The 288,358-nt window shown below is 47.5% G+C and overlaps 3 protein-coding genes across 4 annotated transcripts in view; all 3 read left to right on the top strand.

Moving 5' to 3' along the window:
• The first annotated feature begins 52,753 nt into the window (after positions 1 to 52,753).
• On the top strand, positions 52,754 to 159,887 carry LOC134943270 (carboxypeptidase O-like). Its single transcript, XM_063932210.1, has 10 exons — positions 52,754 to 52,838; positions 94,504 to 94,628; positions 95,833 to 95,947; positions 105,396 to 105,497; positions 106,460 to 106,564; positions 122,481 to 122,591; positions 123,731 to 123,821; positions 137,951 to 138,153; positions 141,611 to 141,695; positions 159,438 to 159,887. The coding sequence occupies exons 3-10, from the start codon at positions 95,837 to 95,839 to the stop codon at positions 159,707 to 159,709; spliced, it is 1,080 nt and encodes a 359-aa protein (XP_063788280.1). The 5' UTR covers positions 52,754 to 52,838; positions 94,504 to 94,628; positions 95,833 to 95,836; the 3' UTR covers positions 159,710 to 159,887.
• Positions 159,888 to 160,397: 510 nt separating this feature from the next.
• LOC134943269 (carboxypeptidase O-like) lies at positions 160,398 to 248,725 on the top strand. Of its 2 annotated transcripts, XM_063932208.1 has the most exons (11): positions 160,398 to 160,474; positions 193,986 to 194,061; positions 210,275 to 210,399; positions 213,396 to 213,510; positions 223,320 to 223,421; positions 224,264 to 224,368; positions 227,979 to 228,089; positions 229,293 to 229,383; positions 233,561 to 233,763; positions 235,356 to 235,440; positions 248,338 to 248,725. In XM_063932208.1, the coding sequence occupies exons 1-11, from the start codon at positions 160,434 to 160,436 to the stop codon at positions 248,598 to 248,600; spliced, it is 1,317 nt and encodes a 438-aa protein (XP_063788278.1). In that variant the 5' UTR covers positions 160,398 to 160,433; the 3' UTR covers positions 248,601 to 248,725. The 2 variants fall into 2 exon arrangements, with proteins under 2 accessions (XP_063788278.1, XP_063788279.1); XM_063932209.1 differs by lacking the exon at positions 227,979 to 228,089.
• Positions 248,726 to 273,623: 24,898 nt separating this feature from the next.
• Positions 273,624 to 288,358, top strand: part of LOC134943984 (carboxypeptidase O-like) — a 32,809-nt gene continuing 18,074 nt past the window's right edge. The window contains exons 1-3 of the mRNA XM_063932533.1: positions 273,624 to 273,732; positions 283,375 to 283,450; positions 288,075 to 288,199. The gene's annotated coding sequence lies outside the window, so the exon portion shown is untranslated. The remainder of the gene's footprint in view (positions 273,733 to 283,374; positions 283,451 to 288,074; positions 288,200 to 288,358) is intronic.

Here is a 288,358-nt window from a genome sequence, read left to right as displayed (position 1 = left end):
CTTTATCAACCAGTGTACAGTGCGGTAGTTCACGGCTGTGGCTACCTCTGTGTCGGCACACGGCAGGCAGTCCGTCCGACCAGAATTGTATTATTTATTATTATATACCTACCACCTAACCGTGGTTTTTTTTTCATTCTTTATACCGTCATAGTGTCATCCTAATTGTTACGAGTATACTACTATCTCTTTATCAACCAGTGTACAGTGCGGTAGTTCACGGCTGTGGCTACCTCTGTGTCGGCACACGGCAGGCAGTCCGTCCGACCAGAATTGTATTATTTATTATTATATACCTACCACCTAACCGTGGTTTTTTTTTTCATTCTTTATACCGTCATAGTGTCATCCTAATTGTTACGAGTATACTACTATCTCTTTATCAACCAGTGTACAGTGCGGTAGTTCACGGCTGTGGCTACCTCTGTGTCGGCACACGGCAGGCAGTCCGTCCGACCAGAATTGTATTATTTATTATTATATACCTACCACCTAACCGTGGTTTTTTTTTCATTCTTTATACCGTCATAGTGTCATCCTAATTGTTACGAGTATACTACTATCTCTTTATCAACCAGTGTACAGTGCGGTAGTTCACGGCTGTGGCTACCTCTGTGTCGGCACACGGCAGGCAGTCCGTCCGACCAGAATTGTATTATTTATTATTATATACCTACCACCTAACCGTGGTTTTTTTTTCATTCTTTATACCGTCATAGTGTCATCCTAATTGTTACGAGTATACTACTATCTCTTTATCAACCAGTGTACAGTGCGGTAGTTCACGGCTGTGGCTACCTCTGTGTCGGCACACGGCAGGCAGTCCGTCCGACCAGAATTGTATTATTTATTATTATATACCTACCACCTAACCGTGGTTTTTTTTTCATTCTTTATACCGTCATAGTGTCATCCTAATTGTTACGAGTATACTACTATCTCTTTATCAACCAGTGTACAGTGCGGTAGTTCACGGCTGTGGCTACCTCTGTGTCGGCAGTCGGCAGGCAGTCCGTCCATCCATAATTGTATTATTATTATAATATATACCACCTAACCGTGGTTTTTTTATACCACCTAACCGTGGCAGTCCGTCCATAATTGTATACTAGTATCCAATCCATCCATCTCCATTGTTTACCTGAGGTGCCTTTTAGTTCTGCCTATAAAATATGGAGAACAAAAAAGTTGAGGTTCCAAAATTAGGGAAAGATCAAGATCCACTTCCACCTCGTGCTGAAGCTGCTGCCACTAGTCATGGCCGAGACGATGAAATGCCAGCAACGTCGTCTGCCAAGGCCGATGCCCAATGTCATAGTACAGAGCATGTCAAATCCAAAACACCAAATATCAGAAAAAAAAGGACTCCAAAACCTAAAATAAAATTGTCGGAGGAGAAGCGTAAACTTGCCAATATGCCATTTACCACACGGAGTGGCAAGGAACGGCTGAGGCCCTGGCCTATGTTCATGGCTAGTGGTTCAGCTTCACATGAGGATGGAAGCACTCAGCCTCTCGCTAGAAAACTGAAAAGACTCAAGCTGGCAAAAGCACCGCAAAGAACTGTGCGTTCTTTGAAATCCCAAATCCACAAGGAGAGTCCAATTGTGTCGTTTGCGATGCCTGACCTTCCCAACACTGGACGTGAAGAGCATGCGCCTTCCACTATTTGCATGCCCCCTGCAAGTGCTGGAAGGAGCACCCGCAGTCCAGTTCCTGATAGTCAGATTGAAGATGTCAGTGTTGAAGTACACCAGGATGAGGAGGATATGGGTGTTGCTGGCGCTGGGGAGGAAATTGACCAGGAGGATTCTGATGGTGAGGTGGTTTGTTTAAGTCAGGCACCCGGGGAGACACCTGTTGTCCGTGGGAGGAATATGGCCGTTGACATGCCAGGTGAAAATACCAAAAAAATCAGCTCTTCGGTGTGGAGGTATTTCACCACAAATGCGGACAACAGGTGTCAAGCCGTGTGTTCCCTTTGTCAAGCTGTAATAAGTAGGGGTAAGGACGTTAACCACCTCGGAACATCCTCCCTTATACGTCACCTGCAGCGCATTCATAATAAGTCAGTGACAAGTTCAAAAACTTTGGGTGACAGCGGAAGCAGTCCACTGACCAGTAAATCCCTTCCTCTTGTAACCAAGCTCACGCAAACCACCCCACCAACTCCCTCAGTGTCAATTTCCTCCTTACCCAGGAATGCCAATAGTCCTGCAGGCCATGTCACTGGCAAGTCTGACGAGTCCTCTCCTGCCTGGGATTCCTCCGATGCATCCTTGCGTGTAACGCCTACTGCTGCTGGCGCTGCTGTTGTTGCCGCTGGGAGTCGATGGTCATCCCAGAGGGGAAGTCGTAAGCCCACTTGTACTACTTCCAGTAAGCAATTGACTGTTCAACAGTCCTTTGCGAGGAAGATGAAATATCACAGCAGTCATCCTACTGCAAAGCGGATAACTGAGGCCTTGGCATCCTGGGTGGTGAGAAACGTGGTTCCGGTATCCATCATTACTGCAGAGCCAACTAGAGACTTGTTGGAGGTACTGTGTCCCCGGTACCAAATACCATCTAGGTTCCATTTCTCTAGGCAGGCGATACCGAGAATGTACACAGACCTCAGAAAAAGAGTCACCAGTGTCCTAAAAAATGCAGCTGTACCCAATGTCCACTTAACCACGGACATGTGGACAAGTGGAGCAGGGCAGGGTCAGGACTATATGACTGTGACAGCCCACTGGGTAGATGTATGGACTCCCGCCGCAAGAACAGCAGCGGCGGCACCAGTAGCAGCATCTCGCAAACGCCAACTCTTTCCTAGGCAGGCTACGCTTTGTATCACCGCTTTCCAGAATACGCACACAGCTGAAAACCTCTTACGGCAACTGAGGAAGATCATCGCGGAATGGCTTACCCCAATTGGACTCTCCTGTGGATTTGTGGCATCGGACAACGCCAGCAATATTGTGTGTGCATTAAATCTGGGCCAATTCCAGCACGTCCCATGTTTTGCACATACCTTGAATTTGGTGGTGCAGAATTTTTTAAAAAACGACAGGGCCGTGCAAGAGATGCTGTCGGTGGCCAGAAGAATTGCGGGACACTTTCGGCGTACAGGCACCACGTACAGAAAACTGGAGCACCACCAAAAACTACTGAACCTGCCCTGCCATCATCTGAAGCAAGAAGTGGTAACGAGGTGGAATTCAACCCTCTATATGCTTCAGAGGTTGGAGGAGCAGCAAAAGGCCATTCAAGCCTATACAATTGAGCACGATATAGTAGGTGGAATGCACCTGTCTCAAGTGCAGTGGAGAATGATTTCAACGTTGTGCAAGGTTCTGATGCCCTTTGAACTTGCCACACGTGAAGTCAGTTCAGACACTGCCAGCCTGAGTCAGGTCATTCCCCTCATCAGGCTTTTGCAGAAGAAGCTGGAGGCATTGAAGGAGGAACTAACACGGAGCGATTCCGCTAGGCATGTGGGACTTGTGGATGCAGCCCTTAATTCGCTTAACAAGGATTCACGGGTGGTCAATCTGTTGAAATCAGAGCACTACATTTTGGCCACCGTGCTCGATCCTAGATTTAAAGCCTACCTTGGATCTCTCTTTCCGGCAGACACAGGTCTGCTGGGGTTGAAAGACCTGCTGGTGACAAAATTGTCAAGTCAAGCGGAACGCGACCTGTCAACATCTCCTCCTTCACATTCTCCCGCAACTGGGGGTGCGAGGAAAAGGCTCAGAATTCCGAGCCCACCCGCTGGCGGTGATGCAGGGCAGTCTGGAGCGACTGCTGATGCTGACATCTGGTCCGGACTGAAGGACCTGACAACGATTACGGACATGTCGTCTACTGTCACTGCATATGATTCTCTCAACATTGATAGAATGGTGGAGGATTATATGAGTGACCGCATCCAAGTAGGCACGTCACACAGTCCGTACTTATACTGGCAGGAAAAAGAGGCAATTTGGAGGCCCTTGCACAAACTGGCTTTATTCTACCTAAGTTGCCCTCCCACAAGTGTGTACTCCGAAAGAGTGTTTAGTGCCGCCGCTCACCTTGTCAGCAATCGGCGTACAAGGTTACATCCAGAAAATGTGGAGAAGATGATGTTCATTAAAATGAATTATAATCAATTCCTCCGCGGAGACATTGACCAGCAGCAATTGCCTCCACAAAGTACACAGGGAGCTGAGATGGTGGATTCCAGTGGGGACGAATTGATAATCTGTGAGGAGGGGGATGTACACGGTGATATATCGGAGGGTGAAGATGAGGTGGACATCTTGCCTCTGTAGAGCCAGTTTGTGCAAGGAGAGATTAATTGCTTCTTTTTTGGGGGGGGTCCAAACCAACCCGTCATATCAGTCACAGTCGTGTGGCAGACCCTGTCACTGAAATGATGGGTTGGTTAAAGTGTGCATGTCCTGTTTTGTTTATACAACATAAGGGTGGGTGGGAGGGCCCAAGGATAATTCCATCTTGCACCTCTTTTTTCTTTTCTTTTTCTTTGCATCATGTGCTGATTGGGGTGGGTTTTTTGGAAGGGACACCCTGCGTGACACTGCAGTGCCACTCCTAGATGGGCCCGGTGTTTGTGTCGGCCACTAGGGTCGCTAATCTTACTCACACAGCTACCTCATTGCGCCTCTTTTTTTCTTTGCGTCATGTGCTGTTTGGGGAGGGTTTTTTGGAAGGGACATCCTGCGTGACACTGCAGTGCCACTCCTAGATGTGCCCGGTATTTGTGTCGGCCACTAGGGTCGCTAATCTTACTCACACAGTCAGCTACCTCATTGCGCCTCTTTTTTTCTTTGCGTCATGTGCTGTTTGGGGAGGGTTTTTTGGAAGGGCCATCCTGCGTGACACTGCAGTGCCACTCCTAGATGGGCCCGGTGTTTGTGTCGGCCACTAGGGTCGCTAATCTTACTCACACAGCTACCTCATTGCGCCTCTTTTTTTCTTTGCGTCATGTGCTGTTTGGGGAGGGTTTTTTGGAAGGGACATCCTGCGTGACACTGCAGTGCCACTCCTAGATGGGCCCGGTGTTTGTGTCGGCCACTAGGGTCGCTTATCTTACTCACACAGCGACCTCGGTGCAAATTTTAGGACTAAAAATAATATTGTGAGGTGTGAGGTATTCAGAATAGACTGAAAATGAGTGTAAATTATGGTTTTTGAGGTTAATAATACTTTGGGATCAAAATGACCCCCAAATTCTATGATTTAAGCTGTTTTTTAGTGTTTTTTGAAAAAAACACCCGAATCCAAAACACACCCGAATCCGACAAAAAAAATTCGGTGAGGTTTTGCCAAAACGCGTTCGAACCCAAAACACGGCCGCGGAACCGAACCCAAAACCAAAACACAAAACCCGAAAAATTTCAGGCGCTCATCTCTACACACAATATTGCTGGCTTTGTCCGATGCCACAAATCCACAGGAGAGTCCAATTGGGGTAAGCCATTCCGCGATGATCTTCCTCAGTTGCCGTAAGAGGTTTTCAGCTGTGTGCGTATTCTGGAAAGCGGTGATACAAAGCGTAGCCTGCCTAGGAAAGAGTTGGCGTTTGCGAGATGCTGCTACTGGTGCCGCCGCTGCTGTTCTTGCGGCGGGAGTCCATACATCTACCCAGTGGGCTGTCACAGTCATATAGTCCTGACCCTGCCCTGCTCCACTTGTCCACATGTCCGTGGTTAAGTGGACATTGGGTACAACTGCATTTTTTAGGACACTGGTGAGTCTTTTTCTGACGTCCGTGTACATTCTCGGTATCGCCTGCCTAGAGAAGTGGAACCTAGATGGTATTTGGTAACGGGGGCACACTGCCTCAATAAATTGTCTAGTTCCCTGTGAACTAACGGCGGATACCGGACGCACGTCTAACACCAACATAGTTGTCAAGGCCTCAGTTATCCGCTTTGCAGCAGGATGACTGCTGTGATATTTCATCTTCCTCGCAAAGGACTGTTGAACAGTCAATTGCTTACTGGAAGTAGTACAAGTGGGCTTACGACTTCCCCTCTGGGATGACCATCGACTCCCAGCAGCAACAACAGCAGCGCCAGCAGCAGTAGGCGTTACACGCAAGGATGCATCGGAGGAATCCCAGGCAGGAGAGGAATCGTCAGAATTGCCAGTGACATGGCCTGCAGGACTATTGGCATTCCTGGGGAAGGAGGAAATTGACACTGAGGGAGTTGGTGGGGTGGTTTGCGTGAGCTTGGTTACAAGAGGAAGGGATTTACTGGTCAGTGGACTGCATCCGCTGTCACCCAAAGTTTTTGAACTTGTCACTGACTTATTATGAATGCGCTGCAGGTGACGTATAAGGGAGGATGTTCCGAGGTGGTTAACGTCCTTACCCCTACTTATTACAGCTTGACAAAGGGAACACACGGCTTGACACCTGTTGTCCGCATTTCTGGTGAAATACCTCCACACCGAAGAGCTGATTTTTTTGGTATTTTCACCTGGCATGTCAACGGCCATATTCCTCCCACGGACAACAGGTGTCTCCCCGGGTGCCTGACTTAAACAAACCACCTCACCATCAGAATCCTCCTGGTCAATTTCCTCCCCAGCGCCAGCAACACCCATATCCTCCTCATCCTGGTGTACTTCAACACTGACATCTTCAATCTGACTATCAGGAACTGGACTGCGGGTGCTCCTTCCAGCACTTGCAGGGGGCGTGCAAATGGTGGAAGGCGCATGCTCTTCACGTCCAGTGTTGGGAAGGTCAGGCATCGCAACCGACACAATTGGACTCTCCTTTTGGATTTGGGATTTCGAAGAATGCACAGTTCTTTGCTGTGCTGCTTTTGCCAGCTTGAGTCTTTTCATTTTTCTAGCGAGAGGCTGAGTGCTTCCATCCTCATGTGAAGCTGAACCACTAGCCATGAACATAGGCCAGGGCCTCAGCCGTTCCTTGCCACTCCGTGTCGTAAATGGCATATTGGCAAGTTTACGCTTCTCCTCCGACAATTTTATTTTAGGTTTTGGAGTCGTTTTTTTTCTGATATTTGGTGTTTTGGATTTGACATGCTCTGTACTATGACATTGGGCATCGGCCTTGGCAGACGACGTTGCTGGCATTTCATCGTCTCGGCCATGACTAGTGGCAGCAGCTTCAGCACGAGGTGGAAGTGGATCTTGATCTTTCCCTAATTTTGGAACCTCAACATTTTTGTTCTCCATATTTTAATAGGCACAACTAAAAGGCACCTCAGGTAAACAATGGAGATGGATACTAGTATACAATTATGGACTGCCTGCCGAGTGCAGACACAGAGGTAGCCACAGCCGTGAACTACCGTACTGTACTGTGTCTGCTGCTAATATAGACTGGTTGATAAAGAGATGTCTATGTAACTATGTATGTATAAAGAAGAAAGAAAAAAAAACCACGGTTAGGTGGTATACAATTATGGACGGACTGCCTGCCGAGTGCAGACACAGAGGTAGCCACAGCCGTGAACTGCCGTACTGTACTGTGTCTGCTGCTAATATAGACTGGTTGATAAAGAGATGTCTATGTAACTATGTATGTATAAAGAAGAAAGAAAAAAAAACCACTGTTAGGTGGTATACAATTATGGACGGACTGCCTGCCGAGTGCAGACACAGAGGTAGCCACAGCCGTGAACTACCGTACTGTACTGTGTCTGCTGCTAATATAGACTGGTTGATAAAGAGATGTCTATGTAACTATGTATGTATAAAGAAGAAAGAAAAAAAAACCACGGTTAGGTGGTATACAATTATGGACGGACTGCCTGCCGAGTGCAGACACAGAGGTAGCCACAGCCGTGAACTACCGTACTGTACTGTGTCTGCTGCTAATATAGACTGGTTGATAAAGAGATGTCGTAGTAGTATGTATGTATAAAGAAGAAAAAAAAACCACGGTTAGGTGGTATACAATTATGGACGGACTGCCTGCCGAGTGCAGACACAGAGGTAGCCACAGCCGTGAACTACCGTACTGTACTGTGTCTGCTGCTAATATAGACTGGTTGATAAAGAGATGTCTATGTAACTATGTATGTATAAAGAAGAAAGAAAAAAAAACCACGGTTAGGTGGTATACAATTATGGATGGACTGCCTGCCGAGTGCAGACACAGAGGTAGCCACAGCCGTGAACTACCGTACTGTACTGTGTCTGCTGCTAATATAGACTGGTTGATAAAGAGATGTCTATGTAACTATGTATGTATAAAGAAGAAAGAAAAAAACACCACGGTTAGGTGGTATACAATTATGGATGGACTGCCTGCCGAGTGCAGACACAGAGGTAGCCACAGCCGTGAACTACCGTACTGTACTGTGTCTGCTGCTAATATAGACTGGTTGATAAAGAGATGTCTATGTAACTATGTATGTATAAAGAAGAAAGAAAAAAAAACCACGGTTAGGTGGTATACAATTATGGACGGACTGCCTGCCGAGTGCAGACACAGAGGTAGCCACAGCCGTGAACTACCGTACTGTACTGTGTCTGCTGCTAATATAGACTGGTTGATAAAGAGATGTCTATGTAACTATGTATGTATAAAGAAGAAAGAAAAAAAAACCACGGTTAGGTGGTATACAATTATGGACGGACTGCCTGCCGAGTGCAGACACAGAGGTAGCCACAGCCGTGAACTACCGTACTGTACTGTGTCTGCTGCTAATATAGACTGGTTGATAAAGAGATGTCTATGTAACTATGTATGTATAAAGAAGAAAGAAAAAAAAACCACGGTTAGGTGGTATACAATTATGGACGGACTGCCTGCCGAGTGCAGACACAGAGGTAGCCACAGCCGTGAACTACCTTACTGTACTGTGTCTGCTGCTAATATAGACTGGTTGATAAAGAGATGTCTATGTAACTATGTATGTATAAAGAAGAAAGAAAAAAAAACCACGGTTAGGTGGTATACAATAATGGACGGACTGCCTGCCGAGTGCAGACACAGAGGTAGCCACAGCCGTGAACTACCGTACTGTACTGTGTCTGCTGCTAATATAGACTGGTTGATAAAGAGATGTCTATGTAACTATGTATGTATAAAGAAGAAAGAAAAAAAAACCACGGTTAGGTGGTATACAATTATGGACGGACTGCCTGCCGAGTGCAGACACAGAGGTAGCCACAGCCGTGAACTACCGTACTGTACTGTGTCTGCTGCTAATATAGACTGGTTGATAAAGAGATGTCGTAGTAGTATGTATGTATAAAGAAGAAAAAAAAACCACGGTTAGGTGGTATACAATTATGGACGGACTGCCTGCCGAGTGCAGACACAGAGGTAGCCACAGCCGTGAACTACCGTACTGTGTCTGCTGCGACTGGATGATAAATGATATAAAAAATATATATATATCACTACTGCAGCCGGACAGGTATATATTATATATTATATAATGACGGACCTGCTGGACACTGTCTGTCAGCAGAATGAGTTTTATTTTTATAGAATAAAAAAAAAAAAAACACACAAGTGAAGTCACACGACGAGTGTTTAACTTTTTCAGGCAATCACAATATAAGTATACTACTAACTATACTGGTGGTCAGTGTGGTCAGGTCACTGGTCAGTCACACTGGCAGTGGCACTCCTGCAGCAAAAGTGTGCACTGTTTAATTTTAATATAATATTATGTACTCCTGGCTCCTGCTATAACCTATAACTGGCACTGCAGTGCTCCCCAGTCTCCCCCACAATTATAAGCTGTGTGAGCTGAGCAGTCAGACAGATATATAATATATATAGATGATGCAGCACACTGGGCTGAGCCTGAGCAGTGCACACAGATATGGTATGTGACTGAGTCACTGTGTGTATCGCTTTTTTCAGGCAGAGAACGGATATATTAAATAAACTGCACTGTCTGGTGGTCACTCACTATATAATATTATGTACTCCTGGCTCCTGCTATAACCTATAACTGGCACTGCAGTGCTCCCCAGTCTCCCCCACAATTATAAGCTGTGTGAGCTGAGCAGTCAGACAGATATATAATATATATAGATGATGCAGCACACTGGGCTGAGCCTGAGCAGTGCACACAGATATGGTATGTGACTGAGTCACTGTGTGTATCGCTTTTTTCAGGCAGAGAACGGATATATTAAATAAACTGCACTGTCTGGTGGTCACTCACTAGTAAACTCTCTGCACTCTCTACACTTCTACAGTACTCCTCCTAGTACTAAGCTCCAGTAAATCTCTCTCTCTTATAATCTAAATGGAGAGGACGCCAGCCACGTCCTCTCCCTATCAATCTCAATGCACGTGTGAAAATGGCGGCGACGCGCGGCTCCTTATATAGAATCCGAGTCTCGCGATAGAATCCGAGCCTCGCGAGAATCCGACAGCGTCATGATGACGTTCGGGCGCGCTCGGGTTAACCGAGCAAGGCGGGAAGATCCGAGTCGCTCGGATCCGTGTAAAAAAAAGCTGAAGTTCGGGCGGGTTCGGATTCCGAGGAACCGAACCCGCTCATCTCTAATTAACACCAAAAGGCTTAACTGTCCCCAAAAACGAATAGTAGCCTTGAATTATTTTCATAAGCTTAAGGCACATGTGGTAGCAGTACAGGAGACCCATTTTCAGAGTCAAACCCCCCCCCCTCTTCACTAATTCACATTACCCCCTTTGCTATACTGCAAATGGACCCGCCAAGAAAGCAGGCGTGGCTCTCCTTATAGCACAACACTGCCCGTTTGTTCTGTCCTCTAAATATGAAGATCCTGACGGGAGATTTTTAATCTTAGTAGGTCGGCTAGATAATGTAGAGACCACTCTGGTCTCTTGTTACGCGCCTAATACCAAACAAATAGCATTTCTTAGAACCTTTTGTAGAATTCTTCAGGAGCATACTAGAGGAGCCCTGTTGATCCTTGGAGACTTCAACATGGTGCTGGACCCCAATAGGGATCGCTCTCTCGTCCAACCAGAACTCTTCACAGCAGTCCGACCCAGGATCCCTCAGGCAAATTTGGTCAATTGTTAGCTGAGTATGCATTGTATGATGTATGGAGAGCCAAACACCCTGCAGAACGGGATTACACTTTCTTTTCCCACGTGCATAGCTCGTACTCTAGAATAGACTTAGCATTAGTGGATAAGTGGACGTTAGCAGCTATCAGTAAGGTGGACATATTACCTATGTCTTGGTCAGATCACTCGCCACTTGTTGTAGTTTGGGATGCCGATAAGAGGGTGGTCCCCCATGGCCCCTGGAGACTAGGCCCATATCTTTTAGCCCGCCCTGAGGCTCGCCAGGCCATCCAGCAATCTTTAGACTCATATCTAGCTACTAATTGTCCCACGGATACAACCGTTTTCACCCATTGGTGTTCTCTGAAAGCCGTGGTTAGAGGCTCTGCAATCCAAATAGCGGCTAGACTCAAACGTGAGTATAGAAGCAGACACGCCTCGGCCGAAAGAGAGGCTGCCCAACTGGAATCTGCACATAAAAGTAGCCCTGATAATAAAGCCCTCTTTAAGCGACTCCTTGCTGCCCGAGACAAGGTGAATACATTTGCTTTATCTGAAGTTCATCGTAACTGGCAACGACTCAATCAACAATACTATAGACTTGGTAACAGAGCGGGGCGTTTGCTGGCGCGTAAACTAAGAGGACGTAGAGCTAAGGTATCCATACATCTTCGGGAGTTAAAGTGACCGGGCCGGTGGAGATAGCTAATGCGTTTGCTGAATATTACTCGCAGCTGTACAACCTCAGAGATGATCCTGAAACCCCTCAGCCCTCTTTGGTAGATATCACTGGGTTTTTAGAGGGGTTGTCGCTCCCCACTATTGACTCTCAGACCCGTGAATCCCTTAGTTCGCCCTGGGAACTCAAGGAAGTCGAGGCGGTTATTGATTCCTGCCCAGTAAATAAGGCCCCTGGCCCAGATGGGTATCCCTCTAACTTTTACAAAACCTTTAAACCAACTCTTGCCCCACTTTTAATGTCAGTTTTCAATGAAGCCTCGGACTCCACATGTTTCCCGAAAGAGATGTTAGAGACCCGGATAGTTACCATCCCTAAGCCGGGTAAATCCCCTGCAGTGGTCCAGAACTATCGCCCAATAGCATTGCTGAACACTGACCTTAAGTTGTTCGCTAAGATGGCTGCAAATAGGATATCCCCACTCTTGTCTAGTTTGATAAACCCTGACTAGGTGGGTTTTGTTTTGGGAAGGCAAGCGTCAGATAACACACGTAGGGTTATCAATTTGATTGAACGCTGCCAGACCCGAGGCGAACCTCTCTTGCTCCTTTCTCTCGATGCAGAAAAAGCATTTGATAGGCTCCACTGGGACTATTTACGGGCCACCCTGGGCTGCTTTGGATTTGCGGGTAGGATACTCGACTCCATTTTGGCTCTGTACTCCTCGCCCTCGGCTTCGGTTTTCACAAATGGTTGCAATTCCTCTACATTCAATATCACTAATGGGACTCGTCAGGGTTGCCCCTTATCACCCCTCCTCTTTGTGCTGGCTATTGAACCCCTGGACTCCATTGTTGGTCCAGTGGTGGGAGGGATGCACCATAAAATTTGTCTTTTTGCTGACGATATTTTAGTATGCCTTAGTGAGCCTGAATCGTCTCTACCACATTTACACTCTCTCTTAGACTCATATGCAGCGGTATCTTACTACAAGCTGAATACTACTAAGACTGAGGCCCTCCCTTTGAATGTTTCTGATAGCGCTCTTAGGCGTCTAAAGAAAGATTACAAGTACGCATGGCAACTCAGGTCGCTTAAATATTTAGGTGTGCATATATCCAGAGGGCGGGACTTAATGGAATGTAATTACGACCCCCTCTTTCGAACATTTGAGCTATTTATTAAAGACTGGATGATGCAGGAGGTCTCCTGGGTTGGACGAGTGGCAGCTGCGAAGATGGTTCTCTTACCTAAACTGATGTATCTTTTCCGTACCATCCCCAGGACCTTCCCTAAAGATATCTGTAATAGATTTAACAGATTGCTATCCAATTATGTGTGGGGGGGCTCAAAACCGAGAATAGCGAAATCCACCTTAATTGCTCCGAGGTGTGATGGGGGAGTGGCATATCCGGATTTAGAGAGATATCATAATGCTTGTTTACTCGCCCAGGCCAAAGATTGGTTCACCCAAGACACCCCTAAACCATGGGTATCCTTGGAACGGAGTGCTATATCCCCTTTTATACTGTCGGACTTGTTTTGGTTGCCTACCATTTCTATCCCTCCCAGAGTTGCTGAATATTCAGCGGTCCAAGCAACGTTGTTAGCATGGAGAACTGTTCTTAAATCCCTCCCTGCCGGGGCTCTACCCTCCCCCCAACTGTCTCTCCACGCCATAGCCACCTTGATCCCAGACTTACACTTACACCATTGGCGGGACATGGGCCTCTCCTCCCTGCAGGATGTCCTTCGAGACGGTGTTTTAGTCTCTTTTTCCCTACTCCAAGAACAATTTCAGGTACCTAAACAAGACTTTCATAAATATCTGCAGATGAGGCATTGGCTCCAAAGTTGTTCTCCCAACCGAGTCCCCCATGTTGGCTTCCCTAAATTGCTGATGTCTCTTCTGTTGCCTAGCGGTAATAGGGGAGGCATCTCCAGATGGTACCAATATCTTGTGACTGAGTCCCGGCATGGGGTATTCCCCTCACAGACTAAATGGGAGAAAGACCTCCTTGCGGTCTTCACCGAAGATGTATGGAAAGCTGTCTTTCAATCTTGCTTTAAAATTTCTAAATGTGTAAATCACTGTGAAATGTATTACAAATTGGTCCATAGGGTATATTTTACACCGGAACGTTTGCATAAGATTTGGCCTGATGTCTCCGCTAGTTGCTGGAGGAACTGTGGGATGGTGGGAGATATCCTTCATATTTTTTGGTTATGCCCGGCAATCCAGTCGCTATGGAGGGAGGTGTTCCTTTTCATTTCCCAGGTTCTGGGAGTAGTCCTCATACCTGACCCCCTATTGGCACTATTTCACTATTACCGTGGCGAATTGTCCAATTGTGACAGATATATTTTAGGCCACATTCTTATAGCCTCTAAGGCCGCCATTGCCTCCAAATGGAAATCGGCAGTCGTCCCCAATTTATCGATGATAGAACAAAAAGTTCATCAACACTATGTGTTTGAAACCGCAGGGGGCGATTATTCCCCAGGGACACCCACTATGAGAAAGAAATGGTGTAAGTGGTCCCTATACAGGGAGAGATCGGGCCAAATGGGTATATCCGGGGCCTTAACTGACCTACCTGACCTTTCTGTGCTTAATTCCCCGATCCAAGATGGCCCCTAACTTGCTACGGGCTTCAGACCTCTTCCCCTTCATCATATTCTGATTTCATTGTTGTATTAAGATGTCCCTGATATCCACCCTTCCTCCATTAGTTCTGTTGTGTACATGTCTTCTCCCCCCCTTTGTGTTTTATTTCTCATTGACCAATTTAAATGTAATTGTAATTATAATTTGTATGAAAACTCAATAAAAATTAAATATAAAAAAAAAAGAAACCAGGTAATCCCAGGACACCTGTTTACAAAAGACTAAGATTAACATATCAACAGTATATGACCAAGTTACACTCACAGACCCCTAGAGAAACGTGCAAGAATCCACAATACAAGACAATCGATACATCACTAGATTCCACTACCAGTACAGACTGTGACACTTCCTTCTCTATATATGACATTGAAGAGGAAATACCACATGAACTAGCGAGACAATCTTTGGAACAAGGGTGGCTGGACACCGAGCTAGCAGCACTTAACTCCTTACCTTTACACACAGACCAAACCAAAAAGAACACACTCACCGCTACCGCTTATACTGAGTCAACAGAAGTTGGCACACTATCCCAATGTGCAGATCAGAATTTTTTAGGAACAATGACAGATCGCACCCACCAGGAAGGGTCTATCAGAACACACAACAAATCATCGAAAAGGAAACTGTCAGAACCAGTCGAGGATGCAGGGTAGGACAAAAAAGGCAGACACGGGCTGTGACCAATACTGTGTGTCAGAACACTGATAGGAAAGGACAAGGGATATTCAACCTCAGTAATGTAACCTTAGACACCCACCAAGTCAATGCCCTTGATAAGGGAATTAAATTTGCGCCAACTAGATCACTCAACAAGTTTGAAACCTACATGGACATCCAAAAATGTTCCCGCAAATTGACACTCAAGAAATATTTTCATAAGAGACAAATACCGCAACACAAACCCACCAGCAATGACCCATTTGTACACACCAGTTTAAAACCTAAATCGCAGTTTTATCCCAGCTACATGACGGGCAATCACATAGCCACATTTACCAGCATGGTGGAAAAGGATATCAAGAAATTAGATAGACAGAATCCCCGGCCTAGACAAATGAACATGACCAATAAGGAAAGGAGAGCCATATCTGATCTAAGTAAAAATACTGATATAATCATAAAACCAGCAGATAAGGGAGGGGGGGATAGTACTTCTCAACAAAGTGGACTACATGGAGGAGGCCAATAGGATCCTTAATGATACAAACACCTACTAACAACTAAAAGGAGACCCCACCACCGAGTTCAAACAACAATTACAAACTCTACTCAAAGAAGGACTAGACATAGGCATTCTATCCATACAGGAACACACTTACCTGGACACACAACATCGCATAATACTGGTATTTTATTATTTACCAAAAATCCATAAACATCCGACCAAACCACCAGGTAGACCAATTATCTCTGGTATAGGTTCCATCAGTTCCAATCTATCACAGTATATCGACACTTTCCTGCAGCCGTATGTTAAACAGCAAAAATCATACCTCAAAGATACCACGGACATCCTAAAGAAACTGCAATCAATTTCATGGGAAGACAATTATTGGATAGCTACAAGCAATGTCACATCACTTTACTCAGTTATAGATCACACACAGGTACGACGCAGCATACAACATTTCCTAGACAACGACCCAGACATGAAGGTAGAACAACGGGAGTTCATTCTAGGAGGAATAGATTACATACTGACTCACAATTATGTCTGGTTCGATAACGACTTTTTTCTGCAAACCACATTGACCGCCATGGGGACGAGATTTGCACCAAGTTACGCAAATCTCTTCATGAGCAAATGGGAAGACGACATGATATGGGCAGACCCAGACCTTGGCGCAAATCTCGTCCTCTGGACCAGGTATATAGATGATGTATTTTTCATCTGGAAAGGGGACGAACAATCACTTAAGAGTTTTCTAGTACATCTTAACAACAATGACCGTAATCTGCAATTCACCTCACATTACAGCCAAGAAAAGGTGGAATTTCTAGATCTTAATATCTTTGTACATGAAGGGACGTTGCATACCAACACATTTAATAAAGCAGTTGATATAAACAGCTTTATACTAGCCTCAAGCGGACATCACCCTACCTGGCTTAACGACATCCCGATGGGCCAGTTCAAAATACTTAGACGTAACTGCTCTAGGCTAAATGATTACGATATACAGGGACACACTCTTAGTGAAAGATTCAAAGAGAAAAACTATCACCCTGACCTGGTAAAAAGGGCCTTTGATACAGTTCGAGCAAATGATCGCTCAACACTTTTGGACTCCAAGGACAAATCTGCACAAAAAAATATGACTGAAGGACCCATGTTTATCACACAATATTCTGATCAGGCACATAAAGTCAAAAAGATCCTAAAAAAACACTGGCCAATATTACTACAAGATGACACTCTGGCAGAGATACTACCACAGAACCCGAAGGTAGTATACAAAAAAGCTCCCGACATAAAACTTATACATAGCTGCATACCTCCGAAAAACACGATACAGACAACTATTGATGGTTCACATAGCAAAGGAGGTTTTTTTCATGGCGGGACATGTGTAGGATGTAAGGTAACCAATTCCAAGAGTACTACACCAACATTCAGCATAAAATCTAAGGGTATTACACATGAGTTTAAGATCAGGGATTGGTTGACATGCCATAGCAAGGGCATTATATACATCCTCCAGTGCCCATGTGCTAAACAATACGTAGGAAGAACAATACGACTACTAAAGGTCAGAATTGGGGAACACGTACGTAACATTAGGAAAGGCACAGAAGACCACCCATTATCCCAACATTTTAAAGAGTTTCATAACTCAAACCCTGCTTTACTCAAGCTTACTGGTTTAAAATAGGTTAAAAAGAACTGGAGAGGAGGTGATTTCACTTCCAGAATTAACAAGGAAGAACTGTGTATGATGATCAATTTAGGGACATTGGCCCCCAAAGGGCTCAACATTGACAAGGAAATTAGGTCAGTTATATGCAAATGAAGTCATATCACATTTTACTTTATTCCAAATTTATTTCAAATGGCAGTTATTTTCACTATCTTATCGTTTAAAATAATGACAGGCATTGTTTGGTGTTGTAGAGGGTTAATCATTGATCCCATGAATTTCTAACATAGCGCTGAAATAGTCGAAGGTTCATTATTTCAGTAGTAACACCATCCTGCAAGAATTATTTAGAAAACTGCTACATTACATCTTTTATATATATCCTTTTCACTACGGATACATTTTTTTCATTACTTCCTTTTATAATACTGTGCACACTCTAAAGCACTGTGAATATGTTACATCCTCCCATCAACTTCGATTGACAAGCTGTGAGCCAATCACAAATCCAGATCAGAGGACCAATGGGAAAGGATCCCACCCCATCAGGACACCTTAATTTCCTGTAACTCAAACACACAAATGACTCCCAGAGGAAGACCCTAATAGGTGGAAACGCGTTGGAGCTACCTAGTTAAACTACATTGGACTGAGGACGAATGCTCACTGCAAGGAGGGACAGTGGAGCTAATCTTTTCCTCAAGCCGTCCGGTCACGTGATCCGGAGTTCTGGAAGCAACCGGTTGCTAAGCGACGGAAGGAGCCAGAGACAGCGTGTGGTGGAAGGCGGAGGGGAAGGGAGAAGGTAAGTCCCTGTAGGAGGAGGAGAGGCGTGGCCAGCAACTCTGAGAGCTCCGGCCGGGTCCACTTCGCCTCCGTGACAGGCGTGCACCCCAGGCCAGCGGCCCCACAGAGCGTGTCTGAATCAGGCGCTCTACTGTGGGACACGCTACAGGAGGAAGTGCGCCAGTCCAGGGTCTTTATTCTCCACTCTAACCAAAGCATACACTACCACTGTCCACTGTTCATCACTGTACAAGAGAATCCTTTACATCAAAACACAGACCAGCAGGACGCTGCAGTCTGTACAGACTTTATAAACTGTTGGGACTTCAGTACACCTTTTGGTGGCATTTTTTCTTTCTTTTTCTTTTTCCTTTTTTTCGTTTGCAACTTTACAAAGATTACAGCATTTGCTCTTTCAATTGAACCTTGCATTTCATAAATTTAGCTCAAACCAGGAGCGTGCTCTAATCACCCATTGAATATTTAAACTGATTTTTCTCTTTTGGGAAAGACATTTTCTTAGCACCATTTGAATAAATAACTTAAGTACATTACTTGCCTTTTCATTAGTGCTTTTTAGTTTTAACACCACCTTACAACCATATCATTTATTACTACAACTAGGGGTTGAGCGCTGGTTCCCTGTGGATTCATCCACATCTGTATACTTACCATTTAAGGGGGGGTGGGACACCCCTCATTACCAGCAGCACACCTCGACTCATATTAACACCTCAGTGCGCAGAGAACCCATTTCTGTATATTTGTATTATACATGGTAGATATGTTGCATTACACTGCACTAAACTATTGTGTATTTCAAGCCTCTGTAGAGGCTGGCCACACCCTGCCATTCAGGCTACTACTGTCCGTATTTAGTGTATGTCTATAACCTTCGTAACAGGGACAAATTCTTTACCCTCTGCCTAAAAGAAAGAAAAAGGGACAACAGTTCCAGAAAAATAAAACTAAGTTTATTATTTTTTTTCCTGTGCCCAGTTATTACTTTCCCCGGAGCTTGTAAATTGTTTGGTAAACTGTGATTCCTGTATACTGTGTAAGCTGAATGATCAGGAAGACCCAAAACCTGCCATATACAGGTAAAGGAAATCCACCAACATACTTACCCCCGTGCAGCAGTACTGTACTTACCTGGGTATTACATATCCACCCCAAATCCTGTCACAGTGCCTTCCTGTCCCAAATCCCTTCACCATGCCTCCTGTCCCTAATCTGGTCACAGTGCCTTCCTGTTCCAAATCCGGTCACAGTGCCTTCCTGTCCCAAATCCCATCACCATGCCTCCTGTCCCTAATCTGGTCACAGTGCCTTGCTGTTCCAAATCCTGTCACAGAGCCTTCCTGTTCCAAATCCGGTCACAGTCTTTCCTGTCCCAAATCCCATCACTGCCTTCCTGTCCCAAATCCCATCACTGCCTTCCTGTCCCAAATCCCATCACCGTGCCTCCTGTCCCTAATCCGGTCACAGAGCCTTCCTGACCAAAATACTGTCACAGTGCCTTCTGTACCAAATCCTGTCACAGGGCCTTCCTGTCCCAAATCCCGTCACCATGCCTTCCTGTCCCAAATCCTGTCACCGTGCCTTCCTGTCCCAAATCCTGTCACAGAGCCTTCCTGTCCCAAATCCTGTCACAGTGCTTTCCTGTCCCACATCCTGTCACAGAGCCTTCCTGACCAAAATACTGTCACAGTGCCTTCCTGCCCCTAAACCTGTCACCGTGCCTTCCTGTCCCAAATCAAGTCACAGTGCCTTCCTGTCTAAAATCATGGTACAGTGCCTTCCTGTTCCAAATCCGGTCACAGTGCCTTCCTGTCCCAAATCCTGTCACCGTGCCTTCCTGTTCCAAATCCTGTCACAGTGCCTTCCTGTCCCTAATCCCGTCACCGTGCCATCCTGCCCCTAATCCCGTCACACAGCTTTCCTGTTCTATATCCTGTCACAGTCCTTCCTGTCCCTAATCTTGTCACATAACCTTCCTATCCAAAATCCTGTCACAGGGCCTTCCTGTCCCAAATCCTGTCACACTGCCTTCCTGTCTCTAATCCTGTCACAGTTCTTTCCTGTCCCAAATTCGTTTACAGTGCCTTCCTGACCTAAATCCGGGCACAGTGCCATCCTGTCCCAAATTGTGTCACAGAGCCCGCCTGTCCCAAATTGTGTCACAGAGCCTTCCTGTCCCAAATTGTGTCACAGAGCCTTCCTGTCCCAAATTGTGTCACAGAGCCTTCCTGTCCCAAATTGTGTCACAGTGCCTTCCTGTCCCAAATCCTGTCACAGTGCCTTCCTGTCCCAAATTCTGTCACAGTGCCTTCCTGTCCCAAATCCTGTCACAGTGCCTTCCTGTCTCAAATTCTGTCACAGAGCCTTCCTGTCCCAAATTGTGTCACAGAGCCTTCCTGTCCCAAATTGTGTCACAGTGCCTTCCTGTCCCAAATTGTGTCACAGTGCCTTCCTGTCCCAAATTCTGTCACAGTGCCTTCCTGTCCCAAATTGTGTCACAGAGCCTTCCTGTCCCAAATTGTGTCACAGAGCCTTCCTGTCCCAAATTGTGTCACAGAGCCTTCCTTCCACTGGCGTTTCTATGATGGGTGCAGTGTGTGTGGTGCACACGGGCCCCCGAGTCCAGAGGGGGCCCCCACCGCACACACTGCACCCATTTTCAAAATACTCACCGCTCCGGCATCCACAGCGCTATTAGAACTCCGCGGCCATTTTCACGGAGTTCTGTGCATGCGCAGTAGAGAAATCTCAGGGAAAATGGCCGCTCAGCAGCGATCAGGTCTGAATTGCGCATGCACCAGTGCCGCAGTGTGGTGACAGGCAGAGGTGGGCAGTGAGAGGCAGAGGTGGTCGCTGGGCGGGCCGGCAGCATTTGGTTGTTGTTTAGGGGGGCGGTCTGGGCAACGCGGGCGTGCCCGGACCGTTGGGGGGGTGGGCCACAGTGGCTGCGTGACGTAACACGCAGTCGCTGAACCCGGGCAGCGACAAGTAGCAGGAACTGCACTGGCTGGGAGTTACTCTTCAAGTACAAAAGCATTGCCGCCGTGCGATGCTTTTGTACTTGTGTGGGGGAGGGGGGGGGGGGCCTGACATGCGGGGCGATGGCTGACACCAGGGCTTTTGCGGAGCATTCTAACACCAGGACTTTTGCAGAGCATTCTGGCATCAGGGCTTTTGCAGAGCAATCTGACATCAGGGCTTTTGCAGAGCATTATCACAAGTTCTCTTTTTGGCAGATTTATCTCAGTGAATGGTCATTGCTTGTTTCTCACTGGCAGGGTCAGTCTCTTTCAGCAGCCACAAGCATCTCTATGAAAGCCGTAGTCACGGAGCAGCGATGCAGAGCATAGTTAATGAGGCTGCAGCAAACATAGTTGCCTACCCTCCCTCATTCTGCAGGAGATTCCCTGAAATAGCAGCAATCTCCCTCACTCCCTGAATGGTCCCTCAATCTCCCTGAAAAAAAAGAAATCATAGATACATACATTTAAATGGTATCATCAGTGCCATTTCCATATATTGGTTATAAGACACAATAATCCACATGGCTACATGCATTTTTAAGGTTTCTCGTGGCCACTTACAGTATATGGAACCTCTTGTAAAACACAATACACAAACAAATTCTGTTAAATATAAGAGTCTTCTCTTCTTACTAACTTTGGGGCTCATTTACATTTGGATGTAAGTCATTTTCATGACACGCCTCTCTGATGTAGCAGCAGGGGCGGATTGGGAATCAAAAGTGGCCCTGGAAAAATTTCTAAAAGTGGCCTCTTGTGGGTGGCACCGAATCAACTGTAGGTGGAGCCAATACCAAAGTAGATGGGATTAATACTTTATAATGTAATGTACATGGAGTTACACCAACAAACGGCAGAACATGTTATATTAGCTGGATGTAACACATTAAAAAGTTTAGAAAATTTTGTGTTGTAGCAGACAGAAGTAATTAAGAATTTAAAACTGGGGTGACATTTAATCCTCTGCACACTCACTAAATGAATTGTAGGGCAATCATAGCTACGTCATGCTACAGTATATTCTGTTACAGTGGTTCTCCAGCTGGGTCCTCACGGGGCACAAGCAGAGGTGCCACGGGATGTGGTCCAGGACCAAAACAGTGATAGGCAAAACCAGTGATAGTGGCTGGCAATCATAAAACATACAGACAATGAGAAGCACAACTCTGTACACCACCACATAACTGAACTAAGGATATCATGTAAACCCAATTTACCTAACTTAATATTTGTCAATTTATCAATAGGAAAATTTTGGACAAGGGGTGCCAAGAAAAAAAGCCTGATACTCTAATGCACTGTGATTCAAGAGTTTGTGAACTTTTGCATCACACAGTCCACGTTGTTTAAGCAGCTTAGCATTAAATAACCTTCCTCCCCCTATTACAGAATAGCCCCCCTCAGTACAGAATACCCCAAAGACAAATCTCCATACATAGCATACGCATAATCAACTACACATAGCCTATAAATAACCAACAATACATAGCATATACATGGCATACCCCAAAAAAACCTGACACAGGGCAGGATTTACCAAAGGATCACGGTACATCTCGTCACCTACCGCACTGATACTAATCGCATACAATGGAATACAATTTTTTTTTTTTAAACTTATTGTTGCCTGGGGCTTTTTTTTTTTTTACTATTTAAGCCAGGTATGTAAATGTTCATGTTATACCACATAGTAGTACCCCATTAACACGTTACGCCACACAGCAGTAGTACCCATTATACACATCATGCCACACGGTAGTAGTATCCCATACACACATTATGCCACACATTAGGGCACAAATACACATTACTGTATGCCACACATTTGGACCCTTCATCAGACAAACGTTATCACTGTGCATCTTGACATTATGATGACCCTGCGTTGCGGGATCCAACCAACAAGCTGCTCCTGCTCCCACACTGGCAGCATCCAGCTCCAGTGTTTGAAGGGACACAGAGACAGGGTGTGACAGCAGGGACCCAGAGTGAGAGAGAGGGTGGCACCAGAGATCACGACACAGAGAGTGGCAGCAGGGACTCAGATTCAGGAGAGAGTGGCAGCAGGTACCAAGACACAAAAAGTGCTAGCAGGGAGACAGAGTGTCAGCAGGGACACAGAGACGGAGAGAGTGATAGCAGCGGCATAGAGACAGAAAGAGTGACAGCAGGGAAACAGACAAAGAGAGTGACAGCAGTGACATAGCAGCAGGGATACAGAGTAGCATCAGGGACAGAGAGAGGTAGCAGTAACATACAGTAGGAACAAAGGCAGCAGGGATGTAAGGACAGAGAGAGGCAGCAGGGACAGAGGCACCACTGACGTAAAGACAGATAAAGAGAGGAAACAGGGACGTAGGGACAGAGAGAGAGAGAGGCAGCAGGGACGTAGAGACAGAGAGACAGAGACAGCAGGGACGTAGGAACAGAGAGAGAGGCAGCAAGGACGTAGAGACAGAGAGAGGCAGCAGTGACGTAGAGACAGAGGTAGAGAGGAAGCAGGAATGTAGAGACAGAGATAGAGCAGCAGCAGGGACAGAGAGAAAGAGGGAGCAGGGATGTAGGGACAGAGGGAGCAGGGACGTAGTGACAGAAAGAGAGGGACGTAGGGACAGAAAGAGAGGCAGCAGGGATATATGGACAGAGAGAGGCAGCAGGGATGTATGGACAGAGAGGCAGCAGGTACATATGGACATAAAGAGAGGCAGCAGGGACGTAGGGAGAGAGAGAGGCCGCAGGGAAGTATGGACAGAAGCAGCAGGGATGTAGGGACACAGAGGCAGCAGTAACATACAGTAAGGACAAATGCAGGAGGAACATGCAGTAGGGACAGAGAGAGAGAGAGAGGCAGCTATTAGTGGTGACAGTGGGTATGGGGTGAGAGGCTGTGAGTAATAAGGGGGTAGCGGGTGTGGGGTGACAGGCTGTGAGTGGGGGTAGCGGGAATGGGGTGACAGGCTCTGATTGGGGTCAATGGGAGTGGGGCGACAGGCTATGAGCAAGAAGGGGGAGTAGTGGATATGGAGTGACAGGCTGTGCGTGGGGTTAGAGGGAGTGTCATGACAGGCTATGGGATGACCTGGAACAGAGCAGAGGACATGGGTGGAAGAGGAAGAGCAGAGAAACAATACATTAAAAAAGCCGGATAAAAAAATATACTCACCTGAAATCTAAGGCTTCTGTGACTGGATCGCTCTCCTCCGCCAGGGACAGGCAGCTGTCAGCAGTCGCCAGTGTGGTGACCTCCATTCTGTGGCTATGCAGCTCCACCAAAGTTCTTCTTCCCCTGACACAGCTTAGCACGCGGGTGATGTCATCACAAGGGGCAGATTTAATTCATTAGAAGACATTGGGAGGAAGAGCTGCTCGCCCCACCCCCACTTACGTCTTTGGTGGGGACAGAGAGAGAGACAGGGACAGTCTGAGAGAGGCAGTGGGGACAGAGAGAGACAGCAGGGACAGAGAGAGATAGCAGGGATATAGAGTGGCAGACAGGGACAGAGAGAGAGAGAGAGAGACAGTAGGGACATAGAGAGAGAGATCAGGCATAGAGAGAGACAGCAGGGTCAGACAGAGACAGCAGAGAGAGACATCAGGCATAGAGAGAGAGACATCAGGGTCAGGTAGAGACAGCAGGGACAGAGCGAGAGAGACAGCAGGGACAGAGCGAGAGAGACAGCAGGGACAGAGAGCGAGAGAGACAGCAGGGACACAGAGCGAGAGAGACAGCAGGGACATAGAGCGAAAGAGACAGCAGGGACACAGAGTGAGAGAGACAGCAGGGACAGAGAGAGAAAGCAGGGTCAGAGAGAGACAGCAGGGTCAGAGAGAGCGAGAAAGAGAGCAGGGTCAGAGAAAGACAGCAGGGACAGAGAGAAAGAGAGCAGAGTCAGAGACAGTAGGGACAGAGGGAGCAGGGTCAGAGAGAGAGAGAGAGAGAGCAGGGTCAGAGACAGTAGGGACAGAGAGAGAGAGGGCAGGGTCAGAGAAAGAGAGAGAGAGAGAGAGCAGGGTCAGAGACAGTAGGGACAGAGTGAGAGGGCAGGGTCAGAGAGAGAGAGAGAGAGAGCAGGGTCAGAGACAGTAGGGACAGAGAGAGGGCAGGGTCAGAGAGAGAGAGAGAGAGAGAGCAGGGTCAGAGACAGTAGGGACAGAGAGAGAGAGGGGAGGGTCAGAGAGAGAGAGAGCAGGGTCAGAGACAGTAGGGACAGAGAGAGAGAGGGCAGAGTGAGAGAGAGAGAGAGAGAGAGAGAGAGAGAGCAGGGTCAGAGACAGTAGGGACAGAGAGAGAGAGGGCAGGGTCAGAGAGAGACAGTAGGTACAATGTAACATTACCAACTTGCAGTAATGGGCCCTACACACATACCGATCCACCGCCGAGCTGCCCGACGGGCGACCCGGGGGCAGGGGGAGTTGACGGGGGGAGTGAAGTTTCTTCACTCCCCCCGTCACTCGGCTCCATAGCACTGCATGCTAAAATGGACAATCTCGTCCATATTGTCTTGCATACATAAGCGACGGGACTAGGGTGGCCAATCCCGGGATCGGGATCGGCGGGATCCCGGGATTTAGGCCCAAAAATGGCCGGGATTCAATCCCGGGATTGGAAGCTCCAATCCCGGGGATTGAGGGATCAGCGTTGAGCGTCCACAGGATGCTCAGACGCTGCCCGGCTTCCTCCTTCCGGGTCCCCAGCGCAGCGTGAGAGGTCACGCTGCGCTGTCAGAAGCAGTCAGCATCGAAGAAAGGATGATCCCCTCCTGCCCGCCCTCGGTATATGCAGTGGTACATGGAAATCTGTCTGCTTGGAGCAATCAGGACAGACTCAATGACCCATTTCTCAAGTCTTCCCTCCCTGTAGACAGGCCAGCGGCACATCAAAGTTGTGGTCCAGGAGCACAGAGCAGAATGAGGTCAGAGTAGACTTATACTACTCACCTCTCCTGCTGAATACCGTGGCCGCACTGTATCTTTCCTTTCCCCTAAGGTCTGCTCCAATGACGTTCGGCGCCTGTTCTCCCATCGGCTAACGGCCACGGCCCCCATACACTGTGTAAGCCGGGTCACCTGGGTGTGATGGGGGCGGAGCCTGCTCTCACAGCAGCCGGTGGCCACGTCATACTGATTACTGAGCACAGTATCAGTGGGTGAAGCGCGGGGGGGGGGGGGGGGGGCATGTAAGACAGTCGGCCCCGCACACCCATCGGCCCATTGGTATTCTCCCCGGTAAAGTCAGTGGCCAATCCGGCCCTGTGTAGCAGTACACGTCTGCGCTGATAGTAGAGATGTGCACTTGAAATTTTTCGGGTTTTGTGTTTTGGTTTTGGGTTCGGTTCCGCGGCCGTGTTTTGGGTTCGACCGCGTTTTGGCAAAACCTCACCGAATTTTTTTTGTCGGATTCGGGTGTGTTTTGGATTCGGGTGTTTTTTTCAAAAAACCCTAAAAAACAGCTTAAATCATAGAATTTGGGGGTCATTTTGATCCCAAAGTATTATTAACCTCAAAAACCATAATTTACACTCATTTTCAGTCTATTCTGAATACCTCACACCTCACAATATTATTTTTAGTCCTAAAATTTGCACCGAGGTAGCTGTGTGAGTAAGATAAGCGACCCTAGTGGCCGACACAAACACCGGGCCCATCTAGGAGTGGCACTGCAGTGTCACGCAGGATGTCCCTTCCAAAAAACACTCCCCAAACAGCACATGACGCAAAGAAAAAAAGAGGCGCAATGAGGTAGCTGTGTGAGTAAGATAAGCGACCCTAGTGGCCGACACAAACACCTGGCCCATCTAGGAGTGGCACTGCAGTGTCACGCAGGATGGCCCTTCCAAAAAACACTCCCCAAACAGCACATGACGCAAAGAAAAAAAGAGGCGCAATGAGGTAGCTGTGTGAGTAAGATAAGCGACCCTAGTGGCCGACACAAACACCTGGCCCATCTAGGAGTGGCACTGCAGTGTCACGCAGGATGGCCCTTCCAAAAAACACTCCCCAAACAGCACATGACGCAAAGAAAAATTAAAGAAAAAAGAGGTGCAAGATGGAATTGTCCTTGGGCCCTCCCACCCACCCTTATGTTGTATAAACAGGACATGCACACTTTAACCAACCCATCATTTCAGTGACAGGGTCTGCCACACGACTGTGACTGAAATGACGGGTTGGTTTGGACCCCCACCGAAAAAGAAGCAATTAATCTCTCCTTGCACAAACTGGCTCTACAGAGGCAAGATGTCCACCTCATCATCATCCTCCGATATATCACCGTGTACATCCCCCTCCTCACAGATTATCAATTCGTCCCCACTGGAATCCACCATCTCAGCTCCGTGTGTACTTTGTGGAGGCAATTGCTGCTGGTCAATGTCTCCACGGAGGAATTGATTATAATTCATTTTAATGAACATCATCTTCTCCACATTTTCTGGAAGTAACCTCGTACGCCGATTGCTGACAAGGTGAGCGGCGGCACTAAACACTCTTTCGGAGTACACACTTGTGGGAGGGCAACTTAGGTAGAATAAAGCCAGTTTGTGCAAGGGCCTCCAAATTGCCTCTTTTTCCTGCCAGTATAAGTACGGACTGTGTGACGTGCCTACTTGGATGCGGTCACTCATATAATCCTCCACCATTCTTTCAATGGGGAGAGAATCATATGCAGTGACAGTAGACGACATGTCCGTAATCGTTGACAGGTCCTTCAGTCCGGACCAGATGTCAGCATCAGCAGTCGCTCCAGACTGCCCTGCATCACCGCCAGCGGGTGGGCTCGGAATTCTGAGCCTTTTACTCGCACCCCCAGTTGCGGGAGAATGTGAAGGAGGAGATGTTGACAGGTCGCGTTCCGCTTGACTTGACAATTTTCTCACCAGCAGGTCTTTCAACCCCAGCAGACTTGTGTCTGCCGGAAAGAGAGATCCAAGGTAGGTTTTAAATCTAGGATCGAGCACGGTGGCCAAAATGTAGTGCTCTGATTTCAACAGATTGACCACCCGTGAATCCATGTTAAGCGAATTAAGGGCTCCATCCACAAGTCCCACATGCCTAGCGGAATCGCTCCGTGTTAGCTCCTCCTTCAATGTCTCCAGCTTCTTCTGCAAAAGCCTGATGAGGGGAATGACCTGACTTAGGCTGGCAGTGTCTGAACTGACTTCACGTGTGGCAAGTTCAAAGGGCAGCAGAACCTTGCACAACGTTGAAATCATTCTCCACTGCGCTTGAGACAGGTGCATTCCACCTCCTATATCGTGCTGAATTGTATAGGCTTGAATGGCCTTTTGCTGCTCCTCCAACCTCTGAAGCATATATAGGGTTGAATTCCACCTCGTTACCACTTCTTGCTTCAGATGATGGCAGGGCAGGTTCAGGCGTTTTTGGTGTTGCTCCAGTCTTCTGTACGTGGTGCCTGTACGCCGAAAGTGTCCCGCAATTCTTCTGGCCACCGACAGCATCTCTTGCACGCCCCTGTCGTTTTTTAAAAAATTCTGCACCACCAAATTCAAGGTATGTGCAAAACATGGGACGTGCTGGAATTTGCCCAGATTTAATGCACACACAATATTGCTGGCGTTGTCCGATGCCACAAATCCACAGGAGAGTCTGAAAGGATTGGCCCCTCTATTCTTTAACCCTCGATGTGATGGCCTCTCAGACGTCTGTGAGTGTAAACCTTCATGCTATGAGTTACATGCACAACACAAGCAGTAAAGATTCACACTGTTTATTTAATAAATTACAGCGTACTATATAGAAAAGAAACATGGGTGTATACAATATGTGCAAGCATATGATTGGATAAATAGAAGTAGCATACGACATTACATGCAGGATATTTTAGTAACACACAGAAGTAACAGTTTTGATCTGGTATGTAATTGTCCTTGAAGATAAGACACACACAAGCCTTATATTATATGAACAGACAAAGGCATCTTGTAGAGAGTGCGTACGTGTCTATTCAAACACATAACAATTCATATAGCATGTTTAACCCTTCAATCCCCTCTTAGAATCATGATTATTATATAACATGATTCTTGAGTGAGGCTCCTTTCTTGTTCCTCCAGTTCTTGAGATATTGGACATAATCGTCGGGTCCCTTACTATCAGAGGAGGTGACAGGACTGGTGGTTATATCATAGTACATCAGGGCCTTATCAATGCCTTTGGAGGTAAGTTTCTTTCCACAGGGAATTACACAATAAACTATAATGCCTACAAGAATTAAAGTTACAAGTATGAATATGCTTATTTGCACAAGAGCCTGTTTCCAATTTTCAAACCACCCAAAATATTGGCTCCATGGGTTATCAATACCTGAATTTTTCTTAAGTTCTATGGATAAGGTTTCTAACTTGTTTATGGCTAAAGTAACCTTACCATTGGGACCAGTGTTGTCAGGAATATATGTACAACAGCCTCCCACCTTACTAATGTAAACACATGTACCGCCTTTTTCTGCTAGAATCATGTCAAGGGCCATTCTATTTTGGAATGTCATTTGGGAAGTGGCTTCTAGCTGTTCAGCTATACCTTTAAGAGCATCTTTGGTATCATTAACAAATCTTTGTTGATTATAATATATATAATTAATCCAGGCTACGTTTTTATTTACAGTTACTATAGGAAACAATGACTCAAAACCCGCAGCCACCTCATCTCTAGCTTTGAACTCATTTGGAACACCTCTTGGGACCCCTATAGCATCAATGTATACGTGGGGGTCAAAGCTACCTCCTGGGAGTGCTCTTTTCTTTCGATTAGCAGGAGTATTAGAGGGAGGAGTGGGGTCATCGGTGATCATTAGGAGTGGCATTATGACTTTGGCCAGGGCACACTCACCATACCATGGTGTGTCTAATTTAATTCTAAGCTTCATATCCCCACATATGTAATAAATGTCGCCTAATGATCTAGTTTGGTTGACTAAAACAGTTGTTCTTTTATTTGCACAATACCCTGGTGGGAAGGTTTTTAAATTTCTTCCTGTGGTGGTGTTAGATGTATAACAGGTATAGTTTCCAGGATATATGGTTATGGTGCTTCCTGGGTTGGGATTTTTTGACAATATGGGATATTCCCTTTTCCACATTTCGCACTGACTGTTATTTGTTTTGGTGTCATTAAAAAGGCTGAAAAAACAATTTTCCTGTTCTAGGGGTATATTAAGGGGCACTGTACCTAGGTGGGGCCTAGATTTGCCACAGACATAACAGTTGCTTTTATTGTGTTTGTTGTCAGCAAGTTTAGGGAACATGAAATAATCAAGGATGTATGTGGCTACGTGTGTATTGGAGGAATTGTACCACAAGGTGGGGACCCCATCTGTTTGTGTGATGTCGACTTCACATATTGTGAGGTGAATGAGGGCCAGTAGGGCTATCGAGATAGTCCCCAGGATAGAGATAGGGGGCAGGTTCTTCATCGTTTTCTGTTCTTCTGTCTTCGCTAGGTGGGAGGTCAGGGCTGTCTGCCCCGGTTCGTACCTCACTGGAATCACTTGCTTCCCTCTCTAGGTCTGGTCTAGGAACCTTTTTTACTCGGGATGCATGGATCCAGGTAGGACTTTCCTCTGTCAGGACTGCTGTTCGGGTAACTGCTACGACTTCCGCCTCTGGGCCATAGGTGAAGTCTCCTGGGCTCTTGTTCCTGGGGAGCACCTTCACCACGACTCTGTCTCTGACTTTAAAGGGGTGTGTAGGTTCCTGTGGATTCAAAGGGTTTTTACAAACAACCTCATGTTCAATTTCATTCAGTTTTGTTATCAGGGACCTGACATACTCTTCTCTGATGAGTTCTAGATCTCCTTCCTGTATTACTAGTGGTTTCTTAGCCCAGGGTGTAGGAAAAGGGTCTACCCATTAGTATTTCAAAGGGTGAGTATCCTAGAGTTTTCTGTGGGGTATTCAAGATGCTGGTGTTTAGCTTTATTAGGGTTGTTCCTGAGGCAAGTGATGCATCTGCTAACATACTGGTCCACAAGTGATTTGGCATTAGTAACATAAAAATCATTGGTTAGTAGGAGGAGTGTTGTGGCTTCACCACGGTGACCAACACCACGGCACTGGGCAACGAGCAAAGGGGCACTGGACTGGGGTATACAGGGTTTCCCCTCTTTGCAGATTAATCCTGATTTAGGATTTTTTCTGCAGAATTGGGTAAGTCCAGTCGGAGAGATCAGTATTAGTCGCAGCAGCTTGAAGTTGAGTGAGCAGATGGACGTTGTCAAGGGAGGGACATGCTCTAGTGAGTGCAATGAGTTCTGCAGCTTGCGCGGACTGATAAGGTATTGGCAGGGTTTCCAACACAGTGTCAGGGAGGGTGACAATAGCATAGCCAGCCTGGTATGTATTGTCATTGGGCCTACTACAGGAGCCGTCAACAAAAACTATGTCTGCGCCTGGTATGGGAACGGGAGACATGTCAAGTCTGGGAGAAGTTTCAGCTTCAATGGAAGCAGCACAGTCATGTAGGTCGGGTGGTTCATCCTCGGGACCTTTCAAGCCTAAAAGGGCATTGAGAATGGGTGCAGGGCCAGAAGAACTAGCAGTGTACTTAATGGTAAGGGTAAGGTTACTCAAAAGGAGTACTTCATATCCACTAAGGCGTTGTGCTGACATGTGCTGTGTGTGTAAGCCTTTAAGTATTGCCAGGACATCATGTGTGGTGTGGAGTACTGTGATGTGGCCTAAAGTGAGGGTAGTGGCCATTTCTGCAACCATTGCACAGGCTGCCAAAGCCCTGAGGCAGGCAGGCATACCTTGCACAGACACTGGCATGACTTTGGGAAAAAAATGCCACGGGGCGCAACTTCCCTCCATGAAACTGTGTGAGCACCCCCGCCATGGTTTTACAATTGTCCCTTGCATATAGATGGAAAGGTAGTACATAATTGGGGAGGCCAAGTGCCGGACTTTTTATCAACATACAATTTTAACTTTCATATGCAGTTAACATTTCTTGTGACCATTGTACAGTTTTAGGTTTGTCCTTCAGTGTGGCTTGTCTCAAAATGTTATCATAATAAGAGCAATCAGAAATCCACTGTCTGCAGTAATTTACCATACCCAGGAAGGACAGTAGTTCCTTCTGGGTAGTTGGGGTGACCAGGCCCAATACAGACTGTATGCGTTGTGGACTGATTTTCCTCTCTCCCTGAGTGAGCACAAAACCCAAGTAATCAACATGCTTTTTACACCATTGCATTTTTGTTTTGGACACCTTGTGTCCACATTCACAAAGCCAGTTTAGTAATGAAACACCATCCTCTCGGCAGGCCTCCTCAGTTTTACTACAGAGCAGCAGATCATCTGCATACTGTAGCAGGACTGAACCATGGTGAGGTTGCCAGGGCCCCAATGTGGCCTGGAGACAACAGGTGCGTCAATAATCTGCACCAGGTAAGTTGTTTACCCTCAAAAGAAAAGGCAAAAAGTAATTGTGTCTGTGAATCTACAGGTATGCTGAAAAAGGCATTCTTCAAATCAAATACAGAGAAGAACGCAGCATCTGCAGGGATTGCAGAAATGAGTGAGTTTACATCTGGGACAATTGGTGCAATTGGGACAATTAACTGATTGATCGCTCTGAGATTCTGTACAAATCTTATACTGCCATCAGCTTTGGCAACAGGGTTCACAGGAGTACAGTATGGTGATACAATATGTCTGAGAATACCCTGTTGTAAGAATTGCTGTATGAGACCTTCTATAAACAGGTTGTGAGTCGGGTTTGAGATTGGCCTTATGTGGTGTGCATGAGATTAGGCCAGTGTCATATGGACCTTCTGACCAAAGAGCGGGGTTTACTTGAGCTAAGTCAGGCATTGGTGGGTAGGTTGTTAATGAAGGTGGAAATGAGTAAGCTTTCTGAGTTAAGCAAAGGTAAGCCAGCGTCATCTGTCCAGCAGTCCTTAAACCTTTTCCAAAACTCAGTAACAGACTCCGAGGGTTTCAGTTTACAAGCTACAGCGACAGGCAAAAAAAGGGTTACTGCTGCCAAGAGATCTGTGTCTCCGAGCGCAGGATACATTGGAATGCAAGGGGGAGGGAGAGGGTTTTCAAAGATTTACAGTTTATCACTGCTTCGCTTCTGTGCTGTTGGGAACTGACATTTTTTTTTTTAATCCTCCATATAGAAAAGGTAATTACTGCCTTCCCGTAGGAATGGGTCCTGTCCTGCTTTCTCTGTCCATCCCGCTAAATTATCCACCCATGGGTTAACTAAGTAATACTCTGAGGTAGAGTTGCGGGCGACATACATCTTGCATGTCTCACCAGGGAGGGGCGGGGGATATGTAGTTTTTTTTACTCTGACTAGAGCCCATTGTCAGACAGTAATATAAATCAACAGTACAACTTTAAAAGAAAATATCTAAAATATACAACACTCTACTTACTATACATGCATCAGCTAACCAGTTAATTAGTCATTGACAATATCACAATATTATCTGTATAGTGAGAACATGAAATCTTTTGACGTGTACGATACTTACCATTCGTACAAGATGTCAGAAAAATACAGCGTTTTAAACAGGAAGCAGGAAAAGTGTTTGAGTAAAGATATCTGGCAGACGAAAACTTACCAGCCGTCTGGACCAAATATAAGAACTTATCTCACTACAAACATACAAGAATATATAGACGATCAAATCGAGGTATTCTCTACGTTACGTATAGACCCCAGGTCTATTTTTAAGTATCCCAGATACTAACGTCACGTTATGTATAGACTCCCAGGTCTATTTTAAGTATCCCAGATACTAACGTCTTTGGAGAGTTGCGCTTGGACCCCTGGTCCCTTCTCAGACGTATCTTTAAGTCCCAGACATTAAAGATGTTTGGTCACGTGTTCCCAGAACACTGACACGGATTCAGCTTCAGTGTATGACCGCAATCCCGCATGGCAAAGACAGACAATAAATTCTCTATCCTTACCACTCGGGGACGATCACTGAATCGCGGACAGAGCCCCCACTTGAAAGGATTGGCCCCTCTATTCTTTAACCCTCGATGTGATGGCCTCTCAGACGTCTGTGAGTGTAAACCTTCATGCTATGAGTTACATGCACAACACAAGCAGTAAAGATTCACTCTGTTTATTTAATAAATTACAGCGTACTATATAGAAAAGAAACATGGGTGTATACAATATGTGCAAGCATATGATTGGATAAATAGAAGTAGCATACGACATTACATGCAGGATATTTTAGTAACACACAGAAGTAACAGTTTTGATCTGGTATGTAATTGTCCTTGAAGATAAGACACACACAAGCCTTATATTATATGAACAGACAAAGGCATCTTGTAGAGAGTGCGTACGTGTCTATTCAAACACATAACAATTCATATAGCATGTTTAACCCTTCAGAGTCCAATTGGGGTAAGCCATTCCGCGATGATCTTCCTCAGTTGCCGTAAGAGGTTTTCAGCTGTGTGCGTATTCTGGAAAGCGGTGATACAAAGCGTAGCCTGCCTAGGAAAGAGTTGGCGTTTGCGAGATGCTGCTACTGGTGCCGCCGCTGCTGTTCTTGCGGCGGGAGTCCATACATCTACCCAGTGGGCTGTCACAGTCATATAGTCCTGACCCTGCCCTGCTCCACTTGTCCACATGTCCGTGGTTAAGTGGACATTGGGTACAGCTGCATTTTTTAGGACACTGGTGACTCTTTTTCTGAGGTCTGTGTACATTTTCGGTATCGCCTGCCTAGAGAAATGGAACCTAGATGGTATTTGGTACCAGGGACACAGTACCTCCAACAAGTCTCTAGTTGGCTCTGCAGTAATGATGGATACCGGAACCACGTTTCTCACCACCCAGGATGCCAAGGCCTCAGTTATCCGCTTTGCAGCAGGATGACTGCTGTGATATTTCATCTTCCTCGCAAAGGACTGTTGGACAGCCAATTGCTTGGTGGAAGTAGTAAAAGTGGTCTTACAATTTCCCCTCTGGGATGACCATCGACTCCCAGCAGCAACAACAGCAGCGCCAGCAGCAGTAGGCGTTACAAGCAAGGATGCATCGGAGGAATCCCAGGCAGGAGAGGAATCGTCAGAATTGCCAGTGACATGGCCTGCAGGACTATTGGCATTCCTGGGGAAGGAGGAAATTGACACTGAGGGAGTTGGTGGGGTGGTTTGCGTGAGCTTGGTTACAAGAGGAAGGGATTTACTGGTCAGTGGACTGCTTCCGCTGTCGCCCAAAGTTTTTGAACTTGTCACTGACTTATTATGAATGCGCTGTAGGTGACGTATAAGGGAGGATGTTCCGAGGTGGTTAACGTCCTTACCCCTACTTATTACAGCTTTACAAAGGCAACACACGGCTTGACAAATGTTGTCCGCATTTCTGTTGAAATACTTCCACACCGAAGAGCTGATTTTTTTGGTATTTTCACCAGGCATGTCAACGGCCATATTCCTCCCACGGACAACAGGTGTCTCCCCGGGTGCCTGACTTAAACAAACCACCTCACCATCAGAATCCTCCTTGTCAATTTCCTCCCCAGCACCAGCAACACCCATATCCTCCTCATCCTGGTGTACTTCAACACTGACATCTTCAATCTGACTATCAGGAACTGGACTGCGGGTGCTCCTTCCAGCACTTGCAGGGGGCGTGCAAATGGTGGAAGGCGCATGCTCTTCACGTCCAGTGTTGGGAAGGTCAGGCATCGCAACCGACACAATTGGACTCTCCTTGTGGATTTGGGATTTCGAAGAACGCACAGTTCTTAGCGGTGCTTTTGCCAGCTTGAGTCTTTTCATTTTTCTAGCGAGAGGCTGAGTGCTTCCATCCTCATGTGAAGCTGAACCACTAGCCATGAACATAGGCCAGGGCCTCAGCCGTTCCTTGCCACTCCGTGTGGTAAATGGCATATTGGCAAGTTTACGCTTCTCCTCCGACAATTTTATTTTAGATTTTGGAGTCCTTTTTTTACTGATATTTGGTGTTTTGGATTTTACATGCTCTGTACTATGACATTGGGCATCGGCCTTGGCAGACGACGTTGCTGGCATTTCATCGTCTCGGCCATGACTAGTGGCAGCAGCTTCAGCACGAGGTGGAAGTGGATCTTGATCTTTCCCTAATTTTGGAACCTCAACATTTTTGTTCTCCATATTTTAATAGGCACAACTAAAAGGCACCTCAGGTAAACAATGGAGATGGATGGATACTAGTATACTTATGGATGGACGAGCGACTGCCGACACAGAGGTAGCTACAGCCGTGGACTACCGTACTGTGTCTGCTGCTAATATAGACTGGATGATAATGAGATGAAATCAATATATATTATATCACACTAGTACTGCAGCCGGACAGGTAGATATATTTATTATGTAATGACTGATGACGGACCTGCTGGACACTGTCAGCTCAGCAGCACCGCAGACTGCTACAGTAAGCTACTATAGTAGTATGTATAAAGAAGAAAGAAAAAAAAACCACGGGTAGGTGGTATACAATTATGGATGGACGAGCGACTGCCGACACAGAGGTAGCTACAGCCGTGGACTACCGTACTGTGTCTGCTGCTAATATAGACTGGATGATAATGAGATGAAATCAATATATATTATATCACACTAGTACTGCAGCCGGACAGGTAGATATATTTATTATGTAATGACTGATGACGGACCTGCTGGACACTGTCAGCTCAGCAGCACCGCAGACTGCTACAGTAAGCTACTATAGTAGTATGTATAAAGAAGAAAGAAAAAAAAAAAACATGGGTAGGTGGTATACAATTATGGATGGACGAGCGACTGCCGACACAGAGGTAGCTACAGCCGTGGACTACCATACTGTGTCTGCTGCTAATATAGACTGGATGATAATGAGATGAAATCAATATATATATATATATATATATAATATCACTAGTACTGCAGCCGGACAGGTATATATATATTTATTATGTAATGACTGATGACGGACCTGCTGGACACTGTCAGCTCAGCAGCACCGCAGACTGCTACAGTAAGCTACTATAGTAGTATGTATAAAGAAGAAAGAAAAAGAAAAAAACCACGGGTAGGTGGTATACAATTATGGATGGACGAGCGACTGCCGACACAGAGGTAGCTACAGCCGTGGACTACCGTACTGTGTCTGCTGCTAATATAGACTGGATGATAATGAGATGAAATCAATATATATATATATATAATATCACTAGTACTGCAGCCGGACAGGTATATATATTTATTATGTAATGACTGATGACGGACCTGCTGGACACTGTCAGCTCAGCAGCACCGCAGACTGCTACAGTAGGCTACTATAGTAGTATGTATAAAGAAGAAAGAAAGAAAAAAACCACGGGTAGGTGGTATACAATTATGGATGGACGAGCGACTGCCGACACAGAGGTAACTACAGCCGTGGACTACCGTACTGTGTCTGCTGCTAATATAGACTGGATGATAATGAGATGAAATCAATATATATTATATCACACTAGTACTGCAGCCGGACAGGTATATATATATATATTTATTATGTAATGACTGATGACGGACCTGCTGGACACTGTCAGCTCAGCAGCACCGCAGACTGCTACAGTAAGCTACTATAGTAGTATGTATAAAGAAGAAAAAAAAAAAAAACACGGGTAGGTGGTATACAATTATGGATGGACGAGCGACTGCCGACACAGAGGTAGCTACAGCCGTGGACTACCGTACTGTGTCTGCTGCTAATATAGACTGGATGATAATGAGATGAAATCAATATATATATATATATATAATATCACTAGTACTGCAGCCGGACAGGTATATATATTTATTATGTAATGACTGATGACGGACCTGCTGGACACTGTCAGCTCAGCAGCACCGCAGACTGCTACAGTAAGCTACTATAGTAGTATGTATAAAGAAGAAAGAAAAAGAAAAAAAACCACGGGTAGGTGGTATACAATTATGGATGGACGAGCGACTGCCGACACAGAGGTAGCTACAGCCGTGGACTACCGTACTGTGTCTGCTGCTAATATAGACTGGATGATAATGAGATGAAATCAATATATATATATATATATATAATATCACTAGTACTGCAGCCGGACAGGTATATATATTTATTATGTAATGACTGATGACGGACCTGCTGGACACTGTCAGCTCAGCAGCACCGCAGACTGCTACAGTAAGCTACTATAGTAGTATGTATAAAGAAGAAAGAAAAAAAAAAACCACGGGTAGGTGGTATACAATTATGGATGGACGAGCGACTGCCGACACAGAGGTAGCTACAGCCGTGGACTACCGTACTGTGTCTGCTGCTAATATAGACTGGATGATAATGAGATGAAATCAATATATATATATATATATATAATATCACTAGTACTGCAGCCGGACAGGTATATATATTTATTATGTAATGACTGATGACGGACCTGCTGGACACAGTCAGCTCAGCAGCACCGCAGACTGCTACAGTAAGCTACTATAGTAGTATGTATAAAGAAGAAAGAAAAAAAAAACCACGGGTAGGTGGTATACAATATTATATATATATTATATACAATTATATATATATATATATATATATATATATATATTAAACTGGTGGTGACTGGTGGTCAGGTCACTGGTCACACTATCAGCAACTTGCAAGTAGTACTCCTAAGCAGACAATCACAATATATATTATACTGGTGGTCAGTGTGGTCACAATGGCAGTGTGGCACTCTGGCAGCAAAAGTGTGCACTGTACGTTATATGTACTCCTGAGTCCTGCTCTCAGACTCTAACTGCTCCCCACTGTCAGTGTCTCCCCCACAAGTCAGATAATATACAGTCACACTATCTATCACTTCAGCAAGTAACTAGTACTCCTCCTAATGCTCCCCAAAATTACTACTGTGTCTCTCTCTACTGTCTCACTCTCTTCTCTATAAACGGAGAGGACGCCAGCCACGTCCTCTCCCTATGAATCTCAATGCACGTGTGAAAATGGCGGCGACGCGCGGCTCCTTATATAGAATCCGAGTCTCGCGATAGAATCCGAGCCTCGCGAGAATCCGACAGCGGGATGATGACGTTCGGGCGCGCTCGGGTTAACCGAGCAAGGCGGGAAGATCCGAGTCGCTCGGACCCGTGTAAAAAAACATGAAGTTCGGGCGGGTTCGGATTCCGAGGAACCGAACCCGCTCATCCCTAGCTGATAGGTGTTACTTTCACAATCTCCCTGAAATGCTTTTTCAAAACTAGGCAAGTATGCGCAGCAAATGAAGTCTGCAAAATAATCCACATTATTTTATTTATCCCCGGAATGTTCACTGACATGAAACACAGAGGAATGTGACTTTTGTGTTTTGTTATTTGTAGCTTAATTGCAGTTATTATCTCATAGATATAACTATTGGTGGGATGTACACAAGAACTACTGTACCTGTTTGCAATGTCAACATTAGAGATGAGCGGGTTCGGTTTCTCGGAAACCGAACCCCCCCAAACTTCAGCCTATTTACACGGGTCCGAGCCATACTCGGATTCTACCGTGTGGCTCGGGTAAACCGAGCGCGCCCGAACGTCATCATCCCGCTGTCGGATTCTCGCGAGATTCGGATTCTATATAAGCAGCCGCGCGTCGCCGCCATTTTCACACGTGCATTGAGATTGATAGGGAGAGGACGTGGCTGGTGTCCTCTACGTTTATATAGTTATAGTTAGTTGATCTGATTGCTACTGCTTAGCTTATTGTGGGGAGGATTGGGGAGCAGCTGTTAGGAGGAGTACAGTGCAGAGTTTTGCTAGTTTTTTTTTATCCGTTCTCTGCCTGAAAAAAACGCTCCATACCATATCTGTGCTCAGCCTCAGTGTGCTGCATGATATATCTGACTGTGCTGAGTGCTCACACTGCTTAATTGTGGGGGAGACTGGGGAGCAGCTATAGCAGGAGTACAGTGCACAGTTTTGCTGACAGTGACCACCAGTATACGTTTGTCTGCCTGAAAAACACTCCTGTGGTGGCTTTTTTTCTTTATACTATAAGTATAAACGCAGTCTGCTGACAGTGTCCACCAGGTCCATTATACTGTATATAGCAGTACGGTAGGCCACTGCTGTACCTACCTCTGTGTCTTCAGTCACTCGTCGTCATACATAAAGTATACTATCCATCCATCTACATTGTATACCTGTGGTGTCTTTTTTTCTTTATACTATAAACGCAGTCTGCTGACAGTGTCCACCAGGTTCATTATACTGTATATAGCAGTACGGTAGGCCACTGCTGTACCTACCTCTGTGTCTTCAGTCACTCGTCGTCATACATAAAGTATACTATCCATCCATCTACATTGTATACCTGTGGTGTCTTTTTTTCTTTATACTATAAAACGCAGTCTGCTGACAGTGTCCACCAGGTCCATTATACTGTATATAGCAGTACGGTAGGCCACTGCTGTACCTACCTCTGTGTCTTCAGTCACTCGTCGTCATACATAAAGTATACTATCCATCCATCTACATTGTATACCTGTGGTGTCTTTTTTTCTTTATACTATAAACGCAGTCTGCTGACAGTGTCCACCAGGTCCATTATACTGTATATAGCAGTACGGTAGGCCACTGCTGTACCTACCTCTGTGTCTTCAGTCACTCGTCGTCATACATAAAGTATACTATCCATCCATCTACATTGTATACCTGTGGTGTCTTTTTTTCTTTATACTATAAACGCAGTCTGCTGACAGTGTCCACCAGGTCCATTATACTGTATATAGCAGTACGGTAGGCCACTGCTGTACCTACCTCTGTGTCTTCAGTCACTTGTCGTCATACATAAAGTATACTATCCATCCATCTACATTGTATACCTGTGGTGTCTTTTTTTCTTTATACTATAAACGCAGTCTGCTGACAGTGTCCACCAGGTCCATTATACTGTATATAGCAGTACGGTAGGCCACTGCTGTACCTACCTCTGTGTCTTCAGTCACTCGTCGTCATACATAAAGTATACTATCCATCCATCTACATTGTATACCTGTGGTGTCTTTTTTTCTTTATACTATAAACGCAGTCTGCTGACAGTGTCCACCAGGTTCATTATACTGTATATAGCAGTACGGTAGGCCACTGCTGTACCTACCTCTGTGTCTTCAGTCACTCGTCGTCATACATAAAGTATACTATCCATCCATCTACATTGTATACCTGTGGTGTCTTTTTTTCTTTATACTATAAAACGCAGTCTGCTGACAGTGTCCACCAGGTCCATTATACTGTATATAGCAGTACGGTAGGCCACTGCTGTACCTACCTCTGTGTCTTCAGTCACTCGTCGTCACACATAAAGTATACTATCCATCCATGTACATTGTATACCTGTGGTGTCTTTTTTTCTTTATACTATAAACGCAGTCTGCTGACAGTGTCCACCAGGTCCATTATACTGTATATAGCAGTACGGTAGGCCACTGCTGTACCTACCTCTGTGTCTTCAGTCACTTGTCGTCATACATAAAGTATACTATCCATCCATCTACATTGTATACCTGTGGTGTCTTTTTTTCTTTATACTATAAACGCAGTCTGCTGACAGTGTCCACCAGGTCCATTATACTGTATATAGCAGTATGGTAGGCCACTGCTGTACCTACCTCTGTGTCGTCGTCACTCGTCGTCCATAAGTATACTATCCATCCATCTACATTGTATACCTGTGGTGTCTTTTTTTCTTTATACTATAAACGCAGTCTGCTGACAGTGTCCACCAGGTCCATTATACTGTATATAGCAGTACGGTAGGCCACTGCTGTACCTATCTCTGTGTCATCACTCATCATCCATTAAGTATACTATCCATCCATCTACATTGTATACCTTTGGTGTCTTTTTTTCTTTATACTATAAACGCAGTCTGCTGACAGTGTCCACCAGGTCCATTATACTGTATACAGCAGTACGGTAGGCCACTGCTGTACCTACCTCTGTGTCGTCACTCGTTGTCCATAAGTATACTATCCATCCATCTACATTGTATACCTGTGGTGTCTTTTTTTCTTTATACTATAAACGCAGTCTGCTGACAGTGTCCACCAGGTCCATTATACTGTATATAGCAGTACGGTAGGCCACTGCTGTACCTACCTCTGTGTCGTCACTCGTCGTCCATAAGTATACTATCCATCCATCCATCTACATTGTATACCTGTGGTGTCTTTTTTTCTTTATACTATAAACGCAGTCTGCTGACAGTGTCCACCAGGTCCATTATACTGTATATAGCAGTACGGTAGGCTACTGCTGTACCTACCTCTGTGTCGTCACTCGTCATACATAAAGTATACTATCCATCCATCTACATTGTATACCTGTGGTGTTTTTTTTCCTTTATACTATAAATGCAGTCTGCTGACAGTGTACACCAGGTCCATTATACTGTATATAGCAGTACGGTAGGCAACTGCTGTACCTACCTCTGTATCATCACTCGTCGTCCATAAGTATACTATCCATCCATCTACATTGTATACCTGTGGTGTCTTTTTTTCTTTATACTATAAACGCAGTCTGCTGACAGTGTCCACCAGGTCCATTATACTGTATATAGCAGTACGGTAGGCCACTGCTGTACCTACCTCTGTGTCGTCACTCGTCGTCCATAAGTATACTATCCATCCATCTACATTGTATACCTGTGGTGTCTTTTTTTCTTTATACTATAAACGCAGTCTGCTGACAGTGTCCACCAGGTCCATTATACTGTATATAGCAGTACGGTAGGCCACTGCTGTGCCTACCTCTGTGTCGTCACTCGTCATACATAAAGTATACTATCCATCCATCTACATTGTATACCTGTGGTGTCTTTTTATCTTTATACTATAAACGCAGTCTGCTGACAGTGTCCACCAGGTCCATTATACTGTATATAGCAGTACGGTAGGCCACTGCTGTACCTACCTCTGTGTCGTCACTCGTGGTCCATAAGTATACTATCCATCCATCTACACTGTATACCTGTGGTGTCTTTTTTTCTTTATACTATAAACGCAGTCTGCTGACAGTGTCCACCAGGTCCATTATACTGTATATAGCAGTACGGTAGGCCACTGCTGTACCTACCTCTGTGTCATCACTCGTCGTCCATAAGTATACTATCCATCCATCTACATTGTATACCTGTGGTGTCTTTTTTTCTTTATACTATAAACGCAGTCTGCTGACAGTGTACACCAGGTCCATTATACTGTATATAGCAGTACGGTAGGCAACTGCTGTACCTACCTCTGTATCATCACTCGTCGTCCATAAGTATACTATCCATCCATCTACATTGTATACCTGTGGTGTCTTTTTTTCTTTATACTATAAACGCAGTCTGCTGACAGTGTCCACCAGGTCCATTATACTGTATATAGCAGTACGGTAGGCCACTGCTGTACCTACCTCTGTGTCGTCACTCGTCGTCCATAAGTATACTATCCATCCATCTACATTGTATACCTGTGGTGTCTTTTTTTCTTTATACTATAAACGCAGTCTGCTGACAGTGTCCACCAGGTCCATTATACTGTATATAGCAGTACGGTAGGCCACTGCTGTGCCTACCTCTGTGTCGTCACTCATCATACATAAAGTATACTATCCATCCATCTACATTGTATACCTGTGGTGTCTTTTTATCTTTATACTATAAACGCAGTCTGCTGACAGTGTCCACCAGGTACATTATACTGTATATAGCAGTACGGTAGGCCACTGCTGTACCTACCTCTGTGTCGTCACTCGTGGTCCATAAGTATACTATCCATCCATCTACACTGTATACCTGTGGTGTCTTTTTTTCTTTATACTATAAACGCAGTCTGCTGACAGTGTCCACCAGGTCCATCATACTGTATATAGCAGTACGGTAGGCCACTGCTGTACCTACCTCTGTGTCATCACTCGTCGTCCATAAGTATACTATCCATCCATCTACATTGTATACCTGTGGTGTTTTTTTTTCTTTATACTATAAACGCAGTCTGCTGATAGTGTCCACCAGGTCCATTATACTGTATATAGCAGTACGGTAGGCCACTGCTGTACCTACCTCTGTGTTGTCGTCACTCGTCATCCATAAGTATACTATCCATCCATCTACATTGTATACCTGTGGTGTCTTTTTTTCTTTATACTATAAACGCAGTCTGCTGACAGTGTCCACCAGCTCCATTATACTGTATATAGCAGTACGGTAGGCCACTGCTGTACCTACCTCTGTGTCGTCACTCGTTGTCATACATAAAGTATACTATCCATCCATCTACATTGTATACCTGTGGTGCCTTTTAGTTGTGCGCATTAAAATATGGAGAACAAAAATGTGGAGGTTAAAAAAATAGGGAAAGATCAAGATCCACTTCCACCTTGTGCTGAAGCTGCTGCCACTAGTCATGGCCGAGATGATGAAATGCCATCAATGTCGTCTGCCAAGGCCGATGCCCAATGTCATAGTACAGAGCATGTAAAATCCAAAACACAAAAGATCAGTAAAAAAATTACCCAAAACTCAAAATTAAAAGCGTCTGAGGAGAAGCGTAAACTTGCCAATATGCCATTTACGACACGGAGTGACAAGGAACGGCTGAGGCCCTGGCCTATGTTCATGGCTAGTGGTTCAGCTTCAAATGAGGATGGAAGCAATCATCCTCTCGCTAGAAAAAAGAAAAGACTTCAGCTGGCAAAAGCACAGCAAAGAACTGTGCGTTCTTTGAAATCACAAATCCCCAAGGAGAGTCCAATTGTGTCGGTTGCGATGCCTGACCTTCCCAACACTGGACGGGAAGAGCTTGCGCCTTCCACCATTTGCACGCCCCCTGCAAGTGCTGGAAGGAGCACCCGCAGTCCAGTTCCTGATAGTCAAATTGAAGATGTTAGTGTTGAAGAACACCAGGATGAGGATATGGGTGTTGCTGGCGCTGGGGAGGAAATTGACAAGGAGGATTCTGATGGTGAGGTGGTTTGTTTAAGTCAGGCACCCGGGGAGACACCTGTTGTCCGTGGGAGGAATATGGCCATTGACATGCCTGGTCAAAATACAAAAAAAATCAGCTCTTCGTGTGGAATTATTTAATCACAAATGCGGACAACAGGTGTCAAGCCGTGTCTTGCCTTTGTCAAGCTGTAATAAGTAGGGGTAAGGACGTTAACCACCTCGGAACATCCTCCCTAATACGTCACCTGCAGCGCATTCATCATAAGTCAGTGACAAGTTCAAAAACTTTGGGCGACAGCGGAAGCAGTCCACTGACCAGTAAATCCCTTCCTCTTGTAACCAAGCTCCCGCAAACCACACCACCAACTCCCTCAGTGTCAATTTCCTCCTTACCCAGGAATGCTAATAGTCCTGCAGGCCATGTCACTGGCAAGTCTGACGAGTCCTCTCCTGCCTGGGATTCCTCCGATGCATCCTTGAGTGTAACGCCTACTGCTGCTGGCGCTGCTGTTGTTGCTGCTGGGAGTCGATCGTCATCCCAGAGGGGAAGTCGGAAGACCACTTGTACTACTTCCAGTAAGCAATTGACTGTCCAACAGTCCTTTGCGAGGAAGATGAAATATCACAGCAGTCATCCTGCTGCAAAGCGGATAACTGAGGCCTTGGCAGCCTGGGCGGTGAGAAACGTGGTTCCGGTATCCATCGTTACTTCAGAGCCGACTATAGACTTGATTGAGGTACTGTGTCCCTGGTACCAAATACCATCTAGGTTCCATTTCTCTAGGCAGGCGATACCGAAAATGTACACAGACCTCAGATAAAGAGTCACCAGTGTCCTAAAAAATGCAGTTGTACCCAATGTCCTCCACTTAACCACGGACATGTGGACAAGTGGAGCAGGGCAAACTCAGGACTACATGACTGTGACAGCCCACTGGGTAGATGTATTGCCTCCCGCTGCAAGAACAGCAGCGGCGGCACCAGTAGCAGCATCTCGCAAACGCCAACTCGTTCCTAGGCAGGCTACGCTTTGTATCACCGCTTTCCAGAATACGCACACAGCTGAAAGCATCTTACGGCAACTGAGGAAGATCATCGCAGAATGGCTTACCCCAATTGGACTCTCCTGGGGATTTGTGGCATCGGACAACGCCAGCAATATTGTGCGTGCATTACATCTGGGCAAATTCCAGCACGTCCCATGTTTTGCACATACCTTGAATTTGGTGGTGTAGAATTATTTAAAAAACGACAGGGGCGTGCAAGAGATGCTGTTGGTGGCCAGAAGAATTGCGGGCCACTTTCAGCGTACAGGCACCGCGTACAGAAGACTGGAGCACCACCAAAAACACCTGAACCTGCCCTGCCATCATCTGAAGCAAGAGGTGATAACGAGGTGGAATTCAACCCTCTATATGCTTCAGAGGATGGAGGAGCAGCAAAAGGCCATTCAAGCCTATACATCTGGCCACGATATAGGCAAAGGAGGTGGAATGCACCTGTCTCAAGCGCAGTGGAGAATGATTTCAACGTTGTGCAAGGTTCTGCAACCTTTTGAACTTGCCACACGTGAAGTCAGTTCAGACACTGCCAGCCTGAGTCAGGTCATTCCCCTCATCAGGCTTTTGCAGAAGAAGCTGGAGACATTGAAGGAGGAGCTAAAACAGAGCGATTCCGCTAGGCATGTGGGACTTGTGGATGGAGCCCTTCATTCGCTTAACCAGGATTCATGGGTGGTCAATCTGTTGAAATCAGAGCACTACATTTTGGCCACCGTGCTCGATCCTAGATTTAAAACCTACTTTGTATCTCTCTTTCCGGCAGACACAAGTCTGCAGAGGTTCAAAGACCTGCTCGTGAGAAAATTGTCAAGTCAAGCGGAACGTGACCCGTCAACATCTCCTCCTTCACATTCTCCCGCAACTGGGGGTGCGAGGAAAAGGCTACGAATTCCGAGCCCACCCGCTGGCGGTGATGCAGGGCAGTCTGGAGCGAGTGCTGACATCTGAAGGACCTGCCAACGATTACTGACATGTCGTCTACTGTCACTGCATATGATTCTCTCACCATTGAAAGAATGGTGGAGGATTATATGAGTGACCGCATCCAAGTAGGCACGTCAGACAGTCCGTACGTATACTGGCAGGAAAAAGAGGCAATTTGGAGGCCCTTGCAGAAACTGGCTTTATTCTACCTAAGTTGCCCTCCCTCCAGTGTGTACTCCGAAAGACTGTTTAGTGCCGCCGCTCACCTTGTCAGTAATCGGCGTACGAGGTTACTTCCAGAAAATGTGGAGAAGATGATGTTCATTAAAATGAATTATAATCAATTCCTCCGTGGAGACATTCACCAGCAGCAATTGCCTCCAGAAAGTACACGGAGACCTGAGATGGTGGCTTCCAGTGGGGACGAATTAATAATCTGTGAGGAGGGGGATGTACATAGTGAAAGGGGTGAGGAATTGGAGGATGATGATGAGGTGGACATCTTGCCTCTGTAGAGCCAGTTTGTGCAAGGAGAGATTGATTGCTTCTTTTTTGGTGGGGGCCCAAACCAACCAGTCATTTCAGTCACAGTCGTGTGGCAGACCCTGTCGCTGAAATGATGGGTTCGTTAAAGTGTGCATGTCCTGTTTATACAACATAAGGATGGGTGGAAGGGCCCAAGGACAATTCATCTTGCACCTCTTTTTTCTTTCATTTTTCTTTGCGTCATGTGCTGTTTGGGGACTATTTTTTTGAAGGGCCATCCTGCGTGACACTGCAGTGCCACTCCTAGATAGGTCAGGTGTTTGTGTCGGCCACTTTGGTCGCTTATCTTAGTCACATAGCTACCTCATTGCGCCTCTTTTTTTCTTTGCGTCATGTGCTGTTTGGGGAGGGTTTTTTTGAAGGGCCATCCTGCCTGACACTGCAGTGCCACTCCTAGATGGGCCAGGTGTTTGTGTCGGCCATTTGGGTCGCTTAGCTTACTCACACAGCTACCTCATTGCGCCTCTTTTTTTCTTTGCGTCATGTGCTGTTTGGGGAGTATTTTTTTGAAGGGCCATCCTGCGTGACACTGCAGTGCCACTCCTAGATGGGCCAGGTGTTTGTGTCGGCCACTTGGGTCGCTTAGCTTAGTCATCCAGCGACCTTGGTGCAAATTTTAGGACTAAAAATAATATTGTGAGGTGTGAGGTGTTCAGAATAGACTGGAAATGAGTGTAAATTATGGTTATTGAGGTTAATAATACTATGGGAACAAAATGACCCCCACATTCTATGATTTAAGCTGTTTTTTAGGGTTTTTTGAAAAAAAACACCCGAATCCAAAACACACCCGAATCCGACAAAAAAAAATCGGTGAGGTTTTGCCAAAACGCGTTCGAACCCAAAACACGGCCGCGGAACCGAACCCAAAACCAAAACACAAAACCCGAAAAATTTCTGGTGCACATCACTAGTTAACATAAGTTGAGCTATACAGTGTGTTAGAAGGTAATAAGGTGCTAGACTCTATTACTGGGATATTTTCAGAATGCATTATACACATGTAATTCCAATGGGATGGGCATAGATAGTGTTATCTGAACAGTGATGTGAACTTTAGGCAAGATCCTAAGTTAAATGCGGAGATCAGTGTGAGAGTCACAGGAGCCACTACCAGCGCTACCAGGATGAAGGTTCTGCCTTACTTTATGTGTTTTATGAGCACCATAGCATCGGGGGTCTTGTCTGTAAAAGTCCATTATCATGGGTAAGTCAGTGTTGCTTGTTGTGTGTTCTTAGTACATGGGGCCTAATTCAGACCTGATTGCACCTGTACGAATTTGCAGAGGTCTGCGATCGGATAGTTGCTGCCCAGACAGAGTGAAAAAACCACACTGTACAAGTCTGCGTATGCCGTGCGAAAAGCTTTGCAGACGCCGGTCAGCTGCAAATCGGTTTGCAGCTCACTCACCATCGAATGATGTTTCCGGTGTGTGCAGTGTGTGCATAGACCAGGACTTACTCCTAGAGTGTTATACAAACAGGCTGATCAGGGCCGGAGCTGACGTCACACAACCTACGTGAAAACGCTTGGGCACACCTGCGTTTTTTCTGACACTCCCAGAAAATGGGCAGTTACCACCCAAAAAACGCCCGCTTCCTTTCAATCAGCCTGCGCTCGCCTAGCGATAAAAAAAAACACAGGATTTTTTCGCAGTTTGGCCTCGTGCCTGCGTGTTATGATCCGTACGTATGCGCAGTCGATCGATAATCATCCACCTTGTGATTCCGCACAACACCGATCAGGTCTGAATTAGGCCCTAAGTTACTTGTTATTTAAACTTAAGCATAATGCACAGATCAATACATTAAAATAAAAGCAGCTGTTTCCAGACTGGGTGCAGGCTGCCACGGGGCAGTTGCAGGGGTGCCACGTGTTGGTGGTCAATCACCAAATCAAATTACTTATGATCACTAGTGTATGTGGTATATACCAGGGAACAGGATGGGCGATATACAGTATTATCTCGCCTGGACTCAAAGTAATAAAAAAAATTTTTAATTGTGCGCCGGGCTACGTGGCCTTGTGGTGAGTGGCAGGGAAAGATGAAACATGTAACGTGGCCAACTAAGAACCATTATGATAAAAAATATCCTTAAACACTCTGTTACATTATTTCACAAGTAGTTTAATTAATTTGTAGAAATGTACCGTACACAGATAATTTGTTTCTGGTAAATGAACTGTAATGAATATTTGGTTAGAGATTCCTCAGTAACACTAAAACACCTCAAATAAAAACAAGTCAGCACTGTAGAAGCGACTTCAGGGAGGGCAAAATCAAAGTAGAAGCTAGTAATAATGATATCTTTAATACAGTGAACACACAGAGAAAAAACCACAGCACTCACCACACCAGAAGCGGGGCACAGCTATGCACTTACCACTCACAGGGTGGGGTGCATGTAACAGCACTCTCCACCACAAAAGCGGGGTACACAGCTGTACTTACCACTCACAGGGCGGGGTGCATGTAGCCCATGACCACATTGCTCTAATAAATACAAACAAAGAACCCAGCACTCACCAAAGTAAACTCACTTATCCTCAACAATTCAATAAATAAATGATGGGGGTTTAGTTGGTGGATTGGCCAATGCACGGAAGCCTGCATAACGATTTTCAAGGTACCCCACCTTCATGCAGGTCCTACACTATCACAGAGTCTTAAAACCTGACTACTTCACTGCTGTTACACAACTCATCTGCCTGCTAGATGAGGCTTCCGTGCATTGGCCAATCCACCAACTAAACCCCCATCATTTATTTATTGAATTGTTGAGGATAAGTGAGTTTACTTTGGTGAGTGCTGGGTTCTTTGTTTGTATTTAATACAGTGAAGGATTTACCACAAGGCAACCAAAGCAGCTAATTAGGGCCCTGTGGGTCCCAGGGTGCCCGCCGACAAGACAGTATGAAATTGTGTGAGAGCTGGCTGAGTACTCCCCGCAGGAAGTCAGTGATTATACAGCTGCTGGGTGCCAGGCCCAACGCATGCCTGTGTCTCCTGTCCTGCAGTACTGCCGGGGTGACCTGTCAATACACACGTGTGTATGATGTATAACACGCACAGGGAGGAGCCAGGGAGAAAGTCCACCTGCCACTGCTGTTGTATCAACCAGGAATGCGGGTGTTTCAGTTGGGTGTTGGTGCATTCACATTAAGTTTGCCTTGAGGCTGGTGTTGGTGCCCGTGTGGAACCTATGGAGGGCGTGGCAGACCTGTGGGGGTTAGGGGCCTGTGAGTGGTATCCTGTAAATTCCACGTGGGAATGGTGGGACGTCGCTCCTTGCAGACGCGCGTCAGTGATCCCAGGCATTGGTTCTTTTCGGGCCTTGTTTTCCGGATGTGTTCCAGCATGTTGTGCTGCTTGGTACATTTTTGGGTGGGTGAGGTGATTTTAGATTTGCTCTGTTGACAAAAGTGCACTAGCGGTTTCCATGGTGATTTGTGTGTTGATGGCTTTCGTGGCATTGCAGTGTGTATACTGAATTTTTGTTCTGTGAATTGTGACTTGCTGTACTGTCCATTTTATGACGCTTTGGGGCTTATTCAGGTTGGATCGTAATTGCAGAGCTGCTCTTAGCAATTTTGTACATTGATCCTTAGCAATGCAAATGCATTTGTGATTGCTAAAACTGCGATGCTATTGCAGTTCAGGATCAACATCACCCCCATCACTGACCTTACTCAGACTTGCAGTCGCAGGGAGACTAGCGACGCCAAGGAACCTGCAACAGCATCGCAGTCCTTGGACTCCTGGAAAATTGGGGCGATGCCCCAGTTTCCCCCACCATTGTCCGCCTCTATCTTTGTCCCTCCCTATGAATGCCTCTGCCTGTCAATCTTCTCTTTCAACACTATGGGTCTGATTCATTCCTGATCACTGCTGTGCGTTGTCGCACAGTGGATGATCAGGTCATAACTGCGCATGTGTATGCACCGCAATGCGCACGCGCATCGGACAACAACAAAGGGCATTGGCGGTCAGCGTCAGGATGGTGCGAAAAATCCGATCACGGGCGTTTGCAAGGTGATTGACAGGAGGAGGCCATTTGTGGGTGTTAACTGGTCATTGGTGTTTGGAAAAAGGCAGGCGTGCCCGAGCGTTTTCAGGGAGGGTGTGTGACGTCAGCTCCAGGCCTGATCAGCCTGTTCTCATAGCACTGTAGGAGTAAGTCCTGGGCTGCACAGAGACTGCACAAATAGAATTTTTGCAGCTCAGCGTACACATGGGATCGCACACTTGCACGGCAAATTTACACTCCCCCCGGAGGCGGCGACTATCTGAAAGCAGGATAGCAAAATTAGCCGCCCAGCGATCAGATCTGAATTACCCCCTATGTTCCTTTTGATCACTGAGCTGACACTATTTATAAAGCAGCAGTCACACAGCTGGGATGGCTACTTAATGTAGGCTGCATTGCAGGTGTAAATGTTTTGGGTTTTTTCATCCTTCCTTTTAGAGACCAAGTTTTAAGCATCGTCCCAGAGACATTACAGCAAGCTGACTACATCAAAGAAATCTGCAATGAGTTACAGGTAAGTTACAAATGCGGAGTGAAAAACAAGTTGTAAGTTGCAGTTTCACTAAAGTTTGCCCATATTAATTGGGGATCGGTATGATTTACCCACAATCAAAATCCCGACAGTCAAAATACCAACATGGTCAAAATACTGACATTAAAAATGTCGACACAGTCAAAATACCGACATTTAAAATGTCGACAGGTCACAAAGTCGACAAAAGTTTTTTTTTAAATTGGTGGGTATGTCGACATATATATATATATATATATATATATAAAAGAGATGAGTGGGTTCGGATTTACTTGGTTCATAACGCCAGAATTAATGTCAGTTTGGATTACCATTGATTACCATTGATGGTGATCGGTGATGGTATCATCAATGGCAACCAACGATGGACACCCCACCGATGGCCATCCCTATTCTATATATATATATATATGACACCCCATTCAGTTGATGGAGCCCTGCAGGGATGATGTGCAATGTATGGACTATCATTGTATATGTATGTTACAAATACAGTACATTTATTTAAAAAACTGTTGTGATACTAAGGTTCATAGATATACTTTACACTTTTATCCTTCACAGAGCAGAGATTGAGGGGCGGAGTAATACAGAGCAGTGTGTGTAATCTGTCTCTGAGGAGAGGGGCGGAGTGATATAGGGTGATTCGTCCTGTCAGGAGAAGGGGAGATGCATTGATACAGCACTGTATCAGGAACAGTGTTGAACTGGGGCATGTAGGGCCCACTGGAGGAATACAGTGGTAGGGGCCCATGTTTAGGGGTGTGGCCAGTCTCTGGAGGGGGTGTGCCCAGCCGCCACATTGGTTTGCCTAACCATTTTGCAAGTGTTGGTCCCCTAGATAAATATATATATATATACAGTAAATACTTTAGTGCATGCATGATAATGTACTAGATTAGTAACAGCACAGTTTGAAACCTAATCCCTAGAGGAGAGGGTGGGGTCCCAGGCAGTAGGGCCCACTGGTGGTTTCCCCTGTACCCCTGTGTGCCAGTCCAACCCTGCATACCCTCCAACATTTTACACAGAAAAATCGGTACAAATCCGAAAAAGGGGCGTGGCCGCGTGTAAAGGGGGCGTGGCCACGCCCCCTTTCCTATATTTTCAATGGAAGTTTGGAGAGGCAAAAATCGGTACAGACCATGAAAAAAAGGTACTGTACCTATTAAAAAGGTACAGTTGGAGGGTATGACCCTGGTCAGGAACATTGCGTCCATTTGCCCGTGCTAGTTGGAGAGCCGACACAGGACTCATCTGAGGAAAGTGACCAGGACTTCCTGTGAGTGGTTGGCAGGGAGCCAGCCCTTCATATAAAGAGACAGCAGCAACTGTGAGATGAGGAGAAATCAATGTGACTGGTTCTGTCAGTGCTGAACTGCAGTACCCCTTCACATTGTCCAGTAGCAGCGCTCTCAGTAAGCATACACTGCAGCACACCTGTTACTAGCTAAACAGGCGCATGTACAGGAAGAAGAGTGTAGATAGCGTCATAAGTAAATGCGGGGGGGGGGGAGTTCCACTTGCCTGGAAACCACCCTGCTTTTGGCAAGTGGCTCAGATTCTGACAACAATAGCAATGGTATATGATTTGATTACCAGAGCTGCCGCCACATCGTGCAGTGTAAGGGACAGAGCAGATCTGCTGCACATGCCCAGTGGTAGCAGCTTCTTCTACCCACTTTGCTGTGTGTGTGGATTTCAGCACTCAGTCAGTGGTCTGGACCAGAGGGTAGCTGTCAGGTAAAAGAGATAGGAGCCTTACCATGTGGTGGGAGAATGTGATCTTAGAAAGTGCAGTTCTGTCTCTACTGGTTCTATTATGTTTGTGGATTTATTAATTTATTATGGGATGTTTAATATTTCTCATACGTCCTAGAGGATGCTGGGGTCCACTTCAGTACCATGGGCTATACACGCTTCCACAGGAGCCATGGACACTTTAAGACTTTTCTAGAGTGTGAACTGGCTCCTCCCTCTATGGCCCTCCTCCAGACCTCAGTTTAGAAAATGTGCCCAGGCAGACTGGTCGCAACTCCAGTGGAGCTCTACTGAGTTTCTCTGAAAGACTTTGTTAGGTTTTTTATTTTCAGGGAGACTGCTGGCAAAGAGGGATCTCCGATCATCGTGACGGCTCAAGGTACCGCGCAGCGAGCGGGAATGCTGCGCGAACATGCTATCCATAACACAGTGCACAGCAGGGTGCAGGGCGCGGGGGGGAGAGGGGGGGGCGCCCTGGGCAGCATGAAACCTACTCTCACTGGCAAAAACTAGCATACTTTGTATTTACACTGTCCTACACCCCCGCCAGTATAAATATCTATTCTAAAGCTGAGGAAAAACGCGCCATAACAGGGGGCGAGGCTTCTTCCTCAGGAAGCCAACACACTGCTCAGCGCCATTTTCTCCCAGCAGTTTCTTACCCAGAAACGCTTATCCTTCTCTCCACCTCTGATTCAAGTAACAGGGTGCTAAAAAAGGGGGAGGAGTGTAATATTCGGTGCTGAAACCTATTATTGGTAATATAAAGCGCTTGAAGATCTCTGTGTACAAAGTACGCGACACAGGGATTTTGTCTCTGTGTACAAAGTACGTGACACAGGGATTTTTTCTTTTGGCGCAGAGTTGTGAGCTGGCATTTCCTTCTGTGTCCTTTTCTGTGGGTCTGTCCACATTAAGCCCCGGAGTGTCTATGGTGTGATTGTGCACGTGTGTGACATGTCTGAGGCAGGGAGCTCTTCCCCTGAGGGTGCCATTTTAGGGACACAGAATTGTAATGTGGTGGCGCTGCCGGCACACCACGAGCCTGAATGGGTGAAAGAATTACGTGATAGTGTGAATCATATCAGTAAGAGATTGGATAAGTCTGAGTGTCATGCAGAAACCTGGAGAAAATCTTTTGAAGATGTGATTTTTAATAGTCCTGCCTTTTCATCCACAGGGGACCCCTCTGGGTCACATAAAAGGTCATTTACACAGATTGTACAGACTGATACCGACACGGACTCTGATTTCTGTGTCGACACTAGTGACTCCAGGGGAATAGATCCAAAGTTAGCTAAAAACATTCAGTACATGATTGTTGCTATAAAAGAGGTGTTAGAAGTTACGGAGGCCCCTCCTTTACCTCAGGAGAAGGTTTACTTTTAAAAGAAAATTAACGTAACTTTTCCTCCATCTCATGAGCTGAACACTCTCTGTGTGGGAGTCTGGGTAAATCCTGAAAAGAAATTTCAGATTCCCAAAAGGATTCAGGTAGCTTATCCTTTCCCGGCAGACGACAGGAAAAGGTGGGAGTCACCCCCCGTTTTAGACAGTGCCCTGTCACGATTAACAAAAAAGGTGATTCTCCCTGCCCCTTGGACGGCTTCCCTAAAGGAGCCGGCAGACCGCAAGTTGGAGAATACGTTAAAATCTATTTATGTGGCCAATTGGACACTACTCAGGCTTACCATTGACAGTGCGAGGGTGAGTAATGCTATTGAAAAGTGGTCAGAAAACTTGTCATCAAACATTGACGCAATAGATAGAGACAAGATACTCCTAAAGTTAGGTCATATTAAAGATGCTGCTGCATACATGCTAGAAGCCATGAAAGATATTGGTCTCTTGGGATCAAGAGCCGCTACCATGGCAGTCTCAGCACGGAGGGCGTTGTGGATCCGCCAATGGAATGCTGATGCAGATTCCAAAAGGAATATGGAGGCTCTCCCGAATAAAGGTGAGGCCTTGTTTGGAGATGGGCTGGATGCTTTAGTTTCTGCAGCTACCGCTGGTAAGTCGACATTCTTGCCTGATGCTCCTGCACCGGCGAAAAAGTCACATCACTCTCAGATGCAGTGCTTTTGGCCCAATAAATGCAAAAAGGGTAAAGGTTCACCTTTCTTTGCGGGTAAAGGAAGGTGAAAAGTAATAAGGCGCCCATAATTTTATTGTGGTCACTTACACTTTAACTTTTAGCTAGCTTAGCACTACAAATAAAGACATGGAAACCAATAGCTAGTTTTGAAAGGTCAGACGGTATTTATTGATGACTGACCGGAACTTTAAACTAGATTTTATGTTGAAGGATGGCAAACATAAAGGCGCTACCAAACGCCAGCTCCAGTCATCTGATTATATCACCAAAACTGAGGAGGGGACTACCACAACAACCACCTCCTACATGCCTAACCCGCATTGTGCAGGACCCACCACTCTTTCCTCTGGCAAATATGGATGCTCCACTTAGGCCTATATGACCGCTGGCTGGTAGCGACTTTCCCGCCTATCTGGCTTTTAATAGCTGACCAAAGAGAAAACCAAAATATAAAATTGACATCAGAGAAAAAACATGAAAGAGGGCGGGAGGGGCTGTCCAAACTGGCAAGAGGAAGTATGAAGCACATGACCTAAGCTTTTATATGCACTGAAGCCTACACCCACAAATACTGACGGACAAGGAAAACAACCTATAGAAAATTCCCTTGGAAAAACTACCTAGCAACTGCTTTGTCATAAACAACCAATCACAAAAAATGGGGCTCTTATATGGTTTCGTGCTTATTCAGCCCTCATCTAATCAAATGTCCGCAGCGTCTACAGGATCACAGGAGCAGAAATCAACTTCTGCTTCGGACAAATCTTCAGCATGACGCTGGGGCACCCTTGCGGGAGTCCGCTCAGGTGGGGGCACGTCTGAAACTCTTCAGTCAGTTCTGGGTTCAGTCTGGCCTGGACCCATGGGTTGTACAAATAGTGTCCAACGGGTACAAACTGGAGTTTCAAGACATTCCCCCATGCCGTTTTTTCAAATCGGCCTTACCAGCTTCTATCCCAGACAGGAAAGTGATAGCGGCAGCAACACAAAAATTGTGTCAGGATCAAGTGATTGTCCTGGTTCCCTTGTCACAAGAAGAAGAAGGGTTATATTCAAGCCTATTTGTAGTTCCGAAGCCGGACGGTTCGGTCAGACTGATTCTAAACCTGAAAACTCTGAATCTCTACCTGCAAAAGGTTCAAATTCAAGATGGCATCTCTGAGGGCAGTGATTTCCAGTCAGTGGATATAAAAGATGCCTACTTACACGTTCCCATTTATCCTCCACATCATTCTTATCTGAGATTCGCGATACAGGATTGTCATTACCAATTTCAGACGTTGCCGTTTGGACTCTCCACGTCACCGAGGGTGTTCACCAAGGTGATGGCGGAGATGATGGTTCTCCTTCGACAGAAAGGAGTCAATATAATTCCTTACCTGGACGATCTCCTGATAAAAGCGAGATCCAGGGAATGGTTGGTGCAGATAATGGCACTCTCCCTGACAGTACTTCAACAAAACGGTTGGATCATAAATTTCCCAAAATCGCAGTTGGAACCGATGACAAGATTGTCTTTTCTGGGGATGATACTGGACACAGAAGTACAGAGGGTATTTCTTCCAGTAGAAAAGGCTCTGGAAATCCAGAGAATGGTCAAACAAATTCTGAAACCAACAAGAGTGTCGATTCATCAATGCATTCGGTTGTTGGGAAAGATGGTAGCGGCCTACAAGGCCATACAGTTTGGCCGATTCCATGCCAGAGTATTCCAGTGGGACCTGTTGGACAAGTGGTCCGGTTCTCACCTTCACATGCACCAGAGGATAATCCTGTCATCCAAAGCCAGAATTTCGCTCCTGTGGTGGCTACACAGTTCTTACCTACTAGAGCAGTGTTTTTCAACTGCTGTGCTGCGGCACACTAGTGTGGCGCGAGCGGTTGCCAGGTGTGCCGCCATCTGCCAGAGATGCCGCTGCCACCCGCCAGAGAGAGAGAGACCTGCACCGCCCGCCAGAGAGAGAGACCTGCGCCGCCCGCCAGAGAGAGACCTGCGCCACCCTCCAGAGAGAGACCTGCGCCGCCCCCCAGAGATGCCAGCACAGCTGCCACTGCAGTCAGTAGCCGGTTCGGCAGTGCTGTGCACTTCCGCTACCCACCCATGACCTATGGCGAGTCATAGGTCACACACGGCCCACCCACTGCTGCTCCGTGCTGCTGCTCCGTGCTGGTGCTGTTGCTGCCGCTGCCTGGTCCATCCACTCAATGCTCCTTACTTCTCCCAGATTTATCAGGTATAGGTTATTTATAATATTATATATATAATTTTTTAAATTATTTATGTGTGGAATTACTGTGGGGTGGGGGCAGACATTGCATGGAATTACTATGGGGGGTTTGGGGGGTCAGTGTGTGAAATTACTGGGGGGTGCAGTGATGGAATTTCTATTGGGGGGCAGTGTAAAATTACTGTGGGGACAATGTTTATGCAATATGGAGTTTTGCATATATGAAGTGGCAATTTTATACTGCTGGTGGGGAATTTTAGATGTGGTCCTGATGATTCCTTCTGCATTATACAGTTGTAAATAAGGAGTAAATAGTGAAGGTGTAGTATGGTATGCCGGCGGTCGGGCTCCCGGTGACCAGCATACCAGCACCGGGAGCCCGACCGCCGGCATACCGACAGTGTGGCGAGCGCAAATGAGCCCCTTGCGGGCTCGGTGGCGCGCTATGCGCGCCACGCTATTTTATTCTCCCTCCAGGGGGGTCGTGGACCCCCACGAGGGAGAATAAGTGTTGGTATGCCGGCTGTCGGTATGCCGGCTGTCGGGATTCCAGCGCCGGTATACTGTGCGCCGAGATCCCGACAGCCGGCATACTGAAGACCACCCAATAGTGACCAGGTTAAGTTGCAGGTGAAATTAGTTGGGGAGGCAGTGTGTGGTTGAATTACTCTGGGGGACAGTGTGTGGCATTATTATAAATTAGTTTTAGTACTGTGGGGGCCAATGTGTTTGCACTTCTGTGGGGGCCTGTGTTTTTGTTTAATTGCCGTGGGGGCCAATGTGTGTGTATGGGGTTTTTATCCCGTGGGGCACTGATGGTGTGCCTTGGCAATTTTAAAGTCTTGTGGGTGTGCCGCGAGTTGAAAAAGGTTGAAAATCACTGTACTAGAGGGATGCAGGTTCGGGATTCAGGACTGGGTCCTAGTTACCACGGATGCAAGTCTCCGAGGCTGGGGAGCAGTCATACAGGGGGAAAGCTTCCAAGGAAGATGGTCAAGTCAAGAAACTTGTCTTCACATAAACATTCTGGAATTGAGAGCCATTCACAATGGCCTTCTACAAGCGGTACATCTTCTTCAACATCAACCCGTACAGATCCAGTCGGACAATGTAACAGCAGTCGCATGCATAAACCGTCAGGGCGGAACGAAAAGCAGAGGTGATAAAGATCCTCCTCTGGCAGAAAGACATGCAAAAGCACTGTCGGCAATTTTCATTCCGGGAGTGGACAACTGGGAAGCAGACTTCCTCAGCAGACATGATCTCCATCCAGGAGAATGGGGCCTCCACCAAGAAGTCTTCGCAGAGGTGACAGGTCTTTGAGGAGTTCCTCAAGTAGACATGATGGCATCTCATCTCAACAAGAAGCTTCAGAGATATTGTTCCAGGCCGAGAGACCCTCAAGCAATAGCAGTGGATGCACTAGTGACCCAGTGGGTGTTTCGGTTGGTGTATGTCTTCCCTCCACTTCCACTAATACCAAAAGTTCTCAAGATCATAAGAAGAACTAGGGTTCGAGCGATCCTCGTTGTCCCGGACTGGCCAAGGAGGTCTTGGTATCCAGATCTTCAGGAGTTACTCTTAAATGATCCTCAGCCTCTTCCTCTTTGCAAAGACGTGCTGCAGCAGGGGCCGTGCGTGTATCAAGACTTACCACGGCTACGTTTGATGGCATGTCTGTTGAGTGCAGGATCCTAGCCCATAAGGGTATTCCCAAAGAATCGAACCCACTCTGATTCAGGCCAGGAAAGGGGTAACGTCTAAAAATTACCACCGTATTTGAAGAAAATATGTGTCTTAGTGTGAATCCAGGAAGGCTCCAATGGAAGAGTTTCAGCTAGGACGTTTTCTCATTTTCTTCAGGCGGGTGTGGATGCGGGCCTACGATTGGGTTCAATCAAGGTCCAGATTTCGGCCTTGTCAGTTTTCTTTCAAAAACAATTGGCCTCCTTTCCAGAAGTTAAGACCTTCGTGAAAGGGTTTCTGCACATCCAACCTCCATTTGTGCCTCCAGTGGCACCATGGGATCTTAACATGATATCATTAACCAGATATCATTATTACAAAAAGGATTACATTTTGCTCCCACAAGAGAACCTTATATTTTGTAATTGTTTTTGGATCTAAATAAATTTACAAGGGACCTTTGCAGGAAAAGATTTTTCGCTGCAAAAGAATTAAATAAAGATGCAGGGTTACGAGATTATGTAGAGTCACCAATTATTCTAAATGAGTCCGATAATGAGGGACTCATGTGTCTAGAACAATTGCTTGAAGAAAATCTAGATACAGTAAATATTTTTGATATTGATACACACATAACATCAACTGCTATTCTTAAATTTAGAAAAAAAAATCTCATTTTTTTTCCATTAGAACACAAAAGTCCAGCAATCACTATCTTTTATAACAAAACTTTTAGTCATTTCAAAAACATCTGCCAAAAGACTGCTAAAATTTCTCGGGCCATCAAAATTTATCTAAGGCAGAGAGATTAGCTCTTAAGGAATTGAGGGATACTCTCTCTCTCTCTGGTCATTAAACCAGCGGATAACGGGGGTGGATCATTATTCAAAATCTAGAAGATTATATATTAGAGGCCAAAAGACAATTACAAGACATCAATTATTATATGCCTTTGAAGGGTGATCCCACCTCCCCTTTTCTGCTGGAATATAAAACATTGTTAGATACAGCTAAAAATGAGAATGCCATATCCGAGGATGAATTACATTTTTTGTTATGCACTCATCCCATCACTCCTGTTTTTTATAATTTACCTAAAATTCACAAAACACTTTTATCACCTCCTGGGCGTCCAATTATTTCAGGTACAGGGTCCTTCACATCAAATTTATCTTATTTTGTTGATATGCACTTGCAGAATCACATTGTTAAATTAAAATCACATATTCAGGATACCACACACATATTACAGAAAACGATGGGGATGCAGTGGAAAAGGGGGTGGGGTTTTCTCACCCTCGATGTACAGTCACTATATACAAATATACCACATCAAAGTGGAATTGAGGCTGTTAAATATTATTTTATGAAAGATGATAATCTGTTGGATAATCAACGTGAATTTATTCTGCAGTCTATTTGTTTAATCTTAACTCACAATTATTTTTTATTTCACGATGTTTATTATTTGCAAGCACTGGGAATGGCCATGGGGACCAGGTTTGCTCCAAGTTTCGCAAATCTCTATATGGGCCGCTTCGAGGAAGAATACATATGGGGCGGCCCATTTAGAGATAACCTGGTCCTCTATGGCCATTTTATTGATGATTTGTTTATTATTTGGGAAGGGGAGTCTACACATGCACAAGAGTTTGTTGATTATCTTAACTTGAATACATTCAACCTCACATTTACCCACACTTTTAATTCTGACACTATTAATTTCCTGGATGTGGCATTTTCAATACAAAATGATATGATTATATCTTCAAATTATGTTAAACCGGTGGGAACTGGTAATTATTTGCACTATAACAGTGCTCATTATAAACCCTGGATTACAAATATACCAAAAAATCAATTAATAAGATTAAGACGAAATTGTACTAGAGATGAAGATTTTGATGATCAGGTAGAGACTATGATAGAAATTTTCAACGTAGAGGTTACCCGGAAAAATTATTAGATGAATCCAAAAGATATGCAAAAACTATTGCTAGATTTGATCTTCTAAAAAATAAAAATAAAAGTAAAAATAAAAACAAAAACAAAGAGATAAGGAATAATTATAAACAATCAACAGATAATATTAGTTTAAAGACTAAAAAACAGGGTGCCTACCACCAGAAATCATTTGAAGGAGTGACCTTTTTATCTAAATATAATTCCAAATCGAAAGAAATAAGAAAGATTGTTACGACCAATTTTGGAATCTTGAAACAGGATCCTATCTTGGGAGATTGTGTAGGAGATAAACCAAGAATTACTTTTAAAAAGAATATTAATATAAAAAAACATCTTGGCACCCAGTGAACTTAGAACACAGAAAGAAAAAGTTAAAATCGATACCTGGTTACCTGCTAAACCATTTGGTAATTAAAGGTGTAACAAGTCTATTTGTCTCACCTGTAGTTACATTACCAATGAAGCGCTCTCTGTAACATCAAGTGTAAATGGGAAGAGTTTTCCCATAAAACAATATTTAAGCTGTGAGTTAACCTATAGTGTCTACGTACTGCAGTGTCCCTGTTCACTGCAGTATGTGGGCAGAACCACAAGATCCATCAAAACCAGATTTAGAGAACATCAAAGGAATATAATCAATGGACCTCTAAAGCACAGTGTGTCTAGACACTTCGTAAAAGCACACAATAGTGATCCGAAAGGACAATCCATATTAGTAGTAGAACAATTTCTTAGTACCAAAAGAGGGGGAAACAGATTCCGTCATTTATGTCTAGGGGAGTCATCTTGGATCTTTAAATTAGACACCCTGAGTCCAAATGGATTGAATGAGGCTCTCGATTATACTACATTAGATTAATTATAAAATGTTTTCGTGGCAATCTGTATAGTGATAATTAGGGGCACAACATAATTTAATATTACAAATTATGCAGGTATTCAGGAATAGATATTTACCAATCCAGGAAGTTTAGATAGGTATTTAGTATACCATTTAATTTGGGAGTAATATTAATTGGGGATTGGAAGGAAATTATTTGGGGCCACAGTGTCTCAGTTGGTAGTGGTAGATTCATCTAGCATTGGTTAAGTCTAGTGCGGACCTTATGAACAGGAAGTTTGCGTTTAAAGGGGATTTTGCCCTTTTACACACATTTGTTGTATGTATGGGAACTTATTGGGGGATAGCTTAGTGTATTGTATGCACCTAGAATCAAATTTGGCGTTTTGAAGAGTGGCTAACCTTATCGCATCCTGACCACCCCTTTTAGAGAATGGGTGAGGTGTATCAAGATGCGATCACTATATATCTAAATAAAACAAAATTGCCAAGTTTGATCTGCATTATAATTATATTAATTTTTGAAATTCTGAGATATGTAGGAATTATGAGGTAAATTTAACATTATACAATTTAATAATATATCCTTATGTTTGATAAAACTGAGTTTCTATTTGCTGAATGAGTCAGTCGAATTTCTGTGCAATATAGATGTACTGAGTACTGATAATTACAAAGATGGTTAATCGTATTTGCATAGTTTTGCAGAGATAATGATACAACCTACACATTTATGTGGGATATAGTTGCCCTCTATTTCTTGAATAATAAATGGTTAAATATATAAATTAGCGGTCTGTTATTACTGCAGTTTCATGTTGGTTGAGCTTGCATTTAAAGTATAAATAGACTAAATGAGATAGATGAAACATTATATGGGTATTGGGGAAATTAGATATAGTTATACATATGTGGATATAAGAACTATAGATGAACTAGATCATATATGTATATTTAAATAATTGGGGGTATCCCTGAATAGTTTTATTGTATTTTTCCTATTGAATGAAATCCAGGAGACTTGTTATGGTATGGTTATTATATAATTCTAATTTCTTTTTATTATTATTATTTAATAAATAATAACAGTAATAAGTATAAAAAGCATCAGCATATGTAAAGATATTTCTCTAACGTCCTAAGTGGATGCTGGGGACTCCGTCAGGACCATGGGGTTTAGCGGCTCCGCAGGAGACAGGGCACAATAATAAAAGCTTTAGGATCAGGTGGTGTGCACTGGCTCCTCCCCCTATGACCCTCCTCCAAGCCTCAGTTAGATCTTTGTGCCCGGCCGAGAAGGGTGCAATCTAGGTGGCTCTCCTGAGCTGCTTAGAATAAAAGTTTAAGTTAGGTTTTTTATTTTCAGTGAGTCCTGCTGGCAACAGGCTCACTGCTACGAGGGACTTAGGGGAGAGAAGTAAACTCACCTGCGTGCAGGATGGATTTGCTTCTTAGGCTACTGGACACCATTAGCTCCAGAGGGAGTCGGAACACAGGTCTCACCCTGGGGTTCGTCCCGGAGCCGTGCCGCCGACCCCCCTTGCAGATGCCGAAGTTGAAGAGGTCCAGAGGTCCAGAAACAGGCGGCAGAAGACTTTCAGTCTTCATAAGGTAGCGCACAGCACTGCAGCTGTGCGCCATTGTTGTCAGCACAGTTCATACCAGCGGTCACTGAGGGTGCAGGGCGCTGGGGGGGGGCGCCCTGGGCAGCAATGTATTATACCTTTTTTATGGCTAAAATACATCACATATAGCCCTTGAGGCTATATGGATGTATTTAACCCCTGCCAGATCTCACAAACTCCGGGTGAAGAGCCCGCCGTTTTAGGGGGCGGGGCCTATTCTCCTCAGCACAGGGCGCCATTTTCCTGCTCAGCTCTGCTGTGAGGAAGGCTCCCAGGCTCTCCCCTGCACTGCACTACAGAAACAGGGTTAAAACAGAGAGGGGGGGCACTTATTTGGCGATATGATTACATATGTGAAAATGCTATAAGGGAAAACACTTGTATAAGGGGTTGTCCCTGTATAATTATAGCGTTTTTGGTGTGTGCTGGCAAACTCTCCCTCTGTCTCCCCAAAGGGCTAGTGGGGTCCTGTCCTCTATCAGAGCATTCCCTGTGTGTGTGCTGTGTGTCGGTACGTGTGTGTCGACATGTAGGAGGACGATGTTGGTGAGGAGGCGGAGCAAATTGCCTGTATTGGTGATGTCACTCTCTAGGGAGTCGACACCGGAATGGATGGCTTATTTAGGAATTACGTGATAATGTCAACACGATGCAAGGTCGGTTGACGACATGAGACGGCCGGCAAACAAATTAGTACCTGTCCAGGCGTCTCAGACACCGTCAGGGGCTTGTAAAAACGCCCATTTACCTCAGTTGGTCGACACAGACACAGACACGGACACTGACTTCAGTGTCGACGGTGAAGAAACAAACGTATTTTCCTTTAGGGCCACACGTTACATGTTAAGGGCAATGAAGGAGGTGTTACATATTTCTGATACTACAAGTACCACAAATAAGGGTATTATGTAGGTTGGGAATAATCTACTTGTAGTTTTTCCTGAATCAGATAAATTAAAGTGTGTGATGATACGTGGGTTTCCTCCGATAGAAAATTATTGGAGGTATACCCTTTCCCGCCAGAAGTGAGGGCGAGTTGGGAAACACACCTTAGGGTGGATAAGGCGCTCACACGCTTAAAAAAACAAGTGGCGTTACCGTCTCCAGATACGGCCGCCCTCAAAGAGCCAGCTGATAGGAAGCTGAAAAATATCCTAAAAAATATATACACACATACTGGTGTTATACTACGACCAGCAATCGCCTCAGCCTGGATGTGCAGCGCTGGGGGGGCTTGGTCGGATTTCCTGACTGAAAATATTGATACCCTTGACAGGAACAATATTTTATTGACTATAGAGCATTTTAAGGATGCATTTCTATATATGCGAGATGCGCAGAGGGATATTTGCATTCTGGCATCAAGAGTAGATGTGATGTCCATATCTGCCAGACGATGTTTATAGACACGACAGTGGTCAGGTGATGCAGATTCCAGACGGCACATGGAAGTATTGCCGTATAAAGGGGCGGTCAATCGGACCTGGTGGCCATGGCAACAGCTGGAAAATCCACTTTTGTTACCCCAAGTCACATCTCAGCAGAAAAGGACACAGTCTTTTCAGTCTCAGTCCTTTCGTACCCATAAAGGCAGGCGGGCAAAAGGCCAGTCATATCTGCCCAGGGTTAGAGGAAAGGGAAGAAGACTGCAGCAGGCAGCCCATTCCCAGGAACAGAAGTCCTCCACAGCTTCTGCCAAGTCCGCAGCATGACGCTGGGGCCATACAAGCGGACTCAGGTGCGGTGGGGGGTCATCTCAAGAGTTTCAGCACGCAGTGGGCTCACTCGCAAGTGGACTCCTGGATCCTACACGTAGTATCCCAGGTGTACATTGGAAATTCGAGACGTCTTCCCCTCACAAGTTCCTGAAGTCTGCTTTACCAACGTCTCCCTCCGACAGGGAGGCAGTATTGGAAAAAAATTCACAGGCTGTATTCCCAGCAGGTGATAATCAAAGTACCCCTCCTACAACAAGGGAAGGGGTATTATTCCACACTATATTGTGGTACTGAAGCCAAACGGCTCGGTGAGATCTAAAAGATTTGAACAATTACATACAAGGGTTCAAATCAAGATGGAGTCACTCAGAGCAGTGATAGCGAACCAGGACGATATGGTGTCACTGGATATCAGGGACGCTTACCTACATGTCCAAATTTTGCCCTTCTCACCAAGGGTATCTCAGGTTCGTGGTACAGAACTGTCACTATCAGTTCAGACGCTGCCGTTTGGATTGTCCACGGCACCCCGGGTCTTTACCATGGTAATGGCCGAAATGATGATTCTTCCTAAAAGAAATATGGACGCTTTCCTGATAAGGGCAAGGTCCAGAGAACAGTTGGCGGTCGGAGTAGCACTATCTCAAGTAGTTCTACGACAGCACGAGTGGATTCTAAATATTCCAAAATCGCAGCTTTTTCCGACGACACGTCTAATGTTCCTAGGAATGATTCTGGACACAGTCCAGAAAAGGATGTTTTCTCCCGGAGAAGAAGACCAGGGAGTTATCCGAGCTAGTCAGGAACCTCCTAAAACCAGGAAAAGTATCAGTGCATCATTGCACAAGGGTCCTGTGAAAAATGGTGGTTTCTTACAAAGCGATCCCATTCGGTAGATTTCACGCAAGAACCTTTCAGTGGAATCTGCTGGGAAAATGGTCCGGATCGCATCTTCAGATGCATCAGCGGATAACCCTGTCTCCAAGGACAAGGGTGTTTTCTTCTGCGGTGGCTGCAGAGTGCTCATCTATGAAAGGGCCGCAGATTCGACATTCAGGACTGGGTCCTGGTGACTACGGATGCCAGCCTGAGTGGCTGGGGAGCAGTCACACAAGGAAAAAATTTCCAGGGAGTGTGATCAAGTCTGGAGACTTCTCTCCACATAAATATACTGGAGCTAAGGGCAATTTACAAGGCTCTAAGCTTAGCAAGACCTCTGCTTCAAGGTCAGCCGGTATTGATCCAGTGGGACAACATCACGGCAGTCGCCCACGTAAACAGACAGGGCGGCACATGAAGCAGGAGGGAAATGGCAGAAACTGCAAGGATTCTTCGCTGGGCGAAAAATCATGTGATAACACTCTCAGCAGTGTTAATTCCGGGAGTGGAAAACTGGGAAGCAAACTTCCTCAGCAGGCATAACCTCCACCCGGGAGAGTGGGGACTTCAGCGGGAAGTCTTCCACATGATTGTAAACCGTTGGGAAAAACCAAAGGTGGACATGATGGCGTCCCGCCTGAACAAAAAACTAGACAAATATTGCGCCAGGTCAAGGGACCCTCAGGCAATAGCGGTGGACGCTCTGGTAACACTGTGGGTGTACCAGTCAGGGTATGTGTTCCCTCCTATGCATCTCATACCAAAAGTACAGAATCATAAGAAGGAGATGAGTAAGAACGATACTCGTGGTTCCGGATGGGTCAAGAAGGACTTGGTACCCGGAACTTCAAGAGATGCTCACGGAAGAACCGTTGGCCTCTACCTTTAAGAAAGGACCTGCTCCAGCAGGGGCCTTGTCTGTTCCAAGACTTACCGCGGCTGCGTTTGACGGCATGGCAGTTGAATGCCGGATCCTGAAAGGGCATTCCAGATGAAGTCATCCCTACCCTGGTCGAAGCCAGGAAGGATGTAACCGCAAAACATTTTCACCGCATTTGGCGAAAATATGTTGCGTGGTGTGAGGCCAAGAAGGTCCCTACAGAGGAATTCCAACTGGGTCGTTTCCTACATTTCCTGAAAACAGGACTGTCTATGGGCCTAAAATTAGGGTCCATTAAGGTTCAAATTTCGACCCTGTCAAAATTCTTCCAGAAAGAACTGGCTTCAGTGCCTGAAGTTCAGACGTTTGTAAAAGGGGTACTGCATATACAGCCTCCTTTTGTGCCCCCAGTGGCACCTTGGGATCTCAATGTTGTTTTGAGTTTCCTAAAGTCACATTGGTTTGATCCACTCACCACTGTGGAATTAAAATATTTCACATGGAAGGTGAAGATTCTATTAGCCCTGGCTTCAGCCAGGCGTGTGTCAGAATGGGCGGCTTTATCATATAAAAGCCCTTACTTAATTTTTCATTCTGACAGGGCAGAATTGAGGACTCGTCCTCAATTTCTCCTTAAGGTGTTTTCTGTTTTTCACATGAACCAACCTATTGTGGTACCTGCGGTTACTAGGGACTTGAAGGACTCCAAGTTACTTGACGTTGTCAGGGCCCTGAAAATATATGTTTCCAGGACGACTGGAGTCAGAAAATCTGACTCGCTGTTTAGCCTGTATGCACCCAACAAGATGGGTGTTCCTGCTTCTAAGCAGACGATTGCTCGCTGGATTTGTAGTACAATTCAGCTTGCACATTCTGTGGCAGGCTTGCCACAGCCAAAATCAGTAAAAGCCCATTCCACAAGGAAGTGGGCTCATCTTGGGCGGCTGCCCGAGGGGTCTCGGCTTTACAACTTTGCTGAGCTGCTACTTGGTCAGGGGCACACCCTGACTGAGGAGGACCTGGAGTTCTCTCATTCGGTGCTGCAGAGTCATCCGCACTCTCCCGCCCGTTTGGGAGCTTTGGTATAATCCCCATGGTCCTGACGGAGTCCCCAGCATCCACTTAGGACGTTAGAGAAAATAAGAATTTACTTACCGATAATTCTATTTCTCGTAGTCCGTAGTGGATGCTGGGCGCCCATCCCAAGTGCGGATTGTCTGCAATACTTGTACATAGTTATTGTTACAAAAATCGGGTTATTCTTGTTGTGAGCCATCTTTTCAGAGGCTCCTTCGTTGTTATCATACTGTTAACTGGGTTCAGATCACAGGTTGTACGGTGTGATTGGTGTGGCTGGTATGAGTCTTACCCGGGATTCAATATCCTTCCTTATTATGCACGCTCGTCCGGGCACAGTATCCTAACTGAGGCTTGGAGGAGGGTCATAGGGGGAGGAGCCAGTGCACACCACCTGATCCTAAAGCTTTTATTATTGTGCCCTGTCTCCTGCGGAGCCGCTAAACCCCATGGTCCTGACGGAGTCCCCAGCATCCACTACGGACTACGAGAAATAGAATTATCGGTAAGTAAATTCTTATTTAAACCAATTTTAAAACGTGCATTAAGCTTAATGATCGATTGTGTTACACCGGTGATTTCAGTTGCTCGTCAGGGGGTAGATAAAAGGGCTTCTCCCTACTGATGAGGTAGTCTTGAGGAAGTCCCGAGAATTAACGGGACGAAACACGTTGACGTCATCACCTGCCGGTGTCTCGTTAGTTTGAACAAATCAGCCGTTGTTGGTATCCAGACCTGTGCTGCCTGTGCCGTGTCCGCCTTTGCTGAGCCGCTGCAACCTGTGACGTGTGCCGCTCACTGAGGACACCCGATACATCTGAGGCTGTCCGTGTGCGGCGGTCTTTGGACTGCACTCGGTGTAGCGCCGACCGCCAGGTACACTCTCTCTGCTGTCTCCCACTGTGTGCTTATACGCTGCCCACCAGCTGGACTCTCTGGATCCTCGGGGATCACATGCTTGCACTTGTGCTATAGTGCATTACCGGAGGACATTTCCACAAAGGGGGTAAATATAATCCCGCTTGATCGGGTAACACCACAAGGGATAACACAGTCTGCACTGGGACGCCAGTGTTAGAGTATATTGGAGACATTGTTATATATCTTTGCTTCAACAATTAGAATTCAATCTATGGCACCAGCGGCAATTAGAAGAGCTATTTGAATACTCTCTATATAATAAGAGGATATCACAATTTGTATCTAACGGCTGAATTCAATTTTATTACAACCAGTATATACTGCAACATATTGAATGATAGGTGACAGCTTAGAACTGTTACAATTTTTATGGTTACATTTTTTGATTACTGTTACATTATTAAATGTGATATTTTGTATTAGTAAAATACTTTTTATATTATAAACAAGTCTCCTGGTTTTTCTGAGTGAAAACAGACATCCATTTATTAATCATTGTGTTCTTAGGCACTGAAGCGCATTGACACTTTCTTTCTTTATTTAGTTTTCTATTCAGGCTCTTGCAAAGCCTGGTCTATGCTGCTAGTGATTCTAGAACACAAGTGAAATTAATTTATAATCTATTTCGCCGGGAGGTTTGGGTGTTTAAATACACCTATATATTTTTTGCTTCTCTGAACATGGTGTTGCAGTTCCTTCAATCGGATTGGTTTGAACCTCTCCAGGAGATAGAATTGAAGTTTCTCACTTGGAAAGTGGTCATGCTGTTGGCCTTGGCATCCGCAAGAAGAGTGTCTGAGCTAGGGGCCTTTTCACACAAGAGCCCGTACTTTATTTTCCATGAAGATATGGCTGAGTTAAGAACTCGTCAGCAATTTCTTCCTAAGGTGGTTTCATCTTTCCATATAAACCAACCTATTGTGGTGTCAGTGGCTACTGACACCTTAGCTGGTTCAAAGTCTCTGGATGTGGTCAGAGCTTTGAGAATTTATGTTGCAAGAACAGCTCGATTACGGAAAGCAGAGGCTCTGTTTGTCCTGTATGTTCACAGCAAGATTGGGTGTACTGCTTCTAAGCAGACTATTACGCGCTGGATCAGAGGTACGATTCAGCACGCTCCTTCCACGGCAGGATTGCCGATACCGACTTCAGTACATGCCCATTCTACTAGGAAGGTGGGCTCGTCCTGGGCGGCTGCATGTGGGGTCTCGGCATTACAACTTTGCTGAGCAGCTACTTGGTCAAGGACAAAAACGTTTGCTAAATTTTACAAGTTTGACACCTTGGCCGATGAGGACCTCAAGTTTGGTCAATCGGTGCTGCAGGGTCATCCGCACTCTCCCACCTGTACTGGAGCTTTGGTATAACCCCATGGTACTGAAGTGGACCCCAGCATCCTCTAGGACGTATGAGAAAACAGGATTTTTATACCTACCGGTAAATCCTTTTCTCCTAGTCCGTAACCTGCAGTTGCTATTTTGTTAAAAATGTTTTCAGCAGGGTTGCTGAGTTGTTCAATGCTATGTGTGCGGCATGGTTGAAGTGTGAGCTGATATGAATCTCATCGTTAACTTAAAAGTAAATCCTTTCCTTGAAATGTCCTTCTCCCTGGGCACAGTTCCTATACTGAGGTCTGGAGGAGGGGCATAGAGGGAGGAGCCAGTTCACACTCTAGAAAAGTCTTAAAGTGCCCATGGCTCCTGCGGAACCGTCTATACCCCATGGTACTGAAGTGGACCCCAGCATCCTCTACGGACTAGGAGAAAAGGATTTACCGGTAGGTATAAAAATCCTGTTTTTTCTGACCACTTATTTAATACAGCTTTTACTAGAGACCATCTATAGTGTTAAATTGTAATGCTGTATTCCAAACAGTATCTGTTTATATTAATGTCAGGTCATTACCGGGTTCGTCTACCACTCCCCCAAACTCCCACACTTGCTCCAAGGTTACACAGAGCAGGAGACTGGGGACTGCATTTGGAAACCCCCCTCTAGAGACAAATAAATAAATATATGTACACACACATACTGTATATATTTATATTTATACTAGAGATGAGCGGGTTCGAACCCTACAGGACCTCACGCTCCGAGCCCAGATCCGAGTCTGGCTCGGGTTTTCCTGCCTGCCTCAGAAACCAGAACGAGGCAAAACGTCATCATCCCGCTGTCGGATTCTCACGGGGTTTGGATTCCATATAAGGAGCTGCGCTGTTAGGGTCTCCTGCTCTGTGCTGCCACGTCGTCATGGCAACCGGGAGACAAGTGCTAGCGGAGTAACCTGAGCGCAGCTGATACTCCGGTTCGGGTCTTTTGCTGTGCAGTGGTTACAGGCTCTGTGCACGGCAGGGGATCCGGTGCTGGTTTTTGTGCTCACAGTCTGTGAGGTCTGAGTGGGGCGTGGACAGCACCTGCTATATAAGGCCTCTTCTCAGGTTAAGCAGATGCTGCTGAATCTTTGTTGGTTAGTCAGTTCCTGAAAGTTAGCCAGTACTGTGTAGCTTTGTATTTGTTGTTGCTTACTGCAAATAGGCCTGGGGATTTGGTACTACACTCTGCCAATCCAGACCTAGCAGTAAGACTGGAGTCAGTCGTTTAACTTGCTGGGGTTCTTTTGCTACTCTGTGAACTTAGCAAGTTTGCGGCTGTATTCTCAGACTTGCCTGCCTAAATCCTGTCTCACTGTGCAAGGTGTTCAGGTGTCAGTTTAGTGGCAGTAAGCTGAACCTGTGCACTGTAAGTGAGGATTAGGATTGTGGAGACTCTCCTTGTGTCTATTATTCCATCTCTGACCAAGGAGTTTACTGCCACACCCGTTGGTAACCCTTTAGGGTTTTGCTGTTGCCCTTAGCAACAGCATTTCGGGTTCTCTACGTATTAAAACACAACATCTTGCTTTTTCCATCTGAGCATTACTAATACTAGGGAGACACCCAGTTTCTTAGCCTCTGGGCTTCTCTGTTCACTTTGTGTTTATTTTGTTACCCTATCACCTTCTGTGTACGTAATGTCATATTCCCCAGTCTGTCTGTGAGTTCATTTGTTTTGCATCCCTATCCGTTCAGACACCAGTACATTCCTGCAGGCACTGGTGTGCATAACAGTTCAAACACCAGTACATTCCTGCAGGCACTGGTGTGCATAACAGTTCAGACACCAGTACATTCCTGCAGGCACTGGTGTGCATAACATATTCAGCAGCCTAATACTCCTGTTGAAATTTTGTGGGAATATGGAGCATACCCCTCAAAATACGTTGCAACAGGTGGTCGATCAGGTGCAGGTCCTGACTCGACAATTTAATGATTTGTCCATTAAAATGCACACCTCCCAGGCCGCTGGCGGAGCTCCCGCAGCAGCAGCACCTTCAGGGGTTAAGGAGCCGAAAGTAAATCTCCCGGATCGTTTTTCTGGAGATCGCTCGCAGTTCTTTTGTTTCAAGGAGAGCTGCAAGCTATACTTCCGGCTTAGGCCTCAGTCTTCTGGGTCGGAGATTCAGCGGGTGGGCATAGTGATTTCCTTGCTACAAGGAGACCCACAGGTCTGGGCATATGGGTTGCAGCCTGACTGTCCGTCGCTTAAAAGTGTTGATGCTTTTTTTACGGCACTGGGCATGTTGTATGATGACCCTGACAAGACGGCCTCAGCCGAGGCTCAGATTTCGATCCTTAAGCAAGGGCGAAGGCCAGTTGAGGTTTACTGTACGGAGTTTCGGAGGTTGGCCCATGATACCCAGTGGAATGACCCAGCCCTGAGACACCAGTACCGAAGAGGTCTTTCTAACCAGATAAAAGACCAACTGGTACAATATCCCTTGCCTGATAGCTTGGATCAGCTCATGCAGTTATCCATCCGGGTGGAAAGACGGCTGAGAGAGCGTAGGCTTGAAAGGGAGAGCGAGGTTTCCTTCTTTCCCAAGGGAACCTCAGACTCTGAGGAATATTCCGAGGAGCCTATGCAGATTGGGGCTACCCGCCTCTCCTCGCGTGAGAAGACGCGGAGGAGACAGCAGAGGTTGTGTTTGTACTGTGGGAATAAAGGTCATGTGGTAGAATCATGCCCAGAAAAGCCGGAAAACTTCAGGGCCTGAGGGTGATGGGAAATATCCTGTCAGGCCAGAAGTCAGAATTTCCCAAGAAGACTTTTATCATTCCGGTGACCTTGAAGATCCTCGGTCAAACTGTCAAGACTGAGGCCTTTGTGGACAGTGGGGCCGACGGGGTTTTTATGGACCGCCAATTCGCCCTGAAACACTCTGTTCCCTTAGTACCCTTGGCATCGGAAATTGAGATTTGTGGGTTAAACGGGGAACCATTATCCCAAGGTAAAATTACCTCTTGCACTAGCCAGATTTCTTTGTTTATTGGAGCCACACACTCTGAAAAATTGTCCTTTTATGTTACTGTCTGTACTTTTGCCCCATTGGTGTTGGGGTTACCCTGGTTAAGGGCCCACAATCCTCAATTTGACTGGGTCTCTGGGGAGATTCTTAGTTGGGGTACTGATTGTTTCAGGAGTTGCTTGAGCCTTCCAGTCAGGCTCTCGCAGCTAAGTTTGCCAGGATTGCCAGGGTGTTATGCAGATTTTGCGGACGTGTTCTCCAAAATAGTTGCAGAGGTACTACCTCCCCATCGCCCCTATGACTGTGCCATTGATTTGTTGCCAAATGCTAAGCTTCCCAAGAGCAGGTTGTACTCCCTGTGACGTCCTGAGACTCAGGCTATGGCAGAGTACATTCAGGAGAACTTGGCTAAGGGATTTATCAGACCTTCACAGTCTCCAGTTGGGTCGGGGTTCTTCTTCGTGGGTAAAAAGGACGGTTCGTTGCGACCCTGCATCGACTTCAGGGAATTGAACCGTATCACGATTAAAAACTCATACCCACTGCCTCTCATTTCGGTCTTGTTTGACCAGCTTCGTACTGCCACCATTTTTTCTAAGATTGACCTACGCGGTGCGTACAATCTAATCCGAATAAGAGAGGGGCATGAATGGAAGACTGCCTTTAATACCCACTCAGGGCATTATGAATATTTGGTGATGCCTTTTGGGCTCTGTAATGCCCCGGCAGTCTTCCAGGATTTCATGAATGATGTACTCAGGGAATATTTGGATAGATTCTTAGTTGTATACTTAGATGACATCCTAATCTTCTTCCATTCCCTGGAGGAACATCGGAAGCATGTACGCTTAGTCCTCCAGAAACTCAGAGACCACCGGCTTGGGGCGAAGCTGGAGAAGTGCGAATTTGAAGTTCAGCAAATCGCATTTCTAGGATATATTATCTCCCCAGAAGGTTTCCAAATGGAGGGTTCCAGGGTACAGGCAGTCCTGGATTGGGTGCAGCCCACTAGTTTGAAGGCGCTTCAGCGTTTCCTGGGCTTTGCAAATTTTTATAGACGATTTATCGCTGGATTTTCGTCTATAGTGGCGCCCTTGGTGGCACTCACTAAGAAAGGGGCGGATGTTGCTCACTGGTCTTGTGAGGCTAAAGCGGCTTTTGCCCGTCTCAAAAGGGCATTTGTATCGGCCAAGGTGCTGCGACACCCAGATCCAGAGCGTCCTTTTGTGGTGGAGGTGGATGCCTCTGAGATGGGTATTAGGGCAGTGCTCTCTCAGATGGGAGAGTCTGATAATCGCCTTCATCCCTGTGCTTACTTTTCCCATAAATTTTCGCCTGCCGAGATGAATTATGACGTGGGTAACCGGGAATTGTTGGCTATTAAGGATGCACTCGAGGAGTGGAGACACTGGCTTGAGGGGGCTAAGTTTGTGGTCTCAATTCTCACCGACCATAAGAATCTGGCATATTTAGAGTCAGCGAAGCGTCTCAATGCCAGGCAGGCACGATGGGCTTTGTTTTTTGCTCCCTTTAATTTTTTGATAACATATCGCCCTGGGTCAAAAAACATCAAGGCTGATGCGCTCTCGCTGAGTTTTGCTCCAATCCAGGAGACCACAGAGGAGCCGTTGCCCATTGTGTCCCCATCATGTATTAAAGTGGGCATTACCCAGGACCTCTTATCATTAGTCCTTAGAGCACAGGAGCAGGCTCCTCCAGACCTTCCGGTAGGTCTTTTGTTTGTGCCTCCTAGGTTAAGACAGCGAGTGTTCCTGGAATTCCATGCCAAGAAGTTGGCAGGTCACCCGGGTATTGCCAGAATTCGGGAGTTGCTATCTAGGGCGGTGTGGTGGCCCTCGGTGGCTAAGGATGTGGATCAGTGGGTTCGGGCATGTGACATCTGTGCCCGAAATAAGAGGGGTTCCTGTTGGCCCATTACATCCACTCTCTATCCCATCTAAGCCATGGACCCACATTTCAATGGATTTTGTGGTGGACTTGCCCAAATCCTCGGGGATGACAGCCATCTGGGTTGTCGTTGACAGGTTTTCGAAGATGGCGCACTTCGTTCCACTGGTTGGGCTGCCATCGGCCAGACGCCTGTCTGAATTATTTATGCTGCATGTTGTGCGTCTCCACGGGTTGCCACTTGATGTGGTCTCTGACCGCGGATCCCAGTTTGTGGCCAAATTCTGGAGGGCATTTTGTTCCGATCTCCAGATTTCTGTCAGCTTGTCGTCAGGCTACCATCCGCAGTCTAATGGGCAGACTGAAAGGGTGAACCAGTCCTTGGAGCAGTTCCTCAGGTGTTATGTCTCCAAGTGTCAGACTGACTGGGTTGCTCATCTGTCCATGGCGGAGTTTGCCTATAACAACGCGGCTCACTCTGCTACAGGGATCTCTCCCTTCCTTTGTGTGTATGGGCATCATCCTAAGGCCAATTCTTTTGACCCCCTGGACTCCACGCCTGGTGGTTCCTCTGTGGTTTCGGTCCTTAGAGGTATTTGGAGGAAAGTGAAGAAAGCCCTTGTGTCTGTGTCATTAGTGACCAAAAGGGTTTTTGATAAGCGGAAAAGACCCTGCAGCTTCAAATTAGGAGACTTCGTCTGGTTGTCTACCAAGAATTTGAAGTTGAGACAGCCATCTCATAAGTTAGGCCCCCGGTTCATCGGCCCTTATAAGATCACCAGGGTTATCAATCCGGTGGCATTTCAGTTAGATCTGCCCCGTTCTTTGGGTATCAATAAAACATTTCATTGTTCCCTTTTAAAACGGGTGATTAGTAATCCTTCTTCCAGTGGAAGACCTTCCCCTCTTCTGATACGTGGCCAGAGGGAGTTTGTTGTTGAAAGGATTCTTGACTCCAAGATGGTTCGGGGTCGGCTGTCATTTTTGGTGCACTGGAAGGGGTATGGCCCGGAGGAGCGGTCGTGGGTGCGCAGTTGTGATCTTCATGCCCCCAGACTGATACGCTCTTTCTTCTCGCAGTTCCCCGATAAACCCGGTGGTAGGGGTTCTTTGACCCCTCTTCAGAGGGGGGGTACTGTTAGGGTCTCCTGCCCTGTGCTGCCACGTCGTCATGGCAACCGGGAGACAAGTGCTAGCGGAGTAACCTGAGCGCAGCTGATACTCCGGTTCGGGTCTTTTGCTGTGCAGTGGTTACAGGCTCTGTGCACGGCAGGGGATCCGGTGCTGGTTTTTGTGCTCACAGTCTGTGAGGTCTGAGTGGGGCGTGGACAGCACCTGCTATATAAGGCCTCTTCTCAGGTTAAGCAGATGCTGCTGAATCTTTGTTGGTTAGTCAGTTCCTGAAAGTTAGCCGGTACTGTGTAGCTTTGTATTTGTTGTTGCCTACTGCTAATAGGCCTGGGGATTTGGTACTACACTCTGCCAATCCAGACCTAGCAGTAAGACTGGAGTCAGTCGTTTAACTTGCTGGGGTTCTTTTGCTACTCTGTGAACTTAGCAAGTTTGCGGCTGTATTCTCAGACTTGCCTGCCTAAATCCTGTCTCACTGTGCAAGGTGTTCAGGTGTCAGCTTAGTGGCAGTAAGCTGAACCTGTGCACTGCAAGTGAGGACTATGATTGTGGAGACTCTCCTTGTGTCTATCATTCCATCTCTGACCAAGGAGTTTTACTGCCACACCCGTTGGTAACCCTTTAGGGTTTTGCTGTTGCCCTTAGCAACAGCATTTCGGGTTCTCTACGTATTAAAACACAACATCTTGCTTTTTCCATCTGAGCATTACTAATACTAGGGAGACACCCAGTTTCTTAGCCTCTGGGCTTCTCTGTTCACTTTGTGTTTATTTTGTTACCCTATCACCTTCTGTGTACGTAATGTCATATTCCCCAGTCTGTCTGTGAGTTCATTTGTTTTGCATCCCTATCCGTTCAGACACCAGTACATTCCTGCAGGCACTGGTGTGCATAACAGTTCAAACACCAGTACATTCCTGCAGGCACTGGTGTGCATAACAGTTCAGACACCAGTACATTCCTGCAGGCACTGGTGTGCATAACAGTTCAGACACCAGTACATTCCTGCAGGCACTGGTGTGCATAACATGCGCTTTTCCGGTAATTTCACTCCGGCATTGGAGAGTGTACAGAGAGTACGTGTCTCCGTTCTCTCAGTGTCCGTGTCTTGTGCTGCATCTGTCCAGTCACAGTAGTTGTGTCCTCTGCTGCCATATGTCCAGTGCTGCTGTATATACAGTCCATTGAAGTGGTGCTGTGTAGTCCTGCATCAATCCAGTGGTGGTGTCCCTGTGCTGTTGTATATGTCCAGTGGTACTGCCGTATATGTCCAGTGGTACTGCCGTATATGTCCAGTGATCCTGCTGTATAATTCCAGTAATCCTGCCGTATAATTCCAGTAATCCTGCCGTATAATTACAGTGATCCTGCTGTATAGTTCCAGTAATCCTGCTGTATAATTCCAGTAATCCTGCCGTATATTTACAGTGGCACTGGTGTATAATTCCAGTAATCCTGCCGTATAATTCCTGTAATCCTGCCATATAATTCCAGTAATCCTGCTGTATAATTCCAGTAATCCTGCAGTATATGTCCAGTAATACTGCTGTATATGTACAGTGATCCTGCCGTATATGTCCAGTGTTCCTGCCTTATAATTCCAGTAATCCTGCTGTATACTTCCAGTAATCCTGCCGTATAATTACAGTGATCCTGCCGTATAATTACAGTAATCCTGCCGTATGATTATAGTAATCCTGCCATATAATTCCAGTAATCCTGCCATATAATTCCAGTGGTACTGGTGTATAATTCCAGTAAGAATGCCGTTTAATTCCAGTAATCCTGCAGTATAATTCCAGTGATCCTGACGTATTATTCCAGTAATCCTGCCATATAATTCCAGTAATCCTGCCATACAATTCCAGTAATCCTGCTATATAATTCCAGTGATCCTGCTGTATAATTCCAGTGATCCTGCCGTATAATTCCAGTGTTCCTGACGTATAATTACAGTGATCCTCCCATATAATTACAGTGATCCTGCCGTATAATAACAGTAATCCTGATGGATATTTACAGTGATTATGCCATATAATTCCAGTAATCCTGCCGTATAAATTCAGTAATTCTGCCGTATAATTCCATTGATTTTGCCGTATAATTCCAGTAATCCTGCCATATAATTACAGTAATCCTGTTGTATAATTACAGTGGTACTGGCGTATAATTTCAGTAATCCTGCCGTATAATTACAATGATCCTGCCATATAATTCCAGTAATCCTGCTGTATAATTCCAGTAATCCTGCCATATAATTACAGTAATCCTGCCGTATGATTACTGTGGTACTGGTGTATAATTCCAGTAATCCTGTCGTATAATTCCAGTGATCCTGTCGTATAATTCCAGTAATCCTGCTGTATAATTCCAGTAATCCTGCTGCATAATTACAGTAATCCTGCCGTATAATTCTAGTAATCCTGCCGTATAATTACAGTGGTACTGCAGTATAATTCCAGTAATCCTACCGTATAATTACAGTGATCCTGCCATATAATTCCAGTAATCCTGCTGTATAATTCCAGTAATCCTGCCATATAATTACAGTAATCCTGCCGTATGATTACTGTGGTACTGGTGTATAATTACAGTAATCCTGTCGTATAATTCCAGTGATCCTGTCGTATAATTCCAGTAATCCTGCTGTATAATTCCAGTAATCCTGCTGCATAATTACAGTAATCCTGCCGTATAATTCTAGTAATCCTGCCGTATAATTACAGTTGTACTGGCGTATAATTCCAGTAATCCTGCCGTATGATTCCAGTGATCCTGCCGTATAATTCCAGTAATCCTGCCGTATAATTACAGTGGTACTGCAGTATAATTCCAGTAATCCTGCTGTATAATTACAGTGATCCTGCCGTATAATTCCAGTAATCCTGCCGTATAATTACAGTAATCCTGCCGTATGATTACTGTGGTACTGGTGTATGATTCCAGTAATGCTGCCGTATAATTCCAGTAATTCTGTCGTATAATTCCAGTGATCCTGTCGTATAATTCCAGTAATCCTGACGTATAATTCCAGTAATCCTGCTGCATAATTACAGTAATCCTGCCGTATAATTCTAGTAATCCTGCCGTATAATTACAGTTGTACTGGCGTATAATTACAGTAATCCTGCCGTATAATTCCAGTGATCCTGCCGTATAATTCCAGTAATCCTGCCGTATAATTACAGTGGTACTGCAGTATAATTCCAGTAATCCTGCCATATAATTCCAGTAATCCTGCCGTATAATTCCAGTGATCCTGCCGTATAATTCCAGTGATCCTGCAGTATAATTCCAGTAATTCTGCCATATAATTCCAGTAATCCTGCCGTATAATGCCATATAAATCCATATAATTCTGTATAAATCCAGTACAGTAAATTATAAATATAATAATAATAATATAAACTCATATATATATATATATATATATTTATAATGCCATATAAATTCAGTGGTGCTGTCCTATGCTGTATATTATTTACTCCAAATAAATGGGTTATTAATATTTAATCCAAATAATTTTTACAGGGTTTGCCCTGTGAGGTGTAGGGGTATGCTCTCTTGTGCCACATAATGGCCCTCATTCCGAGTTGTGCGCTCGCTAGCTACGTTTAGCAGCATAGCACACGCTAGGCCTCCGCCCTCTGGGAGTGTATCTTTGCATAGCAGAATTGCTAACGAAAGATTAGCAATTCTGCTATTAAGTGTTTCCTTGCAGTTTCTGAGTAGCTCCAGACCTACTCCTAGATTGTGATCACTTCAGTCCGTTTAGTTCCTGGTTTTACGTCACAAACACGCCCTGCGTTCGGCCAGCCACTCCTGCGTTTTTACCTGGCATGCCTGCGTTTTTTAGCACACTCCCTGAAAACGGGTAGTTTCCGCCCAGAAACACCCACTTCCTGTCAATCCCACTGCGATCAGCAGAGCGATTGAAAAGCTTTGTTCGCCCGTGAGTAAAATAGCATAGTTTTGTGTAAAAATACTTAGCACGTGCGCCCTGCTGTGCATACGCATGCGCAGAACTGCCTGATTTTAGCCTATTAGCAATTCTGCTAAAAATAGCAGCGAGCGAACAACTCGGAATGAGGGCCCTTGTGTTATACAACTCCAGAAAAATAATGGAGAACAAAAATTTGGAGGATAAAATAGGGAAAGATCAAGAACCACTTCCTCCTAGTGCTGAAGCTGCTGCCACTAGTCATGACATAGACGATGAAATGCCATCAACGTCGTCTGCAATGGCCGATGCCCAATGTGATAGTAGATGGCATGTAAAATCCAAAAAGCCAAAGTTCAGTAAAAAGACCCCAAAAAAGAAATTTAAATCGTCTGAGCAGAAACGTAAACTTGTCAATATGCCATTTACGACAAAGAGTGGCAAGGAACGGCTAAGTCCCTGGCCTATGTTAATGGCTAGTGGTTCAGCTTCACATGACGATGGAAGCCCTCATCCTCCTGCTAGAAAAATGAAAAGAGTTAAGAAGGAAAAAACACAGAAAAGAACTTTGTGTTCTAAGATGTTCTAGCTGTTACCCTCTTGCGCTATACTAGATACATGATATGGCTGAAAAATTCAATAACATCAAATCCTATATTTTATAAGTATAATAAAAATGTATTCATATAAATCACAAACAATAAAACTAGACCGGTCTTATTAATGCCATAAAAGATCTTTGAATAAGAATGATAAGTATATATTATACTTTACGGAGGTAGACTTGAGCAAAATCTGTGCACAGAGGTGTATAAACTGTTTCTGTAAGAAAATAGCTCGGTCCATAAATAAAAGTTAATATATAACTGATAACAGCTGCTAATAGAACCCGTACACTAATTGAATCTCCATAGATAGTTGCTTTATATCACAGTTCCTTTATAGGTAACCATCCAGCATACCGCAATTAGCTGTGTGAACTGCTCCAAACCGGAGTCTTACGTGAGGCTTGAGCCGATGATGTCTGCAGGGGGAAATTCCGGTAAATGTCCGTGGTCTCTGGCTGCGAGAAAAACGGCACCTAGGCTGGTGCCCTCAGTGTCCTACAAAATGCAGTTGTACCCACTGTCCACTTAACCACGGACATGTGGACTAGTGGAACAGGGCAGACTAAGGACTATATGACTATGACAACCCACTGAGTAGATGTATGGCCTCCCGCAGAAACAACAGCAGCGGCACCAGTAGCAGCATCTCGCTCCTAGGCAGGCTATGCTATGTATCATCGCTTTCCATAAGAGGCACACAGCTGACAAGCTCTTACGGAAACTGAGGGACATCATCACAAAATGGCTTACCCCAATTAGACTCTCCTGGGGATTTGTGATACATTTTTAAAAAATGACAGGGGTGTGCAGGAGATGCTGTTGGTGGCCCGAAAAATTGCGGGCCACTTTCTGCGTTCAGCCACTGCATGCAGAAGACTGGAGCGCCATCAAACACGCCTGAACCTGCCCTGCCATCATCTGAAGCAAGAGGTGGTAACGAGGTGGAATTCAACACTCTATATGCTTCAGAGGATGGAGGAGCAGCAAAAGGCCATTCAAGCCTATACATCTGCCTACGATATAGGCAAAGGAGGTGGAATGCACCTGACTCAAGCAAAGTGGAGAATGATTTCCATCTTGTGCAAGGTTCTCCAACCCTTCGAACTTGCCACACGTGAAGTCAGTTCAGACACCGCCAGTTTGTGTCAGGTCATTCCCCTAATCAGGCTTTTGCAGAAGCAGCTGGAGAAATTGAAGAAGGAGCTAAGACGGAGCGATTCCGCAAACTATGTGGGACCTGTGGATGGAGCTCTTCATTGACTTTGCCAGGAATCAATGGTGGTCAATCTGTTGAAATCAGAGCACTACATTTTGGCCACCGTGCTCTATCCTATGTTTAAAGCCTACATTGTATCTCTATTTCATGCAGACACAAATCTGCAGAGGTTCAAAGACCTGCTGGTGAGAAAATTGTCAAGTCAAGTGGAACGTGACCCGTCAACAGCTCCTCATTCACTTTCTCCCGCAACTGAAGCTGCGAGGAACAGGATAAGCTTTCTGAGCCCACCCGCTGGCGGTGATGCAGGGCAGTCAGGAGCGAGTGCTTACATCTGGTCCAGACTGAAGGGCCTGCCAACAATTACTGACATGTCTATTGTCACTGCATATGATTCTGTCACCATTGAAAGAATGGTGGAGGATTATATGAGTGACCGCATCCAAGTAGGCATGTCAGACAGTCCGTACGTATACTGGCAGGAAAAAGAGGCAATTTGGAGGCCCTTGCACAAACTGGCTTTATTCTACCTAAGTTGCCCTCCCTCCAGTGTGTACTCCGAAAGAGTGTTTAGTGCAGCCGGTAACCTTGTCAGCGATCGGCGTACGAGGTTACTTCCAGAAAATGTGGAAAAGATGATGTTCATCAAAATGAATTATAAATTCCTCCAGGAAGACATTTACCAGCAATTGCCTCCAGAAAGTACACAGGGATCTGAGATGGTGGATTCCAGTAGAGACGAATTAATACTCTGTGAGGAGGGGGATGTACACAGTGAAAGGGGTGAGGAATCGGAGGATGATGAGGAGGTGGACATATTGCCTCTGTAGAGCCAGTTTGTGCATGGAGAGATTGCTTCTTTTTTGGTTGGGGCCCAAACCAACCAGTCATTTCAGTCACAGTCGTGTGGCAGACCCTGTCGCTGAAATGATTGGTTTGTTAAAGTGTACATGTCCTGTTTATACAACATAAGGGTGGGTGGGAGGGACCAAGGACAATTCCATCTTGTACCTCTTTTTCTTCTTTGCATCATGTGCTGTTTGGGGACTAGTTTTTTTAAAGTGCCATCCTGTCTGACACTGCCGTGTAAGTCCAGTCCAGTGGTGCTGTCTTGTGCTGCATCAGTCAAGTGGTGATATCTTGTGCTGCCATAAGTCCAGTGGTGGTGTCCTGTGCTGTATATTATTTTCTCCAAATAAAAATGATATAGGGGGTCATTCCGAGTTGATCGCTCGCTAGCAGTTTTTAGCAGCCGTGCAAACGCATAGTCGCCGCCCACGGGGGAGTGTATTTTTGCTTTAAGGAGTGTGAACGCCTGTGCAGCAGAGCGCCTGCAAACACATTTTGTACAAAACAAGACCAGCCCTGTAGTTACTTATCCTGTGCGATGATTGCTGCGACGAGTGACACGGTAATGGCGTCAAATACACGCCCAGCAAACGCCTGGCCACGCCTGCGTTTTTCCAAACACTCCCAGAAAACGGTCAGTTGACACCCATAGACACCCTCTTCCTGTCAATCTCCTTGCGTTCTGCTGTGTGATTGGAATTGTCGCTAGAACCAGTGCAAAACCACAAAGGACTTCGTACCCATACAACGTGCATGTGCATTGCGGTGCATACGCATGCATAGATTAGCGTTTTTTTTCACTGATCGCTACTCAGTGAACAACGGCAGCTAGCGATCAACTCGGAATGACCCCCTATATACATTACTTATATTATTATCCAAATAATTTTTACAGGTTTGCCCTGTGTGGTGTAGGGGTACGCTCTCCTGTGCTGGATATTATTATAATAGCTTCAAATAAAAGGGTTATTATTATTCAAATTAATTTTACAGGCTTTGCTGTGTGTGTGTTTGGTTTAGGGGTACGCTCTCCTGTGCCACCAATATTGTGCGTGTATTACAACTGGCCAAATTCCAGCACGTCCCATGTTGTTTGTGCCGCAAGCTTGTGTCGCTTAGTTTAGTCATACAGCTACCTCAGTGCACCTCTTTTTCTTCTTTGCATGATGTGCTGTTTGGGGCCTTTTTCTTTTATCTGCCATCCTGTCTGACACTATAGTGCTGCGCCTAGATGGGACAAGTGTTTTTGTAGCTTAGCTTAGCCATACAACTACCTAATTGCACATCTTTTACTTCTTTGCATGATGTGCTGTTTAGGGTCTAGTTTTTTTCAAGTGCCATCCTGTCTGAAACTGCAGGGCCACTCCTAGATGGGCCAGGTGTTTGTGTCGTACACTTGTGTCGATTAGCTTAGTCGTACAGGGACCTTGGTGCAACTTTTAGGTCTGAAAAAACAATATTGTGAGGTGTAAGGTGTTCAGAATAGACTGGAGATTAATGTTATTGAGGTTAATAATACCATAGGATCAAAATTACCCCAAAATTCTGTGATTTTAGCGGTTTTTATGTTTTTTCAAAAATCATCCAGATCCAAAACCTAAACACGAAAGGGGCGGTTTTGGCAAAACCAAGCCAAAACCAAAACACGAGCGGGGAATTAGAACCAAAACACGAAAGTGCCCGCCGCACATCTCTAATTTATACACACACATAAGTACACAGGTTCGATATGATTTACCGCAGCACGGGATGTCCAATGTCAGTATACTGACACTGACGTCCCGAGTGGAGGAATGTCGGCGGTAGGGAAGCAACTAAGGCCCTTACGGGCTAGCTGCACTTGCCACACTGCGGGCTGGCTGGCGAGCTTTGCCACAGGTTCTATTCTTCCTCTATAGAGGGGTAATCACCTACCTCACCTCATACCGTACACACTAGCTGCTTTGAAGCACATAAACAGATTTTTTTGTGTCAATGTAACCACATCATAGTGACCTGTGCAGCACTTGACACCATCTCTCCTTCCAGAGGCACATCCATGGTTACCTTCTATTGTAGTCTATTGTTGTATATGGCTTTAGTAAATCAGAGGATTGCACTCCTCCTATGAATCCACCAATGCCCAGCAAATATACTCCTTAGCAGGAGATGTTGCTACCACTGGGCACGTGCAGTAGCTCCTCTCCGTCCCTTATACTGCATGATGTGACCGCAGCTATAGTAAAGTCATATTATACATACCTACCAACTTTGGTGGCTGATAAAGAGGTACATTGGTGCGGCGTAGCCGCGGCCCGACTGAAAGAGGGGCTGTGGCCTCCAGTAATAGGGCGTGGCTTCACGGGAGTGCCGTGATCGCGAGCCACGCCCCCGGTTTTCCTCACTTTGGGGGCATGCCAAGCTCTCTGTGAGCTGCTGGCATGACCCCTCCCCCTTTAGCGAATAGACGCTGTGCACATGCGCACAGCGTCTATTCACCACTGATCTGCCAAGCAGAGCAGCGAGTGCAGTAGACTCCCAACTGCCACCCATCCCCCCACCACCACCACCGTGTGACTGTATTGTGAATGTGGTGATGATTTGAGCTGCCGGCCTGGTCGGGGAAGGGAGGGGGATCCCCATCTGCATTTGCCTGTTCTGGAATATATTTTTAGGAGTGAAAACATAGGGATCACTTAGGGAAACTGGTGCATAGTGAGAGCGAATGAAACCCGTGGCAATCGCGCTCATGTCACTTTCCTGCACCGCTCAGGAAATGAAAGCAAGCATTTGATTCGCTGTCATGTAAAACAGCAACATTTTACAGTGTACCACTATCTTATATAATAAAAGGCTAACGCTGCTCCTCATCTCTATGGGGGGGAATTCAAGGGTTTTTTTTGCACACCAGGGGCCACTAGATGGTGCCCAACAGAGCAATTCAAGTGTTTCTCCATTCGGGTGCCCACAGCTGCTGCTGCTTACCTTACTGTTATGTTGTTCCATCATTATGATGGGCTGGTAACTAATACTATAATACGTTTCCATATAGCACGATGTATAGCACGATGTATAGCATGATGTATAGCACGATGTATAGCATGATGTATAGCACGATGTATAGCACGATGTATAGCATGATGTATAGCACGATGTATAGCATGATGTATAGCACGCTGTATAGCACGATGTATAGCATGATGTATAGCACGATGTATAGCACGATGTATAACACGATGTATAGCATGATGTATAGCATGATGTATAGCATGATGTATAGCACGATGTATAGCACGATGTATAGCATGATGTATAGCATGATGTATAGCACGATGTATAGCACGATGTATAGCACGATGTATAGCATGATGTATAGCACGATGTATAGCATGATGTATAGCACGATGTATAGCATGATGTATAGCATGATGTATAGCACGATGTATAGCACGATGTATAACACGATGTATAGCACGATGTATAGCACGATGTATAACATGATGTATAACACGATGTATAGCATGATGTATAGCACGATGTATAGCATGATGTATAGCACGATGTATAGCATGATGTATAGCACGATGTATAGCACGATGTATAGCACGATGTATAACACGATGTATAGCATGATGTATAGCATGATGTATAGCATGATGTATAGCACGATGTATAGCACGATGTATAACATGATGTATAACACGATGTATAGCATGATGTATAGCACGATGTATAGCATGATGTATAGCATGATGTATAGCATGATGTATAGCACGATGTATAGCACGATGTATAGCACGATGTATAGCACGATGTATAACATGATGTATAACACGATGTATAGCATGATGTATAGCATGATGTATAGCACGATGTATAGCACGATGTATAGCACGATGTATAGCACGAGGTATAGCACGATGTATAGCATGATGTATAGCATGATGTATAGCACGATGTATAGCACGATGTATAACATGATGTATAGCACGATGTATAGCACGATGTATAGCACGATGTATAGCATGATGTATAGCATGATGTATAGCACGATGTATAGCACGAGGTATAGCATGATGTATAGCACGATGTATAGCACGATGTATAGCACGAGGTATAGCATGATGTATAGCATGATGTACAGCATGATGTATAGCATGATGTATAGCACGATGTATAGCACGATGTATAGCACGATGTATAGCACGATGTATAGCACGATGTATAGCATGATGTATAGCATGATGTATAGCACGATGTATAGCTGTTAGGGTCTTCTGCCCTGTGCTGCCACGTCGTCATGGCAACTGGGAGACAAGTGCTAGCAGAGTAACCTGAGCGCAGCTGATACTCCGGTTCGGGTCTTTTGCTGTGCTGTGCAGTGGTTACAGGCTCTGTGCACGGCAGGGGATCCGGTGCTGGTTTTTGTGCTCACAGTTTGTGAGGTCTGAGTGGGGCGTGGACAGCACCAGCTATATAAGGCCTCTTCTCAGGTTAAGCAGATGCTGCTGAATCTTTGTTGGTTAGTCAGTTCCTAAAAGTTAGCCAGTACTGTGTAGCTTTGTATTTGTTGTTGCTTACTGCAAATAGGCCTGGGGATTTGGTACTACACTCTGCCAATCCAGACCTAGCAGTAAGACTGGAGTCAGTCGTTTAACCTGCTGGGGTTCTTTTGCTACTCTGTGAACTTAGCAAGTTTGCGGCTGTATTCTCAGAATTGCCTGCCTAAATCCTGTCTCACTGTGCAAGGTGTTCAGGGGTCAGTTTAGTGGCAGTAAGCTGAACCTGTGCACTGCAAGGGAGGATTAGGATTGTGGAGACTCTCCTTGTGTCTATCATTCCATCTGTGACCAAGGAGTTTACTGCCACACCCGTTGGTAACCCTTTAGGGTTTTGCTGTTGCCCTTAGCAACATCATTTCGGGTTCTCTACGTATTAAAACACAACATCTTGCTTTTTCCATCTGAGCATTACTAATACTAGGGAGACACCCAGTTTCTTAGCCTCTGGGCTTCTCTGTTCACTTTGTGTTTATTTTGTTACCCTATCACCTTCTGTGTACGTAATGTCATATTCCCCAGTCTGTCTGTGAGTTCATTTGTTTTGCATCCCTATCCGTTCAGACACCAGTACATTCCTGCAGGCACTGGTGTGCATAACAGTTCAAACACCAGTACATTCCTGCAGGCACTGGTGTGCATAACAGTTCAGACACCAGTACATTCCTGCAGGCACTGGTGTGCATAACATATTCAGCAGCCTAATACTCCTGTTGAAATTTTGTGGGAATATGGAGCATACCCCTCAAAATACGTTGCAACAGGTGGTCGATCAGGTGCAGGTCCTGACTCGACAATTTAATGATTTGTCCATTAAAATGCACACCTCCCAGGCCGCTGGCGGAGCTCCCGCAGCAGCAGCACCTTCAGGGGTTAAGGAGCCGAAAGTAAATCTCCCGGATCGTTTTTCTGGAGATCGCTCGCAGTTCTTTTGTTTCAAGGAGAGCTGCAAGCTATACTTCCGGCTTAGGCCTCAGTCTTCTGGGTCGGATATTCAGCGGGTGGGCATAGTGATTTCCTTGCTACAAGGAGACCCACAGGTCTGGGCATATGGGTTGCAGCCTGACTGTCCGTCGCTTAAAAGTGTTGATGCTTTTTTTACGGCACTGGGCATGCTGTATGATGACCCTGACAAGACGGCCTCAGCCGAGGCTCAGATTTCGATCCTTAAGCAAGGGCGAAGGCCAGTTGAGGTTTACTGTACGGAGTTTCGGAGGTTGGCCCATGATACCCAGTGGAATGACCCAGCCCTGAGACACCAGTACCGAAGAGGTCTTTCTAACCAGATAAAAGACCAACTGGTTCAATATCCCTTGCCTGATAGCTTGGATCAGCTCATGCAGTTATCCATCCGGGTGGATAGACGGCTGAGAGAGCGTAGGCTTGAAAGGGAGACCGAGGTTTCCTTCTTTCCCAAGGGAACCTCAGACTCTGAGGAATTTTCCGAGGAGCCTATGCAGATTGGGGCTACCCGCCTCTCCTCGCGTGAGAAGACGCGGAGGAGACAGCAGGGGTTGTGTTTGTACTGTGGGAATAAAGGTCATGTGGTAGTATCATGCCCAGAAAAGCCGGAAAACTTCAGGGCCTGAGGGTGATGGGAAATATCCTGTCAGGCCAGAAGTCAGAATTTCCCAAGAAGACTTTTATCATTCCGGTGACCTTGAAGATCCTCGGTCAAACTGTCAAGACTGAGGCCTTTGTGGACAGTGGGGCAGACGGGGTTTTTATGGACCGCCAATTCGCCCTGAAACACTCTGTTCCCTTAGTACCCTTGGCATCGGAAATTGAGATTTGTGGGTTAAACGGGGAACCATTATCCCAAGGTAAAATTACCTCTTGCACTAGCCAGATTTCTTTGTTTATTGGAGCCACACACTCTGAAAAATTGTCCTTTTATGTGACTGTCTGTACTTTTGCCCCATTGGTGTTGGGGTTACCCTGGTTAAGGGCCCACAATCCTCAATTTGACTGGGTCTCTGGGGAGATTCTTAGTTGGGGTACTGATTGTTTCAGGAGTTGCTTGAGCCTTCCAGTCAGGCTCTCGCAGCTAAGTTTGCCAGGATTGCCAGGGTGTTATGCAGATTTTGCGGACGTGTTCTACAAAAAAGTTGCAGAGGTACTACCTCCCCATCGCCCCTATGACTGTGCCATTGATTTGTTGCCAAATGCTAAGCTTCCCAAGAGCAGGTTGTACTCCCTGTCACGTCCTGAGACTCAGGCTATGGCAGAGTACATTCAGGAGAACTTGGCTAAGGGATTTATCAGACCTTCACAGTCTCCAGTTGGGTCGGGGTTCTTCTTCATGGGTAAAAAGGACGGTTCGTTGCGACCCTGCATCGACTTCAGGGAATTGAACCGTATCACGATTAAAAACTCATACCCACTGCCTCTCATTTCGGTCTTGTTTGACCAGCTTCGTACTGCCACCATTTTTTCTAAGATTGACCTACGCGGTGCGTACAATCTAATCCGAATAAGAGAGGGGGATGAATGGAAGACTGCCTTTAATACCCACTCAGGGCATTATGAATATTTGTTGATGCCTTTGGGGCTCTGTAATGCCCCGGCAGTCTTCCAGGATTTCATGAATGATGTACTCAGGGAATATTTGGATAGATTCTTAGTTGTATACTTAGATGACATCCTAATCTTCTCCCATTCCCTGGAGGAACATCGGAAGCATGTACGCTTAGTCCTCCAGAAACTCAGAGACCACCGGCTTGGGGCGAAGCTGGAGAAGTGCGAATTTGAAGTTCAGCAAATCGCATTTCTAGGATATATTATCTCCCCAGAAGGTTTCCAAATGGAGGGTTCCAAGGTACAGGCAGTCCTGGATTGGGTGCAGCCCACTAGTTTGAAGGCGCTTCAGCGTTTCCTGGGCTTTGCAAATTTTTATAGACGATTTATCGCTGGATTTTCGTCTATAGTGGCGCCCTTGGTGGCACTCACTAAGAAAGGGGCGGATGTTGCTCACTGGTCTTGTGAGGCTAAAGCGGCTTTTGCCCGTCTCAAAAGGGCATTTGTATCGGCCAAGGTGCTGCGACACCCAGATCCAGAGCGTCCTTTTGTGGTGGAGGTGGATGCCTCTGAGATGGGTATTGGGGCAGTGCTCTCTCAGATGGGAGTGTCTGATAATCGCCTTCATCCCTGTGCTTACTTTTCCCGTAAATTTTCGCCTGCCGAGATGAATTATGACGTGGGTAACCGGGAATTGTTGGCTCTTAAGGATGCACTCGAGGAGTGGAGACACTGGCTTGAGGGGGCTAAGTTTGTGGTCTCAATTCTCACCGACCATAAGAATCTGGCATATTTAGAGTCAGTGAAGCGTCTCAATGCCAGGCAGGCACGATGGGCTTTGTTTTTTGCTCGCTTTAATTTTTTGATAACATATCGCCCTGGGTCAAAAAACATCAAGGCTGATGCGCTCTCGCGGAGTTTTGCTCCAATCCAGGAGACCACCGAGGAGCCGTTGCCCATTGTGTCCCCATCATGTATTAAAGTGGGCATTACCCAGGACCTCTTATCATTAGTCCTTAGAGCACAGGAGCAGGCTCCTCCAGACCTTCCGGTAGGTCTTTTGTTTGTGCCTCCTAGGTTAAGACAGCGAGTGTTCCTGGAATTCCATGCCAAGAAGTCGGCAGGTCACCCGGGTATTGCCAGAACTCGGGAGTTGCTATCTAGGGCGGTGTGGTGGCCCTCGGTGGCTAAGGATGTGGATCAGTGGGTTCGGGCATGTGACATCTGTGCCCGAAATAAGACTCCTAGAGGGGTTCCTGTTGGCCCATTACATCCACTCTCTATCCCATCTAAGCCATGGACCCACATTTCAATGGATTTTGTGGTGGACTTGCCCAAATCCTCGGGGATGACAGCCATCTGGGTTGTCGTTGACAGGTTTTCGAAGATGGCGCACTTCGTTCCACTGGTTGGGCTGCCATCGGCCAGACGCCTGTCTGAATTATTTATGCTGCATGTTGTGCGTCTCCACGGGTTGCCACTTGATGTGGTCTCTGACCGCAGATCCCAGTTTGTGGCCAAATTCTGGAGGGCATTTTGTTCCGATCTCCAGATTTCTGTCAGCTTGTCGTCAGGCTACCATCCGCAGTCTAATGGGCAGACTGAAAGGGTGAACCAGTCCTTGGAGCAGTTCCTCAGGTGTTATGTCTCCAAGTGTCAGACTGACTGGGTTGCTCATCTGTCCATGGCGGAGTTGCCTATAACAACGCGGCTCACTCTGCTACAGGGATCTCTCCCTTCCTTTGTGTGTATGGGCATCATCCTAAGGCCAATTCTTTTGACCCACTGGACTACACGCCTGGTGGTTCCTCTGTGGTTTCGGTCCTTAGAGGTATTTGGAGGAAAGTGAAGAAAGCCCTTGTGTCTGTGTCATTAGTGACCAAAAGGGTTTTTGATAAGCGGAAAAGACCCTGCAGCTTCAAATTAGGAGACTTCGTCTGGTTGTCTACAAAGAATTTGAAGTTGAGACAGCCATCTCATAAGTTAGGCCCCCGGTTCATCGGCCCTTATAAGATCACCAGGGTTATCAATCCGGTGGCATTTCAGTTAGATCTGCCCCGTTCTTTGGGTATCAATAAAACATTTCATTGTTCCCTTTTAAAACGGGCGATTAGTAATCCTTCTTCCAGTGGAAGACCTTCTCCTCTTCTGATACGTGGCCAGAGGGAGTTTGTTATTGAAAGGATTCTTGACTCCAAGATGGTTCGGGGTCGGCTGTCATTTTTGGTGCACTGGAAGGGGTATGGCCCGGAGGAGCGGTCGTGGGTGCGCAGTTGTGATCTTCATGCCCCCAGACTGATACGCTCTTTCTTCTCTCAGTTCCCCGATAAACCCGGTGGTAGGGGTTCTTTGACCCCTCGTCAGAGGGGGGGTACTGTTAGGGTCTCCTGCCCTGTGCTGCCACGTCGTCATGGCAACCGGGAGACAAGTGCTAGCAGAGTAACCTGAGCGCAGCTGATACTCCGGTTCGGGTCTTTTGCTGTGCAGTGGTTACAGGCTCTGTGCACGGCAGGGGATCCGGTGCTGGTTTTTGTGCTCACAGTCTGTGAGGTCTGAGTGGGGCGTGGACAGCACCAGCTATATAAGGCCTCTTCTCAGGTTAAGCAGATGCTGCTGAATCTTTGTTGGTTAGTCAGTTCCTAAAAGTTAGCCAGTACTGTGTAGCTTTGTATTTGTTGTTGCTTACTGCAAATAGGCCTGGGGATTTGGTATTACACTCTGCCAATCCAGACCTAGCAGTAAGACTGGAGTCAGTCGTTTAACTTGCTGGGGTTCTTTTGCTACTCTGTGAACTTAGCAAGTTTGCGGCTATATTCTCAGACTTGCCTGCCTAAATCCTTTCTCACTGTGCAAGGTGTTCAGGTGTCAGTTTAGTGGCAGTAAGCTGAACCTGTGCACTGCAAGTGAGGATTAGAATTGTGGAGACTCTCCTTGTGTCTATCATTCCATCTCTGACCAAGGAGTTTACTGCCACACCCGTTGGTAACCCTTTAGGGTTTTGCTGTTGCCCTTAGCAACAGCATTTCGGGTTCTCTACGTATTAAAACACAACATCTTGCTTTTTCCATCTGAGCATTACTAATACTAGGGAGACACCCAGTTTCTAAGCCTCTGGGCTTCTCTGTTCACTTTGTGTTTATTTTGTTACCCTATCACCTTCTGTGTACGTAATGTCATATTCCCCAGTCTGTCTGTGAGTTCATTTGTTTTGCATCCCTATCCGTTCAGACACCAGTACATTCCTGCAGGCACTGGTGTGCATAACAGTTCAAACACCAGTACATTCCTGCAGGCACTGGTGTGCATAACAGTTCAGACACCAGTACATTCCTGCAGGCACTGGTGTGCATAACAATAGCACAATGTATAGCATGATGTATAGCATGATGTATAGCACGATGTATAGCACGATGTATAGCATGATGTATAGCACGATGTATAGCACGATGTATAGCACGATGTATAGCACGATGTATAGCATGATGTATAGCACGATGTATAGCATGATGTATAGCATGATGTATAGCATGATGTATAGCACGATGTATAGCACGATGTATAGCACGATGTATAGCACGATGTATAGCATGATGTATAGCACGATGTATAGCACAATGTATTTACAATAATGTTTCCCTATTGGTAATACTGTGCATGACGTTATTTTACATTGCAGCTGGATCTATGGGAGCCAAGCGATGTAGAGGACGTCACCCCGGGCAGGGAGGTGCATGTACAGGTGCCTTCTTACCTTTTGCCGAAATTGAAACAAAACTTTCTTCAAAAAGATATTCTAGTAAAGTAAGTCTATGGAGCAGCATGTGCTGCTGCCCAATACGGTAGATGATGCAACAGTTTACCATACAGAAACCATCTAACACTGTACTGAGCACTGAGCTTACAGGGTCTGACTAATCTCTTGTCACTGTGTGACCTTGTGGATGCTTTAGTGCAGGTTTTCTGTTACATACTGTATTGCTGTATTGTCCTCTCTTTGGATCTGATCTGTTATACAGAGTGTATGCGGAAAGGGGCTTTTGCAGTTGGGCTACAGAGCTGCAGCATCAGCAAGTTCCTAAGTGGGCTTGGCTGTACCTGTAATTTATGTGGTGCATTCATAGTGTTCGCCCCCCTAAATCTGCCACTGCTTGTGAGTCCGGAGTCTCATTACACCCACTACAGCAGAGTATAGTGCAGCTTTCAGCAGCATGCCCCTATACACAGTCATAGAACAGCCACTTGTGAGTCTGTAGTCTCATTACAGCCACTACAGCAGAGTACAGAACAACTTCCAGCAGTGTGCACCATATACACAGTCACAGCACAGCCACTTGTGAGTACAGAGTTTCATTACAGCTACAGCAGAGTATAGTGCAACTTGCAGCAGCGTGCCCCCTATACTGTACACAGTCACAGCACGGCACTTTTAAGTACAGAGTCTCATTACAGCCACTATAGCAGAGTACAGCACAGCTTACAGCAGCGTGCCCCCTATACATAGTCACAGCACAGCCACTTGTGTGTCCGGAGTCTCATTACACCCACTGCAGCAGAGTATATTGCAGCTTTCAGCAGCATGCCCCTATACACAGTCACAGCACAGCCACTTGTGAGTCTAGAGTCTCATTATAGCCACTACAGCAGAGTACAGAACAGCTTTCAGCAGCGTGCCCCCTATACACAGTCCCAGCACAGCCACTTGTGAGCCCAGAGTCTCATTACAGCCACTACCACAGAGTACAGCACAGCATACAGCAGCGTGCCCCCTATACAAAGTCACAGCACAGCCACTTGTGAGTTTGGAGTCTCATTACATTCACTACAGTGCAGCTTTCAGCAGCGTGCATTAGTGTGAAATGGTGCCGCTGTTCGGAGTGGTCCAGATTCAAAGGAATCCGGACTGCTCGTCTCTAATAATAACACTAATTACATGTAGGATACAGTAGATATTATATGATACCGGATTTATTTTCATCATGTTTTATTTTTTTATGCTCATTTCTAGGGTGATGATAAATGATGTACAGAAACTGATAGATGAAAACCCTGTCGATGATGGAAGAAGCCGACAGAAATCGTTGTCTTCCTTTGATTACACAAAGTACCACTCAATGGATGAGGTGAGGAATGAATGAACCAGAATCATAAACTTCTTGTTAAATGAGGGTCACCAGATACATGGATTGTAAGAGCTTCTGCACAGTTGTGTCTCATGCATTGATAAGGCAAACAACATCAAAGGGGTTAGGTATGGAATCCCGGCGGCTGGGATCCAAACGCCAGGTTCCTGGCCACCAGAATGCCAGCAGCAGGGCGAGCGTTATAAAGCCCCTTGCGGGCTCGCTGTACTCACCACGCTGCCGGCTCGGTGGCTCGCTGTGAGAGCCACATATTCTATTCCCACTTTATGGGTGTCGTGGACACCCATGAGTGGGAATAGCCCTGGTGCAGCAGTCAGCATGCTCAGCGGTCGGGATCACGGCGTCGGGGGAGATCCGGTGGTGTCGGTATTCTTGTTTGTGTGCGACTGCAAAGCAAAAAAGATGCAGCGGGGCAGATGTACAAAGCCCTAGAGAGCAATATAGTGGAGAGCGATAAACTACCAACCAATCAGCTCCTAGCTGTCATTTTTTGAACACAGTCTGTAACATGGTAGTAATGAGCTGGATGGCTGGTACTTTGGGGTCTCTTTACTAAGCCTTGGATGGAGATGAAGTGGACGGAGATAAAGTACCAGCCAATCAGCTCCTAACTGTCATGTCACAGGCTGTGTTTGAAAAATGACAGGAGCTGTTTGGCTGATACTTTATCACCATCCACTTATTTTTCTCTGCCTTATCTCTCTGCAAGGCTTAGTACATCTCCCCCACAATGTGGTGCTAAAAAGATGCTAAATTGCTAAAGTCTGAGACTAGCTCTCTGTGACGCGGGAACTAAGGGCCTAATTCAGAGTTGATCGCAGGAGCAAATTTGTTAGCAGTTGGGCAAAACCATGGGGGTCATTCCAAGTTGATCGCTCGCTGACGATTTTCGCAGCGCATCGATCAGGTAAATAAAACGGCAAAACTGCTTATGCACCGCAATGCACAGACATGTCGTACGGGTACAAAGAGGATCGGTGATGGGTGATGGATTTAGTGAAGATTCCATTCACACAGCCGAACGCAAGGTGATTGACAGAAAGAGGGCGTTTATGGGTGTCAACTGACCGTTTTCTGGGAGTGTTTGGAAAAAACGCAGGCGTGTCCAGGCGTTTACAGGGCAGGTGTCTGACGTCAATTCCGGCACCAAAAAGACTGAAGTGATCACAAGGGCTGAGTAAGTCCAGAGCTACTCTGAAACTGCACAAAATGTTTTTGATGCACACACGTTTGCACCCTTTCAAGTAAAACTACACTCCCCAGAGGGCGGCTACTATGCATTTGCATGGCTGCTAAAAGTACTTAGCGAGCGATCAACTCGGAATGACCCCCCATGGGGGTCATTCCGAGTTGTTAGCTTGTTATTTTTTTCTCGCAATGGAGCGATTAGTCGCTAATGCGCATGCGAAATGTCCGCAGTGCGACTGCGCCAAGTAAATTTGCTATGCAGTTAGGTATTTTACTCACGGCATTAGAAGGTTTTTTTCTTCGTTCTGGTGATCGTAATATGATTGACAGGAAGTGGGTGTTACTGGGCGGAAACTGGACGTTTTATGGGTGTGTGCGAAAAAACGCTACCGTTTCGGGGGAAAACACGGGAGTGGCCGGAGAAACGGGGGAGTGTCTGGGCGAACGCTGGGTGTGTTTGTGATGTCAAACCAGGAACGACAAGCACTGAACTGATCGCAGATGCCGAGTAAGTGTGGAGCTACTCAGAAACTGCTAAGAAGTGTCTATTCGCAATTTTGCTAATCTTTCGTTCGCAATTTTAATAAGCTAAGATTCACTCCCAGTAGGCGGCGGCTTAGCGTGTGCAAAGCTGCTAAAAGCAGCTTGCGAGCGAACAACTCAGAATGAGGGCCCATGTGCAGTGCAGGGGAGGCAGATATAACATGTGCAGAGAGAGATAGATTTGGGTGGGTTATTTTGTTTCTGTGCAGGGTAAATACTGGCTGCTTTATTTCTACACTGCAATTTAGATTTCAGTTTGAACACACCCCACCCAAATCTAACTCTCTCTGCACATGTTATATCTGCCTCCCCTGCAGTGCACATGGTTTTGCCCAACTGCTAACAAATTTGCTGCTGCGATCAGGTCTGATTTAGGCCCTAAGTCACTTCATGCAGCATGCAACCATATTGCGCAAAATCACTATATCAATAAGGACACGTTTGTAGACATAGGGGGTGATTCCGAGTTGTTCGCTCGTTGCCGATTTTCGCAACGGAGTGATTAATGTGAAAATGCGCATGCGCATGGTACGCAGTGCGCATGTGCAAAGTATTTTAGCACAAAACTTAGTAGATTTACTCACGGCAGAACAAAGCTTTTCCATCGTTCTGCTGATCGTAGTGTGATTGACAGGAAGTGGGTGTTTCTGGGCGGAAACTGGCCATTTTATGGGAGTGTGCGGAATAAATGCAGGCGTGCTAGTTGAAAACGCAGGAGTGGCTGTAGAAACGGGGAAGTGGCTGAGCGAACGCTGAGTGTGTTTGCGACGTCAAACCAGGAACGAAAAGGACTGAGCTGGTCGCAATGGTGGAGTTAGTCTGGAGCTACTCAGAAACTGCGGGGTAATCGTTACGAGAAAATTAGCAAATCTTTCGTTCGCAATTCTGCTAAGCTAAGATACACTCCCAGTAGGCGGCGGCTTAGCGTGTGCAATGCTGCTAAAAGCAGCTAGCGAGTGAACAACGCGGAATCACCCCCATTGAGCGAGAACTCCAGCACAGGTCACGTCCATAGAAAGTGTAACACGCCATACAATTGTACATACAAGGCAGCACCGCCTGTGTAATATTACTGTATTACCTTATGACAATTATTACTAGAGGCATAACTAGGGTTGATGGTTCCCAGAGCAAATAAAAAAATGCCCCACACACATATAGTACCCAGAACACCCCTCTGGGAAGCACACACCAGACACAGAGCAAGTGTCAGTCCGGTCAAAGGCCCTGACATATAGAGCAAGGAGCCTCCAGTTGGAGCAAAGAGATGCATGGGACAGAGAGAGAGTGAGAGAGAAACACACATGGGGCAGAGAGAGAGAGAGAGAGTTCTGGGGCAGAAAGAGAGATCAGGGCAGAGAGAGAGAGAAACCTGGGGCAGAGAGAAAGAAGCAGGGCAGATAAAGGGAGAGACCTGGAGCAGAGAGAGAGAGAGAGAGAGAAGTGGTGCAGAGTGAGACATGGGATAGAGAGAGAAGTTGGGCAGATAGAGAGAGACCTGGAGCAGAGAGAGAGAGAAGTGGAGCAAAGAGAGAAACCTGGAGTAGAGAGAGACAGACCTGGGGTAGAATACCTGGGGTAGAGAGAGAACTGGGGCAGAGAGCAAGAGAGACCTGAGTCAGAGAGACCTGGGACAGAGAGAGAGAGGCCTGGGGCAGAGAGAGAGAGAGAGCGAGAGAGTGAACTGTGGCAAAAAACAGAGAGAGAGACCTGGGGCAGAAAGAGAGGGAGAGAGACCATGGGTAGAGAGAGAGTGAGACCTGGGACAGAGAGAGATACCTGGGGTAGAGAGAGTGAGACCTGAGGCAGAAAGAGAGACCTGGAACAAAGAGAGAGATAGATAGAGATCTGGGGCAGGGAGAGAGAGAGCTTGGGAAGAGCGAGAGAGAGAGACCTGAGGTAAAGAGACCTTTAGCAGAGAGAGAAACCTTTGGCAGAGAGACCTGGGGCAGAGAGAGAAGTTGAGCAAAGAGAGAGACCTGGGGTAGAGAGAGACAGACCTGGGGTAGAGAGAGAACTGTGGCAGAGAGCCAGAGAGACCTGAGTCAGAGAGACCTGGGACAGAGAGAGAGGCCTGGGGCAGAGAGAGAGAGAGAACTGTGGCAAAAACAGAGAGAGATAGGCCTGGGGCAGAAAGCGAGAGAGACCTTTGGTAGAGAGAGAGATGGAGGCCTGGGACAGAGATACCTGGGGCAGAGAGAACAAGACCTGAGGCAGAAAGAAAGACCTGGAACAAAGAGAGAAATAGATAGAGACCTGGGGCAGAGAGAGAGAGAGAGAGACCTTGGGCAGAGCGAGAGAGAGAGACCTGGGGTAAAGAGACCTTTAGCAGCGAGAGAGACCTTTGGCAGAGAGACCTGGGGCAGAGAGAGAGACCTGGGGTACAGAGAGAGACCTGGGGCAGAGAGAGTGAGAGAGATCTGGGGCAGATACAGAAAGAGAGAGAAAGAGACCTGTGGAAGAAACAGAGAGACCTAGGGCAGAGAGAGAGAGACCCGAGGCAGAGAGAGAGAGACCTGGGGCAGAGAGAAACCTGAAGCAGAGAGAGAGACCTGGGGCAGGGAGAAAGACCTCTGGCAGAGAGATAGAGATAGAAACCTAGTTAAGAGATAGAGAATCCTATGGCAGAGATAGATAAAGAAACCTGGGGCAGAGAGAGAGAGAGAGAGAGAGAGAGAGAGAGAGAGAGAGAGACCTGGTGCAGAGAGAGAGAAAGAGACCTTGGGCAGAGATAGAAAGACCTGGGGCAGAGAGAGAGACCTGGGGAAGAGAGAGATACCTGGGGCAGAGAGAGAGAGAGATAGAGACATGGGGCAGAGAGAGAGAGAGAGAGAGAGAGAGAGACCTGGGGCAGAGAGAGAGAACTGTGGTAGAAACAAAGAGAGAGAGAGACCTGGGGCAGAGAGGGACCTGGGGCAGAGAGAGACCTGGGGAAGAAACAAAGAGACATGGGGCAGAGAGAGAGAGACCTTTACCAGAGACACAGGGAGACCTTTTGAAGAGAGAGGGAGACCTGGGGCCAAGAGCGAGAGAGACCTGAGGCAAAAAAAAAAGAGACCTGGGACAGAGAGAGAGAGAGGCCTGGGGCAGAGAGAGAGAAAGAGCAGGGACAGAAACAGAGAGAGAGACCTGAGTAAGAGAGAGAAAGACCTTGGGTAGAGAGAGAGGGAGAGAGAGACCTGGGGCAGAGAGAGATTCCTGGGGCAGAGAAAGCAAGACCTGGGGCAGAAAGAGAGACCTGGAACAAAGAGAGAGATCTGGGGCAGAGCGAGAGAGAGAGAGAGAGAGAGAGAGACCTGGGGTAGAGAGACCTTTAGCAGAGAGAGAGGCCATTGGCAGAGAGACCTGGGGCAGAAAGAGTGAGAGAGAGATTTGCGGAAGAAACAGAAAGAGAGAGAAAGAGACCTGGGGAAGAAACAGAGACATAGGGCAGAGAGAGAGAGAGAGAGACCTGGGGCAGAGAGAGACCTGAAGCAGAGAGAGAGAGACCTTGGGCAGGGAGATAGACCTCTGGCAGAGAGAAAGCAATAGAAACCTGTGGCAGAGATAGAGAAACATGGGGCAGAGAGATAAAAAAAAAACCTGGGGCAGAGAGATAAAAAAAACCTGGGGCAGAGAGAGAGAGAGACCTGGGTCACAGAGAGAGAGAGAGACCTGGGGCAGAGAGACAGAGACATGGGGTAGAGAGACCTGGGGCAGAGAGAGGGAGATACCTGGAGCAGAAACAGAGAGAGAGAAAGAGACCTGGGGAAGAAACAAAGAGACATGGGGCAGAGAGATAGATCTTTAGCAGAGACAGTGGGAGACCTTTGGAAGAGAGAGACCTGGGGCAGAGAGAGAGACCTGGAAGAGAGAGAGAGAGAGACCTGGGTCCGAGAGAGAGACATGGGGTAGAGATAGAGACCTGGGGCAGGGAGAGAGACCTCTGGCAGAGAGATAGAGAAACCTGGGGCAGAGAGAGAGATAAAGCAACCTGGGGCAGAGAGAGAGACCTGAGGCACAGAGAGAGAGAGACCTGGGGCAGAGAGACAGACCTGGGGAAGAGAGAAAAACCTGGGGAAGAGAGAGAGAGACCTGGGGCAGAGAGAGTGAGAGAGAGAACTGTGGCAGAAACAGAGAGACCTGGGGCAGAGAGAGAGAGAGAACTGGGGCAGAGAGAGAGAGTGAGACCTGGGGCAGAGAGACAGAGACCTGGGGCAGAGAGAGATACCTGGGGCAGAGAGACAGAGACCTGGGGCAGAAAGAGAGACCTGGAGCAAGAGAGAGAGAGAGAGAGAGAGAGAGAGAGAGACCTGGGGCAGTGAGAGAGAGACCTGGGACAGAGAGACATTTAGCAGAGAGAGAGAGACCTTTGGCAGAGAGAACTGGGGCAGGGAGAGAGACCTGGGGCAGAGAGAGTGAGAGAGATCTGGGGCATAAAATGAAAGAGAGAGAAAGAGACCTAGGGAAGAAACAGAGGGACCTAGGGCAGAGAGAGAGAGAGAGAGAGAGAGAGAGAGAGAGACCTGGGGCAGAGAGAGACCTGGGGCAGAAACAGAGAGAGAGAAAAAGACCTGGGAAAAAAACAGAAACCTGGGGCAGAGAGATAGAGAGACCTCGGGCAGAGAGAGAGACCCGGGGCAGAGAGATAGACCTGGGTCAGGGAGAGAGATAGACCTCTGGCAGAGAGAAAAAGATAGAAATCTGGGACAGAGAGAGAGAGAGACAGTGAGACCTGGGGCAGAGAGACAGAGATGTGGGGCAGAGAGAGAGATACCTGGGGCAGAGAGACCTGGAGCAGAGAGAGAGAGAGAGAGAGAGAAACTTGGGGCAGAGAGAGAGAGACCTAGGGTGGAGAGAGAAAGATCTGGGGTGGAGCAAGAGAGAGAGAGACCTTTAGCAAGAGAGAGGTAGACCTTTGACAGAGAGAGAGAGAGACCTGGAAGAGAGAAAGACAGTCCTGGTGCACAGAGAGTGAGAGAGAAACCTGGGGCAGAGAGAGACCTGGGGCTGGGAGAAAGAGATAGCAAACCTGGGGCAGAGAGAGAGAGAGAGACTCACCTTGATATGTTTTTACAACACCCTCTCATCTGGAATAGCCATGGGACTGATGATCTAAATAAGGCCCCGACACAGGACAGAAAGCAGAAGTGGGTTCTGTTTCTTCTTTTTATTCTCCTAAGTGATTGCCCACGGCCACACTATCTTGAATACGCCTGGGGCTTTTTTATTAGGTAAACAAGGTATGGGGCATTTTTTATAAATTAAGATACCTAACAAATTAATGAGTGACTGCTGAGTGGCCGGAGAGGTAAGTCGAGGTGGGGGGAGGTTAGGTTTAGGCTGCGGGGGGATGGTAAGGCACACCCCGGGGAAGGGTAGACTGCAGGAAGGGAGGGTTAGGGGGCATTGGGAGAGGGTAAGTATACTCACCTTGCTCCTGTCAGCATTCCGCTCACCGGCATATCGCCAACCTCTTACACCTAGTCCAGGCTGGCCCTTAGAAAGTAGGCACTGCAGGTAAGAGTGTTACAAGAAAGCAGTCAGGCCTACCATGCGCTTTAAAGTCTACATTATAACACATTGCTGGCTGAGTTAGAGATTGAAGACAGTAAATCAAATCACTTTTATCTCATCTCTCTGCTCCGCATATCTTACCTACAGCTGCTCTCCAATGCCAGGCTCCTCAGTAGACACTTAATATTTTTCTGTAAATAGTGTGTAGAGCACTACACAATACAATTTCAGCCAGGGAGTGGCAGAGACGATGATGAACTCCATTCCAGTATGTCCTCACTGCGGGCCGAGAACAACTTCAGACGCCAAGTTTGGTGTGCTTGTCACTCCACCGGCCATCAAGCCCCACTCTGACACCAGCCCAGTCAGGGACACAGATTCCCAAACCTGTGACGCCAGCCTCCTGGCACCCCACCCAGCAAATAACGCTAGCTCTAGCTACTTCCCAAATTCCTGCCTCATCCTGCTCCTATTGGTCCCTCCCACCTCAAGAAAGTACACTTGTACACACTGAACAATATATTGTCTGATCAATTGATTGGACAATATATAATTTAGTGATCGGTGGGTGGGTATAAACGATATGCCTGTGAACTATGTTGATCACAGACATATTGTGTCAGCCCTGCAGTACAGCCAATTGCAGATATATTGGTGCATTGTGCTGTGTGTACCTGCATTCTGCAGACCGCCTGTATACTTGCTGGTGCTGGCCGCTAGTGACTGACAGCACAACTGGTGAGCAAAGTAAATGCCCGCCGATCGGTAAAAGTGTATGCACTTTCTGATCATCAGATAGGTCGGCGGACCGGCTGTTCGACTGAGCCCTAATGACCCGTACACACTGGCCAATATATCGGCCGTTTTATTGAATGGGCAATTTATTGCGGGTCCGCCGGCCAGTGTGCACGGGCGATATGTCTGTGAACTCCGTCGTTCAGAGACATATTGCGACGGCCCTGCAGCACATCCGACGGCTAATATATGTAACGATATACTGGCACCTCGATGTGTGTGTACGGGCGATCAGCCGACCGTCTGTACACACGCTCATGATGTCAGTCCCCGACGAATCGGGCAGTGTGTATGCACAACATTCTGCCTAATCCATCCATAGATATATCTGTAGATCAAGTGATCTGCAGATATATCTATCACTGTGTACCCACCTAGACTAGTGTGTACCCAGCTTGTCAGTGTATTGTAGTAGTGTATAGATAGGTATACAGTATAGGTCAGACTGTAGTACATGGAGTATCACTAACAACAGCAGTATATTATTATATACTTAACTGTACAGCAGTATTATAATACGCCATGTAAGTGTCTGGGCTGTATTGCAAGGACACGCTGCCTGTCTCCCTCCCAGCCGTCCCCGCTCTATGCCCGCCGTCGCTCCTCCTGCTCCGCACCATGCTAATCATCATGGCAGTAAAGCGCCCACATCCAGCGCTCAGCGGCTCGTACCCCTCCATCCTGCTCCAGCGGCTTTGGGACTGGATCACATTGGAGGAGCTCCTATAGTCTGTGCCTAACAGGCCGCTGTGCCTGATCCGCCTGGCCCGCAAGGTGGGTGCTCTCCTACGCAACACCACTGGGGGATTGCCGGGTGGGATGGAACAAAAACATAGGGGTCTATTCATGAAGCAGTGAGAAGAGTGGAGAAGTGAGCCAGTGGAGAAGTTGCCCATGGCAACCAATCAGCTGCTCTGTATAATTTCATAGTATGCAAATTATAAATGTTACTTCAATGCTGATTGGTCTCCATGGGCAACTTTCCACCGGCTCACTTCTCTCCACACTTATCACTGCTTTATGAATAGACCCCAGAGTCACTGCACCGTGGCAGTAAAGGACCGGGAGACAGCCAGTTATATGTGAGAAAGGGATGGGGACCCGCCTCCTTCTGAAAAGCTCCTATGGCTCGGCGGCATCCACACATCCTGAACGGTTCGGAACTTCGAAACAGAGTAGTGCAGCAGTGAGATGTTGTATACATAACAGTATTATGTTAAAAATGACCCTGCAGGATGTCAGGAAGCACCGCGGACACTCCGCAAGGTAGTACACTACCCTTGCTGGCAGTGCCTCCTCTGACAGGCCTGTCACGGCGCCCAGGGCACATATCCTGCTCGCCCTACGCTTGTAACGCCACTCATTTTTACATACATAAATCAGTGTTTTTTTTTGCATTTTACAGATATACAAATGGATGGATCAAATAAAAGACACACACGGTCATCTTGTAACATTACAATATCTTGGAGCGACCTATGAGACAAGACCAATTTACTATTTAAAGGTAAGTGTCATGTATGCCTTATGGTCTTCATGTTACTGCATTAGGGGGGTATTCAGAGGGGGACGCAGATGCCCCAAAATCACAAATGGGCGAAGCAATAGTTCACTTTACAGCACCAGGGGGTCACAGCAGGAAGGGGAACCGAAGACCGTCAGCCCTCTGTTCACTGGTCCCTGGTGTGATGAGTATGAGCAGTAGGGAGGGGGGGTTGCAGTGTGGGAGGGGGTAGTCATGATGGCGGAGACCCGGCAGTGTCGGTAGCGTAGATGTTATGTACTGTAGTATCAGAGCCGGATATGTTGGTTCAGTTACACTAAACGGAATAGAGTAATATCGGCTAACGCAGAATAGATATGATAAGATTTAAAATAAATATTGGTACTGATATAAGTGATACAGTTATAATAAAAGTAATGTATAGATACAGTAATACTGTTGTGTAACCAGGAGCAGGAACCCCAGCTAGCAATGCACACATAAACTCTCCTCCATCAGCACAGTCACCCAAGCTACAACATACTATAAGGCTGACACTTTAATAGCGGTTTTTAAGGTGTGTACACACGGTGAGATAAATCTGTAAGTTTTTGACTGTATAGTAAAAATCTTAAGGAAAGTTAGTGCACATCTCAAGGTGTTAGGCATCTTCCGATACAGATTTGATCCCGATGCGCGCTCCCGTGGGGTCAGTATCGTAAGGCTAGATAGACTGGGCAGGCAAGTCAATCTTGCTTATCTAGTGTACGATCTAGTACACAGTATAGTCACAAGTGGCACTTAGTCAAAATCGTACATAGACAAAATCTGTGTTATCTGTGCTCTGGGGGAGTTCAAGAGAAATGGCATAGTCAGAATCGGGCACAGCAAGGATCTCACCGTGTGTACACACCTTTACAGTGATGACCGGACTGTTCTTTCTTCCCATATAATGTAGAGCTCTAATTATGTCGCCCTGTTTGTAGATTGGTCTGCCATCCGATAGAAAGAAGAAAATCATTTGGATGGACTGCGGAATTCATGCTCGCGAATGGATTTCGGTGGCATTTTGTCAATGGTTCATTAAAGAAGTATGTAATTGTAACTAGAGTTTCCAGTTGTGTTCCCCTGTTATTGTCTGTCACTGACACGTCAAGAACCTTACGCAGTGCGGTGACATAACAAGCAAGGCCGTAACTAGGTGTGTGCGGAGGGGGCACCGCACATAGCGCTGCAGGGTTGGAGACTCTTGTCAATTATCTGTTTTTATTACTTTTACTTGCATCTTCCCAAATTTTTGAAGCCCAGCATCTCCTGACCGCCCCTGTCTGCTACCCTGACCCCTTCTGTCCCTAATACATATACAACATTCATGAACTCAACTTGAGATTTATTTGTTATTCAGTCACACTGTCCTTTATTACATTCCAAGATACTGACATACCCAGGATTCTAACCCATTGCCTGTGGCATTGCAGTCAGACAAATATTCATTGAGCTATCTGCCCTTGCATAGAAAGGTAGATAATTCTAAGCTAGAGAATTCTAACTATTTGAAGCTTACCTTGTACTTTGTGAGAAAATGATCAGTATTGCGGCTGAGCAGATCTATGTAGTGTGTGGCTGCAAGAGAGTGGATGTGTGGCTGCACACTACATAGATCTGCTCAGTTGCAATGCTGATTATTTTTACATAGTTAGATATCTCATAGTTTCTGAGTAGGGTGTTTGATTAGAATTAAACAGGTTATAGGTTTGAATCCTGGGTATGGCAATATATTGAAATGTGTTATGTAATAGAGGGTATTGTAACTGAATAACAGCGAGTTCTCCAAGTAAGTGCAGGAATGTGGTATAAAGAGGATTTGTGCCCAATTCCATTTTCTTGCGGTGTTCTATAATTGTGTGTGTATTTTACATATACAGTTGCACGAAAAAGTATGTGAACCCTTTGGAAGTTCCTGAATTTGTGCATAAATTGGTCATAAAATGTGTCCTGATCTTCATCTAAGTCACAACAATAGACAAACACAGTCTGCTGAAACTAATACCCCACAAACAATTATATGTTCTCATGTTTTTATTGAACACACCATGTAAACATTCACAGTGCAGGGTGGACAACGTATGTGAATGCCTAGGCTAATGACTTCTCCAAGAGCTAATTTGAGTCAGGAGTCAGCCGACCTGGAGTCCAATAAATGAGATGAGATTGAAGGTGTTGGTTAAAGCTGCCCTGCCCTATAAAACACACACCAGTTTTGAGTTTGCAATTCTCAAGAAGCATTGCCTAATGTGAACCATGCCTCGCAGAAAAGAGCTCTCAGAAGACCTACGATTAAGAATTGTTGACTTGCATAAAGCTGGAAAGGGTTACTAAAGTATCTCTAAAAGCCTTGATGTTTATCAGTCCACGGTAAGACAAATTGTCTATAAATGGAGAAAGTTCAGCACTGTTGCTACTCTCCCTAGGAGTGGGCATCCTGTAAAGATGACTGCAAGAACATAGGGGGTCATTCCGAGTTGTTCGCTCGGTAAAAATCTTCGCATCGCATCGATTTTCCGCTTAATGCGCATGCGCAATGTCCGCACTGCGACTGCGCCAAGTAAATTTGCTATGCACTTAGGAATTTTACTCACGGCATTTTCATCGTTCTGGCGATCGTAATGTGATTGACAGGAAATGGGTGTTACTGGGCGGAAACAGGCCGTTTTATGGGCGTGTGGGAAAAAACGCTACCGTTTCCGGAAAAAACGCAGGAGTGGCTGGAGAAACGGGGGAGTGTCTGGGCGAATGCTGGGTGTGTTTGTGACGTCAAACCAGGAACGACAAGCACTGAAATGATCGCAGATGCCGAGTAAGTCTGAAGCTACTCAGAAACTGCTACGAGGTGTGTAATCGCAATATTGCGAATACATCGTTCGCAATTTTAAGATGCTAAGATTCACTCCCAGTAGGCGGCGGCTTAGCATGAGCAAATCTGCTAAAATTCACTTGCGAGCGAACAACTCGGAATGACCCCCGTAGTGTGGTGAAGAAGAATGCTAGAATGTCAGTTAAAGACTTACAGAAATCTCTGGCACATGCTAACATCTCTGTTGACGAATCTACCATTCGTAAAACACTTAACAAGAATGGAGTTCATGGGAAGATACCACATTGCTGCACATTTGAAGTTTGCAAATGAGCACCTGAAAGTTCTACAGCACTACTGGCAAAATATTCTGTGGACAGATGAAACCAAGGTTGAGTTGTTTGGAAGGAACGCACAACTCTATGTGTTGAGAAAAAAAGGCACAGCACACCAACATCAAAACCTCATCCCAACTTTGAAGTATGGTGGAGGGGGCACCATGGTTTGGTTCTGCTTTGCTGCCTCAGGGCCTGAACAGATTGCTATTATCGACGGAAAAATTAATTTCCAAGTTTATCAATACATTTTGTAGGAGAACTTAATGCCATCTGTCCACCAATTGAAGCTCAACAGAAGATGGGTGATGCAACAGGACAACGACCCAAAGCACAGAAGTAGATCAACAACAGAATGGCTTCAACAGAAGAAAATATGCCTTCTAGAGTGGCCCAGTCAGAGTCCTGACCTCAACCCGATTGAGATGCTGTGGCATGACCTCAAGTGAGAGATTCACAGCAGACATACCAAGAATATTGCTGAACTGAAACAGTTTTGTAAAGAGGAATGGTCCAAAATTCCCCCTGACCGTTGTGCAGGTCTGATATGCAACTATAGGAAATGTTATTGCTGCCAAAGGAGGGTCAACCAGTTATTAAATCAAAGGGTTCACATACTTTGTCCACCCTGCACTGTGAATGTTTACATGGTGTGTTCAATAAAAACATGAGAACATATAATTGTTTGTGTGGTATTAGTTTCAGCAGACTGTGTTTGTCTATTGTTGTGACTCAGATGAAGATCAGAACACATTTTATGACCTATTTATTAGAGATGAGCGCCTGAAATTTTTCGGGTTTTGTGTTTTGGTTTTGGGTTCGGTTCCGCGGCCGTGTTTTGGGTTCGAACGCGTTTTGGCAAAACCTCACCGAATTTTTTTTGTCGGATTCGGGTGTGTTTTGGATTCGGGTGTTTTTTTCAAAAAACACTAAAAAACAGCTTAAATCATAGAATTTGGGGGTCATTTTGATCCCAAAGTATTATTAACCTCAAAAACCATAATTTACACTCATTTTCAGTCTATTCTGAATACCTCACACCTCACAATATTATTTTTAGTCCTAAAATTTGCACCGAGGTCGCTGTGTGAGTAAGATAAGCGACCCTAGTGGCCGACACAAACACCGGGCCCATCTAGGAGTGGCACTGCAGTGTCACGCAGGATGTCCCTTCCAAAAAACCCTCCCCAAACAGCACATGACGCAAAGAAAAAAAGAGGCGCAATGAGGTAGCTGTGTGAGTAAGATTAGCGACCCTAGTGGCCGACACAAACACCGGGCCCATCTAGGAGTGGCACTGCAGTGTCACGCAGGATGGCCCTTCCAAAAAACCCTCCCCAAACAGCACATGATGCAAAGAACAAAAGAGGCGCAATGAGGTAGCTGTGTGAGTAAGATTAGCGACCCTAGTGGCCGACACAAACACCGGGCCCATCTAGGAGTGGCACTGCAGTGTCACGCAGGATGTCCCTTCCAAAAAACCCTCCCCAAACAGCACATGACGCAAAGAAAAAAAGAGGCGCAATGAGGTAGCTGTGTGAGTAAGATTAGCGACCCTAGTGGCCGACACAAACACCGGGCCCATCTAGGAGTGGCACTGCAGTGTCACGCAGGATGTCCCTTCCAAAAAACCCTCCCCAAACAGCACATGACGCAAAGAAAAAAAGAGGCGCAATGAGGTAGCTGTGTGAGTAAGATTAGCGACCCTAGTGGCCGACACAAACACCGGGCCCATCTAGGAGTGGCACTGCAGTGTCACGCAGGATGGCCCTTCCAAAAAACCCTCCCCAAACAGCACATGACGCAAAGAAAAAAAGAGGCGCAATGAGGTAGCTGTGTGAGTAAGATTAGCGACCCTAGTGGCCGACACAAACACCGGGCCCATCTAGGAGTGGCACTGCAGTGTCACGCAGGATGTCCCTTCCAAAAAACCCTCCCCAAACAGCACATGACGCAAAGAAAAAAAGAGGCGCAATGAGGTAGCTGTGTGAGTAAGATTAGCGACCCTAGTGGCCGACACAAACACCGGGCCCATCTAGGAGTGGCACTGCAGTGTCACGCAGGATGTCCCTTCCAAAAAACCCTCCCCAAACAGCACATGACGCAAAGAAAAAAAGAGGCGCAATGAGGTAGCTGACTGTGTGAGTAAGATTAGCGACCCTAGTGGCCGACACAAACACCGGGCCCATCTAGGAGTGGCACTGCAGTGTCACGCAGGATGTCCCTTCCAAAAAACCCTCCCCAATCAGCACATGATGCAAAGAAAAAGAAAAGAAAAAAGAGGTGCAAGATGGAATTGTCCTTGGGCCCTCCCACCCACCCTTATGTTGTATAAACAAAACAGGACATGCACACTTTAACCAACCCATCATTTCAGTGACAGGGTCTGCCACACGACTGTGACTGATATGACGGGTTGGTTTGGACCCCCCCCAAAAAAGAAGCAATTAATCTCTCCTTGCACAAACTGGCTCTACAGAGGCAAGATGTCCACCTCATCTTCACCCTCCGATATATCACCGTGTACATCCCCCTCCTCACAGATTATCAATTCGTCCCCACTGGAATCCACCATCTCAGCTCCCTGTGTACTTTGTGGAGGCAATTGCTGCTGGTCAATGTCTCCGCGGAGGAATTGATTATAATTCATTTTAATGAACATCATCTTCTCCACATTTTCTGGATGTAACCTCGTACGCCGATTGCTGACAAGGTGAGCGGCGGCACTAAACACTCTTTCGGAGTACACACTTGTGGGAGGGCAACTTAGGTAGAATAAAGCCAGTTTGTGCAAGGGCCTCCAAATTGCCTCTTTTTCCTGCCAGTATAATTACGGACTGTGTGACGTGCCTACTTGGATGCGGTCACTCATATAATCCTCCACCATTCTATCAATGTTGAGAGAATCATATGCAGTGACAGTAGACGACATGTCCGTAATCGTTGTCAGGTCCTTCAGTCCGGACCAGATGTCAGCATCAGCAGTCGCTCCAGACTGCCCTGCATCACCGCCAGCGGGTGGGCTCGGAATTCTGAGCCTTTTCCTCGCACCCCCAGTTGCGGGAGAATGTGAAGGAGGAGATGTTGACAGGTCGCGTTCCGCTTGACTTGACAATTTTGTCACCAGCAGGTCTTTCAACCCCAGCAGACCTGTGTCTGCCGGAAAGAGAGATCCAAGGTAGGCTTTAAATCTAGGATCGAGCACGGTGGCCAAAATGTAGTGCTCTGATTTCAACAGATTGACCACCCGTGAATCCTTGTTAAGCGAATTAAGGGCTGCATCCACAAGTCCCACATGCCTAGCGGAATCGCTCCCTTTTAGCTCCTTCTTCAATGCCTCCAGCTTCTTCTGCAAAAGCCTGATGAGGGGAATGACCTGACTCAGGCTGGCAGTGTCTGAACTGACTTCACGTGTGGCAAGTTCAAAGGGCATCAGAACCTTGCACAACGTTGAAATCATTCTCCACTGCACTTGAGACAGGTGCATTCCACCTACTATATCGTGCTCAATTGTATAGGCTTGAATGGCCTTTTGCTGCTCCTCCAACCTCTGAAGCATATAGAGGGTTGAATTCCACCTCGTTACCACTTCTTGCTTCAGATGATGGCAGGGCAGGTTCAGTAGTTTTTGGTGGTGCTCCAGTCTTCTGTACGTGGTGCCTGTACGCCGAAAGTGTCCCGCAATTTTTCTGGCCACCGACAGCATCTCTTGCACGCCCCTGTCGTTTTTTAAAAAATTCTGCACCACCAAATTCAAGGTATGTGCAAAACATGGGACGTGCTGGAATTTGCCCATATTTAATGCACACACAATATTGCTGGCGTTGTCCGATGCCACAAATCCACAGGAGAGTCCAATTGGGGTAAGCCATTCCGCGATGATCTTCCTCAGTTGCCGTAAGAGGTTTTCAGCTGTGTGCGTATTCTGGAAAGCGGTGATACAAAGCGTAGCCTGCCTAGGAAAGAGTTGGCGTTTGCGAGATGCTGCTACTGGTGCCGCCGCTGCTGTTCTTGCGGCGGGAGTCCATACATCTACCCAGTGGGCTGTCACAGTCATATAGTCCTGACCCTGCCCTGCTCCACTTGTCCACATGTCTGTGGTTAAGTGGACATTGGGTACAACTGCATTTTTTAGGACACTGGTGAGTCTTTTTCTGACGTCCGTGTACATTCTCGGTATCGCCTGCCTAGAGAAGTGGAACCTAGATGGTATTTGGTAACGGGGGCACACTGCCTCAATAAATTGTCTAGTTCCCTGTGAACTAACGGCGGATACCGGACGCACGTCTAACACCAACATAGTTGTCAAGGACTCAGTTATCCGCTTTGCAGTAGGATGACTGCTGTGATATTTCATCTTCCTCGCAAAGGACTGTTGAACAGTCAATTGCTTACTGGAAGTAGTACAAGTGGACTTACGACTTCCCCTCTGGGATGACCATCGACTCCCAGCGGCAACAACAGCAGCAGTAGGCGTTACACGCAAGGATGCATCGGAGGAATCCCAGGCAGGAGAGGACTCGTCAGAATTGCCAGTGACATGGCCTGCAGGACTATTGGCATTCCTGGGGAAGGAGGAAATTGACACTGAGGGAGTTGGTGGGGTGGTTTGCGTGAGCTTGGTTACAAGAGGAAGGGATTTACTGGTCAGTGGACTGCTTCCGCTGTCACCCAAAGTTTTTGAACTTGTCACTGACTTATTATGAATGCGCTGCAGGTGACGTATAAGGGAGGATGTTCCGAGGTGGTTAACGTCCTTACCCCTACTTATTACAGCTTGACAAAGGGAACACACGGCTTGACACCTGTTGTCCGCATTTCTGGTGAAATACCTCCACACCGAAGAGCTGATTTTTTTGGTATTTTCACCTGGCATGTCAACGGCCATATTCCTCCCACGGACAACAGGTGTCTCCCCGGGTGCCTGACTTAAACAAACCACCTCACCATCAGAATCCTCCTGGTCAATTTCCTCCCCAGCGCCAGCAACACCCATATCCTCCTCATCCTGGTGTACTTCAACACTGACATCTTCAATCTGACTATCAGGAACTGGACTGCGGGTGCTCCTTCCAGCACTTGCAGGGGGCGTGCAAATGGTGGAAGGCGCATGCTCTTCACGTCCAGTGTTGGGAAGGTCAGGCATCGCAACCGACACAATTGGACTCTCCTTGTGGATTTGGGATTTCAAAGAACGCACAGTTCTTTGCGGTGCTTTTGCCAGCTTGAGTCTTTTCAGTTTTCTAGCGAGAGGCTGAGTGCTTCCATCCTCATGTGAAGCTGAACCACTAGCCATGAACATAGGCCAGGGCCTCAGCCGTTCCTTGCCACTCCGTGTGGTAAATGGCATATTGGCAAGTTTACGCTTCTCCTCCGACAATTTTATTTTAGGTTTTGGAGTCCTTTTTTTACTGATATTTGGTGTTTTGGTTTTGACATGCTCTGTACTATGCCATTGGGCATCGGCCTTGGCAGACGACGTTGCTGGCATTTCATCGTCTCGGCCATGACTAGTGGCAGCAGCTTCAGCACTAGGTGGAAGTGGATCTTGATCTTTCCCTAATTTTGGAACCTCAACATTTTTGTTCTCCATATTTTAATAGGCACAACTAAAAGGCACCTCAGGTAAACAATGGAGATGGATGGATTGGATACTAGTATACAATTATGGACGGGCTGCCGAGTGCCGACACAGAGGTAGCCACAGCCGTGAACTACCGCACTGTACTGTGTCTGCTGCTAATATATAGACTGGTTGATAAAGAGATAGTATACTCGTAACTAGTATGTATGTATAAAGAAAGAAAAAAAAACCACGGTTAGGTGGTATATACAATTATGGACGGGCTGCCGAGTGCCGACACAGAGGTAGCCACAGCCGTGAACTACCGCACTGTACTGTGTCTGCTGCTAATATATAGACTGGTTGATAAAGAGATAGTATACTCGTAACTAGTATGTATGTATAAAGAAAGAAAAAAAAACCACGGTTAGGTGGTATATACAATTATGGACGGGCTGCCGAGTGCCGACACAGAGGTAGCCACAGCCGTGAACTACCGCACTGTACTGTGTCTGCTGCTAATATATAGACTGGTTGATAAAGAGATAGTATACTCGTAACTAGTATGTATGTATAAAGAAAGAAAAAAAAACCACGGTTAGGTGGTATATACAATTATGGACGGGCTGCCGAGTGCCGACACAGAGGTAGCCACAGCCGTGAACTACCGCACTGTACTGTGTCTGCTGCTAATATATAGACTGGTTGATAAAGAGATAGTATACTCGTAACTAGTATGTATGTATAAAGAAAGAAAAAAAAACCACGGTTAGGTGGTATATACAATTATGGACGGGCTGCCGAGTGCCGACACAGAGGTAGCCACAGCCGTGAACTACCGCACTGTACTGTGTCTGCTGCTAATATATAGACTGGTTGATAAAGAGATAGTATACTCGTAACTAGTATGTATGTATAAAGAAAGAAAAAAAAACCACGGTTAGGTGGTATATACAATTATGGACGGGCTGCCGAGTGCCGACACAGAGGTAGCGACAGCCGTGAACTACCGCACTGTACTGTGTCTGCTGCTAATATATAGACTGGTTGATAAAGAGATAGTATACTCGTAACTAGTATGTATGTATAAAGAAAGAAAAAAAAACCACGGTTAGGTGGTATATACAATTATGGACGGGCTGCCGAGTGCCGACACAGAGGTAGCCACAGCCGTGAACTACCGCACTGTACTGTGTCTGCTGCTAATATATAGACTGGTTGATAAAGAGATAGTATACTCGTAACTAGTATGTATGTATAAAGAAAGAAAAAAAAACCACGGTTAGGTGGTATATACAATTATGGACGGGCTGCCGAGTGCCGACACAGAGGTAGCCACAGCCGTGAACTACCGCACTGTACTGTGTCTGCTGCTAATATATAGACTGGTTGATAAAGAGATAGTATACTCGTAACTAGTATGTATGTATAAAGAAAGAAAAAAAAACCACGGTTAGGTGGTATATACAATTATGGACGGGCTGCCGAGTGCCGACACAGAGGTAGCCACAGCCGTGAACTACCGCACTGTACTGTGTCTGCTGCTAATATATAGACTGGTTGATAAAGAGATAGTATACTCGTAACTAGTATGTATGTATAAAGAAAGAAAAAAAAACCACGGTTAGGTGGTATATACAATTATGGACGGGCTGCCGAGTGCCGACACAGAGGTAGCCACAGCCGTGAACTACCGCACTGTACTGTGTCTGCTGCTAATATATAGACTGGTTGATAAAGAGATAGTATACTCGTAACTAGTATGTATGTATAAAGAAAGAAAAAAAAACCACGGTTAGGTGGTATATACAATTGTGGACGGGCTGCCGAGTGCCGACACAGAGGTAGCCACAGCCGTGAACTACCGCACTGTACTGTGTCTGCTGCTAATATATAGACTGGTTGATAAAGAGATAGTATACTCGTAACTAGTATGTATGTATAAAGAAAGAAAAAAAAACCACGGTTAGGTGGTATATACAATTATGGACGGGCTGCCGAGTGCCGACACAGAGGTAGCCACAGCCGTGAACTACCGCACTGTACTGTGTCTGCTGCTAATATATAGACTGGTTGATAAAGAGATAGTATACTCGTAACTAGTATGTATGTATAAAGAAAGAAAAAAAAACCACGGTTAGGTGGTATATACAATTATGGACGGGCTGCCGAGTGCCGACACAGAGGTAGCCACAGCCGTGAACTACCGCACTGTACTGTGTCTGCTGCTAATATATAGACTGGTTGATAAAGAGATAGTATACTCGTAACTAGTATGTATGTATAAAGAAAGAAAAAAAAACCACGGTTAGGTGGTATATACAATTATGGACGGGCTGCCGAGTGCCGACACAGAGGTAGCCACAGCCGTGAACTACCGCACTGTACTGTGTCTGCTGCTAATATATAGACTGGTTGATAAAGAGATAGTATACTCGTAACTAGTATGTATGTATAAAGAAAGAAAAAAAAACCACGGTTAGGTGGTATATACAATTATGGACGGGCTGCCGAGTGCCGACACAGAGGTAGCCACAGCCGTGAACTACCGCACTGTACTGTGTCTGCTGCTAATATATAGACTGGTTGATAAAGAGATAGTATACTCGTAACTAGTATGTATGTATAAAGAAAGAAAAAAAAAACACGGTTAGGTGGTATATACAATTATGGACGGGCTGCCGAGTGCTGACACAGAGGTAGCCACAGCCGTGAACTACCGCACTGTACTGTGTCTGCTGCTAATATATAGACTGGTTGATAAAGAGATAGTATACTCGTAACTAGTATGTATGTATAAAGAAAGAAAAAAAAAACACGGTTAGGTGGTATATACAATTATGGACGGGCTGCCGAGTGCCGACACAGAGGTAGCCACAGCCGTGAACTACCGCACTGTACTGTGTCTGCTGCTAATATAGACTGGTTGATAAAGAGATAGTATACTCGTAACTAGTATGTATGTATAAAGAAAGAAAAAAAAACCACGGTTAGGTGGTATATACAATTATGGACGGGCTGCCGAGTGCCGACACAGAGGTAGCCACAGCCGTGAACTACCGCACTGTACTGTGTCTGCTGCTAATATAGACTGGTTGATAAAGAGATAGTATACTACTAATATTATATATACTGGTGGTCAGGTCACTGGTCACTAGTCACACTGGCAGTGGCACTCCTGCAGCAAAAGTGTGCACTGTTTTAATATAATATTATGTACTCCTGGCTCCTGCTATAACCTATAACTGGCACTGCAGTAGTGCTCCCCAGTCTCCCCCACAATTATAAGCTGTGTGAGCTGAGCAGTCAGACAGATATATAATATATATAGATGATGCAGCACACTGGCCTGAGCCTGAGCAGTGCACACAGATATGGTATGTGACTGACTGAGTCACTGTGTGTATCGCTTTTTTCAGGCAGAGAACGGATATATTAAATAAACTGCACTGTGTGTCTGGTGGTCACTCACTATATAATATATTATGTACTCCTGGCTCCTGCTATAACCTATAACTGGCACTGCAGTAGTGCTCCCCAGTCTCCCCCACAATTATAAGCTGTGTGAGCTGAGCAGTCAGACAGATAATCAGATATATATAATATTATATATAGATAATAGATGATGCAGCACACTGGCCTGAGCCTGAGCAGTGCACACAGATATGGTATGTGACTGAGTCACTGTGTGCTGTGTATCGCTTTTTTCAGGCAGAGAACGGATTATAAATAAAACTGGTGGTCACTATCAGCAAAACTCTGCACTGTACTGAGTACTCCTAATGCTCCCCAAAATTAGTAAATCAAGTGTCTCTCTAATCTATTCTAAACGGAGAGGACGCCAGCCACGTCCTCTCCCTATCAATCTCAATGCACGTGTGAAAATGGCGGCGACGCGCGGCTCCTTATATAGAATCCGAGTCTCGCGATAGAATCCGAGCCTCGCGAGAATCCGACAGCGTCATGATGACGTTCGGGCGCGCTCGGGTTAACCGAGCAAGGCGGGAAGATCCGAGTCGCTCGGACCCGTGAAAAAAAACATGAAGTTCGTGCGGGTTCGGATTCAGAGAAACCGAACCCGCTCATCTCTACTATTTATGCACAAATCCAGGAAATTCCAAAGGGTTCACATACTTTTTCTTGCAACTGTATATAATGTGGAAAGGGACATCATAGCATGGGCTATGAGGGATGCGCCTTATTGAAAAAAAGGTGGTGGGGGGGGGCAATTCTCTGGCACAAGGCACCAAAAAGTCTAGTAACGGCTCTACAAACAAGTAATAGTAATACACAGGAGTGTAGCCAGGGTTGCTCCAATGGAGCACGAGCTCTGGGCGCTGAAAAAGGTAGAGGACGCACTGCCATCCGTCTCCCCCTGTTTCCACGGCCCACTGTACTGGCAGCCGCAAAGCAGGTGGAGGAGAAGCAGGGGGCGCACACTGAGTCGGACTCAGAGACTAGGTATGGAACAGGGCAGACCAGAGGCAACAGCAGGAGACACTGACATCCGGCACATGCCGGAGCTCTGCCATGCTCTTTATATGTCTCACTGTCTGTAGCTGTGCAGCAGGGTTACTTCTGGCCTGCAGCACCTCTCTCTGCCCCCGCTGCTGCAGCACCTCTCTCTGCCCCCGCTGCTGCAGCACCTCTCTCTGCCCCCGCTGCTGCAGCACCTCTCTCTGCCCCCGCTGCTGCAGCACCTCTCTCTGCCCCCGCTACTGCAGCACCTCTCTCTGCCCCCGCTAATGCAGCACCTCTCTCTGCCCCCGCTACTGCAGCACCTCTCTCTGCCCCCGCTGCTGCAGCACCTCTCTCTGGCCACCTATCACCGCCCATCGCACCGATGCTGATCGCATATGTGCTTACATATGCGATCAGCATTGCGGAGGACAGCTCTCCCGATAAGAGCTGTCTTCTGCGATGCACAGCGGCAGCCTGACTTCCGGGATTCGGCCCCGGGAGTCAGTCTGCGCAGGTGCTGGGCGACGGGAGCGGGCGCGAGGCATGCTGGGAGGGATCAGTTTGGATCCTTCACACAGCGCTGCAGAGAGAAGCCCATAGGCTTCTATAGGGTATCACCAGCAAATGCTGGCGAACCCCTCCGTAGCACTATCCTGCCGGCTGGGGATAGAAGATTAGGAACATCCGGTAAACAGGGGGTTTACCTTATTTTCCGCGTAGTAAATCCTGCCCTCTTTTCTGGAAGCTGCATCACTTGTCTCTACTTCAGATGCTGCAACAGCTCTCTCTGCCCTATCTGCTGCAGCACCTCTTTCTGTCCCGGCTTCTGCAGGACCTCTCTCTGCCCTTGCTGCTGTAGCACCTCTCTCTCTGCCCTGACTGCTGCAGCACTTCTCTCTACATTGATGCTGCAGCACTTCTCGCTGCCCCAGCTGCTGCTGCAGAACCTCTATCTGCATTAGAAGCTGCTGCACCTTAGGCTGCTGAAGCACCTCTGTCTGCCTCTCAGGCTGCTGCAGCACTTCTCTCTGCCCCTTGGGCTGCTGAAGCACCTCTCTCTGCCCTTCAGGCTGCTGTGATGCAGCTCTCTGCCCCTCAGGCTGCTGCGATGCAACTCTATCTGCCCCTCAGGCTGCTGCGCTGCAGCTCTCTCTGCCCCTCAGGCTGCTGCGCTGCAGCTCTCTCTGCCCCTCAGGCTGCTGCGCTGCAGCTCTCTCTGCCCCTCAGGCTGCTGCAATGCAGCTGTCTCTGCACCTCAGGCAATTCTAGGACATTATTTCATTGAAACATGAAAATAATATTTCAGAATTGACTGAGGGGCAGAGAGAGCTGCATCGCAGCAGCCTGAGAGACAAAGAGAGCTGCATCGCAGCAGCCTGAGAGACAAGATGTACTAAGCCTGAAAAGTGATAAATATCACTGTGATAAAGCACCAGCCAATCGGCTCCTAACTGCCATGTTACAGCCTGTGTTTGAAAAATGACAGTTAGGAGCCGATTGGCTGGTGCTTTATCACAGTGATATTTATCACTTTTCAGGCTTAGTACATCTGGCCCAAAGAGAGCAGTGGCGGATCTTGCCACGGGCAAGCAGGACTTTTGCCCGGGGCGCCGCCTTCCGGAGGGCGCTGGCGCCATCCGGAGGGCGCCGCACCGTGGCAAGATCCGCCACTGCTGCCCGCTCTGTCCCCGTCCGCCTCCGCTGCCCGCTGCCGTCCCCGTCCCCATCCCCGTCCGCCTCCTGAAGGGAAACTAGACGCTATGCGTCTAGTTTCCCTTCCTGGAGAGTAACTTTGCTGAGCGGTGCGCGATGACGTCATCGCGCACCGCACAGCAAAGGTCCTCTCTACGAAGGGAACTAGACGCATAGCGTCTAGTTTCCCTTCGTGGAGAGGACCTTTTGCTGTGCGGTGCGCGATGACGTCATCGCGCACCGCTCAGCATTCAAGCGGCGCTTTTAAAGTACAGGGGGCGTAATTGACCACGCCCCCTGTATTAGGCCACGCCCCATTTCCTGCCCGGGGCGCAGAGCGCCCTTGAACCGGCCCTGAGAGAGAGCTGCATTGCAGCAGCCTGAGGGGCAGAGAGAGCTGCATCACAACAGCCTGAGGGGCAGAGAGAGCTGTGCCGCAGCAGCCTGAGGGGCAGAGAGAGCTGTGCCGCAGCAGCCTGAGGGGCAGAGAGAGCGGCATCGCAGCAGCCTGTGGGATTGTAATATAGTGGGATTGTCAGGTCTGGTATGGCAGTTCTTGGGCATTGTGTTAATTGAGGTATTAGGGGATTATCAAGTCAGGAGGGGGGGCAATATTGGTGTATTCTTTTCATTGAGAGGGGACATCATCTCTGTAGAGGGTAAGTACAGGGGAGGGCGGTGCCAAAACATACTCTTACACCATGGCGCCTAGCTACACCTCTGGTAATACAGAACTAATTGCCAATAGACAGACATTGGTCCTGATTCAGATGTGGTTGAAGGTGCTATTGCTGGCGCTTATAGCGCTAATATGGTCACACGTTGCATCCTGGGACACAGCATCGGATTATCTGCGACACCATTGGCCGGCTTGTGACTCATGGGTTTGTGCAAGCCAGTTATCACAGCTCCGACCAAGAGGCCAGGAAACCTCCATGTGGCCTCACCGCTCCACCACAACATCGGAGACACACCTTCATTCTGGGAAATGCAGGCCATCGCCCCCCCAGCGCCCAAAACAGCAGCAGACTGTCAATCACTGACAGTCTGCTGCCAATCTGCGGCCGGCGTTGCAGACCTGTACTGCACGTGGGCAGTAAGGGTCTTGCGCATGCGCAGAGTACCGAACATCCGTACTTTGCACCATGCCCTGCACCTCAAACCGCATCTGAATAAGGCCCATTGTTTTTATTGCGTATCTGTAAGTAAATCTCCACATACTAATGAAAACACCCAACTAGTGATACTGGTCAGTTGCGCCTAGTGCTGATCCCCACCACACAGTTTGTGCAAGTATTTATCACGCTTTGTAAGCAAGCCAGCGGGGCTGGCTCTACCATTAGGCTTTAGGCAGTTGCCTAGGGCACCGGGATCTGAGGGACCTGTTGAACCTTTAAGACGCCCCCTCCACACTTTCTCCTGAGGAGTTCGAAAGTGGGTATTGCTGTGTGGGTTTGGGGGGTAGTAGGCTGACGTTTTGCCTAGGGTGCCAAGAAATGTTGCACGGGTCCTGCTTGCCAGAAACCAGATCCTATTAGGAATAGCTAGATGCACATAAACATAAACCATTCAATAGACAAGTTAAAGTAATATACTATATAAAGTATTTACAGTATATATGCAATTTGGCAGCGGCTATCTATCCCCTTAAAACTTAAACTTAAGGCCCATACACATTAGACAATGTCGCTCTGTGAGCGACATCGTCTAATGTTTCCCCCTCCTGGACCGGCCGGCCGGCGGCCGACTATGCACACTGAGCGATATGACAGCTCATATCGCTCAGTGACGTCACGCCCCCACCAGCCCTGCATGAAGGTCGTGGACGACAGTCCACATCCTTCATGCATGTCCTACCGACAGCGACGATCGTTGCCGACCCGCGGGGCAGCGCATCGTCCGTCGCTGGTGGCATACACACTTAACGATAAAATGAGTGACGTCGCTCAAGGAGGGGGAAAATGAGCGACGTCACTCATTTAATCGTTAAGTGTGTACAGACCTTTAGAGACAGGTAGAAAATCAAAGAAAATTTATTTCATTCATGCAGCGTAATGTCCTTCTGGATTTTGTTTACATTTGTTGTATTTTTTTTATTTCAGATTCTTGAAAATTACAACAGCAACCCTGTGATCCACAAAGCACTTACACACATAGATTTCTATATTTTGCCTGTCCTAAATATTGATGGATTTATTTATTCCTGGACCACGGTAAGAATGTAATAAGAAACTATCAATAACGAAGGTAGATTCATTAAAATTTAAAAGTTGTGGAGCCTAATTCAAGGTTGATTGCAAAAGCAAAATCTTCCTCTAATGGACAAAACCATGCTGCACTGCAGGGGGGGGCAGATGTAATACGTGCAGAGAGAGTTAGATTTGGGTAGGGTATATTGGGGGTCATTCCGAGTTGTTCGCTCGCTAGCTGCTTTTAGCAGCATTGCACACGCTAGGCCGCCGCCCTCTGGGAGTGTATCTTCGTTTAGCAGAATTGCGAATAGAAAATTCTTGCGTTCGGACAGCCACTCCCCCGTTTCTCCAGACACTCCCGCATTTTATCCTGGCACGCCTGCGTTTTTCCGCACACTCCCAGAAAACGGTCAGTTTCCTCCCAGAAACACCCACTTCCTGTCAATCACACTCCGATCACTTCAACGATGAAAATTCTTCGTTCGAACGTGAGGAAATCTACTAAGTTTTGTGCTAAATTACTTAGTGTGTGCGCACTGCGTACCATGCACATGCACATTTTCACCTTAATCGCTCCGTTGCGAAAATCGGCAACGAGCTAACAACTCGGAATGACCCCCATTGTTTCTGTGCAGGGTAAATACTGGCTGCTTTATTTTTACACTGCAATTTAGATTTCAGTTTGAACACACCCCACCCAAATCTATCTCTCTCTGCACATTTTACATCTGCCCTGCAGTGCAGCATGGTTTTGCCCATTAGAGGAAGATTTTGCTTATGCGATCAACCTTGAATTAGGCCCATAGAACAAAAAGAATCCTAACATAAGTTGCTAACAATTTGTTCCCGGAGTTTTCAAATCGCCCTGAAGAGTACAGAGCCATCCCTTATCTTGATGATGCATTGATGCTGTTAGTCTAAACTTTCTTGCAAGATTTACCGCCGCTTTGTAAATCTAGCACATAAAGTATTTAAATTCATAAAAACACAGAAACCATGTATATTGTACGTCATCTGCTGTGGGGTGAGATATTGCTGTGTTAAACATAGACATGTACTCAAGATGTTAGAACTTTTATGTGATTCATTTTAATTTTGATTGATTTTTGGCTACCAACATTTTATTCATATAAATGATTTTACTTTGTATTTATACATAGGAACGTCTCTGGAGAAAATCGCGTTCACCACATAACAATGGAACTTGCTACGGGGTTGATCTCAATAGAAACTTTGATGGAAAGTGGTGCAGTAAGTTCATGACATAAGACAATGTTTCTCTTACATCCTAGAGGAAGCTGGGGTCCATATTAGTACCATGGGGTATAGACGGGTCTACCAGGAGCCATGCCTCTCCTACCAGACCCAGTTTAGAAAATGTGCCCAGAGGAGCCGGTCACAGCTAGGGTAGCTCCTAGAGTTTCTTTGGTTTTATTAATTTTTTTGAGACTATTTAGGCACAGGGAGGCTGCTGGCAACATCCACCCTGCTTCGTGGGACTCAGGGAGGAGTAGTGTCCAACCCTTTGAGGTTAGTGGCTCCTATCTCCGATGACAGGACACTGAGCTCCTGAGGGTGATGATTGTTAGCCCCCGAGGCGACCGCTCACTCTCGCAGCATGCCGACACCCCCCAACAGAGCCAGAAGATCGCGGTGGTGAGTGTATCTCCAGTGACCCGACAAGCGGGGGGCTGGTGTGTATAGCGGTTACAGGGTTAAGAGTGCACTAGTGACACTGTGCTCTGGAAGGCTCAGCAGTACAGATGCAGCGCTGTGAGGGGCGCCCTGGGCTAGAGCGATACCCTTTCAACTGGTCACTCTGGCTATCAGGGGCTTCGGTTACACTGCTAGCAATATTACCTCAGGACAGTATAAATATTTCAAATGTGCGGGAAGATGCGCCATGTTCAGGGGGCAGAGCTTCTCTTCAGAGCAGACCCAGCAGCTCACCGGCGCCATTTTCACGGCAACCGCTGCCAAGTCAACCTTTCTTCCCTCAGCCTCTCAGACGACTAAGAAACCATTGTCTACGTCCTTTATGAAGTCCTTTCGGTCTGCAAAAGCTAAAAAGTCCAAGACTCCTACCACTTTCTTCAGAGGTGGGCGAGCAAAATCCAAAAAACCGACACCTGCAGGTTCCCAAGACCAGAAACCTGCCTCTGTGTCCTCAAAATCCTCAGCATGACCGTGGACCTCCCTGCCTGGAGAACATCACGTCTGGATGTCATCCGGTCTGGATTCCTGGTTACAGGATATTGTGTCCATGGGGTACAAAGTAGGGATGTGCACTTGCAATTTTTCGGGTTTTGTGTTTTGGTTTTGGGTTCGGTTCCGCGGCCGTGTTTTGGGTTCGACCGCGTTTTGGCAAAACCTCACCGAATTTTTTTTGTCGGATTCGGGTGTGTTTTGGATTCGGGTGTTTTTTTTTTCAAAAAACCCTAAAAAACAGCTTAAATCATAGAATTTGGGGGTCATTTTGATCCCAAAGTATTATTAACCTCAAAAACCATAATTTCCACTCATTTTCAGTCTATTCTGAATACCTCACACCTCACAATATTATTTTTAGTTCTAAAATTTGCACCGAGGTCGCTGGATGACTAAGCTAAGCGACCCTAGTGGCCGACACAAACACCTGGCCCATCTAGGAGTGTCACTGCAGTGTCACGCAGGATGGCCCTTCCAAAAAACACTCCCCAAACAGCACATGACGCAAAGAAGAAAAAAAGAGGCGCAATGAGGTAGCTGTGTGAGTAAGCTAAGCGACCCTAGTGGCCGACACAAACACCTGGCCCATCTAGGAGTGGCACTGCAGTGTCACGCAGGATGGCCCTTCCAAAAAACACTCCCCAAACAGCACATGACGCAAAGAAGAAAAAAAGAGGCGCAATGAGGTAGCTGTGTGAGTAAACTAAGCGACCCTAGTGGCTGACACAAACACCTGGCCCATCTAGGAGTGTCACTGCAGTGTCACGCAGGATGGCCCTTCCAAAAAACACTCCCCAAACAGCACATGACGCAAAGAAGAAAAAAAGAGGCGCAATGAGGTAGCTGTGTGAGTAAGATAAGCGACCCTAGTGGCCGACACAAACACCTGGCCCATCTAGGAGTGGCACTGCAGTGTCACGCAGGATGGCCCTTCCAAAAAACACTCCCCAAACAGCACATGACGCAAATAAAAATGAAAGAAAAAAGAGGTGCAAGATGGAATTGTCCTTGGGCCCTCCCACCCACCCTTATGTTGTATAAACAGGACATGCACACTTTAACCAACCCATCATTTCAGTGACAGGGTCTGCCACACGACTGTGACTGAAATGACGGGTTGGTTTGGACCCCCACCGAAAAAGAAGCAATTAATCTCTCCTTGCACAAACTGGCTCTACAGAGGCAAGATGTCCACCTCATCATCATCCTCCGATATATCACCGTGTACATCCCGCTCCTCACAGATTATCAATTCGTCCCCACTGGAATCCACCATCTCAGCTCCCTGTGTACTTTGTGGAGGCAATTGCTGCTGGTCAATGTCTCCACGGAGGAATTGATTATAATTCATTTTAATGAACATCATCTTCTCCACATTTTCTGGAAGTAACCTCGTACGCAGATTGCTGACAAGGTGAGCGGCGGCACTAAACACTCTTTCGGAGTACACACTTGTGGGAGGCCAACTTAGGTAGAATAAAGCCAGTTTGTGCAAGGGCCTCCAAATTGCCTCTTTTTCCTGCCAGTATAAGTACGGACTGTGTGACGTGCCTACTTGGATGCGGTCACTCATATAATCCTCCACCATTCTTTCAATGGTGAGAGAATCATATGCAGTGACAGTAGACGACATGTCCGTAATCATTGTCAGGTCCTTCAGTCCGGACCAGATGTCAGCATCAGCACTCGCTCCAGACTGCCCTGCATCACCGCCAGCGGGTGGGCTCGGAATTCTGAGCCTTTTCCTCGCACCCCCAGTTGCGGGAGAATGTGAAGGAGGAGATGTTGACAGGTCGCGTTCCGCTTGACTTGACAATTTTGTCACCAGCAGGTCTTTGAACCCCAGCAGACTTGTGTCTGCCGGAAAGAGAGATCCAAGGAAGTTTTTAAATCTAGGATCGAGCACGGTGGCCAAAATGTAGTGCTCTGATTTCAACAGATTGACCACCCATGAATCCTTGTTAAGCGAATTAAGGGCTCCATCCACAAGTCCCACATGCCTAGCGGAATCGCTCCCTTTTAGCTCCTCCTTCAATGCCTCCAGCTTCTTCTGCAAAAGCCTGATGAGGGGAATGACCTGACTCAGGCTGGCAGTGTCTGAACTGACTTCACGTGTGGCAAGTTCAAAAGGTTGCAGAACCTTGCACAACGTTGAAATCATTCTCCACTGCGCTTGAGACAGGTACATTCCACCTCCTATATCGTGCTCAATTGTATAGGCTTGAATGGCCTTTTGCTGCTCCTCCAACCTCTGAAGCATATAGAGGGTTGAATTCCACCTCGTTACCACTTCTTGCTTCAGATGATGGCAGGGCAGGTTCAGGAGTTTTTGGTGGTGCTCCAGTCTTCTGTACGTGGTGCCTGTACGCCGAAAGTGTCCCGCAATTCTTCTGGCCACCGACAGCATCTCTTGCACGCCCCTGTCGTTTTTTAAAAAATTCTGCACCACCAAATTCAAGGTATGTGCAAAACATGGGACGTGCTGGAATTTGCCCATATTTAATGCACACACAATATTGCTGGCGTTGTCCGATGCCACAAATCCACAGGAGAGTCCAATTGGGGTAAGCCATTCCGCGATGATCTTCCTCAGTTGCCGTAAGAGGTTTTCAGCTGTGTGCGTATTCTGGAAAGCGGTGATACAAAGCGTAGCCTGCCTAGGAAAGAGCTGGCGTTTGCGAGATGCTGCTACTGGTGCCGCCGCTGCTGTTCTTGCGGCGGGAGTCCATACATCTACCCAGTGGGCTGTCACAGTCATATAGTCCTGACCCTGCCCTGCTCCACTTGTCCACATGTCCGTGGTTAAGTGGACATTGGGTACAACTGCATTTTTTAGGACACTGGTGAGTCTTTTTCTGACGTCCGTGTACATTCTCGGTATCGCCTGCCTAGAGAAGTGGAACCTAGATGGTATTTGGTAACGGGGGCACACTGCCTCAATAAATTGTCTAGTTCCCTGTGAACTAACGGCGGATACCGGACGCACGTCTAACACCAACATAGTTGTCAAGGCCTCAGTTATCCGCTTTGCAACAGGATGACTGCTGTGATATTTCATCTTCCTCGCAAAGGACTGTTGGACAGTCAATTGCTTGGTGGAAGTAGTAAAAGTGGGCTTACGACTTCCCCTCTGGGATGACCATCGACTCCCAGCAGCAACAACAGCAGCGCCAGCAGTAGTAGGCGTTACACGCAAGGATGCATCGGAGGAATCCCAGGCAGGAGAGGACTCGTCAGAATTGCCAGTGACATGGCATGCAGGACTATTGGCATTCCTGGGGAAGGAGGAAATTGACACTGAGGGAGTTGGTGGGGTGGTTTGCGTGAGCTTGGTTACAAGAGGAAGGGATTTACTGGTCAGTGGACTGCTTCCGCTGTCGCCCAAAGTTTTTGAACTTGTCACTGACTTATTATGAATGCGCTGCAGGTGACGTATAAGGGAGGATGTTCCGAGGTGGTTAACGTCCTTACCCCTACTTATTACAGCTTGACAAAGGCAACACACGGCTTGACAAATGTTGTCCGCATTTCTGGTGAAATACTTCCACACCGAAGAGCTGATTTTTTTGGTATTTTCACCAGGCATGTCAACGGCCCTATTCCTCCCACGGACAACAGGTGTCTCCCCGGGTGCCTGACTTAAACAAACCACCTCACCATCAGAATCCTCCTTGTCAATTTCCTCCCCAGCGCCAGCAACACCCATATCCTCCTCATCCTGGTGTACTTCAACACTGACATCTTCAATCTGACTATCAGGAACTGGACTGCGGGTGCTCCTTCCAGCACTTGCAGGGGGCGTGCAAATGGTGGAAGGCGCATGCTCTTCACGTCCAGTGTTGGGAAGGTCAGGCATCGCAACCGACACAATTGGACTCTCCTTGTGGATTTGGGATTTCGAAGAACGCACAGTTCTTTGCGGTGCTTTTGCCAGCTTGAGTCTTTTCAGTTTTCTAGCGAGAGGCTGAGTGCTTCCATCCTCATGTGAAGCTGAACCACTAGCCATGAACATAGGCCAGGGCCTCAGCCGTTCCTTGCCACTCCGTGTGGTAAATGGCATATTGGCAAGTTTACGCTTCTCCTCCGACAATTTTATTTTAGATTTTGGAGTCCTTTTTTTACTGATATTTGGTGTTTTGGATTTTACATGCTCTGTACTATGACATTGGGCATCGGCCTTGGCAGACGATGTTGCTGGCATTTCATCGTCTCGGCCATGACTAGTGGCAGCAGCTTCAGCACGAGGTGGAAGTGGATCTTGATCTTTCCCTAATTTTGGAACCTCAACATTTTTGTTCTCCATATTTTAATAGGCACAACTAAAAGGCACCTCAGGTAAACAATGGAGATGGATGGATACTAGTATACTTATGGATGGACGAGCGACTGCCGACACAGAGGTAGCTACAGCCGTGGACTACCGTACTGTGTCTGCTGCTAATATAGACTGGATGATAATGAGATGAAATCAATATATTGTTAGGGTCTCCTGCCCTGTGCTGCCACGTCGTCATGGCAACCGGGAGACAAGTGCTAGCGGAGTAACCTGAGCGCAACTGATACTCCGGTTCGGGTCTTTTGCTGTGCAGTGGTTACAGGCAGGGGATCCGGTGCTGGTTTTTGTGCTCACAGTCTGTGAGGTCTGAGGGGGGCGTGGACAGCACCTGCTTTATAAGGCCTCTTCTCAGGTTAAGCAGATGCTGCTGAATCTTTGTTGGTTAGTCAGTTCCTGAAAGTTAGCCAGTACTGTGTAGCTTTGTATTTGTTGTTGCTTACTGCAAATAGGCCTGGGGATTTGGTACTACACTCTGCCAATCCAGACCTAGCAGTAAGACTGGAGTCAGTCGTTTAGCCTGCTGAGGTTCTTTTGATATTCTGTGAACCCAGCAGGTTTGTGGCTGTACTTTCAGACCTGCCTGCTTAATCCTCTCTCACTGTGCAGGGTGTCCATGTGTCAGTTTAGTGGCAGTAAGCTGTACCTGGGTTCTGCAAGTGAGAATTAGGATTGTGGAGACTCTCCTTGTGTCTATTATTCCATCTCTGACCAAGGAGTTTACTGCCACACCCGTTGGTAACCCTTTAGGGTTTTGCTGTTGCCCTTAGCAACAGCATTTCGGGTTCTCTACGTATTAAAACACAACATCTTGCTTTTTCCATCTGAGCATTTCTAATACTAGGGAGACACCCAGTTTCTTAGCCTCTGGGCTTCTCTGTTCACTCTGTGTTGGTTTTGTTACCCTATCACCTTCTGTGTACGTTATGTCATATTTCCCAGTCTGTCTGTGAGTTCATTTGTTTTGCATCCCTCTCTGTTCAGACATCAGTACATTCCTGCAGGCACTGGTGTGCATAACAGTTCAAACACCAGTACATTCCTGCAGGCACTGGTGTGCATAACATATATATATATATATATATATATATAATATCACTAGTACTGCAGCCGGACAGGTATATATATTTATTATGTAATGACTGATGACGGACCTGCTGGACACTGTCAGCTCAGCAGCACCGCAGACTGCTACAGTAAGCTACTATAGTGGTATGTATAAAGAAGAAGAAAGAAAAAAAAAACCACGGGTAGGTGGTATACAATTATGGATGGACCAGCGACTGCCGACACAGAGGTAGCTACAGCCGTGGACTACCGTACTGTGTCTGCTGCTAATATAGACTGGATGATAATGAGATGAAATCAATATATATATATATAATATCACTAGTACTGCAGCCGGACAGGTATATATATTTATTATGTAATGACTGATGACGGACCTGCTGGACACTGTCAGCTCAGCAGCACCGCAGACTGCTACAGTAAGCTATTATAGTAGTATGTATAAAGAAGAAGAAAGAAAAAAAAAACCACGGGTAGGTGGTATACAATTATGGATGGACCAGCGACTGCCGACACAGAGGTAGCTACAGCCGTGGACTACCGTACTGTGTCTGCTGCTAATATAGACTGGATGATAATGAGATGAAATCAATATATATATATATATAATATCACTAGTACTGCAGCCGGACAGGTATATATATTTATTATATAATGACTGATGACGGACCTGCTGGACACTGTCAGCTCAGCAGCACCGCAGACTGCTACAGTAAGCTACTATAGTAGTATGTATAAAGAAGAAGAAAGAAAAAAAAAAAACCACGGGTAGGTGGTATACAATTATGGATGGACCAGCGACTGCCGACACAGAGGTAGCTACAGCCGTGGACTACCGTACTGTGTCTGCTGCTAATATAGACTGGATGATAATGAGATGAAATCAATATATATATATATATAATATCACTAGTACTGCAGCCGGACAGGTATATATATTTATTATGTAATGACTGATGACGGACCTGCTGGACACTGTCAGCTCAGCAGCACTGCAGACTGCTACAGTAAGCTACTATAGTAGTATGTATAAAGAAGAAGAAAGAAAAAAAAAACCACGGGTAGGTGGTATACAATTATGGATGGACCAGCGACTGCCGACACAGAGGTAGCTACAGCCGTGGACTACCGTACTGTGTCTGCTGCTAATATAGACTGGATGATAATGAGATGAAATCAATATATATATATATATATATAATATCACTAGTACTGCAGCCGGACAGGTATATATATTTATTATGTAATGACTGATGACGGACCTGCTGGACACAGTCAGCTCAGCAGCACCGCAGACTGCTACAGTAAGCTACTATAGTAGTATGTATAAAGAAGAAAGAAAAAAAAAAAACCACGGGTAGGTGGTATACAATATTATATATATATTATATACAATTTTATATATATATATATATATATATATATATATATTAAACTGGTGGTGACTGGTGGTCAGGTCACTGGTCACACTATCAGCAACTTGCAAGTAGTACTCCTAAGCAGACAATCACAATATATATTATACTGGTGGTCAGTGTGGTCACAATGGCAGTGTGGCACTCTGGCAGCAAAAGTGTGCACTGTACGTTATATGTACTCCTGAGTCCTGCTCTCAGACTCTAACTGCTCCCCACTGTCAGTGTCTCCCCCACAAGTCAGATAATATACAGTCACACTATCTATCACTTCAGCAAGTAACTAGTACTCCTCCTAATGCTCCCCAAAATAACTACTGTGTCTCTCTCTACTGTCTCACTCTCTTCTCTATAAACGGAGAGGACGCCAGCCACGTCCTCTCCCTATGAATCTCAATGCACGTGTGAAAATGGCGGCGACGCGCGGCTCCTTATATAGAATCCGAGTCTCGCGATAGAATCCGAGCCTCGCGAGAATCCGACAGCGGGATGATGACGTTCGGGCGCGCTCGGATTAACCGAGCAAGGCGGGAAGATCCGAGTCGCTCGGCCCCGTGTAAAAAAACATGAAGTTCGGGCGGGTTCGGATTCCGAGGAACCGAACCCGCTCATCCCTAGTACAAAGTGGAGTTGTAAGAGCTTCCACCCCACAGACACAGCAGCTATATAAAAAGAGGTTGGTCAGACCTCAAAACTTACAGCACGAAAACAAATAAAAATACAGCGCTAAGGTCACTAATGAAATGAAGAGGTCACTGCAATCCACATATCAAATGAACACGTACATTTAATATAAATACCATAACAACATACACAATTAAAATTCAATTAAAATTACTGCATGTAATGCTGCTCCCAAGAAGATGGAAATAATAGGAACTCAAGAAGAGTCTACTTGACCTGTTCCTTTGTAATAGTCCCTTCTAATCTCATAGGCCTATAAAATGATCAACCATGAGCGGGGGGCGGTAAACAGCAGCATACACCCATGCTGCTGTTTACCGCTCCCCTGGATCTACAATAAAAGAAGTACCAAAGAGCTAAAGACCTGGACCAAGTCCCCACATTCAACATCAATTGGACCTTGCTGGAGGGATCTTGTCAAACCGTGACAACCACTTCACATCTTTCTTCAAGGGACCGCTACTCTGCGGGATGTCAAACCGCTTTAACGCCTTGAACACTTCAGTGGTAATTATCATTCATGGTTGATCATTTTATAGGCCTATGAGATTAGAAGGGACTTTTACAAAGGAACAGGTCAAGTAGACTCTTCTTGAGTTCCTATTATTTCCATCTTCTTGGGAGCAGCATTACATTCAGCAATTTTAATTGAATTTTAATTGTGTATGTTGTTATGGTATTTATATTAAATGTACGTGTTCATTTGATATGTGGATTGCAGTGACCTCTTCATTTCATTAGTGAACTTAGCGCTGTATTTTTCTTTGTTTAGGTTCTTCAAATCAGGCTTGCCAGCTTTGCTGACAGAAAGGGCTATCTTTCAGGAAGCCAGATGTAATTGTTCCAGTTCCACCTCATCTAGTAAACCAGGGTTACTATTCAAACTTATTTGTGGTACCGAAACCGGATGGTTCGGTCAGACCAATTTTGAACCTGAAGTCGCTAAACCCTTATCTGAGGGACTTCAAGTTCAAAATGGAGTCTCAGAGAGCGGTGATCTCAGGGCTGGAGGAGGGAGAGTTTCTGGTGTCCTTAGACATTAAGGATGCGTATCTCCACATTCCGATTTGGCTGCCACACCAGGCTTATATCAGATTTGCGCTGTTGCACTGTCACTATCAGTTCCAGGCATTGCCGTTCAGCCTCTTCACAGCACCGAGGGTATTCACTAAGGTAATGGCAGAGATGATGATTCTCCTCCGCAGGCAGGGGGTGAATATAATTCCTTATCTGGACGATCTGCTGATAAATGCATCGTCCAGGGAGAGGTTGTTGCAGTCCATTGCTCTCACGACTCGACTGCTCAGGGAACATGGATGGATCCTGAATCTTCCCAAGTCACATTTGGAGCCAACAAGGAGATTGTCTTTCCTAGGGATGATCCTCGACATAGACGTGCAGAGGGTATTTCTACCGGTGGAGAAAGCGTTGGTGATCCAAACTATGGTCCGTGATGTCTTGAAGCCTTCCCAGGTATCGGTTCATCAGTGCATTTGCCTTCCGGGGAAGATGGTTGCCTCCTGCAAGGCTCTTCAGTACAGAAGATTTCATGCACGGTCCTTCCAACTGGATCTCCTGGACAAGTGGTCGGGGTCTCATCTGCACATGCACCAGAGGATACGTCTGTCGCCAAGAGCCAGGATTTCACTCCTGTGGTGGCTACAATTGCCTCACCTTCTAGAGGGCCAAATGTTCGGGATTCAGAACTGGATCCTTCTAACCACGAATGCAAGTCTCAGAGGTTGGGGTGCAGTCATCCAAGGGTAAACCTTCCAAGGAAGTCTGGAATCCCTTCTTCCAATCGACATTCTGGAACTAAGGGTCGTGTACAACGGTCTTCTACAAGCGGCACATCTTCTACAAGATCGGGCCATTCAGGTGCAGTCGGACAATGTAGCAATAGTGGTCTACATAAACCGATAGGGCGGAACGAAGAGCAGAGCGGCAATGTCAGAGGTAAAAAGAATCCTCCTCTGGGCAGACAGGCACGCGTTGGCGATGTCAGCAATCTTCATTACGGGTGTGGACAACTGGGAAGCAGACTTCCTCAGCAGACACGATCTCCATCCAGGAGAGTGGGGCCTCCATCAGGAGGTGTTCACAGAGGTGACAAATCTTTGGGGTGTACCTCAAATAGATATGATAGCCTGCCGTCTCAACAAGAAGCTTTGGAGGTACTGTTCCAGGTCAAGAGACCCACAAGCAGTGGGTGTAACTCCGTGGGTGTTCCAGTCAGTGTACGTGTTTCCTCTAATTCCACTCATTCCAAGGATTCTAAAACTCGTAAAGCGAACAAGAGTTCAGGCAATCCTCATTGCTCCGGACGGGCCAAGAAGGGCTTGGTACGCGGATCTTCTGGATCTACTGCTGGAAGACCTGAGGCCTCTTCCTCTTCGGAAGGACCTTCTGCAACAGGGCCCATTCACTTATCAAGACTTACCATGGCTACATTTGATGGCATGGAGGGTGAACACCAGATATTATCTCGGAAGGGCATTCCGAACAAGGTTATTCCTACCCTGATACAGGCTAGGAAAGGAGTAACGTCTAAACATTACCATCGCATTTTGAAAAAGTATGTATCTTGGTGTGAATCCAAGAAGTTTCCTACGGTGGAGTTTCAACTGGGACGGTTTCTCCTCTTCCTGCAAACCGGTGTGGATATGGGCCTGAGGTTGGGATCCATAATGTCCAGATATCATCCTTATCCATTTTCTTCCAGAAACAACTGGCTTCCCTCCCTGAGGTTCAGACTTTCTTAAAAGGGGTTCTGCACATCCAGCCTCCCTTTGTGCTGCCTACGGCACCCTGGGATCTTAATGTGGTGTTACAGTTCCTCCAATCGGATTGGTTCAAGCCTCTACAGGAGGTTGAGGTCAAATTTCTCACATGGAAGGCTGTCACTTTGTTGGCCTTAGCTTCTGCTAGACGTGTGTCAGAGTTGGGGGCTTTGTCTTGTAAAAGCCCCGACTTAATCTTCCATGAAGATAGAGCTGAGCTCCGGACACGTCAGCAGTTCCTTCCAAAGGTTTTGTCGGCTTTTCATATCAACCAACCTATTGTGGTGCCAATTGCTACTGACTCGTCAATTTTGTCAAAGTCCTTGGATGTTGTAAGGGCTCTGAAACTCTTTGTGAAGAGGACTGCTCGTCCCAGAAAATCGGAATCTCTGTTTGTCCTGTTTTATCCCAAGAAAATTGGGTGTCCTGTGTCTAAGCAGACGATCTCTCGCTGGATCAGGGTCACTATGCAGCGTGAATATTCTACGGCAGGATTGCAGTGTCCAAAATCTGTTAAGGCCCACTCTACTCGTAAGGTGGGTTCTTCCTGGGCGGCTGCCCAGGGTGTCTCAGCTTTACAGCTTTGCCAAGTGGCTACATGGACTGGGCCAAACATGTTTGCTAAGTTATACAAGTTCGATACTTTAGCCACTGAGGACCTATGGTTTGGTAAGTCGGTTCTGCAGGAGCCTCCGCGCTCTCTACCTCTGGTTTTGCGAGCTTTCCTCTAGGAGGTAAGAGAAAATAGGATTTTAATTACCTACTGGTAAATCCTTTTCTCGTAGTCCGTAGAGGATGCTGGGCGCCCGCCTGGTGCTTCGTGATCCTGAAGTGGTTACTTGGTTCAGTACTGCTTAGTTCCTGGTTAAGTACTGTTTTGTTACTTGGTTAAGTAATCTTGTTCAGCAGTTGCTGAGTTTTCAAGCTGGTTAGCTTGGATTGCCTGGTATGTGTGAGCTAGTGTGAATCTCGCCACTATCTGTGTAATGTCCTTCTCTCAAAGTTGTCCGTCTCCATGGGCACAGTTTCTAGACTGAGTCTGGTAGGAGGGGCATAGAGGGAGGAGCCAGCCCACACTCTCAAACTCTTAAAGTGCCAATGGCTCCTGGTGGACTCGTCTATACCCCAATGGTAATAATATGGACCCCAGCATCCTCTACAGACTATGAGAAAAGGATTTACCGGTAGGTAATTAAAATCCTATTTTTGCCTACAGTATATGGGAGTCCAAAAAAATCACTCTCCCTGCAACTCCTACATCCAGCCCCCTTGACCCAGGGAGCAAGTTGCGTGGGGAAAAAGATGCACAGCTCAAAATATGTGCATGTGCCTTAAAAATAAAAAAGGAGCAAGTTGTGGCCAAAATAAGCTACAACTTGGGTACTCCTCCAACTCAGTATGGGGTCCTACGTGTTTCTGGGATACGTTTGGCATCCCATCAGGGGACCAATGCTGGAATCCTGACACTCCTTAGAAGACTGGTGCCGGGACACTGACAGCTGACATTCCGCCGGTAAGAATCGGGGTGGGTATTAGGCTAAGGGTCAGGGGGAGGATAGGGTTAGGCATTATAGGGGGGTTATGGTTAGGCACTAGAGGTATGGTTAGGTGTAGCTGCACCCCCCGAAATTTAGCTGTAGCCACCACCCACCTAGATTTAGCCCTAGCGCCACCAAGGGGGGTTAGGGTGGTGGTGGTGGGGGTATTGCATTTAGGGTAGTTAATCCCAAAACCTGTCGCCATTCTCCTCTCCACTATGCCGGAGACAGTCATGTGACGGCCAGCATCCTGAACGCCGGCTAAATGTTTCACACCCGTGCATTTCAAATGATTTCATGGAAACGGTTTTCAACACTTTAAGTTGGCAATAATGTAAATTGATTTACAGACAATAGATTTTAAATTTAAAATATTTTTTTCTTCAAACCTTGAATAAATAGTCAAAATGCAGCAGAATCTTTCTGTCTCATCATTCTGGTACAATGGTTGATCTAAGGATGGGTCCATTGAGTTCAGACCCAGTAGCGGATCTTGGCATGGGCAAGCAGGACTTTTGCCCAGGGCGCCGCCTTCCGGAGGGCGCCGGCGCCTTCCGGAGGGTGCCGCACCACGGCAAGATCCGCTGCTGCTGTGCCTCCCGCTGCCCGCTGTACACTGTCCCTCTGTGAAGGGAAACTAGATGCTACGCATCTAGTTTCCCTTCGTGGGCTGCCCCCTGTGAAGGGAAACTAGATGCTACGTGTCTAGTTTCCCTTCGTGGAGAGGACCTTTTCTGTAATGATGTGCGGTGTGCGTTGACATGATCGCGCACCGTACAGCAAAGGTCCTCTCCACGAAGGGAACTAGACGCGTAGCGTCTAGTTTTCCTTCGTGGAGAGGACCTTTGCTGTGCGGTGCGCGATGACATCATCGCGCACCGCACATCATTTCAGCGGCGCTACTACTGTACAGGGGGCGTAACTGATAACGCCCCCTGTATGAAGCAACGCCCCTTACGGCCACCCGGGCCGCAAAAAAAGACCCTGAGCAAGCCCTCTTCACACCAAAAGACAGTCTCTAGCCAAGCACTTAGCTGGATTTATAAACACTCCTTTATGTTATGTAATATAAACCTGCAAAGTAACAAACTCAAAGAAAATAATCTAGACTTTATCTTTGAATGTGGTCACACCTGTATCTTGAACTATGGACCCTAGACAAATGCCCACCTTCCATAGCCTGGACCTGATCTGCTATTTAAAAAAATCACAAATGTTACTTTATGCATTCTAGAGCTACAATGGTGATTTTACTCCATCTGTAGCCTTATAAAGTATCCCAGTTGTATTTATTCCTTGTATGAAATTAATTGTAATGTATCCGGCTAACCATTTTGTACATCTTTCCTTTTAGCAATTGGTGCATCCAATGTTTGTAGCAGCAATACATACTGTGGACCTGGCCCAGCCTCAGAACCGGAGGTCCAAGCTGTGTCTCAGCTGCTGAGTGGTCTAAAATCTGATATCTTATGTTTCCTGACAATGCACTCATACAGCCAACTCATTCTGCTTCCCTACGGGTACACCACTAATGCTTCTGCCAACCATGATGAAATGGTAAGTGGCCAAATAGGTTTTTATCAAAGGCTGTCTTTTGGATGTTGGATAACCGGTGGCAATCACTGTAGGGTACTGTACATGTATCAAACCTTGGAGGAGATAGAGTGGAGAGAGACAAAGTACAGGGACAGATTAAGGCTTGTGGGTGCCCAGGGGCAACTAAATTGTGGGGCCCCCACTAAGTAAATTGATGGAAAATCTCCCCAACCCCCCCACACCGCAGCATTATTTGGAAGAGTGCAGAGCCAATATAGCACCCCCCATCTCCTCCCTCCCAGCAATGGAGCATTTCTTGGAACTGTATCATTGTGCTCTACTGGCTCCTGACTGTATTGAGGAGCTCCTCGCCAGCCACTGTTAAGGAAAAGCTGAGCCAGCGAGGAGAAGGGCAAAAGAGTGGCAGGGGACTGTGTGTGGGGGCCCCTAGTGTGTGGGGGGGCCCCGGGACAACCGCTCCTGTTGCCCCTCCTATAATCTGGCCCAGATAAATTATCACCCAATTAGCTCCTGCCATTTTGCTGGCTGTGTTTGAAAATGACAGGAGCTGATTGGTTGATTCTATATCTTTCTCCATTTTAGCTCACTCCAAGGTTTAATACACCTTCCCCTTTGTTAGCTGAACCAATATTCATGTGAATTCCACTTTCAACTTGTTAGCAACCAGGAACAGGTTATACTGTAGTTCCAGGTGTCGTTAAGAGGGTTGGACCAATAGGGCCACTACCAGCCTGAGCATGCTGCATTCTGGGGCGTGAAGCTGATTCATGTGTGGGTGACCAGGCTCTATCCTCTGAACTGTTAGACTGAGCCATGGGCGTAACTTCATACCAGGCGCCTGGAGGCAAAATAAAAGGTGGTGCCCTGGGGGGCAGTGGTTCCGACTTGCACGTGTGCTGACATCCCAGTGACTTGCAAAGGAGAGTGGTTTAGATAACCTGCACCGGAATGGGTAATTAATATAAGAAATATGTTGGCAGTTTATCTGATGATTTGTATCAGTCCAGAAGGTAAATATGACAGGAGGTGCCCTTAGGATAGGGATACCAAGTACTCAAAAACTAATGGCAGGAGGCCATATGTGTATGTAAACCCCTTTGTGAGGAACTCTTTTTAGCTGTAATCCTGCCATTAGTTTTTGATCCCAGCGACTTGCCAATGGTACATCTGGGAGAATAAAGATTCCTTATTGCAGCTAGTGTAATCGTGGGGATAAGAAATCTTTATTTTTGAGTGCTGGCTGCAAATGATAATAAATAGAGCACTGAGGGAGGGTTTATCAAAGCTCGGAGAGAGATAACATTGTGATACAGTACAAGCCAATCAACTTCTACCTTACAATTTACAGGCAGTGTTTGAAAAATGACAAGAGCGGATTGGTTGGTACTTTATCTCTCCCAATGTTATCTCTTTCCAAGCTTTGATAGAACCCCCACTAAAAGTTTTATTATAATAATTAGTGCATTTCCTTAAAACAACTTCTGCTCTCCTTTCTGTAATCATATAAGACACAACAGCAGAACTGTAGCTCACCTTATACAGTACACACTTTGATCTGTTGTCACACATTCCAGGACTCTTTAGTTGAAGGGGGCTGCAAAGGGGGTTTGTGAACATGGACAGCAGTCAGCTTTGACTGTAGCAAATTTCTTTCCTTCTAGGAAACCCCCCTCCCCGACAGCTGGTGCATGGCTGCCAGCACCTCCAATGTCTCTGGGAGTTAGTCCACTGGACTGATCCCCGAGGAGAGAGTGCTGTAGCTATATTAGTCTCATCAGTAATTTGGACTCTGCAGTAATATTATTTATTGTGGAGACATTTCTAATAAAGGTTTTACGGTGTCCTGGGCCACAGCATGTTGCTCCCAGCACTGCCTACATTGCGAATGCTGTATTCTGAAACCAATTTAGACAGGGGGTATCCAAATATTTGATTTTTAGAGGAAAATAAACTCATACTTGCCCACAGAGAGGAAAATGTGATAGACTAAAGCATTATACAATGTACTACAGACAGCAGGGGCGGATCCAGAAGAAAATTAAAGTGGGGGGGGGGACCATGATAGGGGAACATTAATAGTTATATTTACATGCACCTAAGACACGCGTGCTCCCAGATAAGGGGTGTGGTATCACAGAATCATCAGGTAATGATTGGCTGTAGGAGCGCATCCTGGTTTATTGCCAATGTTTCACCCTGATGAAAAGGCTGATTGGGCCTTGAATTGTTGGTCACCTGTTCCATTAGTTATGGGAGCCTGGAAGGCATCCCAGCACTATATAATTATTATAATTTTTAGTTGGTGGTGGCAGGTGCAGCATACCTTGTTTTGGGACTGCAGTGAGACTCATACCCCTTTTCCACTGTAGCATATTGCCGGGTTGGTGACGCTGCTAGTGACGCAGCAGGAGCGGCGCTGGGAAATCACATGATCTCCCAGCGCCGCCCTCCCATACACTGTGAATGGGAGCCGTGTCAAGGCTCACACTACACAGCTTACCGGGTTGAACACGTGTTCAGCCCGGCAAGCTACCTGGGTAGGATTCCCGGATCACTTGATCCGGGAATCTGCAGGGGGACCCTTTTCCACTAGGGAAAAACACGGGTAAATGCGCGCCCCCCGTGTTTTAAAAGCTAGTGGAAAAGGGGTATTAGACTGCAGGACACAAACTGCCCATCTTTGATTAGCAGAAGCAGCCAGCTGGATCTCCAACAAGCAGCATAAGACGTCTGCAGGCCAGCCCTGTCACAGTCACACGGGCCGCCTTCTCACAGCTGAGGCTGAGTGTGACTGCACCTAGCATGATGGTAAAGGAAGTGGAGGAAGCGCTGGGTTTATTGTGCGGTGCAGTGAGGGCTAATGAAGCCTTCCGCGCCGTCATAAGAAACAGTTTTACTCGATGCTGGCATTTGAACCCCGCGCCTGGGCTGGACTCTGGCCGACTGGCAGTGGGGAAAGTAGGTTGCGGTGTGAGCAGGGGGAGGCTGGAACTGCAGCTCCAGCCTCCCCATTGGTTACCACACGGTCTTTCTGTTAGAGCCGCGGTCCTTGTGCCTTCCGGCTCTTTTATCAAATCTGACTGACGGAAATAGCAGTAATGCAGCTGCTGTTCTCCTTTTGAAAAAAACAAGAAGTCAGAAATGACAGGAGGGGGGAGTAAGTAAGAGAGAGAGAGGGGAGTAAGTAAGAGAGAGTAAGACATCAGCCCATTAAAAGCAAAATATCACTTGGTAAACAATACAAACGTTCTACCTGTGTCTGTGACACTGACTCCTGATTGCCTCCCACGTTCCTGCTCCATACCTGAGACTCAATGTGTACTACCTGACCCCCTTGGTCCTAAACCAAATGAACAAAATGCATGGACCAAGGGATCACTAACAACAGGATATTTAGTTTGAGATATTAGATAAATTCAGATATAAACCATGTTTTCTTTTCAAATATTTATTACAGATGGCCGTGGGGCTGAATGCCGCTGCCGAAATAACGAAGCTTTATGGTACACAATATGACGTTGGATCAACAGCTACTATACTGTGTAAGCTTATAGAGCAAGATAATGATGATAAATCTGGACACTTATTATTTTAGTCTGAAATAATAACTGTTTTGTGTAGTATTTGTACTTGTATTATTATTATTATTATTATTATCATCAATAATTATAATAATAATAATAATAAACATTATTAATAGGGTGCTACAAGTGGTCCGCAGCGCCATACATGTGGCAAACAATAATAAAGTACAGGGATAAAAGTACAGTACAGAGAATTGTACAATACAGTAGACAAGTAACAAACTCTCAATACAGCCACTGATGCAAGGGGTCCAATGTAAATATTCAGCATAAGCTGAGACCTGTACCTGTTAGCTTAGACTCAGATAACAGGCCTAATGCGGCAGAAGAAAAGAAAACAACTTTGGAGTGGAGTCCGGAGGCAGAGAGCCCAAAGGAGGAGGTGTAGAGTGTAGCTGGTGTGTAAGAGAAGTGGGTAATGAGAACAGGAGGGAGCTTACAGTACCTTCCTGCTCATTAGCTTACACTATGAAGGGAAAGGGTGATACAAATGGAAGACATAAGGAGAGAGCAAGTATAAAGGAAACTAAGGGCAAGAAGCGATAGTAAGAAAGTTAGAGGGTGCAAGAAGGTGAGGTAGACTACATGGTGATATTGTTTAATGGTGGACTTGTATGCTTTTATGAACAGATGGGGTTTCAGCGCCTGTTTAAAGCAATGGGGATAGTCTAATAGATGTAGGCGACTGTCCCCAATGCTGGGGGGGCAGAACAAGAGCAGTCTTGGATTCTGGAATGAGATGTGGTAACCAGAGGGGAGGAAAGGTGACAGTCATTAGCCAACCAAAGATGGTGTGAGGGAGTGTTTATGGAGATGAGGATGGAGATCTAGGTACTAGTGGAGTTGGAGAGGGATTTTTATGTGGTGGTGAGGAGTTTAAAGAGGATTCTGTAGGTGAAAGGCAGCCAGTGAAAGGCTTGGTGGATGTGAAGTGGAAGGAGAAGAAGATAAGTGTAGATGAATCACTGAGTACAGATTGAAGAGAGCAAGATGACAGAAGGGGAGGCCCATTAGGAGAAGGTTGAGTGAGTGGACAATGGTTTTGGTAGCTTCCAGGGAGAGGAAGGGTCTGAAGTGAGCAATGTTGTGGAGCTGGAGCAGATAGGATAGGGCAAGAGGTGGAATGTGGGGGTTGAAGGAAAAGGAATAGTTAAGAATGACTCTTAATCAGTAGAGCTGGGGAACAGAAGTGATAGCAATGTTATCGACAGTGATAGAGGCTGGGAGGGTAGGAGACTCTAGTTGGAGAGAAGACAATGAATTGGCCATGTTGAGTTTGAGAAAGCACTTCCAGGAGGAAATTGTGGAGAGGCAACTGGACACCTGAGAGAGATAGAGGCGATACTGAAGGCAGATGAGTTCACCCATGGAGAAACTGTACATAGAAAAGAGCTTGGGCCAAGGATAGAACCCTGGAGGATTGGGGAAGATAGAACCAGAGGTAGAATTAGGAGTGGTTGGTGAGGTAGGAGGAGAATCAAAAAAGAATGGTGTCAGAGAGACCAATGGTCTGAAGGATGTGCAGTAGTAGAGGATGATCCATGGTGTCATAAGCCACAGAGTGGTCAAGGAGGATGAGGAAGGAGAAGTGGTCCCTAACTTTGGCAGAGAGAAGATCGTTGGTGTTTTGGTCAGTTTCAGTGGAGTGGAGGGGGTGGGAGTCAGATTAGAGAGGATAAAGTATAGAGTTGATGGACAGGTAGCAGGTGTTATGGTTGTAGACAAGCTTCTCAAGTATTTTGAAAGCAAATTGGAGAAGATAAATGGGTCGGTAATTAGGGAGTGAGGAGGAATCAAGGTTCTTAGGTTTTGTTTAGAAGGGGTGAGACAAGAGCAAGTTTGAAGGATGAGGGGAAGATATCAGAGGAGAGGATTTGTTTGAAGAGGTGCACAAGTTGGGAGCAGGTAGTGGAGGAGAGGTAATGAAGGATAACACCCAAATACTGTTTTCAGCATTGTATACATTGAGATATAATGGAAGATAAAGTGGTAAGAGTACACTAAATGCACAACTTCTTAGCAGTAAAGATTTTTAAAAGTATGCAATCACAACCTGATAATTCCAGTTTATGTTGCTTCCAGTACTGTAGCTATTTCTTGTGAATAGATTACCGTATGTGTTACTGCATGAAAAAATAAAGATACTGTTGAAAGCTGGTTAAACCATGTTGTGTTGCTGGGGAACAAATGCTCCATTGTGACCTTATTTCATGTGCTGCGCAACCCCCACATGCTGCTGGGTGTATTGTCATTGAATTGCATGAGGGGGCAAATCCTCTGCACTCCTGGGCCCCTCCCTGCCATGCTCACTGTATTACATGAGGGTCATTGATACTGTCATCATTATCTGATGATCTCTGCATTGCATGATGGTTACCATAATACTCTGTGCACTATATGGTGGTTACTGGTGCTCCCTGCAGTATATGGTGGTCACTGAGATGCTCTGTGGTGGTTAGAGTGGTATGGTATGGTATAGTATAGTATAGTATAGTATAGTATAGTATAGGAAGCAGTGCGTACATTTTAGCATTTCAGTATGCCACCTGAACTAATCTACCACTGGAGATTCCCTTCACCTGAGAACCTTGTTTCAGGCCTTTGGTGGTGCATGGGGTGGGGCCACAGGCAGGGGCGTCGGAGTGGTGGAGGCTGAGAGCAGTAAGTTGTGTGCACTGCACTACTACAGGCAATGATCAGTGAGAGGAAGGGAGGTTCTGTGTGGCAGTGTGATCTGAAAAGGGCTGTGAGGGGGCTGCATGATCTGTGAGGAATGGGGGCTGTATGGAGGCAGTGTGATCTGAGGGAGGCTGTATGATCTGAGGCAGTGTGACTTGAGAGGATCTGTATAATCTAAGGCAGTGTGATCTGAGGGAGGCTGTATGATCTGTGAGGGGAGGGAGCTGTGTGGAGGCAGTGTGATCTGAGGGAGGCTGTATGTTCTGTTAGGGGATGAAGCTGTGTGGAGGCAGTGTGATCTGAGGGAGGCTGTATGATCTGTGAGGGGAGGGAGCTGTGTGGAGGTAGTGTGATCTGAGGGGGGCTGTATGATCTGTGAGGGGAGGGAGCTGTGTGGAGGCAGTGTGATCTGAGGGGGCTGTATGATCTGTGAGGGGAGGGGGCTGTGTGGAGGCAGTGTGATCTGAGGGAAGCTGTATGATGTGTGAGGGGAGGGAGCTGTGTGGAGGCAGTGTGATCTGAGGGGGGCTGTATGATCTGTGAGGGGAGGGAGCTGGGTGGAGGCAGTGTGATCTGAGGGAGCTGTATGATCTGTGAGGGGGGGAGCTGTGTGGAGGCAGTGTGATCTGAGGGGGGCTGTATGATCTGTGAGGGGAAGGAGCTGGGTGGAGGCAGTGTGATCTGAGGGAGCTGTATGATCTGTGAGGAGAGGGAGATGTGTGGAGGCAGTGTGATCTGAGGGGGCTGTATGATCTGTGAGGGTAGAAGGCTGTGTGGAGGCAGTATGATCTGAGGGAGCTGTATGATCTGTGAGGGGAGGGAGCTGGGTGGAGGCAGTGTGATCTGAGGGGGCTGTATGATCTGGGAGGGGAGGGAGCTGTGTGGAGGCAGTGTGATCTGAGGGGGCTGTATGATCTGTGAGGGGTGAGAACTGTGTGGAGGCAGTGTGATCTGAGGGAGGCTGTATGATCTGTGAGGGGTGGGATCTTTGTGGAGGCAGTGTGATCTGAGGGAGGCTGTATGATCTGTGAGGGGAGGGAGCTGTGTGGAGGTAGTGTGATCTGAGGGGGCTGTATGATCTGTGAGGGGAGGGAGCTGTGTGGAGGCAGTGTGATCTGAGGGAAGCTGTATGATCTGTGAGGGGAGGGAGCTGTGTGGAGGCAGTGTGATCTGAGGGGGCTGTATGATCTGTGAGGGGAGGGAGCTGTGTGGAGGCAGTGTGATCTGAGGGAAGCTGTATGATCTGTGAGGGGAGGGATCTGTGTGGAGGCAGTGTGATCTGAGGGGGCTGCATGATCTGTGAGGGGAGGGAGCTGTGTGGAGGCAGTGTGATCTGAGGGGGCTGTATGATCTGAGAGGGTGGAAGGTAGCTGTGTGGAGGCAGTGTGATCTGAAGGGGCTGCATGATCTGTGAGGGGAGGGAGCTGTGTGGAGGTAGTGTGTTCTGAGTGGGCTGTATGATCTGTGTATGGAGGGAGCTGTGTGGAGGCAGTGTGATCTGAGGGGGGCTGTATGATCTGTGAGGGGAGGGAGCTGTGTGGAGGCAGTGTGATATGAGAGGGCTGTATGATCTGTGAGGGGAGGGAGCTGTGTGGAGGCAGTGTGATCTGAGGGGGCTGTATGATCTGTGAGGAGAGGGAGCTGTGTGGAGGCAGTGTGATCTGAGGGGGGCTGTATGATCTGTGAGGGGAGGGAGCTGTGTGGAGGCAGTGTGATCTGAGGGGGCTGTATGATCTGTGACGGTAGAAGGTTGTGTGGAGGCAGTGTGATCTGAGTGGGCTGTATGATCTGTGAGGGGAGGGAGCTGTGTGGAGGTAGTGTGATCTGAGGGGGCTGTATGATCTGAGAGGGTAGAAGGTTGTGTGGAGGCAGTGTGATCTGAAGGGGCTGCATGATCTGTGAGGGGAGGGAGCTGTGTGGAGGTAGTGTGTTCTGAGTGGGCTGTATGATCTGTGTATGGAGGGAGCTGTGTGGAGGCAGTGCGATCTGAGGGGGCTGTATGATCTGTGAGGAGAGGGAGCTGTGTGGAGGCAGTGTGATCTGAGGGGGCTGTATGATCTGTGAGGGTAGAAGGCTGTGTGGAGGCTGTGTGATCTGAGGGGGCTATATGATCTGTGAGGGGTGGGATCTGTGTGGAGGCAGTGTGATCTGAGGGAGGCTGTATGATCTGTGAGGGGAGGGAGCTGTGTGGAGGCAGTGTGATCTGAGGGGGGCTGTATGATCTGTGAGGGGAGGGAGCTGTGTGGAGGCAGTGTGATATGAGAGGGCTGTATGATCTGTGAGGGGAGGGAGCTGTGTGGAGGCAGTGTGATCTGAGGGGGCTGTATGATCTGTGAGGGGTGGGATCTGTGTGGAGGCAGTGTGATCTGAGGGAGGCTGTATGATCTGTGAGGGGTGGGATTTATGTGAAGGCAGTGTGATCTGAGTGGGCTGTATGATCTGTGTATGGAGGGAGCTGTGTGGAGGCAGTGTGATCTGAGGGAGGCTGTATGATCTGTGAGGGGAGGGAGCTGTGTGGAGGCAGTGTGATATGAGGGAAGCTGTATGATCTGTGAGGGGAGGGAGCTGTGTGGAGGCAGTGTGATCTGAGGGAAGCTGTATGATCTGTGAGGGGAGGGAGCTGTGTGGAGGCAGTGTGATCTGAGGGGGGCTGTATGATCTGTGAGGGGTGGGAGCTGTGTGGAGGCAGTGTGATCTGAGGGGGCTGTATGATCTGTGAGGAGAGGGAGCTGTGTGGAGGCAGTGTGATCTGAGGGGGGCTGTATGATCTGTGAGGGGAGGGAGCTGTATGGAGGCAGTGTGATCTGAGGGAAGCTGTATGATCTGTGAGGGGAGGGAGCTGTGTGGAGGCAGTGTGATCTGAGGGGGGCTGTATGATCTGTGAGGGGAGGGAGCTGTGTGGAGGCAGTGTGATCTGAGGGGGCTGTATGATCTGTGAGGAGAGGGAGCTGTGTGGAGGCAGTGTGATCTGAGGGGGCTGTATGATCTGTGAGGGGAGGGAGCTGTGTGGAGGCAGTTTGATCTGAGGGGGCTGTATGATCTGTGACGGTAGAAGGTTGTGTGGAGGCAGTGTGATCTGAGTGGGCTGTATGATCTGTGAGGGGAGGGAGCTGTGTGGAGGTAGTGTGATCTGAGGGGGCTGTATGATCTGTGTATGGAGGGAGCTGTGTGGAGGCAGTGTGATCTGAGGGAGGCTGTATGATCTGTGAGGGGAGGGAGCTGTGTGGAGGCAGTGTGATATGAGGGAAGCTGTATGATCTGTGAGGGGAGGGAGCTGTGTGGAGGCAGTGTGATCTGAGGGAAGCTGTATGATCTGTGAGGGGTGGGAGCTGTGTGGAGGCAGTGTGATCTGAGGGGGCTGTATGATCTGTGAGGAGAGGGAGCTGTGTGGAGGCAGTGTGATCTGAGGGGGGCTGTATGATCTGTGAGGGGAGGGAGCTGTGTGGAGGCAGTGTGATATGAGAGGGCTGTATGATCTGTGAGGGGAGGGAGCTGTGTGGAGGCAGTGTGATCTGAGGGAAGCTGTATGATCTGTGAGGGGAGGGAGCTGTGTGGAGGCAGTGTGATCTGAGGGGGGCTGTATGATCTGTGAGGAGAGGGAGCTGTGTGGAGGCAGTGTGATCTGAGGGGGCTGTATGATCTGTGAGGGTAGAAGGCTGTGTGGAGGCTGTGTGATCTGAGGGGGCTATATGATCTGTGAGGGGTGGGATCTGTGTGGAGGCAGTGTGATCTGAGGGAGGCTGTATGATCTGTGAGGGGAGGGAGCTGTGTGGAGGCAGTGTGATCTGAGGGGGCTGTATGATCTGTGAGGGGAGGGAGCTGTGTGGAGGCAGTGTGATCTGAGGGGGCTGTATGATCTGTGAGGGGTGGGATCTGTGTGGAGGCAGTGTGATCTGAAGGAGGCTGTATGATCTGTGAGGGGTGGGATTTATGTGAAGGCAGTGTGATCTGAGGGAGGCTGTATGATCTGTGAGGGGAGGGAGCTGTGTGGAGGCAGTGTGATCTGAGGGGGCTGTATAATCTGTGAGGGGAGGGAGCTGTGTGGAGGCAGTGTGATCTGAGGGAAGCTGTATGATCTGTGAGGGAGGGAGCTGTGTGGAGGTAGTGTGATCTGAGGGGGCTGTATGATCTGTGAGGGGAGGGAGCTGTGTGGAGGCAGTGTGATCTGAGGGAGGCTGTATGATCTGTGAGGGGAGGGAGCTGTGTGGAGACAGTGTGATCTGAGGGAGCTGTATGATCTGTGAGGGGAGGGAGCTGTGTGGAGACAGTGTGATATGAGAGGGTGCTGTATGATCTGTGAGGGGAGGGAGCTGTGTGGAGGCAGTGTGATCTGAGGGGGCTGCATGATCTGTGAGGGGAGGGAGCTGTGTGGCAGCAGTGTGATATGAGGGGGCTGTATGATCTGTGAGGGGAGGGAGCTGTGTGGAGGAAGTGTGATATGAGAGGGCTGTATGATCTGTGAGGGTAGAAGGTTGTGTGGAGGCAGTGTGATCTGAGGGGGCTGTATGATCTGTGAGGGGAGGGAGCTGTGTGGCAGCAGTGTGATATGAGGGGGCTGTATGATCTGAGAGGGTAGAAGGTTGTTTGGAGGCAGTGTGATCTGAGGGGGCTGTATGATCTGTGAGGGGAGGGAGCTGTGTGGAGGTAGTGTGATTTGAGGGGGCTGTATGATCTGTGAGGGGAGGGAGCTGTGTGGAGGAAGTGTGATATGAGAGGGCTGTATGATCTGTGAGGGGAGGGAGCTGTGTGGAGGAAGTGTGATATGAGAGGGCTGTATGATCTGTGAGGGGAGGGAGCTGTGTGGAGGCAGTGTGATCTGAGGGGGCTGTATGATCTGTGAGGGTAGAAGGTTGTGTGGAGGCAGTGTGATCTGAGGGGGCTGTATGATCTGTGAGGGGAGGGAGCTGTGTGGAGGTAGTGTGATCTGAGGGGGCTGTATGATCTGTGTATGGAGGGAGCTGTATGGAGGCAGTGTGATCTGAGGGAGGCTGTATGATCTGTGAGGGGAGGGAGCTGTGTGGAGGCAGAGTGATATGTGGGAAGCTGTATGATCTGTGAGGGGAGGGAGCTGTGTGGAGGTAGTGTGATCTGAGGGAGCTGTATGATCTGTGAGGGGAGGGAGCTGTGTGGAGGCAGTGTGATCTGAGGGGGGCTGTATGATCTGTGAGGGGTGGGAGCTGTGTGGAGGCAGTGTGATCTGAGGGGGCTGTATGATCTGTGAGGAGAGGGAGCTGTGTGGAGGCAGTGTGATCTGAGGGGGGCTGTATGATCTGTGAGGAGAGGGAGCTGTGTGGAGGCAGTGTGATCTGAGGGGGGCTGTATGATCTGTGAGGGGAGGGAGCTGTATGGAGGCAGTGTGATCTGAGGGAAGCTGTATGATCTGTGAGGGGAGGGAGCTGTGTGGAGGCAGTGTGATCTGAGGGGGGCTGTATGATCTGTGAGGGGAGGGAGCTGTGTGGAGGCAGTGTGATCTGAGGGGGCTGTATGATCTGTGAGGAGAGGGAGCTGTGTGGAGGCAGTGTGATCTGAGGGGGCTATATGATCTGTGAGGGGAGGGAGCTGTGTGGAGGCAGTTTGATCTGAGGGGGCTGTATGATCTGTGACGGTAGAAGGTTGTGTGGAGGCAGTGTGATCTGAGTGGGCTGTATGATCTGTGAGGGGTGGGATCTGTGTGGAGGCAGTGTGATCTGAGGGAGGCTGTATGATCTGTGAGGGGTGGGAGCTGTGTGGAGGCAGTGTGATCTGAGGGGGCTGTATGATCTGTGAGGGGAGGGAGCTGTGTGGAGGCAGTGTGATCTGAGGGGGCTGTATGATCTGTGAGGGGTGGGAGCTGTGTGGAGGCAGTGTGATCTGAGGGAGGCTATATGATCTGTGAGGGGTGGGATCTGTGTGGAGGCAGTGTGATCTGAGGGAGGCTGTATGATCTGTGAGGGGAGGGAGCTGTGTGGAGACAGTGTGATATGAGGGGGCTGTATGATCTGTGAGGGGAGTGAGCTGTGTGGAGGCAGTATGATATGAGGGAGCTGTATGATCTGTGAGGGGAGGGAGCTGTGTGGAGGCAGTGTGATATGAGAGGGCTGTATGATCTGTGAGGGGAGGGAGCTGTGTGGAGGCAGTGTGATCTGAGGGAAGCTGTATGATCTGTGAGGGGAGGGAACTGTGTGGAGGCAGTGTGATCTGAGGGGGGCTGTATGATCTGTGAGGAGAGGGAGCTGTGTGGAGGCAGTGTGATCTGAGGGGGCTGTATGATCTGTGAGGGTAGAAGGCTGTGTGGAGGCTGTGTGATCTGAGGGGGCTATATGATCTGTGAGGGGTGGGATCTGTGTGGAGGCAGTGTGATCTGAGGGAGGCTGTATGATCTGTGAGGGGAGGGAGCTGTGTGGAGGCAGTGTGATCTGAGGGGGCTGTATGATCTGTGAGGGGAGGGAGCTGTGTGGAGGCAGTGTGATCTGAGGGAGGCTGTATGATCTGTGAGGGGTGGGATCTGTGTGGAGGCAGTGTGATCTGAGGGAGGCTGTATGATCTGTGAGGGGTGGGATTTATGTGAAGGCAGTGTGATCTGAGGGAGGCTGTATGATCTGTGAGGGGAGGGAGCTGTGTGGAGGCAGTGTGATCTGAGGGGGCTGTATAATCTGTGAGGGGAGGGAGCTGTGTGGAGGCAGTGTGATCTGAGGGAAGCTGTATGATCTGTGAGGGAGGGAGCTGTGTGGAGGTAGTGTGATCTGAGGGGGCTGTATGATCTGTGAGGGGAGGGAGCTGTGTGGAGGCAGTGTGATCTGAGGGAGGCTGTATGATCTGTGAGGGGAGGGAGCTGTGTGGAGACAGTGTGATCTGAGGGAGCTGTATGATCTGTGAGGGGAGGGAGCTGTGTGGAGACAGTGTGATATGAGAGGGGGCTGTATGATCTGTGAGGGGAGGGAGCTGTGTGGAGGCAGTGTGATCTGAGGGGGCTGCATGATCTGTGAGGGGAGGGAGCTGTGTGGCAGCAGTGTGATATGAGGGGGCTGTATGATCTGAGAGGGTAGAAGGTTGTTTGGAGGCAGAGTGATCTGAGGGGGCTGTATGATCTGTGAGGGGAGGGAGCTGTGTGGAGGTAGTGTGATTTGAGGGGGCTGTATAATCTGTGTATGGAGGGAGCAGTGTGGAGGCAGTATGATCTGAGGGGGCTGTATGATCTGTGAGGAGAGGGAGCTGTGTGGAGGCAGTGTGATCTGAGGGGGGCTGTATGATCTGTGAGGGGAGGGAGCTGTGTGGAGGCAGTATGATCTGAGAGGGGCTGTATGATCTGTGAGGGGAGGGAGCTGTGTGGAGGCAGTGTGATCTGAGGGAGGCTGTATGATCTGTGAGGGGAGGGAGCTGTGTGGAGGCAGTGTGATCTGAGGGGGGCTGTATGATCTGTGAGGGGAGGGAGCTGTGTGGAGGAAGTGTGATATGAGAGGGCTGTATGATCTGTGAGGGGAGGGAGCTGTGTGGAGGCAGTGTGATTTGAGGAGTCTGTATGATCTGTGAGGGGAGGGAGCTGTGTGGAGGCAGTGTGATCTGAGGAGGCTGTATGATCTGAGAGGGTAGAAGGTTGTGTGGAGGCAGTGTGATCTGAGGGGGCTGTATGATCTGTGAGGGGAGGGAGCTGTGTGGCAGCAGTGTGATATGAGGGGGCTGTATGATCTGATAGGGTAGAAGGTTGTTTGGAGGCAGTGTGATCTGAGGGGGCTGTATGATCTTTGAGGGGAGGGAGCTGTGTGGAGGTAGTGTGATTTGAGGGCGCTGTATGATCTGTGAGGGGAGGGAGCTGTGTGGAGGAAGTGTGATATGAGAGGGCTGTATGATCTGTGAGGGGAGTGAGCTGTGTGGAGGCAGTGTGATCTGAGGGGGCTGTATGATCTGTGAGGGTAGAAGGTTGTGTGGAGGCAGTGTGATCTGAGGGGGCTGTATGATCTGTGAGGGGAGGGAGCTGTGTGGAGGTAGTGTGATCTGAGGGGGCTGTATGATCTGTGTATGGAGGGAGCTGTATGGAGGCAGTGTGATCTGAGGGAGGCTGTATGATCTGTGAGGGGAGGGAGCTGTGTGGAGGCAGAGTGATATGTGGGAAGCTGTATGATCTGTGAGGGGAGGGAGCTGTGTGGAGGTAGTGTGATCTGAGGGAGCTGTATGATCTGTGAGGAGAGGGAGCTGTGTGGAGGCAGTGTGATCTGAGGGAGCTGTATGATTTGTGAGGGGAGGGAGCTGTGTGGAGGCAGTGTGATATGAGGGAAGCTGTATGATCTGTGAGGGGAGGAAGCTGTGTGGAGGCAGTGTGATCTGAGGGAAGCTGTATGATCTGTGAGGGGAGGGAGCTGTGTGGAGGCAGTGTGATCTGAGGGGGTTGTATGATCTGTGAGGAGAGGGAGCTGTGTGGAGGCAGTGTGATCTGAGGGGGCTGTATGATCTGTGAGGGTAGAAGGCTGTGTGATCTGAGGGGGCTGTATGATCTGTGAGGGGTGGGATCTGTGTGGAGGCAGTGTGATCTGAGGGAGGCTGTATGATCTGTGAGGGGTGGGAGCTGTGTGGAGGCAGTGTGATCTGAGGGGGCTGTATGATCTGTGAGGGGAGGGAGCTGTGTGGAGGCAGTGTGATCTGAGGGGGCTGTATGATCTGTGAGGGGTGGGATCTGTGTGGAGGCAGTGTGATCTGAGGGAGGCTATATGATCTGTGAGGGGTGGGATCTGTGTGGAGGCAGTGTGATCTGAGGGAGGCTGTATGATCTGTGAGGGGAGGGAGCTGTGTGGAGACAGTGTGATATGAGGGGGCTGTATGATCTGTGAGGGGAGTGAGCTGTGTGGAGGCAGTATGATATGAGGGAGCTGTATGATCTGTGAGGGGAGAGAGCTGTGTGGAGGCAGTGTGATCTGAGGGAGGCTGTATGATCTGTGAGGGGAGGGAGCTGTGTGGAGGCAGTGTGATCTGAGGGAAGCTGTATGATCTGTGAGGGGTGGGAGCTGTGTGGAGGCAGTGTGATCTGAGGGGGGCTGTATGATCTGTGAGGGGAGGGAGCTGTGTGGAGGCAGTGTGATCTGAGGGGGTTGTATGATCTGTGAGGAGAGGGAGCTGTGTGGAGGCAGTGTGATCTGAGGGGGCTGTATGATCTGTGAGGGTAGAAGGCTGTGTGATCTGAGGGGGCTGTATGATCTGTGAGGGGTGGGATCTGTGTGGAGGCAGTGTGATCTGAGGGAGGCTGTATGATCTGTGAGGGGTGGGAGCTGTGTGGAGGCAGTGTGATCTGAGGGGGCTGTATGATCTGTGAGGGGAGGGAGCTGTGTGGAGGCAGTGTGATCTGAGGGGGCTGTATGATCTGTGAGGGGTGGGATCTGTGTGGAGGCAGTGTGATCTGAGGGAGGCTATATGATCTGTGAGGGGTGGGATCTGTGTGGAGGCAGTGTGATCTGAGGGAGGCTGTATGATCTGTGAGGGGAGGGAGCTGTGTGGAGACAGTGTGATATGAGGGGGCTGTATGATCTGTGAGGGGAGTGAGCTGTGTGGAGGCAGTGTGATCTGAGGGAGCTGTATGATCTGTGAGGGGAGGGAGCTGTGTGGAGGCAGTGTGATATGAGAGGGCTGTATGATCTGTGAGGGGAGGGAGCTGTGTGGAGGCAGTGTGATCTGAGGGAAGCTGTATGATCTGTGAGGGGAGGGAACTGTGTGGAGGCAGTGTGATCTGAGGGGGGCTGTATGATCTGTGAGGAGAGGGAGCTGTGTGGAGGCAGTGTGATCTGAGGGGGCTGTATGATCTGTGAGGGTAGAAGGCTGTGTGGAGGCTGTGTGATCTGAGGGGGCTATATGATCTGTGAGGGGTGGGATCTGTGTGGAGGCAGTGTGATCTGAGGGAGGCTGTATGATCTGTGAGGGGAGGGAGCTGTGTGGAGGCAGTGTGATCTGAGGGGGCTGTATGATCTGTGAGGGGAGGGAGCTGTGTGGAGGCAGTGTGATCTGAGGGAGGCTGTATGATCTGTGAGGGGAGGGAGCTGTGTGGAGGCAGTGTGATCTGAGGGGGCTGTATAATCTGTGAGGGGAGGGAGCTGTGTGGAGGCAGTGTGATCTGAGGGAAGCTGTATGATCTGTGAGGGAGGGAGCTGTGTGGAGGTAGTGTGATCTGAGGGGGCTGTATGATCTGTGAGGGGAGGGAGCTGTGTGGAGGCAGTGTGATCTGAGGGAGGCTGTATGATCTGTGAGGGGAGGGAGCTGTGTGGAGACAGTGTGATCTGAGGGAGCTGTATGATCTGTGAGGGGAGGGAGCTGTGTGGAGACAGTGTGATATGAGAGGGGGCTGTATGATCTGTGAGGGGAGGGAGCTGTGTGGAGGCAGTGTGATCTGAGGGGGCTGCATGATCTGTGAGGGGAGGGAGCTGTGTGGCAGCAGTGTGATATGAGGGGGCTGTATGATCTGAGAGGGTAGAAGGTTGTTTGGAGGCAGAGTGATCTGAGGGGGCTGTATGATCTGTGAGGGGAGGGAGCTGTGTGGAGGTAGTGTGATTTGAGGGGGCTGTATAATCTGTGTATGGAGGGAGCAGTGTGGAGGCAGTATGATCTGAGGGGGCTGTATGATCTGTGAGGAGAGGGAGCTGTGTGGAGGCAGTGTGATCTGAGGGGGGCTGTATGATCTGTGAGGGGAGGGAGCTGTGTGGAGGCAGTATGATCTGAGAGGGGCTGTATGATCTGTGAGGGGAGGGAGCTGTGTGGAGGCAGTGTGATCTGAGGGAGGCTGTATGATCTGTGAGGGGAGGGAGCTGTGTGGAGGCAGTGTGATCTGAGGGGGGCTGTATGATCTGTGAGGGGAGGGAGCTGTGTGGAGGAAGTGTGATATGAGAGGGCTGTATGATCTGTGAGGGGAGGGAGCTGTGTGGAGGCAGTGTGATTTGAGGAGTCTGTATGATCTGTGAGGGGAGGGAGCTGTGTGGAGGCAGTGTGATCTGAGGAGGCTGTATGATCTGAGAGGGTAGAAGGTTGTGTGGAGGCAGTGTGATCTGAGGGGGCTGTATGATCTGTGAGGGGAGGGAGCTGTGTGGCAGCAGTGTGATATGAGGGGGCTGTATGATCTGAGAGGGTAGAAGGTTGTTTGGAGGCAGTGTGATCTGAGGGGGCTGTATGATCTTTGAGGGGAGGGAGCTGTGTGGAGGTAGTGTGATTTGAGGGCGCTGTATGATCTGTGAGGGGAGGGAGCTGTGTGGAGGAAGTGTGATATGAGAGGGCTGTATGATCTGTGAGGGGAGGGAGCTGTGTGGAGGCAGTGTGATCTGAGGGGGCTGTATGATCTGTGAGGGTAGAAGGTTGTGTGGAGGCAGTGTGATCTGAGGGGGCTGTATGATCTGTGAGGGGAGGGAGCTGTGTGGAGGTAGTGTGATCTGAGGGGGCTGTATGATCTGTGTATGGAGGGAGCTGTATGGAGGCAGTGTGATCTGAGGGAGGCTGTATGATCTGTGAGGGGAGGGAGCTGTGTGGAGGCAGAGTGATATGTGGGAAGCTGTATGATCTGTGAGGGGAGGGAGCTGTGTGGAGGTAGTGTGATCTGAGGGAGCTGTATGATCTGTGAGGAGAGGGAGCTGTGTGGAGGCAGTGTGATCTGAGGGAGCTGTATGATCTGTGAGGGGAGGGAGCTGTGTGGAGACAGTGTGATATGAGAGGGCTGTATGATCTGTGAGGGGAGGGAGCTGTGTGGAGGCAGTGCGATCTGAGGGAAGCTGTATGATCTGTGAGGGGAGGGAACTGTGTGGAGGCAGTGTGATCTGAGGGGGCTGTATGATCTGTGAGGAGAGGGAGCTGTGTGGAGGCAGTGTGATCTGAGGGGGGCTGTATGATCTGTGAGGGGAGGGAGCTGTGTGGAGGCAGTGTGATATGAGAGGGCTGTTTGATCTGTGAGGGGAGGGAGCTGTGTGGAGGCAGTAAGATCTGAGGGGGGCTGTATGATCTGTGAGGGGAGCGAGCGGTGAGGAGGCAGTGTGATCTGAGGGGGGCTGTATGATCTGTGAGGGGAGGGAGCTGTGTGGAGGCAGTGTGATATGAGGGAAGCTGTATGATCTGTGAGGGGAGGAAGCTGTGTGGAGGCAGTGTGATCTGAGGGAAGCTGTATGATCTGTGAGGGGAGGGAGCTGTGTGGAGGCAGTGTGATCTGAGGGGGGCTGTATGATCTGTGAGGGGAGGGAGCTGTGTGGAGGCAGTGTGATCTGAGGGGGTTGTATGATCTGTGAGGAGAGGGAGCTGTGTGGAGGCAGTGTGATCTGAGGGGGCTGTATGATCTGTGAGGGGAGGGAGCTGTGTGGAGGCAGTGTGATCTGAGGGGGCTGTATGATCTGTGAGGGGTGGGATCTGTGTGGAGGCAGTGTGATCTGAGGGAGGCTGTATGATCTGTGAGGGGTGGGATCTGTGTGGAGGCAGTGTGATCTGAGGGGGCTGTATGATCTGTGAGGAGAGGGAGCTGTGTGGAGGCAGTGTGATCTGAGGGGGCTGTATGATCTGTGAGGAGAGGGAGCTGTGTGGAGGCAGTGTGATCTGAGGGGGGCTGTATGATCTGTGAGGGGAGGGAGCTGTGTGGAGGCAGTGTGATTTGAGAGGGCTGTATGATCTGTGAGGGGAGGGAGCTGTGTGGAGGCAGTGTGATCTGAGGGAAGCTGTATGATCTGTGAGGGGAGGGAGCTGTGTGGAGGCAGTGTGATCTGAGGGGGCTTTATGATCTGTGAGGAGAGGGAGCTGTGTGGAGGCAGTGTGATCTGAGGGGGGCTGTATGATCTGTGAGGGGAGGGAGCTGTGTGGAGGCAGTGTGATATGAGAGGGCTGTTTGATCTGTGAGGGGAGGGAGCTGTGTGGAGGCAGTGAGATCTGAGGGGAACTGTATGATCTGTGAGGGGAGGGAGCTGTGAGGAGGCAGTGTGATCTGAGGGGGGCTGTATGATTTGTGAGGGGAGGGAGCTGTGTGGAGGCAGTGTGATCTGAGGGGGGCTGTATGATCTGTGAGGGGAGGAAGCTGTGTGGAGGCAGTGTGATCTGAGGGAAGCTGTATGATCTGTGAGGGGAGGGAGCTGTGTGGAGGCAGTGTGATCTGAGGGGGTTGTATGATCTGTGAGGAGAGGGAGCTGTGTGGAGGCAGTGTGATCTGAGGGGGCTGTATGATCTGTGAGGGTAGAAGGCTGTGTGATCTGAGGGGGCTGTATGATCTGTGAGGGGTGGGATCTGTGTGGAGGCAGTGTGATCTGAGGGAGGCTGTATGATCTGTGAGGGGTGGGAGCTGTGTGGAGGCAGTGTGATCTGAGGGGGCTGTATGATCTGTGAGGGGAGGGAGCTGTGTGGAGGCAGTGTGATCTGAGGGGGCTGTATGATCTGTGAGGGGTGGGATCTGTGTGGAGGCAGTGTGATCTGAGGGAGGCTATATGATCTGTGAGGGGTGGGATCTGTGTGGAGGCAGTGTGATCTGAGGGAGGCTGTATGATCTGTGAGGGGAGGGAGCTGTGTGGAGACAGTGTGATATGAGGGGGCTGTATGATCTGTGAGGGGAGTGAGCTGTGTGGAGGCAGTATGATATGAGGGAGCTGTATGATCTGTGAGGGGAGAGAGCTGTGTGGAGGCAGTGTGATCTGAGGGAGGCTGTATGATCTGTGAGGGGAGGGAGCTGTGTGGAGGCAGTGTGATCTGAGGGAAGCTGTATGATCTGTGAGGGGTGGGAGCTGTGTGGAGGCAGTGTGATCTGAGGGGGGCTGTATGATCTGTGAGGGGAGGGAGCTGTGTGGAGGCAGTGTGATCTGAGGGGGTTGTATGATCTGTGAGGAGAGGGAGCTGTGTGGAGGCAGTGTGATCTGAGGGGGCTGTATGATCTGTGAGGGTAGAAGGCTGTGTGATCTGAGGGGGCTGTATGATCTGTGAGGGGTGGGATCTGTGTGGAGGCAGTGTGATCTGAGGGAGGCTGTATGATCTGTGAGGGGTGGGAGCTGTGTGGAGGCAGTGTGATCTGAGGGGGCTGTATGATCTGTGAGGGGAGAGAGCTGTGTGGAGGCAGTGTGATCTGAGGGGACTGTATGATCTGTGAGGGGTGGGATCTGTGTGGAGGCAGTGTGATCTGAGGGAGGCTATATGATCTGTGAGGGGTGGGATCTGTGTGGAGGCAGTGTGATCTGAGGGAGGCTGTATGATCTGTGAGGGGAGGGAGCTGTGTGGAGGCAGTATGATATGAGGGAGCTGTATGATCTGTGAGGGGAGAGAGCTGTGTGGAGGCAGTGTGATCTGAGGGAGGCTGTATGATCTGTGAGGGGAGGGAGCTGTGTGGAGGCAGTGTGATCTGAGGGAGGCTGTATGATCTGTGAGGGGTGGGAGCTGTGTGGAGGCAGTGTGATCTGAGGGAAGCTGTATGATCTGTGAGGGGTGGGAGCTGTGTGGAGGCAGTGTGATCTGAGGGGGGCTGTATGATCTGTGAGGGGAGGGAGCTGTGTGGAGGCAGTGTGATCTGAGGGGGTTGTATGATCTGTGAGGAGAAGGAGCTGTGTGTAGGCAGTGTGATCTGAGGGGGCTGTATGATCTGTGGGGGTAGAAGGCTGTGTGATCTGAGGGGGCTGTATGATCTGTGAGGGGTGGGATCTGTGTGGAGGCAGTGTGATCTGAGGGAGGCTGTATGATCTGTGAGGGGAGGGAGCTGTGTGGAGGCAGTGTGATCTGAGGGGGCTGTATGATCTGTGAGGGGAGGGAGCTGTGTGGAGGCAGTGTGATCTGAGGGAAGCTGTATGATCTGTGAGGGGAGGGATCTGTGTGGAGGCAGTGTGATCTAAGGGGGCTGTATGATCTGTGAGGGTAGACGGCTGTGTGGAGGCATTGTGTTCTGATGGCGCTGTCATAGGACAGTGTGGTCTCTACAGGGAACCTATGTGGAGGCAATGTGATCTGTGATTAATTATACCACAGCATTGGGGGTATGTGAGGCATTAATAACGTAACATGTGGGATATCTCTATAGTAAATATAAGGGAAGAACAAGCTACTTGCTAATACCTTTATTATTTTAATTAACAGATAGCACTTCCGGCACTTCACAGGATTGGGCTGCCGATCTGGGAATTGATTTAGCATACACGTTTGAGCTTAGAGATAATGGTACATATGGATTTATTCTTCCTGAAGAGCAGATCAGACCTACATGTGAGGAGACCACAGCTGGAATTTTGTCCATTGTCGACTACATCAATGAAAAACATTTTCCCAATGCAGCAAATATGTTGTCCAGCACTCTCTGCTTTTATTTAAGCTTCTCAATTATCATTGGCACATATCAATCCTTATTTTAATAACAGTAGTAATATTTAATTTGTGGATTATACTGTCTGTACTTACCGGCTAAACAGAAACATGTAAAAGACAATGTTTTTTCTTAAACTCCCGTAGGGTTCAAATCTGTTTATACCCTCTTTAATAATTAAGCTTAACAAATAAAGACTTATCTCATTATATAACGACACATGATAACTGGAGTTGGAGTTTCAAATTGGAACAAATGTATTTTGACATATGATCTATTATTTATATGAAGATGCTAGCGTGGTGGTGGAAAAAAGGGCAAAAAATAAATGGGACAGCAACACGCATTGAATAACACAATCATTGGCGCTCAACGCTCCCCAATACAAGTTAGCAGGCCCAGTCAGGACAATTGGCATCATAATCATAATAGTTTGCGAGGAGAGCGCACCCAAGTTTTGTAGCCAAGCCAGATCTTAGCCTAAGATTTGCCCATTGAAGCCTATCCTGACCCTTCACCTGGAGACATGAATGTCTGAAGTCTTGTCCTGTCCACCCTGACCATTGCATGTATTACAGATATGTAATACTCTGCTATATGAGCTATTACGTGGACACTGAGGAGTGCGCTACAGAGTATGTACATGTGGTTACACAGGCAGAAAATTCCCACCACCCTCGGCAGCTGCTCTGGAGGTCAGAAGCAGGTCACATGACCAGTGTTAGTTGGAAGTGAGCAGCAGTTGGTCGGGACAGAGCGGCACAGGGTCCAGGATGTATGGAGAGCGGGCACTGACTGTGAGGGGTGTCCTGAGGTAATCGCTGAGAAGAGGGTCTTGGGCTGCTAAGGCGCCGCTCGCAGCGGTGGGCGGAGCAATCACCATAGCCCTAACATCCAGTGACTGAGTAAGGTGGGCCATGCGGTGGGACTGGACCTTCCTTCAAAGGGGAGAGGCAGAAGCTGCTTGCTGTGAGGGGTTCTGTCCATCCAATAGGCGAGGTATCGCTGTCAAATATCCCACCATTCACCTCAGTACAATGCAGCACATTATAGTGTAAACCGACCCTATTGAGTGCCCATGGAAATAAGCTTGTATCAGATGAGAGTAATCCACTTTTTGCATCAGACTATGGCCCTCATTCCAAGTTGATCGCACCAAGCAACTTTTTGCTGCTGGTGCGATCAACTAATCTCCGCCTAGTGAGAGGTTACTGAATTCTTGTTCAGACACTGATGATTCTATACAGAAGGAAACTGAGGCCGTTCAGCCAGGACAAATTAACCTTTGCTACATTTGGTCCAAATTTTGTGTCAATTGATTAGAAAAAGGAGAGTGATAATAGTTTAGCTGGAACCAAGGAACCTTTTCAGTTGTTTCCACCAGGACCTCGCATTAAATGCAGAGTGACTCAGTAAGTGACAGTTTAGAAAACACTTTAATTTATCATATTGCATCTTCAACTTTCAAAGGAGACAGCAGTAAAAGTCAACTAATGTGCACAAACGAAAGAACACTCAGCTGAACTGTGTTGTTACATAAACTGGGAGGTCATTTCAGTACTGAACAACGTTAGAGTTTAAGATATTGGTAACTTATAAATAGAGATGAGCGGGTTTGGATCTCAGAGATCCGAAACCCCCCAGAACTTCACGTTCCGAGACGGGAACCGAGTGCAGCTCAGGAGTTCCCGCCAGACTCGGAAACCAGAACGAGGGAAAATGTAATCATTCCGCTGACGGATTCTCACGGGTTTTGGATTACATATAAACAGCGTCGCCGCCATTTTCACTCCGGACTTGGAGAGTGAGGGAGACAGACCTCTGTCTCTCTCTGTGGATGGTGGTGTCAGGTGGGGTCAGTATGTGGTCTCTATGGGTGCTGTTCCTGTCACTGTGGTGTGCCTGTGCTGTGTTAGGGGTGCTGTCCTGGCTGTCACTGGTGTTTCATGCGCTGCAACTGTCCTGGCTGTCACTGGTGTTTCATGTGCTGCAACTGTCCTGGCTGTCACTGGTGTTTCATGTGCTGCAACTGTCCTGGCTGTCACTGGTGTTTCATGTGCTGCAACTGTCCTGGCTGTCACTGGTGTTTCATGTGCTGCAACTGTCCTGGCTGTCACTGGTGTTTCATGTGCTGCAACTGTCCTGGCTGTCACTGGTGTTTCATGTGCTGCAACTGTCCTGGCTGTCACTGTGTTGTACAGGGGGCAGGGGCAATGTCCTCCTGTATGCTGTGAAAATATAGGGGGGTGATGGCCCTGTCTTGTATGCTGTAAAAATTCAGGTGTGCAGTGAAAATAAATGTACACTGGTTATCTAGAGAAAACAGCGCTCAATTCTATTATACATAGGCTAACTACATGTATAAGCCACACAGTGTACTAAATTTGTATCACACTTTTAATATGCTAAGATACACAAGTTAAGAGAAACTCTAGAAACACGATTATAAAGCATAAGTTGCAGGTAAGTACAGCATATGTTCTTGTTCCCCCTTTCCGTGGTCTATTTGTGTGGGCTCAGTAGGATGGTACTATGCAAAATGAATGCCCAAACTTGGATAAATAGTTCAGTCCAGGGACCACCAAGAGATGTCCTAGAACGTGGATATAATTACCGGTCCTGTGGTATTTGTCGGGGTCGGTTCCAAAAATAGCATTAATCCGAAAGGTGGTAACGAAGAGTCAACGCAATTTTCATGGAGTCCCTCTAACCATCAAGGCTCAGACCGCACGCAATAGAAAAGTCCACATAAATCTTGTCCAAGGACTGGATAAACCAATCTTGTTGCCCACTGACCAGAAGGGGGAACCTCCTGACGCGTTTCGCTGTCTATAGGCAGCTTTTTCAAAGGTGACACTGCATGACACTAAGCACCCTTATAAAGGGTGACCAATTAGATTACTGATAGCCCCTGTGTTGCAATAATTGGTATACATATATTTTAAAAGACACAAAATTAATATTTTAACAATTAATTTGAATAGGGATGCAAACCTATAAATAAAGATCCATAAATAATAAAAAAAAGAGCATTACAGCCCTATAAAAACATATTTTGTATTTCACTAATTCCGGTCATGTGACAGGCAGGGATATCACATGTCATTTGATTGGAGGCTATATTTTACTTATTATGCATGGTGATTGGATTGTCCTGGTCACATATTTGATTTGTCTTTAATCCTTCCCCTATTCAACAAAGGGATTAGTGTATTTGTAGCAACTGAGGTCTTGCCCCAATCATGTGACTTTACTGTCACATGATCAGCATAGTGATCATCCGGCCGTGATATCACACAAACCAGAAAAGGGATCGGATGGTAGATCACATGGGGGTAAATTTACTAAGATGAGAGTTGTATTTAATATGGGATGTTGCCAATAGCAACCAATCAGAATCTACTTCTCATTTATCTAGCACCTTCTAGGAGATAATACCTGTAATCTGATTGGTTGCTATGGACAACATCCCATCTTAAATACAACTCCCATCTTAGTAAATTTACCCCATGGTCGTGATACTGCACGGCAAAAGCCATGACCCGAACCATACGTGTTAGGTCCTTCTAATTCCCGGAAGTGGGAATGAGTTCCTGGGCAACCGTTTATTGTACAACAACGCATGCATTACACAATACCGGGAATACACCGTTAGCAAAGTTTTGTTTGTTATTTCAATTAGTTCTTAATATAACCAACATACTTATATATAAAATTATGAACCGTAAATAGTAAATTATGAACTGTAGTAAATTATGAACCGTAGTAGTAAGGAAGGCTGTATTATGTATAATGGGGTGGAAAGGGAGGTAAGGGCAATTCTAGAAAGGCATTTGTAAATATAGATAAGATACCATTAAAACAATTGGGCAAGGAAGAGGCTAAGCTAAAATATATGCTTGCGAATGCAAGAAGCCTATCGGGTAAAATGGGGGAATTGGAATGGCTTGTATCAAAGTCTCAGTATGATATTATAGGTATTACGGAAACATGGTGGGACAACTCTCACGACTGGGCTGCGAATGTGGAGGGATATTCTCTTTTCAGGAGGAACATGGCTACCAAAAGGGTAGGAGGGGTATGTCTCTTTGTTAAACCATCTCTAAAACCAAACTTAATAGAGGGTATTTACGAAGGGGCTTGAGATAATGTGGAGTCGCTATGGGTTGAGATCACAAGTGGGGCACAGAGGCAAAGAAACTAGTCGTTGACACGTGCTACAACCAATCGGATTTTAGCGTACATGACGAGGAACAACTCTTACAGCAAATTGAAAATGCTGTGAGAATGGGGGACATCCTAGTTTTTGGGGAATGTATCCTGATATAAGTTGGAGTAACCATTCATGTGTAAAAACTAGGAGCAGCAGGTTCTTAAATACATTAAAGGATCAATACTTGACTTAATTAGTCGAGGACCCAACTACAGGTAAAATTATTCTGGACCTAGTTATTACCAATAATGTGGACATTATATCAAACGCTAAAGTTGGGGAGACCTTGGGAAACAGTGACCACTATATGATCACATTCAACATCAGTTTCAAGAAACATAGCTAAACATAGCTATAAGGGAAAAAACTAATCCCCAAACAGCACATGATGCAAAGAAGAAAAAGAGGTGCAATTAGGTAGCTGGTTGGCCAAGCTAAGCGACACAAGTGTGTGGCACAAACACCTGGCCCATCTAGGAGTGGCACTGCAGTGTCAGACAGGATGGCACTTAAAAAAACTAGTCCCCAAACAGCACATGATGCAAAGAAGAAAAAGAGGTGCAAGATGGAATTGTCCTTGGTCCCTCCCACCCACCCTTATATTGTATAAACAAGACATGCACACTTTAACAAACCAATCATTTAATCGACAGGGTCTGCCACACGACTGTGGCTGAAATTACTGGTTTGTTTGGGCCCCCACCAAAAAAGAAGCAATCAATCTCTCCTTGCACAAACTGGCTGTACAGAGGCAAGATGTCCACCTCATCATCATCGTCCGATTCCTCACCCCTTTCACTGTGTACATCCCCCTCCTCACTGAGTATTAATTCGTCCCCACTGGAATCCACCATCACAGGTCCCTGTGCACTTTCTGGAGGCAATTGCTGGTAAAGGTCTTCCCGGAGGACTTCATAATTAATTTTGATGAACATCATCTTCTCCACATTTTCTGGAAGTAACCTCCTACGCCGATTGCTGACAAGGTTACCGGCTGCACTAAACACTCTTTCGGAGTACACACTGGAGGGGAAGCAACTTAGCTAAAATAAAGCCAGTTTGTGCAAGGCCTCCAAATTGCCTTTTTTTACTGCCAGTATACGTACGGACTGTCTGACATGCCTACTTGGATGCGGTCACTCATATAACCCTCCACCATTCTTTCAATGGTGACAGAATCATATGCAGTGACAGTAGACATGTCAGTAAACGTTGGCAGGTCCTTCAGTCCGGACCAGATGTCAGCTTTCGCTCATGACTGCCCTGCATCACTGCCAGCGGGTGGGTTAGGAAATGTTATCCTTTTCCTTGCAGCCTCAGTGGCGGGAGAAATTGAAGGAGGAGCTGTTGACGGGTCACGTTCCGCTTGAGTTGACAATTTACTAGAGATGAGCGGGTTCGGTTTCTCTGAATCCGAACCCGCACGAACTTCATGTTTTTTTTCACGGGTCCGAGCGACTCGGATCTTCCCGCCTTGCTCGGTTAACCCGAGCGCGCCCGAACGTCATCATGACGCTGTCGGATTCTCGCGAGGCTCGGATTCTATCGCGAGACTCGGATTCTATATAAGGAGCCGCGCGTCGCCGCCATTTTCACACGTGCATTGAGATTGATAGGGAGAGGACGTGGCTGGCGTCCTCTCCATTTAGATTAGGAGAGAGAGAGAGAGATTGACCTGAGGCTGATACTGTAGAAGAGAGTGCAGAGTTTAGTGACTGACCACAGTGACCACCAGCAGTGCAGTTGTTTTATTTAATATATCCGTTCTCTGCCTGAAAAAAACGGTACACACAGTGACTCAGTCACATACCATATCTGTGTGCACTGCTCAGCCCAGTGTGCTGCATGCCTGCATCATCTATGTATATATTATATATCTGACTGTGCTCAGCTCACACAGCTTATAATTGTGGGGGAGACTGGGGAGCACTGCAGTGCCAGTTATAGGTTATAGCAGGAGCCAGGAGTACATATTATATTAAAATTAAACAGTGCACACTTTTGCTGCAGGAGTGCCACTGCCAGTGTGACTGACCAGTGACCTGACCACACTGACCACCAGTATAGTTAGTAGTATACTATATTGTGATTGCCTGAAAAAGTTAAACACTCGTCGTGTGACTTCACTTGTGTGGTGTTTTTTTTTTTATTCTATAAAAAACTCATTCTGCTGACAGACAGTGTCCAGCAGGTCCGTCATTATATAATATATATACCTGTCCGGCTGCAGTAGTGATATATATATATTTTTTATATCATTATTTATCATCCAGTCGCAGCAGACACAGTACGGTAGTTCACGGCTGTAGCTACCTCTGTGTCGGCACTCGGCAGTCCATCCATAATTGTATACCACCTACCCGTGGTTTTTTTTTCTTTCTTCTTTATACATACATACTACTACATCTCTTTATCAACCAGTCTATATTAGCAGCAGACACAGTACAGTACGGTAGTTTACGGCTGTGGCTACCTCTGTGTCGGCACTCGGCAGTCCGTCCATAATTGTATACCACCTAACCGTGGTTTTTTTTTCTTTCTTCTTTATACATACATACTACGACATCTCTTTATCAACCAGTCTATATTAGCAGCAGACACAGTACAGTACGGTAGTTCACGGCTGTGGCTACCTCTGTGTCGGCACTCGGCAGTCCGTCCATAATTGTATACCACCTAACCGTGGTTTTTTTTTCTTTCTTCTTCATACATACATACTACGACATCTCTTTATCAACCAGTCTATATTAGCAGCAGACACAGTACAGTACGGTAGTTCACGGCTGTGGCTACCTCTGTGTCGGCACTCGGCAGTCCGTCCATAATTGTATACCACCTAACCGTGGTTTTTTTTTCTTTCTTCTTTATACATACATACTATGACATCTCTTTATCAACCAGTCTATATAAGCAGCAGACACAGTACAGTACGGTAGTTCACGGCTGTGGCTACCTCTGTGTCGGCACTCGGCAGTCCGTCCATAATTGTATACCACCTAACCGTGGTTTTTTTTTCTTTCTTCTTCAAACATACATACTACGACATCTCTTTATCAACCAGTCTATATTAGCAGCAGACACAGTACAGTACGGTAGTTCACGGCTGTGGCTACCTCTGTGTCGGCACTCGGCAGTCCGTCCATAATTGTATACCACCTACCCGTGGTTTTTTTTTCTTTCTTCTTTATACATACATACTACTACATCTCTTTATCAACCAGTCTATATTAGCAGCAGACACAGTACAGTACGGTAGTTCACGGCTGTGGCTACCTCTGTGTCGGCACTCGGCAGTCCGTCCATAATTGTATACCACCTACCCGTGGTTTTTTTTTCTTTCTTCTTCATACATACATACTACGACATCTCTTTATCAACCAGTCTATATTAGCAGCAGACACAGTACAGTACGGTAGTTCACGGCTGTGGCTACCTCTGTGTCGGCACTCGGCAGTCCGTCCATAATTGTATACCACCTAACCGTGGTTTTTTTTTCTTTCTTCTTCATACATACATACTACGACATCTCTTTATCAACCAGTCTATATTAGCAGCAGACACAGTACGGTAGTTCACGGCTGTAGCTACCTCTGTGTCGGCACTCGGCAGTCCGTCCATAATTGTATACTAGTATCCATCCATCTCCATTGTTTACCTGAGGTGCCTTTTAATTGTGCCTATTAAAATATGGAGAACAAAAATGTTGAGGTTCCAAAATTAGGGAAAGATCAAGATCCACTTCCACCTCGTGCTGAAGCTGCTGCCACTAGTCATGGCCGAGACGATGAAATGCCAGCAACGTCGTCTGCCAAGGCCGATGCCCAATGTCATAGTACAGAGCATGTCAAATCCAAAACACCAAATATCAGTAAAAAAAGGACTCCAAAACCTAAAATAAAATTGTCGGAGGAGAAGCGTAAACTTGCCAATATGCCATTTACCACACGGAGTGGCAAGGAACGGCTGAGGCCCTGGCCTATGTTCATGGCTAGTGGTTCAGCTTCACATGAGGATGGAGGCACTCAGCCTCTCGCTAGAAAAATGAAAAGACTCAAGCTGGCAAAAGCAGTAGCACCGCAAAGAACTGTGCGTTCTTCGAAATCCCAAATCCACAAGGAGAGTCCAATTGTGTCGGTTGCGATGCCTGACCTTCCCAACACTGGACGTGAAGAGCATGCACCTTCCACCATTTGCACGCCCCCTGCAAGTGCTGGAAGGAGCACCCGCAGTCCAGTTCCTGATAGTCAGATTGAAGATGTCAGTGTTGAAGTACACCAGGATGAGGAGGATATGGGTGTTGCTGGCGCTGGGGAGGAAATTGACCAGGAGGATTCTGATGGTGAGGTGGTTTGTTTAAGTCAGGCACCCGGGGAGACACCTGTTGTCCGTGGGAGGAATATGGCCGTTGACATGCCTGGTGAAAATACCAAAAAAATCAGCTCTTCGGTGTGGAACTATTTCAACAGAAATGCGGACAACAGGTGTCAAGCCGTGTGTTCCCTTTGTCAAGCTGTAATAAGTAGGGGTAAGGACGTTAACCACCTCGGAACATCCTCCCTTATACGTCACCTGCAGCGCATTCATAATAAGTCAGTGACAAGTTCAAAAACTTTGGGTGACAGCGGAAGCAGTCCACTGACCAGTAAATCCCTTCCTCTTGTAACCAAGCTCACGCAAACCACCCCACCAACTCCCTCAGTGTCAATTTCCTCCTTCCCCAGGAATGCCAATAGTCCTGCAGGCAATGTCACTGGCAATTCTGACGAGTCCTCTCCTGCCTGGCATTCCTCCGATGCATCCTTGCGTGTAACGCCTACTGCTGCTGGCGCTGCTGTTGTTGCTGCTGGGAGTCGATCGTCATCCCAGAGGGGAAGTCGTAAGCCCACTTGTACTACTTCCAGTAAGCAATTGACTGTTCAACAGTCCTTTGCGAGGAAGATGAAATATCACAGCAGTCATCCTGCTGCAAAGCGGATAACTGAGGCCTTGACAACTATGTTGGTGTTAGACGTGCGTCCGGTATCCGCCGTTAGTTCACAGGGAACTAGACAATTTATTGAGGCAGTGTGCCCCCGTTACCAAATACCATCTAGGTTCCACTTCTCTAGGCAGGCGATACCGAGAATGTACACGGACGTCAGAAAAAGACTCACCAGTGTCCTAAAAAATGCAGTTGTACCCAATGTCCACTTAACCACGGACATGTGGACAAGTGGAGCAGGGCAGGGTCAGGACTATATGACTGTGACAGCCCACTGGGTAGATGTATGGACTCCCGCCGCAAGAACAGCAGCGGCGGCACCAGTAGCAGCATCTCGCAAACGCCAACTCTTTCCTAGGCAGGCTACGCTTTGTATCACCGCTTTCCAGAATACGCACACAGCTGAAAACCTCTTACGGCAACTGAGGAAGATCATCGCGGAATGGCTTACCCCAATTGGACTCTCCTGTGGATTTGTGGCATCGGACAACGCCAGCAATATTGTGTGTGCATTAAATATGGGCAAATTCCAGCACGTCCCATGTTTTGCACATACCTTGAATTTGGTGGTGCAGAATTATTTAAAAAACGACAGGGGCGTGCAAGAGATGCTGTCGGTGGCCAGAAAAATTGCGGGACACTTTCAGCGTACAGGCACCACGTACAGAAGACTGGAGCACCACCAAAAACTACTGAACCTGCCCTGCCATCATCTGAAGCAAGAAGTGGTAACGAGGTGGAATTCAACCCTCTATATGCTTCAGAGGTTGGAGGAGCAGCAAAAGGCCATTCAAGCCTATACAATTGAGCACGATATAGGAGGTGGAATGCACCTGTCTCAAGCGCAGTGGAGAATGATTTCAACGTTGTGCAAGGTTCTGATGCCCTTTGAACTTGCCACACGTGAAGTCAGTTCAGACACTGCCAGCCTGAGTCAGGTCATTCCCCTCATCAGGCTTTTGCAGAAGAAGCTGGAGACATTGAAGGAGGAGCTAACACGGAGCGATTCCGCTAGGCATGTGGGACTTGTGGATGGAGCCCTTAATTCGCTTAACAAGGATTCACGGGTGGTCAATCTGTTGAAATCAGAGCACTACATTTTGGCCACCGTGCTCGATCCTAGATTTAAAGCCTACCTTGGATCTCTCTTTCCGGCAGACACAAGTCTGCTGGGGTTGAAAGACCTGCTGGTGAGAAAATTGTCAAGTCAAGCGGAACGCGACCTGTCAACATCTCCTCCTTCACATTCTCCCGCAACTGGGGGTGCGAGGAAAAGGCTCAGAATTCCGAGCCCACCCGCTGGCGGTGATGCAGGGCAGTCTGGAGCGACTGCTGATGCTGACATCTGGTCCGGACTGAAGGACCTGACAACGATTACGGACATGTCGTCTACTGTCACTGCATATGATTCTCTCACCATTGAAAGAATGGTGGAGGATTATATGAGTGACCGCATCCAAGTAGGCACGTCACACAGTCCATACTTATACTGGCAGGAAAAAGAGGCAATTTGGAGGCCATTGCACAAACTGGCTTTATTCTACCTAAGTTGCCCTCCCACAAGTGTGTACTCCGAAAGAGTGTTTAGTGCCGCCGCTCACCTTGTCAGCAATCGGCGTACGAGGTTACATCCAGAAAATGTGGAGAAGATGATGTTCATTAAAATGAATTATAATCAATTCCTCCGCGGAGACATTGACCAGCAGCAATTGCCTCCACAAAGTACACAGGGAGCTGAGATGGTGGATTCCAGTGGGGACGAATTGATAATCTGTGAGGAGGGGGATGTACACGGTGATATATCGGAGGGTGATGATGAGGTGGACATCTTGCCTCTGTAGAGCCAGTTTGTGCAAGGAGAGATTAATTGCTTCTTTTTTTGGGGGGGGTCCAAACCAACCCGTCATATCAGTCACAGTCGTGTGGCAGACCCTGTCACTGAAATGATGGGTTGGTTAAAGTGTGCATGTCCTGTTTTGTTTATACAACATAAGGGTGGGTGGGAGGGCCCAAGGACAATTCCATCTTGCACCTCTTTTTTCTTTTATTTTTCTTTGCGTCATGTGCTGTTTGGGGAGGGTTTTTTGGAAGGGACATCCTGCGTGACACTGCAGTGCCACTCCTAAATGGGCCCGGTGTTTGTGTCGGCCACTAGGGTCGCTAATCTTACTCACACAGTCAGCTACCTCATTGCGCCTCTTTTTTTCTTTGCGTCATGTGCTGATTGGGGAGGGTTTTTTGGAAGGGACATCCTGCGTGACACTGCAGTGCCACTCCTAAATGGGCCCGGTGTTTGTGTCGGCCACTAGGGTCGCTAATCTTACTCACACAGTCAGCTACCTCATTGCGCCTCTTTTTTTCTTTGCGTCATGTGCTGATTGGGGAGGGTTTTTTGGAAGGGACATCCTGCGTGACACTGCAGTGCCACTCCTAAATGGGCCCGGTGTTTGTGTCGGCCACTAGGGTCGCTAATCTTACTCACACAGTCAGCTACCTCATTGCGCCTCTTTTTTTCTTTGCGTCATGTGCTGATTGGGGAGGGTTTTTTGGAAGGGACATCCTGCGTGACACTGCAGTGCCACTCCTAAATGGGCCCGGTGTTTGTGTCGGCCACTAGGGTCGCTTATCTTACTCACACAGTCAGCTACCTCATTGCGCCTCTTTTTTTCTTTGCGTCATGTGCTGATTGGGGAGGGTTTTTTGGAAGGGACATCCTGCGTGACACTGCAGTGCCACTCCTAGATGGGCCAGGTGTTTGTGTCGGCCACTAGTGTCGCTTAGCTTAGTCATCCAGCGACCTTGGTGCAAATTTTAGGACTAAAAATAATATTGTGAGGTGTGAGGTATTCAGAATAGACTGAAAATGAGTGGAAATTATGGTTTTTGAGGTTAATAATAATATGGGATCAAAATGACCCCCAAATTCTATGATTTAAGCTGTTTTTTAGTGTTTTTTTAAAAAAAACATCCGAATCCAAAACACACCCGAATCCGACAAAAAAAATTCGGTGAGGTTTTGCCAAAACGCGGTCGAACCCAAAACACGGCCGCGGAACCGAACCCAAAACCAAAACACAAAACCCGAAAAATTTCAGGCGCTCATCTCTACAATTTACTAACCAGCAGGTCTTTGCACGGGTGGTCTTCAGGTTGCTGACTGTCAGGATCCCGGAGCACAGTATACCGGCGCCGGAATCCCGACAGCCGGCATACCTACAGATATTCTCCCTCGTGGGGGTCCACAACCCCCCTGGAGGGAGAATAAAAAGCGTGGCACGCATAGCGCACCATAGTGCCTGCAAGGGGTTAATTTGCGCTCACTACGCTGTTGGTATGCCGGCGGTCGGGCACCTGGCGCCGGTATGCTGGTCGCCGGGAGCCCGGTCGCCGGCATACCATACTACACCCCTTTGCACCTCTGCACACTTGTGTCTGCTGGAAAGAGAGATACAAGGTAGGCTTTAAACCTAGGATCGAGCACGGTGGCCAAAATGTAGTGCTCTGATTTCATCAGATTAACCACCCTTGAATCCTGGCAAAGTGAATGAAGGGCTCCATCCACAAGTCCCACATACTTTGCGGAATCGCTCCGTCTTAGCTCCTCCTTCAATTTATCCAGCTGCTTCTGCAAAAACCTTATGAGAGGAATGACCTGACTCAAGCTGGCAATGTCTGAATTGACTTCACGTGTGGCAAGTTCGAAGGGTTGGAGAACCTTGCACAAGACGGAAATCATACTCCACTGCACTTGAGTCTGGTGCATTACCCCTCCTTTGCCTATATCGTAGGTGGATGTATAGGCTTGAATGGCCTTTTGCTGCTCCTCCATCCTCTGAAGCATATAGAGTGTTGAATTCCACCTCGTTACCACCTCTTGCTTCAGTTGATGGCAGGGCAGGTCAGGAGTGTTTGCTGGCGCTCCAGTCTTTGGCACGCAGTGGTAGAATGCCGAAAGTGGTCCGCAATTTTTCGGGCCACCAACAGCATCTCCTGCATACCCCTGTCATTTTTCTAATTAATTGTATGTGCAAAACATGGGACATGCTAGAATTTGCCCAGATGTAATGCACGCACAATATTGGTGGCCTCCGATATCACAAATGCCCAGGAGAGTCCAATTGGGATAAGCCATTAGGCGATGATTTCCCTTAGTTTCCGTAAGAGGTTGTCAGCTTTGTGAATCTTATGGAAAGCGGTGATACATAGCGTAGCCTGCCTAGGAACGAGTTGGCGTTTGCGAGATGCTGCTACTGGTGCTGCTGCTGTTGTTGCTGCGGGAGGCCATACATCTTCCCAGTGGGCTATTACAGTCATATAGTCCTTAGTCTGCCCTGTTCCACTTGTCCACATGTCCGTGGTTAAGTGGACACTGGATGCAACCGCATTTTATCGGACACTGGTGACTCTTTTCTGACGTCTGTGTACATTCTCGATATTGCCTGCCTAATGAAGTGGAACCTAGATGGGATTTGATACCGGGACACACTTTCTCCATCAATTCTCTAAGTCCCACTGAACTAATGGTGGATACTGGACGCACCTCTAACACCAACATAGCTGTCAAGGCCTCAGTTATCTGCTTTTCCAAAAGGATGACTGCTGTCATATTTCATCTTCCTCACAAAGGACTGTTGGACAGTCAATTGCTTACTGGAAGTAATACAAGTGGTCTTCCGACTTCCCCTCTGGGATGACGATCAACTCCCAGCAGCAACAACAGCAGTGGCAGCAACAGCAGGCATACCACTCCAGGATCCTCTGGAGGAATCCCGGTTAGGAGAGGACTTCTCAGTCTTGACAGTGACATGGCCTGCAGGACTACTGACGTTCCTGACTGAGGAGGAAGTTGACGTTAAGGGAGTTGGTGGTGTGGCCTCCAGGAGCTTGGGTACAAGACAAAGAAAGGTGTCAGTGGACTGCTTACGCTCTTACCCAAAGTTTTACAACTTGACACTGACTTCTGATGAATGCGCAGCAGGTGACGTATAAGGGAGGATGTTCCTAGGTGGTTAACATCCTTACCCCTTCTTATTACAGATTGACAAAGGCAACAGATGGCATGACACCTGTTGTCCGGATTTGTGGCGAAATAATTCCACACTGAAGAGGTGGGTTTTTTGGTAGTTTGCCCAGGCATCACAATGGGCTTCTTCGTCCCAAGGACAACAGGTGTCTCCCCCGCTGCCTGACTTTAACAAACCATATCACCATCAGAATCCTTATCGTCAACTTCCTCCTCAGTGCCAGCAACACCCATATCCTCATTCTGGTGTACTTCAACAGTGACATCTTCAATTTGAATATCAGGAACTGGACTGTGGGTGATCCTTCCAGCACTTGCAGGGGGCGTGCAAATGGTGGAAGGAGCCACCTCTTCTCGATCAGTGTTGGGAAGGTCAGGCATCGCAACCGCCGACACACTTGGACTCTCTTCGGGGATTTGTGATACCATCTCAGCAGAGCCGGCCCTAACCAATATGATGCCCTAGGCAAGATTTTGGAAGGTGCCCCCTAGCACCACCGCTGGTTCCGCCTCTGACCTTTCACCTCTTTCCCAGCGCCACCACCCCTCATCCATAGCAGTCCTTATTTTGGTGTTTGTACCCCCTATATTTTAAATAGGAACAGTTTTGCTGGCAAGGCGCATGACCACTAGAGATGAGCGGGTTCGGTTTTACTCGGTTCTCAAAACGGCATCTAATTGGCTCACGGATGTCACGTGTTTTGGATAGCCAATAAGATTCGGTTTTGAGAACCGAGTAAAACCGAGTAAAACCGAATCCGCTCATCTCTAATGACCACACAATAGTAACCCCAATTCCAATTACGCCACACAGTACTGCAACTTTATTCACATTTGATCATGCAATAGTGTCCATAATTCATATTACATCCCACAGTATTATCACTTTACCTTATAAACATTACTCCTCACAGTAGAGCCCCTTATTCACATTACATCACACTGAATTGTTCCTTATTCACATAACACCACAACCTATTGCTCTTTATTCACATTAGATGACACAGTAGTGCCCTTTCTATACGCAATACCACATAGTAGAGCACCTTATACACATAATGCCATACAGTAATGCCCCTTACACATATGAGACACATTATTAATGTCCTTATAAAACATTATGCGCCTTACACATTATGACAACCTTTATTAAGGTCCTTTTACATATAATGTCCCTTACACATATGCTGCACATTATTTATGCCATTATACACTAAATGACACACATAGTGCCCCCTCACATTTGCTGCACATTATTAGTGCCCCTATACACATAATGACACACATACAGTAGTACCCTGTTACACATATGCCGCACATTATTAATGCCCTTATACACATAATGACACACATAGTGCCCCTTACACATATGTTGCACATTATTAATGCATTTTTACATGACACACATAATGCTCCTTACACATATTCCGAACACTACTGTACAACCAACCCACTCACATGCACACAGCACTCACACTGCCACTAACACTGTGACCTCCGCCTCTGCTTGGATACAGATGTGTCCTCATAAATCTTGCTTCAATGGTAACGTCGGGCACCTTTTTTTAATGAAAATGCATCTTATTTGCATTGCTATGTGGCTAGGATGCACAAGCAGCTTCTGCTGATTAAACTGATATGCAGCATGCCTATATACTATGTCAGACTGTGGCTGTATCTGCATATGAAATGCTACACACAGAATATTGGCATGCCGCATATCATTTTAATCAGCAGAAGCTGTTGATGCCCCTAGGCATATCAAATGCCCTAGGCAATTGCCTAGTTTGCCTATGCCTATGACCGGCTCTGCATCTCAGAATACACAGTTCTTTTCTGTGCTGTTTCCAGCTTAACTCTTTTAATTTTTCTAGCGGGAGGATGAGGGCTTCCATCGTCATGTGAAGCTGAACCACTAGCCATGAACATAGGCCAGGCCCTCAGCCGTTCCTTGCCACTCCATGTCGTAAATGGCATATTGGCAAGTTTACATTTCTCCTCAGGCAATGTAAATTTCTTTTTTTGGTTCTTTTTACTGAACTTTGGCTTTTTGGATTTTACATGCCCTCTGCTATCACATTGGGCATTGGCCTTGGCAGACGACGTTGATGGCATTTCATCGTCTACGTCATGGCTAGTGGCAGCAGCTTCAGCACTAGGAGGAATTATTATACTGCAGCAGCGGACATATAGCAGCAGCGTATATCGTCACTGGAATGACTGATGAGACAGGACACTACCACTGGTCTGCACAACACAGCACCACTTTATACTAACAGCTACACTGGATATATGGCAGCAGAGGACACCAACACTGTGACTGGCTGGACTGATGCAGCACAATACACTGACTACACTGGACTGGTCTGCACAACACAGCACCACTTTATACTGCTACACTGGATATATGGCACAGGAATTACTGGAATGACTGATGGACAAGACACTACAACTGGTCTGATGCAGCACAACAGGTTGTTGTTGTTGTTATAATTATTATACTGCAGCAGTGGACATATAGCAGCAGCGTATATCATCACTGGAATGAATGATGAGGCAGGACACTACCACTGGTCTGCACAAAACAGCACCAGTTTATACTAACAGCTACACTGGATATATGGCAGCAGAGAATACCAACACTGTGACTGGCTGGACTGATGCAGCACAATACACTGACTACACTGGACTGAGCAGCACAACACAGCACAGGACTCGCCACCCCACTTTCCCGCCCCCACACAGATGCTGAACACTGAGGACACGTCCTCTCAATACACTCTCCAAGACTGGAGTGAAAATGGCTGCGACGCGCGGCTCCTTATATGGAATCCAAATCACGCGAGAAACCGACAGCGGGATGATGACGTTTTGCCACGTTCGGGTTTCCGAGTCAGGTGGGGAAACCCGTGCCGGGCTCGGAAGCGAACTCGGAATGCAAAGTCTGGTAGGGTTCGGTTCTCTAATTCTAATAAAGTATACAACCCATTTGGTTTCTCAGTTCATGAAACTTTAGAGAGTATAGAATATACCCTCTGTTGATTTCTTTACAGTCTTGGTCTTATTTACTACATGTACAAAAGTAGTACACGTTGGGATATATTCAATTAGGGTCGGATCCATTCCGACATGCATTTGTCGGAATGGATCCGACAACCCCTATTCAATCTCATTCTCAATTCGACTTTAATAAAAGTCGAATTGAGATGAGACTTGTAAGTGGAGGAGAGTCGGTAGACCAGCGGGGAGAGCCGCGGGCAGACGGAGGAGAGCAGCGCTACAGCAGCGCTGCAGAAGGATGTCTCACAGCCGCCAGACCTCACGGCAGTGTCCACCCGGCTCCAGCAAGCGTGACCTCACTTGTTGGAGCCAGGTGGAGGTTGCTGTGAGCGGCACGGCTGTGACACATCCTCCCGCAGTGCTGTGCTGTAGTGCTGCTCTCCCCTGTCTGCCTGCGGCTCTCCCCGTCTCCACGCGGCTCTGCCCCGTCTCCTCCTCTAAGGCGCCTCATCTCAGTCCGACATTTTTTTTATGTCGGACTGAGATGGTCAGAAATGGGGCCAAATCCTGTCGAATTTGGCCCCGTTTCCCTCAAAAGTATGGGAATCGACAGTTATACCACCGATTCACGTACTATTCAACAAGTTGAATTCCCCGACTTGTCGAATAAAAATAGCGTGGACTGAATAGGTCGAATAACATTTCGACCTTAAAAAGTCAAAAACTGACGTCTTTTCGACAGACGGCAGCTTTCGACCCTAATTGTATATACCACCTTGTCTTTCCACAGTTGAAAAAACCTAATGGTCGGAGTGGCAATGAGGAGCGTAACGATAAGGTATTGGCCCTCATTCCGAGTTGTTTGCTTGCTAGCTACTATTAGCAGAAATGCAAACACAAAGCCGCCGCCCTCGGGGAGTGTATTTTAGCATAGCAGATTTGCTAACAAAAGATTAGCAATTCTGCTATACGTATTTCCTTGCAGTTTCTGAGTAGCTCCAGACCTACTCCTAGATTGCGATCACCTCAGTCCGTTTAGTTCCTGGTTTGACGTCACAAACACACCCTGCATCCGGCCAGCCACTCCTCCGTTTCTCCAGCCACTCCTGCGTTTTTACCTGGCACGCCTGCGTTTTTTAGCACACTCCCTGAAAACGGGCAGTTTCCGCCCAGAAACACCCACTTCCTGTCAATCACACTACGATCAGCAGAGTGATTGAAATGCTTAGTTCGCCCGTGAGTAAAATAGCATAGTTTTGTGTAAAATTGCTTAGTGCGTGTGCCCTGCTATGCGTGCGCCCTGCTGTGCCTACGCATGCGCAGAACTGATGGATTTTAGCCTATTAGCAATTCTGCTAAAAATAGCAGCGAGCGAACAACTCGGAATGACCACCATTGTCTTGTATGTTTGTAGTTTTTACTCTCTTTAGGGCGCTTTGTGCTAAGTTAGTTTTCAATGACCTATTTTTCTTAAATATAACTTGGGGTGTTGCAAGGAGAAAGTTTTTCTAAATAGGGTCATTCTTAGGATATTATAATTTTGCTTAATATGTCTAATCTCTCCCTGAATGGTTATTGTATTTAGAGATAAACGACAGTTCTCCCGTATCAAAGTTTTTATTCTTATTTATTTTCTCTGATTTATCTATAAGTAAGCTATTTCTATCTGTAGATAGAACCTTCTTATAGGCATGATCCAAAATGTGCTCAGGGTATCCTCATAATTTGAAGGGATTGATCATGGAAGTAGCCTGCTCAATGAAAGATTCTTCCAGCAGTTTCTCTTTAGGCGGAGTAATTGCCCTTTTGGGATGTTATCCTTCCAAGGGCCGTAGTGTGCACTCCCACGTCATGATAAGGTCTCCCTCAGATCACACTGCCTCCACAAAGCTTCCTCCCCTCCAGTGCTGTTCTCGCTGCCCAGTGTCAGTTCTAGTATCCTCATCAGTGCTCAGTATCACTACTCATTGTCTTGTGCTGCATTGTGGTGACCAGTATACTACAGTACAATAGTCCAGTGCTGTTCTCGCTGCCCAGTGTCAGTTCTAGTATCCTCATCAGTGCTCAATATCACTACTCATTGTCTTGTGCTGCATTGTGGTGACCAGTATACTACAGTACAATAGTCCAGTGCTGTTCTCGCTGCCCAGTGTCAGTTCTAGTATCCTCATCAGTGCTCAGTATCACTACTCATTGTCTTGTGCTGCATTGTGGTGACCAGTATACTACAGTACAATAGTCCAGTGCTGTTCTCGCTGCCCAGTGTCAGTTCTAGTATCCTCATCAGTGCTCAGTATCACTACTCATTGTCTTGTGCTGCATTGTGGTGACCAGTATACTACAGTACAATAGTCCAGTGCTGTTCTCGCTGTCCAGTGTCAGTTCTAGTATCCTCATCAGTGCTCAGTATCACTACTCATTGTCTTGTGCTGCATTGTGGTGACCAGTATACTACAGTACAATAGTCCAGTGCTGTTCTCGCTGTCCAGTGGCAGTTCTAGTATCCTCATCAGTGCTCAGTATCACTACTCATTGTCTTGTGCTGCATTGTGGTGACCAGTATACTACAGTACAATAGTCCAGTGCTGTTCTTGCTGTCCAGTGTCAGTTCTAGTATCCTCATCAGTGCTCAGTATCACTACTCATTGTCTTGTGCTGCATTGTGGTGACCAGTATACTACAGTACAATAGTCCAGTGCTGTTCTCGCTGTCCAGTGTCAGTTCTAGTATCCTCATCAGTGCTCAGTATCACTACTCTTTGTCTTGTGCTGCATTGTGGTGACCAGTATACTACAGTACAATAGTCCAGTGCTGTTCTTGCTGTCCAGTGTCAGTTCTAGTATCCTCATCAGTGCTCAGTATCACTACTCATTGTCTTGTGCTGCATTGTGGTGACCAGTATACTACAGTACAATAGTCCAGTGCTGTTCTCGCTGTCCAGTGTCAGTTCTAGTATCCTCATCAGTGCTCAGTATCACTACTCATTGTCTTGTGCTGCATTGTGGTGACCAGTATACTACAGTACAATAGTCCAGTGCTGTTCTCGCTGTCCAGTGGCAGTTCTATTATCCTCATCAGTGCTCAGTATCACTACTCATTGTCTTGTGCTGCATTGTGGTGACCAGTATACTACAGTACAATAGTCCAGTGCTGTGCTCGCTTCCCAGTGTCAGTTCGAGTATCCTCATCAGTGCTCAGTATCACTACTCATTGTCTTGTGCTGCATTGTGGTGACCAGTATACTACAGTACAATAGTCCAGTGCTGTGCTCGCTGTCCAGTGTCAGTTCTATTATTCTCATCAGTGCTCAGTATCACTACTCATTGTCTTGTGCTGCATTGTGGTGACCAGTATACTACAGTACAATAGTCCAGTGCTGTGCTCGCTGTCCATTGTCAGTTCTAGTATCCTCATCAGTGCTCAGTATCACTACTCATTGTCTTGTGCTGCATTGTGGTGACCAGTATACTACAGTACAATAGTCCAGTGCTGTGCTCGCTTCCCAGTGTCAGTTCGAGTATCCTCATCAGTGCTCAGTATCACTACTCATTGTCTTGTGCTGCATTGTGGTGACCAGTATACTACAGTACAATAGTCCAGTGCTGTGCTCGCTGTCCAGTGTCAGTTCTATTATTCTCATCAGTGCTCAGTATCACTACTCATTGTCTTGTGCTGCATTGTGGTGACCAGTATACTACAGCACAATAGTCCAGTGCTGTTTTCTCGCTGCCCAGTGTCAGTTCTATTATCCTCATCAGTGCTCAGTATCACTACTCATTGTCTTGTGCTGCATTGTGGTGACCAGTATACTACAGTACAATAGTCCAGTGCTGTTCTCGCTGCCCAGTGTCAGTTCTAGTATCCTCATCAGTGCTCAGTATCACTACTCATTGTCTTGTGCTGCATTGTGGTGACCAGTATACTACAGTACAATAGTCCAGTGCTGTGCTCGCTGCCCAGTGTCAGTTCTAGTATCCTCATCAGTGCTCAGTATCACTACTCATTGTCTTGTGCTGCATTGTGGTGACCAGTATACTACAGTACAATAGTCCAGTGCTGTTCTCGCTGCCCAGTGTCAGTTCTATTATCCTCATCAGTGCTCAGTATCACTACTCATTGTCTTGTGCTGCATTGTAGTGACCAGTATACTACAGTACAATAGTCCAGTGCTGTGCTCGCTTCCCAGTGTCAGTTCGAGTATCCTCATCAGTGCTCAGTATCACTACTCATTGTCTTGTGCTGCATTGTGGTGACCAGTATACTACAGTACAATAGTCCAGTGCTGTTCTCGCTGTCCAGTGTCAGTTCTATTATCCTCATCAGTGCTCAGTATCACTACTCATTGTCTTGTGCTGCATTGTGGTGACCAGTATACTACAGTACAATAGTCCAGTGCTGTTCTCGCTGCCCAGTGTCAGTTCTAGTATCCTCATCAGTGCTCAGTATCACTACTCATTGTCTTGTGCTGCATTGGGGTGACCAGTATACTACAGTACAATAGTCCAGTGCTGTTCTCGCTGCCCAGTGTCAGTTCTAGTATCCTCATCAGTGCTCAGTATCACTGCTCATTGTCTTGTACTGCATTGTGGTGACCAGTATACTACAGTACAATAGTCCAGTGCTGCATCTTGCTGCCCAGTGTCAGTTCTAGTATCCTCATCAGTGCTCAGTATCACTACTCATTGTCTTGTGCTGCATTGTGGTGACCAGTATACTACAGTACAATAGTCCAGTGCTGTTCTCGCTGCCCAGTGTCATTTCTAGTATCCTCATCAGTGCTCAGTATCACTACTCATTGTCTTGCTGCTGCATTGTGGTGAACAGTATATTACAGTACATTACTAATAGTCCAGTGTCTTGTGCTGCATCTTGCTGCTGTAGGGTGCTGTGGTAGTGTCCTGTCACTATGCATAGGTCATCATCATTCCAGTCACAGTGGTATCTGGGGGGTGACAATTCCAGAGGGCTTTTGTGCTGCTGAACTAATACTAGTGCAGTGTCTTGTGCTGCATCGTGCTGCTCAGTGTCAGTTCTCTGTAGTATCATCAGTGCTTAGTATAATCAGTGCTCAGTAAAATCAGTGATCAGTATAATCAGTGATCAGTATAATCAGTGCTCAGTAAAACCAGTGCTCAATATAATCAGTGCTCAGTATAATCAGTGCTCAGTGTAATCAGTGATCAGTATAATCAGTGATCAGTATAATCAGTGCTCAGTATAATCAGTGCTCAGTATAATCAGTGATCAGTATAATCAGTGCTCAGTATAATCAGTGATCAGTATAATCAGTGCTCAGTATAATCAGTGATCAGTATGATCAGTGCTCAGTATAATCAGTTCTCAGTATAATCAGTGCTCAGTATAATCAGTGCTCAATATAATCAGTGCTCAGTATAATCAGTGCTCAGTGTAATCAGTGATCAGTATAATCAGTGATCAGTATAATCAGTGCTCAGTATAATCAGTGCTCAGTATAATCAGTGATCAGTATAATCAGTGCTCAGTATAATCAGTGATCAGTATAATCAGTGCTCAGTATAATCAGTTCTCAGTATAATCAGTGCTCAGTATAATCAGTGCTCAGTATAATCAGTGCTCAGTATGATCAGTGCTCAGTATGATCAGTGCTCAGTATAATCAGTGCTCAGTATAATCAGTGCTCAGTGTAATCAGTGCTCAGTATAATCAGTGCTCAGTATAATCAGTGCTCAGTATAATCAGTGATCAGTATAATCAGTGCTCAGTATAATCAGTGCTCAGTATAATCAGTGCTCAGTATAATCAGTGATCAGTATAATCAGTGATCAGTATAATCAGTGCTCAGTATAATCAGTGATCAGTATAATCAGTGCTCAGTATAATCAGTGCTCAGTATAATCAGTGATCAGTATAATCAGTGCTCAGTATAATCAGTGCTCAGTATAATCAGTGCTCAGTATAATCAGTGATCAGTATAATCAGTGATCAGTATAATCAGTGCTCAGTATAATCAGTGATCAGTATAATCAGTGCTCAGTATAATCAGTGCTCAGTATAATCAGTGATCAGTATAATCAGTGCTCAGTAATATCAGTGCTCAGTATAATCAGTGATCAGTATAATCAGTGCTCAGTATAATCAGTGATCAGTATAATCAGTGATCAGTATAATCAGTGCTCAGTGTAATCAGTGATCAGTATAATCAGCGCTCAGTATAATCAGTGATCAGTATAATCAGTGCTCAGTATAATCAGTGATCAGTATAATCAGTGATCAGTATAATCAGTGATCAGTATGATCAGTGCTCAGTATAATCAGTGATCAGTATGATCAGTGCTCAGTATAATCAGTGCTCAGTATAATCAGTGATCAGTATAATCAGTGCTCAGTATAATCAGGGATCAGTATAATCAGTGCTCAGTATAATCAGTGCTCAGTGTAATCAGTGATCAGTATAATCAGTGATCAGTATAATCAGTGATCAGTATAATCAGTGCTCAGTATAATCAGTGATCAGTATAATCAGTGCTCAGTATAATCAGTGCTCAGTGTAATCAGTGCTCAGTATAATCAGTGCTCAGTATAATCAGTGATCAGTATAATCAGTGATCAGTGTAATCAGTGCTCAGTATAATCAGTGATCAGTATAATCAGTGATCAGTATAATCAGTGCTCAGTATAATCAGTGCTCAGTATAATCAGTGCTCAGTATAATCAGTGATCAGTGTAATCAGTGCTCAGTATAATCAGTGATCAGTATAATCAGTGCTCAGTATAATCAGTGATCAGTATAATCAGTGATCAGTATAATCAGTGATCAGTATAATCAGGGATCAGTATAATCAGTGATCAGTATAATCAGGGATCAGTATAATCAGTGATCAGTATAATCAGTGATCAGTATAATCAGTGATCAGTATAATCAGTGCGCTGTTAGACATGCGCCCGTTTTCCGCCATTAGTGCAGTGGGATTTAGACAATTGATGAAGTTATTGTGTCCCCGGTACAAAATCCCATCTAGATTCCACTTCACTAGGCAGACGATAACGAGATTTTACCAATTAATTCCAGTGATTTGGACGTAGCATTACAGTGATTTTACCAATTAATATCAGTGATTTATAATTATTAATTACAGTGATCTTGCCAAATAATTCCAGTGATTTTTACGTAGCATTACAGTGATTTTACCAAATAGTATCAGTGATTTATAATTATTAATTACAGTAATCTTGGTAAATAATTCCAGTTATTTGGACGTATAATTCCAGTGGGAATTGTTTGTGTCGCTTTGCTTAGTCATACAGCTACCTCATTGCACCTCTTCTACATCTTTGCATGAGGTGCTGTTTGGGGCCTAGTTTTTGAAAAGTGCCATCCTGTGTGACACTGCCATATGAGTCCAGGGGTACTGCTGTATTAGTCCTGGGGTACTGCCGTATAAATCCACCAATTGCATATTTTTTTAAAGTGACTGGAGCGTGCTGGAGATGCTGTCAGTGGACCGAACAATTGCGGCCCACTCTCGACATTCAGCCACTGCGTGAGACTACTAGATGGGCCAGGTGGTTGTGTTACTTAGCTTCGGCCTACAGCAACCTCGGTGCACCTTTTTTTCGTCTTTGCATCATGTGCTGATAGGGGCCATTTTTAGATATCTGCCCTCCTGTCTGCTACTGCAGTGCCACGCCTAGATGGACCAGGTGTTTGTGCTGACCACTTGTGTCGCTTAGCTTAGTCATCCAGTGACCTTGGTGCAACCTTTTGGCCTAAAAACAATATTGTGATGTGTGAGGTGTTCAGAATAGACTGGAAATGAGTGGAAATTATGGTTATTGAGCTTAATAATACTATAGGATCAAAATGACCCCCAAATTCTATGATTTAAGCTGTTTTTTAGGTTTTGTTTTTTTTTAAACAACCGAATCCAAAATGCACCCGAATCTGACAAAAATTATTAAGGGAGGTTTTGCCAAAACACATCCGAATCCAAAACACGGCCACGGAACCGAATCCATAACGAAAACCCAAAACCCAAAAAATGCCCGCTGCACATCTCTAATCACAAGTTCTCTTTTTGGCAGATTTATCTCAGCAGTGAATGGTCATTGCTTGTTTCTCACTGGCAGGGTCAGTCTCTTTCAGCAGCCACAAGCATCTCTATGAAAGCCGCAGTCACGCAGAACTGTAGTTAATGAGGCCGCAGCAAATGAAGTCTGCAAAATAATCCATATGGTTTTTATTTATCCCCGGTATATTCACTGACATGAAACACAGAGGAATGTGACTTTTGTGTTTTGTTATTTGTAGCTTAATTGTAGTTATTATCTCATAGATATAACTATTGGTGGGATGTACACAAGAACTACTGCACCTGTTTGCAATGTTAACATAAGTTGATCTATACAGTGTGTTAGAAGGTAATAAGGTGCTAGACTCTATTACTGGGATATTTACAGAATGCATTATATGCATGTAATTCCAATGGGATGGGCATAGATAGTGTTATCTGAACAGTGATGTGAACTTTAGGCAAGATCCTAAGTTAAATGCGGAGATCAGTGTGAGAGTCACAGGAGCCACTGCCAGCGCTACCAGGATGAAGGTTCTGCCTTACTTTATGTGTTTTATGAGCGCCATAGCATCGGGGGTCTTGTCTGTAAAAGTCCATTATCATGGGTAAGTCAGTGTTGCTTGTTGTGTGTTCTTAGTACATGGGGCCTAATTCAGACCTGATTGCACCTGTACGAATTTGCAGAGGTCTGCGATCGGATAGCTGCTGCCCAGACAGAGTGAAAAAAACACACTGTGGAAGTCTGCGTACGTCATTCAAAAATCTTTGCAAACGCCGGTCAGCTGCAAATCCGTTTGCAACTCACTCACCGTGGAATGATGTTTCCAGTGTGTGCAGTGTGTGCAGTGTGTGCAGTGTGTGCGTAGCCCAGGACTTACTCCTAGAGTGTTATACACACAGGCTGATCGGGGCCGGAGCTGACGTCACACAACCTCCGTGAAAACGCTTGGGCACGCCTGCGTTTTTCCTGACACTCCCAGAAAACGGGCAGTTACCACCCCAAAACGCCCATTTCCTGTCAATGTGCCTGCGTTCGCCTAGCGATAAAAAAACCACAGGATTTTTTTGCAGTTTGACCTCGCGCCTGCGTGTTACGATCCGTACGTATGCGCAGCCGTTCGATAATCATCCACCTTGCGATTCCGCACAACACCGATCAGGTCTGAATTATGTCCTAAGTTACTTGTTATTTAAACTTAAGCATAATGCACAGATTAATACATTAAAATAAAAGTAGCTGTTTCCAGACTGGGAGCAGGCTGCCACGGGACAATTGCAGGGGTGCCACGTGTTGGTGGTCAATCAGCAAATCAAATTACTTATGGTCACTAGTGTATGTGGTATATACCAGGGAACAGGATGGGCGATATACAGTATTATCTCGCCTGGACTCAAAGAAATAAACAAAAAATGTAATTGTGCGCCAACAAGATGAAACATGTAACGTGGCCAACTAAGAAGCATTATGATAAAAACACTCTGTTACATTATTTCACAAGAAGTCTAATTAATTTGTAGAAATGTACCGTACACAGATAATTTGTTTCTGGTAAATGAACTGTAATGAATATATGGTTAGAGATTCTGCAATACCACTAAAACACCTCAAATAAAAACAAGTCAGCACGTTAGAAGCGACTTCAGGGAGGGCAAAATCAAAGTAAAAGCTAGTAAATAATGATATCTTTAATACAGTGAAGGACTTACCACAAGGCAACCAAAGCAGCTGCTTAGGGCCCTGTGGGTCCCAGGGGGCCCGCCGACGAGACTGGGTGAAGGGCATTTCCTGCTGAAATTGTGTGAGAGCTGGCTGAGTACTCCCCGCAGGATGTCAGTGATTAGACAGCTGCTGGGTGCCAGGCCCAACGCACGCCTGTGTCTCCTGTCCTGCAGTACTGCCGGGGTGACCTGTCAATACACACGTGTGTATGACGTACAACAAGCACAGGGAGGAGCCAGGGGGCACAGCATGAGGTCTTCCAGTGGGCTTTATTACAGTGTAACATCCACATACTGAATGGTGAGCAATATGCTATTATATGGGGAAGGAGTCAGCTTACCAACATACTGTTTAGGCTGCAGAAGGAGGGTTAGGGTTAGGCTGCAGCGCAGGGAAGGTTAGGGACCGGGGAGGGAGGGTTAGGCACATAGACGGAGGGTTAGGGTTAGGCTGCAGCGCAGGGAAGGTTAGGGTTAGGGACCGGGGAGGGAGGGTTAGGCACATAGAAGGGGGGTTAGGGTTAGGCTGCAGTGCAGGGAAGGTTAGGATTAGGAACCGGGGAGGGAGGGGAGGGTTAGTCTGCACTGCAGCACAGGGACCGGGGAGGCGGGTTGGGGTTAGTCTGCAGCACAGGGAGGGTTATGGTTAGGGACCGGGGAGGGAGATTTAGGCACATAGAGAGGGGGTTAGGCTGCAGTGCAGGGAAGGTCAGGATTAGGGACCGGGGAGGGAGGGTTAGGCACATAGAATGGGGGTTAGGGTTAGGCTGCAGTGCAGGGAAGGTCAGGGTTAGGGACCGGGGAGGGAGGGTTAGGCACATAGAAGGGGGGTTAGGGTTAGGCTGCAGCGCAGGGAAGGTTAGGGACCGGGGAGGGAGGGTTAGGCACATAGACGGAGGGTTAGGGTTAGGCTGCAGTGCAGGGAAGGTTAGGGTTAGGGACCGGGGAGGGAGGGTTAGGCACATAGAAGGGGGGTTAGGGTTAGGCTGCAGTGCAGGGAAGGTTAGGATTAGGAACCGGGGAGGGAGGGGAGGGTTAGTCTGCACTGCAGCACAGGGACCGTGGAGGCGGGTTGGGGTTAGTCTGCAGCACAGGGAGGGTTATGGTTAGGGACCGGGGAGGGAGATTTAGGCACATAGAGAGGGGGTTAGGCTGCAGTGCAGGGAAGGTCAGGATTAGGGACCGGGGAGGGAGGGTTAGGCACATAGAATGGGGGTTAGGGTTAGACTGCAGTGCAGGGAAGGTCAGGGTTAGGGACCGGGGAGGGATGGTTAGGCACATAGAAGGGGGGTTAGGTTTAGGCTGCAGTGCAGGGAAGGTTATGGTTAGGGACCGGGGAGGGACGGTTAGACATAGAAGGGGGGGTTAGGGTTAGGCTGCAGCACAGGGAAGGTTATGGTAAGGGATCAGAGAGGGAGGGTTAGACATAGAAGGGGGGTTAGGGTTAGACTGCAGCACAGGGAAGGTCAGGGTTAGGGACCAGGGAGGAAGGGTTAAACATAGAAGGGGGGTTAGGGTTAGGCTGCAGCACAGGGAAGGTCAGGGTTAGGGACCGGGGAGGGAGGGTTAGACATAGGAGGGGGGTTAGGGTTAGGCACATAGAAGGGGGGGTTAGGGATAGGCTGCAGTGCAGGGAAGGTCAGGGTTAGGGACCGGGGAGGGAGGGTTAGGCCTATAGAAGGGGGGTTATGGTTAAGCTGCAGTGCAGGAAAGGTCAGGGTTAGGGACCGGGGAGGGAGGGTTAGGCACATAGAAGGGGGGTTAGGGTTAGGCTGCAGTGCAGGGAAAGTCAGGGTTAGGGACCGGGGAGGGAGGGTTAGGCACATAGAAGGGGGGATAGAGTTAGACTGCAGTGCAGGGAAGGCCAGGGTAAGGGACCGGGGAGGGAGGGTTAGGCACATAGAGGGGGGTTAGGGTTAGGCTGCAGTGCATGGAAGGTCAGGGTTAGGGACCGGAGAGGGAGGGTTTGGCACATAGAGGGGGGGTTAAGGTTAGGCTGCAGTGCAGGGAAGGTCAGGGTTAGGGACCGGGGAGGGAGGATTAGCCACATAGAGGGGTGGTTAAGGTTAGGCTGCAGTGCACGGAAGGTCAGGGTTAGGGACCGGGGAGGGAGGGTTAGGCACATAGAGGGGGGATTAGGCTACAGTGCAGGGAAGGTCAGGGTTAGGGTTCGGGGAGGGAGGGTTAGGCACATAGATGGGGGATTAGGCTACAGTGCAAGGGAAGGTCAGGGTTAGGGTTCGGGGAGGGAGGGTTAGGGTTAGGCACTTAGAATGGGGGTTAGGGTTAGGCTGCAGCGCAGGAAAGGTTAGGGATAGGGACCGGGGAGGGAGGGTTAGGCACATAGAGGGGAGGTTAGGGTTAGGCTGCATTGCAGGGAAGGTTAGGATTAGGAACCGGGAAGGGAGGGGAGGGTTAGTCTGCAGCACAGGGAAGGTTATGGTTAGGGCCCGGGGAGGGAGGGTTAGGGTTAGGCACATAGAGGGGAGGTTAGGGTTAGGCTGCAGTGCAGGAAACAGTGGCGTAAATTCGTCACAGATGCCCGGAGGCAAGATAAATATTGGTGCCCCCCTATTTCCTATATCAAGATAAATATATGTAAGTATGATACTATGTGTACGTGAGTGTGTATATGTGTGTGTGTGTGTGTGTGTGTGTGTGTGTGTGTGTGTGTGTGTGTGTGTGTGTGTGTGTGTGTGTGTGTGTGTGTGTGTGTGTGTGTGGAGTGTTCTGAAAAAAAATTATATACTGTATTTATACATTTGATTGTCTTTTATTTTAAATCACACATTTCTTAGCAGTCATACCCAGGATTAGAACCCATGACCTGTTACACTGACTGCAGACACTTTACTGATGGAGTTATTTGCTCCTGTAGAGGAAGCATGAGAATTCTAACTATATGAAGTTATGTGTAATTGTCAGAGAAGTATCTTCATATAGTTAAAATTCTCATATTTCCTTTACAGGAGCAAACAGCTTCATCAGTAAGGTGTCTGCTTACAGTGTTATAGGTTGTGGTTTCTAATCCTAGGTGTGATACTTGTAAAAGTATATGCGTATATTCAGTATAATAAAGAGGGTGTGATTTGCAAGGTGCAGGGACCACTGAAGAAGTCGGCCCCTGAAAAGACAGCGACAGCTATCAATTAACTTAATTCAGTGGTGTCACAGAATGGGAGGAGAGGTGCCCCCTTCAGAGAAGGAGCCCGGCGGCAGATGACTCCGTTGCCTCCCAGAGTTCTGCCTCTGACAGGGAAGGTTATGGTTAGGGCCCGGGGAGGGAGGGTTAGGGTTAGGCACATAGAAGGGGGGTTAGGGTTAGGCTGCAGTGCATGGAAGGTCAGGGTTAGGGAACGGGGAGGGAGGGTTACACATAGAAGGGGGGTTAGGGGTAGGCTGCAGCACAGGGAAGGTTATGGTTAGGGACCGGGGAGGGAGGGTTAGGGTTAGGCACATAGAAGGGGGGGTTGGGGATAGGCTGCAGTGCAGGGAAGGTCAGGGTTAGGGACCGGTGAGGGAGGGTTAGCCATAGAAGGGGGGTTAAGGTTAGGCTTCAGTGCAGGGAAGGTCAGGGTTAGGGTCCGGGGAAGAAGGGTTCGACATAGAAGGGGGGTTAGGCTGCAGTGCAGGGAATGTTAGGGTTAGGGACCGGGGAGGGAGGGTTAGGGTTAGGCACATAGAAGGGAGGGTTGGGGTTAGGCTGCAGTGCAGGGAAGGTCAGGGTTAGGGACCGGTGAGGGAGGGTTAGACATAGAAGGGGGGTTAAGGTTAGGCTGCAGTGCAGGGAAGGTCAGTGTTAGGGACCTGGGGAGGGAGGGTTAGGCACATAGAGGGGGGGTTAGGGTTAGGCTGCAGTGCAGGGAAGGTTAGGGTTAGGGACCGGGGAGGGAGGGTTAGGCACATACAAGGGGGGTTAGGGTTAGTCTGCAGCACAGGTAAGGTCAGGGTTAGGGACCGGGGAGGTCGGTTAGGGTTTGGAACATAGAATGGGGGTTAGGGTTAGTCTGCAGCACAGGGAAGGTCAGGGTTAGGGACCGGGGAGGGAGGGTTAGGGTTATGCACATAGAATGGGGGTTAGGGTTAGGCTGCAGTCAGAGGCGTATCTAGGGTAGGGTGAGTGGGGCACGTTCCCTGGGCGCCTTGGCAGGCCCAGGAGAGGGGGGCGCCGCCGGCGGCCAGGGCATCATGCCCCACTCGCCCCAGTCAACCCGATATGTGAGGGGAGGAGAGCGCACCGTCTCTCCCTCCCCTCACCGCCGCTGGAAGCCCTAGCAGCCCAGCCCAGTCTCCGGCGTTAGCCAATCAGAGCTTGCGGATCGGCTCCTGATTGGCTGCCGGTCCGCGAGCTCTGATTGGCTAGCGAACCGGCGCCAGACAGCCGCCGGAGACCGGGAGCGGTGAGGGGAAGGAGAGGCGCTGCGCTGCACTCTCCTCCCCTCACATACACAACAGGCGCCGGTGAGTGACCGGGGGGAAGGGGCACAGTGGGGCCTGGCACTGTGGGGCATGTAACTGGCACAGTGGGGCCTGGCACTGTGGGGCATATAACTGGCACTGTGGGGCATATAACTGGCACTGTGGGGCAATGTAACTGGCACTGTGGGGCAATGTAACTGGCACTGTGCGGCAATGTATCTGGCACTGTGGGGCATATAACTGGCACTGTGGGGCATATAACTGGCACTGTGGGGCAATGTAACTGGCACTGTGGGGCAATGTAACTGGCACTGTGCGGCAATGTATCTGGCACTGTGGGGCATTTAACTGGCACTATGGGGCATGTAACTGGCAATGTAACTGGCACTGTGGGGCAATGTATCTGGCACTGTGGGGCAATGTATCTGGCACTGTGGGGCATGTATCCGGCACTGTGGGGCAATGTAACTGGCACTGTGGGGCAATGTAACTGGCATAGTGAGGCATGTAACTGGCACTGAGTGTGGCCTGGCACTGTGGGGCATATAACTGGCACTGTGGGGCATGTATCTTGCACTGTGGGGCATGTAACTGGCACTGTGGGGCATGTATCTGGCACTGTGGGGCATGTATCTGGCAGTGAGTGGGGCAATGTATCTGGCACTGTGGGGCAATGTATCTGGCACTGTGGGGCAATGTATCTGGCACTGTGGGGAATGTATCCGGCACTGTGGGGCAATGTAACTGGCACTGTGGGGCAATGTATCTGGCACTGTGGGGCAATGTATCTGGCACTGTGGGGCATGTATCTGGCACTGTGGGGCAATGTATCTGGCACTGTGGGGCATGTATCTGGCACTGTGGGGCAATGTATCTGGCACTGTGGGGCATGTATCCGGCACTGTGGGGCATGTAACTGGCACTGTGGGGCAATGTATCTGGCACTGTGGGGCAATGTATCTGCGAACAACGGTAGGTAGCGATCAACTCGGAATGAGGGCCCTTGTACCGTGCAGTCAGTGAGTGAGGGTATAATAAAGGGGTATGCTACATTCAGTGAGGGAAGAGGTGTAATAATGGAAATTAGATGTAAGGGGACGTGGTGCAATCAGTGAGGGGGAAAGTAGTATTCTGTAATATAATATAAAGGGGAAAACATTAAATAATGTAAGGGGAAAAAACAGTGCTGCATTAAGTCTGGTGGAGGCCCAGGAAAGTGTGGGGGACCCCACTACTGAAGTTGCTGAAGAAGCCACCCCCCTCCCCCCAAAACACACACTACACAGTACCTGGGAGACTTCTCTGACGAAAGCACACCCTGTGGGAGGCCCTAATGTGTGGAGGCCACGTGACGGCCGCCCCGTCACCCCTTCCTTAAAGCAGCCCTTGGAATAAATCAGGAATGAAAATGGATCTGGGACTCAGGGTTGACAGTGTATAGGTCGACACACATTAGGTTGACAGTGAGTAAATCGACACAGGAAATAGGGCACTTTACAGTTTTGATGGGGTGGTGAGAAATTCTACCTGCCATTGCTGTTGTAGCAACCAGGAAAGCGGATGTTTCAGTCGGGTGTTGGTGCATTCACATTGAGTTTGCTTTGAGGCTGGTGTTGGAGCCCGTGTGGAACCTATGGAGGGCGTGGCGGACCTGTGGGGGTTAGGGCCCTGTGAGTGGTATTGTGTGTATTCCACATGGGAATGGTGGGACGTCACTCCTTGCAGACGCGCGTCGGTGATCCCAGGCATTGGTTCTCTTTGGGCCATGTCTTCCGGATGTGTTCCAGCATGTTGTGCTGCTTGGTACATTTTTGGGTGGGTGAGGTGATTTTAGATTTGCTCTGTTGACAAAAGTGCACTAGCGGTTTCCATGGTGATTTGTGTGTTGATGGCTTTCGTGGCATTGCAGTGTGTATACTGAATTGTTGTTCTGAGAATTGTGACTTGTGTACTGTCCATTTTATGACGCTTTGGGGCTTATTCAGGTTGGATCGTAATTGCAGAGCTGTTCTTAGCAGTTTTGTACATTGATCCTTAGCAATGCAAATGCATTTGTGATTGTTAAAACTGCGATGCTATTGCAGTTCAGGATCAACATCACCCCCATCACTGACCTTACTCAGACTTGCAGTCGCGGGGAGACTAGCGACGCCAAGGAACCTGCAACAGCATCGCAGTCCTTGGACTCCTGGAAAATGGAGGCGAAGCCCCAGTTTCCACCAACGTTGTCCGCCTCTATCTCTGTCCCTCCCCAGGAACGCCTCTGCCTGTCAATCTTCTCTTTCAGCACTATGGGTCTGATTAATTTCTGATCGCTGCTGTGCGTTTTTCGCACAGTGGATGATCAGGTCATAACTGCGCATGTGTATGCACCGCAATGCGCACGCACATCGGACAACAACAAAGGGCATCACCTGTCAGCGTCAGAATGGTGTGAAAAATCCGATCACGGGCGTTTGCAACGGGATTAACAGGAGGAGGCCGTTTGTGGGTGGTAACTGACCATTTATTTGCAGTGTCTGGAAAAATCCAAGCGTGCCTGAGCGTTTTCAGGGAGGGTGTGTGATGTCAGCTCCGGCCCGGATCAGCCTGTTCACATAGCACTAGAGGAGTAAGTCCTGGGCTGTGCCCAGACTGCACACAGTGGATTTCTGCAGATCAGCGTACACATAGGATCACACACTTGCACAGTGAATATACACTCCCCCTGGTGGCGGTGACGATCTGATCGCAGGACAGCAAAGTGAGCAGCCCAGCGATCAGATCTGAATCACCCCCTATGTTCCTTTCGATCACTGAGTCTACTCTATTTATAAAGCAGCAGTATAACCACACAGCTGGGATGGCTACTTACCGCAGGCTGCATTGCAGGTGGAAATAAACTAAATATTATGGTTTTTTCATCCTTCCTTTTAGAGACCAAGTTTTAAGCATCGTCCCAGAGACATTACAGCAAGCGAAGCACATCAAAGAAATCTGCAATGAGTTACAGGTAAGTTACAAATGCGGAGTGAAAAGTTGCAATTTCACTAAAAGTTTGCCCATATTAATTGGGGATCGGTATGATTTATCTACAATCAAAATCACGACGGTCAAAATACCGACATGGTCAAATACCGACATTTAAAATGTCGTAAGGTCACAAAGTCGACACAAGTTTTAAAAAAATGTAATTGGTGTGTATGTCGACATAGGTCGATATGGACACCGTATAAGTATACCGCGTCCCCTCGCATGCTTCGGGCACTTTATTATATTCCCCCTCCACGTCCACTAGGATGGTAAAGTAAGAGCAAGTCGGTTTCAATGAAAAAATCATGAAAAACTCAATGATTTTTTTGACCTGTCGACATTTTAAATATTTGTAGTTTGACCGTGTCGACATTTTTAATGTAGGTATTTTGATCATGTCGGTATTTTAACTTTGTCAGTATTGGGACCGTCGATCAATGGTTGTTGGTATATTGACCATCAGGATTTTGATTGTAGGTAAATTGACTGCATCCCGCTAATTGTGTTTAAAAATAACAAAATCCCTGAAAGGACTAATACACCCACCTTGAACATCCTTCAGCTGCTGTAATACTGTGTGCGGGGTCTGTAGACTCAATCACACAATCATTGGATCATTGGTTGTACTATATATATGAATGACATAGCCGTTCAAAATAATTGAAGAACAATGAAGTCTCTTTGGTAGATTTATTGCATGTGAAATTCACAGAGCCCACAATAAAAGAATATCATGAACCGAACATTGACACGTTGATTTCATCTTATATACTTGTCATTACAGCGTTACATGATCCAATCAAATTTGCAGACCAATCATATACATAAACCAATCACAATTCATTCATCAGAATATATTATTAATTCATATACTCCCCTTATGGGGGATTTCCAATTAATTAGCTCAACATCTTGTGATTATGACTGTTTAATATGAAAATACATTTTACCTTTCACCTACTTTCAATTATCTTTATTCTGCAAAATACAATTCCTTATTTTTCAAAACACTAGCTAACCGCAGTCTTATGATACACTGCGCAGCTGGCCTTAACTTCTTGTTTTGACTAAAAATCAAAGTTTCTGCAAACATATAAAAATCACATTTAAAACAACAGTTTCTTTTAAGCAATAGACAAACTGACATCCAGCTTCCATTTTGTATTCACTTATCCATATCATTCCTCTCTCTGCCAACATACTTGGCATTCTAATACATACATCAGAAGGTTCAGTTTCACAATTTCTAATGAGGGTTAGGTAGACACGCAACATAGGCAAAAGGTGGGTTCACAGGGATGGGCCTGGCGCCAATGCTCACCGCCCCGGACGGGAATCCCTGTTCTTTTTATAGGAACCTTCCGGTGTTGGCTAAGAGGGTTTTGACACAGTTAAGCGAAACTCGCTTGTATTTCATGTCTAACATACTCATCCTGATTAATTTCTACCCTGTTATCCGGTCCATAAGTAAAATTAACAAGCTGTGTACTTTCCCTACCTGCCTGATCCTCCTCTAAAGCCTGGTAAATGAGCTCAGCTTCCTGGAGTTGTAAACTTTCATAAGACTTGCTCATGTTAGCATATACCACCTGTCTTTCCTGCTGCCCCTGACTAGTTCCCTGAGTCACCTGTTCTAGTGGAACCTCATCATCTACCACCACAATGGTCATTTCATGGTGCACTTTCAACCTTTTAAATCCTTTACCACATTGTACACAGACTACTGGTCCACACTTGATGGTAAGATATATGATTCCTACAATCAGGGCAGCAAACACAATGTACTGCAATATTCCAGAGAAAAGCTTTGCAATACTTCCTTCTAGCCATCCAAGTGGATCCCAACCTTCACTAGCACCTAACCTTCTCATGTCCTGTTGCAACTCTCCCACCTTGCTCAGATGAGCACTTATTTCAGCTCTGTGATCTTCAATATAAGTACAACATTCTTGTCCTACCACTGCACACATGCCCCCTTCTGCTGTCAACAGCTGATCCAGTGCCATCCTATTTTGTAAAGCCACTTTTCTTACTTGAGCCAGCTCTTCCACTGTCTGATTGATTGAAACTACCAATTCCCCTACCATCTGATCTAGTACCGTTAAGGTTTGGGACACAGCTTTTTCCACAAAATAGATAGTGGACAGAGGAAACAAAGTTCCAGCCGTACGTTCACCATCAGAAAATCTGAAAGATACATCCCCTTTCTTCACTTCTCTTTTGCTATGATGTCTCAAATATGTAAAGTCACTTGACACTAAATCATGTTCTACAGGGATATTTCTTGGGTATTGATCCAGCTTAGTAGTGGCTCTCACTAGGGGGACTACATAGGAGAGCATACATTGTCCTTTGGCACCTAAAGGAATCCATGAATATGCCCATTTGCCACAAACCCAATACATACCCTTAGGCCAGCCATGTCCAAAGTCCGGTCCGCGGGCCAAACGCGGGCCGTGCACACATTTTACCCGGCCCGCAACCCACTGGCTGAGTTTGTGAAATAAACTCCATTCATAATTTGCCAGTTCCTAAAATGGCGTCTAGTGCGTCCTGAGGGCGGGACGTGGGCAGGGCAGCGCCAATCAGGGGAGGATCTCGGCGCCCGCTACTGTGCCATTGGCCGCTGGTGGACAGGAAGACGTGCTCGATTGGCCACTTCATACTCACCGCAGCCGCCTGTGTCCGTGAGATCGTCGGGAGGACAGCGCGGCTGAGTGAGATCAGCGGGAGGACAGCGCGGCTGAGTGAGATCGGCGGGAGGACAGCGCGGTTGAGTGAGGAGATCTGGTAAGTGTCCTCTGTCCCGGGCTCACGGCTCTTGTTTCTGCAAGCGGCTTCTGGTGACCGGCAGCGCCGGTTTCATGTAAGTGTCAGTGTCCAGCTGTGGCCCATCCGTTCCCTGTGTACTATATCCAGAGGGACGTCACTTGTCCAAAGCTAGTATTACTTGTGCTGGCAGCCAGAGATGGTTACTGTGCATCTGGCAGCACTGGGGGCATTTGTGCATCTGGCAGCACTGGGGGCATTTGTGCATCTGGCAGCACTGGGGGCATTTGTGCATCTGGCAGCACTGGGGGCATTTGTGCATCTGACAGCACTGTGGGGGTATATAATGTGTATCTGACAGCACTGGGGGCATTTGTGCATCTGTCAGTACTGGGGGCATTTGTGCATCTGGCAGCACTGGGGGCATTTGTGCATCTGGCAGCACTGGGGGCATTTGTGCATCTGGCAGCACTGGGGGCATTTGTGCATCTGGCAGCACTGGGGGCATTTGTGCATCTGACAGCACTGTGGGGGTATATAATGTGTATCTGATAGCACTGGGGGCATTTGTGCATCTGTCAGTACTGGGGGCATTTGTGCATCTGGCAGCACTGGGGGCATTTGTGCATCTGGCAGCACTGGGGGGGGGGGGGCATTTGTGTATCTGACAGCACTGGGGGGCATATATGTATCTGACAGCACTGTGGGGGTATATAATGTGTATCTGACAGCACTGGGGGCATTTGTGCATCTGTCAGTACTGGGGGCATTTGTGCATCTGGCAGCACTGGGGGCATTTGTGCATCTGGCAGCACTGTGGGGGGCATTTGTGTATCTGACAGCACTGGGGGGCATTTATGTATCTGACAGCACTGTGGGGGTATATAATGTGTATCTGACAGCACTGGGGGCATTTGTGTATCTGGCAGCACTGGGGGCATTTGTTTATCTGGCAGCACTGGGGGCATTTGTGTATCTGACGGCACTATGGGCATTTGTGCATCTGGCAGCACTGGGGGCATTTGTGCATCTGGCAGCACTGGGGGCATTTGTGCATCTGGCAGCACTATGGGAATTTGTGTATCTGGCAGCACTGCTCTACTTTCCTACTGTGATATAAAAAATGCTATTTACTGCAGTCGAGATCTCAGTATCACCCTTCACATTAGAGCAGGTAAGACAAGTTATTTGTTAGTCTTCTGAGGTGATTAATGGTTCAAAGAATTTCAGGCGGAATGGTCGACCCCCACACATTTTTACCTCACCGAAACTGGCCCTCTTTGCAAAGAGTTTGGACATCCCTGCCTTAGGCAGAGGCATTCCAAATATTTTTGTGTAAATGAGTCCTATGTATATCATAAAATACCCGGTGTTATTGCCATTGACATCATTACACGTGCTGTTATCAAGAGTACACCCATCATGCAGTAACTGGTCTAGGGTGTCATTAGGTGTTAGTACTCCATCTGTATCTATTGAGTGCCAACAGTGTTTGAGGTTTGTCAGTGTACACTTATTTGACCTTTGAACTACAATTGTGGCTCCAGTACAGTTAGTATATCCCAAGTTTTGTCTTTTGGCCCTGACTGTAATGTTCTTCCTTTTTAACTTGTACTTGCCTGGCTTTGAATTGACACTTAAACAAAATTCAGGCCTCCCTGTGGCTGCGGTTACTTGTAGAGCAGGTGAATGCAGCAGACCTCTGTTTGAAACATTCAAATATGTGAAGTTTACTATATTTTGTACTTTAGGTGTCTTATTGGCACAAATGCGACTACCATTCTTTCGCTTATGGCAGGACCAATCTCTGTCTATCATGTCTGCTGTGCTTATGTAATGAGCCAGGAGGGGTATACCTGCATCTACACTGATGGGTAGGTGAGTACAAATCCAACATTTGCTTGTGTTGAGAGCCTTTGCAATTTTACTGTGCATTGCTATCATGGAATTACCTGTAAATTCTCCTCCATAATTATTCTTTTGTAAGGCCCTACACACACGTGTCTTGAATAACGCTTCATTGTAAAGTGTTACATTACCTGTTTAACTGGTCACATTGTTAACAGACCCTGGAATGTATATACAACACTCAAGCACAATGAGTATGATTGTAATCAGACATGCCCATGAGAGAATGCACCCCCATAGTCCACGGTCTGGCCTTTGGACTATCAGCATCATCCTGTTTAGCATTGTCTCTGTTGTCCTTGATCTTCACAGTACTCTTCTAGGAGTTATGTACCCTCCACAGAGATACTGCGTTGGCAAGTGGCTTAAGGGATTATTATGCCAGAACCACTCACCTGCTGGTTTTACTGGTGAAGTGCAGAGGAGTCTTGGAGAATATCTTCCACATGTGCTGTTTCAGGAGGCGTGACTTTTCTGCAGTGGGTGGAGTGGATCCACAACGTCTTCTCCTTTATCTTAACAGCAGTTGGGGTTGTCCACAAGACTTGGTAAGGTCCTTCCCACCGGTCTGTCAGCGAGCCCGATCTCAGGAAATTTCTGACCATCACCTCATCACCAAGTTGTAGATTATGACAAGCACCTTCCACAGGGATTGGTTGTGTGCTGGTCACAGTATCTTGAATCTTCTTTAGCTGGTTGCTTAATGAAATAAGATAGTTCACAGTTAAATCATTTGTTTTACTGAGTTCATATGCGGGTGCAATAGCAACATTGGGCAATTTTCCAAACAGTATTTCATACGGAGAAATGTTCAACTCCCCCCTTGGTGTTGTTCTGATCGAGTGCAACACTAATGGCAAAGCTTCTGGCAACTGCAAGCTGGTTTCTTTACATATTTTGGGCAGCTTATTTTTAATGGTCCCGTTATAGTGTTCCACTTTGCCGCTAGATTGCGGATGGTATGTGGTGTGTAGCTGTTGTTTAATGCCAAGAAGCTGGCACATCTTTTTGAACACTACATAGTAACATAGTAACATAGTAACATAGTATCTGAGGTTGAAAAAAGACAATTGTCCATCGAGTTCAACCTATTTGTGGTCTCCTATGCATGATGATTTGACTAAAGTGTGTACCTTGGTCTGATGATATCACATATGGTATGCCGTACCTACATACAAATTCTTGTACCAATTTGTTTGCTGTGATTGCTGCTGTTGCACTGGCCACAGCATAACCCTCTACCCAACCGCTAAATGTGTCGACACAAACCAAAACATACTGGAGCATCCTAACCTTTGGAAGCTGAATGTAATCAATTTGTAGGATTTGGAAAGGACCAGTTGTTTGGGGAATGTGTGAAGGCATTGTTTTAACTGCTCTTCCAGCATTCTTCTGCAAGCAGGTGATGCAAGAAGCACAGTACTTGGTTGCCACTGGCGCAAAGCCAGGTGCATACCAATAAGTCTTGATTAGACTTATCATGGCTGTCTTACCTGCATGGGTCAGTCCATGGGACATCTGTGCCAATGCTTGCAAGAGTGATTTAGGGGCAACAGGCTTACCTTCAGAGCTGTGCCACAGGCCTTTGTTGTCTTGGGTACACTTTGCACTTTCCCACTTGGTCTTTTCCTGTAAATCACAAACTTTTTGCATATCAATTGTTTGCTCACTTGGTATACATACATCAGTTACCATACAAACATTTTCAACTGTAACCTTTTGTTGGGCTGCCACTTTTGCTGCAGCATCTGCCCTTCTGTTCCTTTTTGTAACTTCATCATGGCCAGTCATGTGAGCTTGACATTTAATAACTGCTATTTGTGAGGGCAGTTGTATAGCATCTAGTAATTCTTTTACTGCCTCCGCATGTGCAATTGGATTGCCTGTTGCTGTTAGGAAGTCTCTGTGTTTCCACAGTTCACCAAAATCGTGTGTAACACCAAACGCGTACCTGCTGTCTGTATATATATTTACAGTCTTTCCTTCAGCTAGTTGACATGCTTTAGTTAAAGCTTTGAGCTCTGTCAAATGGGCTGAGTGTGGTGTGGAAGTGGGGAGGAAACAGTTTGTGTATCATCCACCACAGTATATCCTGATTGAGTAGCACCCGTTTCTGTTTGTCTGTGGCAGCTAGCATCAACATAGTAAACCAGATCAGGATTCTGGAGTGGTGTTTCCTCCAGGTCCACCCTAGGGGTGGATTGTTCATCAACATATTTTAAGCAATCATGTGGGACATGTTGTTCTACGACTCCCCATTCCTCTCTCTGAAACTCATCAGTTTCATTTACCGGTAAAAGTGTTGCAGGGTTTAAAATATTGCACTTAATGAGGGTGATGTTTGTGGGCATAATGAGGGCCAGTTCCCACTTTGTCAGGCGTGCTGCAGTGACATGTCTTGCCTTTTGGCAGGTAAGCAGGGCTGCTACGGCATGGGGAACATAAACTTTTAGATCACAGCCCAATACAATGTCTGCTGACTTGTCTACCAGCAATGCAGCTGCTGATATGGCTCGCAGGCAAACAGGTAGGCCATGTGCTACTGGGTCTAATTGGGCACTGTAATAAGCAACAGGTCTTTGCTTTTCCCCATGAAACTGTGTAAGGACACCTGTGGCATGGCCTAGGTGTTCATGACAAAAGAGAGAAAATACTTGTTTATAGTTGGGCAGCCCCAGAGCAGGGGCCGCTGTCAGGTCATCTTTAAGTTGTTGAAATTACATAGTTGTTTGTTCTGTATGTATGAGGGGCTCTGGTACAGAAGCCTTGGTCAGCTCATACAAGGGTGCAGTTAGCTGTGAGTAGTTAGGTACCAAGTTTCTACAGTAACCCACCATTCCTAGGAAACCCCTTAGCTTCCTTTTGTTGATGGGCAGCCTTATGTTTTGGATGGCTGCAATCCTATCTGGGGATAGGTGTCTGAGGCCTTCAGAAAGACAGTGGCCTATATATGACACCTTTGTTTGACATAGTTGCTATTTGTCTTTGGACACCTTGTGTCCATTTGTTGCAAGGAACCTTAAGAGCTCAGCTGTGTCTTTAATTGATGTTTCAAAATCTGGGGAACAAAGTAACAAATCGTCTACATACTGAATTAATGTAGATCCACCTGGTAGGATGAGTTTTTGAAGATTTTCAGCAAGGTACTGGCTAAAAATTGTCTGACTATTAAGATACCCCTGGACCATCCTTGTCCAGGTGTACTGGTTACCCCTATAGGTAAATGCAAAAAGGTACTGACTGTCTGGATGTATTGGTATGGAGAAAAATGCTGAACACAGATCAACCACTGAAAAATAAGTACTGTCTGCGGGGATCGCAATCAATATGGTAGCTGGGTTTGGTACCACTGAGTGCAAGGGTTCAACGATTGCATTAATTGCCCTCAGGTCCTGAACTAAGCGATAACCACGCCCATTACTCTTTGTCACAGGGAAGATGAGCGCATTGGCCTGGCTCTGGGTTTTAACCAACACCCCCTGTTGTAGTAGTTCTTGGATTACTGGGAACACCCCCTGTTCAGCGTCTGGTTTTAAGGGATATTGGGGTCTACTGGGAATTACTGCTCCTGCTTTGAGCTTGACTCTTATTGGTGGGGCATTTAGGATTTTCCCCACATTATTGGAGCCCGTGGTCCACAGCTGGTCTGGAATTGTTGATAACATTTCAGACACTTCAGGGGGGAGTACACCCAAGGTATTCAGTTCCACCCTTTCTGTAGAAGGAGGGTCACTGAGCAGTGCATCGGTGACCAAGTCCTTGTTGGAATCTGGTACCTGTAGGTATACCCCATCTGGAGTGCAAAATACTGTGCATCCCAATTTACATAGTAAATCCCTCCCCAATACATTTGTGGGGGCATCAGCTGCTAACAAAAAGGAGTGGTCACTTGTTAAGGGTCCAAGTGTTACTTTTACATCTTGTGTCTCCCTTAAGGGAATTACTTTGTTTGCCACCCCTACTGCATGTACAACTTTGTTTGTGGTAGGTAAAGTGACCTTGTCCGCTATCAGGGATCGTGCAGCACCCGTGTCAATCAGGAAGGAATGTTTAGAATCTCCAATTTTTAAATCAATAGTAGGTTCTTGAGAGTTACAAGATATTACAGTCATGGTCTTCACGGGAGCTGCAGTATCCTGTCATTGTAAATCCTCATCACTTTCCGTGGTGCCCTTCTTTGCCTGGGACTGCCTTGGTTTCTTAGGGCGTCTGCAGTACCTTGCAAAGTGTCCTTTCCTCTGGCAATTATAACAAGTAAGTTGCGATCTGTCTGATGATCGCCTGGTACCCATGCTATAATCTATTGGTCTGTTAGCTAGGTCACAGGTGGCTTGTGCAGCTTTGACCTGTAGGTTCATGAGCTTGGATTCTGTGTTCAATTTCTTGACCACCAAATTGTCCTCAAGGTATATTGCAAGAGTGACCAGATCTTCTGGACCCTTTTTGCGCCATAGAGGATCATTGATGGTCAAGCGGGTTTTTACCTGAGGCTTAAGACCTTCCACGAAAGCTCCAGATAACATGGGCTGAAGCACATCCTCCTAAAATATATCTTCAATGCCTCCATAATTTTGGACCTCAGTTTTAAATCTGCCCCAATAATCTCTAACTGTTTCTGTAGGACCTTGTTTAATCATCATAATTTTTCCCCAATTGGGCTGGCAAGGAAACTGCTCTGTAAAAGCTGTCATTAAATGTTTCCACTCTTGGTCCAGCTCTCCTCTAGCAATGTCTACGGGAGGCTTAAACCCCTCTCTATCCCACCCTAGGTCCGTTGCGATCTTCTTGTATTCTTCAGTTGTGAGCAAAGCAGTAAATAATTGTGCCATGTCACTATGTGTTAGTTGATGTACTTTGTACAAGCGCTGGAGTTTGGCTTTGACTTCTGCTGGCTTTGATCTATAATCTGCTAATTCTGTGCAAATTTGGTGTAATTCAGCCTTTGCCCAAGGAACATGTATGGACCACAGTGCACCCCTATCTGTAGTTAACCACTCTCAGAGGCATTGTTGCAAGTGGTTTGCCCTGGGTGGATGTGCTACGAGTGCCAAAAGCCACAATGTTCGATGGGTGTATGTCTGCAAAATGTGCTCCCATCACTGGTAATTTATCTTCATAGGGAACTAAATTCCCCTGTTTGTTCGTGCATAAAGTGTGTGTGACAGTTTCACCATTCATGTTATTATACTGAGCTTTGTATGTCTGATGGAGGGGGTCATAAATGTAAATTCCAGCAGAGTCGCCATCCCCATCAAACAAATCCATCTGCGCTACCCAAATCCCATCTTCCCCCACCAAGTAAGTGTCATGCTTCCCAGTCTTGGGGTTTGCTAGAGCCCTTATTACCTTTTTGTTCTCCTGTACTGGAGGGGCACTTGGGGCATCAGCCAGTGCCATCATTGCTGGGAGTATGTGTTCTAGTGGGTCTGGGCTTTCTTGTTCTAGTGTCTTTACTGGCATTGCCTGCACTACCCGTGAGGAAGCATGTCTGGGTTGTAATTGTAACGTTCCTCCATTATCTACATGACAGGACATTTGTGCAACATAGGCTGGTGGCGGGGTTACATTGGATGCCTCCAGCCATAGTGTGTAAGCTTTCCACTCCTCCCTTTTTCTTATTTTACCCCTTAAGTCTGTCCATTTCTGCATATCAAAGGTTCCTGTCACAGGTATTTCAGGTTGTTTTGTATGCCATTTCCTGAGAAATTTCACAGCCACACTTCCATATCTCTGATACATCACACTTGCTGGACTGCCGTGCGGGATCTGTAACATAGAAGAGCCCTTCGGTGTGGACATCTCTTGACCCATTGTAATGGCTAATCTTTATTTTAAAGTCCAGCTTCAATGTCCAATACAGTGGTAAACAGGGACGCTCCTCTTGTTTATAGAGATATTACTCCACTTAGGAAACCTCACCACCTCGTCAGGTGCCACGGCTCTGAACAGGCACACGTGTTCCACACTCTGCTAAGCTTGGCCTTTTTGTGTACAAGGTGCTTTTCACAGTGGGTGAGTATCCCTGATACTATCCAGCATAGGAGAGTTTAACCGGAGCCTCTCTTCTACCTGGGCCCTGTCCAGACTCTGCCGGCGTGAAGCCTCGGCCAATCACACTTACAATCACTCTCAGACTTCACTCTGAACTTAGCAAGATATGGCAGACAAAAGTTCCCATTGTGATCTGTAGCTATGATAACAGAAATTTTAATCCTAAAACTTTATACACATCACTGTAACTGGTAATAAAATGCAGATAAATTTAATTTAGGTCCATACTCACAATCTCCAAAAAGACTTCAAAGAGTTACAAACCAACAATAACACACAAAGGCAACGGACCGAGGCAGGGACACATGGAGCAGAAGTAAGATAACAGCTCTTACCTGTGGCCACGGTTGATCCAGGTACCCCGGCACCAGTCTACCTTCCTTCTTCGTGTGTCAAAGTTGGAATGATCTCGGTACGGGAACCTCCAGAATGACATAGCCGTTCAAAATAATTGAAGAACAATGAAGTCTCTTTGGTAGATTTATTGCATGTGAAATTCACAGAGCCCACGATAAAAGAATATCATGAACCAAACATTGACACGTTGAATTCATCTTATATACTTGTCATTACAGCGTTACATGATCCAATAAAATTTGCAGACCAATCATATACATAAACCAATCACAATTCATTCATCAGAATATATTATTAATTCATATACCCCCCTTATGGGGGATTTCCAATTAATTAGCTTAACAATTTGTGATTATGACTGTTTAATATCAAAATACATTTTACCTTTCACCTACTTTCAATTATCTTTATTCTGCAAAATACAATTCCTTATTTTGCAAAACACTAGCTAACCGCAGTCTTATGATACACTGCGCAGCTGGCCTTAACTTCTTGTTTTGACTAAAAATCAAAGTTTCTGCAAACATATAAAAATCACATTTAAAACAACAGTTTCTTTTAAGCAATAGACAAACTGACATTCAGCTTCCATTTTGTATTCACTTATCCATATCAATATATATTTATATATATATATATATATATATATATATATATATATATATATAGTATATATTAGAGATGGGCGGGTTTGGATTTACTCGGTTCTTAACACCAGAATTAACGTCAATTCAGATTTATCCGTATGTTTCTTATTGGCTAACCAAAACACGTGACATCCAAGAGTCAGTAAGATGCCGTATTGAGATCCACGTAAATCCGAACCTGCTCATCTCTAATATGGGGATGGCCATCGACCATCAATGATTCCTAATCATTGATGGTTTATGGCCGATGTCGAATGCTTTTGCCATCGATGGGAGAGAACCAGATGGTTTCCCTACATCGATGGCACAGCATAAACAATTTTTTTTATTTATTTGCAAGGTGCCAGGACATGGAGCATAGCTCTGCCCCCGACACCCACTAAGCCCCACCCCCATTTTTTATTGGTCCCCGGACCAGCCAACACCTTTCAGTGGTGGCCATCGAGTGGTGCAACCATCTATGGTTCACCATTGATGGTTTGTGTACCATCGGTGGTGATTGTCGATGGTATCATCAATGGCAACCATTGATGGACACCCCACCGATGGCCTTCCCTACTCTAATATATGTGTGTGTGTGTGTGTGTGTGTGTGTGGTGTGTGGTGTGTGTGTGTGTGTGTGTGTGTGTGTGTGTGTGTGTGTGTGTGTGTGTGTGTGTGTGTGTGTGTGTGTATGGGCTATCACTGTATATGTATGTTACAAATGCATTTATTTAAAAAACTGTTGTTAGCTTAGAAAGTGCAGTTCTGTCTCTACTGGTTCTATGCTATGTTTGTGTATTTATTTATTATGGGATGGTTAACATTTTGCTGACCACTTATTTTATACAACCTATACTAGATACCATCTATAGTTTAAAATGTAAATGATGTACAGTTTCCGGTGTATAAAAAGACCAATGTTTATATTAATGTCCAGGGTCATTACTGGGTTCTTCTACCCCCCCCCCCCAGACTCCAATGTTACACAGGGTGGGAAGCTGTGGATTGCATTTGGAAACCCACCTCTAGTATATATATATATATATATATGCGCACACACACACACTGTATATATATATATATATATATATATATATACTGTACATATTATACATACACACACACACTGCAGTTCGATATGATTTCTGCTGCACGGGATGCCGAATGTCAGTATACTGACATTGGTGGAATGCCACCAGGGGAGGGGGGTGGGGCGAGCGCAACTAAGCCCCTTGTGGGCTTCCTGCACTTGTCACACTGTGGGGATGGCTGACAAGCTTTGCCACAGGGGTAATTACCTGCCTTGCCGGTATGGTTCGGGATCCTAACTTCTGTATTGGGACCACCGGGATCCCGACGATCGGTATGCTAAACGTAACGATAATCCTGTATCTGGAAGACCTTCTGATCAAGGCTCCCTCTCAGGCCCAGTTTCTGATTCGACATGGCTAGATCATAAATTACAAGAAATCCAATCTGCAACCATCGCAGAGGATTCAATTACTGGGTATCATTTTAGATACTATATATCTGAAAGTGTTTCTCCCAGAAGACACGAGTCAAGAAGATAAGATTCGAGACATAAGGAAAATGGTACGTCAGATTCTACAGAGCCAGAAAGTCTCTCTGCATCTCGGTGAAAAGCTTCTTTGAAAGATGGCATCTTACGAAGCGATCCAGTACGGCAGGCTTCCCTCAAGACCTTTTCAGATGAATCTGATTGCTCAATGGGCAGGCTGGCATTGGCTTCTCCACCAAAGGATTCACTTGTCTCCCCAAGCCAGGACCTAGTTAATTTGGTGGTTGGTCCACAATAAACTAGCATTGGTAAAGAGATTTGGAATCTGGGATTGGAAGAATCTGACAACAGATGCCACTCTCAGAGGATGGGGAGCTGTACTGGAAAACCATCAATTTCAGGGAAGATGGTCACCTCAGGAGAGCAGTCTTCCAATTGATATTTTGGAACTAAGAGCCATTTACAATACACTTCTTCTGGCGAAAGACAGCTCAATACGTAAGGGTAAGGGCTCAACACGTCAGAGTATAGTCAGACAATGTGACAGCAGCGGCATACATAAACCGTCAGGGAGGAACAAAAAGACGCATAGCGTTAAGGTAGGCCACAAGGATCCTGTCTTGAACAGAGAAGCGCAACATAATCCTGTTAGCAGGCTTCATTCCAGGAGTGGAAAATTGGGAAGCAGACTATCTAAGTCGCCAAGATATGCATCCAGGGGAGTGGTGTCTATACCCACAGGTTTTCGAGACAGTAGTACGTTGGTGGGGTCTACCAAAAATAGACCTAATGGCTTCTCGAAACAACCATCAGTTACCAAGGTATATGGCCCGGACGCGGGATCCAGCAGCAGAAGCGGTGGATGCGCTGACGATTCCATGGTCATACGACCAGGTGTACATCTTTCCGCCGTTCCCCCTTTTACCAAGAGTGTTAAAGAAGGTGAAAAAGGAAACAGTGTGGGTAATTTTAATAGCACCAGACTGGCCTCACACACAGGAGTTGGTATTCATACCTGAGGGGACTCCTGGCGGAAGATCCTTGGAGGTTGCCTCAGAAAGAGGACCTCTTGTCACAAGGCCCATTCCTTCACCCAAACCTGGAGCGGCGTGGTTCTTGAGACCAGGATACTAAGAGACAAGGGTATTCCGAAATCGGCTACCCCCTCAATATTAGCTGCAAGGAAGCCAGTCACTGCGGCACATTACTATTGAATATGGAAGAAGTAGATGGACTGGTGTCAGTCTAAAGGGTGGAATTCCAGGGAGTTGCGCCTCGAGACTTTTGCGGTTTCACCAAAATGGGTTAGATGGAGGTTTGAGGTTGGGATCCTTGAAGGTACAAGTCTCGGCCCTCTCTATTCTGTTTCAACAACGTCTGGCATCCTTACAGAAGGTCCAGACATTTTTACAAGGTGTGCAGAGGATACAGCCACCTTTTCGTTCTCCCAGGGCCCCATGGAATCTAAATTTGGTGCTCAAATTTTTTAAATCTGAAGTTTTCGAGCCTTTGGAAAAGCTGATCTTAAATACAGTATATATCCCGGAAAGTTACCCTGCTCTTAGCTTTGGCTTCAGCAAGAAGGATCTCAGAGTTGGGAGTTCTGTCGTGCAAAGTCCCTTCCTCATTTTTCATGAGGACAGAGCGGAGCTCTGTACAAAAGCGGAGTTTCTGCCTAAGCTGGTTTTGGGTTTCCACATTAACCAGCCCAATGTGGTTACCTCCTTAAAGGGATTTGCGGTGGGGGACTTGTCTTTGGATGTGGTCAGAGCTTTAAGGATTTACGTACAGGCTACGAACTCTATTAGAAAGTTTGACTCTTTGTTTGTTCTGTATGATGGGCCCAAGAAGGGTTGGCCGGCTTCTAAACAGACTCTAGCCAGATGGATACGATTTACCATCAAACAAGCTTATATCTCTTGTGATAAGCGGCAAAGCGGCAACGTGGTCATCAGCACACACGTTCACTTGATTCTACAAGTTTGATACGTTTGCATCCAGGGATGCCAGGTTTGGAAATTTGGTTCTTCAGGCTTCGGACAGCACTCCCGCCCATGGGAGTATCTTTGGGAAGTCCCCAGCTGCCTGATGTCTTCCAGTGTCCCCTAGTGGATGAAAGAGAAAAGAGGATTTTGGTACTTACCGATAAATCCATTTCTCTGAATCCACTCAGGGACACTGGACGCCGACCTCGGTGCTGTCAATCTGCAATGTTCTTGTTAAATTTAGTTCAAGCAGTTTGACTTATTCTATTAATGGTTCTTGGTTGCTGTTTGGCTTGTAGCTACAGTTGGTTACTCTCCATAGGGCCTTTGTTTTCAATGTTCCCTCTTCTATCGTAAAATTTTTCAAACTGAGGGATAATGGGGCGTGAAGGGAGAGGAGCCAGCTGGGCATAAATTTGTTCAATTGTGCTACCTCCGGTCTGCATACTTCACACCCCAGCTGTATGAAGTGTTCCAGAAAACAGCAAAATTTTTCAGTGCACCACTATCCTATATAATAAAAGGCTAATGCTGCTCCTCACCTCTATGGGGGGGATACAAGTTTTTTTGCATCCCAGGGGCCACTAGATGGTGCCCAACGAGCAATTCAATTGTGTCTCCATTTGGGCACCCACAGCTGCTGATGCTTACATTACTGTTATGTTGTTCCTTCTTTATGATGGTCTGGTAACTAATACTATAATACATTTCCATATAGCACGATGTATAGCACGATGTACAACACGCTGTATAGCATGATGTATAGCACGATGTATAGCATGATGTATAGCACGATTTATAGCATGATGTATGCACGATGTATAGCACGATCTATAGCATGATGTATAGCACGATGTATAGCACGGTGTATAGCACGGTGTATAGCACAATGTATAGCACGATGTATAGCATGATGTATTTGCTGCAATGTTTCCCCATTAGTAATACTGTACATGACATTATTTTACATTGCAGCTGGATCTATGGGAGCCAAGCGATGTAGAGGACGTCACCCCGGGCAGAGAGGTGCATGTACAGGTGCCTTCATCCCATTTGCCAAAATTGAAACAAAACTTTCTTCAAAAAGATATTCTAGTAAAGTAAGTTTATGGAGCAGCATGTGCTGCTGCCCAATACGTTAGATGACGGAACAGTTTACCATACAGAAACCATCTAACTCTACACTATACCGAGCACTGAGCATAAAGGGTCTGACTAATCTGATGTCACTGTGTGACCTTGTGGATGCTTTAGTGCAGCTTTTCTGTTACATACTGTATTGCTGTATCATCCACTCTTTGGATCTGATACAGAGTGTATGCGGAAAGGGGCTTTTGCAATTGGGCTGCAGAGCTGCAGCATCAACAATCCTAAGTGGGCAAGGCTGTACCTGTTCGCCCCCCTAAATCTGCCACTGCTTGTGAGTCTGGAGTCTCATTACAGCCACTACAGCAGTTCATAGCGCAGCTTTCAGCAGGGTGCCCACTATACTGTATGCGGTCACAGCACAGCCGCTTGTGCATCCATAGTCTCATTACAGCCACTACAGCAGAGTATAGTGCAGCTTTCAGCAGTGTGCTCCCCTATACACAGTCACAGCACAGCCACTTGTGAGTCCGGAGTCTCATTACAGCCACTACAGCAGAGTAAAGTGCAGCTTTCAGCAGTGTGCTCCCCTATACACAGTCACAGCACAGCCGCTTGTGCATCCAGAGTCTCATTACAGCCACTACAGCAGAGTATAGTGCAGCTTTCAGCAGTGTGCTCCCCTATACACAGTCACAGCACAGCCACTTGTGCATCCAGAGTCTCATTACAGCCACTACAGCAGAGTATAGTGCAGCTTTCAGCAGTGTGCTCCCCTATACACAGTCACAGCACAGCCACTTGTGAGTCCATAGTCTCATTACAGCCACTACAGCAGAGTAAAGTGCAGCTTTCAGCAGTGTGCTCCCCTATACACAGTCACAGCACAGCCACTTGTGAGTCCGGAGTCTCATTACAGCCACTACAGCAGAGTATAGTGCTGCTTTCAGCAGTGTGCTCCCCTATACACAGTCACTTGTGTGTCCGGAGTCTCATTACATCAATAACAACAGAGAATAGTGCAGCTTTCAGCAGCATGCCCCCTATACGCAGTCACAGCACAGCCAATTGTGAGTCTGGAATCTCATTACAGCTACTACAGCAGAGTATAGTGCAGCTTTCAGCAGCGTGTTCCCGTATACACAGTCACAACACAGCCACTTGTGTGTCCGGAGTCTCATTACATCCACTACAGCAGGGTATAGTGCAGCATACAGCAGCAAGCCCCCTATACACAGTCACAGCACAGCTACTTGTGCATCCCAAGTCTCATTACAGGTACAACAGCAGAGTATAGCACAGCTTTCAGCAGCGTGCCCCTATACACAGTCATAGCACAGCCACTTGTGAGTCTGGAGTCTCAATACAGCTACTACAGCAGAGCTTTCAGCAGTGTGCCCCCTATACACAGTCACAGCACAGCCACTTGTAAGTATGGAGTCTCATTACAGCCACTACAGCAGAACACAGTGCAGCATTCAGCAGCGTGCCCCCTATACATACTCACAGCACAGCCACTTGTGTGTCCGGAGTCTCACTACATCCACTACAGCAGAGTAAAGTGCATCATACAGCAGTGTGCCCCCTATACACAGTCACAGCACAGCCACTTGTAAGTATGGAGTCTCATTACAGCCACTACAGCAGAACACAGTGCAGCATTCAGCAGCGTGCCCCCTATACATAGTCACAGCACAGCCACTTGTGTGTCCGGAGTCTGATTACAGCCACTACAGTAGCGCACAGTGCAGCATTCAGCAGCGTGCCCCCTATACATACTCACAGCACAGCCACTTGTGTGTCCGGAGTCTCACTACATCCACTACAGCAGAGTAAAGTGCATCATACAGCAGTGTGCCCCACATACACAGTCACAGCACAGCCACTTGTGTGTCTGGAGTCTCACTACATCCACTACAGCAGAGTATAGTGCAGCATAAAGCAGTGTGCTCCCCTATACACAGTCACGGCACAGCCACTTGTGTGTCCGGAGTCTCACTACATCCACTACAGCAGAGTAAAGTGCATCATACAGCAGTGTGCCCCACATACACAGTCACAGCACAGCCACTTGTGTGTCTGGAGTCTCACTACATCCACTACAGCAGAGTATAGTGCAGCATAAAGCAGTGTGCCCCCCATACACAGTCACAGCACAGCCACTTGTGTGTCTGGAGTCTCATTACAGCCACTACAGCAGAGTATAGTGCAGCATAAAGCAGTGTGCCCCCCATACACAGTCACGGCACAGCCACTTGTGTGTCCGGAGTCTCACTACATCCACTACAGCAGAGTATAGTGCAGCATAAAGCAGTGTGCCCCCCATACACAGTCACGGCACAGCCACTTGTGTGTCCGGAGTCTCACTACATCCACTACAACAGAGTATAGTGCAGCATAAAGCAGTGTGCCCCCCATACACAGTCACGGCACAGCCACTTCTGTGTCCGGAGTCTCACTACATCCACTACAACAGAGTATAGTGCAGCATAAAGCAGTGTGCCCCCCATACACAGTCACGGCACAGCCACTTCTGTGTCCGGAGTCTCACTACAGCCACTACAGCATAGTATAGTGCAGCATAAAGCAGTGTGCCCCCCATACACAGTCACGGCACAGCCACTTGTGAGCCTGGAGTCTCATTACAGCCACTACAGCAGAGTATAGTGCAACCTAAAGCAGTGTGCCCCACATACACAGTCACAGCACAGCCACTTGTGTGTCTGGAGTCTCACTACATCCACTACAGCAGAGTATAGTGCAGCATAAAGCAGTGTGCCCCCCATACACAGTCACGGCACAGCCACTTGTGAGCCTGGAGTCTCATTACAGCCACTACAGCAGAGTATAGTGCAGCTTTCAGCAGCGTGCATTAGTGTGGATTGGCGCCGCTGTTCAGAGAGGTCCAGTTTCGAATAATAATAACACTGATAACATGTAGGATACAGTAGATATTCTATGATACCGGATTTATTTTCATCCTGTTTTATTTCTTTATGCTCATTCCTAGGGTGATGATAAATGATGTACAGAAACTGATAGATGAAAACCCTGTCGATGATGGAAGAAGCCGACAGAAATCGTTGTCTTCCTTTGATTACACAAAGTACCACTCAATGGATGAGGTGAGGAATGAATGAACCAGAATCATAAACTTCTTGTTAAATGAGGGTCACCAGATATATAGATTGTAAGAGCTTCTGCACAGTTGTGCTCTGTGGCTCGCTGCGCTCATCACACTGTAGGCTCTGTGACTCCCTGCACTCATCACGCTGCGGGTTCTGTGACTCCCTGCGCTAATCACGCTGTGGACTCTGTGGCTCGCTGCGCTCATCTCACTGTAGGCTCTGTGACTCCCTGCACTCATCACGCTGCGGGTTCTGTGACTCCCTGCGCTAATCACGCTGTGGACTCTGTGGCTCCCTGCGCTCATCACACTGTGGGCTCTGTGGCTCGCTGCGCTCATCATGCTGTGGGCTCTGTGGCTCGCTGCGCTCATCACACTGTAGGCTCTGTGACTCCCTGCACTCATCACACTGTGGGCTCTGTGACTCCCTGCGCTCATCACGCTGTGGACTCTGTGGCTCCCTGCGCTCATCACGCTGTGGGCTCTGTGGCTCCCTGCGCTCATCATGCTGTGGGCTCTGTGGCTCCCTGCGCTCATCACACTGTGGGCTGTGGCTCGCTGCGCTCATCATGCTGTGGGCTCTGTGGCTCGCTGCGCTCAGCATGCTGTGGGCTCTGTGGCTCCCTGCGCTCATCATGCTGTGGGCTCTGTGGCTCCCTGCGCTCATCATGCTGTGGGCTCTGTGGCTCCCTGCGCTCATCATGCTGTTGGCTCTGTGACTCCCTGCGCTCATCACACTGTGGGCTCTGTGACTCCCTGCACTCATCACGCTGCGGGTTCTGTGACTCCCTGCGCTAATCACGCTGTGGGCTCTGTGACTCCCTGCACTCATCACGCTGCGGGTTCTGTGACTCCCTGCGCTCATCACACTGTGGGCTCTGTGGCTCCCTGCGCTCATCACGCTGTGGGCTCTGTGACTCCCTGCACTCATCACGCTGCGGGTTCTGTGACTCCCTGCGCTAATCACGCTGTGGACTCTGTGGCTCCCTGTGCTCATCACACTGTGGGCTCTGTGGCTCGCTGCGCTCATCATGCTGTGGGCTCTGTGGCTCCCTGCGCTCATCACGCTGTGGACTCTGTGGCTCGCTGCGCTCATCACACTGTAGGCTCTGTGACTCCCTGCACTCATCACGCTGTGGGCTCTGTGGCTCCCTGCGCTCATCACACTGTGGGCTGTGGCTCGCTGCGCTCATCATGCTGTGGGCTCTGTGGCTCGCTGCGCTCAGCATGCTGTGGGCTCTGTGGCTCCCTGCGCTCATCATGCTGTGGGCTCTGTGGCTCCCTGCGCTCATCACACTGTGGGCTGTGGCTCGCTGCGCTCATCATGCTGTGGGCTCTGTGGCTCGCTGCGCTCAGCATGCTGTGGGCTCTGTGGCTCCCTGCGCTCATCATGCTGTGGGCTCCGTAGCTCCCTGCACTCATCATGCTGTGGGCTCTGTGGCTCCCTGCGCTCATCATGCTGTGGGCTCTGTGGCTCCCTGCGCTCATCACACTGTGGGCTCTGTGGCTCCCTGCGCTAATCACGCTGTGGGCTCTGTGGCTCCCTGCGCTCATCACGCTGTGGGCTGTGGCTCGCTGCGCTCATCACGCTGTGGGCTCTGTGGCTCCCTGCGCTCATCACGCTGTGGGCTGTGGCTCGCTGCGCTCATCATGCTGTGGGCTCTGTGGCTCGCTGCGCTCATCACGCTGTGGGCTCTGTGGCTCCCTGCGCTCATCACACTGTGGGCTCTGTGGCTCGCTGCGCTCATCACACTGTGGGCTCTGTGACTCCCTGCGCTCATCACGCTGTGGGCTCTATTGCTCCCTGCGCTCATCACGCTGTGGACTCTGTGGCTCCCTGCGCTCATCACGCTGTGGGCTCTGTGGCTCCCTGCGCTCATCATGCTGTGGGCTCTGTGGCTCGCTGCGCTCATCACACTGTGGGCTGTGGCTCCCTGCGCTCATCATGCTGTGGGCTCTGTGGCTCCCTGCGCTCATCATGCTGTGGGCTCTGTGGCTCCCTGCGCTCATCACGCTGTGGGCTCTGTGGCTCCCTGCGCTCATCACGCTGTCGGCTCTGTGGCTCCCTGCGCTCATCATGCTGTGGGCTCTGTGGCTCCCTGCGCTCATCACGCTGTGGGCTCTGTGGCTCCCTGCGCTCATCATGCCGTCGGCTCTGTGGCTCCCTGCGCTCATCATGCTGTGGGCTCTGTGGCTCCCTGCGCTCATCACGCTGTGGGCTCTGTGGCTCCCTGCGCTCATCACGCTGTGGGCTCTGTGGCTCCCTGCGCTCATCATGCTGTGGGCTGTGGCTCCCTGCACTCATCACGCTGTGGGCTGTGGCTCGCTGCGCTCATCATGCTGCGGGTTCTGTGGCTCCCTGCGCTCATCATGCTGTGGGCTCTGTGGCTCCCTGCGCTCATCACGCTGTGGGCTCTGTGGCTCCCTGCACTCATCACACTGTGGGCTGTGGCTCGCTGCGCTCATCACGCTGCGGGTTCTGTGGCTCCCTGCGCTCATCACGCTGTGGGCTCTGTGGCTCCCTGCGCTCATCACGCTGTGGGCTCTGTGGCTCCCTGCGCTCATCATGCCGTCGGCTCTGTGGCTCCCTGCGCTCATCATGCTGTGGGCTCTGTTGCTCCCTGAGCTCATCATGCTGTGGGCTGTGGCTCCCTGCACTCATCACGCTGTGGGCTGTGGCTCGCTGCGCTCATCATGCTGTGGGCTCTGTTGCTCCCTGCGCTCATCATGCTGTGGGCTGTGGCTCGCTGCGCTCATCACGCTGTGGGCTCTGTGGCTCCCTGCGCTCATCATGCTGTGGGCTGTGGCTCCCTGCACTCATCACGCTGTGGGCTGTGGCTCGCTGCGCTCATCATGCTGTGGGCTCTGTTGCTCCCTGCGCTCATCATGCTGTGGGCTGTGGCTCCCTGCACTCATCACGCTGTGGGCTGTGGCTCGCTGCGCTCATCATGCTGTGGGCTCTGTTGCTCCCTGCGTTCATCACGCTGCGGGTTCTGTGGCTCCCTGCGCTCATCATGCTGTGGGCTCTGTGGCTCCCTGCGCTCATCACGCTGTGGGCTCTGTGGCTCCCTGTGCTCATCATGCTGTCAGCTCTGTGGCTCCCTGCGCTCATCACGCTGTGGGCTCTGTGGCTCCCTGCGCTCATCATGCTGTCAGCTCTGTGGCTCCCTGCGCTCATCATGCTGTGGGCTCTGTGGCTCGCTGCGCTCATCATGCTGTGGGCTCTGTGGCTCCCTGCGCTCATCACGCTGTGGGCTCTGTGACTCCCTGCGCTCATCACGCTGCAGGTTCTGTGGCTCCCTGTGCTTATCACGCCGTGGGCCCTGTGGCTCCCTGCGCTCATCACACTGTGGGCTCTGTGGCTCCCTGCGCTCATCTTAGACCTCATAAAGGGTATTATATAAGATAAATATTTAGCTTTATCAATTGCGGGCTCGTCCTGTCCTTCACATATCTGCACTAGGTAATTTCAGCAGACATTATCCAGCAGCAAAGGGCGGGAGATCACATTCCTCGTAGTGCTGTTTGGATAAGCGTCTGCTCATCATGCTGTGGGCTCTGTGGCTTGCTGCGCTCATCATGCTGTGGGCTCTGTGGCTCGCTGCGCTCATCACGCTGTGGGCTCCGTGGCTCCCTGCGCTCATCACGCTGTGGGCTCTGTGGCTCCCTGCGCTCATCACGCTGTGGGCTCTGTGGCTCCCTGCGCTCATCACGGTGTGGGCTCTGTGGCTCCCTGCGCTCATCATGCTGTGGGCTCTGTGGCTCCCTGCGCTCATCACGGTGTGGGCTCTGTGGCTTGCTGCGCTCATCACGCTGTGGGCTCTGTGGCTCCCTGCGCTCATCATGCTGTGGGCTCTGTGGCTCCCTGCGCTCATCACACTGTGGGCTGTGGCTCGCTGCGCTCATCATGCTGTTGGCTCTGTGGCTCGCTGCGCTCAGCATGCTGTGGGCTCTGTGGCTCCCTGCGCTCATCATGCTGTGGGCTCCGTGGCTCCCTGCACTCATCATGCTGTGCGCTCTGTGGCTCCCTGCGCTCATCATGCTGTGGGCTCTGTGGCTCCCTGCGCTCATCATGCTGTGGGCTCTGTGGCTACCTGCACTCATCATGCTGTTGGCTCTGTGACTCCCTGCGCTCATCACACTGTGGGCTCTGTGGCTCCCTGCGCTCATCACGCTGTGGGCTCTGTGGCTCCCTGCGCTCATCACGCTGTGGGCTCTGTGGCTCCCTGCGCTCATCACACTGTGGGCTGTGGCTCGCTGCGCTCATCATGCTGTGGGCTCTGTGGCTCGCTGCGCTCATCACGTTGTGGGCTCTGTGGCTCCCTGCGCTCATCACACTGTGGGCTCTGTGGCTCGCTGCGCTCATCACGCTGTGGGCTCTGTGACTCCCTGCGCTCATCACGCTGTGGGCTCTGTGGCTCCCTGCGCTCATCACGCTGTGGGCTCTGTGGCTCGCTGCGCTCATCACACTGTGGGCTCTGTGGCTCGCTGCGCTCATCATGCTGTAGGCTCTGTGACTCCCTGCGCTCATCACGCTGTGGGCTCTGTGACTCCCTGCGCTCATCACGCTGTGGGCTCTATTGCTCCCTGCGCTCATCACGCTGTGGACTCTGTGGCTCCCTGCGCTCATCACGCTGTGGGCTCTGTGGCTCCCTGCGCTCATCATGCTGTGGGCTCTGTGGCTCGCTGCGCTCATCACGCTGCGGGTTCTGTGGCTCCCTGCGCTCATCATGCTGTGGGCTCTGTGGCTCCCTGCGCTCATCGCGCTGTGGGCTCTGTGGCTTCCTGCGCTCATCATGCCATCGGCTCTGTGGCTCCCTGCGCTCATCATGCTGTGGGCTCTGTGGCTCCCTGCACTCATCATGCTGTGGGCTCTGTGGCTCCCTGCGCTCATCATGCTGTGGGCTCTGTTGCTCCCTGCGCTCATCATGCTGTGGGCTGTGGCTCCCTGCACTCATCACGCTGTGGGCTGTGGCTCGCTGCGCTCATCATGCTGTGGGCTCTGTTGCTCCCTGCGCTCATCATGCTGTGGGCTGTGGCTCGCTGCGCTCATCACGCTGCGGGTTCTGTGGCTCCCTGCGCTCATCATGCTGTGGGCTCTGTGGCTCCCTGCGCTCATCACGCTGTGGGCTCTGTGGCTCCCTGCGCTCATCATGCTGTGGGCTCTGTGGCTCCCTGCGCTCTTCACGCTGTGGGCTCTGTGGCTCCCTGCGCTCATCATGCTGTGGGCTCTGTGGCTCCCTGCGCTCATCACGCTGTGGGCTCTGTGGCTCCCTGCGCTCATCATGCTGTGGGCTCTGTGGCTCCCTGCGCTCATCATGCTGTGGGCTCTGTGGCTCCCTGCGCTCATCATGCTGTGGGCTCTGTGGCTCGCTGCGCTCATCACACTGTAGGCTCTGTGACTCCCTGCGCTCATCACACTGTAGGCTCTGTGACTCCCTGCACTCATCACACTGTGGGCTCTGTGGCTCCCTGCGCTCATCACGGTGTGGGCTCTGTGGCTCCCTGTGCTCATCATGCTGTGGGCTCTGTGGCTCCCTGCGCTCATCACGGTGTGGGCTCTGTGGCTTGCTGCGCTCATTACGCTGTGGGCTCTGTGGCTCCCTGCGCTCATCATGCTGTGGGCTCTGTGGCTCCCTGCGCTCATCACACTGTGGGCTGTGGCTCGCTGCGCTCATCATGCTGTGGGCTCTGTGGCTCGCTGCGCTCAGCATGCTGTGGGCTCTGTGGCTCCCTGCGCTCATCATGCTGTGGGCTCCGTGGCTCCCTGCACTCATCATGCTGTGGGCTCTGTGGCTCCCTGCGCTCATCATGCTGTGGGCTCTGTGGCTCCCTGCACTCATCATGCTGTTGGCTCTGTGACTCCCTGCACTCATCACACTGTGGGCTCTGTGGCTCCCTGCGCTCATCACGCTGTGGGCTCTGTGGCTCGCTGCGCTCATCACGCTGTGGGCTCTGTGGCTCCCTGCGCTCATCACGCTGTGGGCTGTGGCTCTCTGCGCTCATCACGCTGTGGGCTCTGTGGCTCCCTGCGCTCATCACACTGTGGGCTGTGGCTCGCTGCGCTCATCATGCTGTGGGCTCTGTGGCTCGCTGCGCTCATCACGCTGTGGGCTCTGTGGCTCCCTGCGCTCATCACACTGTGGGCTCTGTGGCTCGCTGCGCTCATCACGCTGTGGGCTCTGTGACTCCCTGCGCTCATCACGCTGTGGGCTCTGTGGCTCCCTGCGCTCATCACACTGTGGGCTCTGTGGCTCGCTGCGCTCATCACACTGTGGGCTCTGTGGCTCGCTGCGCTCATCATGCTGTAGGCTCTGTGACTCCCTGCGCTCATCACGCTGTGGGCTCTATTGCTCCCTGCGCTCATCACGCTGTGGACTCTGTGGCTCCCTGCGCTCATCACGCTGTGGGCTCTGTGGCTCCCTGCGCTCATCATGCTGTGGGCTCTGTGGCTCGCTGCGCTCATCACGCTGCGGGTTCTGTGGCTCCCTGCGCTCATCATGCTGTGGGCTCTGTGGCTCCCTGCGCTCATCACGCTGTGGGCTCTGTGGCTCCCTGCGCTCATCATGCCGTCGGCTCTGTGGCTCCCTGCGCTCATCATGCTGTGGGCTCTGTGGCTCCCTGCGCTCATCACGCTGTGGGCTCTGTGGCTCCCTGCGCTTATCACACTGTGGGCTCTGTTGCTCCCTGCGCTCATCACGCTGTGGGCTCTGTGGCTCCCTGCGCTCATCACACTGTGGGCTCTGTTGCTCCCTGCGCTCATCACGCTGTGGGCTCTGTGGCTCCCTGCGCTCATCACACTGTGGGCTCTGTGGCTCCCTGCGCTCATCACACTGTGGGCTCTGTTGCTCCCTGCGCTCATCACGCTGTGGGCTCTGTGGCTCCCTGCGCTCATCACACTGTGGGCTCTGTAGCTCCCTGCGCTCATCATGCTGTGGGCTCTGTTGCTCCCTGCGCTCATCATGCTGTGGGCTGTGGCTCCCTGCACTCATCACGCTGTGGGCTGTGGCTCGCTGCGCTCATCATGCTGTGGGCTCTGTTGCTCCCTGCGCTCATCATGCTGTGGGCTGTGGCTCGCTGCGCTCATCACGCTGCGGGTTCTGTGGCTCCCTGCACTCATCATGCTGTGGGCTCTGTGGCTCCCTGCGCTCATCACGCTGTGGGCTCTGTGGCTCCCTGTGCTCATCATGCTGTCAGCTCTGTGGCTCCCTGCGCTCATCACGCTGTTGGCTCTGTGGCTCCCTGCGCTCATCATGCTGTGGGCTCTGTGGTTTGCTGCGCTCATCATGCTGTGGGCTCTGTGGCTCGCTGCGCTCATCACGCTGTGGGCTCTGTGGCTCGCTGCGCTCATCATGCTGTGGGCTCTGTGGCTCCCTGCGCTCATCATGCTGCAGGTTCTGTGGCTCCCTGTGCTTATCACGCCGTGGGCCCTGTGGCTCCCTGCGCTCATCACACTGTGGGCTCTGTGGCTCCCTGCGCTCATCACGCTGTGGGCTCTGTGACTCCCTGCGCTCATCACGCTGTGGGCTCTGTGGCTCGCTGCGCTCATCACACTGTGGGCTCTGTGGCTCGCTGCGCTCATCACGCTGTGGGCTCTGTGGCTCCCTATGCTCATCACGCTGTGGGTTCTGTGACTCCCTGTGCTTATCACACCGTGGGCCCTGTGGCTCCCTGCGCTCATCACACTGTGGGCTCTGTGGCTCCCTGCGCTCATCACGCTGTGGGCTCTGTGGCTCCCTGCGCTCATCACACTGTGGGCTCTGTGGCTCCCTGCGCTCATCACACTGTGGGCTCTGTGGCTCCCTGCGCTCATCACACTGTGGGCTCTGTGGCTCCCTGCGCTCATCACGCTGTGGGCTCTGTGGCTCCCTATGCTCATCACGCTGTGGGTTCTGTGGCTCGCTGTGCTCATCACGCTGTGGGCTCTGTGACTCCCTGCGCTCATCACACTGTGGGCTCTGTGGCTCGCTGCGCTCATCACGCTGTGGGCTCTGTGGCTCCCTGCGCTCATCACGCTGTGGGCTCTGTTGCTCCCTACGCTCATCACGCTGTGGGTTCTGTGGCTCGCTGTGCTCATCACGCTGTGAGCTCTGTGGCTCGCTGCGCTCATCACGCTGTGGGCTCTGTGGCTCGCTGCGCTCATCACGCTGTGGGCTCTGTGGCTCCCTGCGCTCATCACGCTGTAGGCTCTGTGGCTTGCTGCGCTCATCACACTGTGGGCTCTGTGGCTCGCTGTGCTCATCACGCTGCGGGCTCTGTGGCTCCCTGTGCTCATCACGGTGTGGGCTCTGTGGCTCCCTGCGCTCATCATGCTGTGGGCTCTGTGGCTCCCTGCGCTCATCACGCTGTGGGCTCTGTGGCTCCCTACGCTCATCACGCTGTGGGTTCTGTGGCTCGCTGTGCTCATCACGCTGTGAGCTCTGTGGCTCGCTGCGCTCATCACGCTGTGGGCTCTGTGGCTCGCTGCGCTCATCACGCTGTGGGCTCTGTGGCTCCCTGCGCTCATCACGCTGTAGGCTCTGTGGCTTGCTGCGCTCATCACACTGTGGGCTCTGTGGCTCGCTGTGCTCATCACGCTGCGGGCTCTGTGGCTCCCTGCGCTCATCACGGTGTGGGCTCTGTGGCTCCCTGCGCTCATCATGCTGCGGGCTCTGTGGCTCCCTGCGCTCATCACGCTGCGGACTCTGTGGCTCCCTGCGCTCATCACGTTGTGGGCTCTGTGGCTCCCTGTGCTCATCACGCTGCGGACTCTGTGGCTCCCTGCGCTCATCACGTTGTGGGCTCTGTGGCTCGCTGCGCTCATCATGCTGTGGGCTCTGTGGCTCGCTGTGCTCATCACGCTGCGGGCTCTGTGGCTCCCTGCGCTCATCACGTTGTGGGCTTTGTGGCTCCCTGCGCTCATCACGCTGCGGGCTCTGTGGCTCCCTGCGCTCATCACGTTGTGGGCTCTGTGGCTCCCTGCACTCATCACGCTGCGGGCTCTGTGGCTCCCTGCGCTCATCACGCTGCGGGCTCTGTGGCTCGCTGCGCTAGCCACAATTTCTATGCCCACTCTATGTGTGTTGTGGACACCCATGAGTGGGAATAACCCTGGCGCAGCTGTCGGCAGTCGGGATCCCGACGTTGGGGGAGATCCGGCAGTATCAGTATTCTTGTTTGTGTGTGGCTGCAATGCAAGAAAGATGCAGCGGGGCAGATGCACAAAGCCCTAGAGAGAGATAAAGTGGGGAGTATTAATCTACCAACCAAGCTGCTTCTGTCATTTTTTAACACAGTATGTAACATGGCAGTTAGGAGCTGATTGTCTGGTAATTTGGGGTCTATTAAACCTTGGATGGAGATAAAGTGGACGAAGATAAAGTAGCAGCCAATCAGCTCCCAACTGCCATGTCACTGGCTGGGTTTGAAAAATGACAGTTAGGAGCTAATTGGTTGGTACTTTATCTCTCTCCACTTAACCAACATCCATTTATCTCTCTCTGCTTTATCTCTCTGCAAGGCTTAGTACATATCCCCCACAATGTGGTGCTAAAAAGATGCTAAATTATGAAAGTCTGGGACTAACGTTCTGTGACGCGGGAGCTGAGTCACTCCATGCGGCGTGCGACCATATAGCGCAATATCACTAGATCGATAAGGACACGTCGGTAGACACGGAGCGAGATCTCCAGCACAGGTCACGTGCATAGATAGTGTAACACGCCATACAATTGTACATACAAGGCAGCACCGCCTGTGTAATATTTCTGTATTATCTTATGACGATTATTACATAAATAAAAGGGAGATTTTTTGGCATTTTTGCAGATATACAAATGGATGGATCAAATAAAAGACACACACAAAGATCTCGTAACATTACAATATCTTGGAGCGACCTATGAGACAAGACCAATATACTATTTAAAAGTAAGTGTCATTTATACCTTATGGTCTTCATGTTACTGCATTAGGGGGGTATTCAGAGGGGGACACAGATGTCCCAAAATCACAAATGGGCGAAGCGGCATGTCACTTTACAGCACCAGGGGGTCACAGCAGGAAGAGGATCCGAAGACCGTCAGCCCTCTGTTCACTGGTCCCTGGTGTGATGAGTATTAGCAGTAGGGAGGGGGATTTGCAGTGTGGGAGGAGGTAGTCACAATGGGGGGAGACCCAGCAGTGTCGGCAGTCACTATAAGGGGAGACCCGGCAGTGTCGGTAGTCACTATAAGGGGAGACCCGGCAGTGTCGGTAGCGTAGATGTCAGCAACAGCAACCCATGCGCAGTACATACTTGGGTTACTTTTAATGAATACTTTTCTTGCACGCTCTGTTTCTGCATGTTTTTATTGATACATTGCGAATTGGGCAGATTTTATCACATCACATCAATAAATTGGCCCATGCTGTATGCAGGCTCGTTATCAGAGATTTAGTAAAATGAATCATTGTTATGTACTGTAGTATCAGAGCCAGATATGTTGGTTCAGTTACACTAAACGGGATAGAGTAATAGCGGCTAACTCAAAATAGATATGATAAGATTTCTAGTAAATATTGGTAATGATATAAGTGATACAGTAATAATACAAGTAATGTATAACGTTGTGTAACCAGGAGGAGTTACCCTGGCTAGCAGTGCACACACAGTTACACAAGCTACAACATACTATAAGGCTGACACTTTAATAGCGGCTCTTACAGTGATGACCGGACTGTTGTTTCTTCCCATATGATGTAGAACCCTGATTATGTCGCCCTGTTTGTAGATTGGTCTGCCATCCGATAGAAAGAAGAAAATCTTTTGGATGGACTGTGGAATTCATGCTCGTGAATGGATTTCGGTGGCATTTTGTCAATGGTTCATTAAAGAAGTATGTCATTGTAACTGTTAGAGTTTCCAGTTGTGTTCCCCTGATATTGTCTGTCACTGACACGTCAAGAATCTTATGCAGTGCGGTGACATAACAAGCAAGGCCGTAACTAGGTGTGTGCGGAGGGGGCACCGCACATAGCGCTGCAGAGTAGGGGCGCTGTTGGCGGCTCTTGTTAATTATCTGTTTTTATTACTTTCAGTTGCAGCTTCCCCCCTTTTTGAAGCCCAGCATCTCCTGACTACCCCTGTCTCCTACCCTGACCCCTTCTGTCGCTAATACCTATACACCATTCATGAACTCAAATTGAGATTTCTTGGTTGTTCAGTCACACTGTCCTTTATTACAGTCCAAGATGTTGACATACCCAGGATTCTGGTGTAGTATGGTTTGCCGGCGGCCGGGTTCCTGGCATCCAGCACACCGGCACCTGGATCCCAACTGCCGGCATGCCGACAGTGGGACAAGCATAAATGAGCCCCTTGCGGGCTCGCTGTACTCGCTATGATGTGGGCACGGTGGCGCGCTATGTGCGCCATGCTATTTATTCTGTCTCCAGGGGGGTCGGGGGGTCCCAAGAGGGAGAATAGGTGTCGGTATGCCAGGTGTGGGGATTCCGGCGCCGATATACTGAACGTCGGGATCCCAACAGCCGGCATACTGAATACCACCCCCAGGATTCTAACCCATTGCTTGTGGCAGTGCAGTCAGACAATCTATCCATTGAGCTATCTACCCTTGGATAGAAAGGTAGTTAATTCTACACTGGAGAATTCTGACTATTTGAAGCTTACCTTGTACTTTGCGAAAAAATTATCAGCATTGCGGTTGAGCAGATCTATGTAGTGTGCGGCTGCAAGGGATTGGATGTGTGGCTGCACACTACATAGATCCTCTCAATTGCAATGCTGATTATTTTCACATAGCTAGACATCTCATAGGGGGTAATTCCAAGTTGATTGCAGCAGGAATTTTGTTAGCAGTTGGGCAAAACCATGTGCACTGCAGGGGAGGCAGATGTAACATGTGCAGAGAGAGAGAGATTTGGGTGCGGTGTGTTCAATCTGCAATCTAATTTGCAGTGTAAAAACAAAGCAGCCAGTATTTACCCTGCACAGAAACAAAATAACCCACCCAAATCTAAATTTCTGCAAATGTTATATCTGCCTCCCCTGCAGTGCACATGGTTTTGCCCAACTGCTAACAAAATTCCTGCTGCGATCAACTTGGAATTAGTCCCATAGTTTTTATGCAGGTTCAGTTAACTCAGTGAGTAGGGTGTGTGATTAGCAGGTTATAGGTTTGAATCCTGGGTATGGCAGTATATTGAAATGTGTTATTTAATAAAGGGTATTGTAACTGAATAACAGCGAGTTCTCAATCCATTTTCTTGCAGTGCTCTATAAATGTGTGTGTATTTTATATCTATATATAATGTAGTAAGGGGCATCATACCATGGGCTTTCTCTGAAGGGGGGGGGGGGGGGTCATCTGCGACACCATTGCCAGCTTTGTGACTCATGGGTTTGTGCAAGCCAGCTGTCACAGCTCCGACCAAGATGCCAGGAAACCTCCATGTGGCCTCACCACTCCACCACAACACCGGAGACACACCTTCATTCTGGGACATGCAGGCCATCGCCCTCACCCCCCCCCCCCCTGCCAGCGCACAAAGCAGCTGCAGACTGGCAATCACTGACAGTCCACTGCCAATCTGCGGCCGGCGTTGCAGACCTGTATTGCACATGGGGAGTGCGGGTCTGGCGCATGCGCAGAGTATTTATTTATTTATTAACAGTTTCTTATATAGCGCAGCAAATTCCGTTGCACTTTACAACTGGACACAACTAGAAGACAAAACCGGGTAAAAACAAACAGTCATAGAGGTAGGAGGGCCCTGCTCGCAAGCTTACAATCTATGGGGAAATAGGCATTGCTACACGAGGATAGGTGCTATCTATTGAATAGCTGTCCACCAGATTGTAAAGGTTCTTGGTGTTCTGCATGAGATCACATCACAGCAGTGACGAACCAGGGTCAGGAGGATGGGAGCGTGAAGAAAGAAAATATGTAGGGGATATGTGTGGACTGTACTGTGGGGATATAATTGGACAGGAAAGCTATAAAGGTAATGTGATCGGTTTTGGAATTTGATAAGCTTGTCTGAAGAGGTGAGTTTTCAGGGAACGCTTGAAGGGTTGGAGACTAGAGGAGAGTCTTATTGTACGTGGGAGGGCATTCCACAGAGTGGGTGCAGCCTGAAGAAAGTCCTGTAATCGTGTATAGGAGCGAGTAATGAGTGTGATCTTGGGAAGAGCGAAGGGGCTGGGTTGGGAGATATTTTGAGAAAAGCGATGTATGTTGGTGTAGTATGGTTAATAGGCAAACTCAGAGTACTGAACATCCGTACTTTGCGTCATGCCCCGCACCTCAAACCGCATCTGAATTAGACACATTGTTTTTATTGCGTATCTGTAAATAAATCACCACATACTAATGAAAACACCCAACTAGTGATACTGGTCAGTTGCGCCTAGTGCTGATCCCCACCACACGGCTTCTGCAAGTATTTATCACGCTTTGTAAGTTTGCCAGCAGGGCTGGCTCTACCATTAGGCTTTAGGCAGTTGCCTAGGGCACCGGGATCTGGGGGACACCCCTGAGTCTGCCTATCAAACGTGAAGGATGTCTCTGAGAAGCATCCTTGCTGGACTTAATGCAGACAGCAGCTGTTGAACCTTTAAGACGCCCACTCTGCAATTTCACCTGAGGAGCTCAAAAGCGGGTATTGCTGTGTGGGTTGGGGGGAATTGGCTGAAGTTTTGCCTAGGGTGCCAAGAAACGTTGCCAGAAACCAGATCCTATTAGGAATAGCTAGATGCACATAAACATAAACCATTCAATAGACAAGTTAAAGTAATATACTATGGCCCTCATTCCGAGTTGTTCGCTCGGTATTTTTCATCGCATCGCAGTGAAAATCCGCTTAGTACGCATGCGCAATGTTCGCACTGCGACTGCGCCAAGTAACTTTACTATGAAGAAAGTATTTTTACTCACGGCTTTTTCTTCGCTCCGGCGATCGTAATGTGATTGACAGGAAATGGGTGTTACTGGGCGGATACACGGCGTTTCAGGGGCGTGTGGCTGAAAACGCTACCGTTTCCGGAAAAAACGCAGGAGTGGCCGGGGAAACGGTGGGAGTGCCTGGGCGAACGCTGGGTGTGTTTGTGACGTCAACCAGGAACGACAAGCACTGAAATGATCGCACAGGCAGAGTAAGTCTGGAGCTACTCTGAAACTGCTAACTCGTTTGTAATCGCAATATTGCGCGTACGTCGGTCGCAATTTTAAGAAGCTAAGATTCACTCCCAGTAGGCGGCGGCTTAGCGTGTGTAACTCTGCTACATTCGCCTTGCGAGCGAACAACTCGGAATGAGGGCCTATATACAGTATTTACAGTATATATGCAATTTGGCAGTGGCTATCCATCCCCTTAAAACTTAAACTTAGAGACAGGTAGAAAATCAAAGAACGTTTATTTGATTCATGTAGCGCAATGTTCTTCTGGATTTTGTTTACATTTGTTGTGGGGGGGGTTTCATTTCAGATTCTTGAAAATTACAACAACAACCCTGTGATCCACAAAGCGCTTACACACATAGATTTCTATATTCTGCCTGTCCTAAATATTGATGGATTTATTTATTCCTGGACCACGGTAAGAATTTAATAAGAAACTATCAATAACTAATGTAGATTCATTAACATTTAACAGTTGTGGAGCCTAATTGAAGGTTGATTGCAAAAGCAAAATCTTCCTCTAATGGGCAAAACCATGTGCACTGCAGGGGGGGCAGATGTAACACGTGCAGAGAGAGTTAGATTTGGGTGGGGTATATTGGCCCTTATTCCGAGTTGATCGCTCGCTAGCTACTTTTAGCAGTCGTGCAAACGCATAGTCACCGCCCACGGGGGAGTGTATTTTCGCTTTGCAAGTGTGTGAACGCCTGTGCAGCCGAGCTCTACAAAAACGTTTTGTGCAATTTCTGAGTATCTCTGGACTTACTCAGCCCATACGATCACTTCAGTCTTTTTGGTGCCGGAATTGACGTCAGACACCCGCCCTGCAAATGCCTGGACACGCCTGCGTTTTTCCAAACACTCCCAGAAAACGGTCAGTTGCCACCCACAAACGCCTTCTTCCTGTCAATCTCCTTGCGATCGCCGGTGCAAATGGATTCTTCATTAAATCCATCGCATAGCAATGATCCGCTTTGTACCAGTACAAAGTGCACGCGCATTGCGGTGCATGCGCAGTAGTGACCTGATCGCTGCGCTGCGGAAAACGGCAGCGAGCCATCAACTCAAAATGACCCCCTTTGTTTCTGTGCAGAGTAAATACGGGCTGCTTTATTTTTACACTGCAATTTAGATTTCAGTTTGAACACAGCCCACCCAAATGTAACTCTCTCTGCACATGTTACACATGCCCTGAATTGTACATGGTTTTGCCCATCAGAGGAAGATTTTGCTTTTGCGATCCACCTTGAATTAGGCCCGCAGAACAAAAAGAATTCTAACATAAGATGCTAACAATTTGTTCCTGGAATTCTGGTTTTTACATCACTCTGAAGAGTTCGGCGCCATCCCTTATCTTGGTGACACAGTGACGCTGTTAGTCTAAACTTTCTTGCAAGATTTACCGCCGCTTTGTAAATCTAGCACATAAAGTGTTTAAATTAATAGAAACACAGAATCCATGTAAACTCTACGTCATCTGCTGTGGGGTGAGATATTGCTGTTTTAAACATAGACGTACTCAAGATGTTAGAACTTGTATGTGATTCATTTTCATTTTAATTGATTTTTGGCTACCCACATTTTATTTATATAAATGATTTTATTTTATATTTATACATAGGAACGTCTCTGGAGAAAATCGCGTTCACCGCATAACAATGGAACTTGCTACGGGGTTGATCTCAATAGAAATTTTGATGGACATTGGTGCAGTAAGTTCACGACATAAGACAATGTTTTGCCTACAGTATATGGAAGTCCCAAAAAATCACACACACCCCCTGCAACTCCTACATCCAGCCCCCTTGGCCCAGGGACCAAGTTGCCTGGGGAAAAAGAAGCACAGCTGAAAAGATTTGCATGTACCTTAAAAATAAAAAAGGGGCAAGTTGTGGCCGATATAAGATACAACTTGAGTACGCCTCCAACTCAGAATGGGGTCCTATGTGTGTTTGGGATACGTTTGGCATCCCGTCAGGTGACCAGCGCTGGAATCTCGACACTGCCTATGTAACAATCTGGATATGCGCTGAGTTACCTTTTCCTCTGTGAGAGTCAGAGAGAGGTATAAGAAAGCTCAATTCCGAGACGTCACTCCCCAGCACAAAAGAATACTCAATTTATTGGCTTATGGCTGTCCTCCACAGGAGAATCCACATACAATTAATTACATTGAAAAGGCATACGTTATGACATTGCAGATATGGTGAATTCATACATTTAACACAAGTTATTTTTATTGCACAGGAACTGGATAGTAGTTGTGATCTCTCCGCCTGCGTTTCGTCCCTGTAAGACATTAAACCCCTTCTACACAACTTTGCGAAATTCAATACTAGGCTGAATCTGACTTGCTATACGTAACAACCTGTTAGTTAATTTAATTATATAAGCTCTAAACTAAGATAAACCTCACATTAAATGTCAAATTATCTGCAAAATATTCATATCTTGCAAGAACAGTAGATTACACCCAAACTCCCTTTATCCCCACACCAAGGTATGAAAGTAAAGTAACAAATCCCTTAGAGCACGTGCACAGCTGAATATGTGTTAGCGAGAACTCTCTTATTGTTCGTTGCCCGGGTTAAGCGTAAACAGAGCTTAATCGTTCTTGTCTGATATCCTATGGGTGCTGCAGTCTATACTATAAGTCAGTGTTGCTCCTGAGGGAAAACTACTCTGTTCCAGAAAATCTGTCAGCTTTTCCTGGTACCTAGTGCAAATGAATTACAACACAAGTGCCTGGTCCCTGGTCTGCCGTCTCTCTGACACAAGTTCTGCCACTAAGTGGTCTTCAGGTTGCCGACTGTCGGGATCCCGGCGCACAGTATACCGGCGCCGGAATCCCGACAGCCGACAATTTATCTCCCTCGTGGGGGTCCACGACCCCCCTGGAGGGAGAATAAATAGCGTGGCGCACATAGCGCGCCACCGTGCCCGCAGCAAGCCCGCAAGGGGCTCATTTGCGCTCGCCACGCTGTCGGTATGCCGGCGGTTGGGCTTCCGGCGCAGTATGCTGGTCGCCGGGAGCCCGGCCGCCGGCATACCATACCACACCCCTGCCACTGATACTTTGTATCTCTTGCTGTACACTACTCCATTATCCAGCTACTGTGTAGCACTTGAACAGCCGTATGGATAAAGGCTGCTGTGTTACAACTGGATATTAGTTTATGTGGTATAACTTATACAGCTATTCCTACTTTTCACAGTCGGATGTGCTGAGGGGAATTATCAATTAGCTCTCGCAATTCCCCACCTCTATAGCTGGTTTAGTGTCACTGCAACTGTCTTTAAAAGAGGTGCTCCTTACAATAAAGAGGATAGAGAGAGGAGCCCCTATAATGTGGCTTTGCTGTCTCAATATGTCTCTGGACTATACTAGTTCAGGACCACGCATGAAGTCACTATCTAAGGCATAGCACCATCAATGCACTGGCAGTGAAGGTACCCTGTCTAGGGAAAGGGCTGTTGTTCCTGATGCTCAAACAGAGGGAAAAGGGAGGCCCACCCCCGCACTACCTTTGATCTCGCAGGGATCTCAATCTCCACCCCCAGTCCGCCTCTTGTCGTGGCCGCTGCAAGGGAGCCACCTCCGGAGCCGCCTACTGCAGTCTTTATTACAAGGGAGCCAAAAGGAGCGTCTCCTCCGTCAGTCTGTAAGAGCTCCGCCTCCCGACCTGCCGCAGTACTGCCTCCTGGCGTGTCCGTGGTCAGTAAGCCGCACCTCCGTTCCATCCCACTGGCTGGTCTAACATCAGGGTAGCTCCGCCTCGCCGCTGCTGGACCCACTCTCCCTCATGCTGACTGGGAGACAGGGGCGGATTGGGACCAAAAAGCGGCCCTGGAAAAAATTGTACTAGTGGCCCCACACGGGCAGCACCAGAGGTGTAAGGTCTAGCCATGGGCCATGGCAGCAGCACCCTCCCCCCAAGACTTTCCAGATAGTGGGGATGTCCAGCATCAAGGGGGAAGATAAAAAGAAATAAAATTACATATTATGAGCACATTATATGATACACCTTCAGAATTTAGGAAACTATATCATTCTTTAGAAAGATATATTTTCTTGCTTATTACACCAACCGTATCCCAATCACTATTCACTCAATCTTATATATCAGCCAAGCAGGCAGACAGAGCATACACTAGATCAGTGGTTCTCAAACTCAGTCCCCACATGGTTCAAGTTTTTCATGTCACCCGGCAGGTGCACTGTGTATCTCCAACTGCCACATTTTAAAAATCTTCTGGTGACCTGCAAAACATTAACCGTGTGAGGTCCTGAGGACCAAATTTGAGAACCTGTGCTCTAGATCCTCTGCAATCACAGGCTAAGTGGCAGAGTAATTTTCATATATGCAAATTATTTAGCATCTTATTCATTATGTCTATAAATAGGACCTCATGTCCTCAAACAAAATAGGCCCCACGGGTGCGTCGGACCACCGGGAATCTTCCCTGCAAACGCTATGGCCAATCCGCCTCTGCTGGGAGAGATGATGCAGAAGCCCACACTCAGGGTAACAACCAGAGCAGCGCAGCCTTGCCTCCTCTCCTCAGGGATCAACCAGTAAGTCCCCAGTTTCTCTTCAATGGCTGCCAGGTGCCCTTGACTTCCTGTGCAGCCGGCGTGTGATTAAAGACTGCTGGCATGTCCATGTGTACCACTGCACAGGAACTATAGGGCACCTGGCAGCCGTTGAAGAGAAACTGGGGACTTACCGGTTGGTCCTTTAGGAGAGGAGGCAAGGGTGCGCAGCTCCAGTTGTCACCCAGCTCATCCACTGCCACCAATGTATGGTGCACATAATAAAGGGCACTCTCTGGCCCACTGTACACGGGGCACAATGTACCTGTGCATCCATATATATTGTTATCACATAAAGATTCTATTACAGTAATCAGGCACTCCACAATAAACATGCACAGGGAAGAAGAGTTCCTTCTGGTGGGGTGTCACACTTAGAAGAACGGTGCCGGGACACTGACAGCTGACATCCCGTCGGTAAGCATCGGGGTGGGTATTAGGCTAAGGGCCATGGGGCAGGATAGGATTGGGTATTATAGGGGGGTTATGGTTAGGCACTAGAGGTGTGGTTATGTGTAGCTGCAACCCCCGAAATTTAGCCGTAGCCACCACCCACCTAGATTCAGCCCTAGTCGCCACCAAGGGGGGTTAGGGTGGTGGGGGTGGCAGCATTTAGGGTAGTTAACCCCAAAACCTGTTGCCATTCTCTGCCATTCTCCTATCCACGATCCCGGAGACAGTCATGTGATGGCCATCATCCCGAACGCCGGCTAAATGTATCACACCCGTGCATTTCAAATGATTTCATGAAAACGGTTTTAAATACTTCAAGCTGGCAATAATGTAAATTTATTTACAGAGAATAGATTTTAAATTAAAAACACTTTTTTTTTTTTTTTTTTTTTTTTTCAAACCTTGAATAAATAGTCCACATGCAGCAGAATCTTTCTGTCTCATCATTCTGGTACAATGGTTGATCTAAGGATGGGTCCATTGAGTTTAGCCCTAAAGACGGTCTCTAGCCAAACCCTTAGCTGGATTTATAAACAATCCTTTATGTTATGTAATATAAACCTGCAAAGTAACAAATTCAAAGAAAATAATCTAGACTTCATCTTTGAATGTGGTCACACCAGTATCTGGAGCTATGGACCCTAGGCAAATGCCCACCTTCCATAGTCTGGACCTGATCTGCTATTTGAAAAATGGCCAATGCGTTACTTTATGCATTCTAGAGTTACATTGGCGATTTTACTCCATCTGTAGCCTTATAAAGTATCCCAATTGTATTTGTTCCTTGTATGAAATGAATTGTAATGTATCCGGCTAACCATTTTGTACATCTTGCCTTTTAGCAATTGGTGCATCCACTGTTTGTAGCAGCAATACATACTGTGGACCTGGCCCAGCCTCAGAACCGGAGGTCCAAGCTGTGTCTCAGCTGCTGAGTGGTCTAAAATCTGATATCTTATGTTTCCTGACAATGCACTCATACAGCCAACTCATTCTCTTTCCGTACGGGTACACCACAAATGCTTCTGCCAACCATGAGGAAATGGTAAGTGGCCAAATAGGTTTATATCAAAGACTCTCTTTTGGATGTTGGATAACTGGTGGCAATCACTGTGGGAGACATGTATCAAACCTTAGAGGGGATAAAGTGGAGAGAGATAAAGTACAGGCTGGATTAATGCTTACGGGGGCCCATGGTCAACTAAATTGTGGGGCCCCCCACTAAGTAAACTGATGAAAAATCTCCCCAAACCCCCCCACCTCCCCCTACACACATACACCGGAGCATAACTTGGAAGAGCGCAGAGCCCATATAGCACTCCCCCCCCCCCCCCCCCCCCCCCTCAGTGGAGCATTACTTGGAAGTGAGGTGAGCTAATAAAGCACACTTGCACAGTGCCAGCTCAGCCCCATCAGCATTGCAGCGGCCACCTCTGGTAAAGTGTCAGGTGGGATACTGACGGGAAATCCCATGACACACTCTACCAATGTCAGCGGCTGCATTGTTGAAGGGTCTGAGCCGGAACTGTATCAGGGTGCTCTACTGGCTCCTGACTGTATCACTCGCAATTTCTGATTGTTGAAGAAGGGGGGATGCTCCGGTCAACATGCTGGGCGCCTTTCCCGGGGATGGGCGGCCCCCAGCATGCTAGGAAAAGGATAGCAAATTTGCTATCCTTACTGAATTAGCCCCAAAGAGCGGATTGGTTGCTATTTTATCTCTCAAAATGTTATCTCTTTCCAAGCTTTGATAGAACCCCCCTTAAAGTTTTATTATAATAATTAGTTAATTTCCATAAACAACTTCTGCTCTCCTTTCTTTCATCATATAAGACACAACAGCAGAACTGTAGCTCACCTTATACAGTACACACTTTGATCTGTTGTCACACATTTCAGGACTCTTCAGCTGAAGGGGGCTGCAAAGGGGGTTTGTGAACTTGGACAGCAGTCAGCTTTGACTGTAGCAAATTTCTTTCCTTCTAGAAGACCCCCTTCCCCGACAGCTGGTGCATGGCTGCCAGCACCTCCAATGTCTCTGGGAGTTAGTCCACTGGACTGGTCCCTGAGGAGAGAGTGCTGTAGCTATATTAGTCTCATCAGTAATTTGGACTCTGCAGTAATATTATTTATTGTGGAGACATTTCTAATAAAGGTTTTACAGTGTCCTGGGCCACAGCATGTTGCTCCCAGCACTGCCTACATTACGAATGCTGTATTCTGAAACCAATTTAAACAGGGGGTATTGAAATATTTGATTTTTGGAGGAACATAAACTCATACTTGCCCACAGAGAGGAAAATGTGAAAGACTAAAGCATTATACAATGTAGTACAGTATATGGGTGAATTAAAAGAGAGATTAAGACACCAGACCATTAAAAGCAAAATATCATTGGGTGAACAATACAAACTTTCTACCTGAACAATATAAATTTATCTAATCTGATTGCCACCCACGCTACTGCTCCATACCTGAGATTCAATGCGGTGACATCACTTCTACCGGACCCCAGTAGTCCCAAACCAAATAAACAAAATTCATAGACCTGGGGATCACTAACAACAGGATATTTATTTTGAGATATTAGATAAATTCAGAAATTAACCATTTTTTCTTTCAAATATTTAATTACAGATGGCCGTGGGGCTGAATTCCGCTACCGAAATAACGAAGCTATATGGTACACAATATGACGTTGGATCATCATCTACTATACTGTGTAAGCTTCTAGAACAAGATAATGATGATAAATCTGGACACATTATTTTAGTCTGAAATATTAACTATTTTGTGTAGTATTTGTACTTGTATTATTATTATTATTATTATTATTATTATTATTAATAATAATAATAATAATAATAATAATAAATACTTTATTTATAGGGTGCTACAAGTGGTCCGCAGCGCCATACATAGGGCAAACAATAATAAAGTACAGGGGAAAAAAGTACAGTACAGAGAACTGTACAGTACAGTAGACAAGTAACAAACTCTCAATACAGCCACTGATGCAAGGGGTCCAATGTAAATATTCAGCATAAGCTGAAACCTGTACCTGTTAGCGTAGACGCAGATAATAGGCCTAATGCAGAAGAAAAGAAAATAAGAATTTACTTACCGATAATTCTATTTCTCATAGTCCGTAGTGGATGCTGGGGACTCCGTAAGGACCATGGGGAATAGCGGCTCCGCAGGAGACTGGGCACAAAAGTAAAGCTTTAGAACTACCTGGTGTGCACTGGCTCCTCCCCCTATGACCCTCCTCCAAGCCTCAGTTAGGATACTGTGCCCGGACGAGCGTACACAATAAGGAAGGATTTTGAATCCCGGGTAAGACTCATACCAGCCACACCAATTACACCGTACAACTTGTGATCTGAACCCAGTTAACAGCATGATAACAGAGGAGCCTCTAGAAAAGATGGCTCACTACAGCAATAACCCGATTTTTTTTGTAACAATAACTATGTACCAGTATTGCAGACAATCCGCACTTGGGATGGGCGCCCAGCATCCACTACGGACTACGAGAAATAGAATTATCGGTAAGTAAATTCTTATTTTCTCTGACGTCCTAGTGGATGCTGGGGACTCCGTAAGGACCATGGGGATTATACCAAAACTCCCAAACGGGCGGGAGAGTGCGGATGACTCTGCAGCACCGAATGAGAGAGCTCCAGGTCCTCCTCAGCCAGGGTATCAAATTTGTAGAATTTTACAAACGTATTTTCTCCTGACCAAGTATCTGCTCGGCAAAGTTGTAAAGCCGAGACCCCTCGGGCAGCCGCCCAAGATGAGCCCACCTTCCTTGTGGAATGGGCTTTTACAGATTTTGGCTGTGGCAGGCCTGCCACAGAATGTGCAAGCTGAATTGTACTACAAATCCAACGAGCAATAGTCTGCTTAGAAGCAGGAGCACCCAGCTTGTTGGGTGCATACAGAATAAACAACGAGTCAGATTTTCTGACTCCAGCCGTCCTGGAAACCTATATTTCCAGGGCCCTGACAACGTCTAGCAACTTGGAGTCCTCCAAGTCCCTAGTAGCCGCAGGCACCACAATAGGTTGATTCAGGTGAAACGCTGAAAACCACCTTAGGGAGAAACTGAGGACAAGTCCTCAATTCCGCCCTGTCCGAATGGAAAATCAGATGAGGGCTTTTACAGGATAAAGCCGCCAATTCTGACACGCACCTGGCCCAGGCCAGGGCCAACAGCATGACCACTTTCCATGTGAGATATTTTAACTCCACATATTTAAGTGGTTCAAACCAATGTGACTTTTGGAACCCAAAAACTACATTTAGATCCCAAGGTGCCACTGGAGGCACAAAAGGAGGCTGTATATACAGTACCCCTTTCACAAACATCTGAACTTCAGGGACTGAAGCTAGTTCTTTTTGGAAGAAAATTGACAGGGCCGAAATTTGAACCTTAATGGACCCCCATTTCAGGCCCATAGACACTCCTGTTTGCAGGAAATGTAGGAATCGACCTAGTTGAAAAATTCCTCCGTCGGGGCCTTACTGGCCTCGCACCACGCAACATATTTTTGCCCTCCTGCTTCTTGTGTCACCCTGTCTGTTTACGTGGGTGACTGCCGTGATGTTGTCCGAAAGGATCAACTCCGGGTGACCTTGAACCAGAGGTCTTGCTGAGCTTAGAGCATTGTAAATGGCCCTTAGCTTCAGGATATTTATGTGAAGTGATGTCTCCAGGCTTGACCATAAGCTCTGGAAATTCCTTCCCTGTGTGACTGCTCCCCAGCCTCGCAGGCTGGCATCCGTGGTCACCAGGACCCAGTCCTGAATGTCGAATCTGCGGCCCTCTAGAAGATGAGCACTCTGCAACCACCACAGGAGAGACACCCTTGTGCTTGGTGACAGGGTTATCCGCTGATGCATCTGAAGATGCGACCCGGACCATTTGTCCAGCAGGTCCCACTGGAAAGTTCTTGCGTGGAATCTGCCGAATGGGATTGCTTCGTAGGAAGCCACCATTTTTCCCAGAACCCTTTCATTGATGTACTGAGACTTGGCTCGGTTATAGGAGGTTCCCGACTAGCTCGGATAACTCCCTGACTTTCTCCTCCGGGAGAAACACCTTTTTCTGGACTGTGTCCAGGATCATCCCTAGGAACAGAAGACGAGTCGTCGGAATCAGCTGCGATTTTGGAATATTGAGAATCCAATCGTGCTGCCGCAACACTACCTGAGATAGTGCTACACCGACCTCCAACTGTTCCCTGGATCTTACCCTTATCAGGGAATCGTCCAAGTAAGGGATAACTAAAATTCCCTTCCTTCGAACGAGTATCATCATTTCGGCCATTACCTTGGTAAAGACCCGGGGTGCCGTGGACCATCCATACGGCAGCGTCTGAAACTGATAGTGACAGTTCTGTACCATAAACCTGAGGTACCCTTGGTGAGAAGGGTAAATTTGGACATGAAGGTAAGCAACCTTGATGTCCCGAGACATCATGTAGTCCCCTTCATCCAGGTTCGCAATCACTGCTCTGAGTGACTCAATCTTGAATTTGAACCTCCGTATGTAAGTCTCCAAGATTTTAGATTTAGAATCGGTCTCACCGAGCCGTCCGGCTTCGGTACCACAACAGTGTGGAATAATACCCCGTTCCCTGTTGCAGGAGGGGTACCTTGATTATCACCTGCTGGGAATACAGCTTGTGAATGGCTTCCAAAACTGCCTCCCTGTCAGAAGGAGACATCGGTAAAGCCGACTTTAGGAAACGGCGAGGGGGAGACGTCTCGAATTCCAATTTGTACCCCTGAGATATCACCTGAAGGATCCAGGGGTCTACTTGCGAGTGAGCCCACTGCGCGCTGAAATTCATTGAGACGGGCCCCCACCGTGCCTGATTCTGCTTGTAAAGCCCCAGCGTCATACTCAGGGCTTGGCAGAGGCGGGAGAGGGCTTCTGTTCCTGGGAACTGGCTGATTTCTGCAGCCTTTTTCCTCTCCCTCTGTCACGGGGAAGAAATGAGGAACCTTTTGCCCGCTTGCCCACGAAAAGACTGCGCCTGATAATACGGCGTCTTCTTATGTTGAGAGGCGACCTGGGGTACAAACGTGGATTTCCCAGCTGTTGCCGTGGCCACTAGGTCTGAAAGACCGACCCCAAATAACTCCTCCCCTTAATAAGGCAATACTTCCAAATGCCGTTTGGAATCCGCATCACCTGACCACTGTCGTGTCCATAACCCTCTACTGGCAGAAATGGACAACGCACTTAGACTTGATGCCAGTCGGCAAATATTCCGCTGTAAAAACAAAAGAATCAGCTGCGCAGATTAGCAGGAAAAAAGGATACTAAAAAAGAGTTAGAGAGCCGATGTATGGATATAATAGATTTAATAACTAAAAATTGTTGCTAAAATGTAACAATACACCAATAAAAGCACACCTTGAAAACACGTATCAAATTCAATAGACACCTGGTGTGTCAGTTCTCTAGATGGAAAAGTCCACTAGGTTTAAAGTCCAGCTGATGTTAAAAGCTGTGAGTGGTGATAGCCGCAAAGATGGAGACTAGAGGTACAGTGATTAATGATTCGGATGAATGTCCCAAATATTCAGATTGTGGGTGAAAACGGCATTGAACACAGTATAATACCTCTCCTATTTGTGGGCTGGTTCCAGAGCCGAGCGTCCTCGGCAAGGTGTCCTGCAATGCCCACTGATGCGACTGCCGCAATGGAGAGGAGAGCCGTGAGTTCACTGGCGGGGAGCCGTATGCTGATGTGAGCGGCTGGAGGGAAAGACCCAAGTCCGCGGTAAATCCGAATTCTCTGTGGAAAGTATGGAGCGACTGGCGGGGAAAACAAACCCGCAGTTTCTTCCAGGAGCAGTTACCTTAGCAAGGTGTGCTGGAGGAGGCGTGGCCTAACGCGTTTAGTCACGTGACACGTGACTTTAATAAAGTCACGGGTCACGTGACGAAACGCGTTAGGCCACGCCTCCTCCAGCACACCTTGCTAAGGTAACTGCTCCTGGAAGAAACTGCGGGTTTGTTTTCCCCGCCAGTCGCTCCATACTTTCCACAGAGAATTCGGATTTACCGCGGACTTGGGTCTTTCCCTCCAGCCACTCACATCAGCATACGGCTCCCCGCCAGTGAACTCACGGCTCTCCTCTCCATTGCGGCAGTCGCATCAGTGGGCATTGCAGGACACCTTGCCGAGGACTCTCGGCTCTGGAACCAGCCCACAAATAGGAGAGGTATTATACTGTGTTCAATGCCGTTTTCACCCACAATCTGAATATTTGGGACATTCATCCGAATCATTAATCACTGTACCTCTAGTCTCCATCTTTGCGGCTATCACCACTCACAGCTTTTAACATCAGCTGGACTTTAAACCTAGTGGACTTTTCCATCTAGAGAACTGACACACCAGGTGTCTATTGAATTTGATACGTGTTTTCATGGTGTGCTTTTATTGGTGTATTGTTACATTTTAGCAACAATTTTTAGTTATTAAATCTATTATATCCATACATCGGCTCTCTAACTCTTTTTTAGTATCCTTTTTTCCTGCTAATCTGCGCAGCTGATTCTTTTGTTTTTATTGTCCTTAATCTAACACCCACATAGTGTTTTCAGCTGCGCATTTATCAGGGAAATTTGATTTATTTGGTCCGTGAGGCGCTGTTAAAGCAGTTTATTGTTGTCTAAATATTCCGCTGTGCATCACGCATATATAGAAATGCATCTTTTAAATGCTCTATAGGCAATAATATACTGTCCCTATCTAGGGTATCAATATTTTCAGTCAGGGAATCCAACCACGCCAACCCAGCACTGCACATCCAGGCTGAGGCGATTGCTGGTCGCAGTATAACACCAGTATGTGTGTAAATACATTTTAGGATACCCTCCTGCTTTCTATCAGCAGGATCCTTAAGGGCGGCCATCTCAGGAGAGGGTAGAGCCCTTGTTCTTACAAGCTTGTGAGCGCTTTATCCACCCTAGGGGGTGTTTCCCAACGCACCCTAACCTCTGGCGGGAAAGGATATAATGCCAATAACATTTTAGAAATTATCAGTTGTTATCGGGGGAAACCCACGCATCATCACACACCTCATTTAATTTCTCAGATTCAGGAAAACTACAGGTAGTTTTTCCTCACCGAACATAATACCCCTTTTTGGTGGTACTCGTATTATCAGAAATGTGTAAAACATTTTTCATTGCCTCAATCATGTAACGTGTGGCCCTACTGGAAGTCACATTTGTCTCTTCACCGTCGACACTGGAGTCAGTATCCGTGTCGGCGTCTATATCTGCCATCTGAGGTAACGGGCGCTTTAGAGCCCCTGACGGCCTATGAGACGTCTGGACAGGCACAAGCTGAGTAGCCGGCTGTCTCATGTCAACCACTGTCTTTTATACAGAGCTGACACTGATTCCTTCCAACAGTTCATCCACTCAGGTGTCGACCCCCTAGGGGGTGACATCACTATTACAGGCAATCTGCTCCGTCTCCACATCATTTTTCTCCTCATACATGTCGACACAAACGTACCGACACACAGCACACACACAGGGAATGCTCTGATAGAGGACAGGACCCCACTAGCCCTTTGGGGAGACAGAGGGAGAGTTTGCCAGCACACACCAGAGCGCTATATATATACAGGGATAACCTTATATAAGTGTTTTTCCCCTTATAGCTGCTGTATTTTTAATACTGCGCGTAATTAGTGCCCCCCTCTCTTTTTTAACCCTTTCTGTAGTGTAGTGACTGCAGGGGAGAGCCAGGGAGCTTCCCTCCAACGGAGCTGTGAGGGAAAATGGCGCCAGTGTGCTGAGGAGATAGGCTCCGCCCCCTTCTCGGCGGCCTTATCTCCCGTTTTTCTGTGTATTCTGGCAGGGGTTAAATTCATCCATATAGCCCAGGAGCTATATGTGATGCATTTTTTGCCATCCAAAGTGTTTTTAATGCGTCTCAGGGCGCCCCCCCCCCCCAGCGCCCTGCACCCTCAGTGACCGGAGTGTGAAGTGTGCTGAGAGCAATGGCGCACAGCTGCAGTGCTGTGCGCTACCTTGTTGAAGACAGGACGTCTTCTGCCGCCGATTTTCCGGACCTCTTCTGTCTTCTGGCTCTGTAAGGGGGCCGGCGGCGCGGCTCTGGGACCTATCCATGGCTGGGCCTGTGATCGGTCCCTCTGGAGCTAATGTCCAGTAGCCTAAGAAGCCCAATCCACTCTGCACGCAGGTGAGTTCGCTTCTTCTCCCCTTAGTCCCTCGATGCAGTGAGCCTGTTGCCAGCAGGTCTCACTGAACATAAAAAACCTGAAACTAAACTTTTCACTAAGCAGCTCAGGAGAGCCACCTAGTGTGCACCCTTCTCGTTCGGGCACAAAAATCTAACTGAGGCTTGGAGGAGGGTCATGGGGGGAGGAGCCAGTGCACACCAGGTAGTTCTAAAGCTTTACTTTTGTGCCCAGTCTCCTGCGGAGCCGCTATTCCCCATGGTCCTTACGGAGTCCCCAGCATCCACTAGGACGTCAGAGAAAACAACTTTGGAGAGAAGCCCGGAGGCAGAGAGCCCAAAGGAGGAGGTGTAGAGTGTAGCTGGTGTGTAAGAGAAGTGGGTAATGAGAACAGGAGGGAGCTTGCAGGATCCTCCTGCTCATGGAGCTTACAGTATGAAGGGAAAGGGTGAGACAAATGGAAGACATAAGGAGTGAGCCAGTATAAAGGAAACTAAGGGCAAGTAGTGATAGTATGAAAGTAGGAGGGTCAAGAAGGTGAGGTAGGCTACATGGTGATATGGTTTAATGGTGGACTTGAATGCTTTTATGAACAGATGGGTTTTCAGCGCCTGCTTAAAGCAATGGGAATAGTCTAATAGATGTAGGCGATTGTTCCAATGCTGGGGGCAGAACGAGAGCAGTCTTGGATTCTGGAATGAGATGTGGTAACCAGAGGGGAGGAAAGGTGACAGTCATTGGCCAACCAAATATGGTGTGAGGGAGTGTGTATGGAGATAAGGATGGAGATCTAGGTACTAGTGGAGTTGGAGAGGGCTTTGTACGTGGTGGTGAGGAGTTAGAAGAGAATACTGTAGGTGAAAGGCAGCCAGTGAAAGGCTTGGTGGATGTGGAGTGGCAGCAGATGAATCACTGAGTACAGATTGAAGAGAGCAAGAAGGCAGAAGGGGAGGCCAGTTAGGAGAAGGCTGAGTGAGTGGACAATGGTTTTGGTGGCTTCCATGGAGAGGAAGGGTCTGAAGTGAGCAATGTTGTGGAGCCGGAACAGATAAGATAGGGCAAGAGTTTGAATGTGGGGGTTGAAGGAAAAGGAATAGTCAAGAATGACTCAATCACTCTAATTAGTAGAGTTGGGGAACAGAGGTGATAGCAAAGTTATCGACAGTGATAGAGGCTGGGAGGGGAGGAGACTCTAGATGGAGAGAAGACAATGAATTCAGTTTTGGCCATGTTGAGTTTGAGAAAGCACTCTGACATCCAGGAGGAGATTGTGGAGAGGCAACTGGACACCTGAGAGAGATAAAGGTGGTACTGTAGGCAGATGATTTCACCCATGGAGAAATTGTACACAGAAAAGAGCTTGGGCCAAGGATAGAACCCTGGAGGATTGGGGAAAATAGAACCAGAGGTAGAATCAGGAGTGGTTGGTGAGGTAGGAGGAGAACCAAGAAAGAATGGTGCCAGAGAGACCAGTGGGTTGAAGGATGTGCAGTAGTAGAGGATGATCCATGGTGTCATAAGCCACAGATACACACCCAAATATTGTATTCAGCATTCTATGCATTGAGATATCATGGAAGATAAAGTGGTGAGAGTACACTAAGTACCATTTATAGAACACACAACTTCTCAGCAGTAAAGATTTAGAAAGTATACAATCACAACCTGATCATTTCAGTTTATGTTGCTTCCAGTACTGTAGCTATTTCTTGTGAATAGATTATGTGTCATTGCATGATAAAAGAAAGATACTGTAGAAAGTTGGTTAAACCATGTTGTGTTGCCGGGGGGCAAATGCTCCATTGTGACCTTATTTCATGTGCTGCGTAACCCCCACATGCTGCTGGGTGCATGGTCATGAAATTGCATGAGGGGTCAAATCCTCTGCACTCCTGAGCCCCTCACTGCCATGCTCTCTGTATTACATGGGGGCCATTGATACTGTCATCATTATCTAATGGTCTCTGCATTGTATGGTGGTTACCATATTACTCTGTGCACTATATGGTGGTCACTGATGCTCCCTGCAGTATATGGTGGTCACTGTGATGCTGTAAGGTGGGTGGGGTGGTATAGTATAGGCAACAATACATACATTTTCACATTGAGACATTGGCGCTTACATGCTCCATTCAAAAGTAAAGACACCTCAGTATCACAGAATAAATGCAACAGGTGCCCATTTGTATATACATTTCAGTATTCCACCTGAACTAACCTGCCACTGGAGATCCCCTTCACCGGAAGAACCTTGTTTCAGGCCCTTGGCGGTGCAGGGGTCGGGGACAAAGGAAGGGGAGTCAGAGTGGTGGTGGCTGAGGGCAGTAAATTGTGTGCATTGCACTACTGCAGGCAGTGATCTGTGAGGGGGGTGGGCAGTGTGAACTGAAGGGGGCTGTGAGGGGGGCTGCAAGATGTGTGAGGGATTAGGGCTGTGTGGAGACAGTGTGATCTGAGAGGAGGGTGTATGATCTGTGAGGGGAGGGAGCTGTGTTGAGGCAGTGTGATCTGAGGAGGGCTGTACGATCTTTGAGGGGAGGGAGCTGTGTGATCTGTGGGAGGTTATATGATCTCTCAGTGGAGGGAGCTGTGTGGAGGCAGTATGATCTGAGGGAGGCTGTTTGATCTGTGAGGGGTGGGAGCTGTGTGGAGGCAGTGTGATCTGAGGGAGGCTGTTTGATCTGTGAGGGGTGGGAGCTGTGTGGAGGCAGTATGATCTGAGGGAGGCTGTATGATCTGTGAGGGGAGGGAGCTGTGTGGAGGCAGTGTGATCTGAGGGAGGCTGTTTGATCTGTGAGGGGTGGGAGCTGTGTGGAGGCAGTGTGATATGAGGGGGCTGTATGATCTGTGAGGGGAGGGAGCTGTGTGGAGGCAGTGTGATCTGAGGGAAGCTGTATGATCTGTGAGGGGAGGGAGCTGTGTGGAGGCAGTGTGATCTGAGAGGGGCTGTATGATATGTGAGGGGAGGGAGCTGTGTGCAGGCAGTGTGATCTGAGGGAGGCTGTATGATCTGTGGGGGGAGGGAGCTGTATGATCTGTGAGTGGAGGGAGGTGTGTGGAGGCAGTGTGATCTGAGGGAAGCTGTATGATCTGTGAGGGGAGGGAGCTGTATGGAGCCAGTGTGATCTAAGGGGTCTGTATGATCTGTGAGGGGTGGGAGCTGTATGGAGGCAGTGTGATCTGAGGGAGGCTGTATGATCTGTGAGGGGAGAGAGCTGTGTGGAGGCAGTGTGATCTGAGGGGGTTGTATGATCTGTGAGGGGAGGGAGCTGTGTGGAGGTAGTGTGATCTGAGGGAGGCTGTATAATCTGTGAGGGGAGAGAGCTGTGTGGAGGCAGTGTGATCTTAGGGGGCTGTATGATCTGTGAGGGGAGGGAGCTGTGTGGAGGCAGTGTGATCTGAGGGGGCTGTATGATCTGTGAGGGGAGGGAGCTGTGTGGAGGCAGTGTGATCTGAGGGAAGCTGTATGATCTGTGAGGGGAGGGAGCTGTGTGGAGGCAGTGTGATCTGAGGGAAGCTGTATGATCTGTGAGGGGAGAGAGCTGTGTGGAGGCAGTGTGATCTGAGGGGAGCTGTATGATCTGTGAGGGGTGGGAGCTGTATGGAGGCAGTGTGATCTGAGGGAGGCTGTATGATCTGTGAGGAGAGGGAGCTGTGTGGAGGCAGTGTGATCTGAGGGAAGCTGTATGATCTGTGAGGGGAGGGAGCTGTGTGGAGGCAGTGTGATATGAGGGAAGCTGTATGATCTGTGAGGGGAGGGAGCTGTGTGGAGGCAGTGTGATATGAGGGAAGCTGTATGATCTGTGAGGGGAGGGAGCTGTGTGGAGGCAGTGTGATCTGAGGGGGGCTGTATGATCTGTGAGGAGAGGGAGCTGTGTGGAGGCAGTGTGATCTGAGGGAAGCTGTATGATCTGTGAGGGGAGGGAGCTGTGTGGAGGCAGTGTGATCTGAGGGAAGCTGTATGATCTGTGAGGGGTGGGAGCTGTATGGAGGCAGTGTGATCTGAGGGAGGCTGTATGATCTGTGAGGGGAGGGAGCTGTATGGAGGCAGTGTGATCTGAGGGAAGCTGTATGATCTGTGAGGGGTGGGAGCTGTGTGGAAGCAGTGTGATCTGAGGGAAGCTGTATGATCTGTGAGGGGAGGGAGCTGTGTGGAGGCAGTGTGATCTGAGGGAAGCTGTATGATCTGTGAGGGGAGGGAGCTGTGTGGAGGCAGTGTGATCTGAGGGGTCTGTATGATCAGTGAGGGGAGGGAGCTGTGTGGAGGCAGTGTGATCTGAGGGAAGCTGTATGACCTGTGAGTGGAAGGAGCTGTGTGGAGGCAGTGTGATCTGAGGGGGCTGTCATGGGGCAGTGTGACCTGTGAGGGGAGGGAGCTGTGTGGCGGCAGTGTGATCTGAGGGGGCTGTCATGGGGCAGTGTGACCTGTGAGGGGAGGGAGCTGTGTGGCGGCAGTGTGATCTGAGGGGGCTGTCATGGGGCAGTGTGACCTGTGAGTGGAAGGAGCTGTGTGGCGGCAGTGTGATCTGAGGGGGCTGTATGATCTGTGAGGGGGGAGCTGTGTGGAGGCAGTGTGATATGAGGGAAGCTGTATGATCTGTGAGGGGAGGGAGCTGTGTGGGGGCAGTGTGATCTGAGGGAAGCTGTATGACCTGTGAGTGGAGGGAGCTGTGTGGAGGCAGTGTGATCTGAGGGGGCTGTCATGGGGCAGTGTGACCTGTGAGTGGAGGGAGCTGTGTGGAGGCAGTGTGATCTGAGGGGGCTGTCATGGGGCAGTATGACCTGTGAGTGGAGGGAGCTGTGTGGAGGCAGTGTGATCTGAGGGAAGCTGTATGATCTGTGAGGGGAGGGAGCTGTGTGGAGGCAGTGTGATCTGAGGGGGCTGTCATGGGGCAGTGTGACCTGTGAGGGGAGGGAGCTGTGTGGAGGCAGTGTGATCTGAGGGGGCTGTCATGGGGCAGTGTGACCTGTGAGGGGAGGGAGCTGTGTGGAGGCAGTGTGATCTGAGGGGGCTGTCATGGGGCAGTGTGACCTGTGAGGGGAGGGAGCTGTGTGGAGGCAGTGTGATCTGAGGGGGCTGTCATGGGGCAGTGTGACCTGTGAGTGGAGGGAGCTGTGTGGCGGCAGTGTGATCTGAGGGGGCTGTATGATCTGTGAGGGGGGAGCTGTGTGGAGGCAGAGTGATATGAGGGAAGCTGTATGACCTGTGAGTGGCGGGAGCTGTGTGGAGGCAGTGTGATCTGAGGGAAGCTGTATGACCTGTGAGTGGAGGGAGCTGTGTGGAGGCAGTGTGATCTGAGGGGGCTGTCATGGGGCAGTGTGACCTGTGAGTGGAGGGAGCTGTGTGGAGGCAGTGTGATCTGAGGGAAGCTGTATGACCTGTGAGTGGCGGGAGCTGTGTGGAGGCAGTGTGATCTGAGGGGGCTGTATGATCTGTGAGGGGAGGGAGCTGTGTGGAGGCAGTGTGATCTGAGGGAAGCTGTATGACCTGTGAGTGGAGGGAGCTGTGTGGAGGCAGTGTGATCTGAGGGGGCTGTCATGGGGCAGTGTGACCTGTGAGTGGAGGGAGCTGTGTGGCGGCAGTGTGATCTGAGGGGGCTGTATGATCTGTGAGGGGGGAGCTGTGTGGAGGCAGAGTGATATGAGGGAAGCTGTATGACCTGTGAGTGGCGGGAGCTGTGTGGAGGCAGTGTGATCTGAGGGAAGCTGTATGACCTGTGAGTGGAGGGAGCTGTGTGGAGGTAGTGTGATCTGAGGGGGCTGTCATGGGGCAGTGTGACCTGTGAGTGGAGGGAGCTGTGTGGAGGCAGTGTGATCTGAGGGGGCTGTCATGGGGCAGTATGACCTGTGAGTGGAGGGAGCTGTGTGGAGGCAGTGTGATCTGAGGGAAGCTGTATGATCTGTGAGGGGAGGGAGCTGTTTGGAGGCAGTTTGATCTGAGGGGGCTGTCATGGGGCAGTGTGACCTGTGAGTGGAGGGAGCTGTGTGGAGGCAGTGTGATCTGAGGGGGCTGTCATGGGGCAGTGTGACCTGTGAGGGGAGGGAGCTGTGTGGAGGCAGTGTGATCTGATGGGGCTGTCATGGGGCAGTGTGACCTGTGAGTGGAGGGAGCTGTGTGGAGGCAGTGTAATCTGAGGGGGCTGTATGATCTGAGAGGGTAGAAGGCTTTATGGAGGCATTGTGTTCTGATGGCGCTGTCATTGGGCAGTGTGATCTCTACAGGGAACCTGTGTGGAGGCAATGTGATCTGTGATTAATTATACCACAGCATTGGGGGTATGTGAGGCATTAATAATGAAACATGTGGGATATCTCTATAGTACATATAACGGAAGAACAAGCTACTTGCTAATACCTGTTTTATTTTCATTAACAGATAGCACTTCTGGCTCCTCACAGGATTTTGCTGCCGATCTGGGAATTGATCTAGCATACACATTTGAGCTTAGAGATAATGGTACATATGGATTTATACTTCCTGAAGAGCAGATCAGACCTACGTGTGAGGAGACCACAGCTGGAATTTTGTCCATTGTCGACTACATCAATGAAAAACATTTTCCCAATGCAGCAAATATGTTGTCCAGCACTTTGTGCTTTTATTTAAGCTTCTCAATTATCATTGGCACATATTATTGATTATTTTAATAACAGTACTAATATTTCATATGTGGATTATACTGTTTGTCGTTAACGGCTATAAAGAAACATGTAAAAGACAAATTTTTTATGTACTCTCCCTAAGGGTTCAAATCTGTCTTTATACCCCCTTTAATAAATAAACTTAACAAATAAAGACTTATCTCATTATATAACGACACATGATGGAGTTTCAAAAGAGAACAAAATAGGATTTTAATTACCTACTGGTAAATCCTTTTTCGTAGTCCATAAGGGATACTGGGGTTCACTTAGTACGATGGGGTATATATGGGGTCCAAAGGAGCCGGTGAACTACAATTATTCGAACAAGTTGTGCTGGCTCCTCCCCTCAATGCCCCTCCCCCACCACAGCCCAGTTTAGGAAAACCATGCCAAAGGATATGGACATACTTGAGAGGAGGAAACATGACAAGACGAGTGGTGAGACTAACGAACTAGCACACAACAGAACAAGAACAAAACCAGCAACAGCTAGCTAAAAAGAACAGCAACAGCTGATACAAATAACTCTCACACAAGAACAAAAACTTGCAGGAAAAGTCGTAGCACAGAGGCGGGTGCCCAGTATCACTTACGGACTTACGTGTTTGTCCCTGACCAGGTAGCGGCTCAGCATAGTTGCAAAGCCAAGACTCCATGGGCAGCCACCCAGGAGGAACCCACCGACCTTGTAGAATGGGCCCTGATAGACCGTGGAACAGGCAAGGCTGCTGAAGTATAGGCCTGCTGGATAGTAAGTCTAATCCAATGAGCAATTGTCTGCCTTGAAGCAGGGCAAACCTTATCTGTCTGGCAGTAGTTAACTCATTTGCCATGTCAGCCATCATTAATTTAATAGAATTTAACCAAGTTTGTTCTTGTAAATCACCCCCGGAAGACTCATTTGTTCTGTGACGGCTGGATACATTGCTCACACATGTAGGGACGTCAGAACGTTTTTAGGTGGGGGGGCAAGATATAGTTTCCATTTGGCTCCCCTAAATCGCTAAATGTCACCCCCTCTGTGTTATACAGTACCTCATAACAAAAATGGAGAGAGAGAGAGAGAGAGAGAGAAAGAGACATGCAGAGAGAAAGAGACATGGAAAGTGACAGAGAGAGATTCATGGAGAGAGACAGAGAGAGAGAGATGGAGAAAGATAGAGAGAGGTATATCATCAGCAGCAGAATGTGATGTTCCCAGAAGAGCAGTTACCTGGAGGTCTCCGAGAGGCAGTGGTTCTGCAGGAGCTATGGCGGGCTCCCAGGCCATAGGCATTGGTCAAAATAGGCAAAAATTTGGAGGTAGGCGGGAGGATGGGAGGATAGGCAGTGACGAGGCGGCTGATGCTGGATGGTGTTAGGCAGGGGCGTAACTAGATCTTTGTGGTTCCTTCCCATAGACATTTTTTTAAATGGCCCCCCTGCCCCCTGCTGTTGTTACTATAATGCCCCTTAGGGGTAGCAGGAGAGAGTGAGACAGAAGAAGCAGGTATCAGGGGGAGAGAGAAAGAGAGAGAGAGAGAGGGGAGCTAGAAAGAGAGGGAGAGAGGGTTTCATGGAAAAGAGGGAATGAGAATGAGAGGAGTGAGAGAGGGTGTCAGGGAGAAAGAGATGAGAGTGTCAGGGAAAGAGAAAGTCAGGAAGAGAAAGAGAGGGAGAGAGTGAAAGAGAGAGAGGGAGAAAGTGTCAGGAGAGAGGTAATGTCCGGGAGAGAGACAGTGTTAGGGAGAGAGAGACATACAGTGCCAGGGAGAGAGAAAGAGACAGTGTCAGGGACAGAGAGACAGTGCCAGGGAGAGATATTGACACAGCATCAGGGAGAGAGGGAGAGACAGTGTCACATTGAGAGAGAGAGAGAGAGAGAGAGTGCCAGGGAGAGAGAGAGAGTGTAAGGGACAGTGAGACAGTATCAGGGAGAGATATTTACACAGAATTAGGGAGAGAGGGAGAGACAGTGTCAGAGAGAAAGAGAGAGAGTGCCAGGGAGAGAGATACAGTGTCAGAAAGAGAGTGTGGGAGACAGAGCACCTAATTCAGACTGGATCTTAAGCCCTATGGGGAGTGCGCCCCCAAAGTATCTCAGGGCTGCGACTTCCTCTGCCTGATTGACAGGCAGTGGCGGTTGCAGGGTGAGAGGGGGTGTGCCAAGGTTAGAACGCCGTTGGTGGGACATGGTCCGGACAATGCAGGTGTGTCCAGACCGTTGTAGGGGTGGGCCGCGGCAGCTGCGTGTGATGCGCCCCGTGACGCAGTGGGTAGCCACGTGCCAGCACAGCTAGGCTGTGCACTAGCTACGCAGACAGGGAGCTACTCGCTGGATGCGAAGGCAATGCCAATGTGCAATGCTTTCACACACATAGGGCGGGGGGGGAGGGCAGAGCCAGACGTGCGGGGCGGACTAACCCTATGCTGGGCGTCCCCCCACATGTTTGAGTAACTGATCGCAGATGTGCTAAATTTAGCACATCTACAATCAGATCTGAATCTCCCCCCTATTGAGAGAGAGTGTAGAGAGGACAGAGAGGCGGTGTAAGGGAGAGGGCGGGATGTACTAATACTTACCGCCACGGTTTTTCACATTTACTGCAGAGGCTATTTAATGCAGAGAGATATGTACTAAACGTTGGGCACTGATATGCCCTTCTCACCGTACTGCTGGGTGGCCGAGCCGGGGTGGGGGGACAGCCAGCAGCAGCAGCATGCCGTCACCAAGTGGCTGCAGTTTCCGCTTTCGCGACGCAGGGTTCAGGGGATAAGTGTCCTCTGCCGGAGGACTGCAGCTCCGAGGGTGTGGGCTCCGGAGGCTCTCAGCACTGTTGTACTGTATATCCAGCTGCCCCAGGTATGTACAGCCCGCACCCTCGGCTGCTGATCTCTGGCATGCTGCTGCTGGCTGTCTCCCTGCCCAGCTCGGCCACCCAGCAGTATGGTAAGAACCTAAGGGCATCTCAGTTATCGAGGTTTAGTACATATCTCCTCTGTGGTAAATGGGGAAAACCGTGGTGGTAAGCATTAGTACATCCTGCCCAGAGAGAGATAGTGTCAGGGAGAGCCCAGAGAGAGATAGTGTCAGGGAGAAAGAGAGAGGGAGATAGAGAGAGAGACATACAGCCGGACATACCACTACCACACTAAAGTACAGATCAGGTCTCTTTTAGGGGCTGGCACTTCACAGCATTAGGCTCCACCCCCAAAATGCCTGCGAATCGCGGAAATGCCACCGTGAGCCGGCCAGGGCATGTAGGGCTGGGGCAGAGCAGGGGAGGATCAGGCTTGGTGTTCTCTCTCCCACTACATCCTCCATGGCTGCAGGGGAGTTTCCAGGCAGTGCCGCTGGGAGGAGGCAGGAGTGGAGCCACTGTGGTTGAGGGTGGAGCCACTGCAGGGGAGGAGGTGGCACCATGGAGGAGTTCTGGACCACCTGAGATGTGCAGCTGATGTGCAGCACCAGCTCCCTCTGCCTCTTCATTGCACCGTTACCACACTGTATATCAGACTGACTTCAGCCTCGTCATACCCTCCAGCTGCACCTTTTCAGTAGGAACAGTACCTTTTTTTTATGGTCTGTACCGATTTTTGGCTCTCCTGACTTCCATTGAAAGTATAGGAAAATGTGTGTGACCACGCCCCTTACCCGTGGTCACGCCCGTTTTTCACATTTGTACCGATTTTTATGTTTAAAATGTTGGAGGGTATGCCTCGTGTGTCACATAGGGGCCAGGGCTGCAGTCAGTCTGATACCCAGTGTGATGCGGTGCAATGAAGAAGCAGAGGGAGCTGGTGCTGCACATCAGCTGTAAAGTGCGGCAGCCGGCAGCGGTGTTTCACCTGACCGTCTGCCGCTCCTCTGCTATAGGTAATAGGCGCCTCTCTCATCTTTGTGGGGGGCGAGCTGCCCCCTTGCCCACCCATTCCGACGCCCCTGAACATATGAGAGAATCTGCAGGGGAGGGAGAAAACCTTGTGTGACAGACATTACACACAGCTTTCTTCACCATGCTGACAGGGAGAGAATAACACACACACAGAAACACAGGTACAAGGAAGCCTGCCCAGCCCAGTATGCCAGGAGAAACCGAGAGAGGAGGTACCAGCACCCAGCCTGTAACAAACTATGTGAGAATGTTAGGATATATGGTTGTTTTATGTGTGAGGAGCCTAATATAAGGTTCCCACAGCGGGCTCTCCCCCTAAACTACACCCCTGTACCAGTGTCTGGCTGTGGAGTATCCTCTGGAGGTGCTGGCTGTCCTGCTGCAGCACTGAGAGTGTAGGAAATGGCGCCAGGAAGCCACTGGTCCCATTCTGAGATAGTTCCACCCTCTTTTATGGTGCCGAAGCTACAGGATTCTTTATACTGGCAAATGTCTCCTTTTTGTGTAAAATGAGGTCCCAACACCTATTTTCACTCCGCAACCAGTCTGCGTGGCGGGGCTATGGGATCACCCCAGAGGGAGTCAGTATGCTCGCCCCACGTCCACGCCGCACCAAGAACCGGGGGAACCCACTAGCGGGACCCCGGCTGCACTCAACACTTGACGATCTTCAGGCTCTGTTCGGGGGATGTGTGGCGTGCTGCGCATGTGTGCATGAGAGCACAATGCCTGCGGTATACTGACCCTCAGGACCGTTGTCCTGCCAGCGGGATCCAACTCAGAACCTCCAGGAGGCCAGTGTCGGTCCCCACCTAGAGTCCCCCGGTGCAGGTAAGCTGTCGCCCAACAGCCTACCTGAAAAAAATAAAAGTTTAAATTAAACTGAAGAAAAATCCTCTGGAGCTCCAGAGTGTGCATGCTCTCCTGAGGGCACATTTTTCTAAACTGGGCTGTGGGGGGGGGGGGGGGGCATAGAGGGGAGTAGCCAGTACACCCTGTTTGAAGCATTTAAAGTGCACCGGCTCCTTTGGACCCCATCGTACTAAGTGAACACTGGTATCCCTTATGGATGTTAGAGACATTTATTTTGACTTATGATCTATTAGTTCTATGAAGATGTTAGAGTGGTGGTGGACAAAAGGGCGAAAAACAAACGGGATAGCAACACGCATTGAATAACACAATCATTGGCGCTCAATGCCCCCCAATACAAGTTAGGAGGCCCGGGCGGGTGAAGTCACGATCCCCCAGTCAGGACAATTGGCCTCATAATCATAATAGTTTGCGAGGAGAACGCACCCAAGTTTTGTAGCCAACCCAGATCTTAGCCTAAAAGTTGCCCATTTACTCCCACCTGAAAACGCTTGGGTACGCTGACACTCCCAGAAAACGGTCAGTTACCACCCGCAAATGTCCGCTTCCTGTCAATCACTTTGCAAACGTCTGTGCAATCAAAATTTTCGCACCATACTGTCGCTTTTTGACAATGCGCCTGCGAATTGCAGTGCATATGCATGCGCAGTCATTCGATAATCGGGCGCTGAGCGATTTCGCACAACAGCAATCAGGTCTGAATCGGGCCCCTAATAACAATGTTTAATATATATCTTGTGTATAAGTACAAGAAATATGCATGAAGACAGTGGGGCAGATGTATTAACCTGGAGAAGGCATAAGGAAGTGATAAACCAGTGATATGTGTAAGGTGATAAAGGCAGCAGCCAATCAGCTCCAATATGTAAATTAACAGTTAGGAGCTGATTGGCTGGTGCGTTTATCACCTTGCACATATCACTGGTTTATCACTTCCTTATGCCTTCTCCAGGTTAATACATCTGCCCCAATGTTCTAGATCATCGTTTTCATATCTTCTGGTCACCAGACTACCTGAACAGAACTTTGATTCCTCTGTTCTCTCCCAGAATGTGGACTTGTTAAATTAAAACTTCTGTGTTGATCCTGAAACCACGTGGAAGAAAGTTTATGTCAACACAAAATTGTTTCTACATATATAAACCAATTTTATTAAAAAAATTGTCCATTTATTAAACTGAATTTAGATATACTGTATATATATATTTTTTTAAATAATTAAAAAGGTAAACTTTTAAACTATAGTAATTATTCCCATGAGTTATATTGTATACAAATTCAATGAACAAATTACATTATCACATCATCAAACTTATTCCTGGCTAATTCCTATGCAACAAATTTGATGATTAACTCCTGGATAATTGCAGCTGTAAATGAGAGACTGTGGACCTCATTCAGACCTGATCGCATGCTAGGTTTTTTCGCTGCGCTGCAATCAGGTCTGAATTACGCCCCCCCCCCAATGGGGGTCAATTCAGAGTTAATCGCAGCAGCAAATTTGTTAGCAGTTGGGTAAAGCCATGTGCACTGCAGGCGTGGCAGATGTAACATGTGCAGAGAGAGTTAGATTTGGGAGGGTTATATTGTTTATCTGCAGGGTAACTACTGGCTGCTTTATTTTTACACTGCAATTTAGATTTCAGTTTGAACACACCCCCCACCCAAATCTAACTCTCTCTGCACATGTTATATCTGCCCCCCCTCCCCTGCACTGCACACGGGGGGTCATTCCGAGTTGATCGTTAGCTGCCGTTGTTCGCTGCGTAGCGATCAGTGAAAAAAACGGCTAATCTGCGCATGCGTATGCACCGCAATGCGCACGCATGACGTACGGGTACAAACAGCATCGTGGTTTTGCACAGGTTCTAGCGAAGCATTCAGTCGCGCGGCCAAACGCAGGAAGATTGACATGAAGTGGGCGTTTCTGGGTGTCAACCGACCATTTTCAGGGAGTGCTTAGAAAAACGCAAGCATGTCGGGGAAAACGCAGGCGTGGCTGGGCAAATGGTGGGCGGGTGTGTGACGTCAAAAGCCGTCCCTCCGTCGTTAGAATCAACGCACAGTGTAAGTAACTACAGGGCTGGTTTTGTTTTGCACAAAAATATTTTGCAGGCGCTTGGCTGCACAGGCGTTCGCACTTCTGCAAAGCGAAAATACACTCCCCAGTGGGCGGCGACTATGCGTTTGCACGGCTGCTAAAGTCTGCTAGCGAGCGATCAACTCGGAATGACCCCCTTGGTTTTGCCCAATTGCTAACAAATTTGCTGCTGCGATCAACTCTGAATTAGGTTGTACAGTGGTAAGCAGACATTCCCCAGCAGAGCAGCGTGCATCCTTCTATAGAGAACAGTCGCAGAAACTGGTTAATAAAATCTTCAGATAAACTTTATTTACATTAGATACAACACGGAATATTACGTTTGGTAAGAAGCCAATGGGAATGAAACGTAGTTGCTAAAAGTTTATTGTTGCTGCAAAATACAGGAGGAAATTGTTACTAAGGAGAAAGTGATTCCCAGGGCCGTAACTACGTGTGTGCCAAGGGGGCTTGGCACACAGCGCAGTTGCCCTGAGGGCGCAACGGCCAGCGGCATGTAATGAGTCAAATTGACTCATTACATGCCGCCTCTGCTGTGTGCGCCGCCGCTGCGCTGTGGAGGGAAAGACAGAAGCGCTGAGCAGCGGAGAGAAGGAGGAGGAGGGAGGGGGAGCAGGGAGCCGCAGCAGCGCTATTTGATTGGTAGTAAGCGCCGCTGCAGCATCCCCCTCTCCTTCTGTATTGGCTGCCCGGCGCTGCTATGGATGCTGGGATGCGGTTCCTTCATCCCAGCATCCACAGCAGCGCCAGGCAGCCAATACAGAAGAAGAGGGGGATGCTGCAGCGGCGCTTACTACCAATCAAATAGCGCTGCTGCGGCTCCCTGCTCCCCCTCCCTCCTCCTCCTTCTCACCTCACACAGCCTGCACCGAGGGAGCTGCCAGCACGAGGAGCCTGTCAGGTAAGTATCTCTCTCTCTCTCTCTCTCTCTCTCTCTCTTTTAGGGGGACACCGTCTGCCATAATGTGTAAAAAGGGGTCCTGGCTGCCGCATTGTGTAAAAAGGGGTCCTGGCTGCCGCATTGTGTAAAAAGGGGGACTGGCTGCCGCATTGTGTAAAAAGGGGGACTGGCTGCCGCAATGTGTAAAAAGGGGGCCTGGCTGCCGCATTGTGTAAAAAGGGGGACTGGCTGCCGCATTGTGTAAAAAGGGGGCCTGGCTGCCGCATTGTGTAAAAAGGGGGACTGGCTGCCGCAATGTGTAAAAAGGGGTCCTGGCTGCCGCATTGTGTAAAAAGGGGTCCTGGCTGCCGCATTGTGTAAAAAGGGGGACTGGCTGCCGCAATGTGTAAAAAGGGGGACTGGCTGCCGCATTGTGTAAAAAGGGGGACTGTCTGCCGCAATGTGTAAAAAGGGGGACTGGCTGCTGCAATGTGTAAAAAGGGGGAATGGCTGCCGCAATGTGTAAAAAGGGGGACTGTCTGCCGTAATGTGTAAAAAGGGGGCCTGGCTGCCACAATGTGTAAAAAGGTTTACTGGCTCCCGTAATGTGTAAAAAGGGGGCCTGGCTGCCGCAATGTGTATAAAGGGGGACACCGTCTGCCGTAATGTGTATAAACGGGGACGCTGTCTGCTGTAATGTGTAAAAAGGGGGACTGTCTACTGTAATGTGTCAAAAGGGGACGCTGTCTGCTGTAATGTATAAAAGGGGCTCTACCTGGTGTAGTGGCGCTACTGTGCAGCGTAATTTGAATAATGTAGACTACTGTGCACCGTAGTATGAATTGCTATTATTTTGTGGCCACGCCCCTTCCCCATGAAGCCACGCCCCTCTGAATTTTTGGCGCGCCTACGGCGCGCACTGCCCCTGTCTTACATGGGGGGGCGCCACTGTCGTTTCTTGCACACAGCGCTAAAATGCCTAGTTACTGCACTGGTGATTCCTGACAGGAAATAAATGCAGAACAGTCCGGCTAGTCAGCATCAGATACACTTCACTTTTTCTTCTCTCCTATTTAAAACATTTACTTCTAGTATTTGTTATTTGTCTCCAGGATATTAAATTTACTGAAAAGTAACTTTAAAACTTAATTCAGTGAGCTGAACATTATAGCGGTTAAAGGCGCCCCAACAGCAAAGTCATTTTGGGGGTAAGTCAGAGTTGATCGCAGCAGCAAATTTGTTAGCAGTTGGGCAAAACCATGGTGGTCATTACGAGTTGTTCGCTAGCTGCATTCGTTTGCTGTGCAACGTTGATGCAAAAAAATGGCACTTCTGCGCAAGCGTATGCGGCGCAATATACACGTGCGACGTACTATTACAACTAATTATGTAGTTTCACACAGGGTCTAGCGAATCATTTCAGTCACACTGGTTGCCGCAGAGTGATTGACATGAAGTGGGCGTTTCTGGGTGTCAACTGACCGTTTTCAGGGAGTGTTTGGAAAAATGCAGGCGTGCCAGGAAAAACGCAGGCGTGCCAGGAAAAACACAGGCGTGGCTGGGAGAACGCTGGGCATGTTTGTGACATCAAAACAGGAACTGAACAGTCTGAAGTGATCGCAAGCGCTGAGTAGGTTTTGAGCTACTCTGAAACTGCACCAAAAAACTTTGTAGCCTCTCTGCGATCCTTTCGTTCGCACTTCTGCTAAGCTAAAATACACTCCCACTGGGCAGCGGCATAGCGTTTGCATGGCTGCTAAAAACTGCTGGCGAGCGATCAACTCGGAATGACCCCCCATGTGCATTGCAGGGAGGGGCAGATACAGGGCCGGTGCTAGGGTGTTCGGCGCCCCCCTGCAAACTATAAATTTTGCGCCCTCCCGTACTTTACAAAGGGACAGCACACATAATGCTTATACACACAATGCTTCCTGTAGTAGTGGGACTTACACACGTAACGCCCCCTGCAGTAGTGATGCTTACACACGTAACGCCCCCTGTACCAGTGACGCTTATACAAGACGCAGTGATGCTTACACACGTAACATCCCCTGAAGCAGTGACGCTTACACATGCAATGAGCCCTGTACCAGTGATGCTTACACATGCAATGAGCCCTGTACCAGTGATGCTTACACACGTAACGCACCCTGTAGCATTGACGCTTACACACGTAACGCTCCCTACAGCAGTGACGCTGACACACGTAATGCACCCTGTAGCGTTGACGCTTACACATGTAATGCCCCAGTACCAGTGACGCTTGCACATGTAACACCCCCTGTACCAGTGACGTCTACACACGCAATGACCCCTGTACCAGTGATGCTTACACACGTAACGCACCCTGTAGTGTTGATGCTTACACATGTAACGCCCTATGTACCAGTGATACTTACACACGAACGCCCCCTGTACCAGTGACGCTTGCACACGTAACGCCCTATGTACCAGTGATACTTACACACGAACGCCCCCTGTACCAGTGACGCTTGCACACGCAACGCCCTATGTACCAGTGATACTTACACACGAACGCCCTCTGTACCAGTGATACTTACACACGAACGCCCTCTGTACCAGTGATACTTACACACGCAACGCCCCCTGTACCAGTGACGCTTACACACGCAACGCCCTCTGTACCAGTGATACTTACACACGAACGCCCTCTGTACCAGTGATACTTACACACGAACGCCCCCTGTACCAGTGACGCTTGCACACGTAACGCCCTATGTACCAGTGATACTTACACACGAACGCCCCCTGTACCAGTGACGCTTGCACACGTAACGCCCTATGTACCAGTGATACTTACACACGAACGCCCTCTGTACCAGTGATACTTACACACGAACGCCCTCTGTACCAGTGATACTTACACACGAACGCCCCCTGTACCAGTGACGCTTGCACACGTAACGCCCTATGTACCAGTGATACTTACACACGAACGCCCTCTGTACCAGTGATACTTACACACGAACGCCCTCTGTACCAGTGATACTTACACACGAACGCCCCCTGTACCAGTGACGCTTGCACACGTAACGCCCTCTGTACCAGTGATACTTACACACGAACGCCCCCTGTACCAGTGACGCTTGCACACGCAACGCCCTATGTACCAGTGATACTTACACACGAACGCCCTCTGTACCAGTGATACTTACACACGAACGCCCCCTGTACCAGTGACGCTTGCACACGTAACGCCCCCTGTACCAGTAACGCTTGTACAAGATGCAACGCAGCATGAATCAGTAACGCTTACACACATTATGCTGCACAGTCACACATACACCACATACACATATACATACACACACATGTACATACTGGGGGTCATTCCGAGTTGATCGCACGTAGCAACTTTTTGCTGCCCGTGCAATCAACTCGACGCCGCCTATGGGGGAGGGCTTTTTGTAATAGCAAGGCTGCAAACGCTTGTGCAGCCCTGCTATGCAAAAAAGTTTTGTGTAGAACTAGACCAGGGTAATGGTGACCTTGTGTGATCGATCCAGTGATGCAGGTCCCGGAAATTGACGTCAGACATCCGGCCTCCAAACGCCTGGACACGCCTGCATTCGCCGAACCACTCCCAGAAAACGGTCAGTTGACACCCTGGAACGCCTTCCTCCTTTCAATCTTCTTGCGCTCGCCACTGCGACAGCTTTCTTCATTCGCGGCATCGTTGCATGACGACAACTGTCGCTGGGCAATGACGCACCTGCGCAATGCAGCCGCCTAGCATGCGCAGTTCCGACCCGATCGCACAGCTGCGAAGAAGTGCAGCGTGCGATCGGATCGGAATGACCCCCACTGTACATACATACAGTCATACACACACACACACACACACACACACAAACACACACACACACACACACACACACACACTCTTTCCAGCCACTTACATGAAAAAGTCTCGAAACTCATCCTCCTGTGATGCAGGCTGCAGCCTGGTCCCATGTAGCTCCGTCCCTCATTCCAGTGAAGCTCCACCCCCTTTTAGATCCACCCAGCACACTGTGACTGGCTGCACTGTGAGTATGTGATAGGGGAGGAGGGGAGGGGGAGAGGAGGCATCATGATGCCCGTGCCGCTGCCTGTCATAGAGTTTGACAGGCGCAGCAGCCGGCATCAGCAGGGCAGGGAACTCAGCACAGGGATGCAGTGTGGGTAGAGCGCCTCTCTCCCCTGGCGCCTACCTGCACTGCATCCCTTTGCTGAGCGGTATGCGCCGGGAATGGGCAGATATAACATGTGCAGAGAGAGTTAGATTTGGGTGGGGTGTGTTCAAACTGAAATCTAAATTGCAGTGTAAAAATAAAGCAGCCAGTATTTACCCTGCACAGAAACAATATAACCCACCCAAATCTAACTCTCTCTGCACATGTTACATCTGCCCCACCTGCAGCGCACATGGGGGGTCATTCCGAGTTGTTCGCTCGCTAGCTGCTTTTAGCAGCATTGCACACGCTAGGCCGCCGCCCTCTGGGAGTGTATCTTAGCTTAGCAGAATTGCGAACGAAAGATTAGCAGAATTGCGAATAGAAAATTGTTAGCAGTTTCTGAATAGCTCGAGACTTACTCCTACACTGCGATCAGCTCAGTCAGTTTCGTTCCTGGTTTGATGTCACAAACACGCCCTGCGTTTGGCCAGCCACTCCCCCGTTTCTCCAGACACTCCCGCATTTTTCCCTGACACGCCTGCGTTTTTCCGCACACTCCCAGAAAACGGTCAGTTTCCGCCCAGAAACACCCACTTCCTGTCAATCACACTCCGATCACTTAAACGATGGAAATTCTTAGTTCGGACGTGAGTAAATCTACTAAGTTTTGTGCTAAAATACTTAGCACATGCGCACTGCGTACCATGCGTATGCGCATTTTCGCCTTAATCGCTCCGTTGCGAAAATCGGCAATGAGCGAACAACTCAGAATGACCCCCATGGTTTTACCCAACTGCTAACAAATTTGTTGTTGTGATCAACTCTGAATTACCCCCTTTGTTGGGATTGTGGCATTAACCTTGCATTTTAGTGATAGGATTGTTATTTATTTTACACTGTGTAGTGCACTTTGTTTCCTATGTATGAATGAGTATGTATTTGAAACATATTTTGAGCATAATGTAAGTACTGTTTATGTGGTAATTACTTTAAAGTTCTACCAACAAGAAAAAGTAAGTAGAAGCATTCTAGTCCAATAAAATTCCATCCAAAAGACTGTGCAATTAATATCTGTGCAAATGGTATTCTGAATTGTACTGTAATACTGCCGTGTACTCTATTTCCATGAGGAGTCTGATCCCTTAGCCTATAGTAAGGTACACGAGTCAGTAGAGAGACCTCCAAAAACCTCACATGATACTTATCCCAGAATATTACACCAGGACCCAGACGACAGGTTGACTGTCTCCTTTCCTCCTCTCAGCTCTCTGGGCAGGAACGGGTAGCGGCAGCCCCCTTACCACCATAAGGTAGGAGCCGCCGCTGGTTATAAACATCGGTGTACATGGGTGTAAGTATAGGTGATGTGTGCTTGATGTGAACCAGTCACACATGTTGTTGGGGTAGACCACCACGTATTTTGCAATAGTTGCATCCTTGCGCACAGTATACGTTTGGTTGTATATTCATGTGTACAGTGTCCTCTCTACCACCTGTCTCTTGTAGGCGACAAATGATTTTTTACTAGTAGGGACTTGGCATACATACGTATGTCAGATCACCATGCCCCGCCCACCCACTGCTCCACCCCCTTCTCTCCTCTGCTCCACTCCACTCAGCCCCCGCTTCTCTACTCCATCCCACACCTGCATTTTTGCCCCATCCTATCTCTTCCCACTCCTCCATCCTGCCACGCTATCCGCTTCCCCAAACAGCTCTAAGATGCCCCCTCCTTTGGTTGTTTACTTACCTCTTGGCAGGTCCTCCTACTCTCACGCTAGGGCCTGTCTCATCTCCCCAGGGGTGGGAGACATTGTAAGGGCGGCTGGCACCCCAGCTCCCACTATACAATGCATGCAGGAGATGGGACAGACCTTAGTTGATTATTATTATTATTATTATTATTATGCTCACCACAAAGATGAAATGTGATTTGTGTTGCTGCGATCATGCGATGGTCTCTGTGTCATTTTTTTGAAACTGTGAACTTAACAAGGTAACTTTTTGTAAATAAGAAAACGTACACAACTCAGACATTGCTTTTTCTACTTCAGGTCTAGAAGCTGTGAGATTTATGCCCCTCTTCCACTAAAGTCACGGGTCTGACACGGGATTTGGAACACGGTTCCAAGCCAGATCAGACCCGAGACATGACCCCTTTTCCACTGTGGCGCAACCCAGGAAAATCCAGGATCTGCGCCGTTTACACTGCACCCGGGTGCAATGTCTTCTGGTGGTTGGCGCTTGGTATCTTGGGTTGGATGACCCGGGTAACCCGTTTACACTACACCCTTACTCAGGTCATTCCCGGGTCCAACCCAGGAAGCTACCCGGGTAGGATTCCCAGGTCACGTGACCCTTTTTTTTTTTTTTGAGGGAGCCGTTTCCACTACCAAAAAACCCATGTTTTTTAAACTTGCGGAAAAGGGTTTTTATATGGGCTGTAACTGTTATGCGGCATTGCTTTGTGTTTATTCTGTCTTACAATATAAATGTAGTCTTTATGTCTATGAGTAATAGAGGCTAGCAGGGTATTATTACTCCAGTATTACCGTTAAGAAGGAAAACTCTGACAGGACATAATGATGCGTTTGTTTTGATCTGGGTAACTTTTTAGTGTAATTCGTGATCGGTTACATTTGCAATAGGTCAGATAATTATCAGCAACTTAATGACAAACAGACGCTGATGCCTGATTCCGGGACTGCAATGTGCTGGACGCATCACAGGACATAACTTCTGCATTCCAGCTGTGTACGATGTAAAGCAAACTGCATCCATTCTGCATGAAGGAGTCAGCGCAAGATACATAGTAACACAGTATTGGGTGGAATAAATGTATTGCTTGTGAACTACACACTGATAATGGTATCTATGTGACAAAGTTCATCCCTGTCACAATCACAAATGTACGGCGTTAACTTACACAGCTGAAGAACAGCTACCACCAGACTGCAATTAGTGGTAAAGGATGAAGTCTCTACCCAGCATCATCTGCCTGCTGGGAGCCCTGGTATATGGTGGGATCTGTGTAAAGGTGCAGTATAATGGGTGAGTATACGCAAGAGCTAACAATTCATTTTCACAAATCATGTGCACTGCAGGAGGAGGCAGATGTAACATGTGCAGAGAGAGTTAGATTTGGGTGCGTTATATTGTTTCTGTGCAGGGTAAATACTGGCTGCTTTATTTTTACACTGCAATATAGATTTCAGTTTGAAAACACCCCACCCAAATCTAACTCTCTCTGCACATGTTACATCTGTCCCCCCTGCAGTGCACATGGTTTTGCCCATTAGAGAAAAAGTTTGCTGTTGCGATCAGGTCTGAATTAGGCCCTAAGAGAGGCGGGGGGGGGGGTACGTTGCGGAGGTGGTCTGTCCAATTGCCATCTTATGTGAGTGTTGCTGGAGTCTTGCCGCAGTTGTTGCGGAGAGTCATTTGCATAAAGCCACGAGCAGCAGCCGCATCTGCGTCCAGCTCTGAACTGGGCCCTAAATTACGTATTTATTTCCCAATTTAAATGTTTAAATGTCGTCAATGTTTTTCCGATGTTTGTTCCATTTATACAAAGCAGATACTCCCGTGTTGTGTATTACATTTATTAACTTTTGCTGCGCTGCAGACAGAATGGAAACACAGGAAAGAATAGGGGATCATTGACCACTATAGATATACAAATACAATGCACGGACATCTTCAGGTGTTAGCTGGACCACAAAGCAAATGTTATATTGCATTTGCATGACAAAGGGAAAGGAAGAATCCTCTTTCATATTGAGATTGCCATTCAGATAATTTAAAGGCTCTTCCGCACGGACATGTAATTTGATTGTTCTAAGCAGAGACAGAACCATGAACTTTGTCCTCATATTATGTCCTAGCATCCTCCCTGCAGCGTGACGCTCCACGTTCTTGTTGGCTGCACCCTTACAACGGCCGTAGTATTCTGTATTAACACTCTCAGAGTCTGCAGCAAAGTTGCGATTGATGTGAAGCAAAGCTTTGTTTTATCTTATAGTCAAAGTTATTAGACATATTTATATATACAGGTTGAGTATCCCTTATCCAAAATGCTTGGGACCAGAGGTATTTTGGATATGGGATTTTTCCGTATTTTGGAATAATTGCATACCATAATGAGATATCATGGTGATGGGACCTAAATCTAAGCACAGAATGCATTTATGTTTCATATACACCTTATACACACAGCCTGAAGGTCATTTTAGCCAATATTTTTTATAACTTTGTGCATTAAACAAAGTGTGTGTACATTCACACAATTCATTTATGTTTCATATACACCTTATACACACAGCCTGAAGGTCATTTAAATACAATATTTTAATAACTTTGTGTGTTAAACAAAGTTTGTGTACATTGAGCCATCAAAAAACAAAAGTTTCACTATCTCACTCTCACTCAAAAAAGTCCGTATTTCGGAATATTCCGTATTTCGGAATATTTGGATATGGGATACTCAACCTGTATGTCCATTTGTTTAGTACATACATAAGCAGATTATATGCATCGAATACTTGAGAGTGCTTCTTTTACTTAGGGAAAATACTATTTGTACATGGATAAGTAATTGGCTGGATAACAGGGTACAGCAAGTAGTGGTCAATGGGTTGTTCTCCAACTGGGCACCCATTGTCAGCGGAATACCACTGGGTCCATACTCACCCCGCTACTGTTCAATATATTTATTAAAGATCTAGGAATAGGCCTGGAAAGTACAGTGTCAATCTTTGCAGATGATACTAAACTGTGTATGGTAATTAATTCAGATAGCGATGTGGAGTCTCTGAAGAATGACTTATTTAAACTTGAAACCTAGGCGTCTAAATGGAGAATTAGGTTCAATATAGAGAAATGCAAAGTTGTGCACTTTGGGATAAAGAACAAACTTGCATCCTACCCTCTAAATGGGGAAAATCTAGGGGTAACTGTGGTGGGAAAAGATTTGGTGGTGCTCATATATAATAGGCTTAGTAACAGTACACAATGTCAAAGTGCAGCATAGATGTCAAGTAAAGTGCTTGCAAGCATAAAACGGCGCATTGAGACAAGGACGAGGATATAATCATGCAGCTGTACAAATCATTGGAACGTCCGCACCTGTAATATTGTAAAGAGAAAGAGAAAAAAAGAATAGCAGCGCTAGTGGAATAATATAATGATTCTGATATGAAGGATTGTGTGAAGAAAATCATAAATTTAATAAAGCATTATTTAAGGCTTTAGTAAGAACTGGATACAAAATCCACATATAAAATTTTAAAAACAATAATAACAATATTTGAGGGTCAAACGTGCTAAGCTGCCTATCACATTACTATCCGCTCCTAATGTTTATATCTGGACCATATAGCAGATATGAGCAGACTGACAGCGCAGTCACACCGATAACTTTACCCAGACGCCGCTAGAGGTGTAGTCCCTTAAGAGTGTCTCTGATGTTTGAAGCTCAAAAACCAGCCAGGTTCGGGAATCCTCATTTGGTACGGTGTCCTCTTTCTAGAGATGGGGTGATGGTGTTCCAAGTTGTTGGAATTTTTGGCTCGTAATATCTGCAGATAGCAAAGTCCAGTATTGGTCCGGAATGTGACTTGGCAGCCACAAAGCACAGTTTGATGACCCAAATAGCCTCCTCCTGACGCGTTTCGCTGCCAACAGTGCAGCTTTTTCAAAAAGCTGCACTTTTGGCAGCGAAACGCCAAGTCACATTCCGGACCAATACTGGACTTTGCTATCTGCAGATATTACGAGCCAAAAATTCCAACAACTTGGAACACCATCACCCCATCTCTAGAAAGAGGACACCGTACCAAATGAGGATTCCCGAACCTGGCTGGTTTTTGAGCTTCAAACATCAGAGACACTCTTAAGGGACTACACCTCTAGCGGCGTCTGGGTAAAGTTATCGGTGTGACTGCGCTGTCAGTCTGCTCATATCTGCTATATGGTCCAGATATAAACATTAGGAACGGATAGTAATGTGATAGGCAGCTTAGCACGTTTGACCCTCAAATATTGTTATTATTGTTTTTAAAATTTTATATGTGGATTTTGTATCCAGTTCTTACTAAAGCCTTAAATAATGCTTTATTAAATTTATGATTTTCTTCACACAATCCTTCATATCAGAATCATTATATTATTCCACTAGCGCTGCTATTCTTTTTTTCTCTTTCTCTTTGGTATATGGTTGGGGTGTGACTACCCCCAACGTTTTAGCAGCAGCATTAGAGACACAGCACCTACAAGCGCCTGATCCTCCATTCGATTGGTAGATTTCTTTACCTGTAATATTGTGTTTAGTTCTGGGCACCATATTATAAAAAAGATATCAGAGAACTAGAAAGAGTTCAACGAAGAGCTACTAAACTGATAAAAGGGTTAGAGACACTGGAGTATAAGGAAAGGCTTACTAGGTTAAATATGTATACACGGGAAAAGAGGCGCCTAAGAGGAGACATTATGTTAGGATCTCCTGCTCTGTGCTGCCACGTCGCCATGGCAACCGGGAGGCAAGTGTTAGCGAAGTAACCTGAGCGCAGCTGATACTCTGGTCCGGGTTTTTACTGTGCAGTGGTTACAGGTTCTGTGCACGGCAGGGAATCCGGCGCTGGTTTTGTGCTCACAGTCTGTGAGGTCTGAGTGGGGCGTGGACAGCACCTGCTATATAAACCATCCTCTCAGGCTAGGCAAATGCTGCTGAATCTTTGTTTGTTAGTCAGTTCCAGAGAGTTAGCTAGTACTGTGTGACTTTGTATTTACTTGTTGCTTACTGCAAATAGGCCTTGGGATTCCGTACTTCATTCTGCCAATCCGGACCTAGTAGTAAGACTGGAGTCAGTTGTTTAACCTGCTGGGGTTCTTTTGCTATTCTGTAAACCCAGCAGGTTTGCGGCTGTACTCTCAGACCTGCCTGCTTAATCCTCTCTCACTGTGCAGGGCGTCCAGGTGTCAGTTTAGTGGCAGTAAGCTGAACCTGTGCCCTGCAAGTGGGGGTTAGGATTGTGGATACTCTCCTTGTGTCTATATTTCCATCTCTGACCAAGGAGTTTATTTCCACACCCGTTGGTAACCCTTTGGGGTTCTTTCTGTTGCTCTTAGCAACATCATTTCGGGTGCTCCACATGTTAAATCACTACATCTCGCTTCATTGTCCATCTGAGCATTCCTGACACTAGGGAGACACCCAGTTCCTGAGCCTTTGGGCTTCTCCGTTCACTTTGTGTTTATTAGTTATTCCATCACCTTCTGTGTATGTTATGTTATACTCCCAAGTCTGTCTGTGAGTTAATTTGCTTTGCATCCCTCTCTGTTCATACACCGGTATACTCCTGTCAGCACTGGTGTGCGTAACACATTATTAATATCTTCAAATATGTAAAGCGTCACTATAAGGAGTTAGCAGGGGATTTGTTCATTAATAAAACTCTGTATAGAACACGGAGACACACACTGAGGCTAGAGGAGAGAAAATTCCGTACACAACATAGGAAAGGGTTCTTCACGGTAAGGGCAATAAAGATTTGGAACTTCCTGCCACAAAAGGTAATAATGGCGGACTCTGTAAATGCATTTAAAAGTAGATTGGACAAATTTCTAACTGAAAAAAGGTATTCAAGGCTATAGCATTTAATATATTGACATCAAATATCTGGGAGTGATACGATTCATAGTTATTGGTATGAAACCATTACTTCAGTAGGTACATTATAATGTGCACAGCTTAGTATAAAATACAGGTTGAACCCGATGGGCATTTTTCCTCTTTGTAACCTCATTAACTATGTTACTATGTTATCTCTTGATGAACAGCATGTGGTCCCCGAGGATGCAGTCATGTGACCAGCGGTCAGGAGAACGACAGTCACATAACCTCCCACAACATCCCACCCCCTCACAATCTTGACGATCAGCATTGCCGACCAACAGGGACTTTTACCACAGGTCGCCACCGAGCCCGCAGTGTGGCTAGCGCAGTGAGCCCACAAGGTGCTTCCTGCGCCCGCACCCCTCCTCTCCATCGGGATTCCGCTGCCAGGATCCCAGCGTTGGTATGCTGACTGGTGGTCTCCTGGCGGCTGGTCACGCATACCACACATGGTCCCCCCGCCCAACAAATCTGCTACCAGTACTAGACGGTGGCAGTCTAAGCTGGTGACATTATAACAGGGATACCTGCAGCATGGCATGCCCGTCATGATATCATACAGTTCTAGCCTGTAAAGCACAGGGCTGCGTTCCCCAGGGGAGTTGAGAATGGAAAAAGGTAAATGGTGGGCCCCGAGCCGTAGCAAAAATACTGACGGTACCATGGCATTCCGTTGTCAATCCATGTCAATCGAGTGTTGGAGATACAAATTATTAAAATAACAAAGGAATCAGCATTTTTGTCTTGTTGAACTACTGGTCCTAGCAAGCCCTGGCAGCCATAAACTGATTGGGTATGCTGGTATTAATGCAAACAGCAAGACCAAGTCGGTCAGAGCCTGCTGCCGCTGAACTAACTGTAGGGGCTGAATTCATAGGCAAACTCAGGGGGGTGTTCTGGTTGCCCGGAAGCTCCCCCTCCTATTGGACAGTGGCTCAAATTATAACAATAGCATATAATATAATATGATTACTAGAGCTCCCACAGCAACATGCAGTGTAAGGGACAGAGCAGAGCTGCTGCACGTGCCCAGCGTTTTACTTCTTCTACCGCGTTTGCTGTGTGTGTGGATCTGAGCGATTAAACAGCACATTGGACCTGAGAGTAGCTGCCAGGAAGAAGAGACAGGAGCCTTATCATGAGGTGGGAGAATGTGTGCGTAGAAAGTGCAGTTCTGTCTCTACTGGTTCTATTATGTTTGTGTATTTATTTATTTATTATGGGATGTCTAACCCTTTACTTATAGTATTTATATTAGTTAAATAAGTTGGATACCGTCTATACTATGTACCATCTATAGTGTAAATTATGTACACTCTATTCCATACACTATCTAGTGTTTAAAAAAGACTGATGTGCACATATATGTTTTATGGTTGGTACTAGTTTCTTCTACTGCTCCGCCAGACTCCCGCTCTTGCTCCAACGTTCTGCAGAGTGGGAGATTGGGGATTACATTTGGAAACCCCCAACTCGAAATCCTGCGTTTACCACTGGAAGTGCAAATACCGTACCATTAGCCTTTCCTACAATATAGATGCCTGGCAAGTGGTGTTTTTCCCGAAGGCATTTAGCGGTACCAGGTGTACCGGGTGTCAGCAGGGGTACTGAGAATGGGGTAAGGGGAGATACTGGCTCCTTTGTAGTCCCAGTTTGCGTCCATCAGAGACGGTTTTAGGCATAGGCAAACTAGGCAAATGCCTAGGGCAGGGCCGAAACTAGGATTTTTGCCGTCCGGGGCATGGTAGTCATTTGCCCCCCCCCCCCCCCCCCCCCAATCCATTTCAGAAATATTATATCCATCCCCCCTCCCTCACATACTTAATAAAGGGTCAGAACATGCTGAAGGCCATACAATAGTACCCCCAATTCCAATTATGCCACACAGTAAAAACAATCTTGTTCACATTACACCAAACGTAGGGCCTCTGATTCACATTGCACCACCTAGTAGTTTCCATAGAAATACAACGATTAAGCTCTTTAAAAAAAGATTTTGTGTGTTGGACTCCAGCCCGCATAAGGTGCAGCACAATGTCTCAGCAGGGAGGCTGACAGTGCACAGGACTAATGGATGGTGCAAACTTATAACATAGCAACATATTTGGTGAGTCCCAGGGCAGGGAGAACAGGTTTCTAGAGCCTGCCCTCAGTGTGCAGTCAGAGTGAGTGGGTGTGCTGGCAGCAGTGTCTGTCCACATAGAGGGCAGCAGCTCCCCCCCACACACCCCTTTGTGAAGATACAGTAGCAGGGATCTGCGTCTGTGTGTGTGGTAGGGTCACACATTACCTGTCTCTTCTGCAGGAATCCTCCCGCCTGGTTCTCCAGCATTGCTGTTGTTGCGTCCTCTGTGCAACACACAGAGACAGTACAGCGGCTGGGACGGGAGCCGCACTTCCGTGAGACGCCGCCGCATGAGGTCCTCAGATGATCAGCCCTGATCACAGTCCGGGATGATGGGGAGGGAGTATGAGGGGGAAGGGGGCAACTAAAGCTTCCCACCCCGCCAACAGAGAAGAGATAAACAGAAATGGGCCAGCAACGAGGAGAGACAGGAGGGTGGGGATTACCGCCACCACCACCTCCAGTGGCTGCTGCGGGGGATCCCCCCCCCTAGTTACGGCCATGCCTAGGGCATTTGGTATGCATAGGGGCACAAGCAGATTCTGCTGATTAAAATGATATGCAGCATGCCTATATTCTGTGTGTGACTGCGGCTGTATCTGCATACGAAATGCTACATTACATTGTATTTCTGGAAATCACTGTAACGTAGCATTGCGTATACAGATACAGCCACACTCGCACACAGAATATAGGCATGCCGCATATCATTACAATCAGCAGAAGCTGCTTGTGCATCCCAGCCACATAGTAATGCAAATAAGATGCATTTTTGTCAAAAAAAGCACTCAACGTTAGCAGAGCTGGCAGCAGACTCCCACCAGGCATCTCATGCTGCATGGCGTATTGAGGCAAGATGTGAGGACACATCTGTATCCAATCAGAGGCAGAGGCCACAGTGTTAGCGGCCGTGTGAGTGCTGTGTGCAGGTGGGTTAGTTGTGCTGTAGTGCTCGGCATATGTGTAAGGGGCATCATGTGTTTAAGGGCATTAATAATGTACGGCATATGTGTAAGGGACGTTATGTGTATAAGGGCATTAGTAAAGCTTGGCATAATGTGTAAGGCGCATTATGTTTATAAGGACATTAATAATGTGTGCCATGTGTGAGGGGCATTACTGTGTGGAATTATGTGTATAAGGGCATTGCTAATGTGTGGCATTATGTGTATAAGGTGCTCTTAACATATAGAAAGGGCACTACTGTGTGGTCTAATGTGAATAAAGAGCAATATTGTGTGGTGTAATGTGAATAAAGAGCAATATGGTGTGGTGTAATGTGAATAAGGAGCACTACTGTGAGGAGTAATGTTTATAAAGTAAAGTGGTACTACTGTGTGTTGTAACATGAATAAGGGACACAATCGCATGATATAATGTGAATAAACTTGCACTACTGTGTAGCGTAATTTAAATTGGGGGTACGATTGTGTGGCCATGCACTTTGCCAGCAAGAACACACCCCTTTTTGAGCTGTGCGCCGAATGTGCGCACTGTTCCTATTTTAAATATAGGGGATAGGAACACCAAAATGAAGATTGCTATGGATGAAGGGTGATGGTGCTGGGAAAGGGTTGCAAGGTCAGAGGTGTAACTAGTGGTGGTGCTATGAGGCACTAGCCAAATTCTTACGTAGGGCATCATATTGCTTATGGCCGGCTTTGACGTCCTTGACCCCTTGAGTTGTGCATGAAGTTCTGTCACAATCTGTGCATCTCTTTGAAGGGTGAGGCATATGCGTCTGTTACTGGGGATTGTGGAGTAGTTGGATGACCTTGCCTTCGGATGCCGGTCACATAACTACATCCCGTTCAAACATTTCCCATTTCATACGAGCTCACCAGCTCCTTAATCATCTACTCTTCTCTGTCCTGCTGGAATTTAGATTTATTGAGGATTTATCATGACTTTTTGAACTTCAGAACTGGTTCTAGACCCAATATGACTAATTTTAGCCTCGCATGATCCTATTCCTAAGCAGGTCCTATCATAAGACTGTATAAATACATTGGAGATTGTCCATAAGACGGGACTTCTTCTCCTGGCACTGTTAGGCACAGGGATGGTTGCAATGTCCCAACAGTCAAAATCCAAATAGATCTCGGTAAGTATTTAAACCCCATCCCTACCCCTAACCTCAACCCACCCCTCCTGCAGCTCAACCCTAATCATACCCTCCCGCAATCTACCCCTAAACACCCCTGCAGCCTAACCTTTCCCCCTAGTCCCTAACCATAACTCAGTACTTACCGGCAGGATCTGGCAGGATTCTGACCATGAGGATCCAACTTTCCGTATTCTGACTGTCGGAATACTGACCGCATTCCAAGGCACATACATGCAGGAAAAGAATAGGCTCCGCAGGGGCTGATCAGGGCCTGATATCCAGCATCATCCCTGTACTATAAATTGGATGCATCTTTCTCCTTCCGGTTTTGCTTTTGCAGGAAAAGGTGCAGTATTCCCATCACACTGTGACTCATGTACTGTAAAAGATATTATTATGGTGGTTCTACACATTATTTAGTTGCTCCCTTGGCATTCCACTACAGCTTTCCTAGTAAGTATCCCTACGTCCTATACTACAGATAGTTGAAGCTACTCCCATATCATTAGGAGTGTGTAGTATGGTATGCCGGCGGCCGGGCTCCTGGCGACCAGCATACCGGCGTCGGGAGCACGACCGCCGGCATACCGACAGCGTGGCAAGCGCAAATGAGCCCCTTGCAGGCACGGTGGCATGCTACGCGCGCCACGCTATTTTATTCTCCCTCCAGGGGGGTCGTGGACCCCCACGAGGGAGAATATGTGTCGGTATGCCGGGTGTCGGGATTCCGGCGCCGGTATACTGTGCGCCAGGATCCCGACATTCGGTAACCAGAAGACCACCCCATTAGGATAGTGATGGGCTGTGCAGTTTAGCGGTGAGAACAAGCACTTGTATAAAATCCTAAACACGGTCTGGCCAGATGTGAAAAAGTGACTTTTTTTCCCTATTAACAATAAGAAGCTTAAAAGTGTCTATGAACAATTTCTATTATTCATGCTGCTCTATCAAACCAGGTGTCCTCACATCACGAGATTTGCAATAGACTGGTCCATCTGTGGGGCACTGAATATTATATATTAAAACCCAGGAACAATTGTTTTTTCTAATATGCTCTAATCCACGGGTGGCCAAACAGTCGATCGCGATCCGCCGCCCAGCCACCCGAAGCCGCGCCTCTCCTGCCCTCCGCTCCCGCTCTGTCTCCTCAGTCTGACGGCCGAGTGTATAGCTCAAATCAGGTGCCGGTTCGTTAGCCAATGAGAGCTCGCGGACCGGCACCTGATTTGAGCCATACACGCTGCCGTCAGACTGAGGAGGCAGAGCGGGAGCAGCAGGCAGGAGAGGCGCGCGCTGCGCTCACCACACACCAACGGTAACCTGTTCTATAGTCTATACATGTCTGGCACTGGGGGCATATCTGGTACTGTGGGGGCATGTCTGGCACTGTGGGGTCATGTGTGGCACTGGGGGAATATCTGGCTCTGCGGGCACATGGCACTGTGGGGGCATATCTGGCACTGGGGGCATATCTGGCACTGTGGGGGCATGTCTGGCACTGTGGGGTCGTGTGTGGCACTGGGGGCATATCTGGCTCTGCGGGCACATGACACTGTGGGGGCATATCTGGCACTGTGGGGGCATGTCTGGCACTGTGGGGTCATGTGTGGCACTGGGGGAATATCTGGCACTGCGGGCACATGGCACTGTGGGGGCATATCTGGCACTGTGGGGGCATATCTGTAATCTGGCGCTGTGGGGGCATATCTGTATCTGGCACTGTGGGGGCATATCTGTATCTGGCACTGTGGGCACATGGCACTGTGGGGTCATATGTGGCACTGGGCATATCTGGCTCTGCGGGCACATGGCACTGTGGGGGCATGTCTGGCAGTGTGGGGGCATATCTGGCAGTGTGGGGGCATATCTGGCAGTGTGGGGGCATATCTGGCACTGTGGGGTCATATGTGGCACTGGGCATATCTGGCTCTGCGGGCACATGGCACTGTGGGGGCATATCTGTATCTGGCACTGTGGGGGCATATCTGGCACTGTGGGCACATGGCACTGTGGGGGCATGTGTATCTGGCACTGTGGGGGCATATCTGGCACTGTGGGGGCATGTGTATCTGGCACTGGGGGCATATGTGTTTGAGGTTTTTACCTGTGGGGGCCAATGTGTTATTTTGCGTGAGGTAGTCATTACACTCTGCGCAGCAAGGCTACGTCCCTTTTTTTTTATATATATACCACGCCCACTTTTAGTTATAGCACGCCCACTTTTTGTTATGCCACGCCCCTTTTTTTGCGCGCGCGCCTACGGCGCGCGCTATTATTCCTCCTAGGTAGATCACAAAAGCTTTTTAGCTTTCACAGTAGATCACCGACTCCAAAAGTCTGGCCACCCCTGCGTCTAATCAGTTACCAAGCTGAGGGTAAATGTGCAGTTTAATTATCTGTTGAGCTGTGGAACTCAGTTTATTTTACACTAGGGAATGCTGATTGTATTTTTTAAAAGCTGTATTCTGATACTGTTATACAATATGGTATCTATTAATGTTGCTACAAATGTGTCAAATATAGTATCACTGAGCTGGAAAGTTATGACAACTGTTTTATTATATGTCTATGTGAAATTTTATCATTATGGTCTATAAAATTAATGCTTATCTGTGAAAAATAAATATTATTGTGTTTTTAACTTTATTTCTTGTGCTCTGTGACAGTTTTTCAAGGAAGAATAAAGTGATTTATCATGGGGCGTATAGCGAATACGCCTCTTAATAAAGTATTTCATTCTGCCTTAATTGCTGTGAAATTACCCCACAATAAGGATCTCTATGCCCCATAATAACTATCTTGTTATCTGTTCCATTTTTATTGTGTGGAAATTACCCCCATAATAAGTCTTTATACCCCCATAATAGGTGTCTAAGTATATAGAGGCCTATTATGTATGATAATTTGAGCACAATTATGGAAGACTATAAAGCTGTATTATGGGCCATATACAGAGGGGTCCATGTTTATCTTGACCTTTAATAGGATTATCTGAGCCAGGGCAATCGGACTTAATCCCCTGCTGTAATGACTTTAATCCCCTGCTGTATTGTTCTCTGTATTGTATTGCATCTGAGAACAATAGATGAAGGGTTTATGTTAATAAACCATGTTGTGCCTAGGCGCAGCAAACTAGCCAAGATAACCGTGGACCCATCTGTAGACTGTCCTCATAATAGGGCTTTGTATGCCCAATTATTAAGATGTCTGTTACTCCGAAATTACCCTGGAGATATGCCCCGTGGCAGGGCTGTAAATACCCCGTATTAAAGAGGTTTGTTCCTCTTTAAATTGTTTTCACAATTAGCTAAATATATCTTCTCATTCCACATAGCAATGCTTTCTGTGAAGGTATATTTTAGTGTGGTCATAAACAACACAACCCACATGTGAAGCCTGTGTAGACTATACAGGCATCAGGAATAACCTCTGTGCCAGGGCCGTAAATTCATGCTAGGTGCCCGTAGGTGAAATAGAAGGTGGTGCACCCCCAGTGGCTCCGGTTTACACGTGTGCAGACGCCCCAGTGATTTGGCAATGGTATATCAGGGAGAATAAAAATTCCTTATTGCAACTAATTGCGGTGATACAAAATTTTTAGGCGCTGGCTTCAAATGACAATAAATAGAGCTCTGGTGGTTTTTTTTTTTTTTTAAATCAAAGCTTGCAGATATGAAATTATGAGAGATAAAGTACCAGCCAATCAGCTTCTGCTTTACATTTTACAGGCTGTGTTTGATAAATTACAGTTTGGAGCGGATTGGTTGGTACTTTAGCTCTCACAATTTTATCTCTCTTCAAATTTGATTAAAAACAGTTTTATTATAATAATTAGTAACACTTCCTTAAAACAACCTCTGCTCTCCTTTCTTTCTTCACATAAGACACAACAGCAGAGCTGTAGCTCACCTTATACTGTAAACACTTTGATCTGTTATCACACATTACAAGACTCTTCAGTAGGGATGGACATCGAAAGCAAACCATCATATGATGGCAATGTTCCACCATTGAAACTTTCGATGCAATGGTTACTAACCATCACATCAAAAGTATTCGATGGTGAAAACTAGTTATATGACTAGTTCATGCGCAAAAGCCTGCATTTTCGTTTGCAATGTGGGAATTGGGATCGGGGGCAGGACCAGACTCTGAGCAACATATTACTTTATCACTGGACATTGTGTGTATAATATACATATATAATATACACACACAATGCCCAATGATGAAGTAACATTGCCCCCTCAGTGCCAAATATACAATGCCCCCACAGTGCCAGAGATACATTGCCCCCACAGTGCCAGAGATACATTGCCCCCACAGTGCCAGATATGCAATGCCCCCACAGTGCCAGATATGCAATGCCCCCACAGTGCCAGATATACAATGCCCCCACAGTGCCAGATATGCAATGCCCCCACAGTGCCAGATATGCAATGCCCCCACAGTGCCAGATATGCAATGCCCCCACAGTGCCAGATATACAATGCCCCCACAGTGCCAGATATACAATTCCCCCACAGTGCCAGATATACATTGCCCCCACAGTGCCAGATATACAATGCCCCCACAGTGCCAGATATGCAATGCCCCCACAGTGCCAGATATGCAATGCCCCCACAGTGCCAGAGATACATTGCCCCCACAGTGCCAGATATACAATTCCCCCACAGTGCCAGATATACAATGCCCCCACAGTGCCAGATATGCAATGCCCCCACAGTGCCAGATATGCAATGCCCCCACAGTGCCAGATATGCAATGCCCCCACAGTGCCAGATATACAATGCCCCCACAGTGCCAGATATACAATGCCCCCACAGTGCCAGATATACATTGCCCCCACTGTGCCAGATATACAATGCCCCCACAGTGCCAGATATACATTGCCCCCACTGTGCCAGATATACAATGCCCCCACAGTGCCAGATATACAATTCCCCCACAGTGCCAGATATACATTGCCCCCACTATGCCAGATATACATTGCCCCCACTGTGCCAGATATACAATGCCCCCACAGTACCAGATATACAATTCCCCCACAGTGCCAGATATACATTGCCCCCACTGTGCCAGATATACATTGCCCCCACTGTGCCAGATATACAATGCCCCCACAGTGCCAGATATACATTGCCCCCACTGTGCCAGATATACAATGCCCCCACAGTGCCAGATATACAATTCCCCCACAGTGCCAGATATACAATTCCCCCACTGTGTCAGATATACAATGCCCCCCTGTGGCAGATATACATTGTCCCACTGTGCGCTCATTGCCCCCCACCCCTTACCGCTGGCTCTGTTTCTTCTATGTGAGGGGAGGAGAGCGTAGCATAGCGTCTCTCTTGCCTCTCAATTCTCTTTGATGCCCGGTATCACTCTCCAACGGCGGCGGGGTCAATCTGAAATGATGCGCCGGTTCGTTAGCCAATCAGAGCTCGCGGACCGCCAGCCAATCAGGAGCCACGGCTGCCGGTCCATGAGCTCTGATTGGCTAGTAAACCGGTGCCTTATTCAGATTGACTGCGCCGCCGCCGATGGAGAGTGAGACTGGGCATCCAAGAGAATTGAGGGGCAGGAGAGGCACTGCGCTGCGCTCTCCTCCCCTCACACAGAACGAAGCCAGCGGAATGCAGTATTGTGGACGACCCGGCGGTACGGCGTACCGACTGGGAATTTCTTACAATAATGTGGATGGCAACTTGCTCAGTGCACGGTTTGCCTTGCTGTCTCACATGGGACCAATTCAGATGATTATGGTGTGGAGTTTGTATGTTCTTTCCATGGTTTTTGTGTTTTCTCTTAGTTTTTCCAACAGTCCAAAACATACTCAAGCAAGGACTTTGTCCATAGCCCTCCTAAATTATTCCCCCTGATCAATGGTGGTGTATAGCTGGAGTGATATAAAGATCAGTGAGGTCACTCTGTCTCCTCTGAATCCTCCTGAGCTCCGAGTGTCTGTGGCTTCTGCTGCTGCAGGGTAAGGTCTGGGATCTGATTGGATCTCTGAGTCAGTGAGAGCCAATCAGAGCTTGCAGTGGGCCCTGTTGCCTAGCAGCAGCCTAGAGAGGGGAGGGGGTGAGGGGACTGGCTGAGCAGGCTCATGTCTGAAACAGACAGCCTCCAACGGACTTAGGAAGTTTCCCTGATAGACACAGCAGCAAGGGGAGGCATAGCTATTTGGAATTAGAAAAAAACAAGCCACCATCGGAAGACCATCAAATGACTATCATTCGATGGTGAAAAACATCGGGAGGGCACCATTAAATGCTAAAAACACTACCATCGAAACGAAAACATCGATGGTTCGGAAACATCGACCATCGATGTCCATCCCTACTCTTCAGCTCACGGGGGCTGCAAAGGGGGCTGAAAACTTAGACAGCAGTGACTGTAGCAAATCACTCTGAAATTAGCGGAGAGAGATCTGTCCTAGTTCAGCAGCCACCTTGATCTTTCTTTCTTGGTATACCTCTGACAGCTGGAGCCCGGAGACCAGTGCCTCCATGCCTCCAATGGCATAACTCAGAGAGTTACGCCACTGCTCTGTGCTGTATTGGCCTCCAAAATTTATGTATTTTAGATTACAGCAGGCACAGTGTGGCCACCATCATCTGATCTGCTGCAAATGGCAAAATCAGCAATGTAGCAGATATGGGTTGTGGTCCCGAGAGATGGTCAAAATCGCCTCTGATTCCTTACAACCCCCCCCGAATCCCCCCACACACACACACACACGCACACACAAACACACACACCTGCAGAGAAGAGCGGCTGGCAGGGAAATGTAGATAAAACTTACCCCACCTTTCCAGTGTATGCCCGGGGGCTGCACAAAGGAGCAATGACCAGGGGAAAATGCAAAAGCAGCAATGTTGCAATGTTCCAATAATCAGTGGGGGTAAATCAGAGTTGATCGCAACGAGTGGTATTCATGTGACCGGCGGTCGTGAGACCGACAGTCACATGACCTCCTCTACCATCCCGACCCCTCATTACCCGATGGTCAGCATGCTGACCAATAGGGACTATTTCCACTTGTGGGTGTCCACAACACCCATAGAGTGGGAATAGAACCCATGGCGACCACAGATCGCCACCGAGCCCGAAGCGTGGCGAGCGCAGCGAGTCCGCAAGGTGCTTGCTGCACTCGCCCCTCCCCGCCGGGATCCCGGCGACGGTAAGCTGACCGGCGGTCTCCTGATCGCCTGTCAGCCGTACTACACCCATCGCAACAGCAAATTTGTTAGCAGTTGGGCAAAACCATGCTACACTGCAGGTGGGGCAGATATAACATGTGCAGAGAGAGTTAGATTTGGGTGGGGTGTGTTTAATCTGAAATCTAAATTGCATTGTAAAAATAAAGCAGACAGTATTTACCCTGCACAGAAACAATATAACCCACCCAAATCTAACCCTCTCTGCACATGTTACATTTGCCCCACCTGCAGTGCACATGGTTTTGCACAACTGCTAACAAATTTGCTGCTGCGATCACCTCTGAATGACCCCCCCCCCCCCCATGTACTGATATATTGGTCATCGATAGTTAAAAAAAAATCATGTTTCAAAATGTAAAACAAAGGGGGTTTCTTTTTTATAAAATCGTGTTGGATAAATTTGAGATGCTCTTTTTAACCTAATTCAATCATTAAAAAAAATCCTGACAATTTCTGAGCAGTTTTTGTAAAACATATATTAGCCAGTTCAGTGGGTGACAGTGTTGTCTACTGCAGGTTTCTGCGTGTTGTGTTATTTGTGGCTATAAAGTGTGTGTTAGCGTAATAAGATCATTGTTTGCTTAATCTCCGGCTTCTGTGTTTTCTAGAGCAATATAATAATTGACCTCAATGATACATTAGCAGAAAACGCTTTATAATTGGGTTATATAATTTATGCAATTTATTTCACATTTATACTGAGTACTGTTTAAAGTACAACAAAGATCGCTCATTTATTTGAGGCTGTTGAACTTCTTATCAATTATTACAGGTAATGACTTTATGATAAAGTAGAAAATGAGGGTAGCGAAAGACACACCCCATGGGTGGGGCAAGACAGGTCTCCTCTAGCTGACACGCCCCTGAGTGACAAAGAGACGCCAGTAATTCACTTTAAGATGTGTCAAACATTTACCCATTTTCTCCTTTGCTCTTTGCACTTGTTAAATAAAATCACTGATAGATCTTACAATGATTTACCTGTGGTGATCTAATGCTATGCGGTAATCAAAACATCCGTGAGGGCCAAATTCAATTAGCCACGAGTCCCATCCACGGAAGCCATGGGTTACATTCACTGGGCTATTTTAACCAAGCGCACTCCAGTAAATTACGTGATTCCATTGTAAAGGCAAATTGTAAATCAAAGCAATACTATGGGGTAATTCTACATGGTGCGACCTGGGGGATGTGCATGAAAAAGTGAGGAAATCACACTGAACCCCATAAGGGTGGCAGATAAGATGGCATTCAATATAGACGGCTGTTAGTAGCCAGAAGCAAAGCGTTTGTGGTTCTTAAAAAGTGTGGAATGGATGATTTAACTTTAAAATTGATAGTAAGCGAGTGTTTTACCCTGAATTGTTAGCCTCATTATTTTGGGGAACAGAAAAAAAAATGTAATACGATTTTAATTGTTTTTAAACAAGTTTTAAAAATATTGGTGAAAAACGCGTCACTCCCATCTGCATGTGCAAAAATTAGTTTCCCATCTATACAACACCCCTCATATTACGTGTTCCACTCTTTAGAAGTCTCCACTTTATCACTTTTTAAGGCTTAATACATTTTATGCCTAAAAGGGGGTTCTCACGGAGCGATCGCTGCTTAAAATCTAAGCAATCTGACTAGATTGCTTAGATTTTAAGCACGATCGCTCCGTCTATAGCCCCCTTAGCAATAGTGATGCGCAGCCCCGCGCATCGCTATTGCTGCTGCTAGATTGGCCTGCATGGGTGAAGTGAGCGGCCCCCCGTCTCCCCCCGCACGCTCAGCACAGATCGCGCTGTGCTGAGCGGCGGGAGAGATGTGTGCTGAGCGCTTCGCTCAGCACACATCTCTCTAAACATCGGCCAGTGAGTACTGGCCTTAAGTCACCTGTGGCCAAGTCTCAGCACCAGTTTTCTGTACCGGCTATCTGGTTTCCAGGGCAGTAATTCCTGGTCATTTATTTTAAATGCTGAAATAATTTGTCTTTTAGATGATAATAACCCACACGGGCAGAGTGTACTCCTATTCTATAAACTGTTATATTGCAGTCATTATCCTAATCAGCATGCATTTAATCATTACACGTATTCTCTGAACATTTTATAGTACAGTAATTCTCCATGTGCAATATGAATAACAGTTTATATAACTGCACATCATTTCAGCTGTAAATGATAAACCACAAGTCCTTGTAATACATAGCTAATACCCAGAGACAGTGTCATCCTATCCTAAGGGGGAAATTCAAACCTGATCGCAGCAGCAAATTTGTTAGCTAATGGGCAAAACCATGCTGCACTGCGGGGGGGGGGGGGGGGGGGGGCAAATGTAACATGTGCAGAGAGAGAGAGATTGGGGTGGAGTGTGTTCAAACAGAAATCTAAACTGCAGTGTAAAAATTAAGCAGCCAGTATTTACTCTGCGCAGAAACATTGTAACCCACCCAAATCTAACTCTCTCTGCACATGTTACATCTGTCCCACCTGCAATGCACATGGTTTTGCCCATTTGCTAACAAATTTGCTGCTGCGATCAGGTGTGAATTAGGCCCAGTGTCCTTCTATAAAAAATAGGGACACAGTGCCCTCCTGTCCCATATCAGGGAACCAGCAGAATATTTTCCATGGGTGCAGGGTGTGTGTGGTGCAAGTGGGCTCCTGGGTCCAGGAGAGCCCGCACCAAGGGCCTAATTCAGACTTGATTGCTGCTGTGCATTTCGCATGACGGGTGATTTTCGAATGACTGCGTGTGTGTATGGATCACAATGCGCAGTTGAGAGGCCAAACTGAGAAAGAATGGTGCGAAATTTTAAATCGCTAGGCGTACGCAAGGTGACTGACCGGAAGGGGACATTTGGGGGTGGTAACTGGCCATTTTCTGAGAATGTCAGGGAAAACGCAGGCGTTCCCAAGCGTTATCAGGGAGGGTGTGTGACGTCAGCTCCGGCCACGATCAGCCTGTGTGTATCGCACTGTAGGAGTAAGTCCCGGGCTGCGCACACACTGCACACACTGCACACACTGCATAGACTGGAAAAATCATTAGATAGTGAGTGAATTGCTAATGGATTTGCAGATGTCCGCTGTCTGGTGAAGTCTTCACACGGCGTACACATGCATTCACACACTTGCACAGGGCGGGTTTTCACTCTCTATGGGCGGCGGCTATCTGATCGCAGACCTCTGCAAAAACGCACATCGGTGATCAGGTCTGAATTAGGCCCCATATGCCGTGCATCCAAGTGAAATTCCTTTCCACAGTCCTGTGGCCATTTTCTGGTGATCTGCGCCTGTGCAGGAGAAAACTCACAGGGAACAGGATGCGGGTAACATGTTCCCGGAGACCGACACATGTGTAGTGCACTCTGGTACTTCTCCAGCTAATGCACTCACCTGTACCGCCTTCCTTAGAGCAGGGGGTCCGCAGGGAGACTGCACCTGGGCTAAATGAATATAATCTATGACTCTATATAGGCAGCAGAGTACTTTAGGTAGCCCCCCTCCAAGGTTGCACCCCCAGCCCATGCAGTACCTTGTGCTCTGTGTGACCCTAGGGGGTGTGACCCTGGTGATCTCATCATTCAGCACAGCCTGTGGGGGTATGTCCGTGCAGGCCGGTATGAAGCTATGTATTTTGGATGCAATGTCACATACAGTACTAGCTGTTACACAGTCTGAGTATATATATAGCATTTGATTTCTGAGTATTTGTAATGGGTGTCATTGTATTTATCACAGAGATCAAGTCCTAGAAATTGTCCCACGGACGGCCAAACAAGCCTCATATCTGCAAGAGATAACGAACGACTGGCTGGTAAGTAAAACTAACAATGGTAACGAATGAGGGAAGGAAAGCAGTAATGTAGTACAACACCCTGCCCACCGTAACATAATACAGCAATTATTAAACAGTTACATCATTCACCAGGTAGTGAACACCCCAAAAATGCTTCCAGTTCTCAATATTCATATAATACCGCGCCTCTTTTATGCAGTGAAGAAAGATACAGTTATACCTATGTGTCTTGTCTGTACTGTGCTCCACATGCAGGGCCAGAGAGCGCAGGGCCGGACCTGGGTATGGCAGGGGGTGTGGCCTAATTGAGGAGGTATGGCCCTCCCCGTACCCCAAAAAAAATGCCATTTACCACTGAGCCAATCCCAATAATTAAAGCAGCAATCAGCAATTGGCTCGTCTTGCCTAATAAATGGCGCTTTTCGAACCGAGTCAGTTCTGTGATCTCTCTCTTAACCCCTATGTCTTTGTCCTAGCTTTAGTCATACATTGTAAATTCAGGAGATACGAATACAGTGCAGAATGGACTACTGTCCCACAGCAAAGAAACATTTCTGTATCACTATCACCAGAGCTTCGCTCCTCTTAGAAATGAGCTGTAGCACTAAACTCAATTTGCGTGAAATTCCAGACCAACTTTGTTCTCTCACCATCCTATTGCCCATCCACCTGCCCCACAGCAGTGAGCAGAACAGATAAGCAGTAGATACAGATGGGTCCATGTTTATCTTGACCTTTGAAAGGATTAATTGAGATTGAGCAATCGGAGTTAATCCCCTGCTGTAATGACTTAATCCCCTGCTGTATTGTTCTCTGTATTGTATTGCAGCTGAGAACAATAGATGAAGGGTTTATGTTAATAAACCATGGTGTGCCTAGGTGCAGCAAACTAGCCAAGATAACCGCGGACCCATCTGTAGGATAGACTGCTCTGTGAGCTGTGCCAAGCCTACCGACTCTAGTGGGCCACTTTCCATTCAACACTTGGCTGCGTTTCACCCGCTGGATTTAAAAAGGTTGACAATATTAAATACAAACTAGATAAGGGTCTGGGTGGTTAGGTTACAGGTTAGATTTGGGTGGGGTGTGTTCAAACTGAAATCTAAGTTACAGTGTAAAAAAAAAAAAGCAGCCAGTATTTACACTGCACAGAAACAATATAACCCACCCAAATCTAACTCTCTCTGTACATGTTACATCTGCCCCACCTTCAGTGCACATGGTTTTGCCCAACTGCTAACAAATTTGCTGCTGCGATCAACACTGAATTACCCCCAATACACCGGCCCCACTGTCTGATTATGTGTCCACCTGAATTTTGTGGATCCAATCCGTGCAAAGTCCCAAGTTGGATCTTCCTGCAGTTCAGAGTTCAGATTATAAATCTTAATTTTGGGATTTAGATTGCAATAATGACTTGATTTTAGCTGTTTTATTCATTTTGAACTATTTTTAGCAATTCATTTTTTTTTTTTTTTTTGTCTATTTTCTTTTTTTAAAATGTTTTTTTTTAAAAACCGAACCGAAATCCAAATCTGAACCAAAACACTAGAGGGTAGCTATGCAACACCAAAACACGAGGATGAAATTAGAACCAATACGGGGTTCAAAATACGGGGGGTCAGTGTACATCAAGTATTACAAGGAATGTAATAAGAAAGGCAAAAAAGCAATAAGAGCAGCTAAAATGGAAAATGAAAAGCAAATCGCTACAAAGAGTAAAACCAATCCTAAAAAGTTTTTTAAATACATAAATGGTAAAAGGTAAAAAAAGGAGACTATAGATCCATTAAAAGATGAATTTGGAGTATTGATAAATGATGAGGAAATAAAACCGGAAACACTGAACAAATATTTTTTTCATCAGTGTTCACCAGAGAAGAACTGAAGGTGGGAGTAGAGCATAACAATTGTGACAGTAATGATTCATGGTTAGATGCTTGTTTAAGTGAAGAAATAGTCCGGTAGAGGCTAAGAAAAATTAAGTTTAATAAATAAATCACCTGGTCCTGAAGGACTTCACCCGAGGGTTCTTATGGAGCTTAGCTCACAACTAGCACGACCCCTATACTTGATTTTCAATAGTTCAATTAGATCAGGCATGGTACCAAAGGATTGCCGTATATCTGAGGTAGTGCCATTATTTAAAAAGGGATCCAAAAATCATCCGAGTAACTACAGACCGGTTAGTTTGACATCTATAGTGGGAAAATATTGGAAGATATTCTAAGGGACAGCATACAGGAGTATCTACAGAACGCTATGATTATTAGCAAGAACCAGCATGGGTTTGTGAGGGACAGATCATGTCAAACTAACTTAATTAGCTTATACGAGGAAGTGAGCAATAATCTTAATCAGGGAAAAGTAGTGGATGTTGTCTACCTAGATTTTGCAAAAGCCTTCGATACAGTGCCTCACAGGGGACAGATCATCAAATTAAAGGAGCTTGACCTAGGAAAAACTATTTGCATATGGATAAGTAACTGGCTGGACAGCAGAGTACAGCGTGTAGTGGTCAACAGGAAATCCTCAACCAGGTTCCCAGTAGTCAGTGAAAACACACAAGGGTCCATACTCGGACCACTACTGTTCAACATATTTATCAATGACCTAGGAATAGGACTCAAAAGCACAGTGTCAAGCTTTGTAGATGATACTAAACTGTGTAAGGTAATTAATTCGGAAATAGATGTGGAGTCTCTGCAGAATGACTTATCTAAACTTGAATTCTGGGCGTCTAAATGGAAAATGAGGTTCAATACAGACAAATGCAAGGTTATGCATTTTGGGACTAAAAACAAACTTGCAGCCTACATATTAAATGTGGAACGTCTAGGGGAAACAGAGTTGGAAAAAGATTTGGGGGTACTCTTTGATAATAGGCTTAATAACCATACACAATGTCAAAGCACAGTAAAGAAGGCAAGTAAGGTGCTAGCGTGCATAAAACGGGGAATTAAGACAAGGGACTCGGATGTAATCCTGCCGCTGTATAAATCATTGGTACATCCGCACCTGGAATATTGTGTTACATTTTGGGCACCAGTGTATAAAAAAGATATCGGTGAACTCAAAAGGGTTCAAAGGCGAGCTACTAAATTGATTAAAGGGCTAGAGGGACTGGATTGTGAGGAATGGCTTACTAGGTTGAATATGTATACACTAGAAAAGAGGCGCCTAAGAGGAGATATTATTAATATCTTCAAATATGTAAAGGGACATCACAAAGAGTTATCAGAGGAATTATTTATTAAACGAACACAGTTTAGGACACATGGGCACTCGCTGCGACTGGAGGAGAGAAAGTTCCAAACGCAACGGAGGAAAGGGTTCTTCACTGTTAGGGCAATAAGGATTTGGAATTCCCTGCCAGGGAAGGTGGTAATGGCGGACTCTGTAAATGGATTTTAAAAAGAATTGGATGCATTTCTGAATAAAAATGATATCCAAGGTTATAATATTTAAAATAATAAAGTGGTTAATCCAGGGGTAATATGAATTATAGTTGATAACTAGTCATAAAACATTACTTTAGCGGGTATGTTAGAATCATCACAATTTAATACGGGTTGAACATGATGGGCAATTTGCCTCTATTCAACCTCAATTACTATGTTACTATGTTACTCTCTCTACATATATCATGCATGCAGAACACTTACCAAATCGATGGATTGGTTGGCCTGTTGGGCAGACGGCCAATCCATCGTTCAGGTGTGTACCTAGCATAAGGTGCTTATTACTCATTACAGCAGTTCGTTAGATATTGGGTTAAACCTGACAGAGATGTCTTAATGATGTGAGTGTCCTCTATATAGAGCCACCTACCTCCATGCAGTACCCTCTCCCTTACTTTTTGGTGCCATCTTTTGAGTGATATTTTTGGAAGATGGAGCTTGCAGAAAAGATTCATACACATGAAAGATGGCAAAGGTTAGGGGGTGGAACCCGCTACAGGCACACTGTGTGGTTGCTTCTGGGAGCGGTCTATTACCCAGGGGCGAGGAAATGCCACTGTACCTGCAGCATAGAAGTCTTCATAGGTATCCTGTCTTTAGGTCGACATGCATTCGGTTGACATGGTCATTAGGTTAATGTGGTCAGTAGGTCAACATGGCAAAGGTCAACACATGAAAAGGTCGACATGAGTTTTCACATTTTTTATTTAATATTTTCAACCTTTTCTTACTTTACTATCAACTTGGACTACGATTGGAAATAGTAACCTGTACCATCGCTCACCATTCGAGGGGACACTGTGCCCTAATTGGGGTTCCTGGTCTCTTTACGAGGAAAATGACACCAAAAAAACTCCAAAAACTCACGTCAACCTTTTTCGTGTTGACCCCATGTCCATGTCGACCTATTTCAGGTGTCAACCTAGTCACTGTCAACCAATAGTGGTTGCCCTAATGACTTGACCTAGTAAGGGTCGACCCAATGATCCATCCCCTTTTTCATATTTCTGATGAGATATAAACACAGCAATAATGTCACAAGGCAGAAGCCTGGAGGATCGTGTAATTCAATGACTGCGTGTGGTTATTTGTCATAGATAATAAAGTGTGTAACTTGCCGTATGTTTGCTTTATGTGTGAGCTGCTACAGTTTCTGTTCTGACCAATAACTATTGTGTTAGCTGGATTTGTGGAAGCCTCAATCTCCGGAAGGAATTCACCAAGGAAGCCGGGTCCATGTCCGAATCCCATCTTCTTATGTTAAACCAGTGAAGGATAAGCTTCTCCAGAATGACATTCCATATACGTAAGTTCTGGCTTTTCTCATGCTTGTTACTTGTAAAGGTTGACATTGTTTCCCCCAGCACCCTGAATGACAACAGTAACCAGATATAAATCCCACATAATATTGGAATTTCAGAGATCTTGGTTACACATATTTGTGCAAAGGTGTGACTAAGCCCCA

Source organism: Pseudophryne corroboree, chromosome 7 (assembly GCF_028390025.1).
Source record: "Pseudophryne corroboree isolate aPseCor3 chromosome 7, aPseCor3.hap2, whole genome shotgun sequence".
In the NCBI taxonomy this organism is placed as follows: Eukaryota; Metazoa; Chordata; class Amphibia; order Anura; family Myobatrachidae; genus Pseudophryne; species Pseudophryne corroboree.
Note: the sequence above shows the minus strand (reverse complement) of the source record. Positions and strands in the feature narration are given on the sequence as shown.

What these genes read in the sequence shown, in the direction of transcription:
- LOC134943270 (XM_063932210.1), top strand. Translation starts at nt 95,837, where the DNA reads ATGATAAATGATGTACAGAAACTGATAGATGAAAACCCTGTCGATGAT. An exon ending in GTCAATGGTTCATTAAAGAA is followed by an intron (nt 106,565 to 122,480) that starts GTATGTAATTGT and finishes TTTTTATTTCAG; the next exon opens with ATTCTTGAAAATTACAACAG. An exon ending in CTTTGATGGAAAGTGGTGCA is followed by an intron (nt 123,822 to 137,950) that starts GTAAGTTCATGA and finishes CTTTCCTTTTAG; the next exon opens with CAATTGGTGCATCCAATGTT.
- LOC134943269 (XM_063932208.1), top strand. Translation starts at nt 160,434, where the DNA reads ATGTATGGAGAGCGGGCACTGACTGTGAGGGGTGTCCTGAG. An exon ending in AAATCTGCAATGAGTTACAG is followed by an intron (nt 194,062 to 210,274) that starts GTAAGTTACAAA and finishes TTTACATTGCAG; the next exon opens with CTGGATCTATGGGAGCCAAG. An exon ending in AGTACCACTCAATGGATGAG is followed by an intron (nt 213,511 to 223,319) that starts GTGAGGAATGAA and finishes GCATTTTTGCAG; the next exon opens with ATATACAAATGGATGGATCA.